Source organism: Paroedura picta, chromosome 2, assembly GCF_049243985.1.
Source record: "Paroedura picta isolate Pp20150507F chromosome 2, Ppicta_v3.0, whole genome shotgun sequence".
Lineage (NCBI taxonomy): Eukaryota > Metazoa > Chordata > Lepidosauria > Squamata > Gekkonidae > Paroedura > Paroedura picta.
Window position 1 is genome coordinate 76,054,410 of NC_135370.1, and position 287,043 is coordinate 76,341,452.

At 43.9% G+C, this 287,043-nt stretch overlaps 10 protein-coding genes across 24 annotated transcripts in view; 2 read left to right on the forward strand and 8 right to left on the reverse strand.

Annotated features, from left to right (window-relative positions):
- Positions 1-10,399: 10,399 nt before the first annotated feature.
- LOC143829671 (glycine N-acyltransferase-like protein 3) lies at positions 10,400-29,903 on the reverse strand. Of its 2 annotated transcripts, none has more exons than XM_077320917.1 (6): positions 29,542-29,903; positions 23,693-23,811; positions 17,802-17,909; positions 15,224-15,350; positions 13,056-13,176; positions 10,400-10,906 (listed from the first exon to the last, which is right to left on the reverse strand). In XM_077320917.1, the coding sequence occupies exons 2-6, from the start codon at positions 23,768-23,770 to the stop codon at positions 10,489-10,491; spliced, it is 852 nt and encodes a 283-aa protein (XP_077177032.1). In that variant the 5' UTR covers positions 23,771-23,811; positions 29,542-29,903; the 3' UTR covers positions 10,400-10,488. The 2 variants fall into 2 exon arrangements, with proteins under 2 accessions (XP_077177032.1, XP_077177031.1); XM_077320916.1 differs by lacking the exon at positions 29,542-29,903 and adding an exon at positions 25,018-25,463.
- A 90-nt stretch (positions 29,904-29,993) lies between these two features.
- On the reverse strand, positions 29,994-42,620 carry LOC143829669 (glycine N-acyltransferase-like protein 3). Of its 4 annotated transcripts, none has more exons than XM_077320913.1 (6): positions 42,487-42,620; positions 41,100-41,237; positions 39,334-39,441; positions 32,655-32,781; positions 31,819-31,939; positions 29,994-30,572 (listed from the first exon to the last, which is right to left on the reverse strand). In XM_077320913.1, the coding sequence occupies exons 2-6, from the start codon at positions 41,175-41,177 to the stop codon at positions 30,164-30,166; spliced, it is 843 nt and encodes a 280-aa protein (XP_077177028.1). In that variant the 5' UTR covers positions 41,178-41,237; positions 42,487-42,620; the 3' UTR covers positions 29,994-30,163. The 4 variants fall into 4 exon arrangements, with proteins under 4 accessions (XP_077177028.1, XP_077177030.1, XP_077177029.1 ...); XM_077320915.1 differs by having other exon boundaries at positions 41,100-41,197; positions 42,487-42,556; XM_077320914.1 differs by lacking the exon at positions 42,487-42,620 and adding an exon at positions 41,878-42,016.
- A 13,651-nt stretch (positions 42,621-56,271) lies between these two features.
- POLD4 (DNA polymerase delta 4, accessory subunit) lies at positions 56,272-60,625 on the forward strand. Of its 2 annotated transcripts, none has more exons than XM_077320923.1 (5): positions 56,272-56,597; positions 57,264-57,396; positions 58,600-58,707; positions 58,871-58,982; positions 60,250-60,625. In XM_077320923.1, exons 2-5 carry the CDS (start codon positions 57,303-57,305, stop codon positions 60,272-60,274), a joined length of 339 nt encoding a protein of 112 aa, XP_077177038.1. In that variant the 5' UTR covers positions 56,272-56,597; positions 57,264-57,302; the 3' UTR covers positions 60,275-60,625. The 2 variants fall into 2 exon arrangements, with proteins under 2 accessions (XP_077177038.1, XP_077177037.1); XM_077320922.1 differs by lacking the exon at positions 56,272-56,597 and adding an exon at positions 56,635-56,850.
- A 3,352-nt stretch (positions 60,626-63,977) lies between these two features.
- On the reverse strand, positions 63,978-81,950 carry LOC143829672 (MLX-interacting protein-like). 4 transcript variants are annotated; one of them, XR_013228211.1, is made up of 19 exons: positions 81,426-81,949; positions 77,309-77,415; positions 76,896-76,978; positions 76,695-76,805; positions 76,169-76,210; positions 75,879-76,032; positions 75,482-75,577; positions 73,843-73,959; positions 71,607-71,644; positions 70,877-71,333; positions 69,447-69,490; positions 69,255-69,354; positions 69,060-69,136; positions 68,833-68,955; positions 68,615-68,742; positions 68,192-68,315; positions 67,878-68,007; positions 67,131-67,468; positions 63,978-66,705 (listed from the first exon to the last, which is right to left on the reverse strand). XR_013228211.1 is itself a non-coding variant. In XM_077320921.1 (18 exons), exons 1-18 carry the CDS (start codon positions 81,746-81,748, stop codon positions 67,263-67,265), a joined length of 2,322 nt encoding a protein of 773 aa, XP_077177036.1. In that variant the 5' UTR covers positions 81,749-81,950; the 3' UTR covers positions 63,978-67,262. The 4 variants fall into 4 exon arrangements, 3 of the variants coding, with proteins under 3 accessions (XP_077177036.1, XP_077177033.1, XP_077177035.1); XM_077320921.1 differs by having other exon boundaries at positions 63,978-67,468; positions 71,015-71,333; positions 81,426-81,950; XM_077320918.1 differs by having other exon boundaries at positions 63,978-67,468.
- Positions 81,951-87,985: 6,035 nt separating this feature from the next.
- On the reverse strand, positions 87,986-111,585 carry SSH3 (slingshot protein phosphatase 3). Its single transcript, XM_077320924.1, has 14 exons — positions 111,255-111,585; positions 107,304-107,341; positions 103,599-103,779; positions 99,903-100,021; positions 98,145-98,216; positions 96,478-96,543; positions 95,853-96,047; positions 95,270-95,363; positions 94,812-94,940; positions 92,473-92,519; positions 92,030-92,176; positions 90,885-91,085; positions 89,260-89,692; positions 87,986-89,012 (listed from the first exon to the last, which is right to left on the reverse strand). Exons 1-14 carry the CDS (start codon positions 111,318-111,320, stop codon positions 88,512-88,514), a joined length of 2,289 nt encoding a protein of 762 aa, XP_077177039.1. The 5' UTR covers positions 111,321-111,585; the 3' UTR covers positions 87,986-88,511.
- Positions 111,586-118,052: 6,467 nt separating this feature from the next.
- Positions 118,053-137,254, reverse strand: ANKRD13D (ankyrin repeat domain 13D). 2 transcript variants are annotated; one of them, XM_077320926.1, is made up of 15 exons: positions 136,775-137,254; positions 132,663-132,798; positions 131,690-131,814; positions 130,961-131,006; positions 129,776-129,919; positions 129,475-129,664; positions 129,038-129,122; positions 128,627-128,708; positions 126,542-126,603; positions 126,247-126,377; positions 125,624-125,781; positions 125,233-125,391; positions 123,891-124,054; positions 123,111-123,190; positions 118,053-119,140 (listed from the first exon to the last, which is right to left on the reverse strand). In XM_077320926.1, exons 1-15 carry the CDS (start codon positions 136,862-136,864, stop codon positions 118,861-118,863), a joined length of 1,932 nt encoding a protein of 643 aa, XP_077177041.1. In that variant the 5' UTR covers positions 136,865-137,254; the 3' UTR covers positions 118,053-118,860. The 2 variants fall into 2 exon arrangements, with proteins under 2 accessions (XP_077177041.1, XP_077177042.1); XM_077320927.1 differs by having other exon boundaries at positions 129,038-129,104; positions 136,775-137,245.
- A 4,688-nt stretch (positions 137,255-141,942) lies between these two features.
- On the reverse strand, positions 141,943-183,718 carry GRK2 (G protein-coupled receptor kinase 2). The gene is made up of 21 exons (XM_077320925.1): positions 183,223-183,718; positions 175,333-175,409; positions 169,887-169,960; positions 167,255-167,356; positions 164,759-164,833; positions 164,255-164,316; positions 163,408-163,459; positions 162,385-162,476; positions 160,642-160,741; positions 159,509-159,587; positions 159,208-159,338; positions 157,309-157,403; positions 156,060-156,167; positions 155,776-155,842; positions 151,634-151,734; positions 150,097-150,163; positions 147,996-148,091; positions 146,050-146,212; positions 145,643-145,779; positions 145,314-145,427; positions 141,943-143,974 (listed from the first exon to the last, which is right to left on the reverse strand). Exons 1-21 carry the CDS (start codon positions 183,333-183,335, stop codon positions 143,804-143,806), a joined length of 2,076 nt encoding a protein of 691 aa, XP_077177040.1. The 5' UTR covers positions 183,336-183,718; the 3' UTR covers positions 141,943-143,803.
- An 11,246-nt stretch (positions 183,719-194,964) lies between these two features.
- On the reverse strand, positions 194,965-265,564 carry KDM2A (lysine demethylase 2A). Of its 6 annotated transcripts, none has more exons than XM_077320929.1 (23): positions 265,467-265,503; positions 264,617-264,644; positions 261,869-261,970; positions 240,872-241,010; positions 239,580-239,658; positions 230,902-230,948; positions 230,172-230,350; positions 227,918-228,024; positions 227,363-227,456; positions 220,177-220,330; positions 216,720-216,835; positions 212,300-212,426; positions 211,023-211,420; positions 206,208-206,291; positions 205,470-205,736; positions 205,080-205,211; positions 204,893-204,982; positions 204,328-204,525; positions 202,200-202,912; positions 199,619-199,782; positions 198,966-199,124; positions 198,592-198,807; positions 194,965-197,750 (listed from the first exon to the last, which is right to left on the reverse strand). In XM_077320929.1, exons 1-23 carry the CDS (start codon positions 265,484-265,486, stop codon positions 197,569-197,571), a joined length of 3,795 nt encoding a protein of 1,264 aa, XP_077177044.1. In that variant the 5' UTR covers positions 265,487-265,503; the 3' UTR covers positions 194,965-197,568. The 6 variants fall into 6 exon arrangements, with proteins under 6 accessions (XP_077177044.1, XP_077177043.1, XP_077177045.1 ...); XM_077320928.1 differs by having other exon boundaries at positions 194,966-197,750; positions 261,869-261,973; positions 265,467-265,564; XM_077320930.1 differs by lacking the exon at positions 265,467-265,503 and adding an exon at positions 265,521-265,546 and having other exon boundaries at positions 194,966-197,750; positions 261,869-261,973.
- Positions 264,842-287,043, forward strand: part of LOC143829679 (proto-oncogene Mas-like) — a 40,425-nt gene continuing 18,223 nt past the window's right edge. Inside the window, exon 1 of the mRNA XM_077320936.1 lies at positions 264,842-264,914. The gene's annotated coding sequence lies outside the window, so the exon portion shown is untranslated. The remainder of the gene's footprint in view (positions 264,915-287,043) is intronic.
- RHOD (ras homolog family member D) overlaps positions 270,131-287,043 on the reverse strand; it is a 21,649-nt gene continuing 4,736 nt past the window's right edge. Inside the window, exons 3-5 of the mRNA XM_077320938.1 lie at positions 283,182-283,291; positions 273,575-273,709; positions 270,131-271,207 (exon numbers count right to left, since the gene is read on the reverse strand). Coding sequence (XP_077177053.1) covers positions 271,040-271,207; positions 273,575-273,709; positions 283,182-283,291 — 413 coding nt within the window. The 3' untranslated portion in view covers positions 270,131-271,039. The remainder of the gene's footprint in view (positions 271,208-273,574; positions 273,710-283,181; positions 283,292-287,043) is intronic.

The following is a 287,043-nucleotide window of genomic DNA, read 5'->3' on the forward strand; positions in this document are numbered from 1 at the left end:
CCCTCTCATCCCTACCCTTTAGACTCTCACTGGGTACCAGTCATTAGCTGGCAACCCGAATGCATACATAGGATACGGACCCATTTTTTATGCAACCCTTACAACAATGTAGTACTAAATACAGTTACACCAGTCTTAACTTCCAGAGTTAATGAACTTAAATGGGTATAACTCTACATAGGGACTGCACTATTAGTGTGGGCATTTCCACACATCAGTAAAAATAATGTTATGCCAGCTGAATGGCAAAGTGCTAAATTTTTTCATGCTACCCAGCCCCTCGTCACCTTTTTGCTGTCTCACCTTTGTCTGCTGCCTTTTCGCGCATCTCACCCTCCACATCTGCTGCTGGAAATGGCAGAAGAGAGCAACACGCCTTATACGTGACTCGCTTCCACCTGTCAATCAATTCAGGCAACCAATTCCCTTTCTCCAACAGTCTAAAGGTCCCGTGATGCCCACTATCTTTTTAAATTCATACTTCTCTGTTGCAATGCGTATGCATGGAATCATAGATACATAGTGCTTTTTTAACGCCATCCCTTATGGGATCACGATACATCTAAAAATTAATATCATTCCTGATTTTTTTTTGGGGGGGGGAGAAATCTTTTGATAGGTATGCTTTGTGTTACAACTCTGAACTTTCTTTTTTTTAATTTCTGGCATCCCCTGCACATGTGTCCGCCTATTCATTGGTCCAGTAAGTTAGCCATTTTTTAAAAGAAATTCACGTCCCTGGGAACAAGGGAGAGGGAGGCGGGAGAGAGGGTGGGACAAGGCAGGCAACTTTAACGCGTTTAAGGCCTCCATACCTTCCCTCTGCTGGTTGCCTGCTGGTTGCTCTCCGTTAGCTAGCCCTTTTTAGGTTGGTGAATCCACTTTATGTGATTTCCCAACTCGCACTTTAAAATGGAGGATGTAGCGAGCAGGTTGCTGCCCAGACGCTGGATGTAGCTGGTATCATGCGGAGCGGTCGGAATATAACGACTACATTAGGTAAACATTTCACTATATTTATTGCATGCAGAAAAGCTGTCTGTGTTGCTGGAATGAGCCAAAAATATGAGCAATAACATGTGGTCTGAAACGTGGGGTAGAAAGTGAAAGACTTAAGAGGATGTGTTCTGCCTCTCTTAAAAGTGCTCCTCTACTTAGAATCATAGAATAATAGAGTTGGAAGGGACCTCATGGGGCATCTAGTCCAACCCCCTGCACTATGCAGGACACTCACATCCCAATCGCTCATCTACTGTAACCTGTCACCCCTTTGCCTTCACAGAATCAGTCTCTCCGTCAGATGGCTAGCTAGCCTCTGTTTAAAAATTTCCAAAGATGGAGAACCCACCACCTCCCAAGGAAGCCTGTTCCACTGAGTAACCACTCTGTCAGGAGCTTCCTGATGTTTAGACAGAATTTCTTTTGAATTAATTTCATCCCATTGGTTCTGGTCCGTCCCTCCAGGGCAAGAGAGAACAACTCTGCTCCATCCTCAGTATGGCAGCTTTTAAATATTTGAAGATGGTTATCAAATCCCCTCTTAGTCGTCTCCTCTCTACTGAACACAGTACTCCAAGTGAGGCCAAACCAGAGCAGAGTAAAGCGGTACCATCACCTCCCATGATCTGGGCACAATACTCCATTTGATACAGCCCCAAATCCCATTTGCCTTTTTAGCCACCGAGTCACACTGCTGACTCATGTTCAATGTATGGTTGACTAAGACTCCTAGATCCTTTTTGCACATGCTACTGCCAAGACAAGTCTCCCCCATCTTATATTGGTCTATTTGGTTTTCCTACCTAAATGCAGAACTTTACATTTATCACTATTGAACTTCATTTTATTCAGTTTAGCCCACTTCTCGAGCCTGTCAAGATCATCCTGTATCGTATTGCTGTCTTCAGTTGTGTTTGCTACCCCTCCCAGTTTAGTATAATCTGCAAATTTAATATCCCCACTAATCCCTCATCCAAATCATTTATAAATATGTTGAACAACACAGGCCCCTGGACAGATCCTTGGGGGACTCCACTTGTCACTCTTTTCCAAGAAGATGCTGAACTATTAACATTGTTACTTAGGTTTTAGGCAGACATCAGTAATTATGTTCACACAGATTAGCTTCTATTTATATCCTAACATTCTAGCTCTTCCTGTAATGCACCAGCAGTGATGGATAACTCAGTAACATCAAGATCATGTGGTGGACCAGTGATATGGAAACAAATTTGCAAAACAAAATTTGCATTTGTTTACCTCCACACTTACATCACACACCAAAACCCAGAATTATATGAAAATGTAACATTGGAATTTGCATCCTAAAACTTGTATTGTGATGTCAACTATTATTTCTAACACAAAATTTGGTTGGAAATAAAGCTGTAATGAGTGTGTGTGTGTAGGGGGGGATCCCTGCCCTTAAACATAAAGGATCCCCACTAAGGCCAGGAGTGTTTAAAGGAACCCCCTTACATCACGCCTGAACACGACAGCCCTGTGGCTGTCATGATCAGCTTTTCGACGCACATGGCCCCTTTCAACAATTGTATTTAAGGGGAGCCATGGTGGCCAAATCCCACTGTAGTTTTTGTACAATGGGCTATATTGTTAGTTAAATATATTTGGAAAGAAAGGATTCCTAAAAATAAATACAGTGAGGAAAAAGAGAAAGTTGTTCTTCCACTGTATCTGCTATCCCTTCAGTCCCATCTCATTCTGTATTTGTCAGACACATTTAGAAATTGTTGTTTTTCACTAGCTAAGCAAGTACAATTCTTCACAGAATAGTCAGAGATTAAGTGATGTGAACTTTTTACTTGAGTCAAGCCTGCAGCTTGCATAACCATTGAAAATTTGTGGCACCTTATTTCAAATGTACCTACTACCTAATGTACAAAAATATATTTTTGCAACTAGATACTGGAAATATGCACATACAGCTCTGGCTTACAAATCTAGTCCTCAGAGGTGGCTGTTGTCTGTATATATGAGGAAGTTTGTTAAATCCAGAATGAAATAAATTATATTTCTGGTAAGGCCATGGAGGAGCAGCGTGTCTCATGGCTTAAGTGCCACTCAGCGCTTAACGCCCACTCAGGCTGGCTGTCCTGCCCCTGAGTGCCTCCTCCTCCAACTGGCTTGCCTGTCTGTCTGGCAGCCAGCCAATCGCCCACCGTCCCCCACCCCACCCCACCCCCTCCTCCTTCCACTTCCCTCCGAGGCTCGGAGGCTGCAGATCCCTACTGCATGAGAGCTGCCCCTGCCATCGAGTTCCCTAACAGCTGCCTGAAGTCTTTCCAGGTCCTGGGGGGAGGGGGAGGCTGTTTGCAGAGTTCTCCCCCACACCCCACCCCAATCTAGCACCTGTTGTATTCCTGAATGCAATGGGCTTGGCCCCTAGTAAAATGAATACTCCTGAAAAGTATATAGCCCTGCTGTTAAAGAGGGGGGCATGCTGCATCCCTGGGCTCCAAAGGAGCAACGGATCAGAAGACTCTAGCAGAGGAGTCAGCATTGGGAATGGGATTTACAATTCTTCTGGGAAACAAAAGGATTGAGTTCCTTTTTCCTCTGAGTCAGGGATGTGGACCTCGGTTAGTGAACAGTTCAGGGCCCAGCATACCTCCATAAAATAAAGCCCATGGCTGGTGTGGAGCTGAAGCAAGCACATTAGTCATGTATGGATAAAAGGAAGCCTTGAGTGAAGTTGAGAGCATACTTTGATCCTTGTTCCAGTCCCTCTGAACCGCTCCCTCCCAGGCCTTGCTTGCTCCTTGTGGGATGGGGGAGACCATAGAGGTCAGTGATTCACACCCAAATGGATTCTTTACCTCACAGGGCGAGTCTGGGGCAGAGGCTGGGGTCTGCAACTCCTGTTGTCTGTCTTTGTCTCATGGAGTCTGTCGGACTGGAAAGTAACTGACTCAGTCCTTTTTCCCAGCAAGAGACAAAGCCCAGGTTGTTTGGGCCTGGGAGAGGCCAGAAAATGACCCTGGGCAAATTCATGCCACTGCACCATAACCCCTTGTCTTCATCCCTCTGCAGAATGATCTGGATAGGCTCGAGAAGTGGACTAAACTGAATAAAATGAAATTCAATAGGGACAAATGTAAAGTTCTCCATTTAGGTAGGAAAACCAAATACAACAATATAAGATGGGGGGACTTGTCTTGGCAGTAGCATGTGCGAAAAGGTTCTAGGAATCTTAGTAGACCATACATTGAACATGAGTCAGCAGTGTGACTTGGTGGCTAAAAAGGCAAATGGGATTTTGGGCTGTATCAAACAGAGTATCGTGTCCAGATCACGGGAGGTAATGGTACTGCTTTACTCTGCTCTGGTTCAGCCTCACTTGGAGTACTGTGTTTAGTTTTGGGCCCCCCAGTTGAAGAGGGATGTAGACAAACTGGAGCGTGTTCAGAGGAGGGCAGTAAAGATGGTGAGGGGTTTGGAGACCAACACGTATGAAGAAAGGTTGGGGGAGCTTGGAGAGGAGATGACTGAGAGGGGATTTGATAACCATCTTCAAATATTTAAAAGGCTGCCATATGGAGGATGGAGCAATGTTGTTCTCTCTTGCCCTGGAGGGACAGACCAGTACCAATGGGATGAAATTAATTCAAAAGAAATTCCGTCTAAACGTCAAGAAGTTCCTGACAGAGCAGTTTCTCAGTGGAACAGGCTTCCTCGGGAGGTGGTGGGTTCTCCATCTTTGGAAATTTTTAAACAGAGGCTAGGTGGCCGTCTGACAGAGAGGCTGATTCTGTGAAAGCTTAAGGGGGTGGCAGGTTACACGGGATGAGCGATAGGGCTGTGAGTGTCCTGCATAGTGCAGGGGGTTGGACTAGATGACCCATGAGGTCCCTTCCAACTCTATGATTCTAATGAGAAACCAAGTCATAGCAGACTCCACCACAACTCCCCGGCTGTATTTATACGGCTGTAGTGATAGTTCTAAATCCCTCCATTTTCAGTGCCTTACCTGGTTCCTGGGAAGGTGTAGTTCAAAGGCCCCACATATTGTATGAAATGTATTGTTTAGGATTCCATAAAATCACCTCAGTATCTATGTGCCTTGAGGGGAAGAGGAGGAAGGAACATGTACAAGTTGAGGTAATCTGGCTAATATTTTAAATACTTTTTTTGTTTATTTTAGATTATAGATCAGTGGTTCTCCAAATGTATGCCATGAAAAAGGCTTAATTGTCCTTGGAAAAATTAAAGTCTTCATATTGGGATGCAGTTGTCGCTTTAACCTTGTTGAAGCTGAGAGGCCTCATTTCATATTGATCCACCCTCCTCTTGGCCTGCCCGAGAACACTGACATCATCCTGCAGAAGAACATGCCATGATAACCTGTCACAGCTCGCAGGTACTACAGGCTGAGGGAAATCCCCAGAATATCACCTTTGCCCAGAAAGCACAGCCCTATCTCTGGTTTTGCAAAAGGGAGGGCAGAGGGTTGGGAAGCAGTATGAGTAATCCTGCATTTTGAGACGGTTGTACTAGAAACTGATAAGCAAACTATATGTGCAACTTCTTGGGAATAAGAGTGAAGGGTGATTTATTCCCACTGTGCCCTTGCCTCAGGTATCAAAAGTCTGGAAAGTACTTCTGTAGGTTGAGCATACTTTTATTAGTGGGGGGATTACAACTACCAGCTCTTGACGGGGTCCAGCTGATGACTTCAACCACCATCAAGTCTGGGTGTGACCCCACACTATCTATGGAGGCCCAGGTCACTCATACTGCCCACCAGGCATTTTACCATCTGTACCAGGTGCAACGGCTTAGTCCCTATCTGTTGACACTCAACCTAGCCACTATCAGCCATGCAGTGGTCACCTCCAGACTGGACTACTGCAACTTGCTCTATGCAGGATTATCCTTGATCTAGAAGCTTCAACTGGTCCAAAATGCAGTTATCTGAATCCTCACCGGAACGGGATGGAGTGAACACATTCAACCAGTACTTTCCCAGCTGCATTGACTCCAAGTCCAAGTTGAGGACCAAATCAGGTTCAGGGTATTAGTATTTACCTTTAAAGCTCTAACCAGCCGTTCTCAATTTTTTTTACCATTGAGAAACCCCAGAAGTGGCACGATTGTGCAGAATATGGTTGGGAAGCATCGCTGTGTACACACCCACCCGAGAGGCCTCCACTTCCTACCCTCTCCAGGCCCATTTTGGGAGGGGGAGGTGGCCATTTTGGGAGGGGGTCAACATGACCATGACCATATATGGTCATGTCGCCCAATAAATATTTAACACATTTAAAATACATATTTAAAATGAATTAACTCCCAGCCATTCAGGAAACCCTTCCAGGGCTATCATGAACCCCTGGTTGAGAAAGCCTGCCCTAAACAATCTGGGACCTTTGTACCTATGGACTGTCTCCTCCCCTATACCCCTCAAAGCAGCACTCACTCCAGCTCACAAAACTGGTTCCCAAAGCTCTGGTTCCAGCCTGGTAGAACAGCTGACCAAGTGAGATCAGGACCCTGAAACAATTCCACAGGGCCTGCAAGAGGGAGTTGTTCTCAGGCTACAGCTGAGGCCCACAGAACACCAAAGATACTCACCTCCCTGCACAGGCTCAGCTATATACTGAGAGGCAAATGTCTAACATCAAATGCCTTAAAATATTCCACTGGCACGTTATTCTTCCCCCTCACCCTGAGGAAGGCTTTCATGAAATGTAATGTAAAATATTAAACAGACTTTTAAAACTGTAATAATAATTTTAATAACTGGAACAAACAGTTTTTATTATTGTGATTTTATATATGTATGTTGTAAACCACCCTGAGCCCACAAGGGAAGGGCAATGTAAAAATGTAATAAATTAAAATTTGAAAAAATTAATAAATCAATTAGCAGAACCTTGGCAAACAATCATATGGATTATGTTTGCCATATTTGGAAAGGAAGATCTTTGCTCCTGATCAAATATGGCCACTCCCAATCTACTTTTTGGGATAAAGAGACAGGTACCCTTTTGTGCAATCCTGGGGGTTGGGATTTTAACTGGGGAAAGGCATAGGAACAAAGAATTAATTCCTACTCTTACATTGTGACAGACCTAATCTATGCCAAGCCCTTTTAGCAGGTTTGAAAAGTATATTTTGAAATGTGATCATATCTTGACTTCTAATGACCAAAATCATAGCAAAATATGAAAAAGTATGTTTTGAAGATCGACCATCTTTTTTTTGTAATATGAAGAGAGCAAAAAAAACCGCACAAGGTCTTCTGCTAAGGACTAAAATAAGGGTATTCAGCCTTGTTGAACCTTTGGGTGGTTGCAGACACCATCATGAAATGGCCATGGGAGATGGTGCCAATCATAAAATGGTTGCCAGAGGAAAGGGCAGTAGCAACGGTCGGTCTGATCTAAGCCAAATGTTCTTCTATGAGGGAGAAGAAGACAATTTCTGAATGGGTGTTCTCTGCAGTCCTACAGGTGATGTGTCCAGGGTTCTTCTGAAGCCCCTCCTGATGTATGGAATAGACAGAACTGGCTCTTTGCTTTGGAGAAGAGATAATTTGGGCACTAAGAAACACATCGAATATCATGGGGATTGGTGTGGATCACCAACTGAAAGAATTATTTCTTAATAGGAGGAAAGATAAGAACCTAATTCTCTATTAAGAAAGAATTTTATATTATAAACACCCTAAAGGTAAAACCCTGTTTTGAACTTTAGAACTTCTTCCTCATAGAATTATAGGATGTCAATCTAAACTGTTAAATTCTAGCATTCACCATCCTGTGGACCAGATGGCTACATTTCATGGGGATAAAAGTGACACCTGGTGGCCAGAAGCAGTAGTTCATGTGTCTTTTGCAAACACCTTTTTTTCGCACAGAACTTTGAACAGAAGTGGGCAATAAAGTATTTCTTAATTTCCGCAAGCCTGAAAGAATTTATGGAACTGCCCTCAGATCTATGATGAATTTTCACAAAGCAATCAACTACCAGCGTTGTGCCTCTTTAGAAGTTGTACCTCTTCAGAATGAGCTTTTCTGTTAGAATCAAACAGAAGCCTAGTGGCATCTTAAAGACTAGTGATATTTATTAAAGTATAATATTTTGTGAGTCACAGCTCACCTCACCATATACATGGTGTATTGATCTTTCTCAGTTATTTAAACTGAGCGTTACAATCATCAAGGTGGATGGATGAAGGGATATATTACAAAGAGGAGCCAATTTGAAACAATAGCCCAAAGATAAATTAGTTCCTGCAGAGTGGCGATGACCACTCCTAACTGTAGAATACAGGAAGAGTAGAATAAATGCAAAATTCGGTTAAGGAAGGTGAAGTGTGAAACATAAGAAGTAGAACTCATTAATCCCTGTAAAGGGTGGGTCATGCTGAGACAACCTTTGAAATTATTCTGCTGTTAGCTACATGTTGTGTGCAGTAATATAAACCAGATTCTAGGCTGGTTTTATTTGTCACATTTGGTATAGGAAGTTGTTAAAGCAGTGGTTTTGAAGAACAAGCTTTACAAAACGGGCAACGTTTTCATGGTTTCAAGCATTAAAGTTTTTGAGTTAGTCGTGATTAGGTTGTGAGGCTGGCAATGTAAAAGAAATTTCTCCCATGATTTTGCCCATGCTCAGTATCTCACTGAAACCATGCTGCATCTGATGCAAAGCAGCTATGTGTGCCCTTGCAGCTATTGCACAAGCATGCTAAACACATGTCGCTGCTTTGCATAAATTGCAGCACAATTTAAAAGAACCACTGAACTGTGCAGTTTTGTAGAAAAGCTCTTTGCTTCAGCAGCCTCATATTTAAATCAGGCCATGTCGGTGACTAACAGCCACATCTGGAGGTCCAGAGCCTAAAGTGCTTAGAGAGCCAACTAAGCATTATGACACCATATCGTAGTGTTAGGCTGGCGCACCCTGATAGCATGGAGGCTGCTCACAGAAGATATGCCAGCAAGAGAAGAAAAGGATGTGTACAGGGAGTGATGGGAGTTACCTCTATCAGTCCTCCCAGTGCTGCTTTTTGGGGCAAAGAAAAAAGGCACCTCTCTGCCATATTGCTGGCATGCCCACAAGCCCCAGCACAACACAGGAGGCTGATCATACTATCTGTAGGGATTAGTAGCTCACAAATAAGGAATGAATAAGGAATTTCAGGGCTGGCTCTTTTAGTATCAACCCTGGTGGATCCCAACAACAGAAGTGACACATAGTAATGGCAACAATGACTTTAATGGGGTGAATAAACAGGAAAACTTGGCCAGAAAAGGGACGGGAAGTAATAATTGTGTTCCGAGGGTGAGATTTTGACTAGGCCTTCTGTCCTTGCTGGTAAGAAGCAAGAACACACTTGTTGCAGGCCCTTTCCCCTTAGGTTATTTATTAATTTCTTTAAAACATTTAAAGAATGTTTTCTATACTATACTTTCTATACTATAGGAACTCAAGGCAGCTTAGAACTAGAGCTGTGCATTCGGTTCACCCGAGAGAGAAAAATACCCCCAAAATACTTTATTGGTATTTTTTAGGTATTATTTCAGCCTGGTAGAGCTTTTGATGTTTTTTCAGCTATCTGAAATGACTGCTGAATAGGTGCAGTTAAAGTGCATTTAAAGGGATCTCAATCCCTTAAAATGCCTTTGTAATGATCTCCCTGAGCCCTTCTGCACAGTGGCCAAAATGGCAGGATGCCTCCTGCCTGCAATAGCATGATAGCGAACCATGCTTTTATCCCCCCACCCTCCACACAGTACAGTATAGCACAGTCTCCCTGCCTCGTCTTCCCCTCCCCACATGCTGCACAAGCAGCAAACGTCCACACGAAACCATGGCTGGCCAGTGGAGGGTACAGCGAAGGCAGCAGACTCCCCTCCCCTGAATATCTCTGAGGAGAGGAAATCCCCCCCCCCGACTCTTCAGGGAGCCCATTCCACCGATCCAGAGCCATGATGGAGAAGGCCTGGGCTCTGCTCAATGCCAGATGGGCCACCTAACTGGTGGAACAGCCAACAGGTAGCTGTTGATTCCGGGGAACATGTGGAAGGAGATGGTCAATTATGTGGCCAAAGGTATAGAGAACTCTAGAGATGCTGTGTCTAAAGCAGGACACATCATGAATGGGTAACTGTTGGGCTGAAACCATCTTAAGCAGACATGTCCATTCCTTGGCTACTATATTGCGAAATAACTGATCCCTAGTACTTGTGGAGCTGGATGTCCTGTTAGGGGTTGGTCATGGCAGAGACACCATTTAAGGAAAGGAGTAGGTGAAGACATACACTCCCTTCTATTTTGCCTTATTTCTCAGCACATGTATCGCAGTTATGAGGTATAAAAGAGAAAATCAATCAACTGTTTTTAATAATCAGTTTAATATTCAGAATGGGTTTTTGAAAAGCTGCAGCTCTTACCTACTATGCCTCAAGTTTTTCACCCTGCCTAAAGAAGCCTGATTATGCAAATGAAAGAGTACGTCTCCTATTCTTTGAGGTTAATAACTGGTGTTACAATAAGCATGTAATATATCTCAAGGAGGATACGGAAGCCCTGATGCTTCAGTGCCTGCTTGGAAGACTGGTTCTCTGGCAGGACACCACAATACACTGGGAAGCCACTAGCATGAAGTTTTTTAGATATTGACTGTATCACAGCTTGTATGCAGCCCTGTCCTCGGTACTGAGAGAAGGTATAGCCATGCGCCATGCAAGCAAATGGGTCACTTAGGCTCCAGGATACCAGCTGCCCTCCTTTGTTCATGAGGCAGGAGTTAGGGAAGTAACGGATCAGGTGCTCCAGATAGCGCAGGCTTCGAGTGTTGCCTCCAAAGTCCCAGGCATTGTTGAGAATGGGTGCATGAGACGGGTTGAGGACACTAAAGTGGAAGTCACTTTTCAGACTGAAACACAAGAGCAGGCAAAGGGTTATTACTGAGGGAACTGAAGGGTTTGAACACAAAATTAAATTATAAATCAACACACACACCCCAAATAAAGAAAGAAAAATGTTTTCTGTCATTTTTTACACACACCAATTCAGGAGATTCAAAATTATATAGAAAGGATCCTGGGTAAGCTAGAGACAGTAAGAAGAATGAATTTTTAGGGGGTTGCTTACTTTGGAATGGTCATCATTTGTTCCTTCTGCTTTTATGGAGGATCCAAATGCCATTGTTGAAAATATGTTATTTTTAGTGCCTTCTGTGTTTTATTCACACCAATTTGGAGGTTATGTTTGTTCCTTAAAACATTATTACAGCACCATCCTGTCAAGGTGCTGTTGAGTATTCTCTGGGCTACCATGCCTGTCCATTTTGCTCCCTTTTTCTATGGTCTGTTCCAGGCTTCCTCAGCCATGGGAGTTAATTAATTTTTATATGTGTTTTTAAAAATTGTTAAACATTTATCAGGTGATATGCCCATATACGGTTGTTGACCCAACCCCCACCCCACCCAAAATGGCCAATGATGGCCTGGAGGGGGTGGGAAGAAGAGGGGCCCCAGGTGAGCGTGTACACTGCTGTGCTTCACAACCAAATTCTGCATGATTGCACCATTTCTGGAGTTTCTCAAAGCCTGAAGAATGTTTCAGGGGTTACTCAATGATTTTTAAAAAAATGAGAAAGGCTGGTCTAATCCCTTATCAGTTTAATTATTTATTGAATACTCAAGGTAGCTGTATAATTCCTGAACAATTATTGTTCTTACTCTGTGGATTGGGAGAATTATCATTTTATTTCACTTTGAAGACAAAGGATTCCCTCTCTTTAAAAAAAATCAGATCATATAATTGGGGGAGGGCAGAGTTTGAGGAGAGCAGGGAGAAAGGCAGGCATGTGATCCCATAGATAGTAACTTCTAAAGCCTCCTTTCTCACCTTTTTTACCATTGAGAAGCTCCTGAAACATTCTTCAGACTTTGACAAACCCAAGAAGTGATCTGATTGAGCAGAATACAGTTGGGAAGCATAGCTGTGTACATCCCACCAAGAGTCCCTCCTCTTCCCACCTACTTAAGCCTATCATTGGCCATTTTGGGAGGAGGAAGAGCAGGTTGACATATGGTCATATCCTTGATAAATGTTTAACAAATTTAAAAATATATAAAAAATTAACTCCCACCCATTGAGGAAACCCCTCCACGGTTGTCAAGAAACTCCAAGGTTTCATGAAACCCTGGTTGAGAAAGCCTGTTCTAAAGCCACCAAGCCACCAAGGGAACAGGTCTTTGTAATCTGCAGGTCAACAGTAATTCTGGCAGAACTCCAGGCCTCACCTGGAGGATGGTAACCCCTCTGGGAATCCAGTGGATTGAGAGAAAGGAAAAACTATATGAGAACAAAATATGCCATAAAGTTCTGATTATCCAAGTTAGCTATTTCCTTAAAGGAAGTTTAACGTGCCTATTGAATTTAGGGTTGTTGAGGCTTAAGATATAAATATTACAACTCGTGCAATACTCAACCAGAATGTTCAGTGAATGGATACAGCACTGTAGTGTGGCTTACATTCTGAATGACTCAGATTCCATTAATATCGAAGCCTTTATTATCCTCCATGTATTCTTTCACATACATAGGGTTAGACAGGAGCTGCAGACATACTTTTGACCCAGCTTGGTGGTTAAACGTGGTGGCCTCTTATCTGGAGGGCTGGGTTTGATTCCTCACTCCTCCACATGCAGCCAGTTGGGTGACCTTGGACTAGTCACAGTCTTGTTAGAACTGTTCTCACAGAGCAGCTTTGTCAGGGCTCTCTCAGCCTCACCTACCTCACAGGAAGTCTGTTGTGGAGAGAAGAAAGGAAGGTAACTGTAAGCTGCTTTGAGATTCCTTCAGGTAGTGAAAAGTGGGGTATAAAAACAATTTCTATTAATAATAATCATCAAATTTATATCCTGCTTCCTCCTCCAAATGGTACTTTGAGCAGCACTTAGGATTCAGCTACAGGGTTGCTAGATACCTCTTAATCAGCCACAGAGCTCCAAAAAACAAAAGGTTCTTATTACGGTACCAATGAATATTTCAGGGGAGGGAACATAGTTACTGACCGGCTCTGACAGGAGGCAGGTGGACCTGGATGTAGACATGTCTGGTAGAGGTATGGTTTCAGGTGGACATGTCTTGCTTCTGCAATACCCTTGGCTACTTCATACATCCCATCTTGGATGCCTGCATGGAGCAAGAATGTTATGAGAGAGCAACTCAAGGGGGGCAATAGTGAGGGATTATATTTTCTGAGTTATGGATATAATCTATTCTAATAGCCAAATCTTTATTTATTATTATTTATCATACTTATATACCGCCCTCCCTGGAGGCTCAGGGCGGTTTACATTTAGATATTTAAATCCAGTAACTGGAGTTCTGAATGGGCAAGACAGATCTTTCTACAAACCTGAAGATGGCCTCAGGTTTTCTGAAAAATCTGCAATCTGGAAAAAAAAAACATTGGTGGTTTAAAAAAATCTGGAAATGATTAAAAGAATGCCTGCTGCTTTAAGCAACCACCTTCCTCAATGACTGTTGCTAAGCAACCATGCAAGTGGACCTGGACCAGTGGCCATCACCACACAATTGGGCCACAATTTCCTCAGTATCAAGAATTAGACACTCACCCCTTAACATCGGCCGTGTGCAATAGGCTAGGTTGAGAGTAGGAGACTGAATGGATTCCATGGCAGTGGGGGATTCACACCTGAGTCTCCTGGATCCTGGTCCAGCACTCTAAACACTATACAGCACTGGCTCTCCAATCTCCATCTTTGTCTAGTGAATGTAACTCTTAAAACAGTCTGTGAGCAGAGGCTAAATAATGTCTATGCAATGCTTTGGGTGGTGAAAGGTGCCCAAAGCTGACTTATGGCCACCTTCTAGGTTTTTGAAGGCAACAGATATTCAGAGGTGATTTCCATTGCCTGCATTTGCCTTACAACCCAGAGCAGTGGTCCCCAACCACCGGGCCGTGGCTCCCTCTTCCAGCCCACCCCGCAGTGAGAAACTTCCTAGGCTGCAAGCAAATCGGCCGCCAAAGCAGCTGATTAGTTTGCGGCCCGGCAAGCTTCTTTTTGTGGGAGGGGGGGAGAGGGAAGCATGGCAGCTGGTGCAAATGTGCATGCGTGGCAGGTCAGCGCATGTGCGTTTGCAGCCGCGCATGGTGCAAATGTGCATGCGTGGACCTGCAGTGCAAGTGCGCACATGCAAATTTGTTGCGTGTGCACGTTTGCGTCCGCGCATGCGCAAACGCACATGCGCGGACCTGCCGCACATACGTGTTTGCGCATGGGCTGCCACGCAGGTGCGACGGCTGGATCGCCCTCCCCCCACTGGTCCGCAGCCTAAAAAAGGTTGTGGACCACTGCCTTAGAGGTCTCCCATCCAAATACTAGCCAGGGCCGACCCCGCTTAGCTTCTGAGATCTAACAAGATCGGGCTAGCTTTCTAAACAAAAAGGGAGATGTAAAGTTTAATAAAAAGTGACACATCTAGATGTCAGGGTGGGCTGAATTAGCGTAATATTCCCTAGTTCAAAGATGATGAAAAAGAGATGGGTTTTATTTGCCGCTTTGAGACTCTACCAGGAGTCTCAAAGCGGCTTACAGTCGCCTTCCTTTTCCTCTCCCCACAACAAACACCCTGTGAGGCGGGTAGGCTGAGAGAACCCTGATATCACTGCTTGGTCAGAACAGCTTTATCAGTGCTGTGTTGAGCCCAAAGTCACCCAGCTGGCTGCATGTGCAGAAACAGGGAATCAAACCCAACTTGCCAGATAAGGAGCTGCCACTCTTAAAAACTACACCAAGATAGCTACAATGTAGATAATTTGAAAAGATTATCTTTCATTTTAATAAACATGTAATCTACAAATGGCTTCAGAGAAAAGGGAAGCCAGTGATTTACATTTACTCAAGGATTATCCGGTCTATGCCAGTTTAGTGTAGTGGTTAGGATTTGTAATCTGGTAAACCGGGTTTGATTCTGCACTCCCCCACATGCAGCCAGCTGAGTGACCTTAGGCTCGCCATGGCACTGATAAAGCTGTTCTGACTGAGCAGTGATATCAGGGCTCTCTCGGCCTCAGCAATCTCACAGGGTGTCTGTTGTGGGGAGAGAAAAGGAAGGTGATTATAAGCTGCTCTGAGACTCCTTCAGGTAGAGAAAAGCGGCATATAAGAACCAACTCCTCTTCTTGATGGTTTATGGGCTAACGGGAACTCACCTTGCAGCTGAAAGGCCTTGCTCCAGTCAATGACTTCTGCATTTTCCAGCATTGCTTGACAAGCATCTACGTCTCTATAGAAAGTGGCATGCAAGTTGGCATAGAAGTCCCACTTGTCTTTCACTACCTACAGGAGAAGACACATCACTGCACAGTGAAATGAGGACATTGGCAAGAGGAAGACAATGTGGATGGGCTTGGTGAGGGGTGAGGGGTGAGGATAATGATGCAAGAGACAGTAAAAACGGAACGAGGGACAACAGAACCACAGACTGAGCCACAGAAAATGCCTCTAGTTTGGGTAAACAGCTCTTCTAGTACTCAGGGCAGACAAAGAGCCCAGCTGATGATGCTAAGTAAATGGACTATAGGTGAAGCCAATTCCATTGGGAGACAATATCAAAATGAAAGACCAGTATGGGGAAAGAAGAAAGAGAAAACAAATCAGAAACATATAATAAATTGGGAGAGTTGTTATATCTGTGAAACTAACATACGAGACTAGTCTTGAAAGAAATAGACAGTAAATCCAAATGGCTATATCATGAAACATAGTGAGAGGACCACCTTCAGGGAGCAAATTCCATGTCTAAAAGGATAGCAAATGCTCAGTCTTGAGAGAGACATTGCTCCGACACGGCAAAGGTACTCCATGCTCCTTTTATTGCAGAGGCATTCAGATCAGCAATACAGCACCCAGGCCGGAGTTTTCTGCATCCATTCCTCTATCTATCACTGTTTCCCCTGTATCCCCTCATAGTGCCATTTGAAGGTTTATCAGGATTTTTTTTAAAACAGTAAGTGGTATAGTGCTATAGCAATTATTGTTTTTTTTTAAGCCCCCCCAAAAGCCCATTGGTGGTACAGCAGGGGAAAACAGTGGTTGCAAAACCTAAGAGGGGAAAAAATGGTACAGAGTTTGAGATAAATCTTTGAAAATGCTTATGTTTCCATCCAGATGGCACACCAATGCGTGATGTGTTCTTCCCAAAATGGTCATGTAAAAGTAGACTTGAAAAAGTGATGGACTCCTAAAGACTAATTTGGGAGGTTCATATCCCCACTCCCTCTTTGCATTTTTTTTGTCACCTCATGCTCCTCATTTAGCTTATCCCTTAACACCCCCCACCCTCTATGGTGGGACACAAGAGAAATAGTGGTGCATAGAAGAAAGCGTGCAGAAAACTCATCACATGTTTTCATATCAGAGCCTCTTGTGGCGCAGAGTGGTAAGGCAGCAGACATACAGTCTGAAGCTTTGCCCATGAGGCTGGGAGTTCAATCCCAGCCGTCAGCTCAAGGTTGACTCAGCCTTCCATCCTTCCGAGGTCGGTAAAATGAGTACCCAGCTTGCTGGGGGTAAACGGTAATGACTGGGGAAGGCACTGGCAAACCACCCCGTATTGAGTCTGCCATGAAAATGCTAGAGGGCGTCACCCCAAGGGTCAGACATGACCCGGTGCTTGCACAGGGGATACCTTCACCTTCACCTTCATTTTCATATAATTCATCTGATTCTCATCTAGCAGGATTTGTCCTACTTATACACTTATTCTCACTCAATCATTTTTTTTTCTTACTCCTTCCATATCTGCTTTTCCTTTTCATTTAACGTTTTCAATTCTTCATCTCTCTGGCTTTACCTTCCTACCTTTTAAAGTTGATCTCCCCTTCTCCCACACAGATGCTAACTGAAGCTTGGAATCCTTGCAATGTTAATTCGGAAGGTTTACCAACCACCGCCCAAATGGTCACCAAAATCTCACAATGTAGCCTCAGAAGGTCTCAGTGAAATATTTTTCTTATAGAAGAAAACATTTCTTTCAAGATTTATTTAGTTAGTTTTATGTTTAAAATACTGTCCATCCCTGTAGGCTTAAGGCAATTTAAACAATTTAAAATACAATTATATAATATTATAAGTTTAGGATTTAAATCCAATCAGTTTAAAATACATTTTATCATTATTTAAGACAATAAATAATTCTAAGGAAGGAACTATGCAGGTCATAGATGGAATTTTCCACAATTTGAATGGGCAATTTTGGGCAGGGAGCCCAGCAGTATTTTGATGTTATCTTAAGGCCTCAACCATAGGCCTGATTGAACAGCTCTGTGTTACACACTGGTATAAGGTAGCCATTGGTTTCTGATGTGGATGTTGTGCCATGAAGAGGATTTGAATGATTCTTCTGGGTGAGGTTGTCTATGGAGCAAGCCTAGCTCTGCCTGGCAGGGTCACCATTTTTTTTCTAAATACATAAACATTTTTAATGTTTTCAAAAATTAAAACAATTTTTGTGTGTATGTAAATCTAGTGGCTGGCCCAGGTTTGTACAAACATCTCCCCAGTCTGTACCCAGCACTAGTGTGTCTGTTTTTTGAATCCACATACCAAAGTCCACGTTCAGCATTAAGCACACAATGATGTTGAATGGATGTGTCAAAAAATCAGGCTCCAGTTTGGAAACAAACATAGAGAAAAATGCCCATTTGGAAGAAGTTATAGTTTGGATTTATCACCTCAGCTGCCAGCCTCTTGGGTTTGTAGAGAATTTGCTAGTTCTATATTTCCTACCTCCTTACATGGGCGGGTAAGAACAGCCTTAAATTCTGGCCAAGAATCCACCACCACTTCATGCTGAGCTGGGTTTCCGCGGTTGATGTGCATCACTGTACCATAGACCTGCAATGAAAACCAGTGTTATGATCCTCTATAGCAAAGGTTTCCCCCTTCAAGGATCGCTGCCTTGTTGTGGCAAGGGGGCTTGCGTAGTTCAGTGAAGCTATGAGCTATGCCGTGCAGGGCCACCCAAGATGGACAGGTCATAGCTGAGAGCTCTGACAAAAGGTGATCCACTGGAGAAGGCAATGGCAAACCACTCCAGTATCTTTGCCATGAAAACTCTATGGACAGTTCCAATAGGCATAACGATATGACGCTGGAAGATGAGCCCCTCAGGTGGGAAGGTGTCCAATATGCTACTGGGGATGAGCAGACGGCTAGTACGAGTAGCGCCAGAATGAATGAAGCGGCTGGGCCAAAGCCGAAAGGACGCTCAGTTGTGGAAGTAACTGGTGGCGAAAAGACAGTCCGATGCTGTAAAGATTTTTATTCCATAGGAACCTGGAACGTCAGATCCATGAATCAAGGCAAGCTGGACGTGGTTAAACAAGAAATGAGAAGACTGAACATCGACATTTTAGGAATCAGTGAACTAAAATGGACAGGAATGGGTGAATTTAATTCAGATGACCATCAGGTATACTACTGTGGACAAGAATCTCGCAGAAGAAATGGAGTAGCATTCATAATCAATAAGAGAGTAGGAAAAGCAGTCTTGGGATACAATCCCCAAAATGACAGAATGATCTCAGTTCGAATCCAAGGCAAACCATTCAACATCACAGTGATCCAGGTCTACGCCCCAACCACTGCTGCTGAAGAGGATGAAGTTGATCAGTTCTATGAAGCCCTACAACACCTTCTAGAAGCAACGCCCAAAAATGATGTGCTTATCATCATGGGGGATTGGAATGCTAAAGTAGGAAGCCAAAAGATAACCGGGATAACAGGCAAGTTTGGCCTTGGAGTACAAAATGAAGCAGGGCACAGGCTGGTAGAATTTTGTCAAGAGAATACAATGGTCATAGCAAACACTCTTTTCCAGCAACCCAAGAGACGACTCTACACATGGACATCACCAGACGGTCAACACAGAAATCAGATTGACTATGTGCTCTGCAGCCAAAGATGGAAAAGTTCTATCCAGTCAATAAAAACAAGACCAGGAGCTGATTGTGGTTCAGATCATGAGCTTCTTGTTGCAAAATTTAGGCTTAAATTGAAGAAAGTAGGGAAAAGCACTAGGCCACTCAGGTATGAACTAAATCATATCCCTGACGAATACACAGTGGAGGTGACAAATAGATTTAAGGAATTAGATCTGATAGACAGAGTGCCTGAAGAACTATGGACGGAGGTTCGCAACATTGTACAAGAGGTAGCAACTAAAACCATCCCAAAGAAAAAGAAATGCAAGAAATCAAAATGGCTGTCTGAGGAAGCTTTACAAATAGCTAAGGAGAGAAGGGAAGTGAAAGGCAAGGGAGAAAGAGAAAGATACACCCAATTGAATGCAGAATTCCAGAGAAAAGCTAGAAGAGATAAGAATGCCTTCTTAAATGAACAGTGCAAACAAATAGAAGAAAACAATAGAATGGGGAGGACCAGAGATCTTTTCAAGAAAATTGGAGATATGAAGAGAACGTTTCATGCAAAGATGGGTATGATAAGGGACCAAAATGGTAGGGACCTCACAGAAGCAGAAGAGATCAAACAAAGGTGGCAAAATTATACAGAAGAACTATACAAGAGCGAGCTTAACATCCCTGATGACCACAATGGGGTAGTTACTGACCTGGAGCCAGACATCCTGGAATGTGAAGTCAAATGGGCCTTAGGAAGTCTGAGCAACAATAAAGCTAGTGGTAGTGACAGCATTCCAGTTGAACTATTCAAAATCTTAAAGGACGATGCAGTAAAAGTGCTACACTCAATATGCCAGCAAATTTGGAAAACTCAACAATGGCCACAGGATTGGAAAAGGTCAGTTTACATTCCAATCCCAAAGAAGGGCAATGCCAAAGAATGTTCCAACTACCGCACCATCGCACTAATTTCTCATGCTAGCAAAGTTATGCTCAAAATCCTACAAGCTAGGCTCCAGCAATATGTGGACCGAGAACTTCCAGAAGTACAGGCAGGATTTCGAAGAGGCAGAGGAACTAGAGATCAAATTGCCAACATACGCTGGATCATGGAGAAAGCTAGGGAGTACCAGAAGAACGTCTACTTCTGCTTCATTGACTATGCTAAAGCCTTTGATTGTGTGGAGCACAACAAATTGTGGCAAGTTCTTAAAGAGATGGGAATACCAGAGCATCTTATTTGTCTCTTGAGAAATTTATATGCAGGTCAAGAAGCAACAGTGAGAACTGAACATGGAATCACTGACTGGTTCAAAATTGAGAAAGGAGTTCGGCAAGGCTGTATACTGTCGCCTTGCCTATTTAACTTGTATGCAGAGCACATCATGAGAAATGCGGGATTAGAGGAGTCACAAATTGGGATCAAGATTGCAGGGAGAAATATCAACAACCTCAGATATGCAGATGATACCACTCTAATGGCAGAAAGTGAAGAGGAACTAAAGAGCCTGTTGATGCGGGTGAAGGAGGAGAGTGCCAAAGTTGGCTTGAAACTCAACATCAAGAAAACAAAGATCATGGCATCCGGCCCTCTCAATTCCTGGCAAATAGAAGGGGAAGAAATGGAGATAGTGACAGATTTTATTTTCCTGGGCTCCAAGATCACTGCAGATGGGGACTGCAGCAAAGAAATTAAAAGACGCTTGCTCCTGGGGAGGAAAGCTATGGCAAATCTAGACAGCATCCTAAAAAGCAGAGACATCACCCTGCCAACAAAAGTGCGTTTAGTCAAGGCTATGGTCTTCCCAGTTGCAATGTATGGCTGCGAAAGTTGGACCATAAGGAAGGCCGAGCGTCAAAGAATTGAGGCTTTTGAACTCTGGTGCTGGAGAAGACTCTTGCGAGTCCCTTGGACTGCAAGGCGAACAAACCAGTCAGTCCTAGAGGAGATCAGCCCTGACTGCTCTTTAGAAGGCCAGATCCTGAAGATGAAACTCAAATATTTTGGCCACCTCATGAGAAGGAAGGACTCCCTGGAGAAGAGCCTAATGCTGGGAGAGATCGAGGGCAAAAGAAGAAGGGGACGACAGAGAATGAGGTGGATGGATGGAGTCACTGAAGCAGTAGGTGCAAACTTAAATGGACTCCGGGGAATGGTAGAGGACAGGAAGGCCTGGAGGATCATTGTCCATGGGGTCGCGATGGGTCGGACACGACTTCGCACATAACAACAACAACAAAAGCAAAGGTTTCCATTTGCCTGTGGCATGACTGTACCACAGACCTGCCAATTAAAGGTTACTGAGAGCAACCTGAAATGATAATGTAGTTGTATGACTACCAATTTTTATCTTGGCTAACTGTGGATGATCCATAAGCAATGTACAATGTAAGGAAAACATCCAATGGACTTCTAAAGGTTGAACTAGATGAGATGAATGAGATTTGTTTTTTTTTTAGAATTAAAAGTAGAAACAGGGTTTTGAATTGAATTAGGGCTTTGGAAGTATAGTAAGTATTAATTTAAACAATTCTTCTCAGCCATTTTCCACAGTCTAAAACACCCCTTAAAATAGCAATTTGCTTTATAGGGAATATTCCCCCAAATGGGGGAATGTTCTGGCAAGTCTTCTACCTTCTACCAAAACTAAAAGAAAATGAAGAAATTCTATTGGTACAAGGTTTTTTAAAACATGTAAAACAATGCAGGAAGTCCTCAGGGCAGGTATCACACCTCTCATTTGGTTTTCTATTGTAATGTAGTTTTAGTTCAATTAATACAGAGACGAAAACAGATAACTAAGGTCTAATATAAGCAACTATTCTGGAAAAAATGGGATTTCTGTTTTCTCAGTGGAGATGATAAACAAATTAAACTGTATGAATTCTACTTCTACAAAACTTGTTTTAAAATAGCCATCACATTTGCGACCATCTTTTTTGCTTCCAGGTGCCTTTTTCTCATACTTCTGAAACTGAAGACAGCATTAATTGAGCTAGTTTGCAACACAAATCTGCTTTCAGGTGTCACCTGTTGTGTTCTGTCTCTTTTAAGAGGCTATCCCAGGAGGTCTTAGGGTGAGCAGAAGAAACTCAGGCTTTTTCTGCAGTTCTCTGCATAAGTCATCACTGAACGGCAATGAGGATTGGTTTTGCATCATGCCAATCACATTTTCTTCGGAGGGTCCAGTGGCCGGTCCCACCTCCCATGCTTTTCTCGGAGGTATGGGTGGCCAGTCCTGCCCCCTTCCCCTTTTTTTGTTTGGTACACATGCAAGAACACTAGTTCAATGTAACACACTTGCGAAATGTTGGAAATTGTTGGTCATAGAATCATAGAATCACAGAATTAAAGAATCATAGAGTTGGAAGGGGCCATACAAGCATCCAAGAAAAGTGTGTATCCAACCTTTGCTTGAAGACTGCCAGTGAGGGGGAGCTCACCACCTCCTTAGGCAGCCTATTCCACTGCTGAACTACTCTGACTGTGAAAAACGTCTTCCTGATATCTAGCCTATATTGTTGTACTTGTAGTTTAAACCCATTACTGCATGTCCTTTCCTCTGCAGCCAACGGGAACAGCATCCTGCCCTCCTCCAAGTGACAACCTTTCAAATACTTAAAGAGGGCTATCATGTCCCCTCTCAACCTCCTTTTCTCCAGGTTGAACATTCCCAAGTCCCTCAACCTATCTTCATAGGGCTTGGTCCCTTGGCCCCAGATCATCCTCGTCGCTCTCCTCTGTACCCTGAAGTCCCCCTACTTGTTCTCGTGTCTTGCTCCATTGTCAACTTCCCTCCTTCTCTCCCTCCCGCTCCCATGGGCAAAGTGCCCAAATGCTTATCCCCCCACCCCCGCTTTCCCCAGAGCGATGCAAATGAAAAGACAGCTTGCGCAAACTGGTGCCTATTTGCACCTTTATTATAAGTGTGCCACTTCAGGCAGGCATCCTGTGTCATTGATTTCCTCTTCCCTTCCCCCTATATAGTGCATGTTATTATTATTATTTAAACCTAGTCATTATGTTAGGTCACTCCTATGTTATAAAACAAAGAGGAGGGTTTTTTTTGGGGGGGGGGGAGAGTTGTACTTTGAGAAAGCAACAGGTGGCTGTGGAATGAAATTAATAATATTGGGAGCCTCCCTGCCTGATACTGACCACACCTGGATTTCTCTTCATGAAATTGAGAAAGAATATTCAGCCTTGCTGGAGAGAGAGACAGGAAGGCGGTATATATGTGTGTCCTGCTGGTGCTACTTTGATGTAACATCCTGTTCAATTAAAAAAAATAGTGAGGAGTGGAGGAGGGTGGGCAGAGACACAGCATTGGTCGGATCTCAAAGGTCATCATTTTGTGGTAGGGAAACAGTGGAGGAAGCCAATGCGACATTTGAGTTCCACTTCAGGTTACTGTGAATTCCATCCCAGGGGAAGGGGGAAACACGTGTTTTCTCAGGATTCACAAAACACATGGCAAGCAGGGAGCACAGTCAGGGCTGTGCCTGAATCAGGAGATTTTAGTGTGAAAGTAAAGAAATTCTGCGGAGTTTTATGGGTGCTGCTGCAAAATATTACAATACTATTTTTGCGTTCTATGCGTTCTATGCAAATTTTGTTGCTCCATATAGATCAAATTTTTAATCAAGAACCCCCCAGGTCAATGGTGTCTCGCTTTCCAAATGTTAAAATCTGGTCACCTTACATTATGAGTAATTTAAAAAAGGAAGAGACAGGTGATTTCTGCGGTTACAACTTACCGGAAGTGCTTGAGGTAGGCTTCTTCGCAGCACACCCTCTAGTAGCTGCAACTTGAATGGACAGGTAAGGATGATCATGGCTGAGCAGGTAGCTGTGAAGGCAGGAGGGGGGCAAGCACCTTAGGGCAGAAAGGGAGACAGATAGAAACATATCAGTGTCCAACCTCTTCAATGAGAAGTTGAAAGTGTTTTCAGGGTCTGTTATAATCTTGTAAACTGGGCACGTGAAGGCATTTATCTGTATAGAACAACAGTGTGGACCCCTGCCCAGGTTGGGATATATTCCACCCCCAAAATATTGATATTCCCCAATATTCCTAAATCCTAGCACTAATAGGCTATTGGGATTTGGTAAATATTTGGGACTGCTTAATTTTTTGTCTCCATTAAATTATAATGATCCCCATAGGGCAGGCTTTCTCAGTCAGGGTTTTGTGAAACCCTGGGGTTTCTTCATGGTTCTGGAAAGGTTTCTTGAATAGGCGGGACTTAATTAAATGTGTATAAATTTTTAAAATAAGTTATTTACTGTGCAATATGCCCACATGTTCATGTTGACCCATGCCTTTCCTCCCAAAATAACCAATGGGCCTGAAGGGGGTAGGAAGAGGTAGAGAATCTATACTTCCCAACCATATTCTGTATGATTGCACCACTTCTGGGGTTTCTCAAAGCCTGAAGAGTGTTTCATGGGTTTACCAATGATAAAAGTTGAGAAAGGCTGCCATAGCATAAGATAGAGAATCAATCCAAGGGTATTTGGGCTCTGGATTGGCTGTTTTTGAGGTACAGGCACCAAACTTGCAGCATAGTTGCTGATGCCTCTCTTCAGCCCCTGCCCCCATTTTGAAAAAGATTGAACTGGGGGTTAAATTCTATGGGCCCCCCAAAAGGTTTCCTTCATTAACCAATGTTTCCAATGGAGGGGGGGAGTATTTAAACTTCAGAGGGATCCCTTTAAATGCCTTTTCCATGCTGAGAGTTCACTTCAAAGGCATTTAAAGGGACTAGTGCTCTTTGAATGAACTTTACCTGCTGCTGTCAGGTGGTTCCCAAAATTCCTGAATATTTTTGGGATGTTTCAGGCTCAGTTATTTCAGATAATAATAATTTTAAAAAAATCAAAATCTCTATATGGCTGAGATTTTTTTCAGCTCAGACTAGGCAAATGCACACCCCAATATAGAGGGACACTTTGTCTAGCTACAAGTTACACATTTGCCTGGGAGCAAACTGGAATAGCCCAGGAAAAGTAAAATCTAAGCCCAACCCCACAACATTTCATAGAGATGAAGCTGACTTTTTAGGTGTCTCAAGCTGCTCACCTGGAACGAAGATCTACTTCGGAGTAAAAGGAGGCAGCCTCCTACCACAATGCTGTATGGATATCTAATGCCAGCTTTACTAAGAAGCCTTCAGACAGTTTGAAAAACAGTTTTTGCTTCTGAGGAAATATTAACAGAATTAACCATTAACATAATCATGTCTTGGCTCATCTGCTGGAGTTCAGTGGTATAGAGCATGAAACATAATCCTGTCTTATATTTTCCTAGCCACAACTTCAGTCAAACTTAGAGCAAGACTTCTTTATGGTCCCAGATGGGATAGTGTTGCATACTGTAGATTCCTGAAGATTTAAGGGAGGAGCCTGAGGAAGGCTAGGTGCCATAGAGCCCATACTCCAAACCTGCCACTTTCTCCAAGGGCACTGATCTCTGAAGTTGAATACAACCACCAGCCCAACAAATGAATGACAGAAATTATTTTCTTATACTTTCCTCTTCTCCTGCACAAAGCACCAAGCTACATAAAAGAATAAAATAATTTTATTTAGAAGAGAAACAACTGTATTTTATTTATTTAGGTATTTATATACTGTCTTCCCTTGGGGAAGTGGTTTATAGAAAGAGAGGTGAGAGAGTGAGTTCCAACTAACTGTTTTACTATTGTTACGCATTCATTCTGTCTGTTCTGGAGGCAAGCAGGGAGGAAGTATGCTCAAAGGAACAGGAAGTCTCCAAAGAGCCAATCAGGACACAGGTGGAGATAATTTGAAAAACGGCAGAAAGTTCTTGATCTAAGTATGCTAATACAAATATCCTCTAATGCCCTCTGCTGGATATTCCTCATATGCTTTAGAACCATGTACTCTGCAGATCTTGTTTATTTCAACACTCCTTTCTCAAGATCTAGTGTCGCAGTCCCTGATTTGGTTAGAGTGAAGAGTCTTCTCAGTGGTATTCTCAGTGGTATTCACTTATTTGTTCTAGATAATCTTCTGACCTCAGCTTTTGCATTCCCTTCTGGTTCTTGGTGCTTCATCTGCAAAGTTCAAGGTGCTCTGTTGCATTGCTTCTAGCTGCTGAATCCTGTTTTCTTCCATCAGTGTGGATTCTTTGATATTTACCATTTCTGTATTTGTAGAGTTTTCCTTCTCATCAATGTAGATTGTGTTACTTGTCTTTATAGTTTCAGTTCTTGGATTAAAAATCCTGTATCCTTTACATCCTAAGGCATATTCTATGAAAATGCCTTGCTCAGTTCTCATGTCCATCTTGCTTTGTTTCATGCTTTGAAATGTTGTCATTTGGAGGAGGGCAGGATGCTGTTTCCATTGGCTGCAGAGGAGAGGACACGCAGTAATGGGTTTAAACTACAAGTACAACGATATAGGCTAGATATCAGGAAAAAGATTTTTACAGTCAGAGTAGTTCAGCAGTGGAATAAGCTGCCTAAGGAGGTGGTGAGCTCCCACTCACTGGCAGTCTTCAAGCAAAGGTTGGATACACACTTTTCTTAGATGCTTTAGGATGCTTAGGGCTGATCCTGCGTTGAGCAGGGGGTTGGACTAGATAGCCTGTATGGCTCCTTCCAACTCTATGATTCTATGATTCTTTGGGAACACACATAGCCTTTTGGCCCAAATACCTGCAAGTGCTTCAAACTATGGTTTGTGTCCATACCATAGTTCATGCAGCACTCTTCTGGCACCTTTGATGGGAAACCTGTTCTGTAAGTAGGTAGCAGTATTTTTCAGGCAGCTGTGCATCTAAGCGTATGCATCTGCACATCTTAGTTAGGGGCGATTCTGCTATGCCATTCTGTTTGGAGTATGTGGAACAGTGAGCAAAAGTTCTGTTCCTTCTTTAGCCAAGTAGTGCTTCATGTCATGTCCCACATATTGTCTGTGCAAATGGCCAGTGGCTTTCCCTGGAACATGTTGCTTACCATTGTAAAATATGCTTTGAGCTTCTCCAGTCCTTGGCTTTTCTCTTTGATTAGAATCATAGAGTTGGAAGAGGCCATCCAGTCCATCCCCTGATTAATGCAGGATCAACCTAAAGCATCCAGAATATGTATCTGTCCAGCTGCTGCTTAAAGACTGCAAGTGAGGGGGACCTCCTTGAGCAATTGATTCTACTGCTGAACTACTCTGACTGTAAAGATCCCCCCCCCCAATATCTAAATGATATCACTTGGAGAAATCTTCAATGAAGTTTAGAATATATTTGTCCCAACAGGGGTCTCTAGTGGACCACATACATCACTATGAATTATCTCCAGAGGTTACTATATCTGCATTGTCATATGGCTGTTACTGAAGCTAGGTCTTGTCCCTTTAGCTTGAATTCAAGAGAGCTAGCTTGGTGAGAGAGCCGGCTTGGTGTAGTGATTAGGAGCACCAACTTCTAGGGGCTTTTTGCACGCCTTCAAAATCGCACAATGGTTGCCAATTGGAAACGCTATTGATTTGCCATAACGCACGACGTCGTAGACAATCTGCCACACACCTGAAACCAATCTGCAAAAAGCGCTTCCTTGTAGCGCTTTCAGGGGAATCCCAAAAAGTGGATTCACCCTCCGGAAAGCGCTACACTCTTGCAACCAATCTGCAACACTAGCGAAAAAGACCTGTGCGTTAACATTGTTGCGGTTTCTTCAAAGTCCCTCCTCCTGAGCCTGTCCTCCAAACTTCCGGCGAAGCGATCGCCATTTTTTTTTCTCCGAGCGAGCGGGGATACACGCACCAGCGAGCCTCTTTCTGTTTAGAGGCTTCCCTGGCTTCAGTCCTTCACCTTTAGTCACTAAGCACAAACCACAGAAAAGCCCGTTTGCTGAAGTATTTTCCCTTTATTTTTTTACACATTCATTCAGCCGAAAATCGGGCCCGTGAGGGGGGGGGGGGGTTTCACTCGAGGCAGCGTGGCAACGATCATACGATCAAACGACAGCTCACATTAGGCAGCTGGATGGGTCTCTCCGTTGCAACGAATCTACACAGATTCGTTACAATGGGTCTGTTTTTTTTTTTAAAAAAAACCTTTCTTAAAGGGAAAGGGGCTGTTTGGGAGCATGCTAACAGCTGCCCATTGGCTGCTTGACGGCCAGGGGCGGGACGAGCTCGGCAATAGCGCATCCTTTCTAGCGATTTCTGCCGAGACCGGAAGCTGTGGGAAACGCTACAAAACGCAACTGGATTCCACTACAAAGGCAGGTATGCATAACGACGAATTCCACTATTTTAAATGGCGATTTTTCATTCAGTGACCAATTTGCAACAAAGATCCCGGTGCGTAAAGCCCCCTAATCTGGCATAGCGGGTTTGATTCTGCACTCCCCCACATGCAGCCAGCTGGGTGACCTTGGGATCACCACAGCACTGTTAAAGCTGTTCTGACCGAGCAGTGATATCAGGGCTCTCTCAGCCTCACCTATCTCACAGGGTGTCTGTTGTGGGGAAAGAGAAGGTGAATGAAAGCTGCTTTGAGACACCTTCTAGTAGAGAAAAGCAGCATATAAGAACCAACTTTCTTCTTCTTCTTCTTCTTCTTCTTCTTCTTCTTCTTCTTCTTCTTCTTCTTCTTGAATATTTCAGTATTGCATTTGGTTCCCTGTATGTTCTTGGTCAGGTTCTGGCTCTCAAGTTGGGCAGTATCATTATTTCTATGACTAAGAGGTCTATGCCATAGTCAGGATGTATTTAAGCATACAAATCTTCCTGCGCTGTATCAGTTGCAATCAATTCCCCTCTTTGCTTGATAAAACATCTTTCTCCAAATAATGTCACTATCTCTTTTTTAGCAAGTACTCTTACTGAAATCAGGTTCTTTACAAGTCATGGCACATATAACCTCTCTAATTTGACTATTTGGAAGCTTGCATTTTACACTTTCTGAGCCTACCCTTCTGCAGCTCTTCAAAGACAGAGGTCCTGTGGCTGGCCATAGAATTGGAAAGGGGCCATACAGGCCATCTAGTCCAACCCCCTGCTCAATGCAGGATCAGCCTATAACATCTAGGATAAGTATCTGCCCAGCCGCTACCTAAAGACTGTTGATGAGGGGGAGCTCACCACAGCCTTAGGCAGTCGATTCCACTGCTGAACTACTCTGACTGATTTTTTTCCCATGATATCTAGCTGATATCGTTCAATGCATAGTTTAAATCCATTACTGTGGGTCTTATCCTCTGCAGCCAACAGGAACTTTTCCCTACTCACTTCTAAGTGATAGCAATCATGTCCTCTCTAAACCTTCCAGGGAAGGGCGGAATAAAAAAAAACATTAATCTGTACTGAAAGCCAGCTTGGTGTAGTATTTAGGAGCACAGACTTCCTTTCTGGCGAGCCGGGTTTGATTCCCTGTTCCTCCTCCACATGCAATGGGCTGGGTGACCTTGGGCTCACCCCAGCACTGTTAAAGCTGTTCTGACTGAGAAGTAACATCTGGGATCTCTCAGCCTCACCCACCTCACAGGGTGTCTGTTGTGCGGAGAGGAAAGGGAAGGCGACTGTAAGCTGCTTTGAGACTCCTTTGGGTAGAGAAAAAGCAGCATATAAGACCCACTACCTCCTTCTCGTCCTCTTCTTCCTCCTCATCCTTCTTCTTCCTATTTGGTGTTATCTGCCCTGAACCATACAGGGAAGGGCGGAAGAAAAAAATTAATTATTGTTATCATCATCATCTCTTTCTTAGAAGGACTATTTGCACATTACAAAGTCCTCTTGTCCCCATATGTCCACTATAGATCTATGTTGACAAATGTGCTTAAAGTATAATTCCCAGGAGCTTTGGGACCATGTAAGGGACGGAGTACAAGGGGAAGCCTGTAGACAGCCAGGAATCCACCCGTAAATCTTGGGTTTGGAGAACTAAACATCACTGTAAGGGAGTAATCAATCTGGTTACATCTTGGGGAGGGGGAGTCCAACATAAATTATGTGAGTCATATAATTATCCACATTGATTATATGATTCTTCGTATTTTAATGTGAAGTATTTTAGAAAACAAGCAAACCAAATGTCTCTTAAGCAGTATCTTTATTTTTCAGTTTACTTAATGAGAAATAATTCCCAAAGCACATGCCTAAAAATTGCTGTGAATGATTCTCTGTGCCCTAGAATCTCTATTGATCCCTGAAATCTGCCCTTCTTTGGAGGAGTGAAAGATTATACCCTTCTGTTTCTTGAGTCAAATGGCTGGGGTACAGAGGAGCATATACTTTGTCCAAGATAAGAAATGAAAGCCCTGTCGCCTCAGTGACTGTTGGGCAGCCTTGTTCTCTGGCAGAGTCCCACAATAAATTGGAAACCCATGGGCATGCATCTTTACAGCTGTTGCCAGGGTAACAAGTTCAGCACAGCCCTGTCCCCGGTACTGAGGAAGGGTATAGGCATGTGTCAGGCAAGCTAAGGGATCACTCAGATTCCAGGAGACCGGCTGCCCTTCTTTGTCCATGAGGCAGGCATTAGGGAAGAAATGGATCAGATTCTCCAGATAACGCAAGCTTCGATCATTGCCTCCAATGCTCCAAGTTTCATTGAGCAGTGGTGCATGAGATGGACTGAGGATACCAAAGTGGAAGAAGTTGTTTTTCAGTCTGAAATAAAAGAGCAGGTTGAATGTGATGAATGGAGTTTGAATCCAGTGACACCTTTAAGACCAACAAAGTTTTATTCAAGGGATAAGTTTGTGCACATGCACACTTCTTCAGATAAAGAGGAGGTTAAATGAGATGGAAGCCTTGAAATCATTCCATGATTTAGGTTACACCCAACAAGCGAGCCGCAAGGGAGTGGCGGGATATAAATCTAATAATAATAATAATAATAATAATAATAATAATAATAATAATAATAATAATAATAATAATAATAATAATAATAATAGGACAGGAGAGCAGAAAGTTTAAAAGGCAAGCTCTGGGTTATGGTCACTTCTAGATTTGCCAACTCCTGTTCCTCCAAATGAAGTAAGAAATTAATTTTTTTTACTTGGCAGCTTCAGGATTGGTCTTGAAATTCTGCCCTCCCTGAATGTAAAGAGAAATGTAAAGAGAAATGACAAATTTTAGTATAGAAAATAGCAGATCTGTGATCTACTGGGCTATAACCTGCAACTTTCTTCAAAGAACAGGGCCTATGTAAGTTCAGTGAGAAATAAGTGGGATAAGGGGTTTGTGAGTAATGTGTGGACTTGTTATCAATAGAAAGGAATTCTTTCCAGCCATTGTTGCTGTGAAAATCTGAAAAGACCATTGCATCTCAGACTTCATGGCACTCTTCCAACTTTGGCATGTCACTTCATCAGACACAAATTATAGTGACTTCTCCTCAATTCATGAAAACCATTTCATGATTCCTTGACTTTGAATTTCACTGGAGCCCTTGAACAAGTGTTATCCAAGTATTAACTTGCTTCCCCCTCCCTTCATTCATACACCTAATGCCTGTTGTGTAACAGAGATTCATTGCTGGGAATGAAATGGGGATTATGGACTGTAGTGGTAAACAAAGCAAACGATTTAAATATTACACCTGGTGCAGTGCTCAGCCAGAATGTTCAAGCTGATGAACACAGCATCAAATTAGGAAGGGTTGGATATCTAAAGCAAAAATTCTATAAAGCTTTCCAGCTGGGCCACAAATGGGAACTCAACTTTCTGTGGACAGGAATGTCCTTATGAATCTACTTTTGTATTTTAGATACTTAGAGGACTAGATGGAAGCATGAGACAGGTCCTACCCCTTGAAACTGACCAGATGGAATTTAATTAAAAGAATGCCAGCAGCTCCTGTGCAACCTCCACAGAACAAGTCCTAAAACAAGTGAGCACACTCACTGACCGAGTTTCTATGGAAGTGGGTGGAGTTGGATGAAGCGCTGTTTGGTAGCGGTATGGATCCAGATGGACATGTCTGGCCTCTGCAATATCTCTGGCAGCTTCATATATCCCATCTTGAAGACCTGCACAGTGAGAATGTTATGAGAGTCACCAGTGGAGTGAGACTTAGATTTTCAGTAGCATCACATCAGCACATCCATTGCTTCCTATTACCTATCTCAGCATCTCTGTATTAAAACAGATCCTACTTTGTCCATCTTAAGCATTCCTATGGCTTTTAAACAGGAGCTGCATTGCAGCCTAGCACATCATTCTGTGCTAGGCTATAATGCTTTAACTGGTACAATTGCTTTAATTGGTAATGACTGTTCTGCTGCTTCTGCTATTAAGACTTTTGGTACCAATCAGTGGTATGGGAGGACCTAATACAAAAGAGACAGCTTGGTGTAGTGGTTAGGAGTGCAGATTTCTAATCTGGCAAGCCAGATTTGATTCCCCATTCCTCCTCCGCATGCAACCAGCTGGGTGACCTTGAGCTCACCACAGCACTGAGAAAGCTGTTCTAACTGAGCAGTAATATCAGGGCTCTCTCAGCCCCACCTACCTCACAGGGGGTCTGTTGTGGAGAGAGGAAAGGGGATTGTAAGCCTCACTGAGACTCCTTTGGGGAGAGAAAAGTAGGATACAAGCAACAACTCTTATTCTTCTAGGAAAAGTTATTGTAGTCCTGATAAGATCCTAGATGGAAGTTCTCCAGGTGCCCAACAACTTTCTAAAGGAAAATTTCACCTGGACAATTTGATTTATGCCATCAATTTTATATTCTCATCATCTTACCTTGCAGCTGAAAGGCCTTGCTCCAGTCGATGGCTTCTGCATTATCTAGTAGTGCTCGACACACATCTACCTCTTTGTAGAAAGCAGCATGCAAGTTGGCATAGAAATCTAAGCTATCTTTCACCATCTACAAGAGATAGACATTGAAAGGAAGCAAGTAGCAGGGAAGAACTTGGTGAGAAGAGCATGGGTCAACTTAAGGAACATGAAAGCAAAGTCATATAAGAAAGAGACAGTTCATCCCTGCAGCTTTCTGTGACAGACATCTGGATGAATAAATGGCTTGAGTGTACAGTAGTTTCCATTTGGGGAATATATCAAGATGAAATGACAGCAAAGGTAGAGAGGAAAGGAGTTGAAAATTTTGGAGAACCTTGTAAAAAGGAGGGGGGCAGAAGAGGCCTGCTCTGGCCTGCAGGCCTGTTCCACTCTGCCCTCCAAGATTTTCCCAGCATCTGGGGAGCTTTTTTTTCTGGGATAACCACTGCCATCACATGACCTTTATCAGGAATTGCCTGCTGGGAACATCAGGACTCCCAGTTTCCTCTCCAAGTTCTGAGGTCTTGCCTCGGTATCTCCTGCTGCCCAGTGCCTAGTCAACCTGGGGATAGTTTACTGTCTTGTTTGCCACTAGAGGAATAGCCACTTGCCAACTGCCTGCCTTCCCCCTGATCATAGAATCATAGAATCATTGAATAATAGAGTTGGAAGGTACCTCATGGATCATCTAGTCCAACCCCCTGCACTATGCAGGACACTCACATCCCTATCGCTCATCTACTGTAACCTGCCACCCCTTTGCCTTCACCGCCTCTCCATCAGATGGCTATCTAGCCTCTGTTTAAAAATTTCCAAAGATGGAGAACCTACCACCTCCTGAGGAAGCCTGTTCCACTGAGAAACTACTCTAACTGTCAAGAACTTTTTCTGGATGTTTAGATGGAATTTCTTTTGAATTAATTTCATCCCATTCATTCTGGTCCGTCCATCTGGGGCAAGATAGAACAATTCTGCTCCATCCTCCATATGGCACCCTTTTAAATATTTGAAGATGGTTATCAGATTCCCTCTCTGTCGTCTCCTCTCTAGGCTAAACAGACAAAGCTCCCCCAACCTTTCTTCATATGTCTTGGTCTCCAAACCCCTCTCCATCTTTGTTGCCCTCCTCTGGACACATTCCAGTTTGTCAACATCCCTCTTCAACTGGGGTACCCAAAACTGAACACTCCAAGTGAGGCCAAGTGAGTACTCCAAGTGAGGCCAAACCAGAGCAGAGTACAGCGGTAGCATCACCTCCCGTGATTGGACACAATACTCCATTTGATACAACCCAAAATCCCATTTGCCTTCTTAGCCGAGTCACACTGCTGACTCATGTTCAATGTATGTTCTACTAAGATTCTTAGATCTTTTTCGCACATGCTACTGCCAAGACAATTCTCCCCCATTTTATATTGGTGGAATTGGTTTTTCCTACCTAAATGTAGAATATTACATTTCTCCCTATTGAACTTCATTTTATTCAGTTTAGTCCACTTCTCGAGCCTATCAAGATCATCCTGTATTCTGTTGTTGTCTTCAGTTGTGTTTGCTACCCTTCCCAGTTTAGTATCATCTGCAAATTTAATAAGTATACCCTCTAATCCCTCATCCACTTATAAATATGTTGAACAACACAGGTCCCAGGACAGATCCTTGGGGTACTCCACTTGTCACTCTTTTCCAAGAAGATGCTGAACCATTAATAAGTACCCTCTGGGTACGATTTGTCAACTAGTTATTGATCCACCTGACAGAATTAGGATCCATACCACATTTTAAGAACTTGTGAACAAGAATATCATGTGGAATTTTATCAAAAGCTTTACTGAAATCCAGATAAACTATGTTCATGGCATTCCCCTGATCCAGCAAGGTCTCAAAAAAAGAGATAAGATTGGTCTGACATGACTTGTTCTTGTGAAACCTGTGCTGAGTCTTAGAAATCACAGCTGTCAGTTCCAGCTGCTCAAGAACCAAGTGTTTGATTATGTGTTCCAAAATTTTGCCTGCTATGGATGTCAAGCTGATGGGTCGATAATTACCCGGATCCTCCTTTTTCCCTTTCTTGAAGATGGGGACAACATTTGCCCACCTCCAATCCTCTGGCACCTCACCTGTTCTCCAAGAAGTGTCAAAAATAATGGACATCTGCAAGATCTTTTAGTACCCTTGGATGCAGTTCATCTGGCCCAGAAGACTTCGTTACATTTAAAGAAACTAGATCTTTGTGGACTGCTCCAACAGTGATCCTAGGCCACCATTCCCATCCCCCATGTTGTGTTACATTTTTGCCACATTGATCACTATTTCCCTCACAAGAGAAGACTGAGGAGAAATAGGAGTTAAGCAGTTCAGACGTCTCTTCATCATCTGTTATAATTTCACTTTCTTGTCCTCACAGTGGTCCTATGGTGTCCCTATTCTTCTTCTTGCTTGAAATATAACTAAACAAGCCATTTTTGTTATGTTTAGCATTTCTTGCTAGCCTAAGCTCATATTGAGCTTTAGCTTTTCTAATACTCCCCCTACAATTATTGGTTATTTGTTTATACTCATCCTTGATAATAAGGCCTTTCTTCAATTTCCTAAATGTCTCTTTTTTATTCCTCAAATCTTTTGACAACTGTTTATGGAGCCAACTTGGCTTCCTTAGGCTCCTTCCATCTTTTCTTCTCAAAGGAATTGTTTGTGATTGAGCCTTCAGTATTTCACTTTTAAGAAACTCCCAGCCCTCTTGGACTCCCATCTCTTTAAGTCTTTCTGACCATGGGACTCTACGCAACATACCTTTAAGTCTGTGAAAATCACTTTCCTGAAGTCCAGTCTATACATACGACTACGTAAAGGTTTTCTCTTTCCCACAATTGAAAATTCCAAAAGCACATGGTCACTGCTACCAAGTGTGCCCACTACTTCCACCTCATCTACCAGTTCTTCCCTACTGATGAGAATCAAGTCTAAAATAGCAGAGCCCCGGGTTCCTCTCTCTACTTTCTGGGAAATGAAACTATCGGCAAGACAAGTTAAGAATTTAACGGAGTTTGCATTTTTAGCAGAGTTGGTCTTCCAACAGATATCTGGGTAATTGGAGTCACCCATGACCACTGTTTCCCCCCTTTTTGAAAATTGTGTAATTTGGTCTAGCAGTATCTCATTCAAGTCCTCTGACTGGCTTGGTGGTCGATAGAAGACACCCACAATAATAACATTCTCATTTCCTACTCCTTTTATATTTATCCAAATACACTCAACTGAACTTTCATGTTCGGGTACCTGTATTTCTTCACAAGTATAAAGATTCTTAACATATATTGCTACACCTCCCCCCTTCTTTTCTTGTCTGTTCCTTCTGATTAGATTGTACCCCTCAATTTTAGAATTCCAATTGTGAGTATTATCCCACCAAGTTTCTGTGATTCCTATTAGGTCATAGCCCCTTTCCTCTATTATGACTACTAGTTCCTCCTGCTTTTTTCCCATACTCTGTGCATTAGTGTAGAGACATCGTAATCCATCCTTTGTGTGCGTCATTGTTTTGTTTTTTGAATTTCCTTGCAAGCTAGTAGTTCCCTGCTTATGTAACATTCCCTGTAGATTTGAGATCTTCTCATGTTCAGATCTTGCCATCACACCAAGTTCTGAATTTACGCCTTGCCCCGCTTTGTGTCTAGTTTAAAGCCCTCTTCACCAGGTGTGCAAGGGTTCTCCCAAAAATACTTTTTCTGTACCTTGTGAGGTGCACGCCGTTTCCTGATAATAGTCCCTCATATTGACATCATTGACCATGATCCAGAAATCCAAATTGTTCCTGTCGACACCACTGACGTAGCCAGACATTTACTTGCATAATTTTTCTCTCTCTTCCTATGCCTCGGCCACTTACAGGAAGGAGTGATGAAAACATAACCTGTGCTCCCAGGTCCTTTACCTTTTTCCCCGATGGTCCTTTTAAAATATCCTGTCCAAGATGATGGAGATCTATGTCGTTCAGAGAAACACTTGTTGTTGTTAGTTGCAAAGTCATGTCCGACCCATCACAACCCCATGGACAATGATCCTCCATGCCTTCCTGTCCTCTACCATTCCCTGGAGTCCATTTACGCTCACACTGACTGCTTCAGTGTCTCCATCCAGCCACCTCATTCTCTGTCGCCCCCTTCTTCTTTTGCCTTCGATCGCTCCCAGCATTAGGCTCTTCTCCAGGGAGTCCTTCCTTCTCATGAGGTGGCCAAAGTATTTGAGTTTCATCTTCAGGATCTGGCCTTCTAAAGAGCAGTCAGGGCTGATCTCCTCTAGGACTGACTGGTTTGTTTACCTTGCAGTCCAAGGGACTTGCAAAAGTCTTCTCCAGCACCAGAGGTCAAAAGCCTCAATTCTTTGATGCTCGGCCTTTCTTATGGTCCAACTTTCACAGCCATACATTGCAACTGGGAAGGCCATAGCCTTGGCTAGACGCACTTTTATTGGCAGGGTGATGTCTCTGCTTTTTAGAATGCTGTCTAGATTTGCCATAGCTTTCCTCCCCGGGAGCAAGCGTCTTTTAATTTCTTGGCTGCAGTCCCCATCTGCAGTGATCTTGGAGCCCAGGAAAATAAAATCTGTCACTACCTCCATTTATTCCCCATCTATTTGCCAGGAATTGAGACGGCTGGATGCCATGATCTTAGTTTTCTTGATGTTGAGTTTCAAGCCAGCTTTTGCACTCTCCTCTAACACCCGCATCAGGAGGCTCTTTAGTTCCTCTTCGCTTTCTGCCATTAGAGTAGTATCATCTGCTTATCTGTTGGTGATATTTCTCCCTACAATCTTAATCCCAATTTGTGACTCTTCTAACCCTGCCTTTCTCATGATGTGCTCCGCATACAAGTTAAATAGGTAAGGTGACAGTATACAGCCTTGCCGAACTCCTTTCTCAATTTTGAACCAATCAGGGATTCCATGCCCAGGTCCTCACTGTTGCTTCTTGACCTGCATATAGGTTTCTCAAGAGACAGATAAGATGCTCTGGTATTCCCATCTCTTTAAGAACTTGCCACAATTTGTTGTGTTCCACTCAATCAAAGGCTTTAGCATAGTCAATGAAGCAGAAGATGTTTTTCTGGAACTAGCTTTCTCCATGATCCAGCGTATGCTGGCAATTTGATCTCTAGTTCCTCTGCCTCTTCGAAATCCTGCCTGTACTTCTGGAAGTTCTTGGTCCACATATTGCTGGAGCCTAGCTTGTAGGATTTTGAGCATAACTTTGCTAGCATGAGAAATGAGTGCAATGGTGCAGTAGTTTGAACATTCTTTGACATTGCCCTTCTTTGGGATTGGAATGTAAACTGACCTTTTTCAATCCTGTGGCCACTGTTGAGTTTTCTATATTTACTGGCATATTGAGTGTAGCACTTTTACTGCATCGTTTTTTTAAGATTTTGAATAATTCAACTGGAATGCTGTCACCTCCACTAACTTTATTGCTGCTCAGACTTCCTAAGGCCTGTTTAACTTCACATTCCAAGATGTCTGGCTCCAGGTCAGTGACTACCCCATCGTGATTATCAGGGATGTTAAGCTTGCTCTTGTATAGTTCTTCTGCATAATTTTGCCACCTTTTAAAAATCTGCTTCTGTTGGTCCTTACCATTTTGGTCCTTTATCATACCCATCTTTGCATGAAATGTTCTCTTCATATCTATAATAGAGAAACACTACAAGCATCAAAAGTTACAAAGCATTTATTTATTAAAGAGAAAATGTTCACAAGCATCCTTTTAGCACAGCACCAGACAGAGCAAAGGATTCAAAGGAAACAGGTAACATGCCATTTCTCTGTCCACCTCTCTATACATGCCCTTATCAGATGTCAAAATATAGGATAGGCTCCTTAGCTTAGGATGCTACAGATGTCTACAGCATTTCCATTACCTTGAAATTTCCTCCAGCTCTTCAGCCCTGCACATGGTTAAGACCTACCTCCTCCAGACCACAGGTAAGATTTCATTCTGCTCTGATGAACTTAGTACAAGAGAGAGCTTCCTCCTTGCTTTCAGGAGTTTTATCTTCTCTGTTTCCTCTCCCACTGACCCAATCAGGTTAGGTCAAAGAAGCTTTTCCTGAAGTCTCCAGAAATTTCCTTCTGGAAGTCTCTCTAATATTTAATTCCACCAAATCTCTGTTCCCTGCTTGAAGGGGTAGGGAAGCTTGACCATCCCATTGTCTAAACCTATTAGCATGTGTATGAAGGTGGGCTGAGGTAAATCTGGAAAGCAATTGCACTGACTCCCCACCCCACCCCTTCCTACCTGTTCTTTGCCCAGAAAGAAAGAAAAAACCTTTATTCAGAGTGAAGGCTTTGATCATTTCAGACTTCTAAAGGGGGGGGGGTATGCATTTCTTCACTGAATGATATTGTCCAAAGAACCCAAAAGCCATCTTTGGGGAAAGGGACTAGGAAAGCAAGAACAACCCTGAGGTAAGATCAATACCAGAGGAATCAGATTTTCAGTACCATTAAGAAGTGACAAATTATCTTGATTGAGCTTCCTTTTTTAAAAAAAAAGATAAATTATCTGAAGGCTATCCAATTCAAATTCTATTTTTGTGGGTGGCTGCCACTGGGCATGGAAGGAATCTTCCAGTTCTCAATTCCATACCTCCTTACATGGGCGAGTAAGAACAACTTTAAATTCTGGCCAGGAGTCTACCACTACTTCATGCTGAGCTGGATTTCCACGGTTGATGTGCATCACCGCACCATAGACCTGCCAATACAAAATGGGATTATGGTAACCTATAGCAAAGGTTTCCATTGGTCTTCCCAGCCCCAAAGCCCCCACAGATCTCCTTATACCTCTTCCGCTGTTGCACCCACCCTGAGTGTCTCCTCCATGTCTCCTCCATCCACCTCCTTATCCCAGTTTAGGCCTCCATTAACCAGAATAAGATCAACCCTGACTGCTCTTTAGAAGGCCAGATCCTGAAGATGAAACTCAAATACTTTGGTCACCTCATGAGAAGGAAGGACTCCCTGGAGAAGAGCCTAATGCTGGGAGCGATTGAGGGCAAAAGAAGAAGGGGACGACAGAGAATGAGGTAGCTGGATGGAGTCACTGAAGCAGTCGGGGCAAACTTAAATGGACTCTGGGGAATGGTAGAGGACAGGAAGGCCTGGAGGATCATTGTCCATGGGGTCGCGATGGGTCGGACACGACTTCGCACATAACAACAACAATAACAAACCAGAATAAATCTTGATTGTAAATTCTATTTCAGTAAAGACCAGAGTCTTTCTTTGTGTAACTATTAATTCAAGATCCGCAGAAGCTCTGAGAGGTTGAAATGTTCATTTCAATGTTTTTTTATATAATAACTCTTCTAATCTTCAAGATGCCACAAGACTTCTATTTTTATGCCAACTAGATGTCAGGTGCTTTTCTGAAAACCTGCCAGGCTTGTGTTTCTGCCCATTATCCCATAATTTGGTAGTGATGCCTTCCTGGCCGATTGAAAAACACACTTTTAGCTCTTATACACAGAAAAAGCCTGATTGGCTGATCCAGTGCTCAGTTGTCTGGTCAGGTCAATTATTGCACTGGTCGAGGTGCAGGAATTTGCTGCATGGTAGTGGCTGGAGTTATTGTTACAGGAGGTCTTAGAGTCGGCCTGGTGCAGTGGTTTAGAGCGGTCACCTCTAATGTGGATTTAAAATGTCAGCCAAAGCAATTTAGCATGTGGACTCTCACAGGCTGTGAGTCCCCATGCTTAAAGTGTAATATTTTAGTTGCTTCCCTTCCTGTGTGAGGCAAGACTTATCTCAACCTCCCTGCCCATTTCTCAATTCCTGTAGCACTTGAATGCCCCAATTTTTTTTTGGGGGGGGGATGTTCTCATATTAATGTGTGCTTAATCACGATGCAGGCATGATAGCCACTATTACACAACTGTTTATCAGCTCGAAAGGCTACCTTTCTGGATTGTTCCCTGAAAGCAGGTGCTATTGTTATTGCAAATTCACATAACACAATTATGCTCAATATTTCTTTTGAAATATGGATGTGGGGCAGGCAGGAATAGAGACAAATAGAGTTGATACATATCTATGATGACACCATTGGAGGCAGGAATGGAAGAGCAAGCAAACTCAAATCCTGAGCTTCCTCATTGCATAACCACAAATTGCCTTGCAGGGGGGGGGGTGAAGTTTCTGAAGATTTACAAACAGGGATTGCATTTGGATCTGCTCCTTAAATGTCAGATTTTTGTGTAAAACATTTGTTATTCCCTGGGAATTTAGGAATGCTGGAGCGGTGTTTTTCTCAACTGCAGAAAAGGCCAAATTAAATTAAGGCAATATTTGGGGAAAGTTCAGTTCTTGAATTGACAGAGAAGGGACAATTCTCAATAGATGGGTCAGAGTTACCGAAAGTGCTTCAGGCAGGTTCCTTCGCAGCATCCCCTCTAGCACTTGTAACTTGACAGAGCAATTCAGGTTGATCATGGCTGGCAAAACACAGGTGGCTGGGCAGGTAGTAGTGAAGAGGGAAAGGGTAGTAAGTACCTGAGGTGCAGAAGGAGAGACACACAGAAACTAAGCAGTACCTTATAAATCCATGACAGTACCAAACAAAATGAAAGATAGAATTGTTGGCTTTTATATACGAATCTATCAGTAACAATAATGTTTGCAGGGTCTGTGCAATATTCTTAAACAACTCTTCATTAACTCCTTACCCACAATAGTACAACATCAAATTTGAACATGGACACTGGTACCAGAGCTTGTGACAAACCCAGATGGTAACTTTGCTGCCACGTATACCCAAACAATACAGTCACTGGAGGTAACAACATCAACTCCACTTTCTCAGGTTCATTCACTTGCTCATCTTCTAGTATTGTATATGTCATTAAATGCCAACGATGCCCTTCAGTCCTCTACATAGTGCAAACAAATCAAATCCTATGCCAAAGTTAAATGGATACAAATCTGACATTAAGAATCACAAAACTGAGATAATGTAGTAGAACACTTCAACCATCCCGAACATTGATTGAAGAACCTCAAAGTAACTGTTTTATTGCAAAGGAACATCAGAAACAGACTAGGATGGGAGAATACTGTTAAAACACTCAGGACTATGAAACCCCCAAGGCTTTATTACACTGTATGCTAATTTGCTGCTATTCACAGGTCTTACCAATCACATAGAATAGAATCATAGAATCACAGAGTTGGAAGGGGCCATACAGGCCATCTAGTCCAACCCCCTGCTCAATGCAGGATCAGCCCAAAGCATTCTAAAGCATCCAAGAAAAGTGTGTATCCAACCTTTGCTTGAAGACTGACAGTGAGGGGGAGCTCACCACCTCCTTAGGCAGCCTATTCACCTTTGTCCAGTCTTAACTATTTCAGTTACTCATGCCCCTTGACTCTAATTGGCCCTTTCTGGCAACTGCCTCCTCACCTACATATATGCAATGATTGCTGACTTCTTTTTTCCACATATCTCAAAAAGTGTGTGAACACATGAAGACTTATATCCAGAATAAAACTTTGTTGATGCCACTGGACTCAAACTTACTTCTGTAACCATCTTGTAAACCAAGGGTTTGGAATTAACTTGTCTCCACTTAGAGGATTGTCTACTGCTTATTCTCTGAGCAGCTACAAGCTCCTTATTCAACTAACTCTGAGGGAAAACTGCATTAGTCAAGAAAAAAAAGTAAAGTTTGGGCCCAGTGGTACAGAAAACTTGGATGGGAATAAAGTGGCTTTATTTTTAGGGGTCCCTATGACAGCTACTCACCTGTTAAGGGAAGATCCGCCTAAGAACAGAAAAGAACAGCCTCCAACTCTAGTGCCAGTCGGGCATCAGCTGCCAGCGTTGATGAAGCACCTTCACATTTAAAAACAAAACAAAACACCAACCTTTGTTCTTCACAGTGTATTAAAAGAGTGAAACATTTACAGACTCATACCCTGGCCAGTATCCCAGAGACTCCATAAGAAAGGTACTGAGGGAAGCTCAACGGCTGTCTAAAAAAAAAATTAGCACCCGCGTTCATTGCCTCAGGGCACTCCTTCTCCACTTAGTCTTTTGCTTGACTCTTATGTCTTGGCTTGTCATATTTACTGTACTCAGAATTCCTTGACATCCTAACCCAACCCCCTAACCATTACACGACATGGGCATTATTTCCAAAGAGACTGTGTCAAACCAGGTTTGGGAAAGATCACAGCAGAGCAGGGGAAGTCCAAGAAAGAAGACAAAGCTGTGTGAATACTAAAAATAAAACCCACTGCAATTTGAACGCCAAACCTCACTAAAATGGAAACAACATCCCTCTCCCCTCTCTAAAAGGTAGACAAAGTTTGGATCCCAGCAAGGAAAATAATGTATATTAATCCAGGCAGGAGAGTACAGAGGCTTGGATGTTCAGGTACACCAGCAAAGAGGGAAACAGAATCCCAGCCAGGTTGACCAATGTGTCATATGAAAAGGGGATGCTGGGGAGAGCCTGACTTAAAAAAGAAAAGAAAAAGATTATTCATCTTCCTTCGAATGGAAGCCAGGAAACAAATCCTCTGGATGAGCAAGTGAAGTGAGCAGTTCTTAGTCCTGCAGGTAAAAATTGTGTTTAGTTTTGATACAGTAGAGCGGGGGTTTTCAACCAGGGTATCCAAAATGGATGGGAATTAATTTATATATATACTAGCAAGAAAGCCCATTGCAACCAGAAAAGTAATGGGCGCTAGGACCCAGGGGACACGGGGAGGTGCAGATCTCTCTCTGTGTCTCTCCCTCTCTCTCTCTCCCTCTCCCTCTCCCTCTCCCTCTCCCTGCATGTCTCTCCAGCTGCCTGCATCCTGATTGGCCCTATTTCAGCTCAGGCAGCTGGACACATTCCACCCCCCAGGCTATTTCACAAATATATAGAGGAACCATGGATTATATAGTATATGGTGTGTGTGTATAATGTTAAACATTTATCAGGTGATTTATCTAAGTTGTCATTCCTGTTATACTTTTATTGTTGATCAAAATCATTGGTATTATGTTAATTTAAACCACTATTGGATTATTGTTGATGTTATTTCTGACTATGTTATATGCTTAAAGGTAAAGGTAAAGGTATCCCCTGTGCAAGCAATGAGTCATGTCTGACCCTTGGGGTGACGCCCTCCAGCGTTTTCCTGGCAGACTCAATAAGGGGTGGTTTGCCAGTGCCTTCCCCAGTCATTACCGTTTGCCCCCCAGTAAGCCGGGTACTCATTTTACCGACCTCGGAAGGATGGAAGGCTGAGTGAACCTTGAGCCAGCTGCTGGTAACAAACTCCCAACCTCATGGGCAGAGCTTTCAGACTGCATGTCTGCTGCCTTACCACTCTGCGCCACAAGAGGCTCTGTTATATTACCCCACAGTGTTATATGTAAACTGCCCTGAGCTATATGGGAGAGTGGTATAAAAATCAAATAAATAAATAAATAAATAAATAAATCCATATATTGCCATGTTGACCTGCCCCCCCCCCCAAATCAAAGATGGGCCTGGAGGGGGTGGTAAAGGGAAGGGACTCCAGGTGGGCATGTACACAGCTATGCTTCCCAACCATATTCTACATGATCATGCCATTTCTGGGGCTTCTTGATGCCTGAAGAATGGTTCAGGGGTTTTTCAATGTAAAAAAGCTGCAGGAGAGAAAGGAGGAGAGATTATCAGGCAACCAGGATTGTAGCTGCATATCCTGAGCTGGGAGAAGACAGTACCACAATAAGGCTACTTTCCAGAAAAAGACAACAAAGATCATGTCATCCACTCTAAAATTTCCACTCCCTCTGTTCTGATTGATAGTTTCATATAAACTGAAGCTTTTGGTTTTTAGAACAAAAATACATGAAATAATTGCTGGTATCTTTTTCGTATTTGTACTCCTGTGCCTCCCCTCCCCCAGTGAATTGGAGGGAGGATTTCATCTATCTGTAGCCCATTGGGATTGTTATGTCTGTACTTATGGAATAACCACAAGATCACTTCCAAAAGACAACTGCAGCATTTAATGTCACAAACCATACCTTTTCTGGAGTATTTCTTTTCAGCTTCTAAAACTGTTGGTTTTTTTAAAAACAAAATTTAAGAAATAAAAACTGTTCATATGAACAACCATTCCTGAAATATAAGCAGACGACGTATCTGAAATGGAGGGGGCGGTGGCTATATGATGGTTCATCTCTAGGCATTATTAAAAAATATTGTAGGGGAGGTTTCTGAGAAGTACACCGAAGACTTGGACTCAATGGTTATTAAGATCTATATATGCACATGCACAGTGTGGTAGACATTGCTAAAGCATGGCTCAATAGGAAAATGTGGGTTATTGCTTCATATTCAAAAAGTAAAAGATATTTATCACAAAAGGCACTTTGAAAGACAGAAAGCTAAAAACATGAAATAATATTTTGAAACAGAACAATAAAAAGCATATTTGCACTGTTTGATTCCTTCAGTATTCAAAGCATATTTACAAAGAGCTCTGAATAAGATCACTGGGAAACAGTAGAAGTTCAGCCATGTTGGCTGCCTCCTTAGCAGCTACAAGTAATTTCCAATGCAACTAACTGCTCTAACACAAATTATAGCCGAGGTCTGGGCCTTGATGGAGCTGTCAAAGTCCTGCAGGACGGGTAAAATAATGCACTTCTGCCAGACCTATGGTTGAGGCCTTGGTGGCCTAAATACTAAATTACCCTAATTTTATTTGATTGACCAGGGAACCTTTCTAACAATGAGATAATCGTTTCCGTACACATCTTGTTATAAAAGGGACAATTGAAAAACCTGTTCAGTCGATTCAATTTCACCTTGTACACAAATACCCAGCCTCTGCAAATAGGAAATTTGCTATATATCCTTTCCAATGTACAGGGCAATGCTGAACTTCTGGATATTATAAATGCCCTTCTAGAGTTATTGGATTAGGAAATAAAAATAGGCTGCAAGAGCAGCAATATATCTAGTATCATCAGAAGAAATAAAACTTGGTGATTCTAGAATGTCCAGTTGCCTTTCAGTATCTATTACTCTCTGTTTGACAACTGATTTTGCCAGTTCTGTCCTAAGATCTAAAACGGCTTGAAGGGAAAGGCCAAGTTTTTGAAGAGGAGGGACTTTTTGTATGGCAATGCAAATAATATAATAAAGTAAAAGGCTGAGTTCCGGAGTTGTGATATGTTCCATGTAAGCAGCAGTATGTGACAGACAAGAAGAGGAATGCAAGTCTTATAAGAAGAACAGTTGGTTCTTATATGCCACTTTTCTCTACCCGAAGGAGTCTCAAAGCGGCTTACAGTCGCCTTCCCATTCCTCTCCCCACAACAGACACCCTGTTAGGTGGGTGAGGCTGAGAGAGCCCTGATATCACTGCTCAGTCAGAACAGTTTTATCAGTGCTGTAGGGAGCCCAAGGTCACCCAGCTGGTTGCATGTGGGGGAGCACAGATTCAAACCCAGTTTGCCAGATTAGAAGTCTTCACTCCTAACCACTACACCAAGCTGGCTCAGCTCCTGTTCCCTCTTATGTATATGTTTCATGAATGAGTCCAGAATGGAAAGCTCCCTTGAAATTAATGTAGTCCCTTTGCCTCTTACTCGGTGGTGCTCAGTCTTCTTTTAAGGCCAACTTATACTGCTGTTGTTTCAACACCAGGATGGTTCTCTGTGGTAGTCCAGTTGCTGATATGATTGTATGTTGAAATTGCCCTTACAATTTCTAGATGACAGAGGGTAATCCATTTTAGCTCCATATTGGCTGTAGTTTTCATTTCTCATCTGATGGATGAAGCCTTCGTACACTGCCACTGTGCTCTCTTATGATCTTCACAATTCTCTTCCCACTCAGTTTTTTTTAATTTCAAGGAGTATAGGTAATATACACCATACCTGTTAAAATCCTTTAATAAATTCCACATGCTTGTAGAAGCAGTTCCCGGCACCCCACCCCTCCAATAGAGGAGGACAAGTCAAGTGAGGTGGCTGAGGCATGGAAAATCCTTGGTGTGAAGCTGTCCTGGATTATCTTTCCTAAACAGCACCACAAATGTTCCTTTTGTGTCATTCTTTCTCAAACAGGTAAAGACAGCATTTTTGAAGGGTCCCTTTGGCTCTTGGTTGTTATTGTAGCCATCACAAGGTAGATTGTGGATGAATGTCAGGTTAGATGATGCACATCCTGACTATGAAGTTTCTGGGCCAGGAAACACCACAGATTTCCCAGTTCCTCAGTTGTATACAAACAAAAATGAAGGGGGGGGGAGAGACAGGATAGATAGCCACCAGAGCTCATAAATTTTATTTGAGTCATGGTACAAGCAGGTAAAAAAGACTGTGGCAGAATCTCAAGTGGTCTCACATCCTCATGCTCTGTAGAAAGCAGTGAAGGTATCAATTGCAAGCAGGGAGAACTGGTGTCATATAGGCATTAGGATGTTGCAGGATCAGGAAGACCTCAAATTCCCATCCATGAAGCTCAGTGGGTGATGCTGGGCCAAGCCTAATCTATTTTACAAGTGGTACATGTGTGTGTGGGGGGGGGTCAGCCTCTTGGAGGAAGTATAGAATAATCATGAAGACAAAGTATTTCATATTATTATGAGTGATCTAGATTCACTTAATGAGTCAAAATGATGTTGTGAGGTCACCCCATCCTTTAACCTCTTTTTAAAAGGGGTATTTTTTTAAAATCCTAGATATGAAATATTTTAATAGTTGACAGCATGATGGCCTGCAATAGTTTCTGATACACACCAAGTTTCTGATACACACCAAGATGTATATTGCTATATATATGCCTGCATACAAACCAGGGTGCCATGCAGCTCAAAGATAATTCCGTATTTAACATGGTCTTCTGGTACTTCCCCAGACAGCTCTTAAAATCATAGCAGGCACACAAGAAAGATAGCAATTCTAGAGGAATTTGCTAGCCATGAGAACTACAAGAAGGCTATTGATTTGCCCACAACAATTCTCCTTGTTAGGCAATGAAGCTCTCCAGGAACAGCTCTTCCCATCTGAGTCCGGCTTGGAGATGACACGCCACTCAGAAAATACTGCTGGGCTCACTTACAATGTGTCCTACTCAGAACTGCAATGGTTATTATGTCTTTGCATGGTTGAGTTAGAATATCTTTGAGCTCTAGCCATGAATCCACAAGCTCCATATACCTGGCTATGATCCTGCTGTTTATAATCATGTACAATGCACCTGTCATGAGATATAAGTGAGAGTTAGTGTTGAAACATAGATAAGGTGCTGGGGATTTTGTGTGGAGTACTGTCTGCTTCAAGCTCTGATGTTCTATATCAACACAGTCTGGATTATTGTTTCATCTGCAGCCCACTCATGGTACTGAAGAGGTATTTCCTATCTGCTACTTGATGGAAGTACAAGAACACCTGAACTCCAGAGGGCAATTTCACACATTACTCAGCAATAAGCCCAGATTTGCCACCCAGTGTATACTTGACAGGGAACCTGTCTAGTTCTCTCTTGAGTGAACATATATGACATAAGTGCCAGTTGTACTAACAAACTTGTTCACACCTTTAAAATGAGTAATGAGTAAAAAGGCTTGAATATGAAGTCTGCAAAAGGTACGTAAGAGGAATTGGTGTGAATCTAATCTGTATTCTTACTCCATAAGCCAGGGCAGAGGGTCTACATCTTTCTCCTTTCCCTAGAGAAACAACATTACTCAAGTTTACATTACATGAAGTATAAAAGGAAGGGATTTTGCAACATCTCTTCCAGAAGCAGCAACCCACTGGAAGGATAAGATAGGATCAGCATAGCTTGGGAGGCAGAGGCTGATGGGCAGGTACCAGCAGAAACAGGGTGGGTGGTAAGCACCTGAGAAGGAGAGAGATCAGTTCTCTGCACCGCCTTCTAATCCCCAAACTTCTACCACTGAAATGACAGACTTATTTAGCTCATGTGCCAACACACAGATGCATGTTGGTACAGCTCCCATGGGACGAAGAGTAACAAATAAGTCCCTTCACACTGTGGTAGCCCAGGTGAGCAGAATAGTTTAGGCACGAGGAGACCAAATTATAATATACTCTCACTGTCAATCTTGGGTCTGGCTATGTCTATTTTTCAGGGACTGCTTTGCTTGTGAGGAACATATATTTTTATCCTAGAGTAAATGAACCATTAACAGATTTGTTCCTTGGATTGCAGCCCAGGATCTTTTAAAATGGGATCCAGATGATGCAGATAATTGGCCAAGTCCTTGAGTAAAGGTGGGATGGGTCTGCTTCTGAAGAGTGTCAGACAAGTGCTTGGTTTAGAGGAGGTTTCTGCTGGCCCCAGCCTCTCCCACCAAGAGCTGCTGAGGGGGATAAAAGAAGAGCATAGCTGGCGGGCATGGCAGGGAGGAGACCAGGAACCTTCCATTGCTGTTGGACGACTGTGGTTCAAACAGGTGTGACACTAAGCTGCTGTCAAGCTCAGTGATCCTGGAAAATCCCTCTTTAGGAAAAGTATTTTTTGCTCCAGGCTCCCCCACATTAGCTGCTATGCTAGTGAAGAAATGGAGCTTACATATTAGGAAGGACCCACACTGTAGTTCATGCACAGCACGTACAAGGGCTGGTTACTGCACGAGTCTTTACTGTAAGCTGAAACTGAGTGTGTGTGTGTGTGTGGGGGGGGGGGTTACTGGAGAGTTAGGCTTAGATCTCTAAAAATCTGCACAAGTCCCAGTTTCTATTGCGTAGCTTTCACAAGTGCCTTGTTCCTTTATATCTCAGGACTGTTTCACACAACAGCTAGGAGAGGTGGGGATTAGTATTGTTATTAGGTTAGGGAAGGCTAGTTAGTTTAGTGTAGTTAGTTATGTACAGATTGCTGGGGGAGGAGATTGAGATGTTGGGTGTGTACCTGGGGTTGGGCAGGTTTAGAGGAGGGCTGTCTTGAAGGCCTGGGGATGCTGACAGTGATGGGCCAAGGGAAATATAATGATGGGAGGAGATTTGACAATAGAAGGGCTGGGAGATATGGTAATACTCATAAACCCTTCTAATCTCTGTCACATCCCAAAGTACTCTGGGAAGAAGGCTAGGGTGGCTCTGACACTGATGCTGTGCAATGCCAGGTCTATTAACAACAAGACCTCAACTGTCCATCAGAAAGCACGGGGTCGATCTGGCATGCATGACCAAGACCTGGGCAAAAGAAGGCGAGACAGTCACCTTGAAAGATCTGTCTCTGCCTGGGCTCTTGGTCCTTAATCAGTTTCAGGCCTCTGATGGGGAGATGGTGATAGTAATCCAGGATGATTTCACCTACAGGGCTCTCCTGGCACCATCAGTCCTGGTGGTAGTGAAGAACTTAACCATCTGGTAGGTCTACTGCCCACCCAGTGCACCACCAGCTGCCCAGGTGTGGCTGCTAGAGGCCGTGACTGCCTGGACCTTGAAGTTTGCCAAGCTTTTGGTATTAGGGGACATCAGTATCCATGCTGAGTCACCAGCTCCAGGATTTGGCTCATACCTGAGGTTGGCCATGGCAACACTGGGGTTCTCACGATTTGTTGCCAGTCCCACCCACCAGGCAGGCCACATCCTCAATTTGATCTTCAGTGCTGGGGTAGAGGTATACCTGATAGTAGTGAATGCTGTCCCATGGTCAGACCATCATGTTCTGAAGGCTTGGATCAGTGTCCCAGCCCCTCCCAGTTTGGATGATGGGTGTATTTTAGCCCTCCTGCAGAGACTTATGGATCTGTATGGATTCCTGAATGTGCTGTGGGTCTTGATGCCTTTTGGCAAGTTTCTGGAGGATTCAGTGTAGAACTGGCAATGCCACCTCTCCGCTGCCATCAATGATACCGCTCCCTGATGTCCCCTCTGCCCTCACCTCAGTCCTAGAGGAGATCAGCCCTGACTGCTCCTTAGAAGGCCAGATCCTGAAGATGAAACTCAAATACTTTGGCCATCTCATGAGAAGGAAGGACTCCCTGGAGAAGAGCCTAATGCTGGGAGCGATCGAGGGCAAAAGAAGAAGGAGACGACAGAGAATGAGGTGGCTGGATGGAGTCACTGAAGCAGTAGGGGGAAACTTAAATGGACTCCGGGGAATGGTAGAGGACAGGAAGGCCAGGAGGATCATTGTCCATGGGGGCGTGATGGGTCGGACACGATTTCGCACCTAACAACAACAATCACATCCATGGGCTCTCGCCCTGCTCAATTCAGTCAGGGTAGTTCAGTTGCTTATTGCTCTCAAGGGTGGACACCAAATTGATAGTAAATGGCAACTTAGATGTGAGGCTTTAGCGAGCTCTTTCATGGACAAAATCTTGTCACTCCGCAACCTTCCGCTCAGGGTTAATACAGAAAAGGAGCTGAAGACCTCTTGGCCGTCTCGGGGGGATATGTTTGATGGCTTCGGCGAATATTCATGAACTAAAGTGGGTAAGTGAATGCAACCACCTGCTCTCTAGATCCCTGACCTTCCTGGCTCCTCAAATCGGAGGTAGAAGTATAAGAGGTCCTCTCTGGTAGATCATCAATCTCTTCCTCTCTTTGGGGGAGTTCCCAGAGAGGCTTAAGGAGCTGGTGCATCACTCGTTACTGAAGAGGCCATTCCTTGATCCCCGCGACCCAGCCAGTTACCGCCCAGTCTCTCATTTGGTGTTTCTGGTCAAGGTGACTGAAAAGGCTGCAGCAGATCAACTTGGAGGATAATTTGGCTCTTGACCCTTTCCAGTCTGGTTCCCGACCCTGGTGGAGATGGTGTTGGTCGATCTGATAGATCAGTGGTCCCCAACCTTTTTCCGGCCCCACCCGCGCAGCATGCATGCGCGGCCGAAATCACGCATGTGTGGCACTTTCACACATGCATGCATGCGTGAAAGTGCCGCACATGCGCGACTTCGTCCGCGTGCGGCGCATGTGCACATGCATGGCTGCGCATGGCGCATGCGTGGCCGGGCCATGCGTGTGCGCATGCGTGGCCGGGCCGGGCGTGATGCGCGGCGCGATGCGCGGCACGACCCTGATTCCCTCTCCCCCCCCCTCAGTAAGAAGCTTCCCGGGCCGCAAGCTTGCAGCCCGGGGAAGTTTTTTACTGCGGGGGGGGGGCGGGGAGAGGGAACTGCGGCCCGGCGCCCTGGCCTTCGCAGCCTGGCACTGGGCCGCGGACCGCAGGTTGGGGACCACTGTAGATTACTTCCAGTGACAGCTGAATAGAGGCAACTCAGCCGTTTAGAATAAATATTAGTTTGGAATAAACATAACTTGATTTTTAAAGAAAATATAGATGATGATTCCAGTGTTTTCAGTAAGGCTTTCCTATTGTTTTCCCAGTCTTCTGATATTTTTACTTAAATATAATTGCTGCACTGGCCTTCACAACAAAAAGTAATGCTGAATCTTTCCAAGACCAGTCCGTACACTTTTCTCATTTTAAAGCAGCTTTTGCTTAATAAATTACTTCTTTTACCTAGGCAGATATGGCATTCTTGAATGAATCCTTAATTAGTTAGGGATAATAGCTTTAATTACTTTTCTTTTAATGATCATAATCATACAATGTACAATGAAAAAACTATGACTATGGAAAGTGTGGTGCAGGGCTGAGTGTGTTGGACTAGGCTTGGGAAGATCTGTGATCAAATTGGCCCTCTGCTATGGAAGCTTGCTGGGTGTACTTGGACTACTCTATCTTACCCTTGCCTACCTTAGCCCTAAGGTTAAATTTAAGGAGGAGGAGGGGAGAACCATGTATATTATCCTGATTTTCTTGTTGGGACCATAGCAGTCATTGCCAAAAAGAAAAAAGCTGTGATGGAATCCGTCTTCTTTTTTTCCAGGGGCTTGTGAAAGCTGGGGTTTTAAACTATGTTTGAGTAGAGTTAGCATTATGTGAAGTTTGACCAGTGCAGTCTCTATCCCAACTAATCCTCTGAATCTCAGAGCCAGGAGGTAATATCAGGGGAAAACTTTGGCCTCTATGTCCTGTTGTTGGCCATCCAGAGGAACTGGTTGATCATTTTGTGAGACAGGATGCTGGACTGTTGGAAAAGGCAATGTTAGGTGTACAAAGAACAGAAGAAGACCCTGCAGGGGGCAGCAAGAAGACCATTAGGATACTGAGGTCAATATATTCTATCCTTTTAAGTGTCATTCCTTCCCTGTCTCCATATTGCTACTCTAAGAGTAATTTCCCCCTTCTTTTCAGAAGAACCACATTCAGTCTTATCCTTTCCCTTAGCTGGATATGTAGTTGGGAACCTGTCTCTGTCTCTTCTCTCTCATATCCTGTATATTAATTCCTAAATAATAATTTAACTACTCTTTAATCAGGTTGTACAACATTGATATGTTAATTACTCTGTCAACATGGGCTAGATGGACTATTGGTCTGATCCAGCAAGGCTCTTCTTCTGTTCTTAACATCCACCGGACTGATCAACCCCAACTGGCTTCTAAAAGCAGCTGTTTAAGTACACATCAGGGAATTTACTACAACTCAATTAAGAGTGCTGTTTGCTACAATTATGATGTTACAGCTCTTTCCCTCCAGTACTGTGATTTATGTTTTAGAAATGCCTTGCCATTCCTTGGACTTTGCATAGAAATGAGGGAAACAGGAAAAAGTGGACAGTTTTATTCGCTTCCAGCAACAGAGGTAGGAGGCTGTTTAGCAAAGAGGCTTGAAAAAATCTACAAAAATATACAACATTTTTTGTATTATTACAATTCAGTTACTTTGTTACAGTCGATAATTCTTGCCTGCAGAGAACAGTTATCAGAACTGACACATTGGGATAACGCAGTCAGTGAATAATAAAAGATAAAGGTTGTCTCTGTGTGATTCTCTAATATTAGAACACGTTTTCACATATGACTAAAAAAAACAGTGGTTTTCACAGAACAGGCATCTGGTATTGTCAGTTTCATACAGAACTACAACAGCTGTCATAACAAATGCAACTGATCACCATAAGTTCTTGCTGCAAGAAAAGCTGTACAGTCTCAAAATGGCTTTTACTCTGTGACCTAATTGGGGTTGCAAAAAGATGAGAAACTGTAAATATCCCCAAGGCTGTCATTATTTTGCAACCCCAACTGAATTGTACAGCCTAGTAGGATATGAATTTGGGATTTTTATTCTTGTCACTGGGCCATTCTGGTCACCCAGAGCTGGCAGTCATGTGGCTGGTATTTAGATGTTCTAGTCTCCTGCTTAGGAGTTTCATCTGATCCATAAAGGTAAAGGTATCCCCTGTGCAAGCACTGGGTCATGTCTGACCCTTGGGGTGACGCCCTCTAGCGTTTTCATGGCAGACTCAATACGGGGTGGTTTGCCAGTGCCTTCCCCATTCATTACCTTTAACCCCCAGCAAGCTGGGTACTCATTTTACCGACCTTGGAAGGATGGAAGACTGAGTCAACCTTGAGCCAGCTGCTGGGATTGAACTCCCAGCCTCATGGGCATGGCTTTCAGACTGCATGTCTGCTACTTTACTACTCTGCACCACAAGAGGCTCTTCATCTGATCCATAATACTTGGTTAATCCAAAGTCTCTTTTCTTTCCTTTGCTGGAAGAAATGATTACTGTGACTCAGTGGTAGAGCATTTGCTTTATATGCAGAAGGTCAGGTGATACAGAAGACCTCTACCTGAGACCTGAGAGAGCCACTGCCAGTCTGAGTAACTAATACTGACCTTGAAGGACCTTGGTCTAATACAGCATAAGGCTGTTTCATTTGTACATCATGTGAAGCAACCTCCAATCTGGTCCTTAAATTCTCATGAAACAGGGCTATCTTTATTTTTGTGTATTACTATGCCTGCAAACATGTGTCCTCCTTATTTCAGAGACTCCCAATTTGTATTTAGAAATACATTGTTATGTAACTTTTGATATAACCCGTGGATTAGCTAACAAGCCCCCACCCTCAGTTATATATCAGAAGTTATTTCTGTCAAGTTATTGTGGTGAACTGAATTAAGTCGAAGTTGTTGAAGCAAATTAATCAAAGCTGATGGTTTAAATTGGATTGGAAAACAGCACAGCCTCTTTAGTTCAAATAACCTGAGGATATATTCAAAGTTCTTGAATAATCAGAGGTATGCATACATCAAAATGCTATTTATTATACTGGGGCTACTTAAAGAGAATAAGGTAAAATATAATGTTATGCATATGGTGCTGAAGATGGAGACTTGACATGACAAACCTTGATCAATTTTTTTTTTGGCCACAGAGCACAGGGCAGGGGGTAGCCCTGGGCAATGAATCATCTGTCTGTTTAACCTGAAATGCCCTCAAGATTTAGATGTGAAATCTCAGGTCTTCTCTATCCTAACTACAGTTATGATCAGTGCTTCCTGTTTCAAGTTCAGAGTGGCAAGTGACAGGCAACCATATTACCCAGTTGAGGTATCAGAGGGCTGCAACTCTTTACCCGCTTCATAATCCTGCCACCCAAATAGTGGCTTTAAAAAAGGGATATCGGAATTGTTATGTTCCTCCAGGCTTCTGCATTTTATGATCCTGCTATGTCAAGTTGCGCTCCCAGGGCCCCTTCTGTCAGGCATAGTGTAATATATTCACCTGTGCCCTTCACATCTGTAACCTAACTCAGCCCTTCATGCTCTCAACCACCACAGAAATATTCCTCACATTGCATCTGAAGAAGTGGACTCTAATCCAAAAACATGTATGCCCGAATCAAAGGCTTTGGATTGCTATGGTGTTAGTACAGCAAGAAAAAGATGGTTCTGTGTGGAAGATAGAAAGCAGGCATGGGGAGTTGCCAATCTGTGCATTGCTAAGGCAAATGAAAGGCACAGCAGGAAGAACAAATTCCTCTTTGCTTTCCCTTAGGTAAAATGTCTGAACCAACAGGTGCAACCAGGTTGACACCACCAACATTCAGATTTGACCTGAAGCCAGGGCCAGATCTGGACCACAGGGGAGACTAAGATAAGGAGCACCTTTTGGTGCATTTATTCCATTTTACACTGATCTAAGCAGTTGGTGTTTTCTTCTGCCCTCCATGCAACATGGAATCCACAGAAAAGTGGAAAGCCTTTAAAAGAAGAGTTGCCTGAGTTTGCATAAGTGTCTTCAGGTAGAAATACAAAGCAAACCTTGCTTGAGGAACCCTTCTGTGGTACCTGATAGACAAGTCTGGACTTGTCTTAATCCCCATATGTTCACTGTATGGGCTTGCTCCCTAGAGCTGATGTGTGTGCACAAGAATGTAATTTCTTTCCATGTTGAATTGGTCCCCATCTTGTACAATTTCCCACAAATAAAACTCAAAATGATAACTCAAATGAAAACCAGCGTTGCTTTACAACGGAACACAACCAATCTTCGCTACTTGCTTCTAAGCCGGTACTCATGAAGGTGAGCCGCCCTTTCGGCCTCCCCCTCTGGGGTCGATTGGGGGCACTTTCAAACACCGCCGCAGCAAAGCGTGGTACGACCTTCGAAAGCAATCGCTTCAGGACAGAAGGACGTCTCGTGGACTACAACGCCCGCTTCCCCACCTACCCACCCACCCACCCACCCACGGACCGAGACAGGCGGAAGGCCCAGGCCAGCGGGGGCCCAGAAGTCCACGACGCGGAAGAACCGCGCCTCTCCCCCGCCCAGGGGTGGCCACCGCCAGCCTCTTCTTGCCACTTGTTTGGTGCTCCGCCTGTGCCTTTAACGCGAAGCGAAAGCAGCTCCGCCATTGGCGGAGACGAACAACAACAACCACCGCCGCCGCCACAGCCGTTCCCACACTCTTTTGCGTGGCTTCGCCTGCCCACCGGCCAAGAGGTGCCGCCTGCAATCGCATTCCTCTCCGCGAGACATCTGGGGACTTGCCAGCGGCGAGCGCCTCTCCGGGTAATTCCGTGCGCCGAGCAGCCCCGCTCGCCCCCCTGTCGGCGCCTGCTCGAGAAAGCCCCCACGCAGGAGAATCCGTCTTCCTTGCAGAGGCCACTGGTCGCGCGTTCGCATCAGGGGGCTTTAGAGGGCGTGCTCGGGAGATGGTTTGACAGATCCCGTAGAAGAAACCGCTAAGGGTGGGGATGGAAAGGTGGCACTGTGAGGCCCACCTGCCGGAGGATTGAAGGCGGCGGCGGTGTTTTCTCACAGGGTAAATGGGGAGAGGCTTGGGAATCTGGATCCTTTCTTGAAGTCTGGAAAAAGCAGGAAAGATACGGGGACATCCTTTGGATAGGATGAGGCGTTTTCTGTTCACACTTTGACAGGGGATTAGTCCAGTGTGTAGAACAAATCTGAATTGTCTTTAGCTCAGCATCAGAACCCTGCCAGTGCCAGCATTGTGCTCCAGAAGATGCAGTTATTATAAGAAGCATGTACTTTTCTCTCACTCCTTAGTAAACCTAGGCTCCCTCAGATGTTTGGGGTCAGGAGGCAGAGTTTCTGGATAGGTGGGGGAAATTTCTGGGTACCTTGGTGCTCAGCCAGCTTTATTTTCAGAAATTTTGGGATTTGGTAGAACAGCACCTAAAGCCACAAGTTTAGACTGATTCTGATTTTTCTCAGCCTCCTCATTTGGAGCAACCTGCTGATGCTCATGGAGCCATGGGCAGAAAGCGGCTCATCACAGACTCTTTCCAAGTGGTAAAGAAGAAGAAAAGAGATAGTAAGGAAGTAAAGGCTCAGAGCCCTCCCTGTGGTGAGTATTGACAGGGTGAGATGAAAAGTGGCTCTACGGAGCACTATCTGATTGCCTCCTGCCAGTAGTGGCTCCTCATGTATCTATGATCAGTAGTCAACTTTAAAAGGCCAAGCTGGCAAGGTATAGAGAGGCCAGTTGCCATAGGAATTGCACCCATCTTGAGACATTCAGGTCCCCAGAAATGGCAGAACCCTGTGGGGCCACTTTGGTCTTCAGCTGCTGCTAGGCTTCTTTTCAGAGCTGCATTTTGTGCAGGACCCACTTTAATTGACAAAGGTTAACTGTGAAGGTAGCAGTATTCCACCAGCGCAGTTATTCCTTTTGGTAGTGGGTACATGGCTGTGGTCCTTTCCAGAAGACAGTTACAATCACTTCCTATATCCCCCAGTTCTGTGCAGCCCCCTTTCCCAGGTATCTATTTATTGTATTCCTCTGTGTAGTATAGCCAGGAAATCCTAGGATAGTCTGGCAGCTGGGCAGAGAATCCTAGGAGGTAGTTTGCCATTGCCTGCCTCTGTGTCCTGATGCTAGTGTTCCTTGGAGGCCTCCCATCCAAATACTAGCCAGGGCAGATCCTGTTCAGCATCCAAGGTATGACAAGTTTGGGCTTGCCTCAGCCATCCAGGTCAGGGCTGTCCCAGCTGCCTGGTGTGCTGGAGAGAACTGCAGAGCAGGAAGACACTGAACTTGTGACTTGTGCAGTAGTAATGTGACAGATGGGTACTGCTATTCTAGGCGTTACATGTAAAGCAAGTAGAGGAGAAAAGGTGGTGGGGCAATGCCACATACTAACATCTCAGAGGATTTGAGTCATGGTGGTGGCTGAGCGCTGAAACATCCTCTCCCTTCCTCATTCTATAAAATAAAAATATTAATGATAGTTGTGAAAATAAATAATGTAAAGTGACAGGACAGTACAATTCCAGGAGGCAGAGGAACCCTGATCTTTCTTCTGCATTCATTATGGATGCTAATAACTTCTGTTGCCTCAGCCTAGTTATGGCCTATAGTTGTTGATCAATAACAAGTGCCTACAGCATTTCTACAGCAAACAACAGTGGGAGCATCTGGTCAGTATATGGGATCAAGTGCCTGTGATGGAATCATAGAGAGCCAGTCCAAAGAGCACAAGTGGGACTAGAGAAGGAATGCTGCAGGGGAGCTAGGCAGAGGCCTTTCTGATCCATTTCTGTTCATCAGATGCAGAGATTGTCCAAGCAAAGACCCTCCTGCAGGAGCCCGTGCAGCCAGACCAAGTAGAGATGCTAAAGCAGTTTGATCTCAGCTGGGAATTTGGACCCTGCACTGGTAAGAGTTCCCAGACAAGATGAATGAAAAAGGAAAGGGGAGAAGGTGTGGCCTACAGCTGCTACTGGAACCTGCTCAGGTTTAGTAGCTCCTGGCCTTGCAAGAAGGTTGCTTGGGGGAGGCACTCTTTCTGATGTGCCACCATGCTTGCTTTCGGCGGCAGGAATCACCCGTTTGCAGCGCTGGGAGCGAGCAGAGTTGCTGGGGCTCAGTCCGCCCACCACAGTGCGAGAGCTGCTGCTGAAGCACAAAGGGAATCCCACCCTTCTGCACAGGTCTGTATAGCTCTGCTTCCAGCTCTCTCGGCCCCTGAATGGACATGCAAGGTCTCCTTAGAAGAGCGGACCAGCTTATCAATGCGGGTCCTTTCCAATGGCACATAGGTAGCATGACCTCTTGGCTAAGGGCTGGACACTTTTTTGTTACCATGCATCTGGGAGCAGGACAGCTGGGAGGAGGTGGGTTAGATTCAAAGTGACCTGGAGGAAATAAAGCAAGGACATGAGAGAGAAGGAAGGAAAATAATTCATTTTCACAGCAGAGAGGGGTACTTGGTGAAAGAACACACACCATTTCATCATGGTAGAAATTCCCAGTGGCTATTATATATTTATTTATACGGAACCCAAAGCAACTTACAGTATTCCCCCTTCTCTGTTTTATCCACCCTGTGAAGTAGATTAGGCTGAAAGAAAGTAACTGACCCAAGGTTGGTAAGTTTTTATGGCATTGAACCAAGTTATCCAACTCCAGCACTCAAAGCATCACACTGCACTGGGTGCATGCACCATGACAACTAAAAAGCTCATGCAGGCCTGAGCTGGTATGGGAGGGTGGTCTCAAAGTCAAATATAATAATAGTAATGATGAAGATGCATGTCAGAGGACTCCCCCCAGCTGTCTCACTTCCTCATTCCACTCTGTGCTGAACGTCCAGTAAGCGCATATGTTGTAGCCCCATTCAGAACAGAACTCTGAAGCTTTGAATTTTCCTTTCCTATGCTTGTATTATCATCAGACTGCATGCCTCAGTGTCCTTTAGAAAGCTCAGGCTAGCTGACAGGGATGGTTCTAGTGGTCCCCTTTACACAGGCCCTGGTCAGACGTATGACTTTTTAGTTTCATCTTTCCTATAGACCAAACTGCATCTGGCTGGAGTGGGAGCCTGCATTGGGAATGTCAGTGCCTACAAAGTCTCAGAGAACATTAGATGGGAATAAGTAGATTCTATTTTTTTCTAGCCTTTCCTCTTTTTCTGCTCCTGTGTTAATTTTTTCCCCCTTGTCTCCTCCTTCCTGCTGGCCAAGAGCTCCCTGGCCTTGAAAGTCGAGAGCCGTGGGACGCTACGCCTCCAGACAGATCATATGCTTAAGTGGACCATAAAATTGTGTCTGCTGGGGTGCCGCCATTGTGGCGCTGGAGGGAGCCTAGTCCAGTCCAGCTGTTTGGCAGTAGAGAATTGTTTTGGAGCAGAGAGGGCAACTAAGATGCCAAATCTGGATTCCTCACAGAATAACCATGTTTTGAATGCCTCCCTTGCAGCTTGTGGCATGAATATTCACTCTGAGAAGAACAACTGGCAGTACCTCAAGCTGAGAAGGAGCCCCTGCTGCTCTGATGTGGTTGCCAAAAGGAGAATTCCTTCATTCCTTTAACACAAGTTGTCCTTAAGAGGAGAGGCCCTGGGAAGATGCTGAGGCCTTAGCAAAGGACTACCTCAGCTGGCTCCTGGAGATAATGTTCCAATTCCAAGCTGCCAGTCCCTTAGCAATTTCTGTTGTCACTCGGGTACAAGAATAAAAGCTTGTTAGAAGACAGAGCATGGAGGTATTCTGTGCCAAGTAAAGTTAGTGATTGATTTGTGCCAACTTGCTAGGCTTAAAGAATTAATAAAGAACAACATGAGTGGGTCTTGAAACCAGGCTTGGAGTGATATGTTGTATGCCAAAGAATGCTTCAGTGCAGGGATATGAAAAGGACCGGAAGGCTCAAATTCCATTATGCTTAGTTTTGTCATATACATTATCAGCCAGTGATTAATGAAGAAAACCATGTTTTCTCTAGCAAACTGGGAGACTAGTTAGTAGCAGCTGTTTGCCTGTTTCCCATCCTTGAGACAAGTACTTCAGGGTACATTACATCAACTTTTAATTTATCTAAAGCAGGCTTTCTCAACCAGGGTTCCATGAATTTTATAGATATATTTTAATTTTTATTATGTGTTTCTTGGGTGATATCATCATCATATATGGCCAGTGATGGGCCTGGAGGGGGTGGGAAGGGGAGGGGCCCCAGGTGGGCATGTACACAGCTATCTTTCCCAACCATAATCTGCACGATCACACTACTTCTGGGGTTTCTCAAACCCTGATGAATGTTTTAGGGGCTTCTCAATGGTAAGAAGGTTGAGAAAGTCTGATCTAAAGTAATATTACATGCAGAAGAAAAACCAAGACTAGGCCTGAGATTCATTAGAGCAAGTGTAAACTCCCAAGCTAGGCTCCAGCAATATGTGGACCGAGAACTTCCAGAAGTACAGGCAGGATTTCGAAGAGGCAGAGGAACTAGAGATCAAATTGCCAACATATGCTGGATCATGGAGAAAGCTAGGGAGTACCAGAAGAACGTCTACTTCTGCTTCATTGACTATGCTAAAGCCTTTGATTGTGTGGAGCACAACAAATTGTGGCAAGTTCTTAAAGAGATGGGAATACCAGAGCATCTTATTTGTCTCTTGAGAAATTTATATGCAGGTCAAGAAGCAACAGTGAGAACTGAACATGGAATCACTGACTGGTTCAAAATTGAGAAAGGAGTTCGGCAAGGCTGTATACTGTCGCCTTGCCTATTTAACTTGTATGCAGAGCACATCATGAGAAATGCGGGATTAGAGGAGTCACAAATTGGGATCAAGATTGCAGGGAGAAATATCAACAACCTCAGATATGCAGATGATACCACTCTAATGGCAGAAAGTGAAGAGGAACTAAAGAGCCTGTTGATGCGGGTGAAGGAGGAGAGTGCAAAAGTTGGCTTGAAACTCAACATCAAGAAAACAAAGATCATGGCATCCGGCCCTCTCAATTCCTGGCAAATAGAAGGGGAAGAAATGGAGATAGTGACAGATTTTATTTTCCTGGGCTCCAAGATCACTGCAGATGGGGACTGCAGCAAAGAAATTAAAAGACGCTTGCTCCTGGGGAGGAAAGCTATGGCAAATCTAGACAGCATCCTAAAAAGCAGAGACATCACCCTGCCAACAAAAGTGCGTTTAGTCAAGGCTATGGTCTTCCCAGTTGCAATGTATGGCTGCGAAAGTTGGACCATAAGGAAGGCCGAGCGTCAAAGAATTGAGGCTTTTGAACTCTGTTGCTGGAGAAGACTCTTGCGAGTCCCTTGGACTGCAAGGCGAACAAACTGGTCAGTCCTAGAGGAGATCAGCCCTGACTGGTCTTTAGAAGGCCAGATCCTGAAGATGAAACTCAAATATTTTGGCCACCTCATGAGAAGGAAGGACTCCCTGGAGAAGAGCCTAATGCTGGGAGCGATCGAGGGCAAAAGAAGAAGGGGACGACAGAGAATGAGGTGGCTGGATGGAGTCACTGAAGCAGTAGGTGCAAACTTAAATGGACTCCGGGGAATGGTAGAGGACAGGAAGGCCTGGAGGATCATTGTCCATGGGGTCGCGATGGGTCGGACACGACTTCGCACATAACAACAACAAAACTCCCTTCATGTCATAATACTTCCAGGGTATTACCAAGCCCTGTGTCATTTGACTGCAAAGGCAAGTGCTGGAAGGCTATTGTATATTGCAGTTGGCACTGGGAAATCTAAACTGGAACCTGGTCAGCTAAAATCTCTTAAGCTGTACTCAGGACCCCTAAAACCCAGTCCTCACTTCCTTCTAAGCCCTTTGCTCCATAAAACTTACTTTCCAAAATTACAAAATACCAAAATAGCTGATTTCTCCCTGTCCCCATATTTGCAATCTACCCAACACTATTACTCCAAGTCTTATTTTCTCATGTCCTCAAAGGTCCTGACATGAATGCCTTTAGCATCCCCAGGGTGACCACAGAAACAAAGATATGGCATTATGTTGTGATAAGGCATGAAAAAAGACACCTTCCAAAATTTATTTTCCTTTCCTTCCGTTCTTTCCAATGATATACCTGTCTTAGCTAGAACTTCCAGACTCTCATGTATGACAGCAAACAGGAAATCTTCCAGTTATCCAGCACATACATACACCCCAGTACTCCCCATCATCAGTTTGCATGCTACACAAAACTGATTCTACTACTGGGAGTGTAGAACATGGCCAATTCCAGTGCTAACATAACATTGTGACTATAAATGGATAGCAGATGCGGATGATCATGTTTTCTGCTGGCATACACTGTCTGCTGCATAACTAATCTAGCCAAGAAGTCAGCAATTCACAGAACTTCCTCTGGTCCCCTCTCTCTATAGGTCTATATATGAGAAACACCACTATGAAGAATGATCAAGATTAGGGACATGTACTAGAGCGGTTTCTAGAAAAATGAGAACTACGTACAATTGAATATTTATGGATTGGCTAGTAAATCAAAGTCTGGAATACAGCTATACTATGCTCTACTGCTGAGTGACAAAGCCCACTGAAGATCAGGAACAGCTCCTTAAAGCAAAATCTATATATACCCATTAAGTTCCACATTATCTGCTTTTCTTAAAACCCCATTACTCTCTGAAAATACCTCTACCAGCTACATATGCATCGCCTCTCCCATTTAAGATGGCAAAGATTAAATGCTTCCTTATGCTTATTATGGGCAGAGTGCCCATATACAAGGCAGAATCATCCATTGCTTCACAGCAGGAAACATAGTTGCTCATGCATCTAATAAAGACACAGAGATGTTACTGTACCTGAATTCCTTTTCTGGTCAGTAGTGACATTTTCTCAAGTGCAAATCTAAGAATAGTTAATCCCTTAAAATAGAGTTTGGGGCACAGCCTGGTTTAACTCCACACTGAAACATGTTCTGACATAGCGAAGAATTTGCAGTTGATGAGACACAAGAAGTCAAGATCTCATTGTTGGCATCATACAAAGTACAACTTTACCACGTAATTTGTACGTCTTGAAAGCACGGGAAGTACTGGCTTGCTAAACCTTAAAGCAATGGTTAGCATAACTGAGAATGTAACTGGCAACCATTAAAGCATAATAATGTCAAAGCCTGGGAGCCAAAAGCTTTAAGAGTCATTATTCTGTATAATCAGTTCAAAATTTGTATTTGTTTAATACCTGCAAAAGCAGCAATACAAAAAATCTCTATACATTTTTTTCACAGCACTGTATATAAATCAGCAGTTCAAGTTTATAATAGTAAAAGGAAGACTACAAGGATGAATTCCATATCAGTGACCAACTGATAAAAGCTTATTCAAACACATTTTGAGAAAACAGAATTATAAACTCTTGAACCACAAAATGGAATAGAAACGGATGGCCCAAAACACTTGTTGAATATTTATTTTCAGAAAGAAAAATCCACAAATATTCATATGCACTTATTTTAAAGGCGGGTGGGTGAGAATTTCAGCTAAACTTGGACAACTGAGGAAAATCCCACAGTACCGAAAGCTAAAGTGCTATCAATAATTACTGCCAGGGTGGCCCACATATGGCTCACCAACCTCTGTCTTGTGGCAAATTTCCCCATTCCCCAACTTTCCAAATAGAAAACAGACCAGCTGTGTGGTATGTGGCAAATAGCAATATGCATGGATATGATACGGAGCTAACTTTGGCTAATGCACAATAAAATCAGAGTCCAGTAGTACCTTCAAGACCAACAAATATTTATTCAAGGTGTGAGCTTTCAAGTGCAAGCACTCTTCCTCAGACTATGAACTGGTCACGCCTTTAATAAATCTTTGTTGGTCTTAAAGGTGCTACTGGACTCTGATTTTATTGTGCTACTTCAGACCAACACGGCTACCCATTTGAATCTTTGCTAATGCAGTCTTTTATAAATACCAGAGGCATCGCCTCCATACATGAGCTATTATCCCAGCAAGGACAGCTACCTCTTAGCAGGCCTCAAGCAGACAGGACTTCCAGTGGCTTTAGTACATCAATTGTATTCCAGGGGCATGAATAGATTGCCCATTCCTCATTTGATGGGGAAAACTAGGAAAACGTAGGCTGGTCACTGCACCTCTACATTCCCACCCATGATAACCAATAATTAATTGTGGATGTCCTTGTGCTTACATTACAATGAACGAATAATTAAACACCACAAAAACAGTCACGGATCTAAAAGATGACAATCTGTGCAGCTTTTTGAAGAGATTCTTCCCCCCTCCTCTGGACACAGGTGCATATACGGATTGCAAGAATGTCTGCATACAAACATGCAGTCAGAGTTTAACAGCACTCTTGCATATAAAAGCAATGTCTTCAGAAGATATCAAGGTGCCTTTTTCTCAGCTGCTATCTTTGTACCAATGCCTTAATAAAAACAAGGAGGAATAATTTGGTTCCCCATCTCCATTCCATTTAGGAGTTGCTCTGAAGATCTTCTGTTGACATTCACAAACTTAAAGGAACAGACTTAAAATGGCAGGAGGAAATAGGGAATGGGTTGGTCCCTCCTTCAACATCTCCCCCTTGCAAGGGGCATAGAGGAGGGGAATAGTCCAAGTGTCATGGGTGCAGAATCCCACAGTTTAATGATTGCAAGAAAAGTGCTTCCATGGCTTTGCTAAGGTTCTCCAGTGTCTTGTCGAGCACAGATCCATGGGGGGGAATTATTTTTGAAGTGCTTATATGACCACTTTTGCCACTAAGGGATTCCCAGAAAAGCACAGCTAAAGAATTCAATGAGATTCTCTAAGAATAAAAAAGAAGCTCTGATGGATCAGGACAGTAATCCATCTAGTCCAGCATCTTGTTCCACACAGTGTCCAAGAAGCTACCCTAGAGGGCCAACAAAAAGGGTTTAGAGGGCAAGGGCTTCCCTTGATGATGATGCCTAGCACTGGTATTCAAGAGGTATATTGCTTCTGAATATGGAGGTTCCCTTTTGTCACAAAGGTTAATAGCTACTGATACACTCCTCCCTATTAATTTTTCTGACCCCCTTTTAAAGCCCTCTATGCTAGGGAGAATCATTATATCCACCGGCAGTGAATGCCAATTTAAGTAGAGTAAAACAGTGCTATATTTTATCCATCCGTCAGTACTGCCCATCCACTTCTTTGAGGGTCCCATGGGAGAGAAAAGCTTCTCTCTCTTCACTACAGAGCAGAAGGAATCAATGTGATAGGTTCCCTGCGGTCCTAGCAGGCATCAGCTCTACAAAATTCCATCTGGGAATTAGGCATGTGAGATTTCTATTACAGTTGGCTAGAAGCATATAAATAGCCTCCTGCTATTTCCATATGGATGAAGTGTGGACTGGAGAAGGGATAAGTGTTGGTGTCAACTGTGTTTTCTCCAGATCCACACCACTTTGCCATTAAATGCCAGAGGATTCTGACCACCGCAGGGAATCTGCAGGTGATAAAACCCTAATCAAGGCACACTCAAGGTGAATGTGAAGTCAACACTGTGTGTGCCCAGCTCCAATGGACTCCAAATTCTCTTCCAAAGGAATCCAAGTTCTGGAACTAGAATCATTTGTGCAAGTGACACAAGGTACAGAGTGTTTTATAAAAACTGAAGAAACACAGAGTCAGAAGTTGTCAAGTGGGGACTAGTAGCCACAAGCTGCAATAGACTAAAGCTCTAGCTGACTGAAACTCCTAGGTAGCCCCATTTTCCAAAAGTACTGCCCATGTATTTCAGTCTTTTTATTTCAGCACCCTGGAAGCAGAGGTCCAGATTGCGAATTCTGTGCCAGAAACCCCAATTCCATCCTGTAGAAATCCAGCATACAAAAGAGAAAACACAGCCCTATAAAGACTGTTAGTACCATGGGGCATAAGGCTTCTGACCTGGAGAAAAAGATGGGGAAAACAGATTATTTGTGTCTAGAAGAGATAATGTGCACGTACTTGCATAGGTAAAATTTGCTACCACATATAGCACAAGGGATTTGCCCAAGCTATAAGATGACTACTGCAAAGCAGTAATACCCGTTGCAGGAACAGTTGGCTACACACATCCTAATTCCCTTAAGAAAAGAGCAGTCAAAGGACTTCCTTAGTAACACTAAGAAAATAGTTATGTGGCACCCTAAAGAAACCAAGAGACTATTCAAATAACATCACTGCCCTCTGGTGGGTAAACCAAGAAACTGGAACCCACACCAATCACTTTTGTAGCCTATGTCCTACACGACACTGCCAAAGAGTAAGCAATGTCTGGCATCCCCTCAGGGCATTAACAGGGACGTGTAGTTCTGAGCCTTGCTTTGTACCTCTGCAATCCCCACGTGAGCTTTGAAGTCAACATTTTGTTCTGTCAAAGCAGGAATTTGGTGGCCAGCACCAAACTGAATTCCCAGAGATTTCCTTCTGTGGACCTCCCAGTCCCCGTACGGTCACAGAAGCTAGTGCTCTGCTTTGCATGACAGAGTGATTCCTGAGTTAGAGCCCCTGCTACGGGCATTCTTCATAGCACTGGGGGCTACATGAGGCTGTATAACAGGACCCAGTGGAGGACAAGAGATGGCCTGCAGAGCTTGTTGAGGCAGCTGGGCTGGCTGCGTCAGTATGGATGTAATCTTGCTAAGCTGCAGGAGGGAGCCGGAGAGAGCTGTGTGGGGAGAGACAAAGAAAAGGGTGTATCAATGTCTTGAACATGCATCAGGAAGTGCTAGTACATGGCAGCCTCTTTAAAATATTAAGACAGACTTGCATTCCAGAGCCATATCCCAGACTTTCCTGGGATGCCACGAGCCTTGGATGCAAGACATGGAAAGGAACGGAGATATAAAGTGCTGGAAAAACATAGGCTTGATCAATAGACTGAGTGTTGACCATTCTGAGCTGCACCCCACTGACACACTGCAACTGTGGCTTTCACATGCTCTCTGTTCCTCAGTGATTGACAGGTGACACACAGGACATTTGCACTTAAAGCGAGAGACTGTACAAAACAATTGATTAAAAAGTGCAGCAGAAGAAGCACCCTTGAACAGGAAGGAAATGTTCTGGAAGCATACCAGGGCGCAAGATGGGCAGGGTGCAGTGTTGCTCCAACCAACTTAACACCGACTGGCAGAAGTCCTTGATGTTGCCCGTGATCACTGTCCTGGTGTAGCTCTCAAACAGTGGCTTGATTATCACACTAAACTATGGGTTGAAAAGAGTTAAGGAGCCTTGGCAGCCAAGTCTTCCACTCTATGCCCCCCTTTCAAAGGACTCAGCAGGGCCTTTTTGCAGTACTAAGACTTGCAACCCCACAATTTGCTCCCTTTGCTGCACCTGAACACTCCCACCCTGCCCAGCCGCACTGCCCTCAGCTGCCAATGGATACAAGCCAGAAGCGCCAGTCCTGTGCGGTGCGCTGGCGAACATATTCTTCATAGAGCTGAGAAGGCTGATCTGACTGTGGTGGTAAAACAGGAGCTCCACTGGGTGGAAGCTGGCGCTGGAACTCACTGCAGGGAGGAGGGGGGGGGGAAGGTCAAGCACAGCCCATCCACATTAGCTGTCTCCCCATTCTATGATAACCTCTTAAGGCCACAGAACTGATTCGATTTGGGGGGCCACAGAAGGCCACAGAACTGATTCGATTTCTGCTTGCACCCTCTCCCCTACCCGCCACCTGCTCCCCGTTTTTACCCTTGCCATTGCTGCTTGCACCCCTTTGCTCGAGGGGGCACAGCAGCAGGCCAAGTACCCTGGCAACTGCCCCATTCAGAAGATGCTGGCCTTGGCAGGCCACTCCACAACTCACTCAATGGCTGTGCTCAGCTCTTCAATTTCACCACGCAAACCTTCTACTGTTGCCCATGCTTGTCGGTGCTCCTGCTGCAGTCTCCGCACATACACAACACTCTTCTGCAGAAGCACTGCTTTGCTAAGCTGGGGGCAAAGTAGAGATGTCAGAATCACATGGAGAACAGGAACAGACCTTGCACTGCCACGGATCCAAGGAAAGAGGAGCACATGTACCTTGCTGCTAGTTTGATCAGATCCTGGGAGCACCAGACTGGCCAGAGTGTTGAAGCTAGATCTGATGACCATACGTCGGGTGTAGTCTGAAGAGGTAAAAGTAGATCTTCGACTTCCCTGCAACTGCCAATCAAGTCATAGAATTTCAAACAACAGATAGATTCCTGACTGTACATCTGATCCACTTGCCCCAATCTTTTAAATATAGTCTAAACATTTTCCTTTACCTTGGCAGTGCAGTGTTTGGACATTTCTTGTAGGTTGCAGACAGTACTGTCCTCAGCCTCCTCCTTGGTTTGGGCACCTGAAAACGAACAATATTGAGAGAGAAAAACACCCCCAATCTTTTCACTTGGCATTGCATAGGGGAATATCCAGTGAGAGTGGATGGTATCTTTCCACAGCTTCCCTAGTCTCTTTACCAATGTCAGGAGAGGCTGCAGTGGTGGCAGGTGGAGGTGCCTCTGTCCCAGAGACGGAGCTCAGTATGACATCAACAGGGAGTTCTGGGGTGCCACAAACCTGTGGAAAAAGGTAAATCTGGTTATGAGAGGTGCTGGATAAGAATGTGGGAAACAGTTACGTGTGTAGATCGTGGAGGATACCTTTCTCACCTGTATGGAGTTCATGACTGGAGTAAGGGGCAGAGGGGCTGGACCTGGGGATAAAAAAAAGTTCTTTTTGCTTTCTGAATTTCTCTGGCTTTCCAATGTGCAGTATAAAGCCTGACTACTAAAGAGACATGCCAGGCGACTACTGAGTTCTGATCTAGCTGCTCTTCGATAAACTAGATCCTGGAATACAGCAGAATTACTTCATAAACCAAAAAATCTCCCTTGCTCTTAAATATGAAATTGCTCACAATAACTGAAAACAGAGCCCAACCCAAGAGTCTCTAGTGAAATGAGTTGCCTCTCATCTAACTCAACAGTTAAGGAACATCCTTGACTCAGAGATAAAACAAAACCCTTCTAACCTGAATCCAGAATGTCTGCCGAAATAGCTTCTCTTAACATTCCTGCCTGTGCAACCCTCTTCCAGCCTGGCAGTGACTCCACTACTTGCCATTGCTAGGCTTCTACACCTTTATTAGCACAGAAATGGTTTAGAGAACAAAGTCCTGGAGACAGTTTTAGTGGGAAGCTGTGCTGGTCTGCAGTAGATTCGAGCCCAGTAGGACCTTACAGACCAACAAGATTTCCAAGAGTTAAGCTTTTAAGAGGCATACTCCCTTCTGGAGGTGCAATCTTGTCATTCCATAATATACCTACAGATCTGCTCTTCCTCTTCAAACCAACTAAGAAACAGATTGTGAGTCTGGCTTCTGATTATCCTGAGATTGCTTCTTGAATAAGCAAGCTAACAATATAGATTAAAATAAATAAACATTTAAATAAGCTTTGCATCCTGATAAGTTTTCTTTTCAATTCATCCAGCGATTTAAAGGTTTTTGTTTAATTATACCATACGGAGCAACATTCACATTCCTAGTTAGGTTTTATTTAGTTCAATTTTGCCTCATGTATCAGGTTTAAACTGCAAAAATCTCACCTTCTGCTCTGATACTTGGGAGGAATGGGACTATTTGTTATTCTGTGGTCTAGCCTATTTTTCAGGAGGGAGGTTGCTGGCCATTTTCCTGTAAAAACAACCTTTGTATGAGCATATATCAACATACATTATCAGTTGGTGTAATGCATTGTTGATATACACCTATCTCAGAAAGCAATCCTAAGGAGGTCTACTCATAAGTTCCATCTTATTCACTGAGACTTACTCCCAGGGAACCATCCTTAGGAAGCATAGGCAGAACCTAAATGTGCTGAAAGTAATTCCGATGTAGTTATTCAGTGCACGCAGGATCAAGCCATAGATTTTCAATTTTTACAATAGCCATAAGTACTGGAAAACACTGCCCCTAGTCAGTGACAACACTTTTCAATTTTCTGAAGAGAAAACAGTTGCTAACCCCTTCCAAACCCAACCCAGTTCCAGCATCAGCACTTCCTAGTTCAGCTGCTCTCATTAAAGTGACAGAACATACCAGACGCAAGTAGGTAGGTGAGCGAGGAACTGGGAGGTGCTCTCTGATGACTACAGGAGGGTGCTGGAGCAATCCGTTGTAGTGGTCTGGCCCTTCCACTCTTGACTGGGGGAGCAGAAGTAGGCACAGCAAAGGTACCTGCAGATGTGGACGCAGATGGTGAGGAGGGATTTTCTGACCCTGTGTGGGTGATGACTGAGAAGACCAAGGTGGCTTGAGGTTGGGTATGCAAGACTGAGAGAGCAGGCGGGGAACTGATCTTCACTGGAGAACTGGGGAAGAATGGCAGGAAAGTCTGCTGTCCGTTTAGAGGTTCAAGTGGCTCCATATCCAGGGAGATGGGAATGGGCATGAGAGAGCCTCCAGGTGGCGGAAGTTCTTTGAGATCAGTGACAATGGGAGATACATCTGGGTCACACTGATTCAAGGCAGTAGAATCTGTTAGTAGTGTGGGAGCCTGGGGTGAGGAAAAGACAGTGAGTCAAGCACAATTCTTTGGATGGGAAGCACAGTTCAGGCTTGACCCCCCCCCCCCCGAGGAGGCTGCACTGGGCAGCATCATGCCCACACAAAACATTCCCAGTAGCGATTGGAAGAGCTCCTATGTAATGCCAAGAAGAGGCAATTAGGATCCCAAAAGCTTGCTTTAACCACTATTTGCATCATGTACCAGAGGATGGAGAAGCCCAAGGGGTGGAACAGGAGTATTAGATAAATTGCTGTTTCTTACCTGGACAGATGGGTGAGGACGACAAGAAGTGATGAAGTCTGTAAATAAAAAAGAAGCAAAGGTACAAGGCTTGAAGACAAAGAGCAGGCCGGTCACAGCAGAGGACACCCCATCACAGAAATGCATCCTACTCCCTCTCTGAATGAAAGGGGAAACCATGCAGGCAGTTTTTTAGTCAATCCCTTTACTGACTGATTTCACTGCCCTATTCCATAGTCTTTCATCCTTTTCCTTCCATCTTGTTTGTTCCTTTTCTTGGGACTATGAAGTAAAAAATAAAATAAAATGGTGAAATCTCTACTATTTTTGGAGTGCTTTGCTTGCAGTAGGGAACTGCCTCAGAAGCAGATGGGACAAGAAGAGGGTGGGGACACAAGCCATCAGTGAGTGCCCAATGTCACTTCCACTGGTATCTGTCTGAAGTATTCATTGTAAACAACCTACAAGTGTAAAAAAAAACAAGTATGCTTCTGAGAATGTGCAAAACGTCTTTGCTTTACCAATAAATAATCACTATCAGGCCCATGGCCTCACCTCCCTCATAATCAGGAATTAGGGATAAAGCACCAAGCAGGCATAATGTTCAAGCTCTTTAAACCATAGAACCTATTACCACAAAAAAAGCATACAATGCTTGCATCCAGAATTCCAAAGTATGATAATATCCACTCACTACAGAAAAAAAAAATCTTTGGAAAGACCTAGTCAAAGGATAAACCCTGTCTGGAATGCCAAGAATACCAACAGGTGTAAACAGTATTCTGGGCATGTGCAGTGATCATAGAATCTCTCTACATGCTTGGCAATAGGTGACACATTTCAAGTTGGAGAGAATGATTTGCAGGAGGGAAGAACTCTGCCTTGGGGGCACTTTATGAAATCCCAGATGATTATGAGCATTTTGCCAATGTGATACTACAACTACTACTATGACAGTATATTGGAAGAGCAACCACTGACGAAGATAAAACAGAAAGCGGGTCACTTAACCTAGGATCCTGTTTTGGTTGACTCTTTATGTTTGATCATATGTTTGACCATTTAAACTTTGTTATAACCTTTTCACTTATAAACATAGAGAAGACTACTATATCATTGTGCCTCGTGATTTCCTTTTTTCTTCTGAGTCCACATTGAGGAATCCACGGTTCTATACTTTATTTATACATTCCTGCAGACCACCTGGCGAAAGCTCAGTGGCTCATTCTTGCTGCAACAAGGTGGAGACCCTATGACCTGGTCAGGCAGGTAGCTCGTGCATGATGCATGCCATTTCCTTATATGGTTAATTTAACCGCATGCTGTAAGGCATGCGGGGTCCTTATATGGCCAGATTACTTAGGTGGTCTGTCGAGGGCAAAAGTGCAGTGTGGGCTCATCATTTCCTGGTATGGTTTGCCAGTCCCGGATAATGAGTCCAAAGTGCACCTCCATTTGTGAAGGATTTTAAAAAAATTTTTATTGGATTTATAATTACTCTGAAAGTTTTGTATAGTAGGCCTCTGGAGAGAAAGCATCTACATTTACTAAATAAATAAAGAGAGGATTGGATTTCTCTGCAATTACACTATTGCCTTGCTTTCAGCTATTCAGAAGCTTCTCAGTTACCTACCAGGGCCCTGGATGAAATGTTACTATTACCATTAGTGAGGTTTTATGTTTGCAAAGTAAGAAATTAATTTAGTCAGATAATGCTACAGTGGACAGCTATAAACTTCCTGTTGCAAATTAAATACAAGTCAGTAAACAGCTTAAAATATAGCAGTCCACGCAAGCACCTGGAACTTAAAATGCAACTAATAGGCAATTTTGAGCATATCAGGCATATTTAAGGCTTGCTGTTTCCAGGTGATGTGTATTGACCACTCACAATCCACCCCATCCTTCAGTGTGCCCCTATGACTTCTCAATAGAACACTTTTGCTAACAGCTTGACAAAGCCTTGGAACCCCCCCCCACCACCACCACCACCACCACAGAGCCCATATTAGAAAGGCAAAAGGTGTCTAGCTTTCATCCACAGAGTACATTTAATGACCACCTTAAAACAGACAAGCCCTGGTTCAATATGAGGAAGCTGGCCAAAGGGACAACAGGTTCTTATTTGTACTCTTCTACTCTAAATCTTCCCTAAACTCCTGTATGTATTCAATACAGTCTCAGTAAGGTACAGTTCTAACTGATTGGGCAGTTGATAGGTTCATGATATGCTCTGAGAAATAGTGATTTTGGTTACCTTTCCTAGCAGTTGGAATAGATAAGAGGAGCTTGAAGGAGTCAGAAGAAATAGTACAGGAAGCAGAGCTGAACCACTGAAGACCAAGACAAATAGAGGGAGAGCTAGCCAGGCTGCCTGTAAAGATCCAGGCAAAGAAAAAAAAGAGAGAACATTGGAAGAAAGGCAAAAAGGAGTATGAGAACAGAATGGATCAGATACAATAGCCATTGTGCTGAGACACAAGCGAAACAATGGCTGGAGGCAGATCTGTTCTGCAACAACAGCCACTATCAAAACACACACGATCGATAATCATGTCATACCTACAACTTCTACACACATGCACGCACACTCTACATTTAATGGAATAGCAAGGGTAATATCTGTGTACAATTTCTAGTATAAAGCAGAGAGGCAGGTAGTAAGATGTTTTAAAATGATCAGTAAAATTAAAGCCTCAGTTTTGATTTTTCAAGATGCATCTATGATATTTTTCACATACAAACATATGAACTGCCAAAAGTATTAATTATATGTTCATGCTGACTAATTTAGTTTATTTTAATTTGTCTACAGTCTGGCAGAACAGTGTCTGCTCAGTAAGATTTCTATTCTGGCCTTGTGCAAACTACAATCAATGGCAGTCTGAAAAACAGGCTCAATCTTCTCTAACCAGCTGCACCTTCCAACCAGAGTTCTGATAATTGCTGATCCTCAAGAACATGAGCCATCCTTTCAAAATAACTCAAGCTTCCTTTCAATACCCAGAGTTTTCTCACCAGTGGCTTTTGAAAGTACATGAGATTTTTTTAAAAACTGAGCCTTAATGTCACACCTATCACATTCTCTCAATTTATTGTCTAATTATGAGAGAAATCTCATCATGCAACATGAATGTGGCAGTTTGAAGACATCTAAGAGACACTACACATTATGGCAGCAAAATGCATTTTTTCATATGAATATATGCTTTAAGGAACTGCAGCATGTACCCTTCTTCCTGAATATGAATGCGGTACTTCACATCTCCAAAACATGACCATGCACTTAAAATAGTGACTTGTATTCTACCACTCCAATCAAGTGGTAGAAAGTTTTCAGCCTTCTTACAGCCAAGGGAGCCTAATCTCCAACAGAAGTGATTATACTGCTGGGGGACAAGCCACTTCTATTGGAGGAAAACTCCTCAGGACTGACAAAGTCTTCATGTTGAATACAGCATTAGAAAATAAAGCACTATAGGTAGCAAACCCAAAAAGTGATACAAAGTGCTTTAGTATTCCTTCTATGACCTGAACCACTCTGTCACCCCCACCAATCTTGATTTAGCCATATAAAAACAATGATTGATTGATTTCTTATTCCCCTTGCAATTTGGAACGGTTTACATGAAATATGAAGTTATAAAAATCATAAAATTAATAAAAATTGGTACAATGAAGGTTCAGTAACTACATCAATTGATAACAAAGGTAATAGCAGCAATTACAGGAACATTGCTAGTAACTGATAACTGAACTGGTTACCATGTCAACTGTAACCCTGCAGGTTGTCAATGAGATTTGCCCCATGATGTTCTTGATTGGCATATCTGAGGGGGCAAGGTTGGGGGCCCAGTAGTTGCTACTGTAGATTTAGTTGGCCTATGTTACATTACCTTGAATAGGGTCCAAGGTGTCCATGAATTCCTCTCCAAATATGGGATGCAGTTGCGTCAGGGTGGGTTGGATCATGTCAGCATTGTCCTGGTGGCCTGGAGGCACAAAATGGGAAGACAGTAATGGCTGGTCTCATCCAAAGGAAGATGATCCATGATGGAAAGGCCATGGCTCTGATCAAAGACAGATAGGCCACCCTAAGTGGTGAAGCAGACAACAGACAGATGTCTGGTGACCACAGTTAGCACATGGTGACATAGAGAAGGAAACAGTCCTTCAATCTGCATTAAGTGAGGGCCACTACAAATCCTTGGTGCACAGCTAAAGACTTAGGGTTCTTATTAGATGGTGGCAGAGCCACAAGTTGTATAGAACATGCAAAAAGCAGGGACTCACCAAAGCCGCGTAGGTTGGGGCCCCCATAAGGGTTCCTGCTAGAGAAGATGGTGTCCAGGAGTGCATCCAAATCATGCAAGGGGTCCAGATCCATGGGACATCCAGTGGCCATTTCATTGTACTGCTGTACTCCTGAAACATTATCAACTACCTCCTGTTCAGAAGAAGAAGACAGTATTGTGAATTCCACTCAAACAAAGGGCAAGAATGCCAAGTGGCAGCAGTCTCCAAGCCTCCACCATAGGGGAAGGGGAATCTGAATAAGGCAAAAGAAGGTATAATAACAACACCTGAGTGGAGCCATGAATAGGTTTATCTTTCTTCTCTTGGGCCTAAAACAAAAGAGACAGGATTATCATAACAAAGACATAAAGCAAGTTCTGAGTATGATGTATTTAGTGTCCTAAGAGTAGGAAGAGCCATGGCCAGCCTTCCCAAACATACTGGGGCTTTCAATGAGCCATCGCAGGCAACAGTAATCAGAAAGGATGGCTGGGTATACATGCATCAGAGAAAGACAATGAATTATGACAGTTAGGGAAGATGGTTTATGGGCCAAGGCACCTGGCAAGAGAGAGGACAATCTGTCACTAATTCCAATGCTAGGCCTTCTCTTAACTACCAGTTCCAGTCAACAATGTCCAGTATGGCAAGAAAAACCTAGAGAAGCCACCAAGTTGCAGTGATCACTTATGTAGACTCTGAATGGGGCTACAAGCTTTCCCTTCAAGAATCAAGAATGAACACCAGCCTAGGAACTAAATGTTGAAGAGGGTTATAAGGAGTACAGCACACCTTACTGGAAAAGGAACTTACCTTGGTATGGAAGAATGCCCTCTGCTTGGGGATGAACGTCCTCCACTTGTGATATTCCCTAATGACAACTCCGATTTGGCGCTTCCAGTACTTTCCCTCCATAATGACAGCCTTCAAAGTAAGAGAGAAGAAAGGAATCACAGTCAAATGGACAAAGAGGGAACTTATGATTACTAAGACCCAAGCCTAAGCCTTGCTCACCTCAGGTTTGCGGTGCTCATCTATATCAGTGCACTCCAGTGGAGCCACGAAACTACACACGGGGTTTTGTCTCTTCTCCACATCTGTGTACAGGATAAAAGAAAAAAAAGGACTGTGCAGTTGCAGAGAGGCTCAAAGAAAAGATAGGAACGATAACTGGGTGGAAAGAAGCCATAAGCCACTCAAGTTCTAGCATCCACCAGAGCATTCAGGTGTTGTAAAATATAACCAACTTCATAAGCAACTAGGTCAAAGTGAAGTTCTGCTGTTAATTTATACTTCTGTATTAAAGAGTCTTCTTTGCTGCAGTGGTCACAGAGACTATTTGCAATCTCAGAGGAAAAGAAATCCTCTTTTAAAAACTCCTAAATGCATTGTCGGTAAATTTCATCACCCTGTCCCCAACTACTCACACTGCAGATACCAGGCCCTCCAGATGGCATTATTGAGCCGAATCTTGTCACGTTGTAATAGCTTCAATCCCTTGAAGGTTTTCCACTTGGGAGAGACAATTTTCCCACTACAAATAAGAAAGAAAAGAAATTCCTGCAACACTTGCTTTTCAAAGGAAAGCTGGATAAGGCAACAAAGAAGAGCAAGAGTTCCCAAAACGCAGTGGTCCCCAACCCCCGGTCCGAAGACCGGTACTGGTCCGTAGATCATTCGGTACCGGGCCGCGGCTCCTCTTCATCCTCCTCTCCGACTGCTGCCTCGGGGGCTGCCCTGCCACTCTGCCACAGTCTCACCTTTGGTGCTCTCCAGCGGCCGCCATGGTTGGGGCTCCCCCTTGGCGTGGCACTGCGCAGCTGCTGCTGGCAGTGCCCCCAGCAGGCGTCAGGAACTCAAGGGCGCCGGCGGGAAAGCAAGCGGAGCAGGGACTCAGGCAGCGGCGACGTCCCTTGGCAAAAGACTACCCCCCCACACCGGGCCTCAGTAAAATTGTCAAGCGTTGACTGGTCCCCGGTGATAAAAAGGTTGGGGACCATTGCCAAAACGCATCTGGCAAGATTCTCTCTCCTTAGCTTAGCTGCGAGACAGACATTGCTATTCTTAGTCTCTGCAAGAGGGGGAAGGGCGGAAGGTAGGCAGAGACTGGGCTAAATTCTACCTTCAACACAAAATACATGAAATATATGCCATCATTTTTCATAGATTTAGTTAATTTGCATACTTTAATCCAGACCTGATATTAAAGGTTCCCCCAAAGTTTGCATTTTATGGCAAATGTATTTATTGTACTGGAGGGTTGAGAGAGAGAGAGAGATGGCCATATGTGCAGGCCTATAAGGGTGTAGGAGACCACGACTAAAGAAGCAACTAATTTTTATGCACAAAAACTCTTTCCCCTAAATCTCTGATTTTGATATATTTATTTCCTTCACTATGTTTTCCCCTAGAATTAAACCCAAAGAGACTGTAACCACATAAACTAAGCTTATTATTCCTGTTTGGTTCTTGAATCTGTTAAACATTATGTTGCATGGTAATATGCTGCTCACCCTCTACCTATATTATGGGCTGGTAAAATATATCTGAGGAATTGTAAATGCACACAAAACCTTTTCCCTTGAATAAAACTTTGTTGGTCTTAAAGGTGCCCCTGGACTCAAATATTTATTTCAATATAAACTTTTGTGACAGCGTTCTTATTGAAATGAACGTTGTTTAACTTTAAAGTGTTACTAGATTGTTGTTTTATTAGAATACACACTGACATGGGCAGCACTCCCTAGTCAAAAGCAATGTCATCTGACACCCCTGCACTTCTAAGGATCATGTGAATATGCACAGCCTTCGTGCAGGACAATCCTCAGGCCAGCTGCAATGGAGTGCATTGAAGACTGTTTCCTTGCACTCTGACCTGTAATTGGTTACAGGTCTGGCACCAGCTTCACTGGACAGTTGTGTCAAAAACAAAGAGGGAGATCAGCGTCTTGTGGCCTCCCTTCCTCTCAACAATTGCTTGATCTCTTTGGGCGGAGGAAAGGACATCAGAAATGTTCTCTTACTACAAAGATTCCAGGTTCTAATCTTTGCCTTCCCAAGCTGAATCTGCTGCCACTGCCATTCTCTTAATTCCATTAAGCAACTAGTATTTGTAACAATGGAAGGAAACCTTTATGGCAGCCAATTGCCTGACAATTAGATGCAGTTGAGGATACTGTACTTGTTTTTCTCAGCAGAGTCACATCATGAAGATTCTCAACAAGTAGAGGAAATGTGGTGTAGGGATAGGTTGTCCACTGTCATGTGTAACGGTTCAATGTGTTTATTTTGTGTTGGCACACAGACACACAATCCCTTGTAACACCCTTTGATTGTGCAAAAGCATCTAATGGCTTGGTTTCAGGAGATAACTGTCAACTAAACAAACCATTACTTAAGTGGGAGCTCATGTATATGAAATCTAAGTGCTGGAGACAGGATATTAGTTAAAGCAAATGTGTGATGTTCCACTGTGGTAATTTTCATTTCAGTTTTTCATAGAAATGGACAAAACTTCCCTAGACATTTAGTATGGATAATTAAGAGACGTTTTTGACATTCACGATAGATTTAAAAACTCTCATATATACAAGTTTATTTTTGCAACCAAGAGATCAAAAAGTACTTAAAAAAACAAAATAAAATTATCTGAGATTCTCAGAGGCCTAACAAGGCACCTGACCATAGTGGCACAGTGGCAAAGAGAGCAATCCTAAACATGTATGGTTTATGAAGCTTAATCCCAAGAAAGTGTTTTAGGACTCCACAAAGCTAAAACCTAGAAAGTCCTCAGTTCAAATTTAATCTGTGCAATTAACTAGCCTTGAGCAAACTATTCTCTCTAAGCCTTAGCCCCCACAAGTGAAACATAGAGATAACAACACTAGCCAACATTTCAAGAATTGCAGTAAAATATATATATTAGTTTTTACTATGCAACCCTTGTGTGTGTGTATGGAACTAATATAAACAATATAATTTCAGTCAGGAACCATCTGACTAGCAAACTGGAGGGATTCTACCCTGATCTAATCTAATCCCTATCACAAGACATGATAATTTAAGACATTCCAAATAGTTTTCTATTTAGCCCTTCTTTAACCACCTCCAAAGACGAAAATTGTATAATCTACTTGATTCCTCAACAACTTCGTAGGAATGTTAAAAATAGGAAAAGGCACAACCAACCAATTCCAAGTCTTTAGGACATGCCTTCATTTTCAACACAATTATAAAGCATACCACAAGTAACAAATGAAACTAGATTATCTAGAACAAATGATCATTTCCTTATCCTAATTATTAAATTTATCAGGAGGATAAAGACAGGCATGCCCATAAACAACTCCTCATTAATAGCAGTCTCTAAAACATAGAATATTGTAAGACTGTATGTAGTTGAAGTCATTCTGCTATCAGAAAAGCAGCAACCTGAAGAAACTGACAATTGGGTGAATTTTTAATAGGTCGTTTTCTTAAATATTTTATTTCTGTAATAACAAGCAGCAACTGCATGTATAAGGTGTGGTTCCCTTGTTATTTGAAAAGTGTGGTCCTGATAACTATTATTACAAGATAAAAAAAGACTCCTGTTTTAAAATGTTTCAATCACTTCCACACAAAGGCAAGTGCTCACAGAACAGGACAAGTAGTTTCAAATATACTGAAGGCAGAAGAAATGGATCAGCTCTAAGGAATTTGCAGGGGTCAGAAATAGGATCTAAGCAGCAGGACATGGTAACATTGCATGATCTGGTAACAGAGTGGTGGCCTATTTTTTTTTCTTCCTGGCAAGTGCATCACCAGTCCAAAGTCTGAGCCAGGGGCACTCCTGGATGCTGTGCAATGCAATTCTCTCATTTCTCAGAGTGGTTATATTTCTAGCCTGCTGAGCCAGGCGGCAGAGAACAGTAGAAGGCTGGAGAGCCAGGCAAAAAGATAGGCCTGACTTTGTGCCACAGGCTTCTTCTTCTTAATATATTTTTTGACTGCCACTCTCAGGCCAGGCTGGCTCGTGGTGGTTTACAGTAAAATGATAAAATCAGTAAAAATGATAACATTCTTCTCCGGTCACATCACACATTCCTGCCAACTGTGCTGACACTGTGTAAATGCTACACAAACTTGCCTGCTGAGACCAAGACACTTAAGGTTTAGGCAGCGCTTGTGATTTTGAGCAGTGGATTTCAAACATTCAGACAACCAAATAAGATGTAAGCTGTCGCCAAGGCTGACTCTAAACTAGCTTTACACTCATGGCAGATACCGAAAGAGGGCAATGCAGCTCAGCGAGCCCACTGTTATTTAAGGGTGCGAGTTACCGGGACTCAAGACTTGGGCAGGCCGGCGAGCTCTTCTGCAGCCCTCTCAGCAAAGCCCCATTCGCGGCGCTTCCCCGCGCCGCTGACCTCGCCTGCATGCCAGCCGGCTGGAAGAGGCCGTCTCTCTCTCCCCCTCCTCCCCCCCCCCACGTCGGCCTCGCTACGGCCAGCCCTCTCGGCCCAGCCAGGCCCCTCGGCCGGCCGGCCTGGCCGCCTTCCTCACCTGTAGGCGAGCGTCATGCACTCGAAGAGCTTGGCGAGCGAGAGGTCGATGTTGAGGGCGTCGCTGCTCCGCGGCCCGTATCGGTAGACCTCGCACGGGCCCTCGTCCCCCGGGGCCAAGCCGTAGGCCGCCCCGCCGCCCGCCTCTCCGGCCGCAGCCAGCCCAGGGCTGCCCTCCTGGCCCGGCCCCGGCCGCCCGGGAGCGACGGGGCCTCTCGCGCCCAGCGCCCCCTCGGGGTCGGGCTCCGGGTCGGGCTCGGTGTGGGGCTCCGACAGCATGAAGTGGCCACTGTGGATGATCTGGGGGCGCGGCGCCATCATCATCTTCCCGTCCCCGCCGCCCTCCTGGAGAATCACCAGCGGCCCACGGGCAATGCTCCCGTCACCATGGCGACGCGATGCCACGGCTGGGGTCACTGCGGCCGGAAGGAGTAGCTCCGGCCCCTAAAACGTCGCCTCCGCCGGCCCGAAAGGCCAAAAGGAAAGCTCAGCCCACCGAACCCCGCCACCAATCCCGCTGCAGGCTCCCATAGCAACAAGGAAGAGGCGTTCTGCGCATGCGCCCTGCCTGAAGTCCTGGACTGGGTCGTTGCCTTCTTTCCGGCTTCCAGCCTTAATCGCAGGAGGGACCAATTGACTTTCCTGCCAGTAAAACATGAGATGGCGGCGACGCCTTGGGAGAGAGCAAATAGGACTACAGGTCCCAAAGTGCGCCACGGAATGCCAATTGCAGGCGCAGGCGTTCCCGGAAGGAGGCCGGCTAATGTAGTTTTCCTTCTAGATGGTCTGTGCTCGGGTTATTGGGAAGGAATTAAAGCAGTGGTTCTCAACCTTCCTAATGCCACGACCCTTTATTATAGTTCATGTTGTGATGACCCCCAACCATAAAATTATGCAAGTGTTCCTTCACAGACATTAAATCGAAACTGACCAATGGCATGAAGATCCATTGTTCATAATTGTATATACATTGTTTCCCCCCCCCCCAGGGTTTCTCAGTTCAGTTTTGCTTCTTGTTCCATCACGCCGATCTCGCTCTTTTCCGCTGCTCCAGAGAGACGGACGCTCTATCTAGATCTACCCCGCAAGGCTGTTGTGTGGATGGCACCTGCTGCACCAAGCTGCTTGCCCTGCCGCAACCCCTGTGATAGGGTCATTCGACCCCCAGATTGAGAACCACTGAATTAAAGGGTTACTTCCAGGGTTGTTCTTTTTTTTTTTTGCCGGAGTCACTTGGTGAGTCAAAGCGTTTTTACTTGAGAGTTTTTTGTATGTTAATTTTGTATTGGTCTAAAATCTTGTCCCCTTATAACTTGGTGCCTTGCAATTATGAGTGTGTCGTAAAAAGATGTCATAATAAAAATAGAAAACCCAGCATATTCTGCTGCTATTCTTCGACTGGGGGGAAATCACATGCATGCTTGAGCCAGCATGATTCCTTAACGGTTCATTTTACTAACAGTTTTTGGCAAGAGAGAGTAACAAATAAACTCTCATCTAAAATTTGTCCTTTGGTTATTTTAGGGATTTATTTATTATGCGACTTTTGTAGGACTCCCTTGTGATTAGATGCATCAGGGTGGTGAACAACACAAACATTAATAAGACCATCAATATAAAACCCAAAACATAATTTCAATAGAAGTCTAGTAAAATATGTAAAATACAGTTAACTGATATAAAATAAGTTCATATTTGAACCTCTTGCCCGATAAGGGAGGGAGGCCTGATAAGATGTTATTGTGGTTTGAATTCTGCTGGCCTCAACCATAAGCTTGGTGGAAGAGGTCCATCTGGAAGGCCCTGTGGAACTGCTCAAGTTCCATCTGTGCCCAGATCACACACACCCCCGCCCCCCAGACAGCTTATTCCATCAAGTAGGAGCCAGGGCCAAAAATGCTATGGCTCTGGTAGAAGCCGTCTATTTCTTTGGGGCCAGGGACCACCAACCAATTAGCATTAGTTGATTGCAGAGCTCTCTGAGGGACATATTCAGATAGGCAGGCCCTGCCCACATAAAGCCTTAGAGGTTAAGACCAGAACCTTGAACTGGATCCAGAATTCAACTGGGAGATAGTCCAACTGCTGCAGCACTGGCTGAATGTGGGCCCTCCATGGTGTTCAGGTGAGGACCACATTCTGGACCAGTTGCAATTTCCAGAGCTGGGATAAGGGAAGGCCTGCATAGAGCAAGTTACAGTAATCAAGTCTGGACGTGACCATTGCATGGATCATTACGGCTAGATGTTCTGGGGCCATATAGGGTGTTAGTAGCTTAGCTTGATGGAGATGGAAGAATGCCAGCTTTGCTACTCTCTGACATGGGACAAGTCCTCAATAAACTTGATTACAGGAGCAGGCGAAAACTGAGATAGATCTGAAGAAGTCTGTATACACATGAAAGCTGATACCCAGAATTAAACTTTGTTGGTCTTAAAGGTATCACTGGACTCGAAGATGTTCAGACCCTACTGAATCTATTAGAAACTTCTGTCATTCAAGTTTCTCAATCAGGGTTATAGCATTAACCATTTACTGCCTGTCATAGTATTCACCTCCAAGAATAACTTGTGCAGGAGTGCAAAGGGCACCAAAGGTTATGTAATCATTTACAAGTGTTAAATTAGATACCATTTACTTTTCGGTGTGGAATGCGCAGATAGAAAGTCAGATACCAGCTTGTTTTGAGGCTTAGTCAAAGCAGGGCCATGCAGAATGATGCTAATACATTGATCCTGTGTGCCAGCAGTTTAACAAAATAAGACTGCAATCTCATGCACATTTTCTGGGAGTAAACTTTATGAAATTTAGTGGGACTTATATATCTAGCCTACCTTTTGACCATAGCTCCAGAGACCTGCATTGGGATCACATTACATTTAGCCAGGGTATACCACTGATGGAAGAGGAGAAAACCAGAGATGTATGCTTCAGCAGTCAGGTGACATTTCCCAAGGGGAAGTTAGAATGAAGTGCCTAGCCTGGGCCCTGAAATTGCAAATTGCAGCATTACTGAGATAATTTAAAAGAAAATCATTTTCCAAGCCAAAAAGTATGTGCTGCTCCCCATTGGGGGGGGGGGGGATCTAAGTTAAAAAAAAAGAAAGACATGTTAAAATATTTATCTTTTAAGGAATTATTTTGTCCACATTAGATGTGATGTTATCACATCCAGGACACTGGGGCAATATTCTGGTATTGGGCCAAAAACTCTATGATGTATTAGGCTTCTACCATAGAGTTTTTGCCAAAATACCAGTGTCACCTTGGGCGTTATGTCAGTTCTGGGTCAAGTGCAGTTCTCGGTCAAGTGTAGCGCTGTAGATTTGTCACTGTAGGCTGGATAGATAGCTCTCTTTTTTGGGATAAGTCCCCCTCCCACTGGTCAGCTGATTAATGGCAAGGAGGTAGGGCCTGTCAGCGGGGAACCCCTGATGTCCACCGAGTCTGGCAACCCTATTAGCATTACAGTTTATATCAGCTAAGGCAGCCTGTCATTGACAAGCGGTCCATCCAATTTACTTTGCAGGACTGTGGAAATAATAAAGATTTGAAAGTTCCATACCCACCGCCCTGAATTCTTTTAGGCAAGGAAGGGTGTAGCAACTGAGACAAAGCCACATCAACAGCTTGAAAGAGGGGAGGGAAATCTTCCACTTTACAAAAGCTTCTGCTCATCATAGCCAACCATGCAGCCTCCTCTTACCTGCATTCTGAAGTAAAGCTGTTTATTGTTCTATATATTTGAACAGTGAGGAAAAAGAGCAGGAAAAGATTTATTCCTAAGCATTTGAACTGTGGCCTTACTATATAATTTAATCAGAATCATACAGAGCTGGAAGAGATGACAAAGAGCCATCCAGTCCAGCCACAACCTTCTCGGGGACTTAACATCACACACTCCTGACAAGATGCTCATCCAATCTCCTCCTAAAAACCTCCCACAAAGGAGACTCCACCACAATCTGTGGTAGTATATTTTATCTACAAACAGCCATCACAAAATGCTTTCTAATATATAGATGGAACCTCCTTTCTGGTAATTTGAACCCATTGCTCCAAGTCCTTGTCTAATCATTTGCACCTACTCATCTCTATCCTTGCATTAAGATCCAGGGTTGAGTCTAGGACGAAAAGCTTAACTTTCTGGAAGGGCCAGGGCTCGGAAGATCTGGGCCTCCCTCTTATTTACTGTATTCCATACTTTCGATAGTCACCTGAGAGTGATCCCTGAAGTGCTGGGGGGAGGCAAGTTGGATTTCCTAGTATTTATTATTCTTGCCATGGGATTATGTTAGGGATTTAATTTTGTGAGGATTTTTTATTATGCTGTAACCTGCCACGAGCCAACTTGTTTGATAGCAGCAGGTAATAAATGAGATAAATAAGCTGCTAATATTGACCTGTTTCCAGATAAATGCTTTCCCATGTATTGGAGCATCCCAATTCCAGATCTACTCTGCTTACCTGCAAACAAGGGTTGTGCAAATTATATTCCTAGAGAAAATGAAAAAGCAGGTAAGAACCAGAAAAGGGTTTGCAGCTGGGTAAGATTATGAAATGGTAAAGAAGAAAAATTGCATGATGGGAAAAGGGAACACTGGCATTTGTTGATTTGTTTGGAACTAAGGCCAGTTCAAAGTATTTGTTACCATGAACAAGGGACACCCATTGTTCCTATGCACCATCAGCATTGTGCAAGCCAATGCCTCTGTAGTACATGTTGGGCTTTCTTGAGTAAAGAACCAGCTGTACAGAAATTAGTGGAATAACACTTTTGTCATCCAAACAATGGCAATTGGACTGGGGCCAAATGGTAGCTTCATTGTGTGTTGGCAGAAACATACAGTCATGGGTTGAAGTGATTGGAAATCCACATGGGTTACATGCTCCCAACAGCTGCTACACATTTGTAATGGTGATAATCTGCTGCCCCATTCATGTTATGCCAGAATCTACCTAATCCTCTATGGAACTACTGACCAGTCATCTTCAGAGGCCCTGCTTTGGGTTCCCCCATCTGAGGCTAGACGTGCAGCAATCCATGAAAGGGCTTCCTCAAGCTTTGGAACTCCTGCCTCGGGGATAGATTCACTGGCACCCTTCTGTTGCTGTCTTTGGCCAGCGGTGAAGACATTTTTGGGTTTCACGTTCCCTCACTAGCTCTTCTTAGCACTCCCCTCTCTTTGTGTAGGTCAATCTTTTTTCTTTCCCATTCTCCCTACAGCGCTAACACCCCAGCCTTCTCTGCTGAAAGCTTCCTTTTCTGAAATCACCACTGGGGGCAGGGGGAAGCAAGGCTACTGTGATTGTTAAATGAACTTGTAATTGCGCTCCATGCTTTCTATGGCTTTAAGAGTTCTCCTCTTAGCCCATTCATTTTTTTTCTCCCTTTCTGAGACTCATCCCTTTAATGCTCTGGACCATTCTTTCCCTACTTGACCTCAGCCTTGGTTTCCCTGGGCTGGTACTTTTTAAAGTCATGTTGCCCTACCCCACAGCTTTTATTCCTCCTCTGATGCTTGAGCCATCCCTTCCTAAAATCGGAACAGTCTACTGAAGGCAACTAGGGGCTTGCTATGAGCCTTCCTGGCTGAAATATCAAGGCTTCGTATTCAATGCCAGAAGCTTCACACAGACAGACACACCCAAAGTGAAGGGAGCCTAAGAGAGCAGAAAGGCAGCAGGAAGTAGATCTCGCTTCCTCCAAACAATTACAAGCAATTCTGTCTGGAAAGTTAGACATCTGCTGTGATCATTCTTGACCTTCAGGGTCCCTCAAGCAAGCTATGAACTGGCACTGCTCTTCTTGTATTAGTTATGGCCTAATGAAGAAGCGGCGTGAGCCTCCTTAGGAACCTATGGGAGAAGCCACCAGCCAGAAGCCAATCTGCTCTGAGGGTGCAGACAGATGACTGCTTTTCACATTGCTTGTGCTTAACAGAATAGCATAGGAAGAGGTGTTCTCTCACCTCACCTCTCATATTACTTAGTTCCACAATGGCCGGTTGTGGAGGAGAGTGGCAGGACACTTTTGTTCACGCGTGTCCATGTGTGGGAAAGGGCTGTTCCTACATGCTCCACACTGGACTGACAAGGAAGAGGTGCCCTCCCCCTCGCCCCACCCCTTGGCATGGCTGCAACTCCCAATAGGCAGCAGAAGTTCCCTGCAGCTGGCTGATTGGGAGAGGGCAAGAAGTGCAAGCCATGCTTCCGGCCCTTTGGCATCGCCACTGACCGCTCAGGTGGTGAATTGGCCCTGCAGACAGCCCTTTCCATGCTCCGCTCCTCCTGGAATGTAAGCATGGCAAGGCTCGGCACACTGGCTGGACACTGCAAATTTCATGGGGAGGCCACTGTGTAAGGATCTGTTTTCACACGACTGCTGCTGCTTAAGGGGTCATATGTTTTTACCCACAGAGGAAAAGCAAGGAGTGACCCCATTTATGATTGCCCCCTCGTTACAGCCCCACATGCAGTAGAACACCGACTTCCAAGGAATGGCTGGTTTCTCCCTGGCAGATTTGTCCACGAGATGGAACACACTTTAGAGGAAAGGACAAGTGGGAAGTGAGTTTATTCTCTGGCTGAGTGAAGCTGGCAAGAGCATAATAGCTGTGTGTGCTAAAATGAGCTGGGACCGTTTCTTCCCCTGGTGGATCACAGTGAAAGGCTACTGCCCTGGCCTTGCTCCGTGAAGACGAGCTCAGAGGCATCAAAGCACATTAAAAGAACAATCACGGGTGGCCTGACACCTCCACCTAGAGCTATGCAAAGGCCATTGTGAGGTCTGAAGCACGTGTATGGAGTGAACCCTCTCCAAAGTAATGGTTCTTTCCTGCCCCTCGTGCTGCCCATTATCTGTAGAACAATTGTGAAGGTGAGCTTGCAAGATGGATGAGGTCTCCTAAAGAAAGGCTGATTTCCTTTCCTGCCTGCTGTTCTTCCTCTAAGCAGATACTGGCTCCTAGCTTCAAGGCAGAGGAAAGCTGACCATGTGATCCAGGTCAATTCTTGTTTAGCCTCTGGGCTCCATGCATCCCTCGACTTAACAGCAGTATATAGGGAGGGAGGCAGGAGCAAGTCTTCATCCTGAGCTGGGATCCATGTCTATGCTTGCCTGACGCACCATCGGCCGGGATCGAGAGCCAGGGATAGGATTTAGGACATCGTCCTCTCCAGATAAGAGGTCTGGTGGAGAAGGTGACTGGACCTGATTAGGGCTTTCAGAATTTGTGTGTCCCTCAAACTCTTTGGCCCGGCTGACCACCAGGGCAGCATCAGCCAGCTGGGCCACAGAGAGGCGGTGCTGCAAGGGGGGCTTGCGGCAGAAGGGGACGGGGCCTTCCATGCGCCTGACGGCTTTACGCACACGACCCTTGGCTGGGTGGTAGGAGAGCTGCTTGCAAAGCTGGGAATGGCCTTTGGGAGCCTTACGGCCATGACGCCCAGGCTTGCGACACTGTGCCCGTTCTTTTTCTGGCAAGGTCTGTTTTGCTGAAGAGTCTGTGGCTGATTGTAATTTCTCTTCGTTGGAGGGGGATGACTCAGAAGTGACAGGGGTTTTCCTCTCAGAGTGTAGAAAAACCTGTTGGAAGAGAGAGGAGGCAGACAAGCCAAGTATCAACAGCTATACAGGGTTCCCCTTCATTTTACACTCCCCCCCTCCACACCATTCTATCCCAGGTTATAGACATTGTACGTCCCCTGCAGCTCATGCTCAGCATCCAGTTGTGAACTGCCCTTTCTTTTCTGCACATCTCATTATTTCTTGCCCCACCCTCCATTGCATATATCTTGTTTTGGTGAAGGTCACCACTCAGGCATACCCTTACCTCTTCTTCTGTGGCACACTCTGGCAGAGGGATTCGTTCTGGGCTATCCATTTCACTTATGCTGCGCATGACTGCGTAGAGGTTAATGCGCTCTCGTCGGGGCTGGACTGACTGCTCTGATACTCTAATTGTAGCCAGGTGTCTTCGCACCTCCTCAGCCCCCGAATCATCTGATGCCCCATGTTCCTCTGTCTCCAGAAGACTAAGTCGGGTGCCATCAGGTTGGTCTAGAGGCTGGTCGGGTTCTTCAGGGGGCTCCCGCAGAGGGCGAAAGCAGTACTGGGGTGTCGTCACTGGCTCTTCTGGTTCTTCCTCTGAGCTTATGGTCTCATAGTCTGGGCTTCCTGAAGGATCACTGCTGGCATCACTTATGTCTGAAGAACCTTCTGACTGAGCATCTTCCACCTTTTGTTCCCATAGGCTGCTATGTCGGCTACATAGACACATAAGATGTTTGTGATGTACTGAGTTGCATTTTAATAATAAAAGGCCACTTAAAAAAGAAAGCTGGGAATTCAGAGAACCTGGTAGACACACTGGGACATTAAAATATGGTATTCAACTGCTGATTTAAAAAACTCTCTGGTGCCAGGGAGGAAATGGATGCAATGAGGGAGCGGGGCAGGGAAAGTGATACCCTTGTGGTTGGGACCAGGAAGGTCCAGATGGTGGTTCTGTATGGGCACCATTCTGGGTTACAGAGATGTTTCGTAAAACATCACTGCAAAGCATGTTTGGGAAAGGTCACAGGGAAAACCTGGAAGGTGGCACGGAAACACCGGGATGCAAGGGGAAACAGAAAATCTGCTTCCCAAAGCACCCAAGTGGGGTAAACAACCGATGTGTCAGTGATCCTAGCCTTATCCAGAAAGATGCCTGGCAAAGCACCCTGCACAGGGGCAACTTAAAAGGCTTCCTCCTTTCTGACCAGCCACCTCTCTTCTGAAGGCAGGAAAACAGCAAGAGGAAAGTGAGGTGGGGAACTCTATAAAGCCATGAAAAGCTTTATAGGTTAAAATGTAAAACGAAAGATGCATACAATGACTTAAACATAAGCAAAATCATTATGATTTTTAGCTGCAATTTAAGCAGAACAAGCCACCACCCACACTAGCTGTGGTTCTTCCAAATCAACTACACATTATATATAAATGTGTACAATGGAGTTTGACTAAAAAAACCTCTGTAACATTTCAGAGTAAGTGACTGAGACCAGAGAAGCAGTGGGGATGCTTCATCCTTTTCCTGCATTTTTTCTGTCTCCAAGTGAACAAGCCACCCCCATCACTATTTCACATGCAGTTTCAAACCCATGTTCGCCCATGCAAATAAGGCATTTTGGAAGAGAAGGAAAAGGGTAAACCAATCCGTTTTTCTCTGCTGAAACTGCTTTTCCAACTAATAAAGGGGGGGGGGGGGGGACACCAGACTGCCCTTTTAACATATTTGCATTCAATCAGAACTGCAGGACAATAACCAATCCAATTCTGTATGGATGTTAAGCTAGTGCTTCCTGGTGGGCTGACAAATTTGGGCAGCTGCACTCCCCATCAGACCCCCTTGTCCACTCATATAGGCACTGATCAGATAACACCGGGCCCTTCTTGCCCTTCCCCGGAAGTTACCTGGCATCCAGAATACCCTGGTAAAGTTCCAGCTGTCTCATGAAACCTGGATTAGGGTGGACGATTGGACGCCGCTCCCGCACGTGGCACAGGGCCCGTTCCAGTGACCAGCCATGCTCCTTCATCGTGTAGGCAATAACCGTGGAGGCAGAACGACTCACACCCATCTTGCAGTGCACCAGCACCCGCGAGCCTTGTCCTCTGCAGGGCAGAACCTTTGCTTCAAGACTTGCTCATTAACAGAGGACTTGCATCATGTGAGGCCCCACTGCCTGACCCAGGCAGCTCCTCCTGTTTCCCTAGAGAGGTCTCATTGCTCAGCTGCACAGACCCAGGTAGGCAGAGAGGGGAAGATTCTAGGCCATGCTGACAGCAGTGATGGCAGCACCAAACCAGGGATCTCAGCAGGGGAGAAGGATGCAGAATTCAGTTACCTGCTTCCCCAAACATCATACTTGACCAGTTTGCCTAACCACCACTGCATACATGGTTCCCCAGCCTGTGTGTCAGAAGCCGCATGTGTGGCCCTAAGTGCTGGGCTCAGAGATTCAGCTTTGGTCGCCATAGGCACAGTAGCATTTTCCTGTTAAGGCAGGTGCTACAGTTAGAGAGGAGAGACTGAGTTTCACAACTCTCTCCTTTCTTCTGAATTGCGCTCTGCCTATTTATAGTGGCTTCTTTCCCACAGCTTTGGTGCTCCTTTAAAAAGAAACCAGAGTCTTCCTTCATGAGGAAATACCAGCCAATTCGGGATCACTTAATGAGCCTGATGGCATCTCTCCACCACCCAGCCAAACAGATGCAAATATGTGAACATGTCACAAAACCAAGTCAGAATAAGCTCCCTGTGTTCACTTATTAGCCTGTTGCATAGGTCCTTCTAAACAATTTCCAAAGGAAGGAGTACATGTAGCAGAAGAAGTGGATGCTCAGAAGTCCTGAGCCTCCGGGGAGGGCGGTGTGTGTGTATGAAATATATGACACCAATGAAATAAAATAAAATAAATAAATAAATGTGTTTGTACATGTTTTGCCACTGTGAGAGTAAACACTGGTGGTGAACCTCCTTAACAAGACACAAATGCCATAGCTGCATTCACATATGTGCACACACACACCCCACCTCCATCCCCATGCCTCCTCACCGGGCAGCTGAAATAAAGCCATAGGTCTCCTTCCAGTGTGGCAGTAGCTGTGCAGTTTCCTCATCATACAGCCGCACATTCATGTATGTAAAATACTCTGGGAAAAAGTTGTCAATCTCACGGGTTACATTGAGGATGTGGCTGATCCTGAAACACAAGATGAAGAGCAGTTCTCCAGCATGCCCTCATGGAAGCAACTTCCTACTGCTACATTGTCATCCTTGTTCCCCCTGTCTTCTCTCCTAGCCATCTCATCCTACAGCTGCTCAGTTGCCCAGAGTGGGGGAAAAACCTGCATCATAAATCTTTTTTGATTAAAAAGTGAATTTTCGTTAAAAGCTATGGCAAACGGTCATGTCAAGGTTAAAGGATTCTAGATCAAAGGACCTTCCCCAGAAATGCTGGCACTGCACGATAGGCAATGTTTTGAACACATCACATACTTGTTCCTCTGAAGCTCCTCAAGGTTGGCTGCATTCCACTCAGAGCCCTGGAGCAGGAAAGAATGCCACAAGACACAGTTCAATCCCATGATATGTAAACAACTAGCAAGAATGCCTATATCCTTGACTTGCTTCCTGAATGCATCCCTCAAAGGGCAGCTCAGAGCTGAGCTATATGTTTAGTACCGTCATGTCATGAAACCTTTCTTGAGTTGAACCAATTCATGCAGCAAGGGGCTAGGGCAGATCTACATCCTGCCATTGGGCTAATTCAGCAAAATATGAATAACCGTTTGCCTCTCTGATTTAACCGATGAATGTGATCACTTGGAAGAATATTTTTAAAATGGGCTCTCACCCCTGAAATACATTGTGGTCCAACATGGCCTGTTCTTGCCTCCCCAAGACAACAGTTACTTCAGCTGGCCCATTAATCTGTTTTATTTGAGAGAGTTTTCTGTTGGACTCCGTTTAGTTGATTATGATTTTATAGATATAGGTGCTTTGGGCACCTTCTTCTAAGAAAGGAGAACAATGCATAAATATTTTAAACAAAACAAACAGTGAGGCTTAGATTTAACTCCCTTTGGAAATAAGTCAGTCAAGGTGGATCAAGAGCCTAAGGGTTTGCCACATTCTTTTAAAACAATGGTGATGTGGGAATACATGTAAGGAACAATGTGCAGAACTAGGGGTGAATTTTCATTGTGGGCTAATTAATGCAAAGCACAACTCATTATTTGATTGCAGAGATGTCTCCTGACATACAATCTGTCATACCGCCATCCAAGAAAAATAAACAAATACTTTTTTCTTATAATCTGCCCTTTCCATGAGACTCAGGGTGGGTAACATTAGTCAATAAAATAGAATCTGATAATAGTAAAAACATTATTACATTAAAACAGTTTAGAACTTCCCTGAGAGTTATATTCGTTGGCTGAGAATTAAGGAGGGTTTTTCTTCTTCAAGTTGATGGTCTAATAAATGGTTGATTGTAGAGGTTTCCTTGGCCTGGTGGATTAGCTCTGCTGGAATAGCTCTATCTTGCAGGCCCTGAAAAACTGTTCAAGGTCCTGCAGGGACATGATCTCAGTTGGCAGAGCATTCTACCAGGCCGGAGCCAGCTCCTCAAAGGCCCTGGCCCAGGCCAGCCCCACCTCTTTGGGGCTTTGGACCCTGAGCAAACGTGCTGACCAAAGTACTCTTTGGAGGACATAATTGGAGAGACAGTTCTGCAGAAACGCTGGTGCCAGACTATTAGAGCTTTCAAGGACAGCACCAAGACCTTGAATCCAATCTGGAGCCCATGCAGTTAGTTGAGCCCCAGTGTCATGTGCTCAGGCAATTTTGTTAGTTTTCTGCACCTGTCTTTCATACACCGAATGCAAGAATTTGTGTCTATATTTCAGTATAGATTTCAAGTGGGTAGCTTTGTTGGTCTGAAGCTGCAGAGCAAAGTTTGAGTCCAGTGGCACCTTTAAGACCAACAAAGTTTTACTCAAGATGTAAGGTTTACATGCATATCTTAAATAACGTTTTGTGGGTCTTTAAGGTGCCAAGGGACTCAAACTTAGTTCTCTGTGTGTTTGGGGGAGGGGCTATTTGTTTAAAGGGTGCCACTACAGTAAGCTATAAAGGATTAGTCAGTGTCCATAAACAGCTAAGACTCCACCTTTAGAAAATACACCTCTAAGAAGTTATTGTTTGGATGATGCTGTACAATTTGGCATGAACTTCTCTCCCCAGCCATGTTATGGTTAATTGTCTTTCCACAAAATCAAAAATATTTATTTTTTAATATACTGCCCTCCCCTGTGGCTTAGGGCAGCTCACAGGGAACATGAATCCAGTATACAGATACAATATGAATTCAGTAACTGCATCAAATCAATAACACCAACAACATTGAACATTAAGTTATTCAATGCTTAACTTAACTGTTAACATTTTGACCACAGCCCTACAGATTGGTCAGATCAGGATGGCCCCATGGTGCGTCTAGTGAGCATATCTGGTAGGAGGGGGTTCTGGAGGGCCTCAACCAAACAATATTTTCTAGTTACTCCTACATGTTCAGTCAGCCTGCAATGGATGGATAGGGGGGGGGGGCAGCTTTGCCACGTGAGAATCACCTGCTACATATCACTGAGCAAACAGAGGCAATAGGAAGCTCTCAGCACATGACAATGGAAAAGAGGCACTGCCTGAAGGCCACCAGGTGGCAGCAAGACTTCCATCTTCTTGTCATAAGGGGAGAGTTTGAGACCAGTCTATAGGAAGAGATTATGATCTGCCAGGGTGTGACCATGAGGGGCCATCCAAGTGTATCTCCTTACCAGATAGAGGTGGTCAAAGATCCTGGATGGCCGATCCATCTGAGCCATAATGAGCAGCATCTCGTTATCAATGAATTCCTTGTAGTCCTCCAGGCTGCAGCCAGCTCGGTGCTCCAGCTCAGTGCGAATCTGTAGAAGAGAGGGAAGCTTGTGAGACCTCAAGTCAGGCCACAACCTTGCTGCTCTTTAATCACACACTTATATCTCAGGGTCTTACTCAACTCACGCACATCCCTGCCACCCCTGTGCCCTGAGGTGTCTCTCAGCCTCTAACTTTTTTAACACTGCTTATACTGTTTGTATACACTGCTTGTTCTCACCCCTCCCTCCGTCTTCTCCCTGACAATCATTCTCTCTCATTCACACACATACTTCCATTTCCTCAGCAACTCTTCCCTCCCCTTGCCATACACTCCCATCACCTCCTCTTCCAACAGCCCCCTGTCCCAACATCCCACCTCCTTGGAGGTGATGCTCTCCAGGTCAGTGGTGGCCATCACCTCACGCAGCTTGGCCCGGATCATCCGCTCTGTCATCTCTTGTGCTGTCGGCCTGAGGCACAGAGACGGGAGGGTCGGCAAAGCTCTCGGCCCACCAGACTCCGCCCCAGACACCACCATACCAGGATTTCCTCTCTCTGCTTGCTGTCACTACCACAAAAGGCAGCAGGCTTATCAACCTGATGCCGTCCCTCATGTTCCACCTTCCCCCCAAATAGCTTAATTAATTTGGAATGGAAACAAACGGTGCTAGGGGAGCAGTACTGAGATGGGTTTTTTTGTTGTTGTTATGAACAGCGTCTCCCATCAGCATTTTCTGCTCAATTCTTATAAAAGGTCTCCTCTAATCCCTGTTGACTATCAAGCACCAGTGCAGAAGAAGGACCTCAAGGGGGATGTAGCTGGGCTGAGATTAACTAGTATGGCCACCCCAAACCTCCATGCTTTGAACTGCCGCATGGCGTAGAAGTCTACCTTGGCACCATCAGAACCCCACACAGTCTACAACGAGCCCGAGGGAAGGAAAAACAGCAGCACTGACTGGTCTGAGGAGACTGCAGGAGAACTGGGCCGCACGGATTCCAGGTCAGACATGGCCAGCCACTCATTAATGCAACTTTGTTCAGAGGTCACCGCCTTCTGGTACCACTCAGTCCAGCTCAGCCCACTGCCCCCTGGGAAATTGTTGTTGCAGACTGTTTCACTGCATGCCTTGTGTAGTACTTGCAGCGCTGACCTGAGAGCCAGGACGAAAGAACAAGGGAAACAATCAGGTGTAATAAATAATAACAAGCAGCTGAAGTACCCAGAATGTCCGCCATCCAAAGGCTGGGGTCTCCATGTAATGCTCGCTCCACCCACCACTTCTTTCACACATGATTGGAACTGAATGCCTGCTCAATGCTTTAGATCCACAATAGGGGCCTTATCTTAAGAACTGTAAAACAAAGATGTATAGGAGGAATACAGAAGGTGGAACCCCTCCCACTCAGCTTTCTTCCCTGACCTTCCAATGAAATGTTTATATGCTCTGGCAGCTACCACTGCCATCAGAGAAATTCAGCGAAGTTCTCTTCCCCAAAAAGTATGATGATGCCCAAATCATTCTCCTTCCTCTCCCACCAACATCTTTAGCATGTCTCACCTCACTCAGCATCCTTGCTTACCACATAGTCTGGACAGAGATGGGCTTAAAGATACGTGTCTGCCCCCCAGAGGTCACACTGAATCCCCTAGAGGAACAGAAAGAGAGAGTTGGTTTTATAAGAAAAGACCGAGGAAGGTGGTATATAAAAGGGAGCAAAGAACATACGGGCTCCAACAACTGTGATACTTCATAATGCTAGATCCCATTTGTGAGCAGGAAAAATAGGCTTTTTCTACCCAGGAGTTAAAAGGAAGTTGGTGTCTTGTGTAATGGCAAAAGCAGCCTTAATCTAAGAGTTCTAAAAATGGACTGTACCAGCTAAAGTCAATATGCTAAGCATCCTCACTGGCACAGCACAATCATGCTAGAGATTCTGAGCATTCATACAGAAATTCTATTCTTACCATAAACATTTCTTGCAGCAGGGAGAGACTAGTTGAAAGGTAGGAACTTAGTACAAGCATACTGGGGCCTGACAACAGGCAGCCTGTTGTCAGATCTCTTGAGTAATCTGTTGCCAAGGGAAAAATGCATCTGAATACAATAGTTCGTGATTTTGCTCTGAGGGGGAGTTGGGAAAGTGAGCCGTAGGGCATTAAGACCTATTTATGCAATTTTAGAGGGGAAACATGAAAGCAGATTTGTATTGCTTGGCATATGTCTGGGTGGAATGGAAATGAGGCTTGTGTTCTGAATTCATCCTTGCAACCTTCCAACAGATGTTATAGTGCACTGGGCTGAACTTCAGGAAGGGGAGCAGTCTCAGTGGCAGAACGTGCACTTTCTTTGCATAAGTTACTAGATTCAACCCCTGCCGTCTCGAGTTAAAACAATCAGGTGTCATGAAAAGCCTCTGCCCAAAACCCTGGAGTCTACCAGAGACACTGTGTAGAAGAGGAAACCTGAAATTTGTTTGCTTGTGGCATAAAGGGTAGCTATTGCCATGTAAGAAGAGCTGGGATTTGAGCTACAGTTATTTATTTACACCTCTCCTTTCTCAAGTGGCTTATATTGTTCTCTTCACTGCCATTTTATCCTCACGACATAGAAGACGGATAGTCAAGCTACACAACACAATTTCTAGCAAATGACAGTCTATCATGCCCCTCTTTTCCCCACACTATGATCCTGAACAGAACTGGGCCTTTGTGGGCTTTTAAAATGCAGTTAAAAGTGAGTTGAGTCTGGGAAAAATTGATACAACTCACTAGAAATCATTATTCAGATTTAGCAGAAGGTAGCACTGGGCAGCCTCTTAGGATGAGCATGGGAAAAAAACAGTCTAAGTGGAAAAATAATGGAGAAATATTGTTTTCTACTAATACCGGAAGGAGGGGGGCGGCTTAATTGAGAATCAACCTTAAATCTCCTTCTTAGCTATTCTAGATTAACTTCATGCCACTTCTCTCTATGGATATAATTATTAACAAAGATTAGGGAAGAAGAAACCTCCTATTTATTCCCAATCAGGCTTGGCACAAATATGTGAGGGCTAAAAAGAATATCAGCACATGTGTATGCACGCATGCATTAACTTGTGTGCATGCACACACACACACACAGAATGACCTCCCACTATCCTAAGCTATTTGTTCAGTTGTAAAGAAAACTTCATTTCAGAGGCCTTCACAAGGAGTCCAGGGGGCTGTATGAATTGGGGAGGGAGACATAAACAGAGTCTCTTACCCATCACCATCAAGGAAGACTTGGGTGTCACTCCAGAGTGGCAGCACCATCCCCAGGGTGCAGGCAGCCAAGCTGGGGAAGATGTAGAGAAGAGGTCAGACAGCTCCCTAGGGGGTTAAAGGTCTGTGCTAGTTTAAGAGATACTTATGCCTGTCTGTACTCTCCCCACAACCTGCTTTTGCAATAGCTTGGCAAACACTGCAGAACTAATTGCTGTTTGGAAATGCAAAGGCAAATAAACATGTGATGCTGCATCTGATTTCAGAGAAGAAGCCATAAATACCAGACATCAATATAGCAGTAGTGGTGACAGAGGTTTTTGGAGGATAGCATCATTGCCCAGAGACAGGCTCCTGATTATGGTTAAAGAGAAGAAATGCACACATATTCAGTTCATGTCCTTGACTGGGGAGTCCTGTTGCAACTCCTGTGTTCTAACTGAAAACAAAAACAAAAATTTCTAGGGCATACATATGAGGAGTAAAGGTGGTGGTGGTAGGGAATGCAGTCAAGGGCTGCCAAACTCATTTGACGAGGGAGCACATTAAGGACAGGTGATGCCTAGGAAGACAGCAAGAAACAACTCTCAGGAGCAATGATGCTTTAGATAAGAAGTTTTCCATAGAGCTTTAATCTCAAGTTTTAAGTTATTTTGCTTGAATGTTCTTTTTTGGTAACGCACATGAGATACACTCTCAGCACAGAATTATATGATAGCAAAGAGCAGTGAGCCTAGGCATATGCCATAGGAGGTGGTCTCCAAAAAGTAAAAATAATCTATAATCTATAGATCCCACTCAGCTACACTTTATAATTAGTTCAGACTTTGTATATAGAGTGCATTGTTATAATTCTGACCACTGAAGAAGACCCAGTAGGATCGAAACGCGTTTGGTCTTATGTGCAGTTAGTTCTGTATAGTTTTTATGTAGTATTTATTCTGTTTTTAAAGTGTGCACCACAATAAATAATTACTGTTTTTATAATATTTTATTGTACAGCTCAACTTCTGAGTTCCCACTTGTAATGGTTGTGTTGTGTTCATTTTTTGGTTTTGGCTTTCCAAGAAATGGTCACAGCCTTACTTACAAAATCAGAATCTGTAGCCAGAGTCTAGCCATGAAATTACAATACGAAAAAGGAAGAAAGGTTCAAAACATATATAGAAAAAAACAGAACCTTTCCAAGGCAATTGGTACAATATCAATAATTTTTTAAGGACCAACCAAAACGGTTTCTAGATATACTCAGTTTTCACAATTTTTCTTCAGTGGTTGATTCCTTATACTCTTATCAACCAATTTTTATATATAGATAGGCCACTGGCTCTGTTGTGGGGAATGTTTTTTGACTGACATTCCCCACAATACTTTACAGATACTTGGAAATACTTGGAAAGAGTCTAGCCATGGGCAACAGGAAATAAGACTTAACTTAGATGTCAGTCCCATTGCACCTAAGTATCCTTCAGGTTATGCCCTGCAAGCTTTACCTGGCACTCCCAAGAGATCCAGGCCTTGCTGAAAGACACTAAGCAGGCAAGATACAAGCCACTGAACAGCTTTTCTGAAGATCTGCACTTTCATCATGGAAACAGGAAGCTAAACTTTTGTGCCTTTTAGTATTTTGTGTTCTCCTTTGTGAAACAAACAGGGCAATCTCGTGCAGAGTTCCCCTAGTTTCTACTCCCTTGATCTAACCTCTGCTTTTGCCCATTTCCCACCCTGTGTCCTCCAGTACATTCACTTGCCCTCTCACCCTTCTTCAGGAAAGTCCACTCCAAGCAGCACCATCTCACTCTGGCTCTCCATCTCTGATGCTGACACAACCAGCAGGTACCGGATCCTATGAGCTCGAGATGATTCCAGCCTCACAGCCTGTGGAGAACAAAACACAAGTACTCATCACACAAGTGACCTTGAACATCATCTACATATTTTAAGGAGATTTTCCTGTATCAAAGGCTATCACCAGAATCAAGGGCTGTCAGCTTGTTTAGCATCCATAATCAACATGGATTATGCTTTTGCCTCTGAGACTAATGCTACAAAATGTATGTACTTACATTATACTCACTCACCCACTCAAACAACACTTATGCATGATTATGGTACATTCCAGTCAGGCCCAGGCTATAAGATGTGTCTCAATTCTTCGATGAAGCCATTTGTGCAGTTTTGAGTATGAAAACTGCAGCCGTGATTTTGAAGAAAACTCTTGTTTACATTTATCCAGAAATGAAAACATTTATTTACAAGACAGCCAACAACTAAAGTAAGTTTAAGTGCATGTTGCATCCTGATATTTCAATCTGCCTAAGAGCTCTGCCCTTTACAAGTTTCAAAACCACAGATCAACCCTTCAGAATTATGATTATGTAGAGCTTTTTTATTTAAAAAATCATTTGGAGCATGGAACTAAAGCTTGTAATTAGTCTTGCACCGCTTTAGCATTCGTACCCCATTTTTTATATTATTTCCAGAGTTAAAAGTCTTCTAAAAGGATACAGCTGTGAGCCATTTAATAGTCCTGGAGGGAGAATAGATGCATACTCTGTAAACGTCTGACTTCAGACAAATGGACAGGGAAACAACAGAAAATGAGGCTTCCCTCCAGAGGTATACTGTGATGCTGGTGGAGGTTATTTTCATGTGTGACACTGAAAAGTGCCTGTCAGCTTCTCTTCCACCATGTAACAGAACAGAAAGTAACATGGTACAGAAAGTAAAAGAAAAATGAAATGTTACTGCAGACTTCATTCTATCATAGTCTGGTTTAAGACTAGGCCAGTTGCAGCCTTATATGTAAAAATGACATTAGTGATAAGGTACACACACAGTAGCTGTACATGCTGGTGCCCTACCTGAGCTGAGAGTTCACTGTGGGTCAGTCATTCTCAACCTGGGTTACTCCAGAGCCCTGGAGCAGTTACTCCAGTTGGGAGGAGGGATCTAATTTTTTTTTTTTAATGGCTGGAGGAAGGCTATTACAAGCAAAGGGATTCAAATACTCAAAGCAGGAGAGGACTGTGTCCAGTGCTCCAGAGTCTACTCTCCAAAGCAGCCATTTTCTCCAGGGAAACTGATCTCTGTAGTCTGGCAACCCTAGCCAAGAGCTACTATACCTGGAACCAGTGCAGGGACTGTGCACAGCCTGAACAAAGATTCCTTTCTTCCCCGGTTTCCCCTTGCCCTGGCAGTTGTTTCCAACATTGGGTAACTATATTCTCAGGTCTTGCAAGGATCGTCAACTTCCTAGTGGTACCTGGAGAGCTCCCAAAGTTACAAGTGATCTCCAGATCACACAGATTAGTTCTCCTGAGAATTACTGCTTTTTGACAGCTGAGATGAATGCTGAACAGCAACATGGCTTTCCTTACTGACTAAAGTGTTAAAAACGTAACAGTGCCCACTTTTCATATTGTTATTACCATGTTATAACCATTTACATATGTCAATTAAAATTAATTCAAAATGTTCTATGTTGCATCTTCCTTTATTAGATGTTGTTTATCCCGTACCGTTTATCCATACTTCATGAGAGGCTGGAACTTCTGATGTCTCTCATGGTTTATTATGGGTAAGAACCACATCCTCCAGTCCCTTACACAGGGACTCACATCTGGATGATTTACAATGCATTTCTCTCTTAGGCAGTTCCTCCCCTTCTGTGTCTTTGATTATAAAAATCTTTAAAAAGATTTTCCATTCCATATGCATCTGAAGATGCATCTGACCCATGAAAGCTTATGGTGGAATAAACTAGGTTAGTCTTAAAGATGCCACTTAATTCCTGTTTTACTGCACTACAACAAACTAACACAACTCCCCTTTTGAGATGACCGATCAGGTAACTGAGAAACTCCCCAAAAGCTTCTGAGGAGCACTAGAATTTTCCAGAGTTCATAGTGAAAACTACTGCCTTAAAGGATTGCCTCAGGTACACACAGACAGCTGTGACTTGCTTTTCTAGAAAAATAATTACTTCAGCCAGCTTGGAAACCTCCCAACAGTGTCCCTAGAGCCAGAGCTGGAATCAGGCTCACTGAGAGTGGAGCTGCAAGCTCTGGCTGCTTGCCGAAGAGAGCAAAAGACCCGCAGGCCATAAATGGGGAAATGGCTGCAGCTCTGGGATGAACGTCTGCTTGAGAGTCACATTCCAAAAGGAGAGGAATCCCCCGCCCTGTTTCCATGCATGGACAATGAGGCCTTAGCCATGTCCTCCCAAGCAGAGTCCTGGACTCTTGGGTGGGGGCAGGGCCGATTTCCTTAACCACAAGAATGCCAAGCAAGAAACAATACAGATGTTGGACTAACACTGAGGAGAAGAAAGGCTAAGTCAGGTCACAAACAGATTAACAATCCTCAGATGACTACACAGAAAGTTTGAATCATGACAAACTCTTTAATGAAACAGTAAACCTTTGCTTCGATTGTAATGCTGATAGATAAAAAGCATGTTTAGAAAGGCCAATTATAAATATGTATTATATGTATTATACTTTCACCGTAAAACTTAAATGGCCACAAATACAACCTTATTAAATAATTCTATACCTACAATACAATTCTAAAAATCCAAGCTGCACAAAAGATATCCGATATAATGCATTACAATCAGGCCAACACAAACGGCAATCACTAATACAAAGAATTGCAGGGAATGGATTTTGAGTAGAAGTGCATTCAGTCCTATGAACCACAACCTGTAATCTGAAGAGGCAAACAAGTTTACCTCCTCAGCGTGAACTAGGCCAGCACCTTACACCTGTCTTCTGAAGTGCTCCTAACAAAACAAATCCTCTTGTTTTCTAAAGTTCCTTGATCTGTCTCAGCCTGTCCAATGACTTGAAACTGAACCTGAAGGGCAGGAGCAATGCAATAGAGCAGGTGACTCCCGACAGAGCTTAATTGGGGTAGATTCCTCCATGGAAGGAAAGAGCTGTGGCCCTCTTACAGTGCAAAAGGGAACACTTCAAGTAGATTGGCTCATTTGATTGACATAATGAATCTGATGTGGCAGCAAGATGCTCCAGGGGTAGTCAAACTGCAGCCCTCCAGATGTCCATGGACTACGAATGCTGGCAAGGGCTCATGGGAATTGTAGTCCATGGACATCTGGAGGGCTGCAATTTGACTACCCCTGTCTAGGCCCTTTATAAATGTAATAGTAAGAAACACCAGGAAATGGAATTTGCTGCAAGTATGAGGCCTCATATATAGCCATCTGTGCTGTCAAGTGTGAAGCAGCAATTCTTGGGGAGGCAGGCTAGAACAGGGCAAGAAGAGAGGAAATGATGCAAGTCCTCAAGTAGGAAGAGAAAGGAGAAGGCCAAACAACCAAAACACTGAACTAGATATTCCAGTCCCACTGGGGCCTACCCAAAAAGGCACACAAGTCACAGCTGGTTTCCTTCCCACACTGCTGTTCCATGCCCCTCGTGATTCATCTCACCAGCCGGATGGTGTCTTGGGGCCGTAGCAGCCCCACCATTTGCTGTAGATGCAGCTCCTGCTGTCCTGCCGCATTCCCACTCTGCTTGTGGTCCGAAGGGGCCGGGCTCTCCTGCAGGGCCTCAAGCTTTTCTTCTTCTTGCAGAAGCAGAGCGGCTCCTTTGACCATGACGAAGCTGTGTCTGCAAAAGGGGGAGGGGGGAAATCAGGAGACCATCATTCACAGAAATGATCCAAGAATTAGAAAAGACAAGGGGGTACCAAAAGGGTTTTGCCCTGGGCGGGAAGGAGACTCATCCTCCTTAAACGCAAACCGCAATTTTTTTTACAAGGTACAGATTTCAAGCCAGGTCCTGGATGGTCTAGGCTAGGCTGATCTCAGAACCTAAGCAGGGTTGGTCCTGGTCAGTATTCAACTGGGAGACCACCAAAGAATGCCAGGGACACTGCAGAGGCAGTCAATGGCAAGCCACTTCTGAACAACTTTCGTCTTGAAAACCTTATGAGGTCATCATGAGTGACCTGCGACTTGATGGCAAAAAACAGAAACAAAAGAATTACACATAAACCTCAGACTTTGAAGTGGTGAGACAGACAACCCTTAAGTTCAAATGAAACCTAAGAAGGCTCTGCTGGTTTGAAGCATTAACGTATAATTAGATATATTCAGAGAAGGTGCTGCTGAATTGAAAATACTTTTTTTAAACTAAAAAACACTAAGTAGTTTTAACTGTAAGGAATACAGGATTGACACTAAAGATAGTCCAGTTGAGTATATACAGTGAAATTGCAATTACATTTTTTTTTACTTTTTACATTTCACAACCCTTATCCAAATTCTCTTTCTGTGCAGTTATATAAACATCTTGCTAAAAAACCCAATTGTGTGGAAATTCCCTGGGACTCATAAGAGTAGTGGGGAACAGTCTAGTGGAAAATGTAGTTCTAACGAAAATGTGGAAGGATAAAGGTAAAGGTATCCCCTGTGCAAGCACCGAGTCATGTCTGACCCTTGGGGTGACGCCCTCTAGCGTTTTCATGGCAGACTCAGTATGGGGTGGTTTGCCAGTGCCTTCCCCAGTCATTACCGTTTACCCCCCAGCAAGCTGGGTACTCATTTTATCGACCTCAGAAGGATGGAAGGCTGAGTCAACCTTGAGCCGGCTGTTGGGATTGAACTCCCAGCCTCATGGGCAAAGCTTTCAGACGGCTGCCTTACCACTCTGCACCACAAGAGGCTCTTATGGAAGGATACTGTCTCTTAAATAAAATCATCTCATGGAAACAACTAATTCTAGTGTACTGTAGGATCCATAACTGGAGAAACGATTCTCTTTTCCTTCAAAAGCATTTTGAGCCCCATAGTGGAGGCAAGGAATTACAGGGGCGGGGGGAGACATTGGTGCAGAGACCCAGTAGTATGCAGGGGGATTACACAAACTCCACCACGCCTCTCTACTCTGTCGTCCTAAAGAAGTTCTACGGTTGTTTAAAAGTACTGGGCCAAGCAAATTTGTCTGGTGTCCTGCTGTTTAGCATGTGTGTCTGGGGTTGTCTATCCCTGATGTAACATGGAGTGGACCTTTTCACCTCCCATCTTTGCTTTTGGAGGATACCTGGAGCACAAAACCATAAAACTGCACAAAAGAGGAATCAGTACAATAAATATGCAGCTATTGTACTTCTGCTGTGCCTAATATCTTTACTCAAACTTATGCTTCTGCTGCAATGATCATACACTCTCGGAAGCAAATGCAGTCTCTTTTGCACTTGGGTATGTTCATGGGCCTCTTGGGGCGCAGAGTGGTAAGGCAGCGATATGCTGTCTGGAGCTGTCTGCCCATGAGGTTGGGAGTTCGATCCCAGCAGCCGGCTCAAGGTTGACTCAGCCTTCCATCCTTCCGAGGTCGGTAAAATGAGTACCCAGCTTGCTGGGGGGTAAACGGTCATGACTGGGGAAGGCACTGGCAAACCACCCCGTACTGAGTCTGCCATGAAAACGCTAGAGGGCGTCACCCCAAGGGTCAGACATGACTCGGTGCTTGCACAGGGGATACCTTTACCTTTACCTTTATGTTCTACCAGGATAGCCATGTTAGTCTGTTGCAGCGACGCCAATGAGCTACATGGCTGCCAAGACCAACAGACTTATTGAAGCATATATTTTAATGAGCTGGAGCTCGCTTTGTCAAATACATCTGCAGTAGGTTCCAGGCCATGGAAGCAGATTGCCAGTGTGGTCATCAGACTAGGATGACCAGGTTCAATTTTTTTTCAACCATGGAAGCCTGCCAGGTGACCTTGGGACTGTCACAATCTCTCAGCCTGGCCTACCCTCATGAAGTTGCTGTTGTGGAGACTGAAAAACCTGTAGGGGAACACTTCAACCTTCCAGTACATTCAATAGGAGACTTCAAAGTAGCCGTTTTATTGCAAAGGAACTTCAAGAACAGACTAGAAATGGAGATTGCAAAAATGCAAGTTATTACAACACTCGAAACAATAGGTTTTTTATCACGCTACACACGCTAACCTCATTCAACTCTTATATAAACATTCCTTACAATCCCATCTTCTTTTTATTTTATTTTATTTGGGACAATGTGACTGTAATGTGATGTTAGTAATATGTAGTGTAATTTCGAATCTAACTCTCTGATCTCAGGACAAAGTCACCTGACAGCACATCTTGTCACTTGCAGAGATGCTTCCATGCTTGGGTGGAGATGGATGGGGCAACCAACTAGCCTCTTCTAATTATTTGTTTTCACAATTGGGAAAGTGCCTGCCATTAATTACTAACATGGACAGTTTTATTTCTCCAATGTTTTGTGAACTACAACTGAACTCAAAAGGACTGATTAGCTGTTTTAGCAAAGAATCATATAGCATAATTTGGATACTATGACACAGTTTACTAATTTGCCACTAATTTATCCATTTCTAGGTATCTGCACTCTCATGTTTCTTGTTCCATTTTGTCTGAGGAAGTGTGCCTGCACATGAAAGTTCATGCCTTGAATAAATCTTTGTTGGTCTTAAAGGTGCCCCTGGACTCATTTTTTGTTGTGGACTGCAGACTGACATGGCTACCCACTTGAATCCCATTTTCTCTATTGTTGCTATTTTAAACATATTGTAGGTGGTCTGAATTTCTCTAGCACTGAAGCACACATGCAGAGCTAGCTTTAAAAGTTTTAAAAGCTGCAAGGTTACTCCCTGCCTGCTCCCCACCCCTGTGTTTCCTTGCAGTACTATGGGAGTATTAATGCAGCCCTCTTTTGTAAACAGTTGCAATAGGTAGCATAGCTACACTGCACAGTTTTCCTGCCCTCACCATTAAATCCTTTATAGGATGATGGAATATTGTTCTACTGATGCCAAATTGTTGCTAATGATAGTATAACGCTAAACCAAAAATATTTTTAATGTATAGGAAAAGGTCCAGATACTTGTTTTAGAGAACCTTTTGTAGCTTGGTCAGCATAGCGTAATTGACAGCATATTCAAGTAGGATGTAGGAGACCCAGGAAACATATTGGATGACCTCGACCCAGTCTCTGACTGCCTAGTCTACCTCAAAGGATTGTTGTGAGCATAAAATGGAGATGAGAAGACCCTCCCTGGGAGGGAGGGTGGGATAAAATCATATGAAATAAATATTTGTATGCCAAAAAGCACAGGATTATGACAGATGTCTCCTCACCGTCTTTGCAGCTGTCTCTTCCTGGGAAGATCTTCATCCTGGAAGAGAATTTCATATGGATTAGTCATGCTTGCTCCATGCCAGAGAAGGAATATCATGCTCTAGATCAGTGGTCCCCAACCTCTGGTCCTGGTCCGTGGATAAGTCAGTACTGGACTGCGGCTCCTCCCCATCCTCCTTCCCGGCTGCTGCCTCGGGGGCTGCCCTGCCACTCTGCTGCTAGCTCACCTTTGATGCTCTCCATCGGCCGCCATGGCTAGGGCTCCCCCTCGGCGTGGCACTGTGCAGCTGCTGCTGGCAGCGCCCCCCAGTGGGCGGGGCACCAGCGGGAAAGCAAGTGGAGCAGGGGCTCAGGCGGCAGCGATGATGTCCCTTAGCAAAAGACTACCCCCCCCCCCCCCCGCGGCCTCAGTAAAATTGTCAAGTGTTGACTGGTCCCCGGAGATAAAAAGGTTGGGGACCACTGCTCTAGATTAAGAGAAGTACTGGATTCCAACTCTACAAAAAAGGAGTCCAACAGCACCTTTAAGACCAACACCATCAGGACAAGATAATTTGCTAGCACAGCTTGTCACTTGCAGGGATCCTTCCACGCTTTGGTGGAGACAGATGGGCCAGCAACTAGTGTCTTTTAATTATTTCTTTTCACAACTGGAGAAGTGTCTGCTATTAATTACTAATATGGACAGTTTTATTTCTCCAATGTTTTGTGAACTACAACTGAACTCAAAAGGACTGATTAGCTGTTTTAGCAAAGAACGATCATCATCCTTAACGCGCCAAGCGCTTTGGGGGAGGAGTTAGGGTGGGCTTTGTCCGTGATGAGGAAGGGGCCTGATTGGCCCCTTCCTCTGGATAGACCATCGGCCGGGCCAATCGGCAGGCGCAAAGCGCCTGCCGATTGGCCCGGCCGATTCCCGCCCTTCCAACAAGGAAGCATGCAGTTGCTTCCTTGCTGGCGCCTTGACGCGTCGGGAGGCGCGAAGTCGTGCTCTGCGCGACCGCTGGGGGCTCCCTTGCTGGCGCCCTGACGCGGCGACAGGCCGCCAGCCAAGGCTGCCCCCGGCAGTCGCACAGAGCGCGGCTGCCGGAGGCTCCCTGCCCAGCCTCCTGACACGGCGAGAGGCGCAAAGCGCCTCTCACTGCGTCAGGCCGCCAGCCGAGGCAGCCCCCCGCAGCCGCGCTCCACGCGACTGCCGGGGGCTGCCTGCCCTAGTGCCCGCTGCATTAGTCTCAGCAGGCTTGATTACTAGTATGGCATAAACTGGAAACTATGACACAGTTTACTAACTTGCCACTAATTTATCGTTTTCTATATATATTTTCTATATATCCACAAGAGCCTCTTGTGGCGCAGAGCGGTAAGGCAGCCGTCTGAAAGCTTTGCCCATGAGGCTGGGAGTTCAATCCCAGCAGCCGGCTCAAGGTCGACTCAGCCTTCCATCCTTCCGAGGTCGGTAAAATGAGTATCCAGCTTGCTGGGGGGTAAACGGTAATGACTGGGGAAGGCACTGGCAAACCACCCCTTATTGAGTCTGCCATGAAAACGCTGGAGGGCGTCACCCCAAGGGTCAGACATGACTCGGTGCTTGCACAGGGGATACCTTTACCTTATATATCTGTAGTCTCATGATTGTTCCATTTTGTCTGAGGAAGAGTACATGAACTTGAAAGCTCATGCCTTGAATAAATCTTTCTTGGTCTTAAAGGTGCCATTGGACTCAATTTTTGTTGTGCTACTTCATACCAACACAACTACCCACTTGACCAACTCTAGTCATTCCAGAAGATAGCTGTATTACAGTACAATTCTAAGCAGAGGTACTATCTTCTCACTCCACTGGTCAGTGGGTTTAGAACGGTAGCAGTCATAGTTTAAAGTGCTGGGCAAATTAAAGGTTAACAAAATTTTATTCTTGCATACATTTGTATAGATTACAGTCCATTACTTCAGACAAGTGCAATCTTAGGTACACTTACAAGACCTACTAACTGCAGCAGGACTTACATCTAAGTAAAGATGCACAGGATTGTGGTATCAGACTCACTATCTACAGCAAGCAGTTACATTACAATTGGGGAGGCTGACCATGGGAGAGTAGTGGCTTGCTCAAGGTTATCTAACAAGTATACAGTTGAAGCATCATTTAAACTAGGAGCTGCTCAGCTCAGTCTTGACCACTGCATCTTGGTGTCATGGTTAAGAGCAGTGGAATCTAATCTGGAGAACTGGGTTTGATTCCCCACTCCTTCACATGCAGCCTGCTGGGGGACCTTGGGCCACTCACAGTTCTCTCAGAGCTCTCTCAGCCTCTCTGTTGTGGGGAGAGGAAGGGTAGGCAATTTTAAGCTGCTTTGAGAATCCTTTGGGTAGTAAAAAGCACGGTACAAAAAAAAAATCACCTCTTTTTCTTTAGGACACCAGGCCTGCACTACTTGTGCCTCATCTTATTCTTACAACTCTTGATGAGGTTCCCCCCTCCAGATTCCTAGCATACGATAATATATGGCTATTTGATCTGGTAGGCCACTCACTGTACAGACTGGTCTTGTGCATGTGTGTGTGTACTCAGCAGACATGCATGGAACAGAATGGTTCCCTTTCAGGCCACTGCTCATGGTAGTCTTCCTTCTACAACTGCAAATATTCTCCTGAGCCAGCTTTGAATTCAAACTCTTACATAACCTTATCTATGTATTTCCAAGCCTGTTAACTATTTCCTGTGACATTTTTAAGCATGGAGAGACAGAAAAAGAAACAATGTTTCCACCACTTCCTAATTACCAGTTCCTTGAACAGTGTCTAATTACACTTGAAGCTCCTTCAGTCCCATACTGTTAAGCTTGGGGTGGTAACTCATATGCTGAGTGCTCCAGTTTAAGGAACACAGAGTGTATCTCAGTACTGGCATTGTAGCCTGGGGTCTCTTGTTTTTCTGAGACCATTAAGCAAAGGATTTTTTGGTGATGTTGCTTTTTCTAAGCCTATGATATAGCTACATGCAAAAAAAACTGGCAGATGTGGGTTGCAAAATTCTCTGACTACTCTCTATTATTACTTGATCCCCCCTCCAGTTGTTAAAACATTAAATAGACACATTTGTGGGGATACAAGGAAGCCATTGCTAACAGGATTCTGCCCCCTCTCCCTTACATAGGGGAATTGCCTAGGGAAGGAAGTAGCATCACAACAAGCCGTGCTCTGTTGCAAGAGCCCAAAGCAAAAGTGGCTGAATGGCCCTTTCACAGCTGGCCCCTTCCTTCAGCAGCTGCATAAAGCTTCCGCTGCAACCGCTACATCTCCCGTTTGATAACTACAAGCACCATTGCCTTGGTTCTGTACTCCTAAGTGCTAACTGGGATGGGAATCTGGCCCCTCTGTTTTATTTATTTTAATATTAACATCATACATGCCCAAAGCACTTTCTTTCCATTCAAAAGATGTCGAAAATGACGACATCCCCCCCCCCCCCCCCCCGGTAGAAAGGCAGTGAAGCAACTGATCCACCTTAATAAGCCAAGCTGGGCTATTCAAGTCTCTGCTACAGCCCGGAAGAAAGACCAGAAGGACAAGGCGCTATCTTATCCCTGTCCTATCAGCGCTTCTTCCTCCACGCTGCTCCCCCTACTGGAAAAACAGAGGACTGGGGAAACCGCCAGATCCCTCCCAATCTCCTCTGCCCTGCTTCCGACAGCGCCCTCTGCAGGGAGACACGGGAGGGGGCACGGCCAATTCGTTTGCCAAAATGGAACCGCTACAGGCGTCCCCTGCACAAGTCGCAGTCGGCCGCGGCGGAGACCGGGGCGGAGGCACTCGGGGGAACACACGCGCCACGGTTACTACTGCAGGCTGCGGGACCGAAGGAGCCCCTGGAGGAACAGCAAGAGAAATCAGGGCGGTGCCCCCAAAGGGATCCCTGCCTTGCAGGGGCTGGTCTAGAAGGGACTCACCTTGCAGCCGGTGGGCGTAGAGTGGCCGCTGCCGGAGGGAGACCGACAAACCGTGACAAGCGCCATGCGCGGATCCCTGCGCCCTCTCTCCGCTCGCAGCCCGGGAAGCAGCCGGAGAGAATCGTGCCACTTCGAGCCAGCCGCCGCGGACAGCCTACAGGGGGCGGAGGAGCCGAACCTCCCACACACGCCCGGGTGGGACCTGCCAGTCGTAAACTTTCTACTCGGACTCTCCCCCACTTCGACCAGGAAATGCAGGGATGCTGTGGAGCCAGCAAACCCCGGCACGTCCTTCGGGGGCGGCTCTAAAAAGAGCAGGCCGGAGCAGCAAAAGGGTTCCCCTGGCTGAGGTGGGAAGGACGGAGGAGGAGCGTCGAGCTGCCGTAGCCACTGCTGAGCTCGCTTTCCCAGGCAGCAGCCACCCCCAGCTCCCGCGTTATTCCCCTCCTCCCTTCCACTGGGCAGCGGGGCTTTCTTTTCTTTTTTTGAACCGAAGGCTCAACTTCCCCACCTGTTGTGACACGCAATGAAGAGGAGGATGTGCAGAGTGCACTCTCACCAGCACTGAATAACCCATACATGCATCGTAGGGCTGGCTCCCAGTGACCTACCCTTCCTCTCCCCATAGCTGCCCCCCCCCCCCCCCGGTTTACCTCTTCTAGACTGGATAGACTACTGGCAGAGGAAGAGCGCTGGTTTCTATTACTGCTGGGGGAGGGGGGATCTAGGCACACGTTATCTTTATTTGCATATTATTGTCCTTCTCTATGCTGCTGTTACAACAGATGGAAAAATGTCACTCCTTAGGCCTGATGTGGCCTCACCATTACAGTGGAAGGGAGGGCAGCATGGCAATTTGTTTTTATGTCTACAAATCATAAACCTCACACGCTAGCCTGGAAGCTGCATATAAAATAGAAAACTCTGTTTCAGGTGACACCCTCTTCGTATTACTGCAATGACTCAGCAGTGTTAGGTCAAAGTGTGGCACCAAAAAATGGGAAAGTAGCACAGATATTCCATCATCAGCCAGCAAGCTTGGATCATGGTTAAGGTGACCAGATTTTAACATTGGTAAAGCGGGACACCATTGACCGGGAGGGGGGGTTAAAAATTTGGTCTATATGGTTAAAAATTTGGTCTATATGGAGCAACAAAAAGTTTCATAGAATGCATAGAATGCAGAAATAAGGTAAAGGTAAAGGTATCCCCTGTGCAAGCACCGAGTCATGTCTGACCCTTGGGGTGACGCCCTCTAGCGTTTTCTTGGCAGACTCAATACAGGGTGGTTTGCCAGTGCCTTCCCCAGTCATTACTGTTTATGCAGAATGCAGAAATATTATGGTAATATATATTTTTAAATTTCAGCATAAGTACAATTTGCCAGGTACCCCCAGATGTCCCTCCAAAAGTGGGACAATCTGGTCACCTTAACCATGGTTCAGTTAATTTTCTTCCAAGCCCTCCATGAGTTCTTCTTCCAAGCCCTCATCATAATCCAGAGCACAAGGAGTGGCCTATAAACCAGCACCTCCAGCCCACATGCACAAGGAAGCCAAGGCTAAAGATCAAAGAAAAAGCAAAATGGCAGCATTGCAACCCACAAGACCTTGGAGATTGGGTAAGGTGGTTGAACTGTCTGAGATGTGGAGATAACTGTCCTGCTGACATTACAAACCAGACAATGTCAACAGAAAGGAGATCTGAGTACAAACAGCTATCCCAAAGCAAGGATGCAGAGGAAAAGTTTGATGGGTGTGTAATGCTGTCGTTGCTTCCAACTTATGGTGACCCTATGAATTAATGACATCTAAGATGTCCTTTCTTAACAGCCTTGCTGAGGTCTTGCAAACAAAGGCGTGTGGCTTCTTCAATAGAGTCAATCTATTTTATTCTTCCTCTTTTCCTTCTGCCTTCAACTTTTCATTACTATCTTTTCCAGTGATTCTTGTATTCTCTGTATGTAACTAAAGTACAATAGCTCCAGTTTCGTCACTTTAATTTCTAGAGAGAGTTCAGCCTTGATTTGATCTAGAATCCACTTTTTTTTACTCCATTTGCAGGTTGTTGTAAACTCTTATTTTGTTAGCTGCCTGAAACTTGTGAGGAGCAGGATACAATTTGAGTAACAACAAATAAATGAATAAATAAAATTCTGCGATGGAAACTGGCTGGGTAACCTTCAGCCTAATCGACCTCTCAGGGTTGTGAGGATAAAATGGAGGAGAGGAGAAGAATATGAATCTCTTTGGGTTCCTATTTGGGAGAAAGGTAAAGTAGAAATGGAGTATATACATAAAGTACATAACAATGTTTCTCTGACTGGGGACTGGGATCTCCTCAGGCTACTCCAGTGTGGAAAAAGGGCAAGCCCTTCCTGTGGTCAAGTCTAAAAATTTTCAGGAATTGGGAGAGAGTCTTTCTGCCTTAGAGAAAGGGGGATAGTATAAGTTCCCACTTCTTTTCCACAGGCATTTAGCTTCTAGATTATCTCAGAAGATGTACTGATTGGTTGCCAGGATTCAGCAGTTCAGACCAGAAACTCTTAGTCCCTGAGTTATATTGAAAATATTCATTTCTAATGCAGTCACTTTTGCCAGTGTAAAATATAGCTTATTTATACTATATTTTCCAGTGTAAAAACATTTGGTCAATACTGACATTTCTTTGAAAATGTTGAAATTAAAATGAGGATCTTTGAGTTGCTAAAGTTTGAGGAAAACCAGTTGTTCCAGTGCCTGTGTTTCAATAGTAGTTTAACACTATGTTTTTCTGACTGCAGTAATTTTACAAGCTTTGGACATCCCATAGACACAGGGCAGCACATCCATATCCATTGTTCCTCTTAATATTTGTGAAACAGCCTGGGAGGTGGAAAGTGTCCGGGGAGTCCAAGTTGGAATAGGGCCAATCAGGGTACAGCAAAGCTGGCTGCACCCTGATTGGCCTTCCGCCCTCCATTCCTGAACGCTAGCCACTTCGCTCTCAGACATGCCTCGCTGCCAGAGCCAGCAGCAGGTCAGGGGAGTAGGCCCTGGGCAAATGGTGGTGGTGGAGGGGGCGAGCCCTTCAGGATGCTAATGAGCTCCATCCCGCTCTGTGCTAACGAGCTCAGTCCAGGGCTCCTAACAACCTCCATCCCGCCCTGCTACCTAGTTCTGTCCCAGGCCTGCTGACGAGCTGGCCAGCCCTTGCCTGCACCGCTTGATCTGGATGCAAGCTGCTTCAGAGTCCAAGTGGTCCAAAGCCAGCTTAAGCGGCATGGGCGGGGGGCCAAGGGGGCCCCTTTCAAAGCCCGTCCTTAGGACAATTAGTTTTCCTTAATATAAGTTTCCTGCACACATTGTAATGGTTTGATCTATGTTTTGAAATTTGGTATATTTTCTTTCATTGCTCAAGAGGAAGGATAGAGCTATTGCACCTCCCACCCCATCCTTCTATTCAGGGGCTTCAAATGCTATGGGCCCAAACAAATTTGCTGGCCAATGGAGAAAAAGGCTCATCAGTGGAAGCAAGAGACCAGATTTCTGGGCTATTGTTTTTGGACTCTCCCTCAGTTTTCCAAGCCAGTCAATCCCAGGACCACTTGTAGCATAGCTCTACACTTTGAACTCAAAGCCACAGTGAGTATTGATAGCCTGAGCTGGGCAAACACAATGATAGGCTATGTGGCTATTGGCGCTTTCCCAGTATGTAGGAATACAAACAATAGGAGAGACTGTGTTAGATAAGCCCAGCCAAACAGTGGTTGATGCAATATCAGCACCACCCTACTGCCACCATTCAGCAGCTGCTGAACTCCTTCTTGACGTTGTGCTGTCACATGACCAATTTCCTCATTCAGTGCTCATGTCCTAGTTCCTAGATTTCCCCATGCAGAGATTGAGCAAGGTGAAGGGGGTGGGAACATTCATAGCAGTTTTATCTGTGGACACGAGATGGGGATAAGCATCGTAACAAACAGAGCAAGATTCTGGGCCATTTCGCACGAGGGAATTTCAGCGAAATCATTACCAGATGCTGTCGCTTTAAAATCATGGTTTCAGATGACGCCATCAGCTTCCCGTCCCAGTTTCGCTCCACCTGCCTATTTGTAGCGGAAGCAGGGAAATTGGTTAAACTGCATTCCCCTGGTCAAAATCCGACAGATGGCACAATCACCCGTTAGGTTTCAGTGAGGTGTCATCAGTACTTATTTCACCACGGAGATGTCCCTCACCTGGTCCCGCCTCCATGGCTGACGGGAGGCGGGTGTTTTTTAAAAAATGGAGAATGCTGAGTAGCAACGCATAATCGCAAGTCTCTTCAGAACCCTTTCAATTATCTGGCCTGCCCCCTTGCTCTATACGTGAGCGCGTGTGTCACATTGTATTTTTTGTTCTTTTTCATTGGGGGGCGCATGTAGAACTCCAGTAAAATACACCCCCTCTGTTTTTTGTTTGTGAATGGCTGGAAACTACAGGTTACCCCCACCCCCGCTGCTGGAAGGGGATGGGGAGGGTGAGGTTGCCAGATCCAGACAATTTAACTGCCTGGGAAAGGCAGAGACCACAGTTGGAATCAACTCTCCAAGGCATCCATTTTCCCTAGGAGAAACGATCCCTCTAGTCTGGAGATGAATGACTGGAAAGTCCAGGTTACCCCTCCCCCTTGTTTTTGGCTGGAAACGAGGTTATCCCCCCCCCCAGGGTTGACAGGTCCCCTCTGGCTGGTAGAAGGAGATGGGGGGGGGGGGTTAGGTTGCCACAAGTTAACTGCCATGGAAGGGCAGAGACCACAGTTGGAATCAACTCTCCAAGGCATCAATGTTCCCTTTCACTGACAAATCTTTTGGCCCCAAAGCATCACCTCTTTGCTTCTGAGAAGGGGCTACTGTTTGGGAAGATTTGCTCAGCAGTCTCTAAATATAAGTTTGTGCTATGAAACTATCAAAACTTGAAGACGGAGCTGTGACAGGTAACCAATGCCTCTGTGAACAAATGAAATTGCGTTGCAATGATTACGTTGGTGTTTTTCTAAAAAAAAAGGAGGGAGGAAGCGGGTTTTGTGTGGCTAGCCAAGGTTGATTGGTTGTCTGGTTGATTGGCAGGCTTGAGGTGGGAAGGGGGCAAGGGAGGTTTGTGGTGTTTTCATTGCTCCTCGGCAAGAACCGGAAGTAGGTGAGGAATGCTGGAGGAGAAACAGTCCTGCTAGGAAAACAGAGTTTTTGGCCAGGTGTGAAATGATAATGGAAAGCTACAATACACAGCAATGGAATATTCAGTGTTGATTACAGATTTCTACTAGCTGTGCGGAATGGCCCTCTGTATTGTAGTTATGGCCCTGAATCCTCTTAGCTGAGTAGTGTCAATGGTTCAGACTGTTCAGTCATTCAAGGAACAAAGTAGGTTTCCTTACAGGTCCTGTGAGCTAAGAGAGACTCATTAGTGTGGCTGGGATTTAAACCTCACAAAGGAGATGAAGAACTGGTTTTTCTACTGTGCTTTTTACTACCTGAAGGAGTCTTAAAGCGGTTTATGACCACCTTTACTTCCTCTCCCCACAACAGATACCTTGTGAGGTAGGTGGGGCTGAGAGAGCTTGGAGAGAACCGTGACTGGCCCAAGGTCACCCTAGCAGGCTGCATGTGGAGGTGGGGGGAAACAATTCTGTTCTTTAGATTAGAGGATACCACTTCACCAAGATAGGTAGGCACTATAGGGGTCCCAGGAGATAGGCAGTTAAAGAAGTAAGGCTGAAGAAAAAGTACAGGGCAAGCAACAGTCTGAGAAAGTAGCACCTGACAAAATAAACAGAGAATGAAGCTAGAAGCAAAATCAGCACAGACAAAGTTCTGGTTTCTGTAGAAACTGTGCATTACTTGAGGAGTGGTGACATGCTGAGGGGGAATGGAGAGCAGAGTACAAGCGAGGATGGTCAAAGAAAGTAGGCTAAAGTAAGCGTGTCCTGAAAAGCAGGAACCCACAGAAACAATGGATCATGGAGACATGAAACCGAAAAAATGAACAAAGGGGAAGTAGAAGTGGGCCAAAATTAAACTGGCCCGCAGGCAAGAAGGCTCTGTGCTGTTGGCAGGAAGGAAGTGGGCAGGGGAGTCTACTATCAATGACCTGACAGGGCAATTCTGCCAGTTGTTGCTTCTACTGACACTGGATCGTTATATAAAGACAGTCCAACAGGGATGACGAGGACCAAAGTGTGTCTGTATGTGAGCATGGGAGAGGCAAATTTCACATTATTTGGATAATCTGGCCATTTTGACTGTGGCGAGTATCAACATTCTGGGTATCTCACTTTGTGACTTCAGTGTCTTACTGTTTCTATCCCCCTCTTTGTTTCCCCTCTCCACTGCATTGCTCTCTGTGAAAGAGGACTTCTAGAAGGCAACACATAAAACAAAAGAGGCCTGTACCACTTGAGGCCTCTCAAACTAAATGCACCCCTCAGGCTACATATGGCACCCCAGCAGGAGGTCTGATAACCCCTTGTGTTGGCTGAGGAGGTAGGGCTGACCAAGCTGCAAGACTCAGTATATGGCTGGTGGGCCTCCTTGAGCACTGTTGCTAATGTGTTGTACAGGTCTGAGCTCAAGACAAGGCTAAACCAGCCGTCGACTCCCTGCCTGAGCTAAGCCTGAGCTAAATCATGGCTCAAACTGCAAGTTGGCTTTGAATATACAAATCAGCTAGTGCCGTCATTTGCCTGAAGACCAACAGAAATCTCAGCAGTTAAAAATTGGTGTGATAACCAAATAATCTGAGACAGAGGAAAGGGAAGAATGGCACAAAAAAGCAATGCTGGTTTCTTAGTTTTATTTAGTAGTTCTTGCTGCCCAGAGCCGCCCCCCCACCCCGTGCCTGGTCCCCAGACAACAGGAAAAAGCCACTCAGGAGTGGGCACAGTTGTTCCCTTTAGACCCACTGGGTTCAATAATAAAAAAAAAAACAACCTCCCGCTCCCCTTCTCGTATATATCTTCAGAGATATAAATAAAATAAATTAAACACACAGGTGGGGGTGGGGAGCAGCTCACGATGAGGAAGAAAAAAAATGCAGGAATGAAAATTATTCATCACGCTGCAGCCTGGCTTCAGATCTCACTGCAAACATCAAACTCCAGGGCTCCACGCACCCCTCTATTGCCACTTCCCCAGCTAGGTCCTGTCCCTAGCAGGCCAAAACTGCAAGGACAGAGACAGCAGTGCATTTATATAAGTCTCGGAAAGCCAGGCACTGATGCCAAGATGACATTACATGCTGCTTTCCTCAACTTATTGCACTTGGTTGCTCTTCCTCTGCTCCTGTCTGCTGCTCCGTTCCCCTCCCTGTGCTATATAAAACACTTTCCTCAATGAGGGATGAGGATATAAAGCAATTTTAAAAATATCTTACAGGAAATAATACGAGGGCGGAACTGAGTGAGTCCCAAGAAATGCAGAAGGTGCTGTCTTCTCGCATCCAGGCCAGCCCTAGTGGAGAAAGGGCAAAGCATGGAACTCACCCCCACCCCACCAGAGGTTAAAAATACAATGAGAGCAAGGGTTTGGTAGGCTGGGTGGTGTGAGGCTTGTGGGAGGCGAGGGGCCTCTTGCCGGCAGGCTGGGATGCTACTTCTCCGTCAGGGAGAGCTGGAGGATGCGCTGCAGCTCCTCGTCTTCCTCGCGGCGCTGGCGTTCCCGTTCTTCCTGCTCCCGTGAGGACAACTCCATGGCCAAACGCAGCTGCTCATCAAAGCTCGGGTAGGGTGGTGGCAAGGCAGAGGAGCTGCCACCATTGGTGCTGAGAGCTGGGCTGCTTTCAGAAGAAGGAGGAGCGCCATTGCTGCCTCCTGTCTCCGCTGTGCCCACGCCTGGCCCTGACTGAAGGAACATGCTTTCCTGGATAGCCCTGAGGGGAGAGAGTAGAAAAACAGGCATCATCAAGTGGGTAGCCAACAGGTCATGTGACCACACTCCTCAGTTCTGTGCCATTGTGCATAGAAAAGCCTTTAATAGAACATCTCACCATGAATCTAGAGAAACTTTGTGCCTGGAGAAGCTGTGAGGGTATGTGCAGTGCACTCATATTTTGCTTCCATTCACCTACATTTTCTCTGGTTTTCTCCATTTCATTTGTATCATCCCTCCCCCATCACACACAAGACAGTCTTAGATTTCTTAGATTGCTATTTCTTCTTTCTATTTAAAATATTTTCAAGAATTGCATAACAGCAAGAATCCAGACAGGAGTCTTACAGTGGAATGTGAAATAACACAAGGCCCCCAAAAATCCAATCCACTCCACTCCACATAGCACAAAATGACATTATGTATTAAGAGAACATTTTTCCCCCATGCAGGGAAAACAGACTCATCTAATGTTTAATCATGGTTTATATTTATTGGAATGGACAAAGACAAAAGCATAAACTACTTCAACAATTCCACAGCTGCAACTATAAGGAAGAGGGGAGCTGGGAGTTTTCATCCTTGTGTACCCTGTAAATTGTAGCATGGAAAGTTTTATTTATATATTATCTATTATTTATTAATTTAATTTATATCCCACCACTCCCCTGAGACTCGTGGCAGGTAACAACAGTCTTTAAAAAACCATTAAAACTCCCCATTAAAAGACTCTAAAAACTCATAACAAAAACCAACCCGCTCCTGCCCCTACAATCGAGGCAACAAGAAAATGGAGCAAGAATGACGTCCATCTAAGCACCGGGGAGGGGGGGGCAATAGATCTACTCCACCGACCCCAGCCTCAACCATACTCCTCTTCAAAAATGCATGATCCAAAATATGCCTACTCCTAGTTGTGCCTATATCAGTTCTTAGTTTAAAAAAAATCTATATATTTAAAGTACACCCTGCTTTCTCCCCAGTGGGGATCCAAAGTGGCTTATATTGTTCTCCTTTCCATTTTATCCTCAAAACAACCCTGTGCGGTAGGTTTGGCTGAGACTGTTTTACTAAACCAAGGTTACCTAGCAAGCTTCCACAGCAGAGTGGGAATTTGAACCTAGATCTCCCAGATCCAAAGTCGACACTAAGCAGTGCACCACACTGACTCTGTATTCTTACTTCGTTTTTTTTTTGTAAGGTAAGGTAGGTAAGCTTTAATTCTCTGTGTAGCATTTTGTTCTGCAGAAGGGCCTCCCCATCAGGTTTAAAAGGAAAACACAAGAGGGAAAGCATTTGATCTCCTCATAGCTGAATGCAAAGGAAGTGACTGGGGAAGGAGATGTCATTTGCCATTTTGAGGTTCATTCAGTAGACTGGTTACATTTGGTTGTGTCTCCTTTTTGTCAAATGCTAGTAAAGTAGAGGAATCTATGAATATCTGGAGGTAGTAATTATCTGGCACTTCTAATCTGATCCAAACCACTTATGTTTGTGCAGTAACTTAAGCCCTATCTGCTTCATGTCGATTTTACCCACTTTATGTGGCTCTTAGCCTCTGCCTTTGGATTCATTTTTTTTGCGTTATGTGCTGGGTGGATGTTTGGACCCTTGCCTTGGGAACTGAACTTCTGCCTGGAAAAGCAGTTATTGTCCCTGCTTCCACTCTCTCACTCAGCTTTGGTCTTTTGCATATCGCACAGTGTGGGATGTATTGGGAATATCTGTATCTCAACATGAGCACTCCTATTCTGAAGTATTATAAATGTACAGATCATGTTACCATGTGCTTCAATTATTTCCCTCAATTCTCTCTCATTCCACATTATTCAAAGTCTCAGTACTTCTAAACTTGTACAAGGGATCTTTGCTCTGTCAATGGTCCTTTATATCCCTCGAGTGTACCATTGCCCATACTGGGTTCATTCTGGTAGCTTGATATAAAATCTAAGCCAGCAACTCCTTTAGTCTAAAATGAATGTTTCCCCCTTCATATGGTCAGTCCTTTCCAGTGTGAATATAGGCTGACTTGGAAATTCGTTCACAATCACAGAGTTGTGCATATAGGTGCATGTGTCTCCTGGACTGTGGATGGTAACATGATACCAGGATCTGTTTGAGGATAAATGTGGTCAGAGTTACCAGGTTAAGAACTCTGATCACATTTATCCTTAAACAGTTGTGCTGGTTTCTTTCATGACTTGGGCCCAAGCTATCTGAAGATTTCCTCCCATATTTCCCCATTTGTTCCAGAGGATAATTAAACTGCAGTTTAAACGAATAAATTAAGGGAGCAGTTCTAAGGCGAGTCCATAAACTGTTCATGATAACAATGAAACCCAATATCAGTGTAGTTTGGAAATATACCAGTAGGTATAGCATACCACGCAAATCACACTGGTGTAAACCCAATGCTGGTGTAATTGCCAGAAATGAGAGATAGAGGAGTCTAGTTGGTATCTTAAGCGCCATCCCTCTGCATAAAGTTATGTTGGAGAAAACACTGGCAAATGCTTCCATTGCAGCCAATCACAATTCTCCCAAGTACAATAAAAACCTCAGCTAGGACACCCATTTCACAGAACTCTGAGCACATGTTGGGCACACTTGGAACACATGCCCACATGGGGGGCTTTCTCTCACTCTCTCTAGCTCACAGCATGTGCAGCATCCTGGAGCCCTTCTGCTGTTTCTTGTTGCTAGTGAACATCACTCTCTACTGTGAAGTGGAATCATTAAATGGATCAGGCTAAATGACTTGAATCTGGAGCAGGGAAGTAGCATGAACAGCCTCAGTGACTAGGGATGATGGTGCAAAACTTCAGCCTGACACAAGGGAACATGTTGCTGGCTGGGATTCAAATTCCCAGAGTGCTGAGAAGAGTACTGTGTTTCCTATGAGGCATCAATCTTTATTATTGCAGTCATAGATCAGTACAAATCCTTAAATCCATCACAACATAATATAAACCAGTCCCATGCATAAGACAAAATTCAGTGGGAGGCACATGCTCAAAAGGACTATGTCTTAACAATAAATAAAAGAACATTAACATACTACAATGTATAAGACCTCAGTAATTGATGAATTATAACAACAGCCACATAAAACTTGGCAGTAAGTGCTGATATCTGTGGATTTCCATCTATAAGTAGCAATTTTTCATACACCTGATCTGATTGCCCAGGGTACCTATTGATAGAGGGAAGAATAAACTTGGAACAAGGCTCTTGGTATAAGGGGCAACGTAGGAGAACATGTTCCAATGTTTCTATCCCCTCTGATCCACAGGGACATACCCTGTCTGCCTAGGGGAACTTTTTATAGCTGGCAACTATGTTTCCTATGTTCCTTCCTTTATTGCATTCTGTGATTGGGTGGGGGCAGGTGTGCTGGCATTGCTGTGTACAGGCTGCTTCCATATATGGCTGATATGGGAGGTGTCATCTGTATGCCACTCAATGAGTGGCGGATGTCAATGGTATTACTATGAGCTCCAGTGCAGTTGCCATTTCTTTATTGAAATGAGCATAGGATACTGACAAGCCACACAAGCATGCAAGATGCAGTAATATCATCCTTGGACCCAGCTGCACATCTGCACCCCCACCTCGAGGGAGGTATATTTTTAGGCCGCCACTCTTCTGTGGCTACAGGGGGCTTAGTGCTCTGGGTATAATATGTTTTATGTGGATGTTTTAGGGAGGGGTTATGTTGTAAGCTACTGCGAGTCTTCAGAAAGCAGCGGGATATAAGTTCAAATAATAATTACTATTATATCTGCAGCATAGGACAGAGCTGCCTGTTGTTGTAAGGATATCAGTTTTAAATTTAGGTTCTGCTATATAATTCACTCTTCAGTTCTTTCGCCATAACTTTTCTGGCTGTGTTCTTCATACAACCTCAAGGGCATGGGATAGATAGCCTGCTGCTCATGGAATCTGCAATGCTACTTCAGAAAGAGACTCACCGTTCCAGTTGTAGTTCCTCATCATAGGATGGGGGGTTGGATCCTGGTCGTGTGTTGGTCAGAGCTTCCCATATAGTGACCTGATGAAACGCACAAGAAAAAGCATGCCAAGTATCAACCACATTACGTATCCCCTAGGTGGATGCTGTCAAATGCATGGGTTTGAAGGAAGCCAGGACCCCTGGGAGTTCAATCAGCTCTTTAGTGTGATCTCAGCATGGGGTTACAAGAGGCAAAACTGAACTGATAAAGCCCTGAAAAAGCCCAACTTACATACAATAGCAAACAATGGATCTTCCTGCCAGTGCGCGCACTAGGTCAGTTTCGGTTTAAACTGACTGGATCCTTCAGACGAGATCTAGCTGCACATTGGTAAATTGCACTGCCTGCTTGGTTCCTGCTTCGGACCTCAAATTGGCCCTCAGCAGACCCACAAAGACAACAGAGACAGTGAGCTAACTGGTCTTGAGCTAACTGTCGACTCACAGGTTTAGAAATGGAAGTACTGAACTGCCTGTGTGCAGAGGTTTGCGAGATTAAGATTTGTGAGCCATTTTTTACCATCTATAAATAAAAAGCACCTCCTGGGAGCTGGCTAGCTATACAGCCTAATTTCCCCTCCACTTGGTATCCACATAGCCATGGTTAGGCCACTCTACAATTGCAGCCTCCTGATGACCATTCACCTTCATTCCAGGAGCCAGACAGGCAACTCATGTCTGTCTGCTAAGGTTGAATGGATCTGGATCGTTGCCCACAGAGGCCAGCTGCTGCCCTCACCTGGTCTGTTTCTGTGCCAGCATCTAGAAGGCTCTGCTGAATGGCAAACTGAAGTAGGTCATCATCTTCGTCCCTCATGGGCTCTGTACGGCCCGCACCCAACATTGTGTAGCCCTGAGGCACCTCGAATACTGATGGGTCCACCTCACAAGGAAAAGGGTACACTGGGGTTCAGGAGAAAGACACAATGGTTAGTGTAGTGGTTAGGGACAAGGGAGCCCCTATTTCCATAATTCCTCACGTCACCAAAGACCAGCTGGTTCACCTATCCCTCATTTCCTCATCTTCAAGAGTGGCTCTTAAAAAACTTTTGCCATACCAAGTCTCCTTAAGGTAAGAAGCCAAAGGTTTATGTATTCCCAGGGAGGTCTAAGTTGAAAAAAATGATAATGTGGTGATAGAACTTCTTCTACTCGTAAGTGACAGTCACTGATTTACTATTATTAAGGATCACCAAGAAAAAAGAGGTGTAAAAAGTATCAGAAGTTATCTCACTGTCTTCCCAAACCAGTGTACTTGACTGGGCAGGCAGACAGACATTCACCTCATAGTGATTGGGATACATCTGAAAAGATCTATTCAAATGGGTAGCCGTGTTGGTCTGAAGTAGCATGATAAAATCAGAGTCCAGTAGCACCTTTAAGACCAACAAAGATTGATCCAGGCCGTGAGCTTTCGAGTGCAAGCACTCTTCCTCAGACAGACTCTTCTGTCTGAGAAGAGTGCTTGCACTCAAAAGCTCACAGCCTGAATCAATCTTTATTGGTCTTAAAGGTGCTACTGGACTCTGATTTTATTGTACCTGAAAAGATTGTTTCTCTGACTCTAAGGCCATCATCCAAGGGCATCCATTACCCAACCTCTGTGCTGGAGGAGAGAAACCTAAAGGAGGTTTCATGCTTAGATAGGGAAAACACACAGTCAAACTTGATCACCCTCCTGAATAAATATAGCTGATGGGCTGGGGGTGTGGGAGGAGGATGTGTCTCCATCAACAACTGCTCTCTTCTCCTCAGGAAGAGGGACTAATAATTATTGGGTAGTAGGTACCCGAACCTATAACTGTTTTATGCCTCCTTCCCATCGTTTCCTCATTAAGTGGCCTAGCTGTCACTGCATGTAGCCCCTCAGATAGCTACCTGTTTTTTTAGCCACAAAAGCTTTATACTCTTGTCCACCCTCATGCCTCTGCAAAGACTCAGATCACAGAATCACAGAGTTGGAAGGGGCCATACAGGCCATCTAGTCCAACCCCCTGCTCAACGCAGGATCAGCCCTAAGCATCCTAAAGCATCCTAAATCACTGAAAGCATTGGACACAGCTCAGAGAGTAACTCCTTACCTTTGGTGTTAGTGGCTGCTTCTGCCCCGGCACTCAGCTCCTCGGTGCTCTCTGGACTGGGTGTAGGAGTGCAGATCCGTACTGAGCTCAGGGGCTCATCACAGCCGCACAGGTTACTGAAAGTGATCCGAGCATTCAGCACGTGGAAGAGGGGGATCTCTGAAAATTAAGTGAAAAAATATGCAAAGGAAAGCGGGGGAAATCAACACTAGCCAAGCTCTGTTCTTGAATCCCCCCATTTCCCCACCTGATCTTTTCTCCAGAGCTACTCCTCCACCTCCATTTTGCAGTTAATTCTCGCTAACAAGTCCTCAAGACCTGCCTCCTCCTACAAGAGTTGGACTTCCTTCTCCCAAACCACCCACTGTCAGCGACACCCTGCGTCTCTCACCAATTTTGACAGGGAAGCCTGGAGGTAACTTGAGGGTAATGAAGTCACGCAGCTTGGCAAAGTGGGCGTTGCTGATTGCCATCAGATCAATGATGGGTGTTACCTGCTCCACCAGGGAGAGGGGATGGTCCTCACATAGCCATAGGGTGGCCTTGAACCTAGCAAGTACAGAGTGTGTCAAATGCCGCAGAAACCATTGCACAGAGAGATCTCCTTGCAGTTAGCAGGCCCGTGCTTTCATTTCCCCCTTTCTACCTATTTCATTTTTATTATTATTATTATTATTTAATTTCTAGACCGCCCTTCTCCCAATAGGTCTCAGGGCAGTTTACAACATAAATAGTTAAAACACAATAAAATCCCCATAAAAACCCCAATTAAAAGTTACATATAACATATAACATAACATATAGCGGCGGTGGTCACAATTCTGATCTTAGTTCAGCCTGGTGGAGAGAATAATGTTCAGAAGAGGGTGGCACCAGTACAATACATCTAACCATTATCTCGGTGTTAGAGATCTCAATATATTTTCCACGGGGCACGCACAAACATCCCCACTCCTTGTTCCACTGCTTCCGCCCTGTCCCTGCCGCAGTGCCTCCCACTGCTGCACTCCTCACCTCTGCACTTTGCTGGACATCTCAATAGGGCGACCAATATTGCGAGACTCCAAGTTGAAGTCGGGGTCAAAGTATTCCTCCGGGGTGATAGCCGTGGGGTTGGTGGGGCTAGCGGACTGCAGCACGGGGGCCTGCAACAGTAGGGATGAGGAACCACCTCCATGTACCCACAATCATAATGCAGCTTGTTCCCCATCTCCCCTCCCCTGCTATTTACTTAGCCTTATTTGTGTGGCAGAGCCAATGTCCCCCCCCCCCTCCCCAAGTACTGATGAGATCTAGCCTGGCTACTCACCCCATTCTGGACAGCATGCTGCTGGGCTATCCCCAGGAAGGACTGGAAGGGAGTCTTGGAACCTGTGAGGAAGGAGAGGGAGACCAAAAGAGTGAGCCCAGTCTGCCTTCCTGAAGATGTCTTTTCTCCACCCTCTTATTAATGCCCAGGGGCTAAGTAATTATTTATGTTTTGGGGAAAGATTTATACTAAGGTTTTCAGATTCAACAAGGTACACTGCTTCTCTGCCTTTTATAGCTACTGGACCTGTACCATTCTACATGTAGTTAAAGCTATTACTGCAGGTCCTATCCTCTGCTGCCAACAAGAACTGTTTCCTGCTCACCTTTCAAATACTTAAAGAGAACAATTATGTCCCTCTCAACCTCCTTTTCTCCAGGCTAAACATTCCCAGTTCCTTCTGCCTTTCCACATAGGACCCCAGATCATCCTTGTTGCTCTCCTCTAAACCCTGTCAATTTTGTCCACATCCTTTTTTAAGTGAGGCCTCCAGAACTGCACACAGAACTCTAGGTGCATTCTGACTAATGTGGAATACAATGGGACTATTACATCTTGCGATTTTGATGTGCCTCTGTTGATACAGCCCAAGATTGCATTTGCCTTCTTTACTACCGCACCACACCATCTACCCATATTTAGCTTATAGTCCACAAGTACCCAAAATCTTGCTCACACTGATACCCAGAAGTGTATCTCCATCTATTCTGCTACCCAGAAGTATATCTGCCATGCATGCTTCTCATTTGTGTGACCCAGATGTAGAACTCTACATTTCTCCTTCTTGAATTGCATCTTGTTCTCATTTGCTCACTTTTCATTGAGCTCTATCTTTATCTTCTGGGATGTTCACAATTCCTCCCAATTTGGAGTTATCTGCAAATTTAATGAGGAGTTCCTCCACCCCCTCATCCAGATCATTGATAAAAATGCTGAGAAGTACCGGACCCATTATCAAGCCCTGGGGGACCCTACTGCTCACCTCCCTCCAGTTCGATGAAATGCCATTGACAACCACTCTTTGAGTGCAGTTTCCTAACCAGTTCTCTAACCATCTAACCACCTGAAAATTGAGTTTGCAGTCCTCCAGTTTACCCATCAGAGCATCATGTCAAAAGCTTTACTGAAATCCAGGTAAGCAACTTCAACTGAGTTTTCACAATCTAGTAAACCTGTCACTTGAAAGGACAGTATAGATCAGGGAAATGGTTTGGGAGAAAGGGTTAATCCTTCTCCAGAGCAGCTTTCGCAATCAAATTTGCGATGCAACACAGCTGTTTTGAAGTAGAAAAAAACAAGCTCAGGGGAGGTCTCATCTTGGAGGGCCTGAGTCACATCTTGTTTGCTCCTTTGAGAGCCAGCTTGATGTAATGGTTAAGAATAGGGGCTGCTAACCTGGAACATGGGGATTGATTCCCCTCTCCTACACATGCTGGGTGACCTTGGGCATCACAGTTCTCTCTGAGCTCTCTCAGCCCCATGTACCTCACAGGGTATCTGTTGTGGGGAGATGAAGGGTAGGTGATTGTAAGCCGCTTTGAGACTCCTTTGGGTAGTAAAAAGCAGGGCATGAAAAACAGCTCTTATTCTTCTTTGTGCTAGGTTTCAAAAGGCTAAGAAAGTAGCTGTTTTCCAAATATGCACCACTGATTCAACTAAAAGGAGGGCCAGGCCTCCAGTTCTTTGTCTCCTTTCTCAAGACTGACACCAGAGGAACTGGACAAGCTCTTAGTAGCTAACATAGTGGTTCCTACATCTTTCTCTCCACTTGGCATCTTCCCAGAATCATTCACAAACATCTACTTCCTGCATAATTCACAATCTAGGTTGAAGTAACTAAGCTTGCAGCAAATGGTGGCTAAAAAGAGCCTTGAGAAACAGGAGGGAGTCCTTATTCCATGCCTTGACTAATGAGGACAAATCACTGGAGGCCAGAGGGCAGCAAATGCCAGAAAACATAACATACAAGTGAGTGGAGCTCTCCAGGGGAGTTGGAGTGGGGGAGAATACTTTGCAGAATGTGTGTGGTGTGGCAGTGGCTGAATCAGCATAGAATCACAACTGGAGGAGGTTCAGGTGTTTTACCCTTGTTGCGCGTTTTGTCCTGGTCTGACAGGTGCTCTGTACGGGTTTTGGTGACAAGCTCCACGTTGATGGCACTGTAAACCTGGAGAAACACAAAGGCTGCTGATAGCACATGATCCCATCCAACACAAGCTTTACAGGAAGTCGGGCTAAACCCTACTCCATGGCTAACTATATACACAAGTTCCATTCAAGTGTTGGTTTGAAGCAATGGAAAAAAGTTTGAGTCCAGCAGCATCTTTAAGATTTAAGTTTAATTCTGGGTATCAGCTTTTGTGTGCATGTACTTTGTCAGATACCATGCACAAGAAAGCTTACACCTAGAATTAAACTTTGTTGGTCTTAAAGGTGCCACTGGACTCAAACTTTATGCATGCAAGTGACAATGATATGAATGGACAAAACTTATACCTTAGCTTCGTAGCCGCTGATGTTTTCCATTTTCTCTGAACGCCAGCCCCAGATGCCAGATTTGTTCCTGCAGAGATGGGAGGCCCTAAGTCAGGCATGACAAAATCCCTGCTTCAGATATGATGCTTTCTCCCTAGCTTAAAGCCACAAACTTCTTCAAATGTGTGCACACACACACTAAGAATCCTAACCCTGTCCTTAAAAGACCTACAGAGTGTAGGCCTTGTGGTTGGGGTCCTGACTCATCTTCCCAAAGTGGTCCTTTGGCAAAACTAGTTGCTAATCAAGGCAAACTAGATGGATTTTCTTTCCCCCATTTTTGGCTCATTTGTGGGTCTCATCATGCCCTCCAGCACCAGCAATATTCCCCTGGGGTAATAACCACTCCCAGAGCCTCTGCCGCTTCACACCCCCCCCCCCCCCCAATCCCAGCTCACCGCTCAAAGGCAATGTTCTTGGTGTCAAGATGGGTGGAGACGATGGGTGAAGTGAGCCGGCTGGCAACGTGCTCCTCTGAAGGCTGCATGGCAGCTAGCATCAGCTCAGGCTCATGCAAGGCTAGCGACAATGTTTCAGTGTACACAACTTGCTTGTCGTGATCTACCTCCATCACCACTGCATTCTCATCTGGCCAAAAGGGGGGGGGGCAGGGAAAGCAACACCAAAAGGTCAGCATCACAGCTCCAAAATCCCATCCAGGACCACACTGGTTTCTTCCAAAGAGGGAATTTTTCTGACCTTCGCCTTTAAAGATGTAGCTGCGCCGTCCCCGCTGCCAAGTCATGTGCTCAAAACCCAGCAGGGTTGTGTCAACCCGTAGATTTTCGCCACGTTTCCACACCCGATATACATCACTTGGGCACATCTTGGAGACCAGGGGCACTGGGGATGGGCAGGGAGATAGACAGTGAGCAGAAGGACAGAACTTGCCCCCAAACACTTACTGTGTTGTCACATCTGCATCACCCCTTCATTGTCAAAGGAGACATTTCACTTCACAACAACCTTGTATGGTAAGACAAGTGACAGCCAGTGATATGCACAAAGTTTAATGGCTGAAGGGTACTCCTTTTCCATGTGGCTAGGATTCTGTCCAGCTATTAGCTCTAATCCCTAGAGCACTGCAATGATGGATAGACCAGGGACAAGCTATGTCCAGTATATGTGCTGGAATGCTGCACCCCAAACCAATTTGCTTAACAACAGCCAGCCAGTTCTCTGCTAGAACAACTCAGTCAAGTTCCTAAGGCACTGGAAACACTGCTAGGCTTTGGCACAACCATCCTCTCCCCTAACTAATATCTTCACCAAAATCTTCACAGACTTTGTTTCAGTGCCTGAGGCAAAAATACAGCCTGTCTCTGGGCAGAGTCTGTTCCATGATAAACCCATTACATTTACTGTGAGAATGGAGGAGGCATTCAATACCCCCTCCCAAAGTAGGTCACGGTCCTATGGTATGCCAGTGGTGCACAGCTGGCAGTCAGCAGGCTAAATCTGGTCTATTGGTGAGTGTTATTTGGCCTACAACTCAGTTTCTGACTGTCCCTTCTGAAAACAGCTCTCTTTGCCCAGGATTGAACTTCCTTTTGGCAACTACTCCTGCTGTTAGAAGGGAAGATAAATAATCTGAAACTCCCAAGCAATACAGGCCACTTGTTTTCTGAAACTGCTCTGGAGGAAAGACAGTTCCCTGGTATGGGACTCCACCAGCTATGAATCCATGAAGAATGGGAACTGAGTCGACTCATAGGGGCTTACTGGCCCCAAGCTCTGTCCCCTGTATTTTGTTGAATCACTGTATCACACTTGCCTGAGCTCCTAAGGTCTGCTTAGGACTTCTTCCTGGACAGTCACCTGCTCTAGCTTTTGCGAACTTCTCCCCTTCATTCCCAAATGGTGGGATTCCAAGCACTGACTTACCCCAGCTAGTAAACTCCCATTTCATTTCCACATAGAAATCAGGAGCCTGGTGAGACAGAAAACCAGAGAAAGGGACGGATCAACACAGACAAGAAAAGGAGATGGAACAGCAAATTCCTCCTCTCTACATATAGTGTGTTTGTACTACTACAGGACAACCCTAACTCTATTAGTCATATGAGTCCATTGGGAGTTCACTGTTAAATTAGATTGTTACTACTAGAAAGCCCAAGAGTGATTCAAACATCCCCTAGGAACCAGAGTTAAAAGGACAGCAATGACAACCTGGGATTCAGTGTAACTCCTTCTGTCATCCTGAAAGTGTATTTTTCAAACACATCCTCTAAGCCCCTAACTATGGGAGAGATAATGATTTTTTGCAAACTTGAAACATGTATTGGAGAACCAAAGATCGTGAAACTTCAATGCTCTTGTACATATGTATTGTAGAGAAGTGAGAGATTTACTGAGGAAACTTCTTGTAGGAAAAGAATCTTGAGTGTTCATTTTTCTAAAAATGCACCCGAAACCACAGCTTCAGGATGGAGAAAGAGGTTGTAATAAGACAGTAATTTGGACCTCTTTGGCAAGGTTTCTCCCTCTCTCTTCTCAACCACTGCTGAGGTTGCTGACAGGAGTCCAAGATGGACACTCCATGGTGGATGGACACTGAAAGGGGGACGGAAAATGCTTGGAGATCAAGGTAAGCTAGAAGATGGCAGCACATACTCTACGTAGTTTGTTGAGAAGTTCTGGGATGCCAGCTAGGCGTTGTGTGGCACGCTGGTAATCACGGAACTGGAGCACCAGCTGCACCATTTCTGGGTCTCCTGTACTCACAGCCTCCTGCAGGACTAAAGCACAGTGGAAAGGATACAGAGAAACTATCAGTATTTGCTTCCTGGAACCAAGCCCTGTCCCCACCTCCTTTATGTCCAGACCAGTGTCTCTTCTATCCTCACTCAAAACTGGGAGGAGAGGAGACAGTCTATTGATTTACCAAAAGGACATGTCTGACTGCCAAGGACACAGGAATCCCACTAATATTGTTGAATTCCTGGAGAAGCACCTGCCACAGAAGGCACACAAAGCAGGGTTCTGGGAACTTAAGGCAGAAAAAAACAGGTATCCCAAACAAAACCACAGGAAGAAGAGTTGGTTCTTATATGCTGCTTTTTCTCTACCCAAAGGAGTCTCAAAATGCCCAAAGGAGTCTCAAAATGCCATCTTCCCTTTCCTCTCCCAACAAAAGACACCCTTTGAAGTGGGTGAGGCTGAGAGAGCCCTAACATTACTGCTCGGTCAGAACAACTTTATCAATGCTGTGGTGAGCCCAAGGTCACCCAGCTGGCTGCATGTGGAGCAGTCTGTGCTCCTAATCACTACACCAAACTGGCTCTCACCAAGCTGGGGACCATAACTCTTCTGTCTCCAAAGTAAACAGAATATACAAAAAACCCTGTGTACTGGATTCTGGGCCTTCAGTCATGTTGTGCACTCCCCACAACCACATACCCAATGTCTCAAATCTTTCTCAACAGCTGCCTTTCCCCAGCCCACTTTCACAATCACTCCTTCCACATTCCCGCTCTCCTTTCTTCCTAGGATATAAAGAGATGTCATTTAAATAGAGAAGCCAGTGACTGACGCTGGAAACCTCTTCATGCATTGCCTGTGCTCTCCCACTACAAGGCTTCCATACCTGTCCAGCCATTGGCATTCTCCCGGCCCACATTGGCATTGTGTCGCAGAAGCACTCGTGCAGACTCCAGGTTCCCCAGGGACACGGCCAGTTCCAGGGGTGTCCGGCCACGTGGGTCCAACATCTCAACATCATGCTGCAAAGGATGAGGCACAGGATTAAATGTCTAGCTGACACTTATCTCTAGGGGGAGGCAGGGTTGAGGTTTACTTTGAGCTGAAGTCCAGCCCTGGAACCTGCTTTGTGTGTGTGTGTGTGTCCCAGAACTCTGCCCCATGAATTGGGATGCAGGTTAAAGGTGTTTAATCACCCTGTTAAAGGTGATTATTCACCTAGCACTATAGTCCTTATTTTTTTAAGAATATATGTGGTACCAAATCAGTCCACATATCTGCTATGCTGGTGAAATGCAATGTAAGATATCCAGCAACTTTCTGAAGTTGAAGCACACTGATGCTTGGATCCAGACTCCATTTAAAACTCTCTTATTGCTGGGCCTTGGAACTTAACTTCCAGACAAAAGGACCATCTACTTGGCAATACTCATTTCTTCTGGGACTGTTTACTAGATATGGCCATACTCAGCAATATCCTTTGTCCCTGCACTATAGTAGGGATGAGAGTAGGATTGGCCTCGTGTGCTGCAAAATTATATGATTTATTTTTAAGAGGAGACAGTGTACAGTGTACCTTCTATAAAAACATTTAAGAAAAAAGGCCAGGGAAAAATATTTTTGAAGGGTGGATAATGACAATGGATTAAGTTCCTTGAGCTAAGGAAAGCGAAACTGTCACAAATACTGCAGGCAGGAGTCCTTGTTACAAAGAGATGGATGGCTGGTTTTCAAACTCCTCTTAGTGTAATCACTATGACTGGAACAGCTCAGTCTTCTCTTTTATCCAATGATTTCTCTGCCTTTGAAAGCCGGGAGCCTACAAGAATGTTCCTGAGCACAGACAGAGTGCCCCTTACAGAGATGTTATCTCAGTCCCAGCAACCCACATTTTTATGATTTATGGCATGGCTTCTAGACATGCAAGAATCTCCACAGGCCTTTGTATAAACTAAACTTTAAGCAGGGAGTAATTTGACTCTTTTAGATCAGCACTCTGGTCCCATAACCTGGTATACAGTACCCCTATGCCTTCTTGAAATGCCCCCCCCCCTCCATTTCTTTTCCTTTTATCCAATAAAAGCTCTATAATACATGAATTTTGGATAGTTGTTGTTAGTCATAGTTAGTCATAAAAGTAATATTTTTTTGCAACTGCTAGAGTTCTTATTGAACTCTTCAGTCTTCTATATAGAGTTCTTTACTCAGAAAGTAAAGAGGTAACTAAGTCATAGGAATATATGTCTGAATGAACTTGCAAACACAATAAAGAGATTAGCATACAAAGGATTCTCCAGAAGGTTATGTGCTATCATATCAATTTCTGCTAAGGGACAGGGGCAGATTTGTTCTGGATAAGGTAACTGCACGAAGCTACCCGTCATAACTGCTGGGGAGTGAGCATTTAGTCTGGCCAGAATGAACACCCTTAACAGGCTTTGGAAAGACAACAGGACGGAAGGGATTTAGGATGGAACAGATTTTGGAGGTGGAATACCAAAAAATTGGGATGAATAGGTGTGCTCTAAAGGCAGAGTTTTGGTGATCAAATGATTTTACATGATTTCTCACCAAAGGAATGCTACATGAAAGCCCAGGGCCTGGATAGTGCCCAGATTAACATCAAGAGCCAGCCGTTTCTCAAAGGCAGTCTTAACCCACATTGACCTATAAGAGTCTTCTTCCAGGAGTGTCTGAAAGAGTGCTGCTCAAGTATGCCTTGATGAACAGTATAAACACTTGTAACCAAGCCCTTGCCTCAGGGGAAGATTGGCCCAGTTCTGAACAGAGAACCACACTGGCCACACAGTGAGGGATGTTTCTCAGAAAATATTTTAAAAGGTGGTCAATGGTTTCATTTACCGAGACAATCCTTATGTCTACACTAGGGAGCATAATAGGAATGACTTTTAGGTTAAGGACTTGAACAGCACCTGGGAAATAGTTCCAACTGCCATTTTGAAAAAAAGTTTTGTATGTTGTTGGCATAGCGTTTTGCTTTTCTCTTTATCAGTGATTAATGAGGCCCCCATTTTAGGTTAGATGTGAAAAGAACACCCAAATATGAAAACTGTTTCACTTGGTGAATTTCTTCCCCATTCAGAGGCTATCAGATCACTGAAGGAAAACACCTACTGTAGTTTAAATGGCTCAGTCTGCTTGCAACCATTAGCCATAGCAGACCTGAGCTGTAAGGTCCACATGAAGTTGCTGCATGAACCACAGCAGCCTTTTATCAATTGTGGTGTGTCACAGTTTTTACGAGTCTTGTTCTGGGGATGGAATCAAAAGTCCCTTTTGGATCAATGAATCCTGCAAAAAGGGGGTTATTTGGGAAATTAGTATATTTTTGTATCAGATTATATAGGACTGGACAATGATCCAAGACTGCGACCCCTCCTAAACTCTACCTGCTCTAGCCCCAGAATATCACCTTGTTCAAGCCATTCAGTTATGGCACCTAGCAAATATGAAGAGTATAATTTGTCGAAGCAAGATAAACTGATTGGATGATGGCATCTTGGGTTGACCCTTCTTGAACACAGGAAGTATTATTTTGTGCCTCCAAAATTTTGGGATGACCCCAGACAGATTTATTTGCAAAAACAGTCGGGCTATGATCTCTGGCCACCAAGATGGATTTGATTTGAATATTTTGTTTGGGATAAGGTCTGCTCTAGGAGCTTTCCTTGAGCGGAAGGCAAAGGATCAGGCCTTCAACTTGAGAAGGAGTCGCCTTCGGCCAATCTCAGAAGTATGAAGTTCACTTGGAGTAACAATCAGGTTTTTAAAATATGACTCCCAAAGCCAAAAGTGAAAACCATGGCTATAAACATGAGAACATGAGGATTTTACTTCCGCCCAGGACAGAATGGCAGTTCTTAGTCACTGTTTCTGACTGTGAGCTCCATATACTCTGAGAATTGAATTATATTTGTTGTTTGGGGCTTCACTTTTTGTGACTCAAACACTACCTGCGTAGCCTTGTTATATTATATACTGAATGATGAAAGATTTTTTTGACTGTGCATTGTTTACTTGACAACTGAAGAAGACCTGGATCAAAATATGTTTGGTCATTGGTCATAAAATGCATAGCCATTAACATTATTCTTGGGAATTGTATGTGCAACATTTCATAGATTGCTGTAAATGTGGATTTATGTTTTAATATTTTTATTTGTAGTATTTAATCCTATTTATGTGCACTAGATTATAAATAATTGTATTTTAGTCTAATTTTTAATTTGCTCAACCTTGGGGTTCCTAGCTTGATCTTTCAGGCTGGGGTTTTGCTCCCTTTTGGTCTTTCTTTTATTCCTGGAAAACCATCTGGGACATAAATCTTTTGTATGCCTAATTTTTGCTATGGAATGCTACAAGATTAAAGCTGAAGATGTGCTGGGCTAAGGAATTCCAGGCAGATGGACTCAGAGGAGAAATGTTATTTTTTATGAAGCTGCCAAATCTGACAAAGAATGGGGTTGGGGATTCTTAGCCTGAAAGACTTACACTGTTCATCTATCTATACAACTGTTTTCCAACCACTGGTTGGCTTGGGCTGAAAAATGGATGGCTGAGAGCAGCAAAAGAAAGAATGGAGACGTGGGATCAGTAGGATGAAGCTAGGAGGAAAGAATGACAGCCATGCTATTTGGGGTCAGGGGAGGTCCCCTGTGCAGTTCTTACAGCAAGGCATGTTTGTGTGTGTGTGTGTGTGTGGGGGGGGGGGGGTTCTGGAAGAGGTGGGGTTCAACAGGATGCAGGGTGAGAAGTAGGCACATTAGGATCTATGCCAGTATATCTGCTCTCTTGCTGCTTTCCCATTCCGAAGCAAAGGCTTGGGATCATGTGAGAAGAAACCCACAGCCTACCACTCCCTTGCACATCTAGAACTCCAGCTGTGTAGGGCAGAGAAGCGGAGGAAGAGGGTGACTCCAGGGCCGATTCGTGGGCTCCCCCCCCCCCACACACACACCGCCCGCCCGCCCGCCGTACCTGTCCCTTGCGCAGCTCGCTGTCCAGCGCCTGGTGCCGGTTGTGCCAGACGAGCAGGTGCAGAGGGAAGGCGTCTGCGATGCGGGCCATCCCGTCACCATGTCCCCACGTCCGGCCGGGTCTCTGCTGCGATCCCCTCCCTGGTCGAGGCCTTCCCGGGCGGGCGGCGGAGACAGGGCCAGCGGCTGCCCTCCTGCTCGGCTCCGCGCTGCGACGGCGGCCGCGACGGATGCGCCCCCGGGAGGAGAGAGAGGCGGGCGGGCGGGGAGGGAGGGGGAGGGAGGGAAGGAAGAAGGAAGGAAGAAGAAGGAAGGAGGGGCGCGCGCGGCCTGGCCGGGGTTCGCTGCGGCTCCCGAGGCCGACGGAGCCGGAGCGCGTCAGGCTGGGAAGAAGGGGCGGGCCTGCGGGGCGCAGGGAGGAGACAGCGGCGGAGTGCGGAAACCGGGCCCAGCCCCGGCAGTTCCGTGCCCGGCCTGACCGTGTCACCCCCGCGGTGGCCGGGCGGGCGGGCGGCGCCTTGCGAGCTGTCCTCAAGGACCGGCGGGGGCGGCGGCAGAGGGGTTGAGAGGAGCGACAGAGGCGGAGATGGGGCGCGAGGCCTGGCCGCGCTCCCTCACAATGGCCGAGCGGCCTTTAGAGCTTTCTTACTCAAGCGCTTCGGAGAGCTCCTTCGCTAATTCTTCAGAATGGCAGCGGAGGGTTGTGCCTGGAGGCTTCATGAAATCCTGCCCTTAGCCCTGTCCGCACACACACACAGACACACACACAAACACACACACCCGCTGTTTAGGTTGTCAGCTCGAGTACGTGAAAGGAAGAGTGCTTGTGCTTGTGCAAAGTAATGTTGTAGCCACCCGCAAGGTGCACGACCTGTAGGCAGCCTTGAGTCCCGGCAGTTGGCGTTCTGAAAATTAGAAGCCCTAATTACAGCTCCCATCCAGGATCAGCGACCATCTTTTTGTTATTTTGCATATGTCTTTCAAACCAAAATTAATTTCCAGGAATTGCTTCCAAACCATTGTTTCGGCTCTTAGGCCTGTTTGTGAGCCTTTCAAAAGGATAGAATTCCCTATCTGTTCCCATTTGTCAGCCTGTTTAGGCCTTATCAGGCCTTCTGGAAGGGCTGTTATGATGCAAAGACAGGTGACTAGTGCATTTCTGGTTTCAAGAGATGGGTTAAACTGTACAAAAGTAGCTTTCTTTAGAGAGAAATGATTAGTAAACAGTGCCTTGACAAGGCCCAGAAAAACGAAGCAAAGAAAGTGAGGAGGGAAGGAATGAGGACTGCCTACCGTTGGGGCTGGACTGGATAAACCTGTTGGTTGCCTTGATATGTTGTGAAATATGTTCCCCTCGCCTTCCCCATCCTATATCCTACCTAGCCCATATTATTAAGGCAGGTATTTTTCTCCATTTTTTACAGGAAATCTCTGCTGTAGTTGACTAGAGCTGCATAATGGGCAGAAATTCCACTGTGAAATTTTCGTGTCATTCATTCTTCCTGGCTGAACCTGCTAGAGCTCTATCCCAAGATACCAGGGGCCGTTCCGCATTTGTCCAAAATAGCACAATGGTTACTAATTTTGCCATTATGCACAACGTCATTGACAATCTGCAACACATTGACAATCTGCAACACTCCTGAAACCGATCCGCAAAAAGCGCTTCGTTGTAGCGCTTTCAGGGAAATCCCAAAAAGTGGATTCACCCTCCAGAAAGCGCTACACTCCTGCAACCAATCTGCAACACTAGCGGGAAAGTTCTGTGCGTTACCATTGTTGCGGTTTCTGCAAAGTCCCTCCCCCTGGCTCTCTCCTCTGATCTTCCGGCGAAGCGATCGCCATTTTTTTCTCTCTGAGCGAGCGGAGATCAATGCACCGGCAAGCCTTCGTTTACCCAGTGAGGCTTCCCCGGCTGCAGTCCCTCTGTTTAAAGTCACCAAGCACAAGCAATACAGAGGCCCGTTTGCTGGTTTATTTTCCCTTTATTTTTCACACTGTTTTCGGCCGAAAATCGCGCCCGTGAGGGGGGGAGGATTTTTTTTTTCACTCGGGGGGAGCGTGGCAATGATGAAACGGCAGCTCAAACACCACCTGCTAGCTGGATGGGTTTCTCCGTTGCAATGAATCAACGCAGATTCGTTGCAATGGGTGTGTTTTTTAAAAAAACCCTTCCTTAAAGGGAAAGGGGCTGTTTGGGAGGATGATAACGGCCACCCATTGGCTGCTTGACGGCCAGGGGCAGGACACAGCTCAGCAATAGCGCTTCCTGGCTAGCGATTTTTACCGAGACCGGAACCCTGTGGGAAACGATAGAAACGCAACTGGATTCCATTACAAAGGCAGGTATGCATAACGACGAATTCCACTATTTAAAATGGCGATTTTTCATTCCGCAAACAATTTGCAACATGGATCCTGGTGCGGAATGGCCCCAGCTGTTAAAGATAAAGCCCTATCAAAAGGCGAGAGGGTGATGGCAATAATACTCTCTCTCACATACTGATCAAGTCAACAGGTCTAGTTTGTGTCCTGCATGTGCTTAGCTATGCCCAGTTTTCTGTTGCTCATAGAAGTATACTGTCTTGCATAAAAATAAATCTGGGGGCTCCTTAAAGGATGTACCATATGATTTTGTGGACTACAGCCATTGTTCTCAAAAGTGTTATCCTCAGTTGGCAGATTTACGGCTTGGTACAGAAAAAAATGTAAATGCTGAAGGCCAAAGGGCATAAAATGTAAGAGGTAAAAGCTAAATCTGATAGAGCCCAAACATTCAAGATAAGAAAGACCTATTCAAAACTGCAGTGACTGGTGATACTATTATTTTTCTAGCTCTGCTGTACTATGCTAATTTAATACCTGTAGCAGGAACTAAATGTACAGTGCTGACTAAATCTAAATTGAATAGATTTAATTTTGCTGATAAATTCTAGGGCAGCAATTTTATGCTGGCTTCCTATTGTAATTTTTTTGGATTGTAACTTTGAATTCAGCAATAGACTGTCCTAGGAAACTGAAATGTTCCCCTGCTGGTTTCTGAACATTGCTAAACTTTTAAAGAAACAAACAATTATATTTTGCATATATATATGGTACATAGTTTGTCCCATGCAGATATTATAAGGGCTATGCAGGAATGTGGTAGCTATATCAAAGGAGGCGGATTAATTCTACTTGGACTGATATCCTGCAGTATTATTTCCTGAACATATTGGGGGACAGAGTGAATAGTACTTGGATTTGGTTGAGATCATTCCACAGAGGGAACTGTGCCTTTCTACCCGTCTTATCCTTTCACCGCTCTCTCCCCACTTTCCTTTGTTTTCCATCACTTGGATGGCTTCGCAGAGATGACAACTGCAGGCTCCCTTGCATTTGGTAACCTTTCCCCTTTATGGCTGAAGTTCAGCTCAGCTGAGGTAAAAGGCCCAGTAGACGGCTATGAAGGGATTATATGGAACCTATCTTTGCACCCCTTCTGGGATTGGCTGCAAAAATGTCCCCCACATGGTTGCTCTGCTTGCGGCCACCCCAATTTTCCCTTTGAGTCAGAGCAAAGGGGAACATCCCCCCTTCCCCGCTTTACTTCAGCAGAGAAGAGTATACGAGCCCCATGACTCAAAGTCAGAATAAGCATCACATGTGGAAGCCCTTCCCCAATGCAAGGATATTCTGTTGGCTACAGGGGTAGAATCCCCATGTGAAAATGGCCCAGGGTCAAGTTTGTGGGTTAGTCCACTATTACTGGTAAACACAGACTTCTGATTAGAGGGTACTGAAAGGCCTGTCACTGGGTGGTCTTGATGCAGTCACCCTAAGTTTGAGTCCGATGACAGCTCTAAGTGCATGCATGCAAAAGCTTGTATCTTGAATCAACTTTGTTAATCTTAAAGGTGCCACTGGACTCTGAACTTTGTCCAACACAGCTACCATCTTGAGCCTATTTTGATAGCTCTCAGTTATATTTCTGATTTACTAATTTATCTATTTTTGTATTTTTAGGGGCATAATTTATCTGTCAGCAAAAGTGACAGACCCAAGGGGAAGCCTCAAATTCCCTGGAGGTGCAGTAATTCCGGGATGAGCACTAAACACATGAGGGCCCAGACCTTTTGACCCGGTGGAGATCTTTGGAATCCTGAGTCCTTGTAGGGAGCTCAGCCACAGAACTTGCTCCTGAAAGAGGTAGCACCAATCACAAAAGACCAGGGTGTAATAATAACTAATAATAAATAAGTCTTCTGGTCTGCTTAACAAGATGCCTTTTAAAATAAACATAGTTAAAAACATTTTCTTGCATACAAACAGTTCATCTTCAGTCATACAGTGAAGATCCGTGTGATCCTTTTTGTTTTTAAAGCAGAGACAATCACATCTGCTGTGGCCAGTCAGAACTTCCCCCATTTCTGTTGAAAAAGCTTTACTCTGGACTGTGAGGGTTTCCCCCCCCAGTGATTTCCAGTGCCTCCATTTCCCCTTAGTGGTGGGAAATTGTACGTCTCCACGCACAATTACACAACTCCGAGAAACAGAGGAATAACAGCATTAAAGGGTATCTAAGTACGCTTGTTTGCTTTCAGAATGCAAAGGCTCAGATTCCTTCCCTTTCATTCTGCCAAAACCCTCCTCAGTCTCCTCCCACCAGCAGTCTGCTCTACTCTACAGTGGCTGCAAAGCCTCCTTCTTCTCAGATAGAGGAAAGGTTCCCTGTGATGTTGGAGGGAGTGCCAAAGGATCCTAATGACACTTGACACAGCATGTGCTACATAAAGATGTATAGTTGTGTGGATTGTTCAAGATGTGCTTCACAAACATGGAGCTGACTGCTTCCTATCCCCACATTTATATTTTCCATTTCCATCAGCCAAACAGTAATGCAAATATTCAATATATGCACATTCCTGTGTCCCCCTGTACAGGCGTCTTCCTACCCTAGACATTCTGTCTTGGGAAACAGTAAAAGGAGCCAGAAAGGGCCTATTGCTCAGGTAACAGGGATGGGTCGGATCTCTGCCCAAGACCATAGAGAAATACTGCTTGCCAAAGTAGACGATACTAGGCAGGTTGGATTGATTCAGATCAGGGGTTCATTCAAAAGCTCAAATCTATGTCCGAAACCTGCTCTCTGCATTTCAAGGTCCAGAGAAGAGCCTTTAGGTTCTAGTCTTGTGGGTTTTAAATCTTTTTATTATAAAAACAGTCCTCTTTTTTAACCCACTCATTAAAATCACATTCAAAAATCGGCAAAAAACCCATAATAATAACCCAGAGAGACAAACCAGAGATCAATATTTACAGACACTGCAAGGAAAGGGGCTCCATTCCACCTATCTCCTTCTGAGGATAATTACCTGGAAGGAAAATGGGAGTCAGGTGGAAGAACAGGCAGAGTGGGAAGGGGGGCATGCAGCAGAGGCAATCGCATGCACTTGGGCTGTGAGACCAGGGGGAGGGGACCTGACCCCTACCAAGAGCCAACTACACATACCCCACCCCCTCTGTTTATCACAAGAGGAAGAAGAGGGGCACAGGCTTAATTCAACCTGACATTTCTCCCTAGTTTGTGAGAGAAATCATAACACTGCTGTGAGGGAGGGAAATTATTAATACAGGGAAATAGCAGGCCCAGTTTTTCAAACCCAGCCTGGCCTCTTGGCACAGAGATATTTACAGAGTCCTTCAGACACTTGGAGTTGGCACAGGGCCTCATTCAGGCAGAGTTTCCAGCTACTGCCTCCTCCACTCCAGCCCCACTCCAGAGAGGCCCCAAGCAGAAGACAGGCAGTTCTGAATCTCTTTTGGCATGAATCTTTGCTGCCCCTCCTTCTTTCCACAGCAAAGCAGAATAAGTTTGGCAGTGGAGACAGCAGAGCAAAGACAGTTCTCATCTGACTCCAAGGAGAAGAATCAGAGGCAATAGCGCAATCTGGGACAATCAAATGGCAGGGAACTTGGTCCATGTATGGCCTGGAGTAACAAGGAACAGGACTTTGCAGGTGTTCCACTGGGCCACCTGGATGGAAATACAAATCATTGTGAAATTTGGCACAGTTGCTAGAGAATACTGGTCCAGGCCTGGGATAGCGTAAGCGGAGGAATCATGATTCTAAGGCTGCAGAAATAACAGCCTCAGTGCAGAGATCTCAGATGTGGAAAGGCAACTTATGGGAGGAGAAGAGGATGCAAGTAAGGATTGAGGAATGGACTCGGGAACAGAGGGCTGTCGTGGGGGAGGGAAGAAAGTGGGGTAAGCCTTCATCTGTTAGCAAGTCCTTCTGGGTAATAATAGCTTCAAGGCAACTTTACCACCCTCCTAGAGTAGAAACCCAGCCAACCCTGAAAAGAGATGGTTATGGCACAATGGCTGATTAACTCATACTCTGAGCAAGGGGCAACAGCAGTGAAGAGCATGCTCTCTTGAGCTTTCCTTGCCAGAACCAAAGCACCCTTGATGCAGGGTCAACTGTGCAGCTCCTGTCAGAGCTTGGAACTAGAAGATAAAGGGAATGGCATTCAGATTGTCATTTAGATTTCTTCCCGTCCTTACTAGTATAAGGGGACTCAATTCCAAGGATGCGTACTCCTCTCCACCAACACCCCACAGGGAGAAACACCTTAACTAGCAGGCTCTCTGATGCTCCTCAGATGCATACTAACACGTGTTTGGCACCACAGGGAGGAAGCAAGGAATGCGCTCCAGAACATTCTCCTCCATTGGTCCTATTTAAATGCAGGGCCTCAAACCCCAGCCTTCCTTAGCGAGGGATGTGTTGGTCTGTACCCATCTTTCCAACTGGGCTCCTTTCCTTTGAAATGGATATCAGTCCCCATGTGCTTTGGGGAGGGCAGGAGACACGAAGAAGCTTGTCCCACGCTTTTTGGATGCCCCCCACCCCCTCACTACAAGACCTCAGGGGGCTGGGGTGGACATCACAACAATCAGCAAAAAGAGAGACAGGAGAGAGGATGGGGACGGTGGACAAACCCAGCCAAATAAATTAAGGATGGGAGGGGGAGTTGGGGAAGGTCAGAGGCCATTGGTGCTGCTGCTGCTGCGTTGGATCAGCGGGACCTTGCTCAGCTCCACCACTGGAGAGCGCGGCTTGTGCTTCATCTTGGGCACTCTCTGCAGCAGCTGCTGGGCTTCCTGGTAGGCATCGCGAAGCTCCTTCTTCCACTGCAGCAGCTCAGGGTCACTCTGGGAAGGGGAGGCAGAGAAGGTGCACGTCAAGACAACAGCGCAGACCTGGCTGGGGGCAGGCAAAGGTGTCTCAGCCTCATAACCTGTCATCATATCAAAGCCACTAATTAGGCTGCAAGTGATGGGAAATCACATTCCCTTCCTGGTACACTCTGAACCACATCTCTGGGTTAAATATATGTCTTCTAATGTTTAACTGGTGCCCCTTGGGAGTTTCCTATACAGTTGCCAAACCCAAGGGGCCTCTTTTTATTCAGCTTACATGTTTTCTATACATCAGTCCAGATGTAGCAAGAGACTGTTGAATCCACTGCCACGACTCACCTTAATGGCAAACAAGGCTCTGCTAGATTTCTTCACTCATGCTCTTCCAGTGCTCCCTCCCAACTACCTGTGCTTGGGAGTCAGATCTAAACTGGGCATAGAGGGGCCAGGGAGCCTTTTGCCTGTTATCTGGGCACGTGGGGGAGGGGGAGTGAAACAGTGTGAGGACAATGACTGCTGGCCTTGACTCTCCCTTGATTCAAAGTGTGGCCCTCTTTAAAAAATAGTTGCCAACCAGGGCTATGCTAGAGCTCACGTTCCCCAAATGCTTAAGAGAGAAGTTAACCAGGTGGGCTCTTTAAATGTCTTCACTGTGGCTGTGGTTTTCTTACAGATTTCCTTCACCAGGACTAGACGGGCTTAGAGACAAACAATCCTTTTCATTGCTGTCCCCTGCCAGTCCTTTCAGCTCATGACTTCGGTCCAGTGCCTTCCTGCTTTCAGTTTCTACTATACCCAATTAAGATATGCACGAAGGATCTATAAACCGATGGCTGAAGCTACAGTATACCCACTCAAACTACTGGGCCATCTAGTTCAGAATTTCCTACCCAGGCTGCAGGGGCTCCTTCCCCAACCTCTGCTTGCTGACAGTCCTTCAATGGAGAGTGAAAGCTGAACACTGCACAACATGGCGATTCAAAACCATCATTGTAAGCATCCTGAACACTCTGATCCCAATAGGCATTTTAAACATATACTTAACATGCCCAATGAAATGGCGAGTCACGCAGCATCTTAAACTTCAGTTGCATTTGTGCCCTTAGTTTGTGGTGAAACCTGAAAATGGAAGCTAAACTCTCAGAGGTCAGAGAGAGTTTAGACCGGACTTAGCAGAAATCTGTTATCGTGCCCTTGCAGCTCCTTGACTAACAGAGCAAATTGTGTTTTGTTTGTTTTTTTACTTTTTTTTCAATGGATTAAGGAAGACCCCCTAGTCTTCAGGAATTCCATGAGGCTTGGTTCTGTTCCAAAGAAGGTCTTGGCTTTTTCAGACTCAGGGAGAACTCACATCGCACTGCAGGACGAATTGCTTGCCTCCCCGGATCTTCAGCAGGATACACTTTCTATCCTTTATCTGTGTCTCCTCCACTGACTGGATCTCTTCCATGGTGAGCAAAGATTGCTGTTGTGGGATGGATGCAAAAAGTCCATGTTGAGAGCGAAAGCACACCCCATTTCCAGCTTTTGGCTTAAACATGCATCCCGCATTCTCTGCCCATCCTCTGGGGAGCGTAGCTGGCAAACTTGCCAAACCGTGCACATGTAAGGCAAGTCCTCTCCTCATGCTCAACATGCCCATCCCCCTCCACTCACAATGAATGAGAAGTTTTCTCTTACCGGGGATTCTCCTTCTCCACGCCACTCCAACCGGTTTGGGAAGAGATAGAAGTATCTCCTCTGCCACTGAGTTAGGAAAGGGTTCCCCAATTTTGACATGTATCCATGCATGATGCAGTCTTTGCCTAAGGCATAATCTGTACAGGACAGGAGACATACAGAGTGTCATGGACCACAAAGGAAGCAGGGCACGGCAGGGGATACTAAGCAGCTAATCCAATCACAGCTTCTCCCGACAGTGGATGAGTAAGAAACTACTTCCACAAAATTTTCCCAACAACAAATGTCTAATGTGTGGGCTCTAAGATGTCAAGGTGAGCAACTGGAGAAGATACTTTTAGCAAGGAGCACAGTAATTCTGAGTCAAGGTACCAAAGGCAATTCAGTCTTCCAGTCATGGAGCTCACCTTCCTCATGGCCCAGCTGCTTGTTCTTTGCTCTTTTACGGGCCTCCACTTTGTCAGTCTCTGCATTGACTGTGTCAAAAACGGTCTCGGTCACCTCCTGCTGCCAGCGCTCCGAAATGGTGAGGGGGAAGTTACGGTAGAGCTCCTGGTCACTATCCAGTAGCTGAGAAGAGAGGCAGGTGAGGTTACTAGGGAGCTTTGGGTAAAGCCACACCAATTCCCGTCTCTGTTTTAAATACAGTACTATTGAGTCATTTGCATCAGCTCTGCCCCTCTTTCTTCTGGATTCTATCAGCCAGCCTAGACAACCTATTTTAGACATTCCAAACCCAGTGCTCATTGTTTCCCTACAACTACCTGAAGTCTTCTCCATGTATGTTCTCATAGCTTCACCTTTACCAGTTCAAGCACAACTGCCATCTCCCTTTCCCCACTTCAAGTTGTTCTTTGTTATCCACTGAGTCAGACAAAATTCAGCTAACATAAATACTATCATTTTCAGAGGGAGTTTCTCTTCAGCTGCAGTTGGCCAATCAAATAACTACCGCTATCTTGCCTTGCTTTTGATTTTCTTTAAGGCACCTGGTGAGGAACTTGGGTCTGAGCTAGCAGGGCCATTCCCAGACACATAATTCACCACACACTAGCAGGTTTCTAGAACTTCCTGAAACTGGTTCAGCCTCACTTGGAGTACCGTGTTCAGTTTTGGGCCCCCCAGTTGAAGAGGGATGCAGACAAACTGGAGCGTGTCCAGAGGAGGGCAACAAAGATGGTGAGGGGTTTGGAGACCAAGACGTATGAGGAAAGTTTGGGGGAGCTTGGTCTGTTTAGCCTGGAGAGGAGATGACTGAGAGGGGATCTGATAACCATCTTCAAATATTTCAAAGGCTGCCATATATAGAGGATGGAGCAGAGTTGTTCCCTCTTGCCCTGAAGGGATGGACCAGAACCAATGGGACAAAATTAATTCAAAATGAATTCCATCTAAACATCCTGACAGTTAGAGCGGTTTCTCAGTGGAACAGGCTTCCGCAGGAGGTGGTTGGTTCTCCATCTTCGGAAATTTTTAAACAGAGGCTGGATAGCCATCTGACGGAGAGCCTGATTTTGTGAAGGCAAAGGGGTGGCAGGTTACAGTGGATGAGCTGAATCCTGCATAGGGTTGTGAGTATCCTGCATAGTGCAGGGGGTTGGACTAGATGACCCATGAGGTACCTTCCAACTCTATTATTTTATGATTCTAAACCTCTCATCTTGATTCTACAACAGGGATCAGATAGCAATAGTCTAAGGTTCCTGGTTTACATGTGGTAGGTCTTAACATAATGCAGGAGATCTAAGGAAGGTAGCAGTCATATGGATATGTTCCTCCATAAAAAAAGGACAGCTCTAGCCAAAGACCTACATTCTTGTTCAATATATCATTAATATGGAGTTCACTACCCTCAAATGTGATGTTGGCTACTAGCTGAGTGAGTTCTAATAAATGATTAACAGATTCATGGAGGGACAGGGCTATCAGTTGCTATTCAATGTAAGAAATTGAACTACTTTGTCCAGAAGAAATGATTGCCAAATGACATTAGACAGATCAGCATGTCCTCTCTGTATGTTACACAGAGATAACTGGCTGGTTAGTACTGGAAAGCAAAATGCAAAAAGGATCTTAACCTGACTTTGGAAAGCAGTTCCTATGGCCTAGACCATTCCTTTGTTTGCAGTATCAATTTCTTGCTCTGCCCTAAAGCCAAAATATTCAGTACCACTTCCCCTATTAGTACTGTCTCTTAATTACTGACCCTTCAAAAGGTATTCATCATTCAACCTGCTGTGAGTTCCTGTTTTGGAGAGGAAGCAGAATACCCTTTTTAAGAAACAACCATGTTGTGAGCAGAAGAAGCAGCTGTAATCCCAGAAGAGGAGATTGGGGTCATCCCCCTCTGTACCTTGATTCCTTTTGTGTCCTCTTCATCAAAGGAACCGATGTCAAAAGCATCAGCTGCATTCACTTCCCCACGTGGTGGGATCAAGGGTGGTGGGTACTATTAAGATAAGTTATTGGAAATAGAATTATTGGAAATGAGATAATTTATTGTTGGAAATTAGAAATTACATTGAATCATTGGAGGAAAATGTATTGCAGTTCAGAAGGGCAGAAAGTTGTCTCTCCTTTCCTCTCCAATTTCCTCCTTCACAATGCATGCACAAAAAGTATTTCTTTTCATATCTTACTGATCAAAGTAATAAAATCTGATAAAGGAAAATAGTTAACACATCTATGAACATGCTTTAAATGTTAGTTAAAGGAGAGACATAGATTCTAATAATAAATAGCAAGATTAATATAAAAGTTAAAAGGTAAGACAGGCAAAAACCATTTGAGAAAACATGCAAAATCATTCAGGGAAGACTTGAACTTTAAATGCCCCTGAGATACATCAGCAAAACATTAAAATAGTATCGAACACACAAAAAGAAGAGAAAAAGATTTAGATCCATCGTTCATCAATAACCTGAATGATAATCCTTCAATAAAATTTATATTGAGGCAAAGAGGGTGCTTGTTTAGCACCCTGGGCAAGGGCAGAATAAAAATCCACAAATAAAAACAATATTCCAAAAACCTCTAAAGCAGTAGTCGCCAACCTTTTCATCACCAGGGACCGGTCAACGTTTCACAATTTTACTGTGGACCAGGGGGGTAGTCTTTTGCTGAGGGACGTCACCACTGCCTGAGCCCCTGCTCCACTTGCTTCCCCCCCCCGGTGCCCCTGACTTCCCGGCGCCTGCTGGGGGGCGCTGCCAGCAGCAGCTGTGCAGTGCCACGCCGAGGGGGAGCCCCAGCCATGGTGGTCACCAGAGAGCACCAAAGGTGAGCTGGCGGCAGAGTGGCAGGGCAGCCCCTGAGGCAGCAGCCGGGAAGGAGAACAAGGAAGAGCCGCGGCCTGGTACCAACTGATCTACGGACCAGTCCTGGTCCCCGGACCAGGGGTTGGGAACCATTGCTCTATAGTATTTCCAGGGTCCACTCCCCCCCTTTGATTAGTTCAATCAAAATCTTTTATTAGATAGTAAAGATTTGGGTTGTTCTCTCCCCCCTGCCCCCAATATGTACCAGGAGATCTTGCTTCATTTTGGCTCAATCTGACAATTTCAAATTCTACTCAATCATACTTGAAATTTGGTTGCATTTCCAGAACTCCGCATATACTACTGTGGCAGCTACTACCATGTGGCAAGTTGTTCTTTCTCCTGAGACTCTTTGCCTTTTATGGAAGTCAATAAAAAGTATCAGAGCTCCACACAGATTCATCTTAACTGATTTTATAATTTGCCTCCAAAAATATGTTATTCCTGGGCATGTCCCTCAAACAATACAAACGTTCTCCACAAAACCCAGTTCATCTTAGACAGAATACATTGCTACTTCAAAATACATTCTTTCTTTTCCATTCTTAAAAACCATTTTAACAGGAAATTCCTAGATATGAAAATGTTAAAGACATTCTTTAAAGTCACCCATCTTCTCTTGGCTTACATGATTTATGACATTGTTCCCTAGCTAATCCTAAAACTTTTTTCATCCAAACAATTTCCAGCTTGAAAAGGAATCAAGATATTTATTTTTGCTACGCTTGACATAAAGCATTACTGATGTTGGTGAATGAACTGGGCAAAGAGTCTACTGACAGCTGTCCCATACTGCCAGTTAGGATGGAATTGTGATCCATTTGAAACATTTCTGTGTCTTTGGCCCATAATACTATATTTAGTAACTCCAGTAATACTGTTTGGTGATGACCGAACTCAGTCTGGGGTTCATTTAGCCAACTATCATAAGCAATGAGAAAATAATGTACAATAATCATTCTGTTAATTAAAAAAAATCTAATCAAGGACTGTTAAACCTCCATCTCTTCTGCTAATTGTTTTCAATTTTAATTCCGTTCTTTTCCCCCCCTTTGCCATATAAATCTGTTAACAGATTTCCCCCCACTAACCTGTCTATTGGTCTCCCCACTGTCTGCAGTTTGGGGAACCACTCACCTTCTGAAGGAAAACCATTTGCCAGTCCAGGCCCTGGAAGAAAGAGCTCTCCTTCACCTCAGCCGCCCTGCCAAAAAGATAGTGACAGACAATTGGAAGCCTTGCTTTCCTCACAGCATTCGCTGGCAGGGGTTCATGGGAATTGTAGTCCATGGACATCTGGAGGGCCGCAGTTTGACTACCCCTGATCTAGGGGATGGCAAGCTTAGAAGTTACTGCTCCCATCAAAAATAACAAACACAACAGGATTTCTGCCTTTGCATTTGTCTAATAGTTGTGCAATGACTTTTTAAAACATAATTCCAAAGACCTCATTAGTTTGAGGTAAACACTGTTAATCCTATTGGATGCTGCCTTCTGTATTAACTTAGCGTGCTGTGCCTCATTTGCTCTGTAAGAAATAGGGGCTTTATTTTTTTTGCAGCAAAGTGATCTCTGTAGCATCTGAAAGGTAGAGCCACTGGTCTACAATGATTCCATAACTGCAGAAGAGGAGCAGATTGCTGGGTGTTGAACTCAGCTGAGAAACTCAAGCTATCATTTAGAAACAAGGCAAGTGGCTAGTCCTTTTGACTTCCGAGGCAAATTTGAAAGTTGTGGTCAATGCAGGTTTGTGTATCAGAAACCAGAACAGTGACTGATTACGATTGCCCGTGGTTAGGGCAGGGTTGCAGGTAAATAGCCACTTGTCACTCCCCATGGGCTATGAAAAACCTAGTAAATTATGCAAAACTAAAAACAAAACCCTGCAGAACAGATATTGCTTCAGAGCAAAAGAGTGTTTCAGAAAGTAATGACAACAATTATGAGCACAGTTACTTTGTCATTGGAAGTTGTCCGCCGTGTGTGTTTTCCAAATTTTGAATTTTTGAACAAAGGAATGAAACAGAGGAGGATAAATATACTGGAGGGCTAGGTCAATGAGGCAGAGACATGAGGGAGCTTTTACAACCCTAACAATAGCTAAAAACTCCCTTTGGTTTTGATGATGGCATGTTGTTTAAGTTCTAAAGGCCAAAAGCCAGTTTATTTTAAACAAATGAAACTGACAGTTCTCTATATTCCACGTCCTATCTAAGGTTCTATGCTGAACAAAACCATACATGGAAAACACAGAGCCCAGCTTTCTGGAGGCATGTATTGCTGAAGTGGTCTCTCACTACATCCCTGCTCTGATCATCTAAAGCAAGTTATCTGCATCTAAGCGACAGGGAAAGTGGGAAGCTTGTGGAAGCAAAACTAGCAGCAGAACTCTGGAGGACATTTTTGAGAAGTCCCTTCAGTACAGAACAGTGGCAGAACTTGGATAGAACCCCTTGTATTAGTGCAAAATATCATCAGGAAATTTAATGCAGGCACATTTAAAAACTAGCTTTGTTGTGGTGACTACAATCTTTCCAGGATTTTTTCTTAAAGAGCCCAAACAGCCCAAGTTCAAAGCCAACATCCAGGCAGTCAGCCACCCCTCATGTAAAAACTTGGGCAACTGTGAAGTCCCAGCTCACTCGGGCACTCTCCTGCAGCCCAGCCAACTCACCCACGGCCCATGCAGCCCAGGCGCCGATTGACGTCTCGCTGAAGCAGCCCCTCCAACAGGGAGCGAAGCTCAGGTGAAAAGGACTCTGGTAGCTCCACAGCCTGTGGGAACGAGCAGAAGAGGGTCAGGAGAGGAGAACTGGGAGAGAAGATGAGGGGCAGGAGAGACAACACCACCTGAAGACAAGTGCAGGATATTCAAGGGAACTAGAGAGATACGGACAGGATGTTGCATGGAGAAATCCTTGAGCTAAAAATGTCATTTCAGCAATTCTGTCTCCTGGGTATAAAATGGTACTGAACAACTGGGCTCATTTATCCATTCAGAGTGCCAGAAGGGACAGGAATCCCTATTCCCTGAGCTCAAGGAGATTTCGTAGAAAAGACTGCAGAATATTTGTGGATGACAGCCATCCAAGAACAATCTCAGGAGGAAGAGGAGGGAAGCAAGATGCACAGGACTAAAAGCATCCTCAATCAGTGTCAGTGGTGGGAGGAAGGGGGAGTGCTTTTTTGTTTTGTTTTTTTGCTATCAGCCTCAGCTGACACCCTTTCTGTGGAGAGGTCAGCCAACACCCCTGATCTCCAGCTGACTGCACAGAACCACAGTTATATTTTCTCCATAACTTGCTCCAGACAGTGGCAGCGCTGCCCTCCTCTACACCTTACCCTATTATTATTATTATTGTTGTTGTTATTCGATTTATTCCCCGCCACTCCCTTGCGGCTCATTGCGGGTTACAACATCTTAAAACCCCATTAAAAGTCCATTAAAACAATCATTACAATTTTAACATTATTAACTAACTAACTAACATGGCAAGATCGGCTAATCAACTTCCCCCCTCCCACTACTGGCGGGTGGAGAGGGGATCCTGATGGTTCCTAGTCCCAAATCCCGGGGGGGGGGGCATAGGTGTCAGTCTTGGCCTCAACCGTAAACCTGGCGGAAGAGCTCCGTTTTGCAGGCCCTGCGGAACGATGGAAGGTCCCGCAGGGCCCGCAGCTCTCCCGGGAGCTCATTCCACCAGGCAGGGGCCAGGACCGAAAAGGCCCTGGCCCTGGTCGAGGCCAGGCGTGCTTCCCTAGGGCCGGGAACGACCAACAGATTTTCACCCGCAGAACACAAGACCCTGCGGGGGGGCATAGGGTGATAGGCCCTAGACCTTCCCTCCCACTTTCCTCAGCTTCACCATGATGCCTTTAAAAGCCTGCCAGTCAGGCAGCTTAAGAATCGCAACTGGAGCCCATCATGACGATAGGAATTGTATCACTCTTCCCTTTTGCTGTCAGAGTTATCCAGTTCTCTTAAGTACAAGGAAAGGACCGTAGGAGGGAACTAACACCCTCAAGAAATCTACTGCAATATAGGAGCTCTGCTGATTAACTTGGAAGAAAAACGAAAGGCCCAATTTTCTAGAAGAAGCAGCCCTCTAAAGTAAGAAGTAATTTCACTCTGTTTCCTAATGTTAGTACCTAGAGTTGCCAAATGAGATTGACTAGAAATAGGAGGGTAATGGGAAGACTTTTATATGCTGCATAATTAATTCATTAAAATATAAATCATGACAGAGGATATAGCAGTGGGCAAGCTTTTTCAAAAGTGTTAGACAAATCCACTAAGTATAGACCATGACAGCTAATAAACTACACAACTTAAAATTACTGATAATTTACATAATTAATAATACACAAAGTTTCTACGGCCCCAAAGTTACTTGTTACAAGTCCTTCACTAGAAATGGCACAGATGAGATCTCATCAATAATAAATATGCACAGGATTCGCCTGTTTGTTTTAGGACATTGGTATAAATATGGATTTGTTTTACACTGGAATTACTGACAACCATTTACCTCTATTTATTTATTATTTATGTATTATATTTGTATACCACCATCCCCAAAGGCTCAGGGTGGTTTATATCAAACAGGAATAATACAAATAACTCAGTTTATAATAATACAATAATAACAATAAACAACATTATGAAACGATAACACTGGGGAGAACAATATCATTTCCTTTTCTGTAAAAGCATCTCTAAGAAGTCCTTTAGTCCCATAAACATCTCTGCCTGAGATTCCTTTCATATACTGGTTATTTTGCCATCCCATTTACTCTTCCAACAAAGTCAGAGGCGTTATTTTTGTTGGGAATGTGGGGCTTGCCGAAGGACAATTAGGCCATCTGGGAATGAACTGGAATATGAACCCAAGTCATGATCCTCATTGCTTTGAGAGAGGGGGAAAGTGGGAAAGATATATAGTCACTAATATACTCCACTGATGGATCATGGATCCAACCCGGTTCCCTCTTGTTCTTTCTATATTTCCCAAATGCTTCCAAATTCTATCAGTAGAAAGAAGTAATGATGTTTTATATGCCATTAAAGGTTTTTTGAAATTTGAAATAAGTACATAAATGGTCCATGTTTACTTTTTCCAGGCTACTCACTGTAAACAATTAAATGATACCTTTCCCCCCCTAAAACTAAAAGACCCAACCCAGGGGGGGGAATTACAGCAGTACAAATCCTTGTATAAGAACAAAGAAAATGGGAGATTTCCAGTGAAGCAGTAAATGCCTCCTCCTTCTGTCCAGCAGCCAGACAATCTCCTTCCGTCCCCAATCCCTGACCACCCCTTCCTCCTTCCACTTCCCTCTGAAGCATGGAGGCTGCAGATCCCTTCCACATGAGAGCTGCCTCTGCCAGTGAGTTCCCTAACAGCTGTCTGCAGCCTTTCCAGGTCCTGGGGGGAGGGGAAGGCTGTCCTCAGAGGTGTTCCACTCCACCCCCCTAATCTAGCATCCATTGTATTTCTGAATGCAATGGGCTTGGCCCCTGATTATAACTAAATACTAAAAATCAGCCTTTCTAGTTGCCTCTGGCATCTGCTAGAATCTTCAGCTGCTACAGTCAAACATGAGACTTTGGTCCACGACATGGACCTGTTTCGGCCTGTTGTGTAAACTGGGCCAGAGAGAAAATATTAATGGTATAAGGAAGGAAGATGTGTCAGACTAAGAGAAATGATGTGTGACATCCTTATCCATGGTTCCTCTATATATTTGTGAAACAGTCTGGGGGTGGAACGTGTCCGGCTGTCCAAGTTGGAATAGGGCCAATCAGGGTGCAGCTGACTGCACCCCGATTGGCCCTGCCCCTACAGCTCCCGCCCGCCCTCCCTGGATGCTAGCCCCGTTCCTCTCAGATGCACCAGAGAGAGAGACACAGAGCCCTGCCAGACCCAACATGAGCCCTCATTCCTTCCTATCGCTCCTGCTGCAAGGGAGGCAGAGACACTGAGAGAGCTGCCCCAAGCTGCTGACAGAGACACAGAGAGAGCCGCTACTGCTGCAACAGAGGGAGAGAGAGACAGAGAGAGCTGCCCCAAAGCGCACACCAGCGCTAATTACCTGCTATGCCTCCTGCTGCGAGGCACACCAAGAGACAGACAGACAGACACAGATCTGCACCTCCCAGTGTCCCCTGGGTCCTACTGCCCATTGCAATCCTGCTTGCAATGGGCTTTCTTGCTAGTTCATCAATAAACAGAAAGAACAAACTGAGATAAATGATCATATGTCAAACTACAGATTCCAATCAAATCCCCTGGAGAGCAGGGTTGATTTTGAAAGCCACCTTGACAATGCTTGTATAGCTTGACCTGCCAACCCCTCATCGCTGAGTTGAACAGCTTCTGCTTACTGTCTCCACACACCCTTGGAAAGGGAATTCCATTCTTATTCTTTATATATGGCACTAAAAATAGAGGATTCCCTGATCTAGTCACACTCTTAAGGCAATGGTATAATATCACAGCTATCAGACCACAGGAGGGAAACATGTGTGTCTTCAAACTTGCATTCACACCCCATGCCTTTCAACAAACCTAATAATAGAAGGTGCTGGAATGCACAGAATTAGGGATGATGCAGATCATGTAGAATAATATGGATTCTGTGGAGATTATGTCAAAATGCTTCTGGGGCGGGAGGGAGGGAGGAAAGCCACTTTAAAAAGTGATCTAAGTAAGTAAGTAGTCAATGTAAATAAAGCATAGAAATATTTGTGATAAAAGTTTCCAAGTGAGAAGAGAGCCAAAAAAATCCAGAGCTTGACATATAAAGGACACTTACCATGGTGAGTGTCATACGGTCAATCTCGTGTTTGTCTTTAGTCTTGTGCTGCCGAAAGGGACTGTGTCTGAGGTAAGAAGAAAGTGTCAAAGCAGACTTCCTCTAGCATCACCCTATCTTAAAGCCTGTCTTTCTCTTGTTGCTCCCACATCCATGTTTCTGAAATGTCAACCCTTCCAGCATACCCCCAACCCCTCTCCTACTGTCAGTCATACCTGTTCCCCCACCATCATCTATTACCCTTTCTCCATCTCAGGTTCTTCCTACCCATGATATCCACTTACCCCCTCAGTAGTTTGAAGAGCATGCAGCCTAGAGAGAACCAGTCAGCACTACTATCATAGGCCACACCTTTCTGCAGAACTTCTGGCGCCATGTACCCATGCGTTCCCCTGTGGATACACAGTAAACAAAGAATCAGTGAAATCATACTGACTGGAAGGCTAGAGGCTCTCAGTGTAAAGTACCAACACAAAAAAAGATCCATTTTTTTTAAATCCACAAGAATGTGACAAACCCAAACATTAACATGGAAGGGATTTGCACTTAAGAATTGGAAAGCACATATGACTTTTATCTAGAACTAGAATCTAATTCATTCTCACAATTTTAATTACAAGAAGGAGCTACAGAAACTCTCTCCCTATGAAGTCTTAATGGATGTGGCATTAACTGGAAACTGGGGGTGGGGGTGAGGAAGCTACTCTCTGTAGTTCCACTGTCTCCCAGCAGGGTGGTCACCATAGCAAATGTTTACTGTTGTTGAGGAAAATGATATGGAGACTTCAGCACTGTTCATGGTAAGATTTTGGCATCACAGTGGCTTGGTCTGCTCAACATGGTATGTTACATTTCCACAGGGGCTCTGTATGGAACATTCAATTCATAGATTTGTACAAGCTCTGGTTTTGTGGCATACAGCCGGCATATTTTGGGCCTCCACACATGTGCTGCAATCAGAGCACATAGGCTTACACACAAACATGCTGGAAGGATATGGCCAGGCTGAAGTGATCTCATTCCTGGCCATGTATTGAAACAAACATTTGCATCAGGCTAGAGAATGTGATAATTAGTAAATTTCCAGCAGTCCGCATTACACCTGAAGATTCTAGAGGGGAAAATCTCCTTACATCCTTCAAGCTTCATCCCACCAGATGGGGAGCGGTCTTCCCCAACCACTGGGCTGCGGCCCGATACCGGGCCCTGGAGGCCTCAGTACCGGGCCATGGGGGGGGAGGGAGGTGTGGGCGCCAGCAGGCGTGCCCCCCCCCTCGCGACAAGTGCTCACTGCGCCGGGAGCGATCGGCTGCCTCCTGGCACAGTGAACGCCACGCTGCGGGGGGAGGGAAGGCATGCCTGCTGGTTTGTGGGCACCTCCCTCAAACCCCCCTGGTTCCCGGGCCTCTCCACCCCGATCTTGAGCCCGAAAAAGGTTGGGGGGCCACTAATGGGGAGTACTGATAGAACTGGTTGTGCTTGTAAAGATCAGCATCAATGGCTGGAGGAATGAAATCCTTTCTGGATACTCACACACTGGCATGAGGTTTCTTCTTGGAGAAATCACAGGCAAGACCCAGGTCTGAGATACGGACATGTCCAAACTCATCCAGCAAGATATTGGCTGGCTACAGAGTTGGGGTGCAGGGAAGATGGGGGGGGGGGGAAAGAGAGACAATGAACAAAAGTTATAGGAAAAGTAGAAGCTGATGTGGTGGCTAAGTGTTGGACCTGAGACAACCAAGTTTGAATCCCCACTCTAGTTCACTTGCACCTGACCCCAATTTCCACTCTGATGCTGCTCAGCTTTTTCTCCAATCTGCACAGTGGAGGATTGACTCTGCAGTCACATTACTTTTCCCTGGCATATGCAAGAGTGGATTTTCTCTGCTTCAATGAGGAAATGCGGGCCTAGGGCAATCTCTTCCAGGTGCAGATACCTTGCCTATTTCGGAATTTCTTTCCCCATCCATGCCTCCAGCACAGAATTGTGCCAAGGTCTCTGCTTATTCGTTGGCTCTCGGCAGCAGGAGACCTTTTCATTTCCAGTGCTGTCTGAAATATGTCTGAGCTTTCATACTAATTTAAGTAATGCAAGAAGCACTCATACAAGAAAGAGTTAAAGATCAGCCATCTATGCCTCGAACTGCTCTGTGCTTGGGGGGGGGGAGAGAGAGGGGGGAGAGAAATGGGTTGCTCTCTCTTCCCATGCTTGGCAATTTGTTTCTTAAAGTGAGCAGGAGACATTGCTTGTCTTCCTTGGGAAAAAAAGTGAGAGAAAACACCAGAAAACCTGGCATTGGGACTTTGAATGCAGTGTGTCTAAAGGCGACTCATCAATAAAGACTTCTGAAAAGTGTTTTCCTCTCCTCTCTTTACAATCATTTTTTAAAAGAAAGTGTTAAGCGTCCCTGTAATTTTAAATTCAGAAACACTGAAATGCAAAATGCAAAGCCTGGAGGTGAAAGCCCTGCTCCTGCTGGAAACCAATCAGCAGAGACCAATTAGCAGCTCAAACAAATGAAGGGAGGGGGAGAAAAAAATCTTGGCAATTTGGGTTTTCATATTAGTATGCAGATTTAAATGCTGTGATTTGGAGGAGAATGTTCAGAAAAAAAGATAGGTGCAGAGGGCAGGAACAGAATGAGGATTAAAGAGATACTGCTTCAAATTGAAATTAAACGGCGAGTGCAGACAGGATGCTAGACCCTCTCACATTGTCTCATCCTAACCTCTCACACAGTGGTTGTTGTAGTGAGGATAGGTTAGAGGAGGGGAGAATGATGTGATGTATATAAATAATAAGAACCAGCTGACCCCAAACATTCTCTAGCATGCTATATTGCCAGGTAGCAACAGAGTTTGGACTTTTGCCTGCAGCCTGTGTTTTGTGGCAAACAAGGCAGATAATCCAAATAACGAAGTAAGAATAGGTTCTAGTTCCTCAGTAGAATAGCGTGAGTCTTGTTTTTCAGACCTCAAAGTGAAGAAATTGATGACATAACTTGTCTCCTACAGAAGTGTGCTGCTACTCCAAATGAGTCATAAAGGACAGCATAATGCCAGAGAAGAAGAGGGAGTAGGAGTTGGTTTTTATACCCTGCTTTTTGCTACCCAAAGGAGTCTCAAAGCGGCTTACAATCACCTTCCCTTCCTCTCCCGACATCAAATGCCCTATGAGGTAGGTGGGGCTGAGAGAGCTCTGAGATAGCTGTGACTGGTCCAAGGACCTGGGACATTGAGAGGCACTCAAACTTAATTCAGACAACTCATAAAATATCTGACATGGCTGTGGGCAAAAGGGTGGCACAGAGGACCACTATGCAGGAGACTGCCAATAGTTCTCTTTATGGAAAGAAAAATCCTGTGATGACAATGTGGATGGAGTATAATGTCGCTGGTGAGTGGGCTAGAAAGGGTAAATGTGCTCACCTTAAGGTCACGATATACCACAAAGCGGTTGTGCATGTGCTCCAGCCCCATAATTATCTCTGCTGCATAGAAACGCATCTCCACCTCTGAGAAGACCCCATGCTGGGACAGGTGGTAATGTAGGTCGCCCCCTGCAGGGAACAGAGCAGAACACCAAATGACGCATTCATCCTAGACAGTTGCAGAGGCAAGGAGCAGAGGCAGGATCTTGTAGCAGCCAGGGGATCCTTTGGAGAGGTACATAAGGAGGAGGAAGAGGAGATGGAGAAGGGGTTCCTACAGGCAGGGTTCTGGCTCTCACCATTCATGAGGTCCAGGATGAAGCTGAGCTTGTCAGGTGTTTGGAAGGCATACGACATGCACACGATGAAGGGGCAATCCTGGCAGAGACATGAGGGACAAAGTCACAACAGAAAAAGGTAAAAACAATCACTAAGTACGCAGATACATTCATGCAAGTGGTTCTCCTGTTACTACGTTACACACGTTTGTGCTCACAGTCTCATGACTCTTGCATTTCTGCTTCCCTCCAACACATTCTGCAATCTCAGACATCCCTTGCACATGCCTCCAGGTACCATATTCTCCAGCAAACATATACTTGTGCAAATGGCAATTCTGTGCGATGAGGGGGGTGCAACAAATCACTTTGTCTGTTGCCATATGGCCTATGTTTTAATTGCTGTTTATGTGTCTTTGTATTTATCGTAGTTCTGTTTTAAATTGTTTTAATGATGTGTGTATATGTTTTTGTGGGGGCTTGCCTTAATGGTTTTAAAATGGGATTTTATCATGTAGGTTTTGTTGTTGGTGGCCCTGGTGAGAGCAGAAAGGTGGGATATAAATTTTGCAAATAAAAAATACTGTTGATTCTTCCACCGATCTTGTCCCACACCTTCTGTAGGGGCTTTTGTGCCAATTCCTACCTGGCCTTTCTACTTCCTGGCATTGTGGACATATACATGCATGTGCCTCATGAACACCTGCACCAGGCTTCCAGACTCCCTTTATGCACCTGGCACACAAAGCCACCTCCCACCCCTCCCCCATTTCTGTCTCATGCACTGCTTCTGCTTCAGCACACATTGCCTTCCCTCTCCTCCCCCTTCACGTGCATGATACACACTGCACTGCCTACACAAATCTCAGCCCTGCTGCCAGTTTACTGCAGGCATCACACTCCCAGCCACATGCTCTGCAGCACCTCCTGTAAATATTATATTATAGCCCTCTGATAATGACTGGCATGCTCATCAGGACACCTGCTGCGTCTACCCCACCACATCACAGCCCTGGCTGAAGGCACGTTGCACACTCCTCAGCGCTCCCCTCTCTACACAGGCCACAGTCCTCTTCCCGTGCCCCAGGCAGAAAGCACCTCTACTGGAAAGATTTGGGGTTTATGTACTAGACTACTAGAATAGCCAAGCTCACCCCAGTGCTGACAAGAGACAGCATGATGCGCTCATTCAGGGCCAGCGTCTCCCCCTGTTTCATCTTAATTCTCTTCTTATCCAAACACTTCATAGCATACCTGCCAGGAACAAGAAGAGCAAACAATTCTGCTGTTATTTCCTTGCCCGTCCCTAGGGAATCATCCCTACTGAGCTCTCTCTCTCCACACTTCCCCAGAGTGCAGCTCCCAAGGAAGCACATGTAGATATTCTTTGGCTTGCTGCTTTCTGAACATATTCTTCCAGCGTGCTGTCAGAATTTTAAGCCAGACCAAGCTCCTACAAACACATCAGGGAGTGCTTTTTTGGGGGGTGGGAGGGGGATGTTCCTAGGATGTCTCCCAATAGAGGCCCACAGCATATCAAAACAATAATGGCTCGGTTTGCCAATGACTAGATGAAACCAATCTCCCTCTTATCTCATAAATTTCCCTGTCAATTAACACTCAACATATTAAAGAGAGAACAAACCTGCCTGAGTTTCATGTTAGGTTTTATTGGCCTGGCAAAACAGAAGCCCAGAGGGGGTGGGGTGGGGAGAGACCAATGCTGCCACCCACAGAGGAGGAACTGGAGAGTGGTTTTAGAGAAAACAGGGGCTTTGTCAACTGGCACAGGAGTCATCTTTACCATAAAAAAGGGCCTCGGGATGCTAGGGGCTGAGATACCAAAAGGTACCTATTGTACCTTACAGGTTCAAAACCAGGTTTATATTTGGGTTTGCATGCAGATGTGCTATTCTCTCTCATAACTTGCCCTGCTCTCTTCCCTACCCTCAGTAAAGTCCTTTTTGGTTTATTAGAAATAGAGACTATAGTTTATTTGGTTAAAGGTGGGGAAACTGATGTCAATACTGAGAGGATGGACAGTTCATTCCTATGCATAGTGCTATGGACCTAGAAGGGAGTAACTCTATATGGCATCTCACTGTGATTCTACAAAAGCAGTGATTATTCCCAAAGCTTTCTGTGCACTGCTTGGAGGACTCTGGGTTCAGTGTAGGCACTTCTATGGGCTCCCGGGAATGGGGGCAAGCTGAAACAGAGACCCTATTTGAAGCCTGCTTTCAGCTTGAAGCAACTGGGACCAAATGCTGTGAAGCTTCCATTCCCATTCTCAGAGAGCCAAAAGACTGGCTATTGGGTTGGAGGGAGGGAATACAGTGGCACCATCACGCTTTCCCACTGCTATGATGGCCACTCTAAGCCTCTTTTCAGTGTACAATTATTTCATTTTCTCAACAATTCTGGGGGTGTAAAGTTGGGAAACAAACTGGGCAACAATGAAAAGGCCACCTGCAGTATGCTCTCTCAGACCTCCTCCCAACACATGGATAAAAAGAAAGCTGCACCGATTCCCCTCTTCTGGCATGTGTCAGTGAGCGTAAATGCAGTCCTGCTAGCAAAGCCAGGCCAAGACAGACTATCCCAGCCATTATTGAGGGCAAGTCCATCAAGCCTTCTCCTGGTAACATTCCCGTTGCTTTCATGGGAAGAGCTGTGTGGCAGGAGGGGCTCTGAGCTCCCTGACACTGTCTTCTGCTACGTGGCGACCACTCTGACCAAGGCAGCAGAATCACCACAGTCATTGGCAAGGAAGGGCAACTATGGTTTGGATTCAGTTGTTCAAACTTAGTGGAAAGCTGCCTCGAAAACCTTAAAATGAATAACATAAGCTTTGATTCAAAGCTTCACTGCACCCTCAACACAATGCCAAACATTACATTTTGCCTGTGTCTGCTTTCCGGCAACCGTAGACCTCGCCAAAGCCACCACGCCCGATGATGCGGTGAACGCTGAAGTCATTCATGGTCAGCTGGGTCCACAGGAAAATGCAGGCAAAAAAAAAATGGCGGGAAAGGAGAGAAAGGAAAGAATTTTGGCATTCTATAAACATCATATTGTTCCTGTAACATCTTAGAAGCAACACACATGATATGCTTTTAGGGACATACCACACATTCCCCTTTTAACCCCAGTCATCCTGATTCAAGACGTGCAGGTTGAAAAAAAATTGTTCTAGGGTTCACTTAAACTGGATTGGGTTCACTTAATCTCTCAGACCTATACAGAATCTGCAAACCCCTCATTCCATCTACTAACAGTGCAATCCTAAGAACATGTTCCTGGAAGTAAGCCTATTTCAATAGATGCATATAGGATCCAAGTAGGGCTGTTTAGGATTATTTTCCAACAATGCTGTGAGCTAACCGGAGCCCTCAAGGAAGAGCGGCACAGAAATGTGTCAAATAAGTGAATTAAATAAGAGGAACTGGGGGTTTTTATACCCTCCTTTTCACCACCCGAAGGAGTCCCCCAGTGGCTTACAAATACTTTTCTCTTTCCCCAAAACAGACACCCTATGAGATAGGTGGGGCTGAGAGAGTTCTAAGAGTATTGTTCTGCAAGAACAGCTCTAGAGAACTGTGACTAGCCCATGGTCACCAAGCTGTCTGCATGTGGAGAAGCAGGGAATCAAACACAGTTGTCCCGATTACAGTCTGCCCATCTTAACCACTATACCATGCTGGCTTTACTATAATACAATAATAACAATCCTATCTCCCTGTGGCTACAAAGACAGTAAAGTTGGCTGATACAAGCGCTCGGTTTCCCCTGCATGGCCAGCGCTTTGTGGATTCTCTGGCATACACTAACAACTGCGCCCAGAGGCAGGCCGATGCTTAGTGTCTTTGGATAGCTCTTGCCAACTCTCAGGAATGCCCTCCCACCCTCAGGGAACTTACATGGATGTTCAGCTCTACATTCTTCCACTGGCAGAACCGTGTGAACTTGTCACTAGAACAGAACGGTGAAAGGAAAACCAAAATTGAGAGAACAAATAAACCCTCCCTGACCACTAGTTCCAGCACACACATCATTCCTTTAAAATAAATCCCCAATTCCACTCCCTTTTTTTAAAGACTCTTCAAGCCCAGTCATACAGAGACTCAGCAAAAACTCCAGAATGGAATGGTGCGCACAGAAGGATGTACAGAGACCACAGAAATATATGGAGTTCTTCTTTCAGCTGTGCCTGTCTTTCCCCCTTGTATAGAACTAAGCAGCTTTTTTTGGGGGGGGGGGTAAATGGGACAAATAGCACAGGAGGAAAGAGTTAAATTACCCCAGTGCTCTGACTACAATAAAGTTTAACATTTTTAAAAAGAAAATCCAGGGGAATCCTGATCACCTCCCTCCCAAGTTACACCTAGTCCAGCCCCACATCCCACTGAGTTCAACAGGACTTGAACCAAATTAAGGATCCCAACATTGCTGCCTTACAGCCTGATCCTATGCATATTTACTCAGAAGTAAATCCCACTGCATTTAATGGCGCTGACTCCTAAGCAACTGTGCAGTTTTAAAGGTAATAGCCCATCTTTCCACCTTTGGAGAAGTCTCCCATTCTCAGGTACTCCATGAGGCAAAGTTTACTCTTCATATCAGATTCATCATTTTTTTCTCCAGTTAATCCCTCAGATAAACTCATTAAACTTAGGCATTTTCCCACCATGGGATATCCTTTGCCAAGAATTTTCTCTTGAAGTCACAGACATATACCACATAAAGTCCATGGCCCTTGACACTCACCTTTCAAAGTATTTCTGGAAAATATCCCCACGCAGGCACTGACAAATCTCTTCAATATATGGCTGTCAGGGGGAACAGGCAAGAGATGAACATCACAGGCCTATTATATGCATCCTTCTTCCTGCTGGTTCGGTTTTCTACCTGCAAGATCCCTGCAGCCCTGAGGATTATTCTACCAAAACCTCTGGTGCTCATGACTGTCACCAGCTGCACTGAGATTTGGCTCATAAAGTGCATATCTTTGACATAACTAATGGTTTGCTCCACACACGCTAGTCTTGTTGGCCCTGGATTGTGGACTGGATGTATACAATGACAGACCAAAATCACATATGAATTATATAGCCCAGAAAGCTTGAAATGAGACTGTAAATAATTTTTCCCTGCATGGTGGTTGTCAAAAATCTGGTACAAGCACATTTCCCCCTCACATGTGCACAAGGGCCAAAAAGTATTTGACAGCAGCAAAATTAATTCATTCCCAGTCTACTGAGGTGGACATACCTGGAACAGATCAGGTGGTACTTGCTTCTTGCTGAGGCGGCTCTGCACATACTCTGTGGCAGTCTTGGAGAATGGCTGTAAGGGGAAAGAGGAGTAAATAAGCTTGGATACTTAGCTCTCCAGCCTCCCTCACAGGCAGCTTCCACGGGGATTATGAAAACATGCTCCACTGTGGCGGCAGCAACAAGAGGCATAAGAATAGGCAGGGACAGCTTCCAACCCCCAACCCCACAGACAGCAACAGTGGCAGCCTCCTCAGCCCCAGCGCTCACTGCTGCTCACTCTACCCACTGCCAGCCTATGCACCTACCTATATCCTGCACTCCTGTGCAAGTGATAGCAAACGTGGAGATCCCCCCTTCCCTCATTTTCCCTGCCAAGCCCCACAATAAAGCTACAGGCAGCTTAGTAAGAAAAAGGAAGTGTGTGAGGGATGGGAATGGGAGGAGACCTGGAGGTTAGTGCTGCCATTTTGTAAGGAGAGTAGCCCCCATCTACACCCCCCAACAGTGGCAACTGAGAGATTGTCCACCAAGATGCTTCACCTGCAACCGCTTGCCAGATCCCACTTTAAATAGGAGAAAAGCAGGCTAATTGTTTTTTCCTATTTAAAGTGGAAAGCTGCAGGAATGCCACAGGCTAACCAGAACTTCATATAGAGGTTCCACCTTTAATCTGAGTTTTTCCTGCATCCAAAAACAAGCAGGTCAATGTATAAATATTAATGACTCTATAAACAAATTTACTATGAAATAAAACACCATATAGATATTTTATTTCTGGGTTCCAAATCGCTTTGATAAACTATTGCTTATAAACAGAAATATTTACAGAAATGTTTACATCATGTAGCAAAAATACTAGACAGGGTTCTGGTATTTAAAACCTGTTTCAGTACTCTTCATCAGTAGCCCAAGCAAGTATATATTAGATAAACCCTTCCATTGGCAATTAGCTCAAACCGGGGTAACTCTCAAATTCTATTTTAAACAACCATTGGAGTTACTCCTAAGCAGCTGTCCAAGAGGACAGGTGGGTTGCCATTGCCTGCCCCTACATAGCATCCCTGGTATTCCATGGTGGTCTCCCTTCCAATTACTGACCGGAGCAGACTTTGCTTAGCTTTCGAGATTGGGCTAGCCTGGCCCTAACAGGATATAAAACCATGAGCCATCAATGGTAGAAGAAAGGGAGGGTGGTTGTGAAAGGAAGATGCACATTGGGACAACAAAGCCCAACTTCAACATTAGGCTAATGGAGTCTGAGCCTGCTGAGACTGAAAGAAACAGATCTTGGGGTCATAGTGGATAGCTCAATGAAAGTATCAACCCAGTCTGCTGCGACAGGGAAAATGACAAACTCAATATTAGGGATTATTAAGAGAGGGATTGAAAATATAATGGCCACTATTATAATGCCTCTGTATAGATCTATGGTGCAGCCTCATCTGCAATACTGTGCCCAGTTCTGGTCCCCATATTTCACAAAGGACATGGCAGAGCTGAAAAAAGTATGGAAGAATACGATCAAGATGATTAGTGGGTTGGAGCGTCTTCCCTACAAGGAGCGGCTGAAGAGCCTGGGACTTTTCAATGTAGAAAAGAGATGACGAACAGGGCACATGATAGAGATTTATAAAATTATGCATGGGGTGGAGAAAGCTGACAAAGAGAACTATTTCTCCCTCTCCCAAAATCCTAGAATTGGAGGGCATCCAATAAAGCTGATGGGCAGCATATTTAAGACGGACAAAAGGAAATATTTCTTTACAGAGAGGGAGAGAGGGGGGGGGGGGAGAGAGAGAAATTCAGAATTGGCTGCCAAAGGTTGTAGTGATGGCCATGGGCATAGATAGATTTAAAAGAGGATTCGATGGGTTCATGGAAGATGGATCTATCAGTGGCTACTCTTCCACATTCAGAGACACTAAACCTCTAAATCCCAGAGGCTGGATACAATACCAGGGGAAGGCCTTGGTCTCTATGCCCAGTTATTGACCACCCCGAGGAGCCGGTTGGCCACTGTGTGAGAGGATGCTGGATTAGGTGTACTACTGGTCAGATTCAGCAGGAATCATTTTATGTGCTTAAAAATCAGGATTAGTGCTCTTAAACGTGTGTCATATATTGAACCACAGAAAACATTTAGCCTATTGGAGAGCACATAGTGCCACTTATATGAATTTGTCTGATAATGAATCAGAATTTTACTTCATCTGGATAAGCACTGTTTATTTGGCCTGGCGACAGCTCTTCACAGTCTGGGTAAGAGAAAAATGTTTTCAGCATCTGCTACTTGCGTTCTCTTATGCTGGATATGCCAGAGGCTTTCCACATGCAAAGCATGTGCTCTATCCCTGAGCCACAGTCCTTTCCTCTCCACCAGCCTGTAGTCTCTGAGATTGTGCTCAAGTTGAGTATAGAGCAGAGTTTCTATGTAAGTCCCTAAGGGCTTTTCAGACTCTCCCATGGACAGCAAAGTATTTGAGATGCTCACATGAGAGCACGACAGTAGCTCCTTCATGATATAGGTGTCAAAGATCTGGCGGCTCTTAATTGCACGATCCTCCTCAGAATCCAACTTCTCATACTTCTTGATCTGGAATGGATAGGCAAAGTCACATCAGAGATGCAAGGCGACAGGATCCAGGAATTTGTATCATCCTACAACCAGGACCTGAACCAAATAACTGAAAGACTAGGTTTGACATCAGTTTTTAAAAACACATTTTGTTTACATAACCGGGGGGGGGGGGGGGGGGAGGAGCAGATTCCAGTAGGGACTGTGCTCATTTCCACATGGGTGATTTGCAGCAGGTCTGAAGCCATTGGATTTTGTTTCTGTTCCCCTACAGCACTGTGACACTTCCATGCACCACTTGGGGTTTCTTTCTCAATCCTGCTTTGCTAGGCTGGCTGCTACATGAGTAGGAAAGCCTGGATTTTTCCAGTCCTGCTCACACGGCAGCCATTTCCCCACTTTGGTCTCTGTGCCGGCCCCCACCCCAGGAAACCCATTAGGGTTTTTTTAAAGGGTTTCTTTAAATGCATCTGACGTGTCAATAAAGAGATGTATTCGTATGTCCATTAGTGTTCAAAGAACCACTCAGAAACCCCACCCGCCATGTGTGACAGGGATGGCTGCCATGGGAATGACGCCCTATTGCTACTGTGCTGCATCAGCACCTGAGGCGACACCGAGGCTTCCACAGGAAAGGGCCACCACAAGGGGTGGGGGGAGGGGAAGGCATGGGTGGAGGTAACAGAAGAGGCGAATAGGTAGGGACAATGTGTAAGCAAGGTCACGGGGACAGGAGATTATCGAGAGTGCAATGCACAGAAGCTACGAAGGAAGCATTTACTTTACTTACTTTAGATCTATTTTTATTTTAGAGAGGAGACAAAAATAGACAATATATGTCTAAATACACATAGAGGGTTACACGGTAAGGAAAGCAGCACACAGCAAACTTGTCCAGACTTTGACAGTTTCAATATAGACTTTTATCCATTTTAATTTTTTTCCTCCACATCCTCTGTCCGAAAGGCAAGGTCTTTTCAGGATTCTGGCAAGCAACCATGCTATACAAGGTAACTAGAGTTGCTAGGTCACAATCCAGAAATTCCGCCTGAGTCTTTAAATTTCCCCTCAAATAGGGAAGCAAGGTAGCTGAGCCTTCTCCCCACCCCCTCCTATTGGTTGGTTTGTCCCTCGCCTATGTAGGACTCCAGAAATAAAAGGACCAGGAGGAAAATTGGCAAGAAGGACCCACAATCATTTCATTTCCCAATGCAGTGAAGAATTTAAAGGTACAGTGAGAACCTCTTGCAGTCTAGCAACCCAAATCCTAATAATCAAGGTATGCCAGCTATGCAAGGCAGTAATCTATATATCTATTTCTCAAGGCTGGCCAGATCCGCAGATACTTAAATACATTAATCGGGCACACACTGACAGGAAGGAGATTTTTCTCCAAATTTGGGCAGGTCCCCAAGTTTGCAGAAAAATCCAAAAATATAAAGACTTCAAATATCAGGTTTTAAAAAATTCTCCCCAAACAAAAATGTTCTCTGTGCTCATGCCCAGCACTTAATGGAAGAGTGCCCTGCTGTAGCTGACTTTGGGGCAGCCCTCAGGGCCACCAATGCTGTGGCTCCAGAGGGCCTTGCCAACTGCTAGGGGTCCTGCTGACAACTTGTTGGCTCTGGAAAGCCCTGCCGACTGCCTGGGGCCTTGCAGCCACCACTGTGGAAGAAGAGGAAGCAGCCAGGTGGCTGGGGTTGCCTCCTCACTGCTGTGTGTATGGGAGGCATGGGTGGGCAGCTGGAGAGCCCCCAATGCTGCTGCTGCTGGGAGTGTGTGTGGGGGGGGAGAAAGCTAGCAGTGAGTTGGAGAGCCCTTGCGGCTGCAGGGGTGGAGGGAGGAAAGGCAGTGGGCAGTTACTATAGAGGAGTGGCAGAAGAAGTTACTGCTCATCTCAGTCTCTGTAGCTTCTGGCTTTGCTGCCCTTTTAAGATTTCCCCCCAGCTTCTAACCCATCAGACTTCAAGGAGAAGTAGTGCTGGGGGGGGGGGAGCTTTTCTTCCCTCCCCCAGCTCCTGAGCTGCTAAACCCTAAAAAGCCCTTCCTCTTTCTAATCAGTCAGCCTGTAGCTGAAGAGGCCAATGTAAGGAGGGGAGGGGGATAAAAACAAATGGGGGAAATATTGATAGAAAAGGGTATGAGGGAAGAGAGGGGGGTAAATTGTCAGGGGTGGGGGAGATTGACAGAGAAAGAGAGAAGGGTACGATGGTCAGGGAAAGGGAAGGGGATACACGGAGCTTATTTGAGAAGGGGGAAAGAAGGGAGCATAGGTGGGGGGAGGGATGGATTGCACCTTCCCTACAAATTTCTTGTGGGTCCCCACTTGTAACTAGGTCTATTCTCACCCCTTCTGGAATAGGGCTCCTCACTACTGGAACTGGATTCTCATCCCCAAAGTCGTTTCAGCAAATGGCCTTTTACCACAGTGTTTTAGGGAATTCAACTTTCTGCGTTCCAGGGCAGAGAAGGCAATCTGGGTGCAACTACAAGGGAAGAACTGGGATGGATGGATTTCTCTCTCACACGCACACACACAGAGCCTCACCTCTTCATAGAATTCCACAAGTGGTTTGGCCTCCTCCATCTGATTTAGGCAGAAGTCTCGGAATAGCAAGTATCCTAAAATACATACACACATATATATATATATATACAGTTGTCAGCAGTTAGGGACTGATGCACCCTTCTCTAAATCTGCCAGTTGCCCCTGTCTGAACCAGCAGTTCCTGGAAAGACTTAAGTCTCTAGTCCTCCTCATATCCTTAGAACCTGAAAGGGAAATTTGTCTGACATGGAGCATCATACTGAAAACACTGGTAATTGTTCGTGTTGCTGCCACCTTAAAACAGGAGACTTGCCTTGCTGAATAAGGCCAATGTCAATCTAGTCTAGCCCCAGCACTTTATTTCCAAGAGTGACCAAGCAGTAGCCATGACCTTGCCAGGCACGTTAGCTGAGCCATGTCCTGAATGTGTTGCACACACGTATCTTTATAATTACTGAAGAAGCAGAAGACAATGCAGCTTTTAGTTCCCTTTATCTGCCTTAGTAAAAACAGGTCTCTGGTTTTTATTACAAACAGCCAAAGAAGGAGGGTAAAAAGGGACCAGTAGAAAAACAAGGTAGAAAAAACAGCATCTGCATTGTCTCCTATTTTTATTGGTATGATTTTCAAAGCATACGCACGTTCTTTTCGTTACACCCTGACATCCCTACAGGAAAACAATTACTTCATTTTCTTCATTTACACTTTGCTTCTCTCCCCAGTGGGGACCTAGTGGCCTTCTCTTCTCCTCCATTTTACCCATACAACAACCCTGTGAGCTCAGTTAGACTGAGTGTGCGTGACTGGCCCAAGGTCATCCAGAAAGCTTTTTTAAAAATTCAAGATGTACAAATCAAATGTGGCAGCAGATACAGCATGTAAATACTAAAAAAACAAAACAAAATGGCAGCTACAGTGCAGCTCTCAGTTCCAACAAAATCCCCCCCTCCCCCGCAAACCTTTTGAAGGAGAAACATCCAAACCTGTCACATGAAGATGAAGAGAGCCCCCTCAGAATGAGCATTCCACAGTCTGGGCACAGTCACCAAAAATGGCCTACTCTGCTTGCTTTGACTGATCACGACAGAGCAGGACCCCAGCCAGGTGCTGGTGGCTGTTCTTCAGCTATCCTAATCCTAGGTTGCTTAAGGTCATTGCCTTTATGCCCAGAAACAGAATGGTAGCCAATGAAGCCAACACGTATTTGGTGATGGCTATCCTTATGTGTGAGCCTCTTGTGGCGCAGGGTGGTAAGGCAGCAGAAATGTTGTCTGAAGTTGTCTGCCCATGAGGCTGGGAGTTCAATCCCAGCAGCTGGCTCAAGGTTGACTCAGCCTTCCATCCTTCCGAGGTCGGTAAAATGAGTACCCAGCTTGCTGGGGGGTAAACGGTAATGACTGGGGAAGGCACTGGCAAACCACCCTGTATTGAGTCTGCCATGAAAACGCTAGAGGGCGTCACCCCAAGGGTCAGACATGAACCAGTGCTTGCACAGGGGATACCTTTACCTTTTTATCCTTATGTGTGCCCTGAACTGGATAGCCCAGGCTAGCCTGATCTCATCAGATCTTGGAAGCCAAGCAGAGTCTTTAGCATTTGGATGAGGCATTACTGAGGAAGTTCAGGGGTTCCACGTGAAGGCAGAAAATGACAGATCTCTGAACCTAAGCTGGGCTGACTCCAGTTAGTATTTGGATAGAAGACCACCAAGAAAATCCAATGCCACTACACAGAGGCAGGCAATGACAATCCACCTTCCAATGTATCTTGTCTTGAAAATCCTAAGTGGTTGCCCTAAGTCAGCTGTGACTTGGCAGCACAAAAATTCATCATGTTTGCAACTGAGAGCTATTCTGTTACCAAAAGTGGGGATTTCATTCTATTATCTTGGCTAATAGCTAGCATTCATCTTCCATGAATGTGTCTAATCCTTTTGAAAAAGCCATCTAAGCCAGTGGTCATGAACACTTTTTGTTTTCATGGGCATAAGCTCTGTGTCTTTAACAGCAATGCAGAAATCAACAAGTGTGAAATTTTTTAACATCATGCATCTCTGCGCTGATGAAAGCAATGGCCTGCCTGTCAGGGGTCAGGAAGGCTCCCATTCTCCTGGCTTTCCACAAAGTATGCCAAACTTAATTAATCAAGAGGGCTTTCCTACACAGATAATAGGATAGCACTGTAGAAAAGGAGTCACAACGTTACTTGGATAGATAGATGGTTGTCTATCCTTCTGTATAGTTTGCTGTTAAGTTGGATCTTACTGTGTAATTTTGTTTAATTTAATGTGCCATGCTAACAATTTGCTTTGCTTCAGTTTGGTTTTTATATTTCTGGCAGGTTCTACAACCCAAATCCCATTATATTATTTACTGAATGTTCCATCCTGTTATATTGACTCACTCTGTGTAACCTGCCTTGAGTCCCAGTGAGAAAGTAGAGCACAAAAAACATGAATATAAAAAACAAAGAGCCCCTGTGTGCATACAAATTGGCAACTGTTATTATCTAATTTAACTTTGAGCCATGAAAGTTGGACAATGATATCTGAAATGTCTAACAAGAATCTTTAAATATTTAAAATATACAAGGGCAATCTTAGTTCTGTAAGCTACACGGAGAACAGAGATTCCCTACTAAGTATGGTTCATCCTCACCCCCCCCCCCAATGCAATGTCCAGCATATAGAAATTACAAAGGAAAAACATTTTCCACCAGTTCATCTCCATGGCAAGTGAAGCTTCACCTCTTTCATTTCTGGTGTTAAAAAGCACAACACCGCAGCTGGTAAAGAGACAAAAGGCAGCTATATTGCACACATTTGTCACTGAGTCTAATCATGACTCATCAGAGGTATATATTACAAAATTCCTGTAGACTTGAAGGAACCCTACTTCTATACCAGCCTTTCTCAGCTTTTTTACTGCTGAGAAGCCCCTGAAACATTCTTCAGACTTCAATTCCAGAAGTTGCGTGATCATGCAGAATATGGTTGGGCATCATAGCTGTGTACATGCCCACCTGGGGCCCCTCCCCTTTCCACCCCCTCCAGCCAATCATTGGCCATGGAGGGGGGGGCAGATGGACGACATGACCATATATGGTCAAATCACCAGATAAATGTTTCACAGATTTAAAAAAATATAAATTAATCAACTCCCACCAATTTGCAACCCCCCCCCAGGGTCGTCAAGAAGCCCCAGGGTTACATGAAACTGTGGTTGAGAAAGCCTGTTTTAGACCATAACATGCAACTGACCACAGTGCATACATTAGTGCAGGGGTAGTCAAATTAGTGCAGGGGTAGTCAAAGAGCCTCTTGTGGCGCAGAGTGGTAAGGCAGCCGTCTGAAAGCTTTGCCCATGAGGCTGGAAGTTCAATCCCAGCAGCCGGCTCAAGGTTGACTCAGCCTTCCATCCTTCCGAGGTCGGTAAAATGAGTACCCAGCTTGCTTGGGGGTAAACGGTAATGACTGGGGAAGGCACTGGCAAACCACCCCGTATTGAGTCTGCCATGAAAACGCTAGAGGGCGTCACCCCAAGGGTCAGACATGACTCGGTGCTTGCACAGGGGATACCTTTACCTTTACCTAGTCAAACTGCGGCCCTCCAGACGTCCATGGACTACAATTCCCAGGAGCCCCTGCCAGAGAATGCTGGCAGGGGCTTCTGGGAATTGTAGTCCATGGACATCTGGAGGGCTGCAGTTTGACTACCCCTGCATTAGTGCATGTAAGTGCAGCTTTCAAAATAGTGAGGCAGCTTTTAATGGCATTAAAATGTGTGTGAAGTAAAACAAGTGTGCACAATACTGATACAAATCTCATCAATACCAGTTAGCACAACCATAAAGTTGACTAGGTTCTGCTTTCCACACATGGGTATCACAAACTGACTTCTCAGGCATCCATCAACTTCTGCCCCCTTCTCTCCCTTGCTGACTGAACAACACCCAATCCAATTTATAGCTAAATGGCTCCTGGTATTAAATAAAGTCTTTCCCCAAGCTAGGCATGCACCATTCCCAGGTGAGATGAGAAGAGGGGCTGAGCGGCAGTTGGGAAAGCAACCATGAAGAGAACATGTTGGGGGAGCGGGTGTTTGAAAGCAGGGTATCTCATGCGGAAACCACAAGTGGCTGTGAGTGTAGGAGGAAGCAACAGCGTTTCCTGTGGGGCGGGGTATAGCAACAGAAAGGGGGAAACAGCGTTGCCAGCAAATTCTAACCTCAGTGTGGACAACAGTCCAGCGTCCCCTAGCCCGTCCTTAGGAGTCTCTGACCAAGACAGTCAGATCTTGGAAGCCAAGAAAGGTCAGCCCTGGCTAGTATTTGGATGGGAGATCTCCAAGGAATACTAGAGTCACGATGTAGAGGCAGGCAATGGCAAACCACCTTCAAACATCTCTTGCCTGGCTGCCAGGGATCTCCTGGCTACACTACACACATGCCATACGACCCTAGGATCTCCTGGCTACACTACACACATGCCATACAATAAATAAAATACTCACTCTATAACCTGAATTGTCCTCAAGATGCATAATGCCAGAAGTCAACACAAGGACCCAACATTACTCCACTGCCTAATATTGACTATACCATGGTCCTCCTGCCCTCCCCCCAACACGGCTCAAGTATCTTTAAAAACATGACAAAAACTCAGTCTCCCCTTTCATTTAAACATGAGAAAAAGCCTTAGTTTCTGAACTCCCTTTTCTTATGTAGAGGAACTCTACCAAGGTGGGCAGGGGAAACAACCTGAGACCCCTAACTTATAAATGTAAGACTGGACAGGCTCCTGCATATATAAGAGTTCCACAAAGCTATCTTGGTGATGTTTGTATGGCAGGGCAGAGTCATAATGCTTTTCTATCATGCAATTAGACAGAAAATTCTAACAGGTGCAGCTTCTCCCATGACTACGGCAATGGGAAAAAGTGCACATAGGAACATCCTGCTTATTGTGCCCAGGAGGCCACTGAGCTTCTGGGGTAGCAGAGGCTCTAATGCTTGCTACGCATCATCATGTCAGGCACTTCAGCCTCACCAATCTTGTTTCCAATATGCCTCTAGTGAGATAAATGTCCTAGTCCCCTGAACAAACAATGGAACAGGAACCATTGCAGCACACACAAAGAGGAAGTAGAATTTCTGCACAAACCTCAGCAGTTTTCCCCTTCCCCAATTTATCTCCACAGCTCTCTGTTCATCTCCTTGATGAACTGGGATGCAAAGAAAAACAGGATTCCCTTTCTTTCCTTTTTTGCAGACAGAATTTCTTTCTATCCCACCCCGTAACATGACAAGCTGCACCTTGCCGAAGTCCCTCTTCTATGAAAAGCACAGAAATCTTACCCTCTTTTGCATCTGATCATGCAGAAGAAACCTTGTTAGCTGATAATATGTGTGAAAAGTTCCCTTATTCACAGAGAGGTCTCTTACTCACCAATTTTCTGAGAAAATATCTTGTCAAAGGTCACCTCACCCCGGTCTTCCAAGTATTTCTGCATAACACTGCGGATGCTGCCAAGGGACAAGGCATATAAGAGGGTTAATGGGAAAGCATTTCTTTAGCTTTTCAGATTCTTCTCCTAGAGAATCATCAACATAATAATATCTCTTTATCCCAGACATGAGGGTGTGGGCTCTAGCACTAAGCAACCTTGGTTTAATTCATAAGTTATAGGCATGTAACTTTTTACAGGAAAGCCTTGTTTCTACTTGTGCCTAACGGAACCTAACGGAAGAAAGGCAGTGTCTAAGACCAGTAGGTGAGTGAAAAGAGTCTTGTTACTTGCCTTAAAGGGGAGCTCAGATAGAATTTAATCTGTGTCTGGAAGGTTTGCAATAGAAACCCATTAAAAAGCCTTTGGACAATACTGGCCTTTCTTCTTCAGCAAGAAAGTGCAGATCTGATTCAGGGTAAATGGGTGGGCTCCTAGGCTTCAGGTAAGAGACAAATACATGGAAACCTAGGGTCCTGAATCCATCCATTCTGGTATATGTAACATTTGTTTACCTGGGGGGGAAAGTGATGCTGAAACACCCAAGATGTTAAGCAAGAAGCTAACTAAGAGTACTTCAAGTTAAGAACGAACCTGCCTTTTCAGGGGTTGAAGAACCCACTAATTAAGCTGAGAGATGAGCTTGTAACATTCAAAGCAGGCAGCTTGCAAAATGTAGTAGGTGATCTAACCATCAGAATGTCGGGCTGGGTCAATGTATCACAAAGGATTGGGGCTCTGTCTAGAAACCATTTGCCCTCTTTTCAAATTAAACTATAACTGGATTTCCTTAGTAGACATTAATTTATGGAACGGTGCACACAGAACCATCTTCTATGCAGAAACTTTTTAGCAGCATCTCTCTCCGCCCCCCGTACGGGCAGCTGGGCTTTTCCAGGGTTCTCACATGTGAACACCTGAGTTCTTTCAAAAAACAAAAACAAAACAGAACCACAAAAATGCAACTGAAGTCAGTCAGGACCTTAAAAGGTTAAATATCTGTATAACATCATCACTTAAATACGGCATTATATGACCTTTACTGTACACAACTTAATTAAAAAAAATTAAAACATAGATGCACAGTTATTGCATGTATTACTGTGCTAGCTGATCTCTCTTATATTATGTTCTTTCTTACAGTTAGTGAGAAAAACAGCCATGCAAAAAAGCCCCTTGGGGCCCAGCATACCTGAGGGACTGACTCTTTACCTATGTCCAGAGTGCTTCACTCTGTGAATCCCTGGCCCCAAGGAAGTACATCTGGCCTCAAATAGGGCCAGGATGTTCTCAGTCCTGGCTCCTACTTGGTGGAATGAGCTCCCAGAGTATATCTGGGCCCTGCTAGAGCTGGTACAGTTCCACAGGGCCTGCAAGACAGAGCTCTTCCACCAAGCTTTCGGTTGGGGCCATTAACCTAAGAATATCTACAGGCCCTCCCCAACAAATACATCTCCACAGATACATGGTACTCTGGAAGATTTTCTGATCGTGACCAATTCCTGAGTTGAATTACAATAATTGATGCTGCTACTGGTTGCAGATGCTGCAAATTACATTTTAAACTGTTTAATGTTTTACCATGTTATTTTATGTTATCTATTGTAACTGTTTGATGTACAGCGGCCAGAGACAATTCCAGGAGGGTGGTATAGAAATAATCTGTACCTATAACAAAAGGCCTAATGACCTTTTGGGCCTCACAATTTAAGGGCCAATGAATGCTCCTTCCTGTGTCATCCTGCCGCCTGAGTGGCTGCCCAGAATAAAAATGGTCCGTTCTCAACATGCCCCTAAGAACCTTGAAGGGGCCTTTAAAACCCTGGAAGCTGGTCACAGTGAGGCTCCCTGCAGCAGATGGTGACCAGAGCCAATTAGAATGTGGGGAAAGGAGAGTGAGCTAATCAGAGGGAGAGCCCTCTAAGGATTGGCCTCAGTGTGCTGTGGGAATTCTGAGGAGAAATCCCTCTGGTCGGGGGTGGCATGAAGATTCCATTCCTGGTTCTCTGAGCTCTCTCAGCCTCACAGGGTGTCTGTTGTGGGGAGAGGAAGAGAAAATGTGTTTGTAAACCACTTTGAGACTCCTTTGGGTAGTAAAAAGCAGGGAACAAAAATCCAGCTCTTCTTCTAAGGAGCAACCATGAAAGAAGCATGTGGGCACATAGCATTTTATCTACAGCAAAGAAAATGGAGACAAGGGGCAGGGTGGACATCTGTGTATTGTGACTACCCCATGTGTATTAGGGCACGGGGATATTTCGGTGTCTCTGGTCTAATTCACGCAAGAAGAGAAATGACGCAGAACTGGGAGGAACTGGTTGCCATGTAATCTCCTCCTAAGAAGAGTCTCCAGTCTGATTTTCCCTTCACATATCTGAAGACATGACTCTTGAAAGCTCATCTGTAACCATGTTAATGCCCTTACAGACTCGACAACCCCTCCCCCTACTCTTCCCACCCCCAAGCTCCAGCGCCCGTTGTATTCCTCGATACAATGGGCTTTGCCCCTAGTAGTAGTAGTAGTAGTAGTAGTAGTAGTAGTAGTAGTAGTAGTAGTAGTAGTAATAATAATAATAATAATAATAATACTTCTCAGTCTAGTCTGGAAAATGAGGGGAGGGTGGCAACTACCTTAAGTCTGAATTCTGATGATAAAGCCTGAGGTTGGCCTGAGTGCTTTTCTGCCTGGGTATAGTAAAAGAGCAGCGATTTCTCTTGTGCAAGGAAAATATAGACTTTTCAATGGAAGAAGGATGGCTGGCTGCATTTCAGATGCTTGGCACTGTTATGGGAGTGGGATAATACATTTCCAGTATCTCCATGACAACTATTTCTGGGGTGTGTGTGTGGGGGAGGGGGCAAGATCTAATAGTAATATTATTACATAAAGTGCTCTCTGTGCGGAAAGGCTTAATTCTTAGGCTCTAGGTATCCTCACGGTCTCCTAGTCAGGTAGGTAAATCACAAGCCTCATTCCCCTGATGGCAAGTCATGGCAGTGCAAAGGTCTTCTAACTTCAAGAGGATTCATCCATGTCAGAGAAGCACAAATGGAAAAAGCTTCTTTGGTTATCTTAGCTGGTAAGAATCTACTCCATACGAGGTAGGGAATCATGTCAAAGGCTGGTTCTCATAAGAAGCCGGGAAATTCAGGCATGCTGGAAAAGTCACATGGGTCAGAACTTATGGTTGGCTTATGTAGCTCTTACCAACTGTGTACGTCCTTCTACTTGCAGAAGTTGGAAAAGTAAGTGTTGCTTGGTGGAAGGGGGGGAGGATTATATCTTGACGGTTTAAAGCAAACTGACTGTGACTCTTTAACTGTGTCTCAGTTTTCTGCTTAGTAAAGGACAGCAGTAGTTACAGCAGTGGGTTATCTAGAATGCTGGCTCTCTCGAGCTTTCCGAGCACAGCCACTTAATGAAAGGCAGTTACTACTAAAAATAATCATCCAGCTGTTGACAATGCTCTTGTTTGCTGAAAGGCCATTGGGGAGGAAGTGGAAGTTGCTTGCAAGCATCCTTGGGCATCAGAGGAGAGCACAGGGTTGGATGGCCCTTTTACTGTTTTTTAAGCTCTTGTGAATTAGAAGCCTCTGAGAGCCTGGCTCCAATACTTGGGGGAGGAGGGTGGGGGAATGGTTGCTTTCATAGCCAAGCAAAGGAAAAGGAAACAAACACACAGGAAGCAGTTCAATTCCTTAACAGGACAACCCAAAACAATTTGTAGTAATGCTGGCCAGTTTATGCCCCCCCCCCACCTTCCCATACGTGCCAGACGACTCTGGCTCTGACATGCACAGAGAGGGAAGTCAGAAAGAACCTATCAACAAAGGGCAAGGCTGCAACTGCATCTACTGAGGTCGGGGCATAGGTTGCCCCTGCTCATGTTCTGTGTGGCAGTTGCTTACGTTAAGGCACCTCTACACCCACAGGTGACACCATTTCCTGACAGCAGCAGACATAAACACGCACACTGTTCTCCTTTGATGCCGCACTTTGTGGGTGGGAGGGACAACGGGAAAAAAACCCTGCCACACCGCATGAAGGAGCCAGTCAGAACGTTGCACGGGCAGGAAGCACATTTAGAGGGAGCTCCATAATAGGAATTACAGAGAGCGTCCTTTTCTGACCCATGTTTCTGCTCTCCATGATTTAAGCTTGGCTCTCTAAGCAGAGAGGAGGTTAACTGGCAGCCTTGAGTTCCAGTCTTGTTCTCCCCCTTCTACAGCATCTGTGCGGACACAGTTTCCCAGTCCCAGTCTTTAATACACAGAGGCAATGTAGTTTGTGGATTTGAGCATCAAGCTGGGATGCAGAAAATCCCATTTCAAATCCTTGCCTGACTGCAAAACTCACCAAACTGCTGGAACCAAATTTTGCTGCCTGTTGGCTTAACCCCTCTTAAGGGGAGGGACCTGTGTGGATAAAATGCTGCCTATGAATTCCTTAAGAGTAACAAACATAAGAGAAATAAAGGAAGACTCCTGCTATTCAGCTAACAAACTTAGCCATGCTAATGTTCCTCCTGTTTAGAAACTTGGCCCTTTATCTGTCCAATCTTTGATGGTCACCTAAGGATGGCCGTACACATGCGTTTTCACAAGAGGTTGCCAAGGGAGGCTGCAACCATCTTCCTGGCTTCAGCATTTTTGGTAAATTCCCCTATATTTTGAGATGCAGGTGAAAAACAGGAACTGTCCAAGAAGAAATGTTCATGAAAGGCAGTATGCTGGGGTCATGCGGTGCGTCGTTTCCATAAGCACATATCTATTTGGCAGTGTACCTGAGAGTAAGCAGCACTGTCTTCAAGAATAGCTACAATATATCCTCAAGAGCAAGGCATTATTTGTGCCAAGATCATGGAAATAGTATGGGCCAAAGAAACCAGCATCCTCACAAAACCGTTTTTCCATTAAATTAAAAACCAAGCGTTTAGTTTTTCTAAGCAACAAAAATGGTACATATCTGTGAAATTTCAGAGAGATGAGCAGTCAGAAGGATTTGGACAGAAACCTCCATGCACTGCATTGCTCTTGCCATGATGACAGACAGAATACACTATGAAATAACCAAAATATATGCATACCTATTTATTTTGCACATTTTTGTTTTTGTGCATATTGTTCTGCTCATCACCTATCTCCTCCAACCCAATTTCCTTGCTCATGAGATACAGGACAGACTTAACAGACTGCCAGGTCAAGGAGTTCACATTAAAGGGAACCCAGAATTCCTTTAGATTCTGTCCATCACTGTCCCTTCGGCAATTCTCACCATTTTCTCTTTTTTCTGCTGACTTCCAGAATGAAGCCTGTGCAGTCAACATCAAAAGGGACAGAAGGAGCACGCCAAATTCCCCCCTACTACATAGACATTTTTTCCTGCAGTATCTGCTTCCAATAGATATTCTGGATCCTAACAAACCCACTCCCACAGACATCCCAGACACCCATGCTTATTGATCCATCTACTTCTGCACCTCAGAAAGCACCCTGCTGGGAACAGACCTCACTGCAGACCTCATAGTTCCTTGTTCAGTCCTTAGTCTTTCATATTTTACATCCCACCAGAACAAATTTAGAGTCCAGTGGCTTTTGTGGGCATGCACACTTCCTCAGATACAATGTAAGTGTGCATCCACATGAAAGCTCATACCTTGAATAAAATGTTGTTGGTCTTAAAGGTGCCCATGGACTCTAAATTTGTTCTGCTGCTTCAGACTAATGCGGCTACCCGCTTGGAATAATGTCCCACCAGTCATTCATGTCCTAACATAATTGGAAGAAGGACATTTATATGTTTACATGAATCCTTCTGTTAGATTTATCATTTATGGTAAATTTTAAGGACATGACGAATTGGAGAAGCACAACAGAACCCCTGGCAGGATACAGTACCTGGTGACAGGGGCATGTGGAATTATCAGAAATGTTGAGTGTCCATGACTAACATGCCAAAAGGCCACAGATGGATAATCTGTGGCAGGTATTATCAGCAGGATACACATGTCATAATTTCAAGTGGGCAGAGGATTGGGGCAGAATGAATTCTCAAATGGGAAGAGGGGCTATAAGTAGTAGTAGTAGTAGTAGTAGTAGTAGTAGTAGTAGGTGTTATGAAAACCCTGTGCCCCATCAGTTGTGAACCACTGCTAGTTGTCTTCTAGGACACAGCCTTGGTTCCCTCACTGACCATATAACTCCTGAAAAGAGAAGCTGTCACTGTTTAAGATCCCTCTTTCATAAGCAAATCTCAAAGGTATAAGCAAGAGCATAAACTCTGCCAGGATGAGGCACAGCAAGAGACATGGGAAAGCAAATTAGAATCAGGGCAAAGAGGGACAAATATGATTGTACTATGGGCCTCAAACAGTGGGTCAGACATTGGGGCTGCCCTGGAGATGGAGAGTAAGTGAAGCAAATCGGTTATGTAGCTTCCTTCCTTCTGCTACCCTCATCTCCCCAAAGGCTATGGAACTCTGGGCAAAAGTCCTCATGTGGACACTTCCATATTGAAACAGCATCAACGTGGAAGAGCACAAAGGCTGCTGGGATTTTTAGCTTTTGTCATGGTAACAAATTTGCTTCAGCCTGTGAAATGGCAGCTTTCAGGGCTTGTTGCACGGGTCCTTTTGATCTTCCTCAGCAGCTACTCAGACTTCCTTCCGCACAGTAGAGTAATGGGAGGTCCTGACCAGACCTTCAGTTGATAGGCCCTCAGGCTGGAAGGGAGGAAAGTATGACAGGCCACATGGAAAGGGAAAAGTGGTCTGCTTTTGTTCACCTGTTGATGGCGCATTATATCTTAGGTCCAACCCTGTTGCCCTTGGTAACTCTTGCTAGGAAGCACAGTTAACCAAAATTTAGCCATCTGTCCCAACTGGATGAGCGGGGAAGAGTTCTGACTTAGTGCTCTGAAACACTTCTCTCTCTTGAGTAGTAAAGATCCTTTCTTTAAGCAGGGCCTTGGCCTACATGCATTCCCTCTCATTTGCTCTTTGAAAAGCTATGCTACACATTATATTTACAGAGACCTGCATTGCTGTGAGTGCAGCCCCGGTTCTCAGTTAAGCTCAGCTTCCACAAAGTGAACAGGGGACTTAGCACTATTTGCAGCTGAAATGCCAACCTGCACCACCACCAATGTTTACACTGATTGATGCCTCCAAGCTTTATGTCTTAAGTGTGAAAGTGCTAATGCAAGATTGTTGTATGTGCTGGTGAATGGCCCATACCCTGCACAGGGAATAATGAAAACAGGAGACTGCGCTGAGACAGTGTTTAGGGCATCACGAGAATGACTCCAGGCACTGCAAGAGCAGGCGTCTTCATAACACATAGAGGCAGAAGGGCTCTGAAAAGGAAAACATGCGCTAGGCACATATAGTCTGATACTTCAGCTTATCTCTTTGCTGGAGTTTAACAATCGCACATACATACAGAGAAAGGGGAAGATTGTGACGTCAAGTTTGGAGGGGAAGGGGGGGGGTTGCTCCTCTAGGATTAGAAGCACCAGGGTTGCTGCTGTTAAGGGGCTAAGGAAATATTGCCCAGCCATCCGGGCTAAGAGCAGAGCCAGGAAGTGCAGCCGGGGCACCCTGACCAGCCATCCTCATGCCCAAGGTGACAACACACGCAGATATGTTGTTTTAGGGGACCCCCTCCCGTCCGCTTCGCCCAGATACCCTAGGTGGCTCCAGATGCCTTTTCTGTAGAGGCGGTGAGGGGAGTTGGTCTGGTTTCAAGGCACGCACACACTCCCTCTCCCCCACGCACATCCCCGCCACCAAGCCGCCTCTGCTGCTGGGCCCCGCACCTGCCCCCCAGCTCACCTCGGCTCAGGTAGCACGATCTTCTTGCTTGCTCGGGCGGCCGGAGTCGATTTACTTTTCTCCATAGCCATCAAGTAGCTCACATCAGCGAGCACAGCCTCCAAGTCGGCCATCTTGCCAGGAAATATTTCTTCTGCTTTCCTTTTTCACAATCAATTCTCTGATTATTCCCGCGGCCTCTGCGGCTCCCTCGTCGCCTCTTCCTCGTCGGGGCGCGCGCGTGTCTGCGTCTGCCGAAAGGGGAGTGGGGTGGGGAGGGAAGGCGAGGGGATCTGGCCCCCCCACCCCGCTTACAAACAGACCCACATGATGCCTGTGCAGAGAAGCGGCGAGTCTTCCTTATTTCTGGGCTGCTGCCGCTTCGCCCCCCCTGCTTTCTGCGATTGGCTTCCCTTCCTCCAGGGCTGCGTGTGTGTGTGTGTGCAGGGAGGGACGGAGGGAGGTTGCTGCTGTTGCGCTCGCTGCCTGTCAACGCCGATCCGAGTGGCGGCGGCGGCGGCGGCGGCGGCGGGGGGGGGGGGAGGGAGTCGAGGCGCGATCGCTGCCTTATCTGTCAGTGCTTTCCTTTTTTGTGGGGGTGTGAGCCGGGCTTTGCAAGGGAGAAAGCCGCGACCACAGCCAAGTGGGAAACACGCACAATGGCAGTACACCGGTGAAATGCTAAGCCATAGAGCGAGCGGATCCCGAGCTCTCCCACTTCCTTCCTTCCTTCTCCTCCTCCTCCTGTCCTTGTGTGCTTTGTTTTCCCTCTTTTGCAGACCCAAGGAACCCCACGGCGCACCGCCGCAGCACTCCTCGCTCCCTCTCACGCTGGCTGCAAGCAACAGTGCCCGGGCAAAATAAGGAAGGAGGAGGAGGGGGGGGGGGCGGAGGAGGGCAGCCTAAAGTTCGCCGTACGGTGTTGCCCCCTGGAGACTGTCGATGGACTTGCACTTCGCTTGGCCTAGGCCGGGTTTAGGCCGTTTAGATTCAGGCGTAGCCCGAGGCGATGGGCTGCCTTTAGGCGTTCAAATCGAGGGACGCTCGAAGGCCTAACTAGTCGCCCGGGTCTGTGGCTGCTTTAGGTATAGTACAGCAGAGCCGAGCAGGTCCATACCCTTTTCCTAGATGGCCTCATCCTGAATCCGGAATGAAAACTATTGCATCGCGTGTAACAGAGGAAAAGATTTATTGACTGCACACCAAGTGTTATGCAAATAGACAAATGGAAAGGGCCGTTTCCAGGGTGGACTGCAAAAACTAGTCACGAGTGTAATCTGCTAAAGAATGCTTCAAATATATGTTGAAATACACATTCCCGTATAATCCAAAAAGCATGATGTAATAGTCGAATACTGTAAATGTCTGGTATTTAACTCTTTAAATACGATTGTGGAATTAAAATTCAGCTGCAGACTTCTGAGATCTTGTTCTCAAGGCAGAAAGATGGTATTTTGATCAACTGAATGAGGCATTTGGAAGGTAAGTGCCACAGTACAAGGCCAGTTTCTGCCCACACTATAAGTATGGTTGGCATTTTATATTTGTGCCAAGTACTAGATGTAGTCAGGCTGAGCCACGTTACTGAGAAAGTATTGGACAGCTCCTTCATCTCACCATCTTAAATGCTGCCTTACATATTGTACTATTTATTATTATTTATTTAGATTTTTATACCGCCCATTTCTTTGCAGCTCTGGGCAGTTTATTCTACATCCACTCAGATGTAATTTCTAATTTTTAAACAAGCAATGCGTGGTAAGCTCTAATCATATGCTCTCATGCACTGGTGTTATTTAATGCAAGGGATTTTTCATTCTGAATGCTCAATTTCCTATGCAAAAGGGTCATTGATACCTTCTCAAATAGCTCAGAACCAAAATGTGTGAGATTTACAAGGGCCTCACCTGCAGCTTCTGAATCTCTGTCAGGAGGACATGGAAATATTCTTAAAGGTTTATTCAGGAAAAGGATCTAAATTTGCACATATATGAATGTAAATATAAACTGTATTGTCACTAATAATTGCCACAAGAAAATGAAGGCTAAATACTTAGTTCTAGCTATGTTAATCTATTGCAGGAAAAAATAATCAAGTGTTTCATGGGATATTAAATACAAGCATGCTTTTATTTTCACAGACTTCTGTGGCTAAGAGCTCACTTTGTCAGATGCAAGATTACTAATGCACATTGAAATAAAAGCCTTTTATATCTTCCAAAGAGGTGTACTTCTCACTTTCATAGATATGTGTTTGTGGCCAGAGGAACAGTTACTTAGGCATGCAAACAAAAAGAGTGATAGTGCAGTTTCCCTATAGTAACTTTGCAACCTACAGAAATTAGAGCCAATAGCAAATATTTCAATTGCTTTTTTCAGTGTGGACATACTGGTAGTCAACAGTTTGCACTGGAACACTTTCCAGAGGTACCTGCCTAGAATTTGATGACTCAGTACAGTTCATATTTGGGGAGTACAAGGCAGGCTTAGATTACAGGTGTCTTCTGTTAACGTGATGGATGGCAATTGATTGTACAAACAGATTCCATTTACAATTGCAGGTCAGCTCATGGAGGAGATATTGATGTTCTTGTGGTAGTGAAGGATCTGTGCTCCCCATTCACACATGGGGGTGCCAACACTTGCTGTTCTTGTCATCACAATCAGCTCTAGCTGACTCAAGACTTCACTTTTGATTATAATAAGCATTAACATGTCCATCTCTTTACTTTGGTCAATCGGAAACCCAAAACTAATAGAATTAGCATAGCTTGATTTTTCTCCAGGAAAGTCTTTAAATAAATATTTGAGAAAAGGTCAGTAAGCTGGCTTTGTATAAATTCAGTTGGGCAAGCCACATTGGTCTGAAGCAGCAGAACAAAGAATTTTGTTTTGCTGGTTTTGTGTAGCTTGTTATGCAAACTCTTTAGTCAAGGACTCAAAGCCCTAAGAGGCAAGGCCTAATTAAAGGATATGATCCCAGGTTAAACATTAAGGGTAACTTAGTAATACTAAAAGAGGTTCTCTATAGATACAAGATACCAAAGAAGCTGAGGAATACGTTTCTTTGGATGTGTCGAACTAAAGGTAGGGCCTCTTTTAATGACTAAATGTTATTGCCTCAAGGCAGGAAAAGGAATTATATCGGGGACATGTATTTCCACCAGGCCCTTATGAGCTTTCAAAAATTATGCTGTGTGTGTGTGTGTGTGTCTATATATATATATATATATATATTTTAATATGAGCTGAAATTATAGCATGCCCTCAGCTTTCCTGTATAAATTGCTCCAAGGTTGGAGCTGAGTACTAGAAGTGCAGTAGTCAGGGTGAATTCATAGCTAATGGATAACTAGGGCAGCTAACCCCTATGTTGAGGGGGCCCTATGAGGATCTCACACACCAAATATTTAGAGTAGCAGCGTTTATTAGTTGCAAGCATTTTTTAATCTAGTAATCATACCCTTTCACCATGGCCGGATTCAGGCAAAAAGGACTTTCTGTTGTAGAGGTCTGTAATATTTTTCCTTACAATGTTCTACTTCTATGATTACATCAACCTTTTTACTTTTGAGCACCACTTAGCCTTATTCCTGATGGTCTGGCATCATTTTCTCTTCTATCCCTTTGCTTTCTCTTCCTTCTTTACAACTATTGATTGTTGTTTATTTTTAACCTGGGGGACACACAGAGACACTGGAGACCTTAGAATCTGAATTCTCGTGTCTATATATATTCTGAATATTGGTTAACTTTATCTCTGGCACAATATCATGAGTTTTTAAAACTATACTTTGAAGCTACAGATTTTCTGAAACAGGCTTTTGTAAGAAAGAGACATCTGTTTATATAGCAGAATGTGATGAATTGTTAGATTCAGACCTACAGGGTTTTCCGTGCCCCAGCTATGAAAGTGTCATGGGCAAAACCACATGGTTCCTTGTTCGTGATTAAAGGGAAAATAGCAATTTTCACTTAAGGAGTGACCATTTCTTATACATTTGGAAACAGCCAAGAATTGTTTGTGAATATGATTTCTTCCCAGTAACAGGAAATATAAGAATATATTTCAAAATGCTTTGGAAGCTACAATTTTTTGGAAATTTGCTATTCAAATTAACTCAAGCATTCTGAACTATTTCCTAATACATCACAATGCAAGAGAACTTCACTTTAGACAACACTTTTCCATTATAAAGATAACAGCAAGGTGTTGTGGATTCCTTATTAACAAAGCAATTTAGAATTTCTAGAGTTTCTAACCCTCAATCATGAGGTGATGCTAGCTTTTAAATGCTCAAACAGTAATAATTCAAGTGTCTACAGGACTGTCTGCTGCTTTTGCTGGAACACGGCTATTCCTTCCCTTTTGACAATGTGCCTGCAGTTTGCTTTATTTCTGGCAATCCATAAAGGTAGGCTGAGTATTTTGGAGCCTCTCATATTCTTCAAAACAGTTTCCAGTGATCCGGCACTTCTGTGATCTCTGCTGATCTGTTCTCTTAAACGCCTCCATGTGGAAAGGAAAAAAGTGTGAGTCCAGTGGCACCTTTAAGACCAACAGAGTTTTATTCAAGATATAAGCTTTGGTGTGCATACACTCTTTGTCAGCTGCACAAAAGCCCATACCTTGAACAAAACTCTGTTGGTCTAAGGATGCTACTGGACTCAAATTGTTCAGCTGTTTCAGACCAACACAGCTACCCAGCTGAATCTATCTCCACTTGGAAAGGTTATATTGGAATTAAGACATCCAAGTTAAGCTTTCCAGAGAGGATTTCTGAGAGGCTTCTGCAGTCTAGACTTTCAAATTATTGCTCCTTTTTTGCATCTCTCTCATTAGCTGTGTCTATATAGGCAAGTGCAGAGTGTAATGAATGTTTAAAAAATAGAACAGTGAAACCTGAAAATAACTCTTGCTTGATCTTTCAGTGAACATTTAATTGGAATGTGACAGAATACTTGTAAGAATGGGTGCAAGAGGATTATAGATGTACTGGAAGGGACCATAAAGTCATTGAAATCAATTGTACCACTTCACAAGAGAGGCATTTTCTCCCTTGTAAATATTAGCTTAAAGTTACAAAGCCCCTACAGCACATCCTTTCTTCGCTTGTGCATTGCAGAAACTGATCATTGGACCTTTCCAAGAACCAGCTTGGAAGCTACTGACAAGAAGTTAACGTACCACATGACCATGGAACGCAGGAATCAGCATATCTGATCAAATCAATATGGGCCCTGGCTCCTTAATATCATAAATTGGACAGAATATTACACAGCCAGCAGAAATAGAGGGATCCCCCAGACAGGGATAAGACACAATATCACCCTGGGTTAGTTCAGTAAAAGAACGGTTTCTATGAAGGAACACTCCATTCCAGTCCTCTAGTGATGTATTAACTTCTACACAGGCTTATGGCTGAAATTAAAGGATTAAAACACAGAATGTTTGAAATATTGTTTGAAATATTTACAGACCCTTGACACACAGAAGAAACACATCTAAACCAAATGTGGCAATCTGTACTTTGAAAAGGGGCTGGGCTCAAAAGCAATGGCTCACTAGAGCAATTAGGCAGCAGCCTCTTGGGTTCAGGTATGACTCGAGAGACATTAACATTTGCTCTTAATTGAGTCAGTTGGAGCAGAGGAAGCACACCTGGGGAAGGAGGGTGGAACTGGGATCTAAAACCAGTTGCTCTTGAAATATCCACCCTGCCTCTTTTCAGATGAGAGCACCTTCTAACTGTTCTCAAATCTGTGCAGTTATTGGCTGAGCAGTGCGCCATGACCGAAGGTACTTGGAAACTTCTTCACACTGCAACATCTTGATTTCATACAACTTGATCCAGTTTTTTATTAATTGTGCAGCAGCATTTGGCATTTGGCTTCCAGTCTGAACACAGTACTTTGAATGGAAATCCTTAATATTTTTAAGGAATAAGTGAACTCCCACCCCCCATTACAGTCTAAGGGTAAAGAACATCAGAGCCATTTACTGAAACTATAACCAGTTCAGGTTTTTAAGTTTTGCTCCAATATTTAAAATTCAAAATATAAATGCTAGGCTTCCATTTAGGACTGAATGAACATTTTCATAGGTGGTTAGAAGTCAACTGCTGCATACAGAGAGAAATCTGGCCTATCTCCCCAAAGCACAGATACAAGAAACTTTATTTACTGTGGGCCAAAATTCATATCAGCCAAATTCTGCAAGCTGATCATGATCAGAATTACATGTTGCCTGAGGGTTTTACCTAGTCACTGAAATTTTGAGCAGTCACTGAAGCAGCAAACTTGCAATTATGTCCTCAGCACTGAGCTATATACTTGATCTTGCTGCACACTCAAAACACATGAAACAAAAACACAGAAAAGCAACATCTTCAGAAAGTTTCCAACAAAAGTCTTCATTAAAATCAGTCACTTATCTGTCAGGGTGGTATTCATAAACCCCATAAATTGACCAATGAAGTTAGCAAAAACAGTGCTGTTTTTAAATCAATGTATCCATAATTAGAACCACTACATTAGCAAACGCAGCCATCTTTGTGACCTTAGGCCAGTCATAGTTCTCAGAGAGGTCTCTCTCAGCTCCCCTTACCTCACAGGCGTCTGTTGTGCGGAGAGGAAGGGTCGGAAATTGTAAACAGCTTTGAGACTTCTTTGGGTAGTAAAAAGCAGGGTTCAAAGAAAAGCTCTTCCAACTCTAAGGCAATGTTTAAAGACCACTGAATATGGAGAGCCAGTTTGGCATAGTGGTTAGGAGTGTGAACTTCTAACCTGGTGAGCCAGTTTGATTCTGTGCTCCCCCACATGCAGCCAGCTGGGTGACGGCACTGAGAAAGCTGTTCTGACAGCAGAAATATCAGGGCTCTCATAGGCCCATTATGCACGGCCACCAAAATGGCGATTTCGGGTCATATGGAAAACGCGGAGGGGGAAGACGCGGAGCACACCGGTTATGCACGGGACGGGGCGCGACGGCTGCAAAACCCAAAGTAACCGATTATGCACGCGGCGATCCCGGCGCTGCTTCTGGTTGCGCCCCGGTCACCCGGAAGCTGTGCTTTCTTACGCGTTTCGCTAACGTGGCTTTTTCAGCGACGTGCACTGAAGCTGCGGCCGGTTGCAGCCAGCTCCGTGCGTTATCAGTGATTTTAGTCGCTGCCTCTCCACCCCGAATGTGCGTTATTCCCCCCGTGCATAATGGGTCTCAGCCTCACCCACCTCTGTTGTGGGGAGAGGAAAGGAAACGTGACTGTAAACTGCTTTGAGACTCTTTCGGGTAGAGAAAAGTGGCATGTAAGAACCCCCTCTTCTATGGAGATTATGAATAAACTCAGCAGACAGTGCTGCTTCTTCAGGGAGGAGGAATATAATCATGAATATCTTCCAGATGTTTAAGTCAAATGGTCAATCAAACCAACAGAGCCCAGTAGAAATGGATGCAACGAATTATAAGCACAAAGCAACTGCTGTGCATAAACTTCCCAATACAATGCTACAAACTTCCTAGTACAATGCTTCAGTATTATAAACATATTTCTAAGCAGTTGTATTTGTTTGCTAATCAATACTATAAATTTCAACATTAAATAATAGTACAATATTGTCAAACAAGCCACTAGTTAATGCTGTGTTTCAAAGTATTCTTGATCAGCAATAGTAATTTCCAAATGCAAAATACAGAGCTCTTCACAGTAAACCCCACCCCAACCCAAATGGCTCCAAAATTTATGTGACCAAACTCCCTATAAACTGGCTTGCTGGGCAGATCGTATACAAATCAATCATATAAATACATAATTCTTTAATAAAAATGCAGCATGCATGCTTGCAAGGTTGAGGGTGGTGGAAGCATTAAGCACTAATTAATAATGATTAGCAAACAAATACCAGTTTAGAAATAATAAATGTTTATAATATTGAAGCCAATACATAGTTTGTTGCATTGCATTGGGAAGTTTATGCACAGCAGCTGCTTTGTGCTTGTAATTCATTAAGTCAAATGGCAACATACAGTGCTGAGGCTTTAGGAGGAAAGTAGGACAACACAAAGAACAGCTTAATTACTGTTAAAAGTGAAGTGGAGCTTAGCTGAATCAGGAAGAGACAAGGCGTAGTGTCACACTGAAGACAATTCTTAAAAGAGAAATGAATTACTAACATTAAGCACCTACTTAATTGCTTTCTACAGTCAGACCACTTGGTTCATCACTCTCCCTGACAACTGACTGCTGCTGTCCAGGATTCCGAGCAGAAAAAGCTCCTACTCTGTTCATACTGAGTATTTTCTCCTTCTAACTGCCCAATACAGCCACAGGGAAAGTTCCTCACCATTGTCCATTAGGATGGCATCCTTTACTCTCTTTGTATCCTTATACTGGATACGTTCAGGCATCTCCTCATAAACTGCTTGACTGTGAAAGAACAATCAACTCATGGTGTTTTCACTTTAAAACATCCAAGTAGCACAATCCTTCTGAGTTATCTCAACGAAAATTCTGGCTCGTTCTCTGGTCGGATTTTAACTCGCATTCTGCAACTTCTTCCTCTGGTTTTTCATCATTTTGTGTCCCTCCCTCAATTCTGTTCCAGAACTTCACCATTGCCCTAAGCCAGGAAACACATTTTCTTTGTTATCAAAACTTCCCTTTTATATCCTGATACATTCTTTGATTAACCCTTTTGCAGGGAACTACCCAGCCTTTCTCAACGTTTTTTTATCATTGAGAAACCCCTGAGGCATTCTCCAGGCTTCAAGAAACCCTAGAAGTGATGTCAGCAGGTGGCACTTTCCTGCAACACCCCTGGAAGTCACAACGCCAGAAGTGACATAACCCAGACACTTCCACCTGATGTGACATCCCAACCCACTCCACAGCACAAAAAGGGACAGCACAGAAATATTTTCAGATGATTTGTGAACAAAAACATACCTCTCAGGCCCACCCCAGAAACAGGGTCAGGGCAGGCCGGCCTATGCCATTCCATTGCCTCCACTGCAGTTAAATTAAAATCAGAGTACTTACCTGTGTGGACTCCAGTTGCTACCACATGCAACAAGCCTTGGCCAGCAAGGATTTGTATGGCTGGGTCCCATCTCATTCTTACCCCTTCCAGGCCATCATTAGCCATTTTGGAAGGGGGAGTGCAGTTTGACATAACCACATGATAAAGGTTTTTAAAGTTATATAAAAAATTAACTTTCACACAACTGGGGAAACCCTTCCAGGGCCATTGGAAAACCCCAGGGTTGAGAAAGCCTGTCCTAGACCATAGATACATCATTTTCTTAAAATATCTCCTAAACCTCTACCTTCAATGTAAGCTTCTCTAAAGCTGTTTAAATTATGAAAACAGCCTATTTAACTGGAATAAAAGCATATAGAAATCTAATAATAAAATAAATGAAAATAAATATTCTTATGCTTATTGCCACCCTCCTCCCTTTCATTTTCCTTCTCTTATATCACATATTATTTGGACAGAGACATGCCTTGTGCTCTGTGAAGCACTATGCACCTTTGATATGATAAAAGGGTTGAGTCTGCAGCATTCAACATGTAGTCTGGTGATCAAACACATCTCTACAACAATTCCTCTTTAAATAAGCCAATTTTGCTTGACAGGCAAAGCATACATTGCTTCCATCTGCCATTGTGGTTTTTTCAGTATTACTTCTGGGGCTCCAGCCTCTTAAAGACTGCTGTAATGAACTATTGTACTATATGGTAGCGATCCCCAACCTGTGGGCCTCGGACCACATGTGGTCCTTCGACTAATTGGAGTTGGGCCCCGAAGGACGCCTTCTCCCCCTCCCCCCGGCCCTTTACTTCATCCCCCCCAGCCCTTTACAATACACTTCATTGTTGTGGCGTGTCTGTATCTTATTTTGAAGGGATGTTTAAACATTACCATAGCGATCAGAGAGTGCTAGGGCAGTGGTTGAGAGTAAACTACCCCCCCCCCACACCGGGCCTCAGTAAAAGGCATTGAGTGGTCCCCGGTGTGTAGTCCCCGGCGTTGAGTGGTCCCCGGTGATAAAAAGGTTGGGGACCACTGCTATATGGCACCCACCCACCATACTCAACTATAGCCAAAGTTAACAAAGTATGCACCCACTAAGGACTTTGTGAACCATATATTAACCAAAGTAAATGTCTTTTTGCAGTTCACGATGTAAAGCATATTCAGCTGGCTTTGATGTTCTCACACAGGAAGAGAAATGTCAGACACTTTCACAGAGCCAAAGAGAACAAGGGCTCACATGATACTTGTGTTTCCTTATAGGCCAGTATATTTCATGCTGCATTTCCTACCGCTGCTGGCTGTGTCAGGGCATCCTGGAAGTGCGCTGAACAGATTATTGTGTGCTTCTTCAATAAAGCATCTCAATTAGCTGTTCTCCCTTCCACTTAGGACTCTGATCTTCAGAGCCTGAATTTATCAGCAGGTTTACAAAGCCTTTACAAGACTACTGCCTTGTTAACACAGAAGCCTTATTGTCAGCAGAGATATAGATTTACATAGGAGAAAGCATTGTTATCAAACTTGATGGGTTTTCATCATGTTTTGAAAATTAAATCCAACAACCATAGATATGGAAGTACACTGGCCTAAAAGAGCTACCTCTGCAATATATGAACCCACAAACCTGGGTAAAAATTCAGGTATAAGCCTGAAGATGACTAGAGGAGCACCAGATTAATAGTGAGTGCTATATTATAAATGGGCCTAGAAATACTTATGTAAAGCATACCAAACTAAACAATTGCTTCCAGAAAAGCAACACATGAAACAATATTCACATTTCTTTGGCCTCAACTGGGAAAGGAGAGAATTAGGGGAAGAAGACAAAGTAACCATTGTTGGGCAAGAGGTTCATATTTTGTTCATCCTCCTGACCACCTTCCTGACAGGATAACAAACTGAAAAGAATGAAACCTTATTCTGAAGGGGGTTAGGGTTAGGGAAGCACTTCAACCACTACTGCCTAATAAGTAAGTTAGAGAATGCAGTGAAAAATACAACACCATTTACTTTAAAGGCAGCTTATAGCCAGGACACTCAAAGCCTTCAGAAGTTTGAGTCACGACCACTAAAATTCTTCTTTCTAGCTAGTTTAATATCCTGATCAACTCCCCTCCCCATCCATCTCACTATTTAACACATGTTTAGAACCTGTGTGGGCAAAACATGGAAACTTGAAGGGAGGCTAGTTGACTAGAACAACAATTCGCATGTAAACGGAGCAGAAGATGGCAGTTAAACAGCATGGTTGCAGTACTTCAGAGTCTGCTTAAGACCTGAAACAACTGGGTTCAAAACAAATTGTTCAGTTAAAAACTCCTATCTGTGCAGAGTACAATTCCACAGAAGTCCAGGATGTGGTTTTGGGTGCAGAATTCAATTTCCTAATACTCTCAAATTTCTTTTTAAAACAAGCCCTTTAGAACTTAGGTGTTTGAACAGTACTATTTTAGTTAACTCTCGCCTTCCAAAAAATAAATATCTAACAGTAAAATCTACAAAATTATGCAAGATGTTACACAACTCTGCATACTAGATACATGATGCAGAATGTAGCTTTTCCTAGCACACAATTTAGATTGTGTGGCTGTGAAAAATGGCATGCTATCTACAAAGACTTGGATCTAGTCAAACAACCTGATGGCATGAAGCTGCATCTGAGTACTAGTCTTCTCTCCTGCCTTTTTCAGGCTGAAGGGCCCCTGTAATTACTCATGTAATAATCAATATGCAGACCCACAATTTTTTTCTTGAAATTTTTATTCCAAAATCCACCCCATGAAACAAAGTTTCCCTTCAGAGGCTGGTATCTTTTCTTCTTCCCCCATCCACTTGTCTCATTTCTGTGGTAATATGTTTGAGGAAAGATTCTCTAAAACCATTATTGGCAAATGATTAGAAAATGAAAAACCCAACTAGCTCCCCTCCCTTTAGCCCCAAGTATCACCCAACCCTAAACATGTCAACCGAGAGAGCGCAAGACTTGAGTTTTTTACCCTTAATGCTTACATTTAATTTTAAAGCACAACATTGGAGATTGACTCTAAGTTAGCAACAAAATATATATTTACAATTTCTTCAAAAAAACACAAAAGAACAACCAAACCCTTTTAAACAATAGCGACTTTCTTTAGGGAGTTTTATTTAGGGAGGATTTTTTTAAATCACTAAGTGATTTTCATATATAATTTCTCTTTCTTTTATGTCACCACTTGCCCTCTGAGGTGGTGGCCAGTTTAGGCAATGACATTTCACAATTTTTGCTTCTGAGTCTCTCAAGCCACAGTCATTTGAGGGCCACATTTGAGAAGGCTGTAGGACAGCAAAACCTAACCCACAATTCTACCCTCTCCAGTCTTCTGCTTGTTTCATCTCCTTTGCCGCAGGACAAGATTCCTCCCAGACTAATGCTCCTGACATGCCAATTAGCTGCAGTTCAGCACTCCTCAGGTTGACCAATGCATATGAAGAGTTGTGAAGATGCTCCCACTTTTGGAATACAAACAAAACATGCAAAATACCCAGAGCCTAGAAATCTCCAAGGTGGGAGTTATCTGGGCAGATGCATTTGAATCTCCTATTTATGGCTATTCTCACCTTCCTCCTTTGAAACAAAACAAAATTAAAAACCCAAGATTGATTCTACAATATTTTTCCACAGGAGCCAATACAACAAGGCAGAAAGTTTCCACTTCTAGGAGAAGATCAGTGGGCATTTTTGCAAAAAAATTCTATTTGCAGCAAAGCTCCTGTGTACTGAGGCACTCTGGAACTTATCACACTAGCACTGTCCTCTCAGCAAAGAAACCTGCTCCTTGTATGGAAGTGAGGGGGGAACCTCTGGGTTTCAGTAGATCTAAATATATGTTCCCCCACCCCATCCCCAACAGTACAGGGCAAGGTGCTCTTCCCTGAGGCTCAGGTGCCACAGCGTTCAATGCAATCGGGCAGAGCAATTTGGAGAGCTATAGGGTGGATTCCTCCCCCTCCCTTATTGCTTCAAAAGCAGCAAGGGTGCATTGGGCTTCTCTGATTCTATAATCGCTCTCTTCCTTTCCCTTGCTGCACAGACACTGGAGAGCTCTTTTCTCCCATGCGAGGCTCAGAGGGGGAGGCAGGGGTGAAGGGCAGTCTAATTTGTGCTATCACTATGGGGAAGAGAGCAGAGTGCAAAGTGTGCATTCAAACCCTGACAAGTTCAGACAGCTGGAAGGAGTGTCCAGTCACTCAGGCAGGGGGAAATAAAATAGGGATCCAAAATATTACCTTTCTTTCTAAAGTGCAAAAAGCTCTCTGCTGCCCAAGAGAGAAGTTCTTTGGACCGGCCATTCATTGCAAAGGAAGAGAGGCAGCTAATGGGGGCATTCACCCGTCTCCCAGCTCAAGAGCCAACAGCTGTGCACCCCAAGATGTAGGCATTTCTTCTCCAGCCAGCATCTCCAAGAGTGCTTTTCTGAGCAGACTGTAGAACATGGGGCAAGCAGAGACCACTTCCACTGGTGTGAGAAATCCCACTAGATGCCTCTCAAGCCTTCAACCTCTGCTGCAGCTTTCCCTCTGCAAACACTGTCATCTTTTCGGAGTAGGAAAGATAGGATACACCTGCTTGACCCTCCCCACACGGGAAAGTCTAGGACAAGAACATGGCTACCTCCATATGGAAGCTTAGCCACCCCTCACTAGCCTGAAGTTGGAAGGTGCCTGCAGGCTTACCCAAGGCCACATGGAGATCCCTTCATGACATAAAGACACTGCTACTGTGGGCATCACAGCCTTTGAGTAATCAGCACAAAGCAGTAGCTGCCCGTTCAGTTGCTGAAGGGCAAGAAAAGGAAGCTTAGCAGAGTGTGGCAAGAGAAGTTACTCCCAGCCTAACAACGCTCAACAATCATGTATGAAAATGAGGGGAACAGGGAACAAAAGTGCACCCGTTCTACACCATCCATGTCTGATTTCCCCATAATCTGATGAGGAAGTGAAATCTGTTTTTGTGGACTCTATGGGAGAGATGCAGGGTAGAGATGAGAGGAATCAGCACCTTCCCCCTGAAAACGCTGCTACAAAACATCAGAGAACGTAGCTGCCGAGCAAGTACCCCAATGAGAGCACCCGTACAGCAATCTCGAGTTGCCATTCTTCAAATGCTAATCGGCCTGGTGGGATTTCTGGTCTGCAGAAGTCCCGAGTGGAGGAGGGACAGTGCAGTCACAAACAGGCTGGCCTCTTCCCATGCCTGTGGAGATGGGGGGAACTGAGGGAGGGTCTGCTCTCCAAGAGGGGTTTTTGTCTGGGATCTTTCCTTCTCTTCAGTCTGTCTGTAGTACACCTCTAGCTGATTTTCTGGATCAGCTTTTCATCAGACAGGCAGTAGAGGCTGTTGATTGACAGGTCTGAGATGAAGTGCTCGCAGGCCTTGCGGGTGATCTGCTTGCATTCTCGCAGGTCTATCAGGGTGACATTTGAGATGCGCCGCAGATACAGCAGGGTCTGGTCTGTGAGCTTATTGCAGCCTGTGGAGAGGAAGACATTATTATTATTTATGTAATTCCCATTCCCCACTTTCACAGAGGTATGAGTACACAAATACTTCAGACAAGTCAAAAATGCAATATTCAGTAACATCTTATGACAGTCAAAATATTTTTAAATAAGCAAATTTGTACCCATTAAGCTCTCCAAACTTAAGAAAAATGTCCTGCATCTAAGGGCCAGAGTAGGAAACACAGTTAAAGAGCTGGAGAATCAGTTTAGCTACTCCAAAACACAGTGCCCTTCAAGCTGATACAAGGGAAGGAAAGCTGGCAGCACTGCAGGGTAAGCCTGCCTCTTGGACTGAGATACACACAAAAAGTAATGAATCAGGTAACTATAAAGCTGATGTCCTTCACAGCCACTTCTTGTAGGATGAAACAAGATTTCTTCCTTAGGGCTGATATTTCATTTGGAGCTATTCTATTTTAAATACAAGGATGATGAAATATCATTCTTAATGGTTCCACCACAAACCTAATATAAGTTAAGGATGCCACCCTAAATGCTTATGAAAGAAGCCAATTTGGCAACGGTTGATCACTGGTCTGAGAAGCAGACCAGTGATCAACAGATTTTCAATGAACACATCTTGTGCAAAGCCTTTGCAAAAGTTGTCAGAGATCCCCTCAACAGCTGTTTGCCTACTGGTTTAAAATACTTTTAAGAACTGGGGTGAAAAGTTATATCTTAATCTGCAATCCTCTCTTTTCACCAGTGACAGAAAAGAAAGGTGTCATGGAGCCCATGCACCATTATTTGTTCTTACACGTCAGGGAAGAATGATCAAAACATAGTTAGAAAACATCCAACTGCACACACCTGCCATGTTGATTTCAGTGAGTGAGTTTCGTGTGGAAGACCCCACAGCTGTTAACAGGTTTGTTGACTGGTCTGTAAGGTGATTGCAGTGACTAAGATCAAGTCGTGATAGGAGAGGCATGTGACGGATGATAAGCCGGAGTGTGGCATCAGTAATGTCCAGACCAGCCAACCGGAAGTCTATCATATTACGGAGTTTGCTGCGATTGTCTTGACCTGCACAAACAAATGTAACAATATTGAAAAGAAGAATCTCATTTACCTAGAGTGAATCCTAGATAACATGCTATGTAGTGCAACCTATATTTACTGCAAACACTGTTGCCCTTTCCTTAAAAAGCAAACACATATTTGGATATATGAAGAAGGCATACTTGGTTTATCTGATGGAGGTGTAAGCAAGTCCCGAATCTGTGGATCCTTGATTCCTACTGCCCACCGAAGATCGAGGGTCCTGAGAAGGGGGCAGGTAGAGGTACTAAGAGCAGAGACTGCTGACCAGGAGCAGCCTGCTAAGATGAGGTCTTTGAGGCCTGCCAGGGACAGATGGAAAGGGGAAGAATGTTAGAATTTTAGAACAATTCCTTTCCCACACACGTAACTTACTTTGGTGAAGTCACACAGATAGAGCTATACAGCTCTCACCCTGTCTTTCTCCCTAGTACACTGTGAAGCAAACACAACCATTATTGTATAATTGAGCCCTTATTGGAAGTTACATGGGAATGCTGATTTTGGATATTATATTCTGCGCTCATGTCATAGGACACATTTCTACTTGGCAGAATTAGTCAAGAGCCTGTCACTACAATGGAAGTCTATCATATTATGGAGTTTGCTGCAATTGTCCTGACCTGCACAGCAAATCTATCTATTGATTCTCTCTAAAGGACACAATCTTACAGAATTCATAATGCTATATAGAAGGAATAGCCTTAGTGACCAAAACCATATCACATAGCCCTAGACATTCAAACTGAAACAAGGATGAAAAAATAAACACATCAACTCTATGAAACTTGCATACCTGGTAGCCTGGCAATGAGCCAGGTGAGCTGTTTTCTGGAAATATTGGTCCAGCTGAGGTCAAGACTGACGGGCTGCCTCCTGATGATGCCACCTAGAGCCAAGGGTGTGATGGACTTGTATCTGCTCAAATCAATCTTTGTCCACAGTCTTCTGTCACCACACCTAAACAGACATACAATGACTTATGCAGGCAATGTACTATCCTTTCACCATCTGATAAATCTTTGCAGCAAGCTTCCTTTGGGGTATGAATAAATTGGTGGAGCAGTAGGCTGATGAGTGCTTCCTTGAAACTGAACTATGGAAAAATAAAGAACCTCCCAATATCTACTTCAACCTCCCCTTCCCTCTATAGTATTCTTTGATAAAGGTAAAGGTATCCCCTGTGCAAGCACAGAGTCATGTCTGACCCTTGGGGTGACGCCCTCCAGTGTTTTCATGGCAGACTCAACACAGGGTAGTTTGCCAGTGCCTTCCCCAGTCATTACCGTTTACCCCCCAGCAAGCTGGGTACTCATTTTTGGAAGGATGGATGGCTGAGTCAACCTTGAGCCGGCTGCTGGGATCAAACTCCCAACCTCATGGACAGACAGTTTCAGACAGCATTTCTGCCACTTACCACTCTGCGCCACAAGAGGCTCTCTTTGATACAATAATATTAAATGTTTTGTACATGGGCACAAATTGTGAGGCACAGTTTTTGCAAGCATCCAAAAATAGCTCGAACAGATAGTTAGGAAGTTTCTTACTGAAGTAATCTTTAATGCCATACTTTTGAGTTTCTCAGTCTTTGTAGCACATAAATATAACTTGGTCTCTGCTAACCCTCTACTATATCTCTCCTCCTCTCCAAGCTAGCCAGAAGGGTATTTTCTGTTTTGTGACATCACACAAGTTTAAAGAACGCATCTGAGGCTGTGTAAAATCAAGCTCACAGCGAAAAGACAGTACAATTTATGAGATGGTTCAGTATTTACAATTCTGTATAGGGATGTGGGAAAGGGAGAAGTTATCTCAGTAAATCTGAGGAACGGAGCATAATTAAGGGATACCTCCCCACAAATAAAAGCTGCAGAGGGTGTTGGGCAGATTCAACTTGCCATTCTCTAATTTCTCTAGTTAGCACCATCCCTCTTGAATAGGAGGCAAACATGGTCTGATGACCCTACAACCTTGAAATCAGTTTTCTTCTAGGGGGTCAAATCTGGATAGGGTGAAAGAAATCTCTCAGCAAAAGGCTTAACAGGGGCTAGGTCAGGGATTTAACTAGTGACGGACTTGCTTGCCTCCCCAAAACCTTGTGGTAGAGAAGCCAAATGGAAGGAATATGGCTATTCCAGTGAATTATTGGATGACTGTCTCTAGGATGTAACCTTATTCAGTCTCTTATGCGGAAACTACTGCCTGAACAGAATGCAGAACTAGCAGGGGTTATAAGGATATTCGGGTTCTATAGCCATCTTAATTAAACTTATCTACATTGTAGTCAGTGTCCTCATAGAATTGAGGGAGACTATCCTGAGACATATAGTTGCTTTATTTACCAAGCATACCGCACACAAGTTATATCAGGATGATTGGGGGGTAAGTCTTAGCTGTCAGAATTAGTCCAGCAAGTTAAGCTGATCTAGAGTGCTGATCCTGTAAGAACCTCAACTTAACCTCCTATCTTTCTGGTCACAGTACTGTTGGCAACAGCAAGCATCAGAAATAATCATCCACCACTGTGGCATATCAGCTTTCTTCTTGCTTGTAGAACAAGGGTCCAGTGAACAAACCAATACCCAGTTACTGTAAATACTTAAACATATTTGTTTACCAATCGCTTTTCTACCAGTATGAGTTTTCAAATGTACTGGTAGGATAAAATAAGGGCAGGTCTGTTTTACAAATCCTTTTGTAAGATGCACTTTGGGACAGGCAGCAGAGTCAATGTTGAAAGCATTTCATCCATAATTAGTTCTGTGGGATTGTCTGAATATTTTACATCTGACTCAGATCACTGGTTGTGGATGAACAAGGGAAACAGGCATTTGCCCTTCAATGTTAAACAGACAATTATTTTGAATTTAATAACGAAGTAAGAATCTTTGTATTGTTAAGCCTTGCACAGATCAGTACGGAGTCTAGTTAGACTAGACACTATTTAGATAATACTAGATCAGATTAGGCTTATGCCACCCTGGCTTCCAACAGTGACCAGGTAGGTCTCACTCTGAAACCCAAAGGCAGCAATGGATATCAATAGCCATCTCCTATTTGTTTAATAAATCTGGCATTTTACACAGCACCTAAATATGGAACTTCCTACAACAAATACCTGTTGACAGACCTCTAAATGAATATATGCAATCCTCTTTACTATACTAATAATCATCATCTCAGGCTGACATGAATTCTAGAAATTAATTATGCATTGTTTGAAGGCTTTTTTTTTTGCTCTCTACCTACATTTCTTCCTGTTACATCTACTTATTGTGGAAAAAACCCAGCATGTGTTTGAGGAGTTTTTGAACTGATAGACTTAAAATAATAGAAATGCGACACAAAAATGAATTTTGGTTCAGCTGCACACTTACCATTTGTACCAGGTTTTGCATACACGCATACATTCACAGAGCTCCTTGCGAGTGAGATAGCGGAAGACTGACATCCACACCTCCTTCTGCATCCAGATCTCCTCAGTGTCGAGTGCCCTACCACCTTGACCATTCAGTCTAGCTACCCCACTCTCCTCAGCACTTTCATCATCTTCATCTGCACTTTCTTCTTCATCATCTTCCTCAACTGCCTCTTCATCTCCACTCCGCTGCGGTGTTCTGGTTGAACTTTGGCGCATGACAACACGGGGTGAGTGCCGCAGATTGGTGGAGGAGGCAGTGATCGCCTGCAGCTTGGGCACAATGGAAGTGCCATGCATGTCTTTGGTAGGTCTTTGTAACGTGACTGTAAGATAGGAGCCATGGAGCTTGGCCTTTTCTACCTCTGAAAGCTCTTTCTTGCCACTGGGATTGTTTTCCTTTTCCCGCACCACTGTGCGCTCTGTGCCTTGCAGTCGAAGTAGCTGACGCCGCTTGAACCGCTCATCTCGGCTGGCACCATGATGATCACTAGGCCCTGCTCCTGGAGAGGATCGTGTCACCATGCCACGAGGTGATGCGGGGTCATGGATCAATTGCAGCATTGGGGTGGGCGAGTGTGGTGGTGGGGTCAGAGGCTCCTCACAGCTTCGTAGGGGGCGTAGGACTTTGGCTTGGACTGTGTCATCATCACCATCATCCATTTTCCGTTTCTGCAAAGCAAGCAGCAGCCAGTTACTGAACCACAAATGAGTGCTGTAGGCTTCAAAGGCATGTAGAAAGCTACAACAGTGGATATATTCAATATATTTTCCAAAAGGGGAGTTTCAAGTTACCTTTCCACTCAAATAGCACTTTAGCAGCTACATCTGTCATTCTTTTCAGCTGTTTTTTTTTTATGTTCAGCCTTTTAAAAAAAGCAAAAGCTACACAAAATACTGCAACCCACCAAATAATGACTTGGATCCAACAGAGTGTATCCTTAGGTAGAAGAATTTCCAATTGCAAGTTATGGCTTTCTTGCCTGCCCCTGCAGCAGCAAAGGCAAATCCTCTTTCCTACAGAAGCGCTCTACGGAATACACTCCAGTCTACTGAGCACCAGATGGAATGCAAAATACACCTATGTTATAGTAATGCTACATTTCTGATAATATAACATGTATCTAGATGAGTGACCACAGGTCTGTGGGATCATACATAGACATATGCATTATTAGGAAAGCCTTGGCCTGAAGTCCTTGGGGAAGCATGTTCTGCTCTATGGGATGAATCCAATGATCTGTGGTTGCAAGGACCTTGGCTCCACTCAGCAGTTCTTTTTGAAGCCAAGAAAACTTATATGAACCTAAGAAAACTTATTTCTGTGGTCAAAGGACGTGTGTAGTCTAATAGCTCTAAGCGTCAGGCAGCAACATTTGGGAGGGGGCTGAAGAGAGTGGAAAAGGTGATTTCATCCCTTCCTCAGTGCAGCCCATGACCTTTCTATTATGAATAAAGCTCCCTGAGGTGGGAAAGGATTGTCGAAGGGAGGGGAATGCAGCAATTCCATGTATGAATTCTACTGTCTCCAAGCAGACAATCCTGAGCAAAGCTTTCAAACAGATCCTGACAAGGAAAGCTACAAATATATTTGATCATCCACTTGGAATATATATGAAGCCCATCCAATTTAAGTATCTGTTTCAATACAATTCTACCTTCCAAATCACTCTCAGGTTATTAGGATCCTATGCTTTACCAAAGCTAATAGAAGCTGAATATTTATAATCCAAAACGATGCTTTGAAGCTGCAGAAACATGAATTCTCTTCTATACTGTGTAAATTTAGAGATTACAAAGGTAGCTAGTCAACAGTTATATCAGATTTTATTCACACAGTAAAATCTGCAGCAACATCTGACTAGGCAGATCACTAACCTCTCGTACCAGCTTAAGAGAATGATCAGATAATTCAATTCCTTCACTTAGCTGGGCTGTAGCTTATTATAGCAGATAACTCTCAATACAGTAAAATACATGTGAGAGAAGGAGCTAAACCTGTATTTCTGAGGTGGGAAGAAAATTTCCCATGCTTTAACCTCAATAATAATTAGCTCTTCCTTATCCACTCGCTTCTCCTTGCTTGCCTTCATTGAGATGCTCTTTGATAGGATAGGAGGCATAACTCTGCGCAGGATCTTGTAACCATTTTTCTGCTGGGGCAGTGCCAACAGCTTCTGCCATCGATAATATACACGATGCTTAGTAGATGGAAGTTGATGCTGTTGCCCTCTCAGGGACGTTTTTTTCCGCAGGAGATCTGAATTTATTTGCTGATGGGGTCTCTGTAAGATTCCAGTGGCAAAACTGTAAAGTTGCTCAATTATGAACAGTGCGTTTTGTCACCAGTGCCCATTTCCAGGTGAAGTTATTTTACTTGGTGATAAAGCTCCCCCAGGTGCTTGCCTGACAAACACTTTTCATGTGCCTACCACTAACCCTTCTCAAAATGTGCAGAGACAAGACCCTAAGACACCAAGAAAATCCTAGTCCTAGCAAGAGTTTAGGTGCAGGTAAGATGAGTGTTTCAGTCTGTGCAAGTCAAAACAGCAACAGTATGCTCCCTGCATGACCCAAGAACAGCGCAATTCATACCAATAATTTTGCAAAGTGAAAAGGAAAATCTTTGTCTGCTCTTTGAAAGAGTTTTACCTGGCCTTTCTCCGACTCATCTCCTTTGTAGCACTTTGGACACTCCCAGCAATTGGGCAATTCATCATTCAAAATTCCTTCCCCATCCATCTGTACAAAATAAAAAGTCATTTTCAGCAAGACATTTATTCAGAAGATACTTCAATAGAAAATGAATCAACCAGTTGCCCCCAAGCTCAGACCATACCTGTAGACAGCCAGGGTGAACAATTTCATTGCAGATGCAGCATTCCATTAACTTCTTCTCAAAGTCCTGTGAATCCTCATTCTTATCTACCTCCCCACAAAGTGCACATGTGACAGAGTGAGGCAGTCGGGGCTACAAAGGAAATAATGAAGCAGGAAGTCACATCACAGAACTTTCCCCCCTTCTAGCGTAACTTTTTTTTTTTTTGCTTTCTTGCGTGTTCCACAGAAGGATTTCAGTGTTAACTCTAGCCACCAAATTTAGAATCTCAATCTCATTTGTTCCTACTACTTTTGAGAAGCACAACAGGCCATCCTCTTCCCCCAAAGCAGAAATAAATTCTTCCAGGCACATAAGTAGTTTCCCCACTGACAATGCCATATTACTCACCGCCAAGCACTGTCGCAATACACAGGACTGCTTCATACGACCAGGTCCACCGAACTTCTTCATATCCCTGCAGTAGTGGCACATGCCACATTCACCCTGCAGGCATGCCTTGCATTTACGACATCGCACCCGCCTTCTGCGAGCACCAGACACAATAGGAGAGACTGTGGGCCTCACAGTTGCAGGACGTGGCGCTGGTTTCATCGTGTGCGGCTTGGTAATGGGGATGGTAGGTAATCTTAACTTTGGCCGAATCTGAAGTTTAAGCTATCAGTGAAAAAGTAAGATAGGAAGAAATTAGGTGGTGTGACACATACGTCTATCACACTGGAGAAAGCAAGTGTCTATCTGAAGAGGTTCTGGATGGCAATGTGTGTTCAATCTCAGGGAATGGAAACTGAAGACATAGTACATGGAATGACTTAGAGGACTTTGCTCCTAGTACAGAAAAACTCTGAAAGTGCTTCCGTTTATCATTAACTAATTCTGGGTTTTGCAAAAATAACTCCTAAAAATTGAGGCCATGATTATAATCTTTCTAGTTCTTTTATCCTGAATTTCCAGTACTCACAGCTTGCATAAACACCCACTTCTCCTTTAAAAATACAAAGAATAGTACAGAGGCCTTTTGTCAACTTTTCTTCTTAAACCCGAGGCCATATCATCCAACCGCCAAAATTTTCACGTTCCCCACACCAAGTCTCATTATTTGAGCCAAGTTACAGACCCATCATTTACCTTATCCCTCTTTGGCCACTGGACAATAGGGATTCCAGTAAGTGCCAGCTTGGGATCACTGCTTGCGTATTCCTCCAGCAATAGCTACAACAGAAACAAGATTTAAAATAAAAAAACACAAAAAACCCCAGTAATTTTTCATAGAATTAACCTTTTCAGAACACTTCATTAGTTACCTGGTAACCTTTATAACTCTGCAAGCTAGAACAGTGTTCTTCTTGTCCCCATGTTGCTTACCAGGGGCTGAAGCAAGATATGAGCCACAGACTGCTTCCCTCTTAGTTTACAAATTATTACACTAGCTCTAAGGGAAAAATAATTCTATAAAAATCCACACTGCTGCAGTGCCCTCTGTATCAGATACATGTATAGCTAGGTTCTGTTTTACCCAGACAGCAAGGAGGAAACAAAGTCAGCGTTTTCAATTATACTCTTTTAGGTGGTTTATCTCTCACAAAGAAAGCTATATAACTTCCAAGCAATGTGGCTAGATATTAGCAACAAGTGGTTGCAACTGTCAGATTTTGAATCCCTTCTTTTAACCATATTTCCTAATGCATCTGCTATCCACCCCACCCACCCTTGACTGCCATTTCAGAACTGCTTTATTTACTTGAGGTTACTATGGTTACATTTTCAGAAGCCTCCTGCTGGCATCCCCATGTGCAGGAAGTGCAGTGTTCCTTGCTGCCAAGAGGGAAAGAACACTGCATGGGCTGGGCTAATTCTCCCTTGCACTTACCAGAGCAAGGGGATTCATATTCCCACAGAAGGCCTGTACTGGGAAATGGCTTCCAAGATGGGTAGATTAATTTAAGTCATCTTGGGATATTGATGTTGAAAGCGATGATTTAACAAACTTCTAGCTTTCTAATTTATATTTTTCTGACAAACAGATTAATTGGTGTAACAACAAATATATATCTGATTTGCAATGAATTAGAGCCTTTCTATTATGCAAGAGCCTTTTCAAGGCATGCAGCATCTTTGGTAATACAGAATATGTATCTGTTTAATGAAGCAGATTAAGGTTTTCTGCTTGATTCTAGATAATGTAATGTACTTATTTTAATTTTATGTACAATCAAAGGCTCTCAGTATGTTTGATAGATGATCATAGGTCTACTTTAAAAGTATCAAGAGGGCACTGTTTAACATATTTGTGCTTCAAAGTTATTTAAGGGACATGATATAACTGGAATTTAAAACCAAATTCATCCAATCTTTTTTTAAAATCACTTATCTAGCACCATTCTAGCGTTCAGCTGTTCCTCCACCCGACAGAATACTGTGGGTGGAAGGAAGTGGCTGCCTTAGCTAGTTCAGCAGAACGTGCAGTCTCCAAGCCCCACCCTCTTCCCTACAGCTTATAGTTGAGGAAAGGTCGGCATTTGAGGGCATGAAGACACATGCTTCATAGGGCAGAAGGGGAAACGGTCTCTCCAGCAGCCTGGGGCACCTTAGGGGTGGCTGCACAGGCACGCAAGCTCCGGGAAGGAAACACCCAACTCCACTACCTCCCACAAGGGTTTCAGAAAACCGGTCCCAAGAAAAAAGTGCATGCATCGATTTGTACAATATACAGCACCCACAAACAGCCACCGTTCCAACAGCCGAGTTAAAGGGCCTCTGTACCGCCTCGACATAAAATGCCGTTCATACAATGCTCTCCCGCCAAGCAAGCACCAGATAAGCGCCTCACCCCTCAAGTTCTGGGAAGGGGAAATCCGTCAGCAAACAGCAGCAGCAGTCCTGCGGGAATCAGCTCGCTTCCTCCTCAAGAACCACCCCACTCCCAGTTCTGAAGCTCGAGCCAAAAGCGCCGTATCTGCCTGACCTTGCGTACTCCGTGTTCCACTGACGGCGCCGAGACTCTCGGAGGAAGTTTCCGAGACCCTTTGTCCCTTTTCGGCCAAGTTACAGAGCTTTGGCTTCGACGTTTTCTCGCCGATACACAATCGCCTCACGTTCCTCTTTCACAAGAGAAGCAACCAAGAACCGATCGTTCCTTAACTCTACCAGCCCAGCCAGCTGCCCTTCCAGCAGCATGCTCCTTCCAGAACCCTTCAGCGGAAGCTTCCTGTGCCTGCAAACAATGCTGCTGCGTCACCCACATGCAGTTCCCAGCAATGCTTTGCAACGGAAGATGGCAGAAGAGAAAAAAGAGGCCGAGAAAGCAAGCGAGGCAATGTACGGGAGGGCAGAGCCGTTCTGCTGCAGAGTTGGGAGGGGGCTGGACCAAGCTGTTCGATGGCTGCTGATTGGTCAAAATGGCAGCCCAGGCAGACTCTTCTCCCCTCCCCCAACACTACTGCAATTGGAGATTCCAGGGCCAGTTCCCCGCTGCCGCCGCCGCCGCGTGTGGCTGACTTTTAGAGAACACAGAAAGCTCACTCCATTCTCAGTACTGCAGTTTGCCGTCCCCCCCACACACACATTTGCCCTTGTCTCGCCGTTTTCCTCAGAAGCCGTTCCTTCTTAATAACAATGTTGCCTTCTGAACACCCACAATGACTTTTTTACTCTGGTCACAAGCCCTCCTCTCCATGCCCTGGAGCATCTGAGAGGTGGAAGTGGATTCACTTCTGTTGTAACAGCTATTCAGTGTATTTGAAATGTCGATAGGAAGATACAGTTTCTAGCAGCCCAAGCAGCTCCATGCTTCATAAATGTAACTCATTTAAGTAATGGCTTCTAAGGGCTTCAGTGTCTCTCACACTGGAAGTTTCAAAATTCAGGACCTAGCAAGCTTATGAAACCAAGTATCAGAAGACAGGGCAAGCAAACAAATATACCAGCCAAACAAGTATCACCAGATAATGTGTTGCATTACTGGTTAGTTAAGAACTGAGTCTCCTATTATAGTCAGATAAACAAGCAGATAAGCAAGCATCATGCCTATCTTTTGTACTACAATGGTACAACAACAAAAAGCTGTCAACTTTCTTGGACCTTACAAACATCAGCCTCTGATACTAAAGTACAGATGAGTCCACGAAACAGTCTGAAGGCAGGCTCATATTCTGCTGGAAATCCACAGAAGGCATGGAAACATCTTGCAGATGACAGCTAATAACAAGCAATAGTTTGGCTAGCTGTGCCAGAGGCTTGGTTGGGAGGTTGGGAGATCATCCACCATGTTATGGGTTTTTGTCTTTTAATGGGGGTGTTTTAATGAGGTTTTAAGACCATGTTACCCGCCAGGAGCCAATTGGGGAGTGGCGGGATACAAATAGAATAAATAAATAAATAAATTAAATAAATCGCACATCCCTCCTTTTATTCACACAAGACAGTTTGCTTACAAATTAAAACTGGAAACTGGAAATTTGTGAGGACAGGGGAGAGGAGTAAAGGGCAGGGAACAGAATTCCTAAACCATGATTTGCTCTTGTGTGGTTTATTTGAAACATTTTTCACCTGCCCCTCAAGCTAAAGTTTTAGGGGCAATTTGTGAGGGATTGAGAATAAAAAACAGATAAACAGAGTAAGGTCAACTATAAAATTCTTTAAAAAAACTGTAACATCAAGTTAGCACAACTGATTTATACTTTATTCCACACCTTAAATATGCCATAGAATTCTAATGAATGCTTAGGAGATCACGGAGAAGCAGATATTCTATATTCAGCTGTTTTCAGATTCCAGGGTGGTATTGCTGGTGTTTTTTTCATAAAGCCAGTCACAATGACTGGATGTTGCCATTTGAGTAGCTGCAATAAATATTTCCATGTCTTTTAAGACCCCAGGCTTGTTCAAACACTAACTCAGGGACAGTCAACCCCCCCCCCCTTCCAGGAAATGTCAAATGACATCACATATAGTAAAGCACAAGACAAGCAACTCTAGAGGTATTGTTGTCATTCATATTCCTCCAAACAGCTTACAATAAAGGAACAATGTCAAAATTTGCCTTTTGAATAGATATTTTTAGATAACTCTAGCACATCTCACATGATATCACATACGGTAAGAGGAGCAACATGAAACAAAGAGACGGAGATTTACAGTCAATTACCAAAAGTTAATAAAGGAATGGATATGCTATTGCCTTCATCTGAATAAGCCATTACAGAAAGATGTCTATTAATTGCCACATCTTCCTATGTAAGTTTTCAGCCAAGCCAAAAAGAGTTGATTTTTATACCCTGCTTTTCTCTACCAGAAGGAGTCTCAAAGTGGCTTATAATCACCTTCCCTTTCTCTCTCCACAACAGACACCCTGTGAAGTAGGTAGGGCTGAGTGAGCTCTGACAGGACTAGTCCAAGGTCACCTAGCTTGCCAAATTAAAAGCTGCTGCTCTTAACCACTACACCATGCTAAAGTCAGGCACAAGCAGCCCACAACTATTTAGGAACTCATAAAGAAACAGTGGTCATATGACTGCATGATCACTGTGCAGTTTCATACAGAAGGTTTGGATATATTAATTTTCCCAGTATGAAAACTGCAGGGAACAATACCAAATAGAAAGTACTATTGAAATGTGCAAAAAAGCTGATGACAACCATCTTACACACTGTGAATATGGCAAAGTCATACATTGGACAGCATTAACACTGATGAAAACAAAAAAGCAAGCAAGTGCCATGGGATAGTCTTATTAATATGTTACAGCAAATACAGACTTGCACACCTGTTTCTGCCCAACACATCTGAATTAACGCCAAATAAAAACAGCAAGACACAATCCCTTCTAGTGTGTCTAAAACACAGCTCAAGTAAGAAAATTCTAGGCTAAATAAATTCACACACCTATCATACAGCTTTCACACAATAGAAAAATTAAAGGAACCTGAGCCTTTGCTTCATACCTTAACGTCAGCAATCAGGGCATCCTCATCCTCAATGCCAGTAGGTACACACTTCTTGTGCAGTGGCAACGATTCCAGCTTGTCTACAAGACAGCGCAGACCCTCAAGTTCAAACTGGGTCAGATGTATCTTCTTGCCCTTATGAGGGCTGTTGCTGTGAGAGTCCCAGACCTGGCCATTGTGTGAGCCTCGGCTGGACTCAGAGTCCATGGACATAGTTCTCTTTAGACCTGGCAAATTCCGACAGCTTCTGCCTAGCTCCTCATAGTCTAGGTTAGCACCATTGGCCACAGGGCTAGTGAGTACTGACCGCCTGGTGACTGGACGCCTTGATTCCTTTCCTGCTTCTACATCATCTTCATCCACGTTTCCTGACTCTGAGCTGCATAGCTCCATATCTGACAGTAAAGGACAGAAGGACAGTGAGATCAAATGTCTGCTTATGAGACATTTTAAAGCAACTAAGATATTTCAGCATTTGTACTATTCACCCATAGGAGCCTCTTGTGGCGCAGAGTGGTAAGGCAGCCGCCTGAAAGCTTTGCTCATGAGGTTGGGAGTTCGATCCCAGCAGCCGGCTCAAGGTTGACTCAGCCTTCCATCCTTCCGAGGTCGGTAAAATGAGTACCCAGCTTGCTGCTGGGGGGTAAATGGTCATGACTGGGGAAGGCACTGGCAAACCACCCCATATTGAGTCTGCCATGAAAACGCTAGAGGGCGTCACCCCAAGGGTCAGACATGACTCGGTGCTTGCACAGGGGATACCTTTACCTTTACCTTTACCTTTACTATTCACCCAGCAGCAACAGCACTGGGGAAAATGCATATGTACATGTTACAGTACTCAGCTGTTTGTCTTGGGAAAACATTCATGTTATAGCAGCTGTGGTCCATTTGTCATTCAACTGCCAATTGGAGGCAATCTCTACTCAAGCAAGACAACTGGAAACCACATAACTATATTATGTACTTTCTTGCACTGTCCTGATAAGAACAGATGCTTCTTCAAAGTTAGCAGAATACCTCAATGAAGCAACATTAGGTAGCACATAAAGGACACCTGTGAGCTCACAGGACAACCTTTTTGCAAAAATGAGGAGTTTTAAAGCAAAGAAAGAAGTGCTTCACCTTATGTTTTGTTGGTGTTAAAGCTGCTATTGGACTCAAATTTTGTTGTGCTCCTTATTCCAATGTCAATCTTGAAAGCATTTCAGTAGAGGAGGGAAAGAGCTCTAGGATTTCACAGTAGCAAAGAGGTAGAAAATAGCAGCTCTTACCCATGTTGAGTGATTCCTTCTGAAAGTCTTTAGTCAGGTGGGAACGGCTAGTAATGCAGTAGACATAGCGTTCTAGCACATACCAGCACATTTCATAATAAAAGGGATAGCGAAATTTATTTGGGACCTGTCAAAAGGGAAGGGAAGAAGTCAAAGAAAGGCTGTTATATACTTGCATCAATACACCTCAATGGGGAGATAACATTGGATCCTACTGTAAATCTGATATCAGAAGGTATTTTTGATAGTGAAGCATGATTTCCTTGCCTCACCCTAGGCTTGTGCGATTCGGCCGCCGAAGCGGCCGTTCCCTCCAGGCGCAGCCAGCGCTGCGGGGCAGCGGCGTGACAGTGGGCACAACCATGCAGGCGCCTGCGTGGTTGCGCCCGCTGTCACGCCGCGGCCGGCACCGCCCTCCCCCCCATGGTGCGGCGCTGGCTGCGCCTGGAGGGAATGGCCGCTGAAGTGGCCGAATCGCACAACCCTACCTCACCCCTATTGCTGAAGCATCAAATGCTATTCTTGAAGTTGGAAGAGAGAGAATTGGTAATAATTGCCCACCATTAAATTAACAGAAATTTACTGTGAGATTTGGGTCACTGCAAGCATACAGAAAAGTTGCTCAGCAGTTAAATCAATGTCGTCATCATCATCATCATCATCATCATTGTTACTGTTATTATTAAGATTTATTTCCCGGGGTCACAATAGTCTTATCCCCATTAAAAGACTTTAAAAACAATCCCAACATGGCAGAAGCTCTCATTATTCCTACCCCCTGCTATCACAGCGGCAGGGAGGGTGGGGAGATCTAACTTACTATTCTGTTGTAACCTTAAATGAAACCACTGATCACTAAAAGCAGTCACATTATCAGAAGTCTAGAAAGGAGTCAGTAAAACATCAGTTAAAAAAGATTCTAAGGGTTCAGTGAAATTATAGTCTTATCTAACTGAGGTCTGAGGTCAACTGGTAGAAAGCATGAAGACTAGAATAATTCAAGACAGAAAACAGAATATCACAAAGCATGGTTTTTGCAAAGACAATTCACATCTTATCAACTTTAAAAAATTCTCTGTAATTGTTAAGTATGTAGATAGATATTACACAGTATGATTTCTGAAAATGGTTTTGACCTTTAAGGCAATATGCGGTCTGGGCCCAGCGTATTTGAGGGACCGCCTGGTCATTCCTGGCCCCAGGAAGGCACGCCTGGTCTCAGCCAGGGCCAGGGCCAGGGCCTGGGCCAGGGCCAGGGCCAGGGCCAGGGCCAGGGCCTTTTCAGTCCTGGCCCCAACCTGGTGGAATGAGATCCCGGAGGAGCTGTGGGCCCTGCAGGAGCTTTCAGCGTTCTGTAGGGGCTGCAAAACAGAGCTCTTCCACCAGGTCTATGGTTGAGGCCAGGTGGCAAGGAAGATTAGCCCTCCCCTCCCCCCAGGAGTGGCGGTAGTGAAGTCTACATGCACCCTCTCGCACCTTCCCCTGTAGATGAAGAAGATTTGGGGGTTTGGGTTCGGGAGGAGTTTTTTTTTCTTTCGCCGCAGCATCTTGGTTTTATGGGGTTGCTCGTATTGTATTGTATTTGGTTTTTTATATCCGTTTTAATGGGTTGTATTGGGGTTTTTATCCGAGTGTTGTAACCCGCCTCAAGCCTTAGTGGGGAGGCGGGTAATAAATAAAAATATAATAATAATAACAATAATAATAATTATAATAAATCTTTTGTCAAAATCTCTTTTAGGTAAGTTTAGAAAATCAGGAAGAAGACAAGCAGTCTAGTTATTAACTGGTTAAACAAGAAGCAGAGTGGAAGAAGAAACTGACAAGAGTTCACATAGGAGAAGCAAGCCGTATGGCCATCCAATGATCATATTGGGATCAGTGGTGCTACGTACAAATGATAAAGCAGGCAATGTTTGGGTGGAAAAATGTGTCCAGACAGTGAAATCCCAAACCAATTGAAAAGGTTGAAGAAGACAGGAAACAGCAAAAATATATGAGATTACATGTAGACTGTACACTGGGACAAAGGCATATTCAGAAGGTCTGAATTAGCGGCAGCTACTTAGTACAGACATTGAGTTTAGTGGAAAAGCCACAAATTGTCTGTTCAGCATGTTCCAGAAATGGAAAATGCATATATACTTTAGCCAGTATTAGGAATGGGACTGAAAAGGTAAGGTAAATGATATGTTACATAAATGTATGGCATGGCTACAGTTAGAATACAGCATACAGTCTGTCCATGATGGCTAAACAGAATCTTCATATTCAGGAAGATAACTATGTCAGCAATTCTTAACAGAACCCATAGTGTCCCGGGACCATCTACTCAGGGGCAAATGGGGGAAATTAAGGATTTTAAATTGTTCATTCCCCCAGCTTATGAGTGCTTCTGGTAACCGGCAGAGAAAAGCTTTTTACTGTCACTCCACATCAAGATTTAAATTCTCCCCCAAGACCTTAAGAAACTGGCACAAAGCGAATAGGAATCTATTTACCATTAAGTAAATAGCAATCTAACCTAACAAACTAACATTAGACACAAGGATCTCAATAAATCTGAGATCATATGCATATCAATATATTTAATTCACAACATGGCCAAATCTATAGATATTTAAATCTGGAAACTGGAGCCATCAACAGAAAAGACATAATTCTACAAGCAAGAGAAAAGCCCCACATTTGCAGCAAAATCTGAAATACATAAAAAGTAACAACACTAAACAAAACAAATCATGGGATGGAGGTTACCGCTTCACAAATAATAGACACAGCACTTGTAGCTTTACAGAACAAACACCCTATAACAGTACTCCCAGTTGAAGCCTTAATTTCTAACAGTAAAAGGCATGGAGAGGGGTAGGGATGTTTTTAGGACTGTTTTTGGCAGCAACTGCTGGGTGCCTTGCTACTACCTGACTTGCATGACTCACCCAGGCATGGCTGCTTTCTACTGTTTACCCACCAAAAAAAACAAACAAGAAAACCCAGTATGGTGTTATGGTTAGTTTCAGACTAGCATTAGAGGTCCAGGTTTGATTCACCACTTTATTATAGAAATTCACTAGGCCTCGAGCCTAGTCTTATCTCACAGGGCTAAAAGACAGAATGATGTTGTGGCTATGGGTCCCAACTGTGAAGAAAAGTAAGGTATAAATGAAATAAGTAATATATTGAAGATGGAGGGTAGATAAATGGTTAGTGGGAAGCAGTAAAAGAAGCAGGGAAAGGTGATATGGGGGTCAGCCAGGAAGAGGGAAAGAGGAAACCATATAGGGAGGAGGATACAAAGGAAAATGAGTTGTCCTATGCAAGTCCTTGTGGGTTCCCCACCCTGCAACTGAGCTCAATTCAGCAGAAGGCACTGTACAATTTGGCTTGATTTTTCCAGCGAGAGGCTGCTGGGGTAGGAAAGGAAAGAAAATCTGGTGCAGGGGGAAATAAAAATTGGTTTGGCTGGTGGGTGGGTAGGACAGACAGAATCAGGGGAGAGGAAAAAGAAACAGGAAATAATGGTGGAGGGGAAAACGAGATTTCCCCCCAGAATCAAATCTAACATTGTCTATTGTGTTATACATCTGTGCCAAAGTGCTTAAAATATTGGTGAGGATGTAAATAGTGTCTAGGAAATATGAGCTCAAATTTTCATTCTGCCATGCAGTTCACTGGATAACTTTGGCCCAGTCACTCTAGCCTACCTCACAGGGCTGTTGTGAAAATATGAAAAAGAACCATGTATAATTATTAAGCTCCTTGGAGAAAGGATGGGATAGAAATTTGTTAAGATATCTTTGTAATTTAACTTCTTGTGGAATTATGGCATTTGATAATGTTGCATACTTGGTAGGTAATAGTGGTTTAAAGATTAAGAGGAACTGAACTAGAAGTTGGGGGATAAATAGGAAATGACTGTCACCAATCTGCTTTGAGTACGGATATTGGGGTGTCACAGACTGAAACATTAATATTGGCTAGATAGACTTATTGATAAAGAAATGTGATTCGTATGGTCTCTACCCTTACTGCTAGGATGGAACACACACTGATATTTGCAGAATTCCCTGGTGATTAGTACACTTTGAACATCTTGCAGTAACAGAAGTTAACCATTCAGAATCATTTGGGAGAGAAATTGGCAACAATACAGTATTACTTTCAGCAATGATTAAGCAAAGCTAGAATATCAAAATAATACAGAACATCAGAAAGTCAACTTGTTTTCCAAAGATGAACTACTGCATGTATGTATCTCCTTAAAGCAATATACTGTATATATTGCTCCCAAGATAATTTTTAACTTCCTTTTCATGTAAGCAGGCAGCAAAGATAAATAGGTATTTTTTCTGGAGCTACAATATTCCTTGGGGGGGGGGGAGGGAAATTCTAGCTGGAAAACTTCTTTGAAAGTGCTTACCCGTGTGCGGTCTTCGATGCTGTAGATCCTCAACTGCATAGGGATGTTGAAACTATGCAGAAAGTTACCACCAAAAACTAGGGTGTCCATGGGAGTGTATACTGCATGGATCCAACCTGAAGAAGAATCAGTGCATTTAGTTCCTTTCTTGAGTTGCATCATTAAGAGTCATGTCTGCTAAAAGCTGATTTCTATCATTTCTCGCTTCAGATTCATGCTTTTGGAACCCAAAGTCACCAAAGGGGCAAGGAAAGGGGCTATCAGTTAATCACAGTTCTATCTAAACTACAATGAGTTACTATAGAAGGACCATGTATGGCTTTATTCAACAGTCATGATGAAAAATGATTTGACTTGGATTAGTGAATATGAGTTTTATGAATCTTGATTTTCTACAACTGACTGTATATCCCATGTCCCTGAATTCCCTCCTGTATAAATAATAATAATGACAATAACAATGTTTATTTATATTCCGCCCTTCCAGCACTCAGGGCAGGTAACAACATTAAAACAAATACAAAGATTACATTAAAAAAAATTACAATGTATAATTTCCTGTAATTTGTGCCCCTGCAGGGCCTGATCTCTTCTGGGAGTTTATTTCACCAGGCTAGGGACAGGGCTGAAAAGGCCCTGGCCCTGGTCGAGACCAGCTTCATGTCTTCTGGGCTGGTGACCTGGAGCACATGCTTTCAGTGCGCTTGGGAGAATATAAGGGAAAAGGTGGTCCCAAAGATACACTGGTCTCAGACCATTTAGGGCTTTAAAGGTTAGAACCTGATTCAGTCTCCAATCTGGAGTCAATGCAGCTGAGAGAGCACTGGTATTATATATGCTCCATATTTAGTCCCTGTCAGGACTCATGCAGTTGCATTCTGGACCAGTTGGAATTTCCAAAGCAGTCTCAAGGGCAGCCCTGTGTAGAGCAAGTTGCAGAAGTCTGTCACATGGATTACACTAGCTAGCTAGGTTCAGCTCCAAGAGGTACAGTGCAAGCTGCCTTGCCTGGTGGATAGAAAAACACTAGCCAGGCTATCTTCATGACTTGGGCCTCCATTGTCAATGAAGGCTCCAAAATCCCACCCAAGCTTTTGTTGGTAGGTACTGCTGTTAACTGTACCCTGTCAAATGTTGGGAGCTGTATCACTCACCCCTCAACGTGCTGGCCCAAGCCAAAGGGCCTCTGTCTTGGCTGGATTCAACTTCAACCAACTTAGTTCGAGCAAATCTGCCATAGGTCTCAGACACCTGGCCAGGTTGTCTGGGGGTGTTTATGGATGATTGTCCATTAACAGAAATAGTTAGGTGTCATCTGCATACCAATGACAACTCAGCCTGAAATTCTGGATCAGCAGGACGAGAGGGCACATATAGATATTAAATAGCATCGGGGAAAGGATAGCTCCCTGTGGGACCCCACATTTTAGGGCCCTACGTTGGAACATATCCTCCCCTATTGCCACCCCATGTCCCTGATTTTGGAGGAAATACTCCAGCCATTTTAAGGCTGTATCTCTAACTCCTATCTTGGCTAGGCGGTGGGTCAATAGTCTGTGGCTGACCGTGTCAAATGCTGCCATCAGATCTAAAAGGAGCCAGTTTGGTGTAGTGGTTAGGAGTGTGGACTTCTAATCTGGCATGCCGGGTTCGATTCTGCACTTCCCCACATGCATCCAGCTGGGTGACCTTGGGCTCGCCACGGCACTGATAAAACTGTTCTGACCGAGCAGTGATATCAGGGCTCTCTCAGCCTCACCCACCCCACAGGGTGTCTGTTGTGGGGAGAGGAATGGGAAGGCGACTGTAAGCCGCTTTGAGCCTCCTTCGGGTAGGGAAAAGCGGCATATAAGAACCAACTCTTCTTCTTCTTCTAAAACAAGCAGCAGTGGTGATCTGCCTAGATCCAGCTTTATCTGGAGATTGTGTGTCAGGGTGACCAGAGCCATCTCCATCATATGGCCAGATTAGAAGCCAGACTGGAAAGGATCAAGTGCTAAAGTGTCTTCCAAGAATCCTTGGAGCTGTCCTGTGACTGCCCATTCAATCACCTTACCCAGAAATGCTAGATGCGAGATCGGGTGAACGGATCCAGATATTGTTTTTTTCAATAAAGGCTGCACTACTGCCTCTTTCAGTTGTGTCAGGAATGTCCCTGAAGTCAGGGCCAAGTTGATAATATCCCATAGGGCAGGGGTAGTCTACCTGTGGTCCTCCAAATGTTCATGGACTACAATTCCCATGAGCCCCTGCCAGCAAATGCTGGCAGGGGCTCATGGGAATTGTAATCCATGAACATCTGGAGGACCACAGGTTGACTGCCCCCTGCCATAGGGGACCTCATATCTCCTCACCACTAGCCTTAACCAGCCATGAGGGACATGGATCAAGATGATGTGGTTGGCCGGATAGCTGCCCGGTCCTTGTCTACTTCCACCAAGGAGATCAAACTGAAGTGGTCCAAAAAGGACTCTGCATCAAACCTGGTGGGAAGGACTTGTTGGAACACCAAGATTTTCTCCGCAAAATGGTGCGCAAAAGTCTGACAGCTACTGTAATTTATTTTGGGACAATCCAACAGATGTCAGTGATCTGATTGTTTTAAATAATGGTGATGGTCATGAGCTTATGGAGGCAATGGTGTCCACATAGAATTCCCTCTTAGTGGCTTTCACTGCCATCTCATAAACGCCTTATAAGAGGTTTCTAGTACTATGTCACGAGTTTTCCACCAGACTCGCTCTAGCCATCTATGCTTCTGTTTTCATTTGCACAGTTCTGGTGTATACCAAGAAGCTGGCATCAGATGGTTGATGAGAGGGTGTTGGGGAGCAATCTTGTCAATGGCCTCAGAGAGTTGGTCCTGTCAATCCTCCACAAGCTCATCAACTGAGTTGCCGGGATGGGGGTGGGGGGTTGTATGCTGCAGAGGAATCCAGTTGAATCCATAAGTCTCCTTGGGCAAGCATAAATTTGCTTTCTGCCTATACAGGGAGGGGGTGGTATGTCAAGCTGAGTCTTCAGAGCACAGTGGTCTGATCATAGCACCCTAGTAGATTGGACTGGGCCAACATTTATCCCCATTCCAAAGATTAAATAAGGTGTGGCCTGGTTGTGGTGTGAGTACACCAAGCAGATGACCAAACTCTCCACTGTGCCCCACACAAGAACTACACATTCAATTCCTGGGATTTTTGGGACAGGGAGTACCTGGAAGGGAGAAGATTCTTGGACTAACTCTGCTACCCCCCCCCCCCGATCTCTTGTCTAAAACTGGTGAAGGACTGAAAACCCGGGGGAGGGGGTCAGTTGTCTTAGATAAGATGTATATGTAGCAGATATTCTCACTATGACTAAGTAGAGAACAGCTGTTAGTTTAAAGACCACATTGTCTATACTAGCCACAAGAAACATCTTAGAAATGCAACATTTAGAAGTTCTGTTTACATCACCATACCTGAGGGTATGACAAAAGTATAGCCTTGCTTGAGCTCAATACGCTGACACTCTGACACTCGGTCACCCAGGAAAATGTCCCCTTGTTTTCCTGAGAGCAGCCAGTTTTCATATAACTCCAAGTTGTGAGGAGTGGGTGGGATTAACCAGAAGATCTGAAAGTCGAGAGATATATGGTCTATCTGAAAACTTATTAGGATATGCATCTTGCTCAGCCTCAAAGTAACTTAAACGAGCATTTTAATCACACAACTGATTTAAGGATAGTAATTTTAGTGGAGTAGCCTTCATACTCAATAAAAGAGTAGGTAAAGCAGTATTGGAATACAATCCTCAAAATTAGCGATCCCCAGCCTGTGGGCTGCGGACCACAGGTGGTCATTCGACTAATTGGAGGTGGGCCCCAAAGGACGCCTTCTCCCCCGCCCCCCACGGCCCTTTACTTCACCCCCCCACGGCCCTTTACAACACACTTCGGGTGTCATTGTCTCCCATCACTCCCAGATGGGACTATCTCGTTGCAGAGAAACAATCTCAGGGTTCCCATTGATTTGTCATTGTTATGAGTTAAAATTTCCATAAAAATAAAATGTTCCTTATGTTCATTGTTGTAGCGTGTCTGTATCTTATTTTGAAGGGATGTTTAAACATTACCATAGCGATCAGAGAGCATTAGGGCAGTGGTTGAGAGTAGAGGAGTAAACTATCCCCCCCACCGGGCCTCAGTAAAAGGGTGGTCCCCGGTGAGTGGTCCCCGGTGATAAAAAGGTTGGGGACCACTGCTCAAAATGACAGAATGATATCAGTTCGAATCCAAGGTAAACCGTTCAACATTACAGTAATCCAGGTCTATGCCCCAACCACTGCTGCTGAAGAGGATGAAGTTGACCAGTTCTATGAAGCCTTACAACTCCTAGAAGCAACGCCAAAAAATTATGTGTTTATCATCATGGGGGATTGGAATGTTAAGGTAGGAAGCCAAAAGATTACCGGGATAACAGGCAAGTTTGGCCTTGGAGTACAAAATGAAGGAGGGCACAGGCTGGTAGAATTTTGTCAAGAGAATACAATGGTCATAGCAAATACTCTTTTCCAACAACCCAAGAGACGACTCTACACATGGACAACACCAGACGGTCAACACAGAAATCAGACTGACTATGTGCTCTGCAGCCAAAGATGGAGAAGTTCTATACAGTCAGTAAAAACAAGACCAGGAGCCGATTGTGGTTCAGATCTTCAGCTTCTTGTTGCCAAATTTAGGCTCAAATTGAAGAAAGTAGGGAAAAGCACTAGGCCACTCAGGTATGAACTAAATCATATCCCTGACAAATATACAGTAGAGGTGACAAACAGATTTAAGGAATTAGATCTAATAGACAGAGTGCCTGAAGAACTATGGATGGAGGTTCGCAACATTGTACAAGAGGTAGCAACTTAAACCATCCCAAAGAAAAAGAAATGCAAGAAAGCAAAATGACTGTCTGAGGAAGCGTTACAAATAGCTGAGGAGAGAAGGGAAGTGAAAGACAAGGGAGAAAGAGAAAGATACACCCAACTGAATACAGAATTCCAGAGAATAGCTAGAAGAGATAATAATGCCTTCTTAAATGAACAGTGCAAACAAATAGAAGAAAACAATAGAATAGGGAGGACCAGAGATCTCTTCAAGAAAATTGGAGATATGAAGAGAACGTTTCATGCAAAGATGCGTATGATAAAGGACCAAAATAGTAGGGACCTAACAGAAGCAGAAGAGATTAAAAAAAGGTGGCAAAACTATACAAAAGAACTGTACAAGAGCAAGCTTAACGTCCCTGATAACCACGAGGGGGTAGTCACTCATCTGGAGCCAGACATCCTGGAATGTCAAATTGGCCTTAGGAAGTCTGAGCAACAATAAAGCTAGTGGGGGTGACAGCTTTCCAGTTGAACTATTCAAAATCTTAAAAGACAATGAAGTAAAAGTGCTACACTCAATATGCCAGAAAATTTGGAAAACTCAACAGTGGCCACAGGATTGGAAACGGTCAGTTTACATTCCAATCCCAAAGAAGGGCAATGCCAAAGAATGTTCAAACTACCGCACCATTGCACTTATTTCTCATGCTAGCAAAGTTATGCTCAAAATCCTACAAGCTAGGCTCCAGCAATATGTGGACCGAGAACTTCCAGAAGTTCAGGCAGGATTTCGAAGAGCATCTTATCTGTCTCTTGAGAAACCTATATGCATGTCAAGAAGCAACAGTGAGGACCTGGGCATGGAATCACTGATTGGTTCAAACTTGTGAAAGGAGTTCGGCAAGGCTGTATACTGTCGCCTTGCCTATTTAACTTGTAAGTGGAGCACATCATGAAAAAAGTGGGGTTAGATGTCACATATTGGGATCAAGATTGCAGGGGGAACTATCAACAACCTCAGATATGCAGATGATATGGCCGAAAGCGAAGAGGAACTAAAGAGCCTCTTGATGCGGGTGAAGGAGGAGAGTGCAAAAGTTGGCTTGAAACTCAACTTCAAGAAAACGAAGATCATGGCATCCGGACCTCTCAATTCCTGGCAAATAGATGGGGAAGAAATGGAGGTAGTGAAAGATTTTATTTTCCTGGGCTCCAAGATCTCTGCATATGGGGACTGCAGCAAAGAAATTAAAAGACGCTTGCTCCTAGGGAGGAAAGCTAAGACAAATCTAGGCAGCATCCTAAAAAGCAGAGACATCACCCTGCCAACAAAAGTGCGTCTAGTCAAGGCTATGGTATTCCCAGTTGCAATGTATAGCTGTGAAAGTTGGACCATAAGAAAGGCCGAGCGTCAAAGAATTGAGGCTTTTGAACTCTGGTGCTAGAGAAGACTCTTGCGAGTCCCTTGGACTGCAAGGCGAACAAACCGGTCAGTCCTAGAGGAGATCAGCCCTGACTGCTCCTTAGAAGGACAGATTCTGAAGATGAAACTCAAATACTTTGGCCACCTCATGAGAAGGAAGGACTCCCTGGGGAAGAGCCTAATGCTGGGAGCGATTGAGGGCAAAGAAGAAGGGGGCGACAGAGAATGAGGTGGCTGGATGGAGTCACTGAAGCAGTCGGTGCAAACTTAAATGGACTTCGAGGAATAGTAGAGGACAGGGAGGCCTGGAAGATCATTGTCCATGGGGTCGCAATAGGTCGGACACGACTTCGCACCTAACAACAACAATTTTAGTGAGACCTTCCCTTCAGCACATTAATTGCACCTTCACTGTGGTCATCATTATTCATTTGTCTATAACTTCTCATGACTTCTGCTATTAATACAGTCATTAGATTGGTATGGATGCTAAATGCTGAAATGGCACTAACTCCCTTTATTGCAACTTCTGTGTAGTGAATGGTGAGGGCATTACCACTTAGGTGAACTACAGAATGTTGGTGTATGCAAGATCTGTAGTGTGCATAATTCAAAGGGATACAGGCAGTGGATGAGATGTGTATTTACCGTAGTTAGACTAGGAACACTAAATAATTTTCAAATAGATTCCTCCTATGTCCTGATTGGCTTATTTGGGAACTCTGTGCTCCTGTGAGCATAGTTCCTCTCAAGTTGCCTCCAGAATGAATAGACTGAATGAAAACAGAACGGTTAACTCTCTCCTCTTTCTATACAAAGTTATTTCTCTTCTAAATAAAACTGTTTTATTCTTTTAAGCAGCCTGGTGCTTGAATCCTCTTTGCATATTTGAACTTGATCAAGGCATTCTGTATTGGCAAAGTGGTCAGTTATGTACAAATGAGATTAATATTCCATTTTGCAAAAGCAGTGCAGAGTCATTCCAGTTCTGAGGGGAAAAATAAGAGTCACTGCAGCAGTACGGTATGCCAAAAAATGAGCACAACACAGAGCAGAAGAATACAAAAAACTCAAGCTATCATTAAAGAGACAGTGAGTGGATGAAAACTTTTACGGCCTACATTTTGTAATGGTCTCAGACTATGTCATCTTTTTATTCTTTCCAGTTTTAAAGAACAGAGTATGATAACTGTTGTTTAACAAATGTATGCAACTACAGAAAATTTTACTTCAAGATGTGCTTAACACACTGCAAGTGACTTACAGCATTGAAATGGTAGCACAGTTAAAGAATATTTACTACAGCCAAATAAGAATGGTTGAAAATCACACTGAAAAAGCAAATTAAAAGTTTGCAATGGAAATGGAAATTCACTCAATTTAGCATTATTTTCTAAAATAGTATAAAGCGGGGAAAGATGTAATCACACTATTAGGACTCAAAAATGGCAATAATCTTTGTAAATCTGCTGCCCATATAAAGGGAAACCTGGGCCCACAAATTCTTTCAATATGGCTCAAGAATGAATGATTTGTAGATGTCAGAGGAGAACCAATGTGGTACCTGACTAGGACCCAAAAACCCCAGGTTCAAATTCACTGTGGGGCAGTCTATAAACACCTCATTTCTTTAAATGAAACAAAGTCTTTTGGGCCAGTCAGTCCTTGAGCAGCTGGAACAGAGAACTGTGATTTCTATGACTCAGCACGGGTTTCACAAGAACAAGTCATGTCAGACCAACCTTATCTCTTTTTTTGAGAAAGTGACTACCTTGCTGGATCAGGAGAATGCTGTGGGCATAGTTTATCTGGATTCTGTCAGGTGGTTCGATAACTGGTTGACAGATTGTACTAAAAGGGTACTTGTTAATGGTTCAGCATCCCCTCGGAGAAGAGCGACAAGTAGAGTGCCCCAGGGATCTGCCATGGGGCCTGTGTTGTTCAACGTATTTACAAATTATTTGGATGAGGGATTAGAGGGGGTACTTATTAAATTTGCTGATGATACTAAACTGGGAGGGGTAGCAAACACAACTGAAGATGGCAACAGAATACAGGATGATCTTGATAGGCTTGAGAAGTGGGCTCAACTGAATAAAATGAAATTCAATTGGGACAAATGTAAAGTTCTGCATTTAAGTAGGAAAAACCATATACACCAATATAGGATGGGGGAGACTTGTCTTGGCAGTAGTATGTGCAAGAAGGATCTAGTAGTCTTAGGAGAGCATACATTGAACATGAGTCAGCAGTGTGACTCAGTGGTTAAAAAAGGCAAATGGGATTTTGGGCTGTAGAGTATCTTGTCCAGATCATGGGAGGTGATGGTACTGCTTTACTCTGCTCTGGTTCGGCCTCACTTGGAGTACTGTGTTCAGTTTTGGGCACCACAGTTGAAGAGGGATGTAGACAAACTGAAGCGTGTCCAGAGGAGGGCAACAAAGCTGGTGAAGGGTTTGGAGACCAGACGAGCTTAGTCTGTTTAGCTTGGAGAGGAGATGACTGAGAGGGGATCTGATAACCATCTTCAAGTATTTAAAAGGGTCCCATGTAGAGGATGGAGCAGGGTTGTTCTCTCTTGCCCTGGAGGGACAGACCAGAACCAATGGGATGAAATTAATTCAAAAGAAATTCCGTCTAAACCAGTGGTCCCCAACCTTTATTAGGCTGGGGACCGGCAGGGCATCGGGCCGCGCCCGCGCGGGCCGTGCCCGCGGATCGAGCCACGCCCGCGAGCCACGCCCGCGGATCGGGCCGCGCCTGCGGGCCGCGCCCGCAGATCGGGCCGCGCGGGCGCGGCCTGCACGGGCGCGGCGCGGCCCTGATTCCCTCTCCCCGCCCTCCCCGCAGTAAGAAGCTTCCCGGGCCGCAAGCTTGCGGCCTGGGAAGTTTTTTACTGCGGTGGGGGGGGGGCGGGGAGAGGGAGCCGCGGCCCGGCGCCATGGCCTTTGCGGCCCGGCGCCGGGCCGTGGCCCGCAGGTTGGGGACCACTGGTCTAAACATCCGGAAGAGGCTTCTGACAGTTAAGAGCGGTTTCTCACTGGAGCAGGCTTCCTCGGGAAGTGGTGGGTTTTCCATCTTTGGAAATTTTTTAACATAGGCTGGATAGCTATCTGACTCAGAGGATGATTCTGTGAAGGCTTAAGGGGGTGGCACGTAACAGTGGACAAGCAATAGGGTTGTAAGTGTCCTGCATAGTGCAGGGGGTTTGACTAGATGACCCAGGAGGTACCTTCCAACACTAGGATTCTAAGATCTCTGGGGAGTTGATTAGGAAATACCTAGATATTTTGGGAAGTGGAGTATGGGGAACTCAGCTGCTTATAATGCCATATTGTTCACCCACCCAAGAAGCCATTTTTTCCAAGAGAAATTATCTTGGTCTTCTGGGGATCAAATATAATAATGGGAAATCTCCAGGTACTACTTGGACGATGACAACCTCCTTGGGCCAGCTACACTCTCTCAGCCTGATCTGGTGCAAGGGAAGCATCAGTGAAGTGTGCTTGCACAAGAAAGCTTATACTTTGAATAAAATTTTCTGGCCTTAAAGGTTCCACTGGACAAACTTTGTTTTCAAATCAACATGGCTACCCACCTGAATCAATGTTCAGACTTATAATATATCCAACTACAAAAAAGTCCCAAAAGCTCAATCACAAAACAGGAGTAGGAAAGCAAGACTGATGAGACTAGGGAACTTGAAAACTCACATCAGGATTCCAAAGCCACCCTGAAGTTGCTCTTTCTTTACCCCATAGCAAAAGCTTAGTTTTGAAGTACTTCACTAGATGTGCCCTTTATCTTACTTAAAACCATGTCATTGAATTATCTATTCCTTCTGGAGATTTGAAATCAACATTGATCAAATACCTGTTTCGCTAACTATTACATTAATTTTTTCAACTGCCCATGTATTAAATATACACTGTACAGGGAATCCTATTTTCAGAACAAGATCTCATGATTCTGTAATGGGATAAGTAATGTGCTGCATATTGCTTCCCTGGAAATTTGATAAAATAAAGAGTAATGAAATAGAAGCTCCTCAATACACAGAGTGCTCAGCACATCAGAACCTGGTCCATACTGCTTCTCGCCCTTCCTTCTTTCATATGCTCAGACTGAAAAAAATAACCTTATAATTCACAGGGCTAGAAATTAAATGATCACAATGAAGACAAGCAGGAAAAATTACTAGCTGGCCTAGCTCAGAAGTTTAAATACTGGTTCAAGGACAAACTATGAGAAGTACCCTGATAAATATAATACCTAAACAAACTGAACACCCATGCATGTAATTGTTTTCCTTTCTCCATAGTCTCTTCCAGAAAACAGAGTATTTCTTGGGATGCTACTGTACCTTTCCCCCTCTGTGAATATGATACCATACAGAAGTGCCACCAAAGTCCACATGGAAGTCAGTATAGCAGCCCTTGACACTCATGAGACAGTATCTGAAATGAAAAGCATAAAGCTGTGATTCAATTCCAACAACTTTTGCATTTCTGTGCACACAGGATAAACATTTGGTATTTGTGTTTGCAAAAAGAAGTATGGGTGGCTACCACTCTGAATCAGAGCAGTAATCATGTGCAACATGAAATCTATATGTTTAGCATGCAAACTGCTGGTGGTCTAGATGGACACCATGACCAGTGAAGCTGGCAAAGGAACCACTACAGTAACACAGTCATATTAGGAGTCTACATCTCTACAAAAGACAGTTGCTATTCTGATAATCTTTCCATTTATACTTCCTGTTCAGGGCTAATGTCACTGTTACAAGTACCATAAAGGGGTGCCCAAAGCATGCAGTATTGAAAAATAGACCATTTATGTGTTACACAGAGGCAGCTACAGGACAGCATTCTTCCTGAATCTAATGGCTGTAACTACAGAACCTGAAGTTACTCACTTCTGCACTTTGGGATACTGCATATCCAAAATGGCATTTGTTGATTCCGTCTGGCTTTCTTTAAGATGTCTTGGCCACATGTTGTCAACCCAATCAATCAAATCCACCTGTAACCATGAAAGTATTACAGTAAAGACACAGAACACAGCAGAAGCTCAAGTATTAGTTGGGACTTTGCTGCCTTAGTACTCAATCCTCTGCTGTAAAATGCAGTTCAATGAACTACAAAGGATTACATTTTGAGGCGCATATTCTGTGGTCAGAATGAAACTAGCATCCCTTTACTTCCTAGCAGCCCTTTGTGGTTTGATGTCAAACCAGAAAAAGTCTGGTAAATATTCAGGGAAGGTACCTTCCCTGAACATCAGTTTGGGGGCTATGAACTGGGCCAAGTTCATGCTGAGTTTTGGCTAGTCTTGAGTACATATCAAATGGCTTGCAGTATAAAATGTAACCCCCATGCTGATTCGGTTTGTCCACACAGAAAAATCATTAGGAAAAAAGAATGGTTACATTTTGAGAAGACTACTATTCATAAGGTAATTGAAGCAAATTAATATGTACCTATTAATAAGTGGCTTAGAAGAGATTTTTTGACAAAATAGCATTGTAAGCAGATGAAATGTGGCAAAATACTTCCCCAAGCACTTTGTTCAAAGTTGGTGTCTGTTTATTTGAAGAGTCAAACCAAAAGCAGTGTCTCAAATAGTGACTCCTGGGCTCTCTTCAAGCCTCGCTGGCCCTGCTATGGCTCCCACACTGCTTTGCAGCTGCCACTGGGTTTATTACCTCTGGGGCTCTGTAGCAGCTACTTCACTGATACCCAGCACAGCAAGGCTGCGGTTGGTAAAGAGTCACATAGGACCCAATGGCAGTTGCAGGAGGGCCCAGATGCCACAGAAGGTCCAGTGAAAAAGGAGGAGATGGGATTCACCTGGGGCATGAGGCCCATGGTCTGCCACAGCTCTCTGGCTTCCTTTTCGTTGCTAAGCCCAGTGTAACTTCCTTTTTGTTGCTAAGCCCACTAACTCCCAAGCGCCGAGGCAGCCCTTGCAGGTCCCAGGTTCCTCCAAAGTTGACGCTGGGCCTGGCACATCTACAGGGATCGACGGTAGCCACAAACCACCCCAGCTCAAGGTAGGAAAGAGCATTCTCTGACCAAGTGCAAATAGCACTGCTTTAATTTGGGGAGATTTAAATCTCTTATGCAGTTTTTGGAAAATTTCAAATTTTTCTGAAAACCTGAGGAGTTCCCCAAGTTTGCTGAAGAATCTATTTAGTGGCCATGTGTCCCTGAGTCACAGAATTAGATATCCACAGACAGGACCACAAGGTGTTAAAACAGCATATAGATGATAACCAGGGAAATATTTTATTGTTAATTCATTTATGGTTTGCAAATGTTGGCATTTCTAATTTTAAACAACGCCTTTATGTACCGTGGCAGTAACCTGAAAACCAGTACTGGGAAGAAGCAGCAGAGAAAGGCCCTGCTTGTTTAGCGCTCCAAGAAAACTATGTGGCTTCTGTGTGAAACAGTCCACTGGACTAGATAAACCTCCAGCCTTGATCCATATGCTTTTTTATGTTCTTATTTTTTTTAATGAGCAATCATACCAGCCAGCATACAATGCTATGCATTTTAGAAATTAACTTTGCTTTGTGTCTTTAATTTTGTGCACCATTGCTTTTATAAGCCTGAATGCTGAGTATATGAACTAAAATATAAAAATACAAAGAGCAACATGAAAAATTTGAACCAGTGGCACAGAACAAAATTTTCCACCAATGGTACCACACTATCCAGAATAGCTAAAAGTTATATACAGATCATTTGCTTTTTTGAGCCCAAGCTAATTTCTAATCAAGTTTATTCCTACCAGTGAAACAGATCTCACCACCTTACATTTATATTAAACTTATATTGCATCGGCATCATCATCAGTCATATATAATTTCTAAATGCATGTTACTACTCATCATTATGTGACCTCCACCTCTTATTAGCATTACTATTGAAACTTTATCCAGGATATTCAAATTTAATTTACAGTGAGATGTTTAAAGTCAAATGTCCATTTATTGTGGAACAGAAAATTACTTTATAAGCTGACTATCTACTGTCATTTCTGTGCAATGGTGAAGTATATAGGAGCTACTGAAGGTACTCCAAAAGATCAAAGTATACAGCTTTCATCTACTTGAGTCAAATATAAAAGTGATATTGACAAGGGAAGAAAGAGGACCTACTGACCGTTGTTGGTCTCTGTACCAGGTTCTCAAGCCGGGTATGACTGAACTCCAGGCTGATAACATTATACAGCTTCTCACGCTCCTCCTCTGGAGTTTCATAATAGCGTGCCCATTGAGCCATAGTCATCTCAATGTCTCTTTGTGTGTTCACATCCATGACATCCACCATCCTCCGACTCCCTATTGGAACAGATAAATATCGTATTTTCTTGAAAGGAATATCCCCCAAAATATTATATCCCCAAATATTTTAATCATTGATATAGCTGAGTTTAAGAAATCCTTCTCTTTTTATGGTAGCATACCTGAAAAAAACCTATTTTTGCATTTGCATATATGCAATAAGGGTAACAAGGTAATGATAGGAATGGGATGTAAGGGGAAAGAATGAAGAACCCCCAACCAAACTAAATCTTTGGTTCTTAATACCAACACATTTGCAACTGTGTTTCCACAAGGTAAATGTTTACATTTAATTCATTAGTCTAAAGCAGGGGTAGTCAAACTGTAGCCCTCCAGATGTCCATGGATTACATTTCCCATGAGCCCCTGCCAGTGTTCACTGGCAGGGGCTCATGGGAATTGTAGTCCATGGACATCTGGAGGGCCACAGTTTGACTACCCCTGGTCTAAAGGAAACACAGCTCACTGCCTAATTCCAGCTGGTATGCTGTGCATTTTTTACTTGCAGCCGATACCATGAGAGACCTAAAATGGAAATATATAATTACCTACGTATAGTCGCACATCACTCACACTGAAGTCTGGATCTGGCATTCTGCAAACAGAAACACACCACATGAGAAATCACACTTTGAAGTTTTCTTCACAAAACTTTATATCTGTTAATGGATGGCCCTAAGAGCACTGATCAGTTGCTGGGAGGTGGTGGTGGACTGGCTCAGGATGAGTTTGCTGAAGTTGAATCCAGCTAAGACAAAGGTCCTCTGGTTGGGTTGCTGTGCCCCTGCTGGCGTGCTACTACTCCCAGCTCTTGACGGGATTCAACTAACAATCTCAATCACCATCAGGAACCTGGGTGTGATCCTGGATTCTTTATTATCGATGGAGGCCCAAGATCATGAATACTTCCTATCAGGTGTTTTATCATCTTCCCAAAAGGTTAGGTGTCCACACAATATAAATATTCAAATTATATTAACACTTATTGTGCGCAAGATATAAAGTTTAAAAGTTAAAAACATAGACAATGCTTATCACTGAAATCACAAAATATGCACCATACAATATGTACCAGTAGTTTGTGAATGTACGAAAGCAAATAAAGTGACATGCACACAAGCAACGAACACACACCAGAACTGTTTAGCCGTTCCGAGGGAGACGACTGAAGATGGCGCCGTAACAGCTGGGCTTCTGTCCGGCTCTTAAGCCATGCTGAGGGTCAGGAGCAACCTCACCTGGCAGACCTCAGCAGATACGCAAATCTCGCTCGCCGGTCGCCCCAGGAACCGGGAACGGCATCCTGAGGGTCCTACAGATCCGTGGAGAGGGAGGGAGACTGAGCTCTCCGGATCGCCGCGGCATGTGCTCAAGGTCATGATGGCGCCCTTGTCGTAAATAACTTTCTAAGCCTGAAACGACCAGCTGACCCTACATTCTTCCCAGATCATCTTTTACCAGACTGACAGGAGCCAAAGTCTACAACAGTAAAGACTGTGAGTTTTCTGGCTTTTCCTTTTCTTTCCCCACAAGCTCTTCCCCCCCCCTCCTCAACCAATTTACAAGTGAATTCTTTCATCGAGTGAGAGGCTCCCAGCTAATTATACAAAGAGAGAGCTTAAAGAAAAGAGAGACTTTAAAGTTTTGTTGGAGAGAGTTCAGTGGGGGAAGCTGACTTGATACGGAGATCGACAAACTGATAATTTTGGATCGCTCGTGCTTCCGCGAGACCTCATGAGACTTTCTGTTTATAGTTTGTGACTGCCTAGAACTATGGAAAAATTAACTAAGGCACAGCTTTTCCATTTGTTATGCGAAGGGAACTCAAAGATACTGAAAGCAGTCAATAAGGTGGAAAAGGAAATCCGAAAGACTAAGAAAGAGCTTTTAGACAGAACCGACGGTCTGGAAAAAACAGCTGATGAAAACACAACTCAGCCAACAATACTTCAAACGAGAATTCAATGTCTGGAAGTTAATCAACAGGAGGGGGAGAGAGCTAGGGACGTAGAAATCCAAAGCACCTTGGAAGAACTTGGGAAAACAGATTTAAGGAAGGAAAGCACCGAAAACCTGGAAGTCTATTTAGAGCAGGAAGTGATTTGGATCAACAAAATAAAAAGTCTATTCAAAGGCGACAGCACGCAGGAAGCTATCAGGAGATATCTCTGTGCGACCAGAGGAAGAGATCCAGATTGATAAAGTATACAGAGCCTACTTAAAGGCTACTGCAAGCAAGAATCTAGCAAGAGACTTCTTTGGCCCTGACAGAAGGACACCTAGAAATACTCTATGTAGGAATCATCAGGCGTTACTATGGAAAAAAACACAATTTCATTTTCTGCGACCACCTGAAGGATGTGATGAACAGTGGAGCATTCTCCTGGTTTCCTGTGGGAAAGACAGCAGCAGTAACTTTTAGGTCAGGACCAATATATGAAGGGAACTGACTTTATATCATCTAAGACAATAATAGAATATATTCTTATAATAGATTATACTCTCATATGTATCAACAATTACTCTGCTAAGAAAGATGGTAATAACTTCTAGATCAGGATCAATATGTGATGGGAACTAAATATGTATGCCAATATGTATGCTAAAAGAGGATGGCAAACTATACTTCATATGTATTAACAAGACAACAGCAGTAACTCTTAGGTCAGGGCCAATTTATGAAGGGGACTGACCTTATATCACTTAAGATAATAATAGAATATATTCTTATAACAGATCATACTCTCATATGTATTAACAATCATTTTGCTAAGAAAGATGGTAAAAACTTCTAGATTAGGATTAATATGTGATGGGAACTGAATATGTATGTTAAAAGAGGATGGCAAACCATATCAGCTGGTCACTTTTTTCTCTTTACTTTTCTGTAAATGCTTCATATAATAATAAATAATAAAATTATTTTAAAAAAAGAACTGTTTAGCCGTTCCGGAGAAGAAGACTGATATTTGATAAATGGACATCCTCTATAAATTCCATTTTTGTATCTGATCAAGAAGTTCAAAATTCAGCGGCTCGACTTCTTACTGGAAATAGGTGGAGGGCACATTTGACCAGAGTTCCTGCTGCTGCATTTACTCCAGGTTGAGGACTAAATCAGGTTCAAGGTGTGGGTACTCACCTTTAAAGCCCTAAACAGTCTGGGACCTTATTACCTGTAGGACTACCTTCTTCCCTATGCCCCTCAGAGAAGCCTATACTCCAGAACACAAAATCTACTAACAGTCCCCTGCCCCAGAAAGATGAGATTGGCCAGAGCCAGGGCTTTCATTGTCCTGGCACTGGCCAGGTGGAACACACCTCTGACTGAGATCAGAGTCCTGAAGGGCCTAACATTTCTGCAAGGCCTGCAAGACAGTGAATCATAGAAAATCAATGTAACTGGCCTCCCCATGCACCAAAATAACATCTAATCACCAGAGTTACACTCCGCGCCTGCATGGTTGTGCCTGCCAGTGTGCCGTTGCCCGCGGCACTGGCTGCGCCCGGAGGGAACGGCCGCCAAAGCGGCCGAATCGCACAAGCCTATATAGCACTTTACACCCCCCCACTGAGAAAGGGCAGAAGCAGCTGTGCTTTTAAATAGCTGTATTTTTTAATATAAGCTGGTTTTATAATTTAAAATGTTTAACTGAATATATTATTATATTTTAGTGGAATGTATTATGGAAGGGTGCCCGGATTCTCCCCAGAATCTTTATCCAGATGTCTGGCAGCAGTGATGGGACGGCTCAAGGAGAGTCGTCTGAAGCTCAATCCTTCAAAGACGGAGGTCCTATAGCTGGGCAGGAAGGGTCCAAGTGAGGAAGCATGATTGCCCAAAGTGGATGGGGTGCAGCCATCAGTGACTCACTCCACCAGGAACCTGGGCATGATCCAGGATGCCTCCCTTTCTATGGAGGCACAGATCACAAGAGTTGTGTGGCTGGTGTTTTACGACCTACTAAGCCAAACTAATAGTGCTTTACTTGGCCCTAGAACACCTAGTCACAGCGATCCATGCAATGGTCACTGGATGTCTGCAATTTGCTCTGAGGAGGAGGAGGAGGAGTTGGTTCTTATATGCCACTTTTCTGTACCCGAAGGAGGTTCAAAGCGGCTTAGTCGCCTTCCCTTTCCTCTCCCCACAACAGACACCCTGTGAGGTGGGTGAGGCTGAGAGAGCCCTGATATCACTGCTCGGTCAGACAATTTTATCAGTGTTGTGGTGAGCCCAAGGTCACCCAGCTGGCTGCATGTGGGGGAGTGCAGAATCGAACCCGGCATGCCAGATTAGAAGTCCGCACTCCTAACCACTACACCAAACTACAACTGGTCCAGAATGCAGTGACCAGGGTTCTCACAAAAACACAATGAAGAGCCCATATCTGGCTTCTACTCCAACAAAGGCACTGGTTACCAGTTGAATCCTGGATCAGGCTTAAGCTCTTGGTTATCATCTTTAAGGCCAAACGTGGCCTGGGCCCAGCATACCTGAAGGACTGCCTGTCTATGTACCTCAAAGAGCTCTACGCTCAGCCAACTCCAACTGGCTAATGATCCCTGGTCCCAAGGAAGCATGTTTGGCCTCAACCAGGGCCAGATCATTCTCTGGCCCCCACCTGGTGGAACAAGCTCCCTGAGAAAATCTGGGCCCTGTCAGAGCTAGCACAGTTCCACGGGGTATGCAAAATAGAGATCTTCCACCAGGCATTTGGTTGAGGCCAACTGAACCCACAACAACTACTACCCCAGATGATTTTTTTTTTACTTTATGATCTCATGTTCCATGTAAACCACCCTGAGCTGCAAGGGGAGGGCAGTATATAAATATAATAAAATGTGTGTATGTATGTAGGAAGAGCCTCGTGTGCAGTCTGAAAGCTCGCCCCATGAGGCTGGGAGTTCGATCCCAGCAGCCGGCTCGTTGACTCAGCCTTCCATCCTTCTGAGGTCGGTAAAATGAGTACCCAGCTTGCTGGAGGGTAAACGGTAATGACTGGGGAAGGCACTGGCAAACCACCCCGAATTGATTCTGCCATGAAAACGCTAGAGGGTGTCACCCCAAGGGTCAGACATGACCTGGTGCTTGCATAGGGGATACCTTTACCTTTACCTTATGTATGTATTTACGTATGTACCATGTTTCCCCAAAAATATGACAGTGTCTTATATTAATTTTAGGTAAAAAAAATGCACTAGGGCTTATTTTCAGGTAGGTCTTATAGTTCTTAAATTGTTATCGAGTTTACTTTCTTTTTCTTCTTCCCCCCCCCCCTCTCCCTCTCATTTCTTCCGTTCTTCCCAGTCCCGATCCTTGTGTTCTTCTTTTTTAATGTTTTATTTTTCTGGTCTCCCCCCCCCCCAGCTTTTCCTCCCTCCTTGCTCTCCCCTGCCCCGTTCAATCTCGGGCTTAGTTTCGCCCACCTAAGTCCCAGCTTGACCGTTTTGAATGTCGATGGTCAGTATTTACTGATTTCTTTCTTCTGGGCTAGCTGAGCTGGTTCCTGCGTGGCTGGCTGTGGAGGGTCTTTTGTAGTTCCCTGCACACTCCGGGCGGTGGGCGGTTTTGCTTAGAGTAGTCCGGCTTGGTCCCGTTTTGCTGCCTGAAGCCGCGATGACAGAGTCGGCTCAGTGCTGTGTCTGCTTGCTTTTTCTTGGTTGATTTCAGTTAGATTAGATTCAGTTAGATATTATTGTTATAGATTTCTTACCGTTTTTGATGTTAAGTTTTCTTTTCTTTGGAGGGTTTCCCCCCCCAGGTTTGAATTTAATTATTGCTTTCCATTATTTTTGGCCAAATTTTAATGACTGCTCTGGCTGCCATCTGCTCTGCCCATCTGCCAGTGTTGGGTAGGTCTTATTTTCGGGGGAGGACTTATACTAGTGGTGCATGAAAAAGTAGCTAGGTCTTACTTTCAGAGTAGGTCTTATTTTCGGGGAAATACGGTACGTATGTATGTAGTAAACCACTCTGAGCCTTCTGGGGAGGGTGGTATAGAAATTTAATAAATAAACTTTATGCAATTATATCAAATATACACTAATCTAGCCCAACAATGTGCTGCAGACTTTCAAATAGCTGCAGAGTGGGTTACACATTCTCTCTTCATGCACCTTAATTCCTTGGCCTCTGGTCACTGACTGTTGGATTCTTTTCCTACAGCCTGACATTGTGTCTGCTAGTTTAACACGAATACTCTCAAGCAAAAGGGGCAGCCATCTCAATCCTGATTTTGAAACATGAAGAACACACCACATAGGAAAGAACCTCCACAAAGCCACATTGATTTTCTATTTCACTATTCATATTAAAAATCTTCAACCCACCCCATAACATTGTATTTTGTGTTGGAAAAGGAAAGAGGAAATTCTATATTATATCAAACCCTTTTCACAAGTCTGATTAACTAGATTATTCACCTGTGCCAGCAATGGAGACGATAGTAATACATGTCATAGAATAGCTAACCTGTCCCACAGGAAGATCAACAGACTCAGAGAATGGGGCCAGGATCAGACAGGATGAATTTGTTTGCAGATTAGATTCCCCAAAGGGAGGGGAGGTTAACCCGCCAAACAGAGAAATGTTGTCTGTGCTTCTGCAGACAACATAATGAACAGTCCCCTTTGGGTGGTTGTTGAGTGGGTGGAGGAGCAAGAGGGGCTGCCAACGCAAAAGCCTAGTTAGTACGAGTGTCACCATAGCATGTGCCAGACAGGTAGAGGTGACAGCACTGTGTGTGGGCAGGTAGGGGATTGAAGCTGCTCTCTTGTTCTCTCCCCCCACTCCATATGCATAAACCAGGCAGTCCTTGGTGGGATTTCTACAGCTGGATGGAAAACTTGGCTAGCCCACAAGGGGGGATAAAAAGGATGCTCCATCCATGTAAGTTCTGTGGTTCCTTCTTGTTCATCTGGATTTGTGATAGTATTTCACCAATCCACGAGAAAGGATTACTATTGTAATGCCACTGTAAAATAGCAAAGCACATTTGCTTGAGATAAAAAATAGTTATGTTGCACCACTCAATCTTGGAATGAAGACGTGTACAGTAAATTATAGCTGCATATTATACCTGTAATCTGCCTCATAGTCCAAATAATTTTTAAAAAATCAAAGGAACTATTTGGAGACTTCCGGCTAAGATGTCATTCTGAGAGGGTTGCAGGGCATCTGCTCTGCTATCTCTCAAGCCTGACAGGGGTCAATCGCAAACCCCACCTCACCTTTCTACCTAGGAAGTTCTTGGGGCCGTCTCCTATCCTTTAGGGAGTATATCTCCCTGGATTATAGGCTGTCAGCGTTCCAGGTCCAGAGGACGACTGCCATATTCTATCTCGGACTTTCTTTTCTCTCTTTAATCTTAAAGCATCTGCTTCAACCCTACACGACGATTTACTGCAAATGAACGTTGTGAACTGAGGGGAGGACATCGGCTGAGTTCCAAAACATCATTTACTGCAAGTATCTCTCGTTTTTTTTTCTCCATCTCTCTTCCTGCATCAAAGCCCTTTGTTTCCCCCCTCCTTTTACTCTGCTCTGCCCGAAGCCACCTCGTTATGAGGCAGGCTAATTCTCCTAACTAAGCAGAAGAAGGACTCAAATCAACTCAAATTAATTGGCAAAAGCTCTTACTGCAATTGTTTTGGTTTTCAGAGATAAGAGATAAGAGCTGTGAATGGGAAGATCTCATGAGAACTCTGTTCCAGCACGAGAATATCTGCCTTACTGACTTCAATACGTCACATGCCTGTGCCGGAACGTTAGAGGATAAAGCAGAGGACCTCTACTGGCCACTTGTAAAATTGTTTGAGGCTGGCAGGAGTGATGGATCAATAACAGTGGCTGATGACAGCACTAAACAAGGTGGAAAACCAACAGTAGAAGAGAAATCTGAAATTCTGGAGACGGAAAAGGAGATGTCGAAGTTCTGCAGCCCAGATAAGGACACCCTTTTTAAAAAGACATACAGCCATCTCAAAGCAACAGTGTACAAAAATCAATCAAAAGATATATGGATCTGTAGTGAAAGTAACCGATTTAAAGGAGCTCTTTGGGAAAAAAAATTGTATTGATACTGGAGTCCAGGAGGTGCAACGGCCTCAAGATTCATCGATGCATATTCTGCGGGAAAGAGTACAACTGCACTTTCTACGCCAAAGGCCAATGGGACATAATATAAGTCTACGGGAACAACAAGATGTAGCAAGCCTCGAGATGAGACCCCCTTAAGAAGACCGAAAGCTCATATTGTTCTATGTTTAATGTTAAGCATTTAATCTAAACCTGGAAACTTACTATTCTCTGTATTAATAACATATACTGTATTCTATATTTCTATTTTTATGAAAAAGAGGAAGCAGTGTTTTTTTCTCTCTTGTTTCTTTTCTTTTGTAGGCATATAGGTAATATAATTGTTAGTGTTGGAAATATAAAACGGGGCTTTCCCCCCTTATTTTTTTCTTTTTTCTTTATTAGTGTATTGTTACAGGGCCAAAACTCATACTGTTCTACAAGAAATGTTTAATGTTAAGCATCTAACTTAAACCTAGAAATATCTGTCAAGATAGCTCTTAGATTGTATCAAGCAGTTAACGTGAGGTCTACGATCGCTCAAGTAGGTTGATTATTAACAACTTCTCTTTTGTATATCTAAATAGGCCTTTTTTAAATGTAGTGGAAATGTGGATGGCTCTTAGACTCAGTTTTGGGCAAAAGTTTATATCATTGTGTAGTTAATGTGGGGTCGTACATTTTCAAATGATGATTATATTTTATATTTTACTGTTCTTTGTATTAATAACTCGTATTGCATCCTATATTTCTATCTTTATGAAAATAAAAAAACTTGTATATAAAAAAAGGAACTATTTGGATTTGTAGTTTAAGTCCCATTGAGAGAACAGCTGGGTACAACTTTCTTTTATAGAACTCACTGTATATGCCCCTATCTCAAAGGACTGTTCCATTCAACTTCTACAATGCACAGATTATTATTACTAAGAGTATCTAACAGTCATTTGATTAAGTAAATCACAGAGATTCTTTGTAATAGAATGAAGCTTCCAAGATTTAGTGTCCAATTTACTTCCTGGGCATAGGATCCCAATTCATTGCAAAGCTGTTATAGAGAGTACATTCCAGGACTCTGATACAGACTAGGGAGTTATTTTACTATTGGTTAATTAATCTAACATCAAAACCTCATACTCTTGTACTCACTTTATTCCAAGTCCATCAGAATTTTTGAAGATCAAAGGGTCTCTTAAACCACCACTCTGAATATATTCCACAGTGAAATCTTTCAAGACAAAAAGGAAAGCACTTATTAGTGACTGAGAAATTTGGACCAGGAAATATGGAAACTTAGCAGGGGGGAGGGGGAGGGGCAGGGCCAAGCAACATGTTTTCATTGCTAACACCACACCTAACTAAGAAAACTATTCTGGGCACAGAAGCAAACAATTTATAATGGTCAACTGAGCATGATAAAGTAATTGTCACATCAAAATATTTACTTTAGTTGTCAAGTAGTTTGAAACAATGTTTTCAAACCAACTCAAACTTCAAAGTAGGGGGGCAAAGCAGTGCACCAGCTTCTTTTTTATATATTTCTATACTGTCCTTGTTTCACTTGTGTGCCAGCCTTGTTTCAAAGCAATGAACGGTAAGTGTAATTCTCAAATCTTGGTATCCAACTACAGTTGAAAATCCCAAAAGAAAAATGTTCCTGTACAGAATATTCCACTTTATGCAGATCAAGCAGCATGAACAGTCCCTCACCCAGCAGAGTCTACTCTTCCTATAGCCATATCTTTCAGAAAATGTTTTCGAAGAATGGAGACATACCTAGGATCTCAAAAGTGACAGCTTCTGAGCAAGAGGAAAATTGTGTGCAGGTGATGTCTCACTTTCAATTTAGGGCATCAGCAGGTCCTTTGCCACTACTAAAATTTTCTATCACAAATCAGGCTGTGTAGTGGGGCAATGAATTTCTCCTATGATGTGCTCAAGAATACAATAAAAGGACATCTCCAGTTTGACCTTTAGAAAGCATTTCTCCCGTTACTCTGAGAACAGTAGTGTTCACTAAGTAGCCCAGGTCACCACATTTTGCTGGTCATTTGTCAATTCAAAAATTAATTGTTCAGTCATCAGTCTCTCTACCCCTCAAAGTGACTGATTTATATTCTGCAGGGATAATTACTTGTTATAAAAAAGAGTGAGAAAACAAATTTTGAAGATATGAAAACTGATATGATGCTTGTCTGATGCTTTAGCATTTTTCTGATACGTTTCAAAACTTCTGCAATCAAAGGGCATAATTTTCATTTTTAAAACACCTCCACAGAAAGGAGTTGTCGTATTACACACAGTGCAGAAGAACATCTAGGACACTGAAGACAATACACTTTGAAAACTGACTTCCTAGGGAAAGTGCACAAATAGATGTATTTCTAAAAAAAAATTCATCAGACAGAAAATCTGGAAACCACTTGGGAAGGGACCCTCACCTTTGCCTTCCAGAAAGACCACAAAGTTGGCATTAAATTTGTTTGTGGTAAGTTTCTCTTCAAGATCAAATGTTCGTTTGCCCTCAATCTCATCATCTGAGATACCATCATCTTCATAACGACGTCTCATAGCACCACGCTGTAGAAATAATAACAGGTTATTAGAACTGCCATGAACCCAGCCAGCACATGGCACCAAATATAGTAGGATATACAATTTTGTATATGCATACCATTTGCTCAGATTGGCTTTACCCTCGCAAAATGGATTTTTTTCTTCCTTCAATAACTATACTAATTGTTACATATTTCTCAGGGGAGATTCTCATTTAAAGATGGAACTTTCCTTTCCCAATTTCTTCCAATAGAAAAACTGGAAAATTTAGAACACTGGGGAAGGGGGACTCCTGTGACTCCCCCTCCCCCATTTTGGAATTAAGGAAATGCAAGACAAAGTTCTACTTAAAATGTGCTTCATGAAAATTATGTGATTCTATAGTATTAGATAAATCTTATTTATACCATAGATATGCCATGTTTTCAATAGTGTAAATGCTATAAGATGTTTAATAATACATTAAAGAGATCAGCATTTTTAATTTAATAACATTTTAACTTGACATCCACATATGCCAATAGTCCAGCACAGCCGTTCTCAGCCTTTTTTTGGCCACAGCCCTTGTAAGACCTAAAATTACCAGAACACTGGTAATTTTATATGTACCTGTATCACAGAAATAGGTGATTATTATTCACCCTGAGATAACTGTTACCTGTCCAATACAGTTTGCTAAACATAAGATTACATACACTGAAAAATACAAGAGGCTGCTAATTCTTAATTATTTTTCAGGTACTGGGGGATAGCTACAGAAATCAGAGAATATAATTCTAGCATATTCATCCAACTGGCTAAGAAGCCACAATTTTGTATGTGTAACATCACTATCAAACAGTTTTAATGGCATAATATGTAACATCACTAAATTCAGTATCAAATGACTAAAGAATATCAAATGTTAAACCAATTTTTTAAAAAGGGGACCAAGAAGGCAACAAGGAAAATACAGGCCAGTCAGCCTGATTTGTAGGCCAGGCAAATTCATAGGAACTGTAAACACAGATAGAATTATTAGGCACACAGAGGAACTAAGTCAGTTGAGGGAAAGTCAGCATGGTTTCTGCAAAGAGAAGTCCTGCCTAACCAACCTTTTGGAGTTTTCTAAGAAAGCAAAAAAGCATGTAGGCTATGGTTACCTGGTAGACACTATGTACTTGGATTTTCAAAAGACTTCTGACAAGATACCTCATCAAAGACTCCTGAGTAAACTAAGCAGTTATAGGATAAGAGGTTGGCTTCTCTCATGATTAAAAAATGGTTAAATGATATGAAGCAAAGACAAAGAATAAATGGACAGATCTCACAAAGGGGGGAAGTAAGCAGTGGGGTCACACAAGGATCAGTATTGGGTCTAGTATATTTTATTATAAATGGTGGGGAACTAAGGATGACTAGTGTGGCGACCAAGTTTGCAGATCACACACAATTATTCAGAGTCAAGAAAACCAAGGATCCTCAAGGAGTATCTATATAACTTAGATGAGTGGGCAACAGTGGCAGTTGAAGTTCAGTGTTTAAGTGTAATAAAAAAATAACAATAGAACGAAAAAAACCCGACTTCAAGTATAGGCTCAGGGGGGTTGAATTTGCTAAGAGAAAGAGGGAAAGAGATCTTGGGATTGTAGCAGATAGCTCAATGTGTCAAGCCAATGTGCTGCAGCAGTGAAAACAGGGAAACACTAGGGATTATCAGGAAATGGACTGAAAATGAAATAGTCGGTATTATAATGCTTCTGTTCAGAATGTATGGCACAGCCTCATGTGGACTACTGTGCAGTTCTAAGCACCATTTCTCAAAGAGAACATTGAAGAGCTGGGAAAAGTACAGACGAGAGCAACCCTCCCTATGATAAAAGGCTGGACTATCAGGGACTTTTCAGTTTAGAAAGGGAAAAACTAAGAGGGGGTATGATAAAGGTTTATAAAATTATGCTTGGCAGGAGGAGAGTTGACAAGAACTTATTCTCTCTCTCCCAAAGTACCAGAACCCGAAAGCATACAATGAAGCTGATGGGCAGTAGATTCAAGACAGATAAAACAAAATGCACTTTTACACAGTGAGTGATTAAAATATAAAATTCACTGTCAGAGGATGTAGTGATAGCCACAGGCATAGACAGTACAGATCCATTGAGAATAGATCCAATCATTGACATAGCCCTATTTATGTATCATGGTAAGCATTTCAATTTAGAATTCTGAAGTCATCTTGCTTTTGATCACAATCTTGCATTTTTTCCTATGGTCAGAGCATTTACTTTTCATGATGTGTCTTTGGTACTTCAGAAACATAACTGAATGTCAGATGTATAGCTAATTCATTTCAGATACTCTTAAGAGATCCATAATTGCTAATCTTTATGTAAGACTTGACATTAATGGTTTTGGATTCAGGTTTAGGACTCAGTTGGTCTCAGGGCTTTCAGCCATCACATCTACATATGCCATTACCTGCTCCAGTCTGTGTCCAGACCACTATCCATGTATTGTTTATAAGTTTAATGTAAACCGCCCTGAGCCTCCGAGGAGGGCGGTATAGAAATATAATAAATAAATAAATAAGCATGTGTGTGGTGAGTTTCCCTATACTCTTAAGTATGTTCTTCTTAAAACCTTCTCTTCTGCAGGTGTAATGCTTAAAACCAAAGAAACTAGCTGGACCATTCAGCATCTTTCTCTGAGACTCTTTTCCAAATTCAAAAGTCCTACGAGTATTTTAAGCTTTCTAACTGTAGATGCTACATTTTGACCTATTTCCACTATTTTGCTGCCTAGGAATTATATTGAAAACTTTGGCCATACTATTAGTAGCTGTTGTTACTATATGCCTTTAGGGCTTCAGACATTGGCTAGCAAATGTAATAATTAAATTCAACATTTAATCTCAATTAGAATTTGCTCATCAATTAACTGAAGAGATAGCAAAAAGATTCTGGGATATGAACTTTAAGACCCTTCTCCTATGTAGACTGGTACACTGACTGCCTCTAGGGGAGAAAAAGATGCCTTGGTGACTTTCTTATTGTTTGCATTGAATGAAATCTGATAATTTGCTTTTTAGTAATGTTGTTTTACTGATTTCATTCTAAGCACTACAGGCAAGTGAGATCAGTGAACAAGTGATATCAGTTGGGATTAGGTGTTACTTGTAAAGGCATCTTGTACACTGATTCCACACTACATGTCATTCATAAACCTCCAGATGCAAGTATTTTGGTTAGGCCAGAACCTGAACAATGTGGTAAAGTAGATAAGGATGGGCAAGTAGAACCAAAATCTAGATATGATAAAAGTGATGCTGGCTAAACGTCTTGATAGGACAGACTTGCCAACTTTACCAATGGATTTCCTGTCACTAGCTAATTGTGTGAAACAGCCAGGGATGCTTTTGGACCATATATGTTTGGAGAATCTGGAGTAACTGCCAGAAGCACACTTTCATCTCATTTTATTCATGAAATTGTTATCTGAACTAACTTCAGCTATCCTAGCCAAACTGATCTATTCTTCTGTAATGTGCTCTGTGTAGGAATTGCCCTTAAAGACAACTTGGAGTCTTTAACTAGTATAGAATGTGGCAACCATCCTTATCATGCTAATTCGATGCACTAGATACCAAGATGCTTTCAGACACTGGTTTTGTTTCTCTCTAAAGCCTTTCACAACAGAACCAACATGCTTGAAGAGCACCTCACTCTACATGAACTAGTATGCTAGCTCACTTCTGCCCAACAATGCCTACAAATCATTCCCAGCTCTTTCCAGCTTCTCCATCATTAAATTGACTGTGCAGCTTTCTAGTTGGATTGTTTAGCAACCTTGTACTTATTTTCCCTAAAGTTTAGTAGTGAGATAGACAGGCACAATGATACATGAAAACTTGAACTATAAACACCTTAAAATAAACACAATAATACAGTTTAGTTAACTGAATTATAATGCAGCTTATGATGTTAATATCGTCAAATAATTCAATCCATTGACTCCAGGAAGCAAGGTTTATTTTCCTGTGGCTTACAAGATTTTGGAAAATTTTCATCTTTAGCTTCAAAAGAACTTTCAGCACAAATACTGAGACATAGATCACAAATAGTAACACAATTGCTCTTATTACTGGGTAACCATGACCAGAAACATAACCCAAAACATAATGGACTGGTGTTGTTTCCAAATCAGAGGACAAAGCCTTCAGGCAAGACTGAGTCACAAAACATCTTCAACATAATTATGGCATTAAGCCTTAATTCTGATGAATTCCTACCTGTCTATACAATTATAGCCAGTGCAATTATGCTAAAGCAATTTTAGTTGTTTTTTTTTAAATCAAGATCAGACTTAACATAATTATTCATTTAAAAAAATATTACTAAGCCAGAAAAGACTCTTGAAGTGGCTTATATGCGTTTCTTTATTTAGGGTGACCCACAATGATTGAATTGAGAATAATTACAACAGGGCAGCCATAGTATGATCAACAACTGAAATCAAAAGCAAGAGCTGCTAGTGGTGAAACAGTATAACTATGCCCCCCCCCCCCGATTCAGGACAGCCAATAATGATAGCTTTTAATACTTCATGGATTTAGAGATAACTAGACTGAAGTATCATGTTACAGGAACTGTCATGACTACAAACTCTCAATCTACATTACAATTAAAAAAGAGACATCTAAGACTACAGCAACTATTGGACCATCACATTAATTTCTCACATGTGTAAAATGATGCTTAGAATCTTACAACAAAAACTATTACCATATATAGAATAAGGCATGTCATATATTCAAGCTTAATTCAGAAAAGGAAGAAACACCACAGATCATATTGCCAATTTATACAGTTTATTGTAGCATACAAGAGTGTCTCAGAGGAAAATCAGCTTGTGTTCCATAGATTACAGATTGTGTTCCATAGATCTGTGGATCATGAAAAGTTATGGCTAGTTTTAGAAGAAAGGGGCATGCCACATCTGATTTTTTGATGCATTAACTTGCAAACTGTATAAATACACATATAAATAAGCTGTATAAATATATATAAATTAACTTTATATTGGAATTTCATTTAGACCAGCAAAGGTTAGAATCGCAGAGCATTTATCGCAACTTAGACGATCTAATCAGGAAGTCCCATTAACTGACCATTCTGAAGCACCAAACAAATCACAAAGCATGCTCATCTTTAACCCGCTCCTAGCGGAGCGGATTAAATAATTTGTTAAGGGCCCCGAGGGTGGGCCCTGTCCGTGATGAGGATGGGTGCCGATAGGCCCCTTCCCACGGACTGACAATCGGAGGGCCCAATCGGCTCCCAATTGGCCCCTTCAAGTTTTTAACCCAGACTCACCCCGCCCCACCCCACCCCTTTCTCCACCCACTTACCCCTTACTTTATTTTTACCGCTTCCGCAGGAGCGGATAAATACGGCATTTAATTTCATAGAATTTGGAGACACTGCGGAAAGGAAATTATTCATTTGATCTGGAAAAGACAGAGTTGAGAGTTCTTTCATTTAACTGACACTACTGTTAATATGAATGTGGGACTTTATCGAGCAATACTGAATATTTGATATACTTATTCGTTGTTTATATAGAAAGGGACAAGCCACTAAGGAAAGGCAGACATGGGAAATCAATATTCAGATCCTGTTTTAGCTTGACCCATGAAAGAATTGAGAAGTGGCATGTTATTCATTAAAAAGCTTTATTGTTATGTCATTGGGTTGATAATTTCTTCAGTCTTTTAACGTATTTTGGCAAGAGGTTAGTGTTAGCACAGAATACAGAGAAACAGAATGGTTTTCAATTGGCAAAGGTGTCAGACAAACATGTATTTTTTTCTGCATCTCTTCAATCTATATGTAGAAAATATAAGGAAAGCTGGGTTAGATTTAGATGAAGTTAATGGTAAAATTGGTGGAAGGAACATTAATAGTTGGGGACATGCATTACTAGTAGAAGGCAGTGACTTGAAATGACTACTGATGGAAGGTTAAAGCAGTACAACAGCTAAATATCCAGACAGCAGAAGTAATGACTACTGGGGAATTATACAACTTTAAGGCTAATGATAAAGAACTTGAAGTTGTTCAAGATATTCTATTCCTTGGCTCCATCATCAACTAAAAAGAAGATTGCACCCATTGGTAAGGGCAGCCATGAAGGAGCTAGAAAGGATTTGTTGCTAGTGACCAATTATAAGATAATTCATGCCACAGTTTTCCCCTTTACTACGTATGGGTGTGAAATTTGGACAATGAAGAAAGCTGACAGGAAGAAAGTAGCTTCAAGTGGGTAGCCGTGTTGGTCTGAAGCAGCACAACAAAACAAAATCGGAGTCCAGTGGCACCTTTAAGACCAACAAAGATTTATTCAAGGTGTGAGCTTTCGAGTGCAAGCACTCTTCCTCAGACTATGAACTGACCATCATGACAGTGGGAATATATAAGCAAAAGTTAATCCTGTTAACTGTGTCACAGCATCCAAATGCAGCCATATGATAATTCTTTGCTAAACCAGCCAATCAGACCTCACAAATTCGGTTGTAGTTCACAAAAATATAGGGGAAATAAAACTGTCTATGCCAGTGGTCAATGGCTTCCACCCCAACATTTGCTGCTGGCCCCATCTGTCTCCATACTGTGAAACATTCCTACAAGTAGAAGCTGAGCTGGCAGCTATTTTGTCCTGGGACCAGAGAGTTGAATTCAAAATTACATTATATATTACTAACAGTCATATAATCCCAATTAAAATTGTGAGGAATGTGAATACACAAGTTAAACAAGGTTAGCATGCATAGTGAGATAAAAAAATCTTTGTCCTTGTTGAGTCCAGGGTATGTCAAAGTATTGAGTGTTGTAATAACTTGCATTTCTGCAATCTCCCTTTCTAGCCTGTTCTTGAAGTTTCTTTGTAATAAAGCAGCTACTTTCAGGTCCCTTATTGAATGTCCTGGAAGGCTGAAGTGTTCTACAGGTTTTTCAGTTTTGTGGTTTTTTATGTCAGACCTGTGTCCATTGATCCTTTGGCAGAGGGTTTAACTTGTTTGCCCTATGTAGAGAAGAGGGGCATTGTTGGCATTTGATGGCATATACAATGCTGGAACATGAGCAAATTAATAAGCATTTGATGGTGTAGGTAACGTTGTTAGGTCCAGTAATTATGGCACTAGAGTGTATATGTCTGCAAAGTTGGCATCTGGTTTTGTTGCAAGTTCTAGTACCAGTGTCCATGTTCACATTAGATGCTGCATTGTTGTGGGGGAGGACTTGTTTGAGATTGGGGGGCTGTCTGTGTGAAATAAAAGGTTTAACCCCCCCCCCAGTGTTTGGGAAAGAGAACTAGAACTGTCATTGTCCAGTAGATGGTGTAAGTCACTGATGATGTGTTGAACTGTCTTGACTTGAGAGCTATATGTAACCACTAGTGGTTTTCTGTTGTTTTCTCTTTTGGGTTTGTCTTCTAACAGATGTCCTCTTTGTATCCTTCAGGCTTTGTTAACCTGTTCCTTGACCTCACTGGCTTGGTATTTTAGTTCCCAACAGGTTTGTTGTAGATCATTTAAGTGGGAATCTCTATCCGCAGGATTGGCGCAGATGCAGTTGTAACGTAGGGCCTGACTGTATACAATGGACTGTTTGGTATGTTTAGGATGGTAGCTAGAGGCATGCAGGCACATATGCTGGTCAGTAGGCTTTTGGTATAAGGTGCTCTGTAGGCATCCATTGTTTATTTTTACAGTAGTGTCCAGAAAATATATTTCTTGTGTAGATTGGTTCATCGTCAGGTTGATAGTGGGTTGAAAGTCATTGTATGCCTGGTGGAAAGTATCCAGGACTTCCTTGCCATGCATCCAGACAATAAAAATGTCATCAATGAATCGCAGGTATATGACAGGTGTGAGTGGGTGAACATTCAGGAAGCATTGCTCCAGGTCTGCCATGAAGATGTTTACCTATTGAGGCGCCATGTGCCCATGGCTGTACCATTGATCTGAAGAAACATGTCATCTCCAAATTTGAAGTGGTTATGGGTGAGAACAAATTGGTACAGTTTGGTGGCTGAGTCAGCTACGGTGTTGTTAGAAATTATATTCCTAATGGATTGTAATCCATCTTTGTGTGGGATGTTGGTATACAGGGATTCCACATCCATGGTGGCTAAACTGGTATTCTCTGGAAGGCTGTTCAAAGATTGTATTTTCCTCAGAAAGTCTGTGGTGTCTCGAACATAACTAGAAGCACTGATGTCATAGGGCCTTAGAACAGAGTCCATATAGCCAGATACCCGTGTGGTGATAGTGTTTATGCCTGAGACAACTGGGCGTCCTGGGGTTCCAGGCTCCTTTGGTGTGTCTGAAAGGATTTCTTCCTGAATGCATGGAGGTAATTCCTTGATAATCTTGTGAAGTTTTGTTTTGGTTTTTCTGGGGGGGGGGGTTTCCTGTGTGGGGTCTGAGTCCAGTTGTTTGTAAAAGGTGGTATTTGAGAGCTGTCTTTGAGCCTCCTGGACATAGTCTGATCTATTCATGATAACAGCTCCTCCTTTGTCAGCTTCCTTAAATACTATATCCGGATTGTTCCTAAGGATTTCTATGGCCTTCCTTTCAGCGTAGCTGACATTATGCTGTGTGCGATGTTTGTTGATCACATTGGTTTGGACCCTGCAGTGGAAGCATTCTATGTAGAGGTCTAGGGTGGCATTATGACCATCTGGAGGGGTCCACGTGGAGTCTCTTTTCTTGTAGCATTGTTTTGTTGGAATGTGTTGGTTAGTATCCTGTTCTTTGGTGGACTGAAGATACTTGTTCTCCAGTGTTTTCTGTGATGGAATGGTATGTAAATTCTGTCTGTTCTTGCTTGTTCTGTTCATGTGTGTATTGAAATAATTTCTTTAGACGTAAATGTTGGAAGAATGCCTCAAGGTCTCCACAGAACTGAACCATCTAAGTAGATTTCTTTAAAATGTAGTGCTGGAGGGGAGTTTTATGGATCTTGTGGACTGCCAAAAAGTGGGTTCTAGATCAAATCAAGCCTGAACTCTCCTTAGCAGTTAAAATGACTAAACTGAAGATATCATATTTTGGTCATCATTATGAGAAGACAAGGAAAAGAGATAGACTTAACATGAGATGGACTGACTCAATAAAGGAAGCTATACCTTTAATTTGCATGACCTGAGCAAGGTTGTTAATGACAGGTCATTCTGGAGACCATTAATTCGGAAGATTGCCACAGAAGAAGAGCTGGCTTTTTGTACTCAAAGGAGTCCCAAAGTGGCTTATAATCACTTAAACTTCCTCTCACTACAACAGTCACCCTATGAAGTAGTTGAAGCTGAGAAAGCTCTGAGGGAACTGTGACTGGCCCAAAGTCACCCACCTGGCTGCATGTGGAAGAGTGGAGAATCAAACTCTGTTAGAGGCTGCTTCTCTCAACCAATATACCAAGCTGACTCTCAAGGTCAGAAGTGATTTTATAGCACTTTACAAAGACATCAGGCATGTTCCAAAGGTGTCCATGACTGGTATTAGGCCTCAAATCAGAGGTATCCAAGAGTCCAAACTGTTATATGAGGCACATGAACCGGAATGACTGAAGACTAAGCATGTGGTGTATATGCTTTTCATTGATCTAAGCTAGCCTATTTCAAACTTTTGAAATTTGAAGAGCCCCAAAATAAATTTCCAGGCTTCAAGCTGGCCACAGCTCCCTGCCATGTCCCCTGAAAGTGACCTCACTTCAAGAAGGACGTAGATAAAATTGAAAGGGTGCAGAGGAGAGTGATGAGGATGATCTGGGGGCAAGGGACCAAACCCTATGAAGATAGGTTGAGGGACTTGGGAATGTTCAGCCTGGAGAAAGGGAGGTTGAGAGGGGACATTATAGCCCTCTAAGTATTTGAAAGGTTGTCACTTGGAGGAAGGCAGGATGCTGTTTCCGTTGGCTGCAGAGGAAAGGATTAATGGGTTTAAACTACAAGTACAACGATATAGGCTAGATATTAGGAAATAATGTTCACAGTCAGAGTAGTTCAGCAGTGGAATAGGCTCTCTAAGGAGGTGGTGAGCTCCCCCCCACTGGCAGTCTTCAAGCAAAGGTTGGATACACACTTTTCTTGGATGCTTTAGGATGCTTTGGGCTGATCCTGCGTTGAGCAGGGAGTTGGACTAGATGGCCTGTATGGCCCCTTCCAACTCTATGATTCTATTCTATGATTCACTAGCATAAATCAGTGGTCCCCAACCCCCAGTCTGGGAACCGGTACTGGTCCGCGGCTCTTCCCCAGCTGCTGCCTCAGGGGCTGCCCTGCCACTCTGCAGCCAGCTCACCTTTGGTGCTCTCCAGCGGTCGCCATGGCTGGGGCTCCCTCTTGGCGTGGCACTGGGTGACAGGAAGTCAGGGGCACCAGTGGGAAAGCAAGTGGAGCAGGGGCTCAGGTGGCAGCGGCGACATCCCTCGGCAGAAGACTACCCCCCCCCAGGCCTCAGTAAAATTGTCAAGCGTTGACCGGTCCCCAGTGATAAAAAGGTTGGGGACCACTGCCATAAATGTATTCTTACTCTGCACACTTAACATGAAGGACACCTCCCTTTCCCTAGCCAACTTCAAAAAGACAGATCAAGTATATGTACAAAAACAGAAGGCAACCCATCGAGATTTCCCAGTAATACATGTGCCTAACCATTTGTGCTTTTACAAATCATACATCTCTATTCCAAAAGACAACAGTATACAGGAACTGACTCAACTTTCAGTTCATTTACTTACCTTTACTCGAGTTATTCTTATATCACATTCACATATAAAGTACCTTTCCCTCTGTAGCAAAGAAATATTAGCTCCAACAAAATTTTGCCTACCCAAGGAGCTAACTATAACAATTGCTATTTAGGAACAGTTTATTAAATCAGCCCATTATGTATACTGCACAAACTATTACGGATCCAATTATGATTTCAGTTACACTTAGAAGGATCACGTTATCAAAAACTCTGACATAGAATACAGACCGCTTGTCTACTCAAAAGTATGCAAACAACTAATGGAACTATCCATTCTTTATATATAAGATACTGAGCAACATTATAATAACAATTATTGCTAACCAGAATGGAGAGTGTAGAGTGGAAATGGAACTAAACTAAAGCTCTTGACTGCTAGAATGATTACTCAATTTCTAATCATCTGCCTAAATCAAGTAACTGGAAACACTATATCCACTAACCATAATGATATGGCTTGTAAAATTTCCTGCTATTGAGTTTTACTGTTAACAGTTTCAATTTCTGGTAATGCACTGTTTCCCAATTAATTGGTAGCTCACTGAACTGAGGGAAACCCAACAGCAGTGAGTCATGGTTATGTACTAGTACGTACTGAGCCATCAGAGAAGGGTGGCATATAAATATGAAAAATAATAACATAGTCAGGGAATCAGCAAAAAATTGCCCCTCCTTTATTACTACTTTAGCACTGTTTACTCCTCATTGTTACAGAGTCATTTGGCAGCCATTATATTTATAAAGTTGACTGACAGGTGAAACTTGTAATTAGGACTTGCACTATATCAGTCCTTATGGGACCCCATTACTCAAGTCTCTCCACTGGGAGGACTGTTAATTTATTCCTACTCTCTGTTCCTGTTTAGCCTATTTGTAATGCATAAGAGCAGTGGTCCCCAACCTTTTTATCACCGGGGGCCGGTCAACACTTGACAATTTTACTGAGGCCTGGGGGGGGGGGTAGTCTTTTGCTGAGGGACATCGCCGCCGCCTTAGCCCCTTCTCCACTTGCTTTCCTGCCGGCACCCCTGACTTCCCGCCGCCTGCTGGGAGGTGCTGCCAGAAGCAGCTGCACCGTGCCATGCCGAGGGGGAGCCCCAGCCATGGCGGCTGCCGGAGAGCACCAAAGGTGAACCAGCGGCAGAGTGGCAGGGCAGCCCCTGAGGCAGCAACTGGTGAGGAAGACAAGGAGGAGCCGTGGCCCAGTAACGACTGATAACGGACCGGTCCCGTTTCCTGGACCGGGGGTTGGGGACCGCTGCATAAGAGGACCCCACACTTAGGGTACTCCATACATTCCACATTAAGCAGAGATTCAAATAAATAAATAATCTGCTTCTCTGCCAACTCTGCATCTTCCTTTAGCAATCCTTTTATTCCTTTGCCATCCAATGGACCAGCTGCTTCCCTGGCCAGATTCCTGTTCTTGAAAGAAAAGCATTTATTGTATGTCTTGATGTTTTTAGCAACCTGCTCTTCATATTCTCCTTTTCACTTGTAATACTTGAGCCTTTTACAGCTTCTTTGACTTGGGCAGCATCCTCTTAATCTAGGTAGTGACTTTCCTAGCTTGAAGTGTTAATTCTATATGGGCCTTTACTAGTGTGATAAACAGAATTACAGAGCAAATATACATCAGCACTTGACTGTTAAGGTTTAGAACTAGGAGGGCAGGAAGTTTCCCTGAAACTCAGTAGCTTCATACAATTGCACTATAGGGAAGGAGAATTTCCCAATTGTTTTTCCTTGATGCAACTCCTCACTGCCTCCAAATTTACTATTTAACAAGAATCATCATGAAGGCAATTAAACATCTAGCCATACCTTCACATAAAGACTGGGTTTTTACGTACTTGGGGATTCCCTAGGCAGAGAAGGTAAATATTAATTTAGTATATATATGTATGTATTTTTAATATGTTGTAAACCACCTCGAGCCCTATGGAAAAGAGGCGATTTTGAAATATAATGAATAGGTACTTTTATGGGCATTAAATAGCCTATATGCCTAGTAGCAGTGTACTAAAAAAAAACTTCATGGGAGTAAGCCCCAATGAATAAAATGGGCTGTACTTCCAAGTAAACATGCTTTGGATAGTTCCATTTTTCACAAGGGAAACTGCAAATGAACCTAATACTAAAGTGAGAGAGCTATAAACCGTTGTAACCTATATGCTACTTGAGTATTTCTCACTCATTCTAAAATTTAAATGTTCCCTCATGATTTCTATTAAAAAAACTGAAAAAGCCTTTAACCCTTTTTCAAGATATAGATTACCTTTAATGGCATAAAAATATATGCAGCTAGCCACAGCTTGAGTAAACATACGAAGTATACACAGAAAACCATATTCTAAAATTTTGACAAACACAGAGTTAAACCTTAACATTGCACAAAGTATGTTTGCAACCTCAGACAGTCAGGCATGGTTCTTTTCACTAAGTAAATTTCTGCAAATCAGAGCTAGTTTGACTATAAGGTCCTGAATTGAGGTACGCTGACTAGAGAGGGCCGGACGGATCAAAATAACGTGTGGGAGAGAAACTTTTTCAAGATATACATTTTGGGTAAGATCTTTTCTTAAAAATCAATTTGACTAATTCCAATATTTAAAAATAGGAGTGCCCCCCCAGGCTCCCCAAAATTTCTAATTGGAAAGTCCTTAAAAAAACAAGAAACAGAAACCTGGGGGTGATCCTCGACGTTTCCCTCTCTATGGAGGCGCAAGGTCACAAGAGTAGCATGGCTGGCCTTCAATCACCTATGGCAAAGCCAAACTACTAACGCTCTACTTGGCACCAGAACACCTAGCCACAGTGATCCACACAACAGTCACCTCTAGACTGGACTTCTGCAACTCGCTCTACACAGGCCTACCCTTATCCTTGCCCTGGAAACTGCAATGGGTGCAGAATGCAGCGGCCAGGATTCTCACCAACACAGCGTGGAGATGTCATATCTGGCCTATACAACAACTCAACTGACTCCCAATGAATTCTGGATCAAGCTTAAGGTTTTGGTTTTTACCTTCAAGGCCATACATGGTCTGAGAGACCGTCTCTCCGCCTATACCCCCAAAAGAGCATTACGCTCTGCCACTGCCAACTGGCTGGTGATCCCTAGCCCCAAACAAGCATGTTGGTCCTCAATGGGGGCCAGAGATTTTTCCATCCTGGCCCCCACCAGATGGAATGAGCTCCCTGAAGAGATCAGGGCCCTGCCCGAACTCCCACAGTTGTGCAGGGCCTGCAAAAGAGAGTTCCTCAACCAGGCATTTGCCCCCTCAGACATCCCCTCCATGGCCTGAAGCAGCCTGACCTCTGTAGAGGGTTTAGCTTGTTATTGTTGGGATCACTGAAGTTGTTTTGTTTAGAACCACTGTTGGATTGTTATTGTTGCATATTGACTATGTTGTATGTTGACTCGTTCCGTGTATCCCCCTATGATGTTGTATGTAAACCGCCCTGAGACATATGGAAGGGCGGTATAGAAATGAAAGAGAGAAAGAGAGGGAGAGAAAGAGAGAGAAAGAGAGAAAGAAAGATTTAGTATGAGAGCCTGTGTAATATAGCTGTTACTGCTTGTTATGCCTTCTGGAATCCATTTATACCTTTTGCTAATCAACAGTCAATAACTTTTCAGCCTCCACTCAATACTAGTAATCTATGGAAAGACTGGACAAATTAGTAGATATAAGGAGTGGAGATGTAGCGATGTAATCATGCTGATCTTGCTTTTTTCCGCTGCTCCAGACAGACGAACGCTCTATCTTGATCTACCCTGCAAGGCTGTTGTGTGGATGAAATGGAAGAGGAGCGATGTCGGCCACTCTGTGACCCCCTTGGAGAGGAGGGCTGCTCACCCTACTGCAACCCCTGTGAAAGGGTCGTTCGACCCCCAAAGGAGTCCCGACCCCCAGATTGAGAACCACTGCACTAGACAAAGAGAAAGCTCTTGAACATTTACAAATCTGATGAGACTAATATTCATAGCTGTCAAAAGGACCTGTTTAACTCAGTACTCATCCTTATATCATGTAAGAATAAACTAGTCAGGATTTTTCAAGCAAACATTTACAGATGGTAGGTAATTTAAACTATTTTCCCAGTATACTAACATATTATTGCATGAAAATGGACACATTCTTCACTTGCCAGTGCTCATTATTCTAACCTAAGGACATCATTATGGTTGTCAGCCTCAGGTTAGGAAATACCTGGAGATTTTGGGGGTGGAATCTGAGGAAGACAGGCTTTGGGGAGAGACTTCAATGAGGTATAAATGCCATAGAGTCTACCTTCCAGAAGGCCATTTCCCCACATGAACTGATCTCTGTTGCCTGAAGATCAGTTGTAAGAACAGGAGCTCTCCAAGTACCATCTGTCGGTTGGTTAGCTACCGCACATTATCCCCTCACGAAAACAAGAGTCATTGGAAAAGTCCATAATGCTAGGAAAAGTGGAACATGACAGACTGAACCAAAGGAAGCTGAGGCCTTCAGTTCCCAAGACCTGAGCAAGGCTGTTATAGCAGTGGTCCCCAACCCCCAGTCTGGGGACCGCTACCATTCCGTGGATCAGTCGGTACTGGGCTGCGGCTCCTCCTCGTCCTCCTCCCTGGCTGGTGCCTTGGGGGCTGCCCTGCCACTCTGCCACCGGCTCACTTTTGGTGTTCTCCAGCGGCCGCCATGGCTGGGGCTCCTCCTCGGCGTGGCACTGTGCAACTGCTGCTGGCAGCACCCCCCCGTGGGCGGCGGGAAGACAGGGGTGCCTGCGGGAAAGCAGGTGGAGCAGGAGCTCAGGTGGCAGCGACGGCCCTCGGCAAAAGACTACCCCCCCCAGGCCTCAGTAAAATTGTCAAGCGTTGACCGGTCCCTGATGATAAAAAGGTTGGGGACCACTGAGTTATAGGATGTTTTGGAAGTAATTAACCCACGAGTCACTGTTAAGAAGCAACTACAGCACATAACATGAACATTCTTCTTTCAACTCTACATTTACTTCTTTGAAAGCCTACTGAACAGGATGTATTTTTAAATAAGAGTTCTACCTTTATCAATAAAGTTATGAGGTTATTATTTCAACATATTTATAAATGATTTGGATAAGGGTTTAGGGGGGGGATACTTATTAAATTTGCAGACAATACTAAACCGGGATGGGTAGCAAACACAACCAAAGACAGAATCAGAATACAGGATGATTTTGATAGGTTCAAGAAGTGTGCTAAACTGAATAAAATGAAGTTAAATAGGGACAAGTGTAAAGTTCTGCATTTAGGTAGGAAAAACCAAACACACCAATATAGGATGGAGGAGACTTGAGTTGGCAGTAGCATGTGCAAAAGGGATCTAGGAGTCTTAGTAGAGCATACATTGAACATGAGTCAACAGTGTGACTCAGTGGCTAAAAAGGCAAATGGGATTTTGGGCTGTATCAAATGAAGTATCATGTCCAGATCATGGGAAGTGATGGTACTGCTTTGCTCTGCTCTGGTTTGGCCTCACCTAGAGTACTGTGTTCAGTTTTGGGCACCACAGTTGAAGAGGGATGTAGACAAACTAGAACATGTCCAGAGGAGGACAACAAAGATGGTAAGAGGTTTGGAGACCAAGACGTATGAAGAACGGTTGGGGGAGCTTGGTCTGTTTAGCCTGCAGAGGAGACAACTGAGAGGGAATTTGATAACCATCTTCAAATATTTAAAAGGCTGCCATATAGAGGATGGCAAGAGAGTTGTTCTCTCTTGCCCCGGAAGGACGGGCCAGAACCAATGGGATTAAATTAATTCAAAAGAAATTCTGTCTAAACATCAGGAAGAAGTTCCTGACAGTTGGAATGGTTTCTCAGTGGAACAGGCTTCCTCGGGAGGTGGTGGGTTCTCCATCTTTAGAAGTTTTTAAACAAAGGCTGGATAGCCATCTGATGGAGAGGCTGATTCTTGAAAGCTTAAGGGGGTGGTAGGTTACAGTGGATGAGTGATAGGGTTGTGAGTGTCCTGCATAGTGCAGGGGGCTGGACTAGATGACCCATGAGGTGTCACCCAACTCTATGATTCTATTATTCTAACTGTTATGTATGAGATACAGTGGTGATGACAATTCTAAGAATTATCATTCCAATATAGGTTCTCCATTTATGAGGAAATTAACTTCAAAAGATCAGCCATGAGACTGGGACTACTTGCTTCTGAAGTATTAGTGGATAAGGATTTTAAGTACTCACCCAATCTTCTAGGGAAATGTATACAATTTAAGCATGGCTCAGTGATAAAGAAAACTAATATAAATTATCGAGAGACTAGAGAAGTTAATAGCTATTTGCCAACTAACACCCTTTCATCCATCAACTTGTTTATGACAACCATATATCACTTCTCAAATTCCCTCAAATGTAACCAGTTTGAAAGAAAATTAGACATTAGCAAATCATGATCAGTTAAGGGTGCTCTGAGACATAATTTGCTTGCAAACTACAATCATCTGTCCCCAACAAAAACTCAATTTTTTTCATATGTTTACACTGTCTCATGACGTTTTGCTACAGCTGTTCTCCCCCAAAGCTGGGGGGGGGAGCTTAAAAATATATTGTCTCTTGATTACTAACAGCTTGTCAGCCAAGAACCGAATCTATTTTCTTTTTTTGGTTATTGCCTGAAGGTGGCAAAAAAAGTCTTGTACAATTTAACTTTGTGTTCCTAGGGTTAAGACAGCCTTTCTCAACGTTTTTACTGTTGAGAACCCCCTGAAACATTATTCATGTTTCAAGAAACTCCAAAAGCAGTGTGACAATGTAGAATATGGTTGGGAAGAATAGCTGTGTACATGCCTGTGCAGGGCCCCTTCCATTCCCATCCCCTCCAGGCACATCATTGGCCATTTTTTAGGGGGGGGGGGAGGTCAATATAACCATATATAGTCATGTCACGAATAAGTGTTTAACAATTTTAAAAATATATATAAAAATTAATTAACTCCCATCCAGACAGGAAACCCTTTAAGGCTGTTAAGAAACCCCAGGGTTTCACAAAACTGTGATTGAGAAAGCCTCGGTTAAGCAATATACACTAATACACTAACAGCACATGCCCACACCCCAGGATTATTGAAAATGAAACTGACCCCAGGACCTCACTGGCTAAGAATTAATTTGGAGGAGTCCTGGCCTTAGCCTAGGAATCTTAAATGAAAGGGACCAGAGTTCTCTCAATTACAAATGTGAGCACTTTTGAAAAATGCAGAAGCAAAAAAAAAAAAGGGGGGGGAATTATCTTGGCTGTTCAAACTGAGAAAGGAAGAGCAAGAATGATGACAATTGCAGAGGTTCAAAAGTAGTACATAGAACAAGCTGCTTTTAAAGACATCCCATGATGATCTGGGTCATAGTAATTAAACATGCATAATCAAAAATTACCTGGTTAGTGGTCATACTGAATACTGTCACTGCACAGATGAAGAACATGCAATACTACTCATTTTGAACCATGAACAAACCCCTGAGTTGATGGCCTAAGCTTTTTTGCCACAAATAATTAAAAGCAGCATTAAGTTGTTTCTTTGAATTAATATTTCTTTTCACAGTTTCAGTAGTGTTGACCTTCACCGAAAAGTAACCTCTTTATGATTCAAGCTGTTATATATTTACTTTGATCTCCAACCCAACAACACTGGGCATATAACATTAAAATGTCAGTCCTATCATCTTCCCAAATAACATTCCTGTACAAAACACAGTATCAGAATAGTTACCTACCACTATTAAAAAGAATTTCAAAATGTCTTCCAGTAATCGGGAAAACTGTTTTGATTTGGATTGTCACACACTGGGACCAACTGCTAGCATACTAGAGGAAGCTTCCATCTTGGACCCATCCCAGTCTGGCTTCTGGCCTGGCCATGAGGTAGAAATGGTGCTGGTTGCCATGATGACAGCCTCCAGAGACAGCTGAATCAGGGCAGGGTGGCACTGCTCGTGATGTTAGATCTCACAGCAGCGTCTGACATCGTTGATCATGAAATCTTGGCTCACCATCTTGCAGACGTCAGAATATGGGGGACAGAAGGTAGCTGCTGGGGAGACACAATCATGCCGACAGCATCTCCATTCTGGCGTGCCACAAGAGGCGGTTTTCTCCCCAACTTTGTTGAACATATTTATGCGCCCTCTTGCTTAGCTGGACTGGGGGCTTGGGCTTCGGTGTCATCAATATGCTGACAATACCTTGTTCTACCTCTTAGTGGATGGCTGCCTGGTGACACCCCCAGACAACTTTGCCAGATGCCTAGAAGCAGTGACGGGGTGGCAGGTCCTGTGGCTGGGTAAGAAGGGATCAAACAAGGAAGCACATCTACTCTGTCTGGATCAGGTCCAACTTTCAGTTGCCTCCTCAGCCAGAAATTTGGGTATGATTCTTGACTACTTCTTATCTATGGAGGTGCAAGTTTCAAGAGCAGTACAGCTGGCGTTTTTCTACCTACACCAAACCAAACTATTAGCACCCTATTTGACTCCAGAACACCTAGCCACAGTTATCCACGAGACAGTTGCCTCTAGATTAGACTTCTGTAACTCACTCTACATGGGCCTGCCCTTATTCTTGTTCTGGAAACTACAATTGGTCTGCACTGCAGTGGCCATGGTCCTTAAAGGTACACACTGAAGAGCACATATTTGACCTGTGCTCCAACAGCTGCACTGGTTGTCAGTTGGATTCGAGGTCAAGTTTAAGGTACTAGTATTAGTCCGTAACACCATCCATGGTCAGGGTCCTGCACATTTGAGAGACCACCTCTTCACCTATACCCCCAGATGAACACTTCGTTCTACAAATACCAGTTGGTGATTCCTGGCCCCAAGGAGGGTTGTCTAGCCTCAACTAGGGCCAGGATGTTTTCTGTCCTAGCCCCCACCTAGTGAAATGAGCTCCTGGAGCACATCAGGGCCCTGTTGGAGTTGGTGCAATTCCATAGGGCCTGTAAGATGGAGCTCTTCCACCAAGCTTTTGGCTGGGGCCAAAGCTAACATCTATCTACCAAAGCTGGGTTGGGGCCAAAGTTAACATCTGTCATGGCCCCACCCACTCACTGGTCCATCTATTATATATTGACCACTTCCAAATCATCTTGAATTTCTGTGAGGATTCAATACTAATACATAAATGCTGCTGTTTTTAACCTGTTTTAACTTGTTATTGTTTAAAATTAATTTTAAATCTAAGATTATTGTATTATATATTTTATGTCCCTGTACACTGCCCTGAGCAAGCTTGCTGGGAGGGTGTTCTAATAAACATAAATGTTGAGGTGACTCCCTGGAAGAAGAGCATTTTTATGACTTTGTGCCAGTCACCAAACTTGTTTCTGTGCATCTCTGATTTAATGAAAATTATAAAATGTATGGAAAAGTCTTTAGGATAATGAAAAACCAAGCCCGCTGCCACTTTTGACACTACCACCCTCAAATAACAGAGAACTGGTACAAACAATGGAACACTGCAAGTACGCTTTATAGCCTACTTCCAGCATGAAAAGTTGATGCACAGTACATCACTGAAAAAGCACATTACAACAGTCTAGCTTTAAGTTATGGACAAGATTCTTGATAGGTCCATGGTGGAGAAGAACGGTCACAGTCTTCTTAACAAATGTAAGTAATGAAAGTATTCTAGCCATCACCACGACCTAGCTTTCTAGGTACATTCAAGGCTATAAATCTAAGTAGAAAGGCAGCTGGCCACTATCTATTCTGCCCTACTTTTCTTCCCAGATTCAACAATCATCACTACCTTCATATCTGTATTCCACACCACTGTGAATTCTTTACAATGAAAAGTAGTGTGTAAGCTAATTTACATGATAAGCTATAGCCACTGGAGGCTAAAGATTACAAAACTTGAAAATGGCCATATTAATAATCACTGGGAGAAAAACATATTGCAATGTTATAAAGTTTGAGTCCAGTGGCACCTCAAACTTTGTCCTGCCACTTCAAACCAAAATGGCTACTCACCTGAATCCATATTGCAACAAACTTTTTAAAAACATTTGAAATTACTCTAAAGGGTCTATGAGAAATAAGATTGCATACTGACCAGTCTTTTGCTATAACGGATCCGTTCTTCTTCAGGCTCCATCTCAGACTCCTCTGATGAGAGTGAGAAGGAGATATCGGAACTGCTGTCGTCTTCTTCCTCCTCCTCAAAAATCAGAACACAGCAAATTTAAAAAACTTCAATTTATATTTAGAATGTTATCCCTTTTTTTCAGCATGAGGTCCTCAAAGGGATCCACATTTTTAAAAGCTAACATTTTTTAAACTTTTTGATTACCTGCCTAGTATTTCCTTGCTTTTACCTACAGCCAGTAAGAAAATAATTATAATTTGACAAAGACTATGAAATGAAACATGGATTTCCAATTTTAGAAACTTGATCAAGCTATTACTACTGATATGGATTTGAAGCCTTAAGTAAGGCTTTCCAAATAAAAGGACCTCAATAAGTTAGAGAAGGCAATGCAAGTCACAGCTTGGCCCTTCCAAAATGGAATCAAACCCAAAATCTTCATGCTTAAACACAGTAATATTTCTACAGTTCACCTACTGCCCACATATAAATACATGTATTGGGCTTTAATGCAGAATGTTTTAGGTTTTGTATAGTTTGAAATGAATTAAAATGATAAAAAACATACTCATATTTATAAGCAAATATCTGTTGGAATTTTCCCAGGAAGCATTTCAAAACAATTATAAATGTCATGATACCATTGTGGCCAGACTCACATCTCATAGTTTACCACACTGTAGTCCCATAACAAAGTAACACTCCCAACATTTTATACAGCAGTTTGGTTCTGTTTGGTTAAATCAAATTATGCAATCTATTGTTTGGTTGTATACTTTTAAGGAACATCTATTACTTCAACATAGCCGCAGAAGTCTACATAGTGCTTAAAGACTGCAAAACATTTCATTGAATACATTATCCCAGGCCCATATAACTAGTGACCTACCACAGCCAATGTAGTCTGCCATCATAGCAGCCCATTAGAAGCCAATAAACATCTTTTTTCCCCCTGATCCATTATGTATAACAAAAGCAAGAAGTTCATCAAGAAACTGGCTGACCATGTCTGAGGAAGTGTGCATGCACATGAAAGCTCATGCCTTGAATAAGTCTTCGTTGGTGCTATTGGACTCAAATTTTGTTCACCATGATCAGGCCTTCTGCAGACCTATCTTACTTCCTAAGCCTATTTTGATCAAAACCAAATGTTAAACACCACCTACAACAAAATAAAGAGCTAGTATCACTCAGCCCAATATGATTGTAAGTCAAAGAACTGTCCATCCATCTCCATTATCAGACTGTATTATCACTGTCATGGCATGTTACACATACCAGTTTGGCAGAGTTTGCTAAAGTTAAAAAGGAGAGGAAAAGGGGTGCACAGAACTGGTCATTTACAACTGATTGGGAGTGTAACATTTTAAAAGCCAGTGAAGGCACTAAGATGATGGACAAAGGGCAAGATGGACAAGAAGACTAGCTAGCTGAACAGGCATAAGTTACTGTAGTGGTGCATCCTATCCCTCATGGAGTACTGAGTGTGACCTCAATATGGTACCAACTTGAAATGAAGGGGTACAAATATTTTAGTAGTGTTTTAAGATACCACAGCTGAAGTGTTCAAGAAGTCTGCATGTAGCAGGATTTAGTCAAGGAACAAATTAGCATAGAACCCTGGTACAGAACTTGTCTGTACTAAATAACAAGCAAGTATAAGCCACAGGCTACACAGTAGTTCAAGGGTATCCAAACTGTGGCTCTCCAGATGTCCATGGACTACTATTACCATGAACCCCTGCCAATGCATCATGCTGGCAGGAGTTCATGCTAATTATAGTCCATGGACATCTGGAGAGCCACAAGTTGCAGTAGACTGTTTTAGGCTACAGCAGGCTTTCTCAACAGGGTTTCTTGATGGCCTCAGAAAGGTTTCCCCGATTGGGTGGGGGTTAATTTTTATATAGTTCTTTAATGCTGACACTTCCCTCCCTATATAGCCAATGATAGGTCTAGAATGGGTGGAAAGGGAGCTGAGTCATAAAAATCCCTGCTGGCTGAAGCTTGTTGCGTGTGGTAGTGACTGGAATCCAGAGAGGTAAGTAATCTAATTTTAACTTAACTGGGGGATAGCAGGGAGTGATGGAGCAGAAGATTCCTGCCCCAGCCCTGTTCCTGGCACAGTGAAGGAGGCTGCTGGACTATTTCTGGTGTTAGGGTGGCAGGTGAGATGGAGCTTCCAGTGGGAGTGTCTGGGTGATGTCACTTCTGATGACATGTGACTTCCAGGGGCATGGCAGGGAGGTGTGGCCTGTAGACATCACTTCCAGGGTTTAAAGCCTGAAGGATGTTTCAGGGGGTTATCAATGGTAAAACATTTGAGAAAGCCTTAAAGCTAAATCAGAACTAGTTAAAGGTTCTATATGTTTGTCTCTCTATCGTAAGTACACAACAGTAAGAAGGGATTGGGTAAGGTGAAGAAAAGTAAGAAGTAAGTAAGGTGAAGACTCCCACATCTCCTGACCAACCTTCTCCTTCCAAATAATCCCAGAAGTCTTAAAGAACTGCAAAGTGAAAAAAACTGAACCACATGCAAGCCTGACTCCATTTCAACAGAAGAGGCATGAAGCAGAACCAACAGAAACTTTCTTTCTACACTTTGAGTGGGAGAATACCAGTTTGTCATTACATAAACATAGCAAGACACCCAAACTTTCAACAAGGTACAATACATTATTTTACAAAGGGACAGAACATAAAGTCAAGTCTTACCAGGTCTCTGGCTTTCCTCTGCCCTTTTCTAAGGACAAAAAAGAGAGTTGGAAAACAAATTAATTCCCAAGTGTGTTTGTCTTCGGCCTGAATGCTGGAGAGCTTTCGTATCCAAACGAGGCAGCAAGCAACAAAAAACCCCAATCCCATCGGAGGAGGGGGAAACGGGAAGGGGTTGTCAGGTGAGTCGTGGGCTTGCCTACAGTGTTTCAGTGACACTCAGAAGGGCATCAGGGGAAAGAGGGTGCCCTGGAAACGATCGCCGTTCTCACTTCACTTCACTGTAACCTCCAAAAAGGTAAACTCAGCACAACAACTCCTCGATGGGGAACGCAACTCTCACTGTCCTTACAGAAACTCTCTACCACTCGGGTTGTTTTTTTCTTAATTTAAATAAACAGCATCCGTTCCACCTCAGTAACTCCAGAGCCCTCTCCTCACTTCAGACCAGTCCAACCAGTACATTCAACCCTCGCAGTACCTCAAGTTGCCTTTCTAGCACACACCCCTCAGACCTTTACCTTAGCCCACTCGGCTTACCTCAAATGCCACCACTACCCACGGCAGCCCCCCCTTCATCCGGGCTCACAAACGCCAGCCCCACTCTCGTCCCACACAACATCCACCCCGAACTCCCACCCCAGCCTGAGTCTTGATGCCTCCAGCTCTAACACCCCCCGGGACACAGGCACAGGCTCTCACTGCACTGGGCCAGCAAGCTCTCTCCCACCGATTCCCAGTGGCGAGGATGGGGAATTCAGTGCCGCCCCGCTTAGACCCTTGCCCCGCAGGCACCCGCCCGCCGCTACCGCTCATTGCCACCCCGCCACCCCCAGACTCTTCCCCTCACATAGAAGCAGCCGCCGCCATTTTGAACCCGTCAGACTCTCACATACACACATACTCGGCCGCCATACTGCGCCTGCGCCGCGTAACCCTCTCTCGCCGACCCCCCCTCCCAACAGGCAAGGCGCTCCCATGCGCAGGCGTGTTTTCCCCCACCCAGTCACAAACCCTTCTCAACTACGCACGCGCACAACCCGAAGCCATTTTAGTGTGAAGCGCCGGAGACGCATGCGCATTTACTTAGTCCACTTTAGGGTTAGACCCTAGTCTTACGTAAAATTCTGGTTCTCTGAGATGAGCGTGGTTTCAGACGCATGCGCAGTACTCTCAAAGCTAAAGAATCGGTGGCTGTCGTTTTCATGTGTTTAAACTGGATTCGGGCTATTGATCTCATTAGGACTAATCCGGAGTAAATCGTTTAAAAATAAACTTTTAGTGGCTTAGTCCCCCGCAGTTTCTTTTATGTAGAGAATCTTCATTTCCTTGACTTCTAGAGGAAAGCTTTGGTCCCGCTCAAGGCCCATTTAGCAAGATGTGGTTTTTGGAACGTCTCATGCTTAGAATACCCCGATGTCTTTTTCACTTTCTTTACTGTTTTGGAATCGGTGGGTTGTTGGGTTTTATTAATCTTAGCAGGGCTTCGTTTCGACTGGCGAGAGAACGGAACGGAAGAATATCATTCTATCCATTTAGTCTAGCATAGATTGACTCTGGGACCACATCAACCACGCGCACGGTTCACTGAGAGTGACACAGAATCTGTGCCTCAAATTTGGACAGCAGAGGGAGCAACAAAAATAGCCGGGCGATTCTAATCTGAGGACTTTTTCTGTGCTGTGGAAATTATCCAAGCTGCAATCTTAAAACAAGAACTGATCTGTATGCAAGTTTAGGAACGAGCTGTGAAACCGGGTTGCTGGGTTTGTCGATGTTTAGATAAGTCTCTCAAAGACATCGTATGAGCCTCACTTTTCATTACAAAATCCGACACGGGCAATAAACAAGTTTTCGTTAGTTTGATTAAATTTACAAGGCTTTAAATAGATAGAAACAACTTGGCAGGGAGGGGTCAGAGTTTTGAAACTATTTGTCCCTTAATTTAAATGTCAGTAGAGCTTGGAGTGGGTAAAGGGTGGCCATATACCTTTGTTTTGTCAAGCAATCCTTTCTTATGCATAGTTATGCAGAAGTAAATGACACTTAGGACTTACTCCAGAGTAAACACACGATCGTGCTGCTTTTTCTTTTTTAACAAATCCTATTTTCTGTTGTTGAAGCCTGCTGCTTTAGATACGGGAGATCTGCTTTAGATACAGGAGAATAACCAGAGTGACTGCTTTACTATCCTGATTCTGAAAACATTATTATGTAGAATATAAAGTTATACTGCAGTCTATGAGACTTACTTATAAGTAAATGTATTAATGCTCAATATTTGGCCAATATTAACATAGCCATTTTAGCCAAATTAATTGTTTTAAAAGTACATTTCCAGTACAGATAAGCAGCTTGTTGGGGTATAGTCAAACTCCATACAATGATTCCTCTTTGGTGAAATGCAATTGAATTTGGGCTGTCCTGGGTCCATAAATGTAAACAAAAATAAGAATAATAAAAATAACACATTTATAATTTTGCACATTACTTCAGAAGATCACTTAAAAATTATGTTGACTGTTAAAGTGAATCTGGAATGAGTCTACCTGAGTATATTTTATTATGGAAGCAATCCACAAAGAATAATAAAATGGGCAGACTTCTGAAGCACCCCGATCCTTAAGTGAAATTTTATTGCATTGAAATTCATATATTAGGATGTACTCTTTGAGGCCTCTTGTCATGATAACCCTTTATATTTAAATTGGCTCTCCTTGGCGTATGTTCCCAAACGAACATGTTGCTTTTACTCTATATTGTGCCTTGCCACAACCACCTTAAGTTTATCTTTAAGGTTACACAAGATTCCTGTTGTTCCTTTTTCTTTTTAAAGGGTATTTGACTTTGGAAGGGGAATCCCAAGTTACTTAAGAGTCAATTGAACTTTAACTGAATCATGGCACAGCATCTGGAGGGTTTCTTTTGTTCTCAAGCATTCATGTCCTCTGTTTGCCAAGCTATGTCAGAAATTGAATCTTGCATCCTCTTTGTTCCCCACCTCTAATTACTATACCTGAAGAAAACCACTATACGATTTGAAAGTTGGCAGCTTGTAAGCAGCCTGTTTCAATAAAACACACTATATTGATAATATTTAGTTTTTACAAATGGGAGGTGCTAAATCCTCAGGTAGTGCTGCCTCCCCCTTTATTTTGCTTTTGTGTTGTATTGACTGGTCTTTCTTAGCAGCAAAGGAAAGGCATTCTGAACATGCCTAAAAACACCAATCTTTATTGCTACTTTTTAATGTTGCTGTGGCTTCTGCTCTGAAAACAAGTTTCAGGACTGAATCCAGTCCCCCCCCCCCCCTTAAGCTCAATACTATATTTTTAGCAGCATTGGTACCTCTTCTCATCAGCCTATTTAGTGTGGAAAGTGTTTGTTCAACATTTCTGAATACAAAGCAACAAGAACAGCTTACCTTGTATTAAAGCAGCCTTTCTGAATCTTTTTACCATTGAGAAACCTCTAAAACAGTCTTCAAGCTTCGAGAAACCCCAGAAGTAGAGCAATGGTGCAGAATAGCTGTGTATATGACTACCTAGGGCTCATCCCCTTTCCATCTGGAGGGGGGGGGGTTAGGTCAACATGACAATTTAAAGCCTGCAGAAAGGCACACCACCATTGGCCCAGATCCAGAGTACATCTTTTCAACCACCCTTACCAGCAGCTACCCCATGGCTCTGAATCCTACCCCAGCTAGGGGCAGCCTTTAGAGTGACAACTGCGGTAATACACGGGACTACCCCAGAAGGAGGTGTCTTCCCCGCATATTGTGAGAAATGCTTTCTACTTATGCATTTGGTACATATGGATTCTTCGTCAGGAAAAAATACACCTATCTTTAACCGCTCCTAGCGGAACGGATTAAATAAGGCAGTAAGGGCCCCGAGGGCAGCCCTGTCCGGGGTGAGGAAGGGTGCTGACAGGCCCCTTCCCCCGGACTGACAATCGGAGGGCCCAATCGGCAGGCGCAAAGCGCCTGCTGATTGGGCCCTCCGATTGTCAGTCCGGCGACAAGGGACCAATTGCAATTGGTCCCTTGCCACAGGACTGATGACTTAAGAGGCGTAAAGCGCCTCCTGATCCGCCCCCCTCCGACTGCGCTCGCATGCGGCTGGCCACCGGCATTCCCTGGCTCGCCGTCGACAGGGCAGGTCGCAAAATCAAGAGGGCCCAGCTGCTGACTACTGGACTCCTCGCCGCTGTCACCCATCACCCGCCACCCGCCACCACAAGACGCGGACGCATCGCCGCTGCCGCTGGCCGCCCCCACCGGCCGCCCCCGCCGCACACAGCGCTGCTCACCCACTGGCACACTCAGCCAGGAGCGGCCGGCAGCGCCCCGTCTTGGAGTGGCTGCGGCACCCACCCCACCCACCCGCCGGCCGAAACTCGGGGGCCCGCACCGGAGGACCCACGCCCAGCCCAGCAGCTGCCCCCTGCCCTCCGGCCTACCTGCAGCCAGTTCCTCCTTTGCCCTCGCAAACCCAGGTAGGCCGCGGGGCGGGGGGGAGAAGGACAACTCGCCACCGCCTCACAGGCTGCCCACCGCCCTTCCTCAGGTCCATGGTCTGGCCCCGCCGCGCCGTCAAACTCGCCAGCCCCGCTAGCGCCCGCTTAGTTTCTAGTTAACATATATTTAAGACAAAAGCTCTGAAATCAATAGGACTTATCTGTAATATATTGTCAGGACTGGGAGAAATTTAAGACAAGTATTTCTCCTGGGTAGTACTATGCCCTCCATGATTTATCCATTATTATATGTGAATGGACAGTCTGCTATATTGCTACAACTCCATCTCGTTTTTATCTGAGTAGGCAAAATGAAGGATGGAGCACCGGGAAATACAAAATTGAATGACTGACTAAAATACTGTGTACTAAAACTATTTGTTTAAATAAGAATGAATGATAATAATGCTATTGAATTACTGTCAAAATACTGGAACACTATGCTTAAAATGCAGTTTTAACATTCACCATATTTCTGGATCAGATATAAAGAAATATAAGTGCTCCTATAACATATTACTCCCTTGCCTTCCTTCTTAGGTTAGCATAATGTTTATGCATTTTGTTATTTTTGTTACCTTTTGTATGAATTTAATAGTTCATGAATATACTGATTCTGGATGTTTCCATGTTTATATACCAACTTAATTCTGGCAGCTACTAATAAATGAAATATCAGTACTAAAAATATCTAAACAATATATTGCAAAAAAATAAGAGGATATTTACTGAATTTTAGTGGCAATATATCCTTTTAAAAGAAGATCCCCGATAAGATTTCCCTTCCAGCATATACTTATTTTTATGGCTATGCCTAGTGTTGCCAGCCTCTAGGTGGGATTCTCACATGTCCACTGAGCTCCCTTCCCAGGTACACCCCCTGCACCCACATCTCCAGGGGTTTCCCAAGCCCGAGTTGACAACCCTAGGGCATTAACTGCACATGTAGTCAGCGTTGCTTCAGCTATTAACTATCAAAATTTATTTACACTTTCTTCAGCCTTAAGGAGGAGGGTATAAGCTACTAATACAGAAGGAGAACAGAACTAACATTGTAATCATAAACAGTTAAATCCTTATAAGTCGTCTGCTTAGGATGGCATTGCAAGTTTACCCTAGCTCTATAACCTGCCCTTCCCACTAAGAAGGTTATTTGGTATACGTGGGTTCTCACATCTTAGTCTTATAAGAGATGTTTATCTCAGAGATGGCTGAGAAATAGTGATTTTGCAGAAGTTAAACATGTCAGGAATGGTTCCCATCCCTCTCTAATCAGGTTTTACCTCTGATGTGCTTAATGATGATGTTTGTTCAAAGCCTTTCAGAATATATTGTGTAAAAGAGGTGAATTGGCAGTGTGTTATGATGGAGAGCGTTTGGGACTTTAGGTCAGGGAGCTGAGCAGAGAAATGCTTCTTAGAGCAGAGGCCTGTGTAAGTTGTGACCCACTGAGTTGAATGCAATCCCCCAACCATGTATTGCACCCTGCCAGGGTAATCACTTTCCTTGTTGCAGCCCTAGGCAAACAGCACACAGGAGCACCTGTTGATCTGCATTCAGGCCGGTGTAATTTGTAACATAAAAGGTTGTCTTCCTCAGATCTATTGGATCTTTTTAAAATATAGAATATCAGATAATCAGCTGGAATAAATGTGATCTCCACCCAAGCTCATAGGCCTGAAGCTTAACTACCAGAAACAGGTATTTAGCCATTAGTTCTGGGAGACTTTTCCCAACTGGTGCCACTTATCAGCCAGTATGTTAATGTATTCCAGATAAGGAAATGTCTCATTGTCTTCATTTTTTGGCCTAATGCATTCAAACAGATTTTGCCCCACTGAGTGGGGGCAAAGAGATGCAGCACAAATTCTCCAGACTCATTCAAGAGAAAGACAATGCTGATGATTAGGAAATCAGACACGCCCTTTTTTGTTTAGTCCTGCGCTGGTTCTTCTTCATGATAATCAAAGCTGTTTTGGAGACCTCTGTAAAGATGTCACTTATATTCTCTTGGAAACGGGCTGAACACTCAAGGTAGGCAGTTGCTCGGAGTCTCCGAGCCAAGTTCTCTCCCTGTAAAAGAGAGGAAAGTGAGGAAAGGGAGAGAACAGGCTTCAGAAAATAGGCTTACAGAATGGATGGAAAGCAAAACACTTCCTTAAAAAGGCAACTAAGCATTTAATGTCAGAAATGGGCCAGGATATTTTGGTGTTTAAAGCCAAAAATTCAAATAATCTCTCCAGTTGTTGTTGTTATGTGCGAAGTCGTGTCCGACCCATCGCGACAACATGGACAATGATCCTCCAGGCCTTCCTGTCCTCTACCATTCCCCGGAGTCCATTTAAGTTTGCACCTACTGCTTCAGTGACTCCATCCAGCCACCTCATTCTCTGTCGTCCCCTTCTTCTTTTGCCCTCGATCGCTCCCAGCATTAGGCTCTTCTCCAGGGAGTCCTTCCTTCTCATGATGTGGCCAAAGTATTTGAGTTTCATCTTCAGGATCTGGCCTTCTAAAAAGCAGTCAGGGTTGATCTCCTCTAGGACTGACCGGTTTGTTCGCCTTGCTAGTCCAAGGGACTCGCAAGAGTCTTCTCCAGCACCAGAGTTCAAAAGCCTCAATTCTTTGACGCTCGGCCTTCCTTATGGTCCAACTTTCGCAGCCATACATTGCAACTGGGAAGACCATAGCCTTGACTAAACGCACTTTTGTTGGCAGGGTGATGTCTCTGCTTTTTAGGATGCTGTCTAGATTTGCCATAGCTTTCCTCCCCAGGAGCAAGCGTCTTTTAATTTCTTTGCTGCAGTCCCCATCTGCAGTGATCTTGGAGCCCAGGAAAATAAATCTGTCACTATCTCCATTTCTTCCCCATCTATTTGCCAGGAACTGAGAGGGCCGGATGCCATGATCTTTGTTTTCTTGATGTTGAGTTTCAAGCCAACCTTTGCACTCTCCTCCTTCACCCGCATCAACAGGCTCTTTAGTTCCTCTTCACTTTCTGCCATTAGAGTGGTATCATCTGCATATCTGAGGTTGTTGATATTTCTCCCTGCAATCTTGATCCCAATTTGTGACTCCTCTAATCCCGCATTTCTCATGATGTGCTCTGCATACAAGTTAAATAGGCAAGGTGACAGTATACAGCCTTGCCGAACTCCTTTCTCAATTTTGAACCAGTCAGTGATTCCATGTTCAGTTCTCACTGTTGCTTCTTGACCTGCATATAAATTTCTCAAGAGACAAATAAGATGCTCTGGTATTCCCATCTCTTTAAGAACTTGCCACAATTTGTTGTGCTCCACACAATCAAAGGCTTTAGCATAGTCAATGAAGCAGAAGTAGATGTTCTTCTGGTACTCCCTAGCTTTCTCCATGATCCAGCGTATGTTGGCAATTTGATCTCTAGTTCCTCTGCCTCTTCGAAATCCTGCCTGTACTTCTGGAAGTTCTCGGTCCACATATTGCTGGAGCCTAGCTTGTAGGATTTTGAGCATAACTTTGCTAGCATGAGAAATTAGTACAATGGTGCGGTAGTTTGAACATTCTTTGGCATTGCCCTTCTTTGGGATTGGAATGTAAACTGACCTTTTCCAATCCTGTGGCCATTGTTGAGTTTTCCAAATTTGCTGGCATATTGAGTGTAGCACTTTTACTGCATCGTCCTTTAAGATTTTGAATAGTTCAACTGGAATGCTGTCACCACCACTAGCTTTATTGTTGCTCAGACTTCCTAAGGCCCATTTGACTTCACGTTCCAGGATGTCTGGCTCCAGGTCAGTAACTACCCCACTGTGGTCATCAGGGATGTTAAGCTCGCTCTTGTATAGTTGTTCTGTATAATTTTGCCACCTTTGTTTAATCTCTTCTGCTTCTGTGAGGTCCCTACCATTTTGGTCCCTTATCATACCCAACTTTGCATGAAACGTTCTCTCTCCAGTAGGGCAATATAATCATAAATATATTATTAAATGTAATAAGTGGCAATTTGCTGCTATTTGCATTCTACAACCTAAGGTGAGCAGACTCACCTTACCTTTCCCCTAGGCTGGAGCTACTTAAAAGGAAGAACTTCTTTTGCCCTATGCTTGTGTTTGCAATCTTCAGCTGAGTCTTGATTTCCACTCCACAATACAGTACTTAAATTGAAATGATATTTATTTACTCTTATACTTCACCCTTCCCTGAATTTAGGAAGTTGTCTTCATTTTTTCTCATTGCCTTCATTTTTTTTGTCTAACGTGTTTTCACCCTACTGAGTGTCGTCAAAGAGATGTGGTGCAAATTCTCCAGACTCATTCAAGAGAAAGGACAGAAAGCCAAATAAAATGTTTGCTGTAATATTAATGTTTAATAGTGAGATTCATTTTGGCAGTGTGAAAGCTTGCTAGTCCAGCATCAACACTTATAAATATGACACTTAAGCCAAGGTACTGTCTATCTTACCTTTTGGTAGGTGATGGGTTCCTGTTGGTTCTGGTGTAACTTCCTTAAGAGAACTTTGTCTTTTCTCAGGTCTGTCTTACACCCAACTAGAAGGATTGGAATTCCCCTGCAGAAATGAGTCACTTCAGGGTACCACTATGCAGAGAAGGTGGGAGATTTAAAAGGCTATATTAATACTGAGGCAGAGATTTTGATACATTAAGGGAGATTTTGATACTTTTTTGAGGAATCAAGGAAAAGACTTTTCTGAAGGAGAGGGCCAACCTGCCTACTGGTTGAATGAGATTGTTTGTCTGAGTGTTAGTCCTGAGGAAGACACCCAATTGTTGCTGACTGGAAGTTGTCTGTTCCTACTGCTTCCCTTTGACTGCTTCTGTGTCGCTTGACCTGCTTTAGTTTTGGGAAGATTTGCTTGAATAGGGCTGCCAACTTCCAGGTGCAGCTTCGAGATATCCTAGAGTTATAACTGATCTCCAGATGACAGAGATCAGTTCCCTGGAGAAAACGGCTACTTTGCAGAATGGAGGGTAAGATGTTATACCACTGAGGTCCCTCCCACCCCTGTCCCAAGACTCCATCCCTAAATCTGCAGGATTTTCCCAAATCAACTTTACTCCTCAGTAGGTGAGCAAAAGGCTCTACCAGTTGGGAATGTACATGATTATATTTTTTGATTAATCATAGATTAAAATCTACATACATTATCCATTATTCAGGTGTGCCCTCCACCTGTGGATAACTACACTCTTGGATCAGGGCCATACTTACATGAAATAGATAGTTCTGCAAACTTGGGGTGCTCTTCAGGTTTGTAGAAAAATCCAAAACCTTTAAAAAAATTTAATCCTCCCCCTTTCCCCCCCAAAACCCCCCACATTTGTTGTCTGAGCTGGGTAGACAGAGCCTGCTTCCTCTTCTGTTGGATGGCTTGCTACTGTTTTCCTCAGTGATGGCTGGGGTGGGGGAGAAGCTTCAGCAAGCCTGACAACAGAGGCCAGGATCCAGGCAGGACTGACCAGCATTAATGCTGGTGTGGGTGTGTTTGTGTCTCAGCAACTCTGGCAGCCATGTGGACCATTATCTTTGATGGTGGGGGGAAGATTTGTGTGAATGTTAAGGCTGCATGGAGCTCACCAACATCATTAGAGGGAGTGGACAAGTCTCAGCCGGCCTGGCATCCAGCAGTGGAGTGGGTTTACTGCTGTCTTCTTCCTTGACAGTGGAAGGAGAATGTTTGGTAGGCTTGGCAGCAGAGGCCAGGACCCACAAAGGGGATGCTGGCATAGGGGGGGTGGGGTGGAATAACCCCTTGGCAAGCCCTCACACTGGGTAAGTTGCCATCTTCCTTTACAAAGGGAGGGGGAGCCTTGGTGGGCCTGGCAGTGAATGTTGGGAGTCACACTGGACCTGGCTGAACTGATGGGGTGAGGAAAATAAAGGCAAAATGGGGAAGGGATTTCACTTTATACTTTTGTTATTATAATTTTTTTTCTGTATTCATTATTCATTTCCTTTAGTTTCAGTAGGAAATATTTCTGGCTGTACTTTTTGTGTGTTCCTTCTAACAGGAAATACATTTTCAGGCATTATACCTATTATCCAAAGGATATTCTCTTTCAGGCAAGATTTGTGATTATCTTTTTTGTACCTATTTTTCAGACAACTACAATTCTCATTTGCAAAGCAAGCAGAGGCAGACTAATCAAGACATAAGTAGTTAGTACAAATCTATAAAATAAATAAAGCCCAATTGGAGTGGTGGGAGGAGTTGGGAATCATTGCCTACCTGATTGGTCATGCATCCAAAAATAGCGAGTCAGGTAGGCTGTCTGCCCCTGGCTGAATCCCCCTCCAACTTCTTCCACATGGAAGAAGTGTCAGCCCCCGGCCGGAAGGGGGGATCCCACCAGCCCTGCCAGGGCTCTCCCCGGCCACACCATGCCTCGGCAAGGCTGCCCAGGTCAAAGGGGGAGGAAGGGAAACCACCAGCCCTGGCTGAGGCCTCACCAGGTATCACCAGGCATTGCCAGGGCTGCCTGGGTCAGAGAGGAGGGAGGGAGCCCACCTCCTTGGCAGGCTGGCCACAGCCTTGGCAGGCTGCCTAGGTTGGGGGGGAGGGTGGCAGGGAGCCCCCACCAGTGTTCGCCCCCCTCTGAGCAGCCCCACCACAGCCTTGGTGGGGCTGCCCAGGTCAGGTGGGGGGAAGGCTAGAGCCCATTGTATGAAAAATACTTTTCTGCTTGTAGTACATAACAGAAGGATTCCTGTGTATGGCTATATAAACAAAATCAGAGCCTTTGAGCAAGGGGAATGACATGCTGCCCCCTCATGTGAACGTCACCTGTTGCAGTCTGGTGCTAGAAGCATTTTTCTCAGCTCATCCCTGGTTCTAGAAATGAGCCTGTCAGGGAGAGAAATGTGGAAAAGAATGGAGTTCCGTGAGGCAGGGCCCAGGAGGGTTTTGCTGCCCTTGCTTGAGTTCCTTCTTGTGGTTTAGAAACAACAACAACAACAACAACAACAACCCACCCATGAACAGGAGGCCACCAAGATCTTGCCCTTTGGGTGGGAGGAGGAAGGAATTTTTTAGCCTGAAAGTGGTATGTTTATTTATTTAAACCATTTATTTATTTCCTTAGACTTGGAGTGGCTAATTAGGCAACAATAAGTTGTTTTGTTAACTTCATCTATTCCCCAATCAAGATTAACATCCTCCCTGGCAGCTGTTTATAAATGAAATTAAAGGTGGCGCAGAGTGGTAAGGCAGCAGCTCTGCCCATGAGGCTGGGAGTTCAATCCCAGCAGCCGGCTCAAGGTTGACTCAGCCTTCCATCCTTCTGAGGTCGGTAAAATGAGTACCCAGCTTGCTGGGGGGTAAATGGTAATGACTGGGGAAGGCACTGACAAACCATCCCATATTGAGTCTGCCATGAAAACGCGAGAGGGCATCACCCCAAGGGTCAGACATGACCCGGTGCTTGCACAGGGGATACCTTTACCTTTACCTTTTTAAAGGCAAGAACAACAAATATTTCAGAACATCATAACTGATTTCCTGTATCTCAACTAGTTCCACCCTTGGTTTGTCTGTCTGGCTGTCTTGTTCTTTTTCGTGTGCTCTGTCTTTTTCTAGCCAGTTTACGTAGTACATTGAATTCATATACATTCTGCATGTATGTGTGTACATCTGATCATTAAAAAGAACCAACATACAGTCACTTTGCAATTGAAATCAGGGACCAATACCTGGGTAAATGTGGGGTTCATAGCACACATTCAGATGTAACATGATAATTACTCAAAGCACATTAGCTAAAAAGATACACTATACATAAATTGTACATGCATTCACTGAAACTTTTGAACAATCTGTAGCACTACATGCCAGCATATGCAAACAAAATGTTTGCCCCAGTGCCTAGCAGGGGCAGCCCCAAATATAACAGAACAGTCCTTTGCCAAATACTTGGAGCCCCTAAACGTATTTCTTATTTTTCCATCTGCACTGAATTATGTGAAAATGTTGTGGGAACCAAAGCCTGGCTTATAATGTTTAAATACTGGTTAAAATACACTTTAGATCTGAGCCAGGAAGTTGACTATCCCAACTAATGAGTGATCTACCTGGTCCTGAGAAATCCAAACTCAATCAAATTGGGATGTCTTTGGATTACCTGTTACATCTTGACGAATCTTCTATTTTCCGCTTTATTAAACAGAGACCATTAGACCTCGAGCATCACAAACTATTTCCATCCCAGCCCAGTCTGTTCTTGAATTGGACTGCAAACCCAATTTGAAAAAAAATGGTTGATTATTTTTGTACATTAGTTGCTCGGGCCTTTGTGCTAGCTCATACCAACGCCTTCCTTTCCAAGATTCTAGTCAGAAGGTACCGCCATATCTCTGGTTGTGAGACTTTGTCCCTGTGGTATGGGCTTGCCCAATGCAATACAGCATATAATTTTAGAATGCTCTCTTCATGAAGTATCCTGCCAGAAATTTCTCTCACCCATCCTGCAGAACAAGAATAATGTAAACAAAGATTGTGTGCCAGCTTCTATGAAATGATAATGAACACATTGGTGGTTGCCAGTTTTTTAGATGCTGTTATTAAGGCTGATTCTAAATTGTTCTCTTAAAATTGTTTATCTGATATTTTATATAGCATGATGCTGTGATTTAATATCTATCTTTCAATTTATATCACTTGTACATATTTTATATGCCATTAAATATTTTGATGGATTGATTGATAACAGAACAGCAAATAAAAGCCACTGTACTTATATCAATTAAAGCCCCGCTCCCCAACCAATGAGCCAGAAAATGTGATTGGCATCAACAGCAGTTGGAAAATAGAGATGACTGAAGATGGCGCCATGCTAGCCCAATCTGTAATGGGCTCCCCAGCCAGGCAGAGGGCCAGGAGCAGAAGCACCTGGCCGACCTGGGCAAGATACGCAAATCCTGAGGGTCCTACAGATCCATGGAGACGAAGTTCTCCGGATCACTGCTACCTGTGCTGGGGGTCATAATGGCGACCTTGTCGTAAATAATCTTCTAAGCTTGGAACGACCAGCTGATAAAAGCCTGCATTCTTCCCAGATCATCTTTTTTCTCCAGCCTGAAAAGAGCAGAAGTCTGAGGAACGCAAAGAATATGAGTTTTCTGTTTGATCTTCTCTTCTTCAAAGCCCCCCTCCTTCCCCCCTAACCAATTTACAAGAGAATTCTTTCTTCGGACGGGAGGCAAGCCAGCTAAATACACTCATTAAAACTGACAACAAAAGAACTTGAGAATTTGTTAATGAGATCTCAGGGGAAGTTCCTGACAGAATACGGAGATTTTTAAAACTGATAACGTCTTATCACTCGAACTCTCGCGAGATGCTGTTACTGCATACTACACACAGAAATGGAAAATCTAATAAATGCACAGATGTTTTATTTGTTAAACAAAGGCAACTTAGAGATACTGAAAGCAGTCAAAAAGATTGAAAATGAAATTCAAGATACCAGGAAAGAGCTCTCAGACAGAATCGAAGGTTTGAAGAAAACAGCTGATGAAAACACAAATCAGCTGGCAACACACCAAATGAGAATCCAATGTCTGGAAGTCAAACAACAGGAATGGGAGAGAACTCTGGAAGTAAAACTCAAAGCTAGGAGCATTAAAATTAAAGACGTCTCAGAAGAATCTGGGAAAACAGATCTAAGGAAGAAAATCACAAAAAGCCCGGAAGACTACTTAGAGGAGGAAGAGACTCGGATTGATAAAGTATATAGAGACTATTCAAAGGCGATTGCACACGAGAATCAACCAAGAGACATTTTTGGCCCTGACAGCAAGGCTGCTAGAAATACTCTATACAGAAACTATCAGGTGATACCACTGAGTTTGGTGGATCAAGAAACACAAATATTTCAAGACCTGCTAGCAGATACATCATGGAAAAGAGCACAATTTCATCTTCTGCAACCACCTGAGGAATGTGATGGACAGTGGAGCATTTACTTGGCTTTTTGTGGGAAAGACAGCAGTAAATCTTAAGTTAGGGCCAACATATGAAGGGAACTGACTTTATATTACTTAAGATAATAGATTATACTCTCATAATAGATTGTACTCTCATATGTATCAACAATTACTTTGCTAAGAAAGACGGTAATAACTTCTATGTGATGGGAACTGAATATGTACATTGTAAGAGGATGGCAAACTATACTTTCACATGTATCAATAATTATTTGGCTAGGGGTGTGGCTAAAGATGTCGTCCTGAGAGGGTGGCAGGGCATCTGCTCTGCTATCTCTGAAGCCTGACAGGGGTCAATTGCGCAAGCAATTGGCAGAAAAGAGGAGGGGTACGCAAACCCCACCTCACCTTTCTACCCAGGAAGTTCTTGGGGCCGTCTCCAATCCTTTAAGGCAGTGGTCCCCAACCTGCGGGCCGCGGCCCAGCGGCGGGCCGCGAAGGCCATGGCGCCGGGCCGCAGCTCCCTCTCCCCGCCCCCCCGCAGTAAAAAACTTTCCAGGTCGCAAGCTTGCGGCCCAGGAAGCTACTTACTGCGGGAGGGCGGGAAGAGGGAATCAGGACCGGGCTGTGCCCGTGCAGGCCGCACCCACGCGGCCCGATCAGCGGGCGCGGCTCACGGGCGCGGCCCGTTCCGCGGGCGTGGCTTCCGGGGCGCGGCCCGATTCGTGGGCGCGGCTCGCGGGCGCGGCTTGATGCGCGGGCGTGGCCAGAAGCGTGGGCGTGGCCCGCACGGGTGCGGTCCCCGCGGGCGTGGCCCGATGCCCTGCCGGTCCCCAGCCTAATAAAGGTTGGGGACCACTGCTTTAAGGAGTATATCTCCCCGGATTATAGGCTGTCAGCGTTCCAGGTCCAGAGGACGACTGCCATTTTCTATCTCGGACTTTCTTTTCTTTCTTTAATCTTAAAGTATCTGCTTCAACCCTACACGATGATTTACCACAAATGAATGTTTTGAACTGAGGGGAGGACATCGGCTGAGTTCCAAAACATCATTTACTGCAAGTATCTCTCGTTTTTTTTTTCTCCGTCTCTCTTCCTGCATCAAAGCCCATTGTTTCCCCCCTCCTCTTACTCTGCTCTGCCCAAAGCCACCTCGTTATGAGGCAGGCTAATTTTCCTAACTAGGCAGAAGAAGGACTCAAATCAACTCGAATTAATTGGCAAAAGCTCTTATTGTAATTGTTTTGGTTTTCGGAAATAAGAGATAAGAGATGTGAATGGGAAGATCTCACGAGAATTCTGTGCCAGCACGAGAATACCTGCCTTAACTGACTTCAATACGTCACATGCCAGAGGATAAAACAGAGGACCTCTACTGGCCACTTGTAAAATTGTTTGAGGCCGGGTTTTTTTTAAGTCAAAACATGTCTATGTTAAAAAGATTGTCTCATCTAATAGAGATACACACCCAAGATTACAAAGTATTTATAGATGGATTGGTTAAAAATATCTCCAAGGAGATCCAAGATGGCAAGGAAGAAGTCTCCAATAGGAATGATGGATCAATAACAGTGGCTGATGACAGCTTTAAACAAGGTGGAAAACCAACAGCAGAAGAGATATCTGAAATTCATATCTTCAAAGATTGAAAGGGGTTCTGGGTGAGTATATCCACAAAGATCAGGCGGGTTTCTTACCAAAGAGAAACGTTAAAGATAATTTGAGAGTACTAGATATCCTTGAATATTATGAGAAACATTGCGAAAAGAAGATGGCCTTAATTTTTGTTTATGCTGAAAAAGCATTAGACAATATTTTTTGGTATTTTATGATGCAAGTTTGTGAAAAGATGCAGATGGGGGAACACTTTTTGAGGAATATAAGATCAATTTATTTAGAGCAAAAGGCAAGAATTATAGCAAATAGTGATTTATCAGAAGAATCTAGTATATATAGAGGAACGAGGCAAAGGTGTCCACTTTCACCCCTACTTTTTATATTAGTTCTTGAGGTATTATGTAATAATGTTAGATCTGAACAAGGGATTAAGGGCACTAAAATTGGTCAGCAAGAATATAAATTGAGAGCATTTGCTGATGATGTGGTCTTTTTCTTAGAGGATCCCCTAAGCAATATGAGATGTTAGAAGTTATTAAGGACTTTGGTCAGGTAGCAGGATTCAAGATGAATAAAAATAAAATAAACTATTGATTAAAAATATATAGTATGAAGAAGTGGAAAATTTACAGGAGACGAGTGGTTTGAGATGTGAAAAAAGGTAAAATATTTGGGTATCTGGTTGACAAATCAAAATATAACATTATTTCGTAATAATTATGAGAAAGTATGGGAGGATATTAAGAAAGATCTAACTTTATGGAATAAACTCAACCTCTCTTTGTTAGGAAGGATATCAGTTATAAAAATGAATGTGCTTCCAAGGATGATGTATCTATTTCAATCAATCCCAATTATAATTAAGAAAAATTACTTTTTGAAATGGCAGAAGGATATTCAAAATTTTGTTTGGGCAGGGAAAAGACCAAGAATTAGTTTTAGAATCTTATCAGATTTAAAGGAAAGAGGTGGGCTATCTCTTCCAAATTTATATTTATATCATGAGGCTGTCAAATTAGTTTGGATTAAAGATTGGATGACATTGCATGATACCAGATTATTAGATCTTGAGGGTTTTGATAGATGATTTGGATAGCATGCTTACTTGTGGCATGATAAAGAGAGGATACATAAAGATTTTAAGAATCATTTTGTAAGAAGAGCCTTAATTCAGACTTGGAATAGATATAAAGTTAGGTTAGAGAGGGGTACCTCACTTTGGATTTCTCCTAAAGAGATAGTTAAAAGACCAGAAAAGAATATAAGACATCAGTGGATTAGATATAGAGATATTTTGACTAACTCAAAATGTTGAGGTGGGAAGAAAAGTCTGAGGCAGTGGATGGATGGTTTCTGCACCACCAGATATATGAATGTTTTAAGAGAGACAAAGCAACGGGTTTTTCTTTAAATAAATCCAGATTTGAGATAGAGATAATAGACAAGGATGAGAAACTTATAGCAAAGGCTTATAAAATGCTATTAGAATGGGATACTGAAATGGAAAGCATTAAATTAGTCATGGTTAAATGGGCCAAAGATCTAGGCCGTCCAATAGATATGGAGACTTGGGAAGACTTATGGAAGAAACAAATTAAGTTTTCGGATAGTTATGATTTGAGGGAAAATTTTTGTAAAATGTACTTTAGGTGGTACTTAATGTCATCAAAATTGGCAAAATGGTCTCAGGATGTTGACAAGAGATGTTGGAAGAGTAGAATACATGAAGGTAACTTTTTCCATATGTGGTGGAGTTGCCCAAAAATGGTTAAATTTTGGAATAAAATATATGTAGAACTTAAGAAAATGTTGGAAGTTAACTTCAAAAAGAAACCAGAACTATTTCTACTAGGCATTATGAGTGATGAAATACCTAAAGAATTCAATGTATTGTTATTGTATGCCTTAACAGCAGCCAGAATGGTGGTAGCAAAAGTCTGGAAAACAAAGGAGACCCCATCACTGGAGGACTGGATAATGAAACTATTGGATTTTTCCAAAAATGGCAAGACTCACAACATTGTTTAAGGACAGGAAAATTATAAAAATCAATGGAGATCATTTTGCAATTATATTGGGAAAACATATATTAATTTGGATTGGGAATCCTCAGTTGAGATTTAAATAGGAGGTTCAGAATTTGTGTAGTTGTATTTGTCGCAGTGTGCAAAAATTATACAGTATGTTGTATAAAGTGTTACTGGAAGTTTAAATTTGTTATATTGAAAGACTACAAGATTTGTTAACTTGGAAATGTATTATCAATAAATTTATCAATAAAGTTTTTTTTAAAGATCTGAATGTTTCCAAGTATGATTGTCATTCATTTTTCTATTTGGATTAGCTATAGTAGTATATTAACAGATAATGAATTTTTGTATGTACATCCCTGAGTATGGGAACAGAAACACTGGCATTTCCCAGTTTATTTTATTAATTACATCTATATCATGCCTATTTCCTAGGCTCTCTAGGCAACTATTTTCACTGTGTTCATTGATGGTCTTATTACCTTTGTGAGAATGTTGTTAAAGCTGATGAGGTTGGTGACATCATAGCACATGATAATTGCATGAGCCCCACTATAGGAGAGGGGGCGGAGTCTGTCATAATCTTCTTGTCCTGGTTGGAGTGGAAACAAAGCTAAATGCATTACTTTTATCATTTAATGTAAGACCAGGCATTAATATACCAATATTGCTTACAAAATAAAATTGCTTCCCTCACATATAATTTTAACACTCCACTATCCAGAATATCCACAGCTGGATCCATTACTCTCACAATGACTATCATGCTCCAACTAAACTGGCTCTACAGCTGGATATATGCTTCACACTTTATTTAGTGGAATGGTAGGATACAGGGCATTGAGTATGTTACCAGCAAATAGGGTACTAGCACTGCCTTGGCAAATGTTGGGAGATACTGTGGGTAGTGCTTGGGGAGGGCCAAGTTTGGGAAGGTGATATCACTTTCAGCTCATGCTCTAGGCTGCCTCCAGTCTCTATGCCATTATCATGGAGACTATGGGAAATATCTAGAATGTCACTATGTGGAAGCAGTTTATATCTCCTGCTCAATACCTTGAGGTGGGAAATTGGGGCAGAGGTCTGGAAATTACCTGCCCCAGGTGGGCAAATAGAATGCCTACCAGAAGATGAAATAATAGCCTTTCTTTTTGTTCAATGAAACTATTTGGTATATGACTGTATTTTTAATCGATTAACTCTAATCTTCAACAGGCCTTTTTCTTTCCTAGTTCTCTCTAGTGGCCATTCAAAATCCCACTGTAGCCCAAAGTGGTCTAGATCCCTCCCTTTTTCCTCAATTCTTTCTCTAGAAGTGCACCTTCCCCGGATGCAGTTTTGGAAAGGATGGGCATGAACTGGCTCACAAACTAAAGCTTGTGATCAAATTTAGCCACTTCGTGATTTGTGAACCGACGTTCAGGTGAGGTCAACTGACATGAACTTTCCATGAATTCTCAAATGGTTTGTGATGGTTCCTAATTGGGTACATTTCCAGATAGACTGTATCCACTCAATCAAAATCTTTACCAAACTTCGATGCAAGCGGGGTGGGGGCTGAAAGGCATTTAGAGGACCATCAGGGGGAGGTCTCCTATGAATCTAGTATCTCTAGCTTGCATAAGAGTGTATTTTATACACTCCTGAACCTGTGCCTGTGATTTCTTCAGAAAGCACTTTATTGGAGGCAACTTCTTTTGGGGGCTGAAACACGTACTCCTCACCAAACTTGGAGGGCAGGCATAGAAGAGTCAGCTGGAGATCCCCTGCAACTGTGGTGTCTCAAGTACACTGCGGCTCATACTATCATGAACCTTTTGAACTGAAACAGCTCATTTGACACCTAAAAGTTCATGACTGTCTGTAGCTTGTAAATGGTGCATGCCACAAGCTATGAACCAAATCATATTTTCTTGCAGCACCTTAATGACTGCCAAGTTTAATGTAGCATAAGCTTCCTTAGCCAGAGCCTGCTTAATCAGATGCCTGAAGTGAATTTCCACTCAGCAGATTAAACTATACATATTGAAACAGAGGGAAAATAAATTGTGAACAACTGGGTTAAAAGGCCATGAAATACAGGCCATACAGTTTCTGTGCCATACCCCCTGTATAAGACAAGCCCAGTCACCATTCTTAACAGCTGAAATTGACAGTAACAGCTGAAGCAGAAGTACTGGCACCTTTTGAGGGGTGGGTGGGGAATGCTCCCAAATTCTGAGGGTGGAATTGGTGCGATCTTATATATGCATACTGGTACTTCTTTTTAAAACAAACAAAATATTTGTATATCCATTCATTTTACTGTAATGGATGAAAAAGGCATCTCTGAAAATCAAATTCAAGAGGGAAATCTTGCTTGACTTCCTATGGCTAGGTACGCAGCTCTTAAACCTTCTTCCCCTAACAAATCCAACCTAACACTTATGTCAGTGCTTCTGCGTCCATAGGAGAATTCTATTTCATTCTGTTCTGAATTGTCATTAACCTTATAATTTCCTCCATCAAGCTTAAGCCTCAGAGATCATGCATCTGAAGGGGAGGGGAGAAGGACTTTCCATTCATTCTGGTTGCTCTTCTTCAGAAGTTTGTTTGAGATTATCAATTTAAGGAAGAAATTCCAGGCAGCTTGCTCCAGAAACTGAAAATTAGGAAATTAAAAATGCATTTTCTAAAAGAACAGCAGTAACTTGGTCTCCACAAGGGAATTTTGTTTTACCGTGTGACTATTCTAAGTGCATTTTTTTTAGTTGCCACAAGTTTGCAGCAACATTTTCCACATCCTTCTAGGCTGGTTGGAAGTCATGACCTCAAAGTCTAATTGCAGTTCTGAAATTCTGGTAGGGCCAGTTCTATCATGTTAAAACAGGCTTTTGCAAATGAAAACAAAACCAAATCCCACAATACCCAATTGTAAGAATGTTACATTTTATTTATCATTTTAAATGTGTTCACAAAATCCATCATCCATTCCTTTTTAAATATTTCATACATAACTTTTAAAAAACAAAACATTCCATATTCGGGTTGTGCACGGGGGTCCCGATTCGGTTTGATTCGGGTTCGGAGGAACCGAATGCGGATTGATTTGGGCCGATTCGGATCGATCCAAATTGATTTGGGCTGATCCGGATCGATCCGGAGCCATCCGAATCGATTCAGAGCCAATGCAAGTCAATGGAGCTATTGACTTGCATTGGAAATCCTTTCAGGAAGATTGGACCAGGGGGTCTTGCTCCCAAAGAGGGTGACACCATTTTCCATAGACTTTAATGGTGGGAAAAAAAATAATTCCAGCAGGTTACTTAACCAGGAAATTGGCAATTAACCTGATTAAATTATTTTTCCCACCATTAAATTCTATGGGAAATTGTGTCACCCTCTTTGAGAGCACCTAGGATGGGACCCCTTGGTTCAATCTTCTTGAAACTTGCAGGGGAGCTTAGGGAGGATCTTCCTTGAGTCCCCTGCAATTTTCAGGAAGATTGCACTAGGGGGTCCTTCTCCCAAAGAGGGTCCCACAATTCTCTCTTTGAGAGCCCCTAGGATGGGACCACTTGGTTCGATCTTCTTGGAAAATGCAGGGGAGCTCAGGGAGGGTCTTCCCTGAGTCCCCTGCAAATTTTAGGAAGATTGCACCAGGGGGGTCTCATCCTAGGGGCTCCCAAAGACAATTCCCCATAGAAGTCTATGGGGAATCAAGTTAAAACCAAAGAATATTACTCTCCATTATATCCAATGGAGCGGATAGGGGTACCCTCTTTGGGAGCCTCTAGGATTGGACCCATTGGTCCAATCTTCTTGAAACTTGCAGGGGACTCAGGAGCTCCCCAAGAAGTTTCAGGGGTGCAGCGTTCACTCCCTCCCCCCAGCCCTTGGGAAACGCGGGGAAAAAAGGAAAAAAAACAAAATACAGAAGCAGCCAGGAGGCTGCAGCAGCCAGGAGGCTGCCAAGGGCTTGGCGATTCGGCCGAATTCCTTCGATTCGGCCAAATCTCTTTGATTCAGCCATTTTAAAAGTAGTGACGGTCTGGTTCGGACCATTTTTGATTCGGAAACATCCGAATCGGCCAAGATTCAGCCAATTTGGCCGTTTCCAAATCCGAACTGCACATCCTTATGCCATATGTTCTAGTGCTTTTCTACAAATATTCTCTTATTCCTTCCCCACTCAGGACAGGTTGGAGTTACATAGCTATTCTCACTATAGTTTGATATGGTGGGAATAAAATTATTTTCTTTGTATCACCCTGAGCAACAAGGGAGGGTGGTATAAAAATATAATCTGAACATATATGGTAAATAAAATGGTAAGAGGGTGCTGGGAGGAGTTTGGAGTCCTAA

What these genes read in the sequence shown, in the direction of transcription:
- KDM2A (XM_077320928.1), bottom strand. Translation starts at nt 265,486, where the DNA reads ATGGCGGCGGCTGCTTCTAT. An exon ending in GGTCTTTCTGGAAGGCAAAG is followed by an intron (nt 239,659 to 240,871) that starts GTGAGGGTCCCT and finishes TTGTCTTGAAAG; the next exon opens with ATTTCACTGTGGAATATATT. An exon ending in AGTGGCCAAAGAGGGATAAG is followed by an intron (nt 205,737 to 206,207) that starts GTAAATGATGGG and finishes TTTCACTGATAG; the next exon opens with CTTAAACTTCAGATTCGGCC.
- GRK2 (XM_077320925.1), bottom strand. Translation starts at nt 183,335, where the DNA reads ATGGCCGACTTGGAGGCTGTGCTCGCTGATGTGAGCTACTTGATGGCT. An exon ending in ATCGTGCTACCTGAGCCGAG is followed by an intron (nt 175,410 to 183,222) that starts GTGAGCTGGGGG and finishes GTCCCTTGGCAG; the next exon opens with CATCCGCAGTGTTATGCAGA. An exon ending in AGCTACTGTCGTGCTCTCAT is followed by an intron (nt 164,834 to 167,254) that starts GTGAGCATCTCA and finishes TTCCCCTTACAG; the next exon opens with CCATTCTCCAAGACTGCCAC.
- LOC143829669 (XM_077320912.1), bottom strand. Translation starts at nt 41,899, where the DNA reads ATGATTCTATTCTATGTGATTG. An exon ending in GATTCTATTCTATGTGATTG is followed by an intron (nt 41,198 to 41,877) that starts GTAAGACCTGTG and finishes CTACCTGCCCAG; the next exon opens with CCACCTGTGTTTTGCCAGCC. An exon ending in CCCACTTCCATAGAAACTCG is followed by an intron (nt 30,573 to 31,818) that starts GTCAGTGAGTGT and finishes CTTTTATTTCAG; the next exon opens with ACTGAAAAACAACTTCTTCC.
- POLD4 (XM_077320923.1), top strand. Translation starts at nt 57,303, where the DNA reads ATGGGCAGAAAGCGGCTCATCACAGACTCTTTCCAAGTGGTAAAGAAG. An exon ending in GGCTCAGAGCCCTCCCTGTG is followed by an intron (nt 57,397 to 58,599) that starts GTGAGTATTGAC and finishes TCTGTTCATCAG; the next exon opens with ATGCAGAGATTGTCCAAGCA. An exon ending in GGAATTTGGACCCTGCACTG is followed by an intron (nt 58,708 to 58,870) that starts GTAAGAGTTCCC and finishes TTTCGGCGGCAG; the next exon opens with GAATCACCCGTTTGCAGCGC.
- SSH3 (XM_077320924.1), bottom strand. Translation starts at nt 111,320, where the DNA reads ATGGCGCTTGTCACGGTTTGTCGGTCTCCCTCCGGCAGCGGCCACTCT. An exon ending in AGAGCATCACCTCCAAGGAG is followed by an intron (nt 94,941 to 95,269) that starts GTGGGATGTTGG and finishes TCTCTTCTACAG; the next exon opens with ATTCGCACTGAGCTGGAGCA. An exon ending in GAGGAGCTTCAGAGGAACAA is followed by an intron (nt 92,177 to 92,472) that starts GTATGTGATGTG and finishes CTTGTGTTTCAG; the next exon opens with GATCAGCCACATCCTCAATG.
- LOC143829671 (XM_077320917.1), bottom strand. Translation starts at nt 23,770, where the DNA reads ATGATCATCCTTACCTGTCCATTCAAGTTGCAGCTACTAGAGGGTGTG. An exon ending in GCCTACCTCAAGCACTTCCG is followed by an intron (nt 17,910 to 23,692) that starts GTAAGTTGTAAC and finishes TTTTCATTGCAG; the next exon opens with GTCTATGGTACAGTGATGCA. An exon ending in TTACCCGCCCATGTAAGGAG is followed by an intron (nt 15,351 to 17,801) that starts GTAGGAAATATA and finishes CTTCTCCTGTAG; the next exon opens with GTAGTGAAAGACAAGTGGGA.
- ANKRD13D (XM_077320926.1), bottom strand. Translation starts at nt 136,864, where the DNA reads ATGGCCCGCATCGCAGACGCCTTCCCTCTGCACCTGCTCGTCTGGCAC. An exon ending in ATGGGAGTTTACTAGCTGGG is followed by an intron (nt 129,920 to 130,960) that starts GTAAGTCAGTGC and finishes GCCCATCCCCAG; the next exon opens with TGCCCCTGGTCTCCAAGATG. An exon ending in ATGTCCAGCAAAGTGCAGAG is followed by an intron (nt 125,782 to 126,246) that starts GTGAGGAGTGCA and finishes TGTACTTGCTAG; the next exon opens with GTTCAAGGCCACCCTATGGC.
- LOC143829672 (XM_077320918.1), bottom strand. Translation starts at nt 81,748, where the DNA reads ATGATGATGGCGCCGCGCCCCCAGATCATCCACAGTGGCCACTTCATG. An exon ending in CCCCAACCTACGCGGCTTTG is followed by an intron (nt 75,578 to 75,878) that starts GTGAGTCCCTGC and finishes TTGTGCCTCCAG; the next exon opens with GCCACCAGGACAATGCTGAC. An exon ending in CCTGCCCATCTTGCGCCCTG is followed by an intron (nt 67,469 to 67,877) that starts GTATGCTTCCAG and finishes CTCCCCACACAG; the next exon opens with CTCTCTCCGGCTCCCTCCTG.